Source organism: Taudactylus pleione, unplaced genomic scaffold (genome assembly GCF_031769625.1).
Source record: "Taudactylus pleione unplaced genomic scaffold, aTauple2 ptg000066l, whole genome shotgun sequence".
NCBI classification, from domain to species: Eukaryota; Metazoa; Chordata; class Amphibia; order Anura; family Myobatrachidae; genus Taudactylus; species Taudactylus pleione.
In genome coordinates, this window is record NW_028284468.1 from 27,476,301 (window position 1) to 27,700,273 (window position 223,973).

The window sequence follows — 223,973 nt, forward strand, 5'->3', positions numbered from 1 at the left end:
TTAATGCAGTGCGCACACATGCCGCAGCGCTTTTACAGAGAATATTGGCCATTCACATCAGCCCCTGCTCCAGTGGAGCTAACAATCTATATTCCCTATCACATGCACACACGCATACACACTAGGGTTAATTTTGATGAGATCCAATTAACCTACCAGTAAATTTTTGGAGTGTGGGAGGAAACTGGAGTACCTGGAGGAAACCCACGCAAGCACATGGAGAATATACATGCTGATTGGTTTGATACAAACCAGGCTGAAACATCACAATTAACATGATATCCACAGTCCGCCCCAATCAAATGAAAACTATCAGTAACTGCAAACATCCTAACAACAATATTGAAAGGAAATAAAACAAAAGTAACATCTAGAAGCTGGCTTGTGGGTTTGTGCGCACACACAAGATTGCGATCTTGCACATGTGCACATTTTCAAACCAGACCCACTGGCGAATCCATGTTGGAGCTGCTGCTGATCCTAGCTAACAACTTTGAGCTGGTGATGTACCTAAACTCCGTTCCCCTGCGCGGAACAGTAGAAAAAACAAAACTGCTGTTAACCATCGTTGGCACACTCTCGTGGGAGGACTCCCTGAAATATGTGTCTCCTGAACATTCTGAGAGAGTAGGAAAATATGCTGAGCATTTGACATATCAGAGAGCTTTAAGGGAAATCCTATGGCATCTGTGCGGTAGTTGAAATACTTGCACACTTGTGGGGCCAGAGAGATATGCACAGAATATGCAATGTATAATTTCCATGTGGTGTAACATGATGCATAACAACAACTATCCTTGCCTCGCAGCCAGCCCGTTTTCTTCACTCTGGGAGCATGCCCAGCTCTTCTGGAAATGCTAGGCTGTCCCCAGACTCTCACCGCACAGTGAACAGTTGCCATGCACACGTGCAGCAGTGAGAGTCCTCCCATCCCTCCCTGAAAAGCAGAACTCAGGTCCATAGTTGCCAATTCCAAGGATCTCCCAGCAAAGTGAAAAGATGGCTAAAAATGGGACTGTCTCACTTTAGGAGGGTGCTGTGCACATGCGCAGCAATGAGAGTGCTCTACCCCAACTCCTCCCCACCCCGCTGGCATGGGACACTGAAGCCCGCAGGTGGGAAAGTCTCTGAAAAGCGGGACTAACTTTGAGAGGTGCAGATGTGTCCTGCTACATCTTGCTGCGTACGTGGCAAAACATGCCACGCATTGTGCGAGGCATGCGTCCTTGGGAGGATACGCGCACTGCTTTTGCACCCGCGACTCCATATGATTGCATGGTACGATGGAGTGTGCACCATAGCATACTGGAGTGTACACTGCTGTGGGTAACCACATGGCGTGATGCATGCTCACGTTTGTAGCGCGTTCAGCAAGGATGTAAAAGGACACATCTGTATATGTCCACAAACCCAGCACATTTCTAATACTCTTAGGGGTTTATTCATAAAAAATGTGAAAAGAGAATTGTTACCTTTTACTCTATATCGCATCAGTTCCAAGCCTCAGTTTCAGATGCTGTCTTGCTGTTTCTGCACCCTGGCCAGGTCCAGCTTGGTGCAAGATTTTTTTTCTATCATTTGCTTCACTAAAATCATCACTGCTCGGCTCCCTTTTGTCACAGATGAATGGTTCACGTAAACCTTCCTAGACAAATGCTGTATAGAATAGTGAAAACCCCATAAAAATTCATTAAATGGTTCAAGAGATTAGCCCTAAACCAGGGACATACATACATATATACTTTGTGAAGCGCTGTGGAACCATTGTGGCACCATATAAATAAAGGATAATAATAATAATAATATAGGGTTGGGTAAGTAATGCCAACAGTCGGGAACCCAGCTGTCAGAATCCCGACGCCTGGATCAAGACAGGGTTAACATACTTGTCACCCTCTCTCTACCCTAACCAAACCACTCCCTCCCCGGTGCCTAACCCTAACCCGCCCCACTTAGTGCCTAACCCTAAGCATAGTGCCTAACCCCCCTATACTTACCTTCAGCATGCCGGTGGTCGGCATTCTGGAGCCGAGACCCCAACTGCTGTCAGGATTCTGGCATCGGGATATAGTCCCGCGGCATGCCGCGTGAAGGCATGCTGACTACATCCCATATATATATTGGAGAGGCACCCGGAGTGATTGTTCTTTTTTATTGGAGTGCCGGCTATTCTGGCTATTTATAAATATATATATATATTATAAGGGCCCTTATATTTAGGTTGAATCGAATTAATGGAATTTTTCCATAGAGAATTCCTGAGAGGGGGACATGGTGGTCAAAGGGGAAGCAGGTGGGAAGCCGACGGACGTAATCCCGACCACCGGCATCCCGACTGCCTAATCCCGGCAAGTGTCTAAGAACAGGCATCGAAATCCCGATGCCTGTCATCAGACCTATGCAGGTAGCCCGACACCCGGCTTACCGATCAAAGGTAAGCTGGGCGCCGGGCGCGGGGGGGACGGGGACGGTTAGGGGCTCACGGGGGTGACTTAGGGTTAGGCACCCCCCCGAGAGGTTAGGGTTAGGCTAGGGGAAGGGGGGTTAGGGTTAGGCACCCCTGGGGGGAGGTTAGGGTTAGGCACCCCCCGGGAGACAGGGTTAGGTTGCAGGGAAGGGGGGGTTAGGTTTAGGCACTTAGAAGGGGGTTAGGGTTAGGCACTTGGGCGGAGGTTAGGGTTAGGCACCCCTAAGGGAGGGTTAGGGGGTAAAATTAGATTAGTTTATACTTACCTTTGGATGTTCAGGATCTTCACCCCTGCCGGGCTTCCGCTGTTGAGATTTGAAAGCGGCCGGAAGTAAATCATACTGATTCCGTTCAAAGGGCTACACCTCAAAAGCTATTGAACGTACTGAGCTGAAATTTGGTATGGACGGGTAGAACTGTCGCTTGGTGCTGCATTCCAAACTCCAGTGCAAAAAAATAGAAAGGAGTATTTGGGAAAAATTTTTAAACTGTCAGTTTTTTTACCACTTTAAGTTAGGACAACTTTTCTGCTTTAGTCTATGGGGGATTTTTGGGAAGGCAAAACTCAGGACTTGGGGTTTGTTTTACTAGGTAGTTATTGTTCCATTGTAGGTGCTTTTGGGGTTCATGTAATTGAGAAAGTTACAGTTCTTAAGTATTAACCTACAAATGCCCCATGAAAGGGATAGGGAGCTCCAACTTGCTGCACATTCTCAGTAGGTGGCCTCTGCAGGGGGTGTACAGTGGCTTCACTTGGGTGCACTAAGATGGATGTCCTTTGCGGACGTTAGTGGCGGCAGAACCCGGGAAAAATAGTGGGCATTAGCAGTGGTGGGGACCCAGCCCCCCCACCAACAGCTTTGTGACGGTGGGATCCCGCACCTTCCACCACTGCTGCGGGACATGGTGGGAATGGTGGCAGGCATAGAGACAGGATGCAGCGGGCATGGTGTGGGATGCAGCAGCGGGACATGGCTATTATCTTGCAGAGTTTGGCAGCGGGCGGCGGCATATCTTGACAACCAGGACTGGCTCTAAAAGCCTGGTGCTGGTTGTGCTAAATACAGGGGACCCCTATTATTTTTGTCCCCTGTATTTTCACCACCAAGACCAGCAGTGAAAAGCCTGGGGCTAGTTGTGCTTTTGGAGGGGGAGCACATCATTATTATTTTTTATTTTACACAGATGCATGGATGGATCTCAGTGATAAATCCATGCATCTGTGTCTTATTGAATTTACTTTCTCAGATGCATGCCCAGTGCCAGTGAGCCACTCTGTTGCCTGCTAATGCCCCTGTGCACTGCCCCGCTGCTGCCACTGCCCCACACAGCTACAGCCCACCCCCACAGCCGTCTCTCCCCCTGCACCCCCAAAACACCTCCTGTGTGCCGTTTCCTTTTACACCCAGGCTACTGTACCATTTTGTTGCCCATCTCCCCTGCAGGTGGCCTGGTTTTCTCCTCCAAACCCTGATGGTTAATAAATTATTATAAATTATAAAAAAGCAATAAAATTCCATAAACAAAAAACCTAACGGTTTCACATGTCCCATTAAGGCTTCTTAGACATGATCTGAAATTTCTCAAAACCTCATGAATTTCTGCCACTCAATATAAAAAAATCAATAAAATTAAGGCTGACACCTTAATGGACATATTCCTTGCGCAATACAGATATGGAATGCCATCACACACTGTGGTTAACTGCAGATTCAGGGGATTGTTATCTATAATCGAATAGACTACTTGACAGAAGCATTCAGATAATTAAATAAAAAATTCTATAAAAAATGATCCTATGATCCAACTACAGAGTTTCAGATTGAACTAAGAGAACTTTTAGATCAAGCTTTTAGAGACAATGTGATATCCAAGGAAACATCTGGTAGTTACAATATATTATCATCTACCAAAAATTTATAAAAATCTAATCTCACCCCCAGGCCATCCACTAATCTCAGGAATCAGATGAATGACAACAAATTTATCTCATTATGTAGATACATATCTACAAAGTTATGTAGTATTGTTACAGTCATATATGCAAGATACAAGACATTTCTTACAAAAGATTAAAGACATCAAAATGGAAAAACACTTATAAATTACTCACATGTGATGTAGAGATACTAAATATAAATATTCCAGGGTGTATTGGCAGTTGATTTTTTTTGAGACAAGGTGCATATACAGTATGACTGAATCATGAGAATTTATATTATCTGCAATCAGATTTATATTATATCACAATTATTTTTCTTTTGAGTCACAACACTATATCCAAATACAAGGGGTGGCCATGGGAACTAGGTTTGCCCCGAGTTTTGCCAATCTCTATATGGGACAGTTCGAGGAACTTCGGGGCAAACCTGGTTCTCTATGGAAGATACACAGATGTTTTTTTTTTTATTTGGGATGGGGATTTTCACTCAGTCACTGGTTTTATAGAGCACCTGCACACTAATGATTTTTGTTTAAAATTTACGAGTAATTGTCACGAAACTGTAATTAATTTTTTGGATATTTATTACCAGTTATTTATATAGTGCACACATATTCCGCAGTGCTTTACAGGCCATTCACATCAGTCCTTGCCCCAGTGGAGCTTACAATCTATATTCCCTATCACATGCTCACACACATACACACCATGATAAATTTTTGTTGGGAGCCAATTAACCTACCAATATATTTTTGGAGTGTGGGAGGAAATCGGAGTACCTGGAGGGAACCCACGCAAGCACAGGGAGAATATACAAACTCCACACAGTTAGGACCATGGTGGGAATTGAACCCATGACCTCATTGCTGTGAGGTAGTAACGCTAACTATTACACCATCTGTGCTGCCCATTGATCGATGTAAATAATGAATTCTGTAACTTCCACTTATATAAAAACTGTGGATTGTAACAAATACCTTAACTACAAAAGTTGTCATCATAAAAGCTGGAAAAATAACATACTGAAAAGTCAATTTCTGCGATTACGCAGGAATTGCTCGAATTTAGAAAGTTTTATGGAACAATCTGAAACTATGTACAGGGCCTTTGTGGAACAAGGTTATCTGGCTATAGTATTGGATAGAGCATTATTAGAAGTAAAACAAATGAAAAAACAAACATTGTTGATCCCTAAAAAAGATAATAATATTAACAAAACAACATTATTAAATCAGAAAATAGATTGTTGGCTTTTGTAACTAGGTATAATTCTGCAGCTTCTGATATAAAAAGGATTATTGAGAGAAATTCTTCCCTCTTAAAGATGAATAATTTACTTGCGACAAATTGGGATGGAAAAAAATAAAGTGGTATTCAGAAAGGCCAATATCTTAAAACAAAAGCTAGCCCCTAGTCAACTGAAATATAACAACATAGTTTCCAAAATGGACAGCAGGCTATCATGGCTGGCTCCAAAATTTAAAGATTTTTTTAAATGTGGGAAAACACAATGATGTGATGGAAATGGGCACCATGAGTACCAGTTCTTGGACGGCACCTGGAAATAGTTTATAGCACTTGCGGCAGGCATTGGTTGGCGTACCAGTCCCTAGTGATGGTGCACTGTTGCATGAGTGGTACAGTAGCTACATGATCAATCTTGGCCACAAAAACAGCCACCATCTGCTTGACCACACTGCGCTCACATTGTAACTTTTGTGATGGCGCACCTCCAACTGGGGTCCACTGGGCAAACTGCTGTTTGGTCTTGGGGTCAAAACTGGAGATCCAGTATTCATTGCCATTGATAATCTCCCAGAGTTTGAATAACCACCATCAAAGCTGGCCAGCATGTTGTGGCACAAAGTCACCTGAGCCTCCTTCTGCTCATGAGTCAGCATATGGGGCATCCAGCATGCAAAAGCTTGCTGAGGCCAAGCTTTTCATGGATAATCGAGTGGATGGTTCCTGATGAGATGCCTATCACCTTCTCTAACTGGGCCACAGTCACTCTATTGTCCACCTTGATTATGGCCCGCATTGCAGCAACGTTCTCCTTGATGATGGCGAACATAGGTCCTCATCTTCCAGGAACCATCTCCCATGCTGAAATTCTGCAAACCACGCAAAGTGGTTTAGGAACGTGCTTCCTTCCCAAAAGTAGCTCACAGTCTCTTCTGTCGCAGACCACTTTTGTAGTCACAGAAGATAATGGCTCTCCAGTGGTCTCTGTTGAGCTTGTTGTAAGTTTGTGAAGGAAGTGAACAAGCTGACTTCTTCGGTGTGCAGTGCTGCTTATATATGGTTCTGTGCCGTGAAATTTCACAAGAACTTTAGACTCCCTGAGTGATACAGTATTGCTGAGTGCCCCCCGAATGATACAGTAGTGCTGAATGCTCTCCGATCAACTGATAAAGAAATATAACAACCATTATGTGTGCCAACATATGAAAGGCTTACCAAATGCAAGGGAGACATAATGGGCAGCAACTCCATAGGGTATAGTGGTAAAGCCCTAAAATACCCGTTGCCAGTACCTGTGTGAGGACTCATGGATGTCAAAGGAGAAGTATGGGCTAGGGTCCATAGGGTGAGGACCCATGTAAAAAATTTAAAGAGTATTGTCTTTATTACAATTATTTATTTACAATATACATTGAAATAATAACCTTATGTCTATATTATGTCTACATTACATGTTGTATTCATAAAAGCCTACATTGTCCAGAAACAAAGATAAATGAAAACAGATAACAAAATGTTTCAAATAGCTTTATCTATTTTGGATAAACTACAGTAAAAGTAGTAAAAATTAGTAAAGTAACTTACACTATTTGTAGCCATTATCTGTGCTAACAACACCTGAAAAGCTTACCAAACACAAGGGAGACATAATAAGACCAGCACCTCCCTACAGTATTGTAGGTATAGTAGTAAAACCTATATCATGTAAAATATGGTTTGCAAAACATTACTAAACTTACACCTAAAAATAATGAATATGGAGAATTGACTTATGTGGGATACAGTGTTAGTTGGATAGGCTCCCTCTTTCCTCTGTATTTGCCACAGATCAGTCACTCCGACGGGGATCAGTGTGCACGCTCACCGCCGGAGCGCCCGCCACAGCAGCTCTGCATTCACCTTTCAAAGTAACATCTCAAGCGCTAGCGGAGGACTGGAGGGGAAGCCGGAGATCGGGAGGCTTACACACTAGCATAGCCACACGGACGTGTTGTGGACTAAACCAGGACAAACGTTACACTGGCAAGACGAGGTAGGAGGGGAGCGCACCCATTCCTTATCCATTGCAACTTTGTATCCAATATCTCCAGCTGACGAGCTGTGATCCAATACTATTGTGACTTAAGAACTACCAATTACCATCTTCACATCACATGCCAGGAACATCTGGATTACCTGACTTTTTCAATTCACACGTGTAATCAATGCATGTCTTTACTTTTTTAAACTTTTAATATATTGTCATATGATATGAACATTGATTCATGATTTTATACACATAATGTAATATACATTGATACCTTTTGTCTTGCATCTTTTAGTTACATACATTGCACAAATACTGTTTTTAATATAATCTTAACGACATTGAGATCAAATAAACAATTGCATATACACCACTGCATACTGAGTTATTAACCCCTTGTTGCGCTGGTAACTAGACACAAACTCCCTATACCATTAAGAAATCCTGACATTCTATAGAAGGCAACCTTTATATCCTGCCAGTCTGACTCATGACTGGGAAGGAGATATATACAGTGTATGTGCACAATAGTTTCTGGAAAGCACCTAACACTTGGCCTAAATGCCCTGAAATAAATCACCTGTGTAATCCCTAACACTCTACACCTCACAGACCAAAAGGGAGCCTGTGGCCGTAAAGTGCAGGGCACACAACAATGTAAGAAGCCCAGGCACTGCATAGTTAGTTTCAGGCAAAGGTTACACTGATCAATTTGATGGGCAACATGTGTACATCTGTGTGCAAATAAGTCTGAATGCAGCAGTCATGGTTTTTTCTCATGCCAGTTTTCTTGTGCTTCATCTTCACGTATTTAAAACAAATTCCTGTGTAGTAAAGTTGCAACCCAGCATCTCTAGTACAATCCACGCCTGAATCAGAGGTGCACACTATCTGCCCACAATGCGGATATGCATGCAGTTGGCTGATGTTGGAAGTACCAATGTATTTCAGTGGGCGTCCCAATGTATTTCAGTGGGCATTCCTGGCAGGTATTGTTAGGAAGTTGCGTGCAAGTCACTAACAGTGACCGCTTCTAAAGAAGCAGTAGCGTTGACACAGGGCGCCATGTTCAGATGGAGAGATTGCTTCTGCCATAGGGATGGTGCAAGCATAGTTGATGTACCAAGACAGATTACTGGCTGTGGACCTGAGTTAGGAATGTACACTTATGCATTCTTCGCAGTTGCTCATTTGTACGCAGCAACTGTGCAAAAATATGTCAATGCCAATGCCATCTGGATTTGTATTGAGACCTCCACCGGCAGCTTTGCTAATCCCAGCAGCTGTGTACGAATTTGCAGGCTGAGATATGTCCCTCAATCAGTCACGACTCGCCACACCCCGTTTTACTCGCCACCCCCGTTACCTCCCACAAATGCCCCGTCTGTGAATCACTCTGCGTCCAAGTCCTCATTGCGACCACCGTCGGTTACATATTACATTGTAGTTTACACAGCACCCCCATATTATATTGCATTATACACAGCCTCCTCACTTATACTACCCCTCAGTACACACAGCATCCCATATTACATTGTAGTATACAAAATCCCCATACTACCCTTCAGAACACACAGCACCCTATATTACATTGCAGTATACACATACACCCTCTCCCATACTACCCCTCAGTACACACAGCACCACATATTACATTGCAGTATACACAGCCCCCCTCCCCCATACTACCCATCAGTACACACAGCACCACATATTACATTGCAGTATACACATACACGCTCCTCCATACTACCCATCAGTACACACAGCACCCCATATTACATTGTAGTATACACATACACCCTCTCCCATACTACCCCTCAGTACACACAGCACCCCATATTACACTGCAGTATATACAGCCCCCCTCCCTGAAACTACCCATCATTACACACAGCACCCCATATTACATTGCAGTATACACATACACCCTCCTCCATACTACCCCTCAGTACACACAGCACCCCATATTACATTGCAGTATACACATACACCCTCCTCCATACTACCCCTCAGTACACACAGCACCCCATATTACATTGCAGTATACACAGCCCCCCTCTCCCATACTACCCCTCAGTACACACAGCACCCCTATATTACATTGCAGTATACATAACCACCCTCCCCCATATTACCCATCAGTACACACAGCACCCCATGTTACATTGCAGTATACACAGACTCCCCACAAGTTATCTGCATCTCTTCCTGTACAGAGCAGCAGCAGGAAGCCAGGACAGTGTGGTGAGGGAAGGCAGCACAGCCTCGGGATGGACATCAGCTTCCGATATTTCACTACCATCAAAGTATTCCTTGCGATGGTAGTGTTTTTACCATTTGCTGGCGACTTTCTGTCAGTAACCACCATCGAATTGTGTGTAAACTATGGCAATCCATTAGTTACCATTGATTTGTAAGTGTTGATGGCGGAAGCCCGGCCATCATTTAATGGTGGGCTTCCAGTGACAGTTCAAGTTCAGGCGAATAGCAGGAAGCGGCTGGGCTAATTCATGCAGCCCACTGAAAACAGGATGTAGGTTGGCTGGTCCCTGAGAAGGGGCCAGGCACTGTGTCAGACGGCCCGATATGTGTGCTGCCCTGGCTGCTGGTGCTTTAGTTTGTGGGTGGCACAGCTGACCAGCAGTACTGCAGATTATTCAACCATGCCTGCAATGAGCTTCTGCGAATGCTGCCGCAATCGGAGCTCAGCAGTTGTGAGTCGAACCATGCAGCTGTGAGGGCTGGTTGGGGGGACAGGGGACCTAGCTCAGTGGGAACTGTCCTGATTTCCTGTAGGGGCAGGTAAAGTGTGGATGGGGAGTTCAAATATTTAGGTTAATAAAGATGGGGGAGTAAAGCACAACAAACAATTTCATGATCGACGAACGATTTGACGTCACTTTTCCTGGCCACTCACCTCCACCATTTTCTGCCAGTCGACGGAGAGTCAGAAGATGCAGTGTGAGGTTGTTTGCTGCTAAACTATATATCGTTAACAATTTGCAGTTGTTAACGACCCATCTATATAGTTTGTACAATTGTTCCATGTGTATGCACAGTATCGTTTGTCCAGGAGTATTCAGGAGTTCAAGGGAAATTGTTAACGAGATCAGATCATTACTTACATGGTTTCGCGTGTAGGGGCCTTTAGTGCTATGAGGTAGTAAAGCTAACCATTACACCATCTGTGCTGCCCTACGTCTATAAAGATGTTCATTACAAACAAATTGCACTTCATATAACAATATTAAAATAACATATGTAGCTAATATTACAATAACATGTAGCTTGCATTATTTTTTAAATATTAATAAATATCATTATTTAGTGCAATGACCGCAATCATTCCATTGTTACAGGTGTAACTAACCTATAGTCATACTCTGACTTGTATGCTTACTCCGACTTAGGGTATGCTAAAATGTATAGTTCCACAAATTTGGTCTAAGCCTGCGTATACAGTAACATACATTTCGTTTTCCTCGTGTTTATTTATGCAATTCACGGCAACGACATCATCTTTGCCGACGTAACGGTAACCAGTGCTCACTGTCACCATAATAATCATCTCCAGGTTCCACTGGTTTAAACCCGTTCCTCCTGCGCCGCCTTTTACAGTCAACAGGGAGGAGCCCCGGAGTAATCCCTCCCTTCCTCCCTCTCCTTTCGATGGAACGGACAAGAGGGCGTGACCGATGTCACCCTGCCCCTTCACGGATTGGCCTATTTCCGCGGAGGGGAGTAACCATAGCAGAGAGTCGCGGGTGGTGATTGGACGGTGCGGTTGTCCTCACGTGGTGGCTGACAGCCCTGGCTGCTCCTGATATCTGGGCGCATCGTTTGTGCGATATCGGGACTGGAGAGATCGCTCAGCTCCCGATTGCTGTCTTCTCTCTCTGACGATCCGGTCTCGGGGAGTCCTTCGCCTCACACGCGGCTGGGAGCCTGCAGAGCGCACTCACGAGGTAAGCACCGGTGAGACCGTTAGATGCAGCGCTATGTACAGTATGTATAGTGAGGTTACACACACCTATGCGCCGTACGCACATTGGGTTCTGTCATCCCAATGCATAGTGTTTATCCATTATGAGCGATGGAACATGTACAGGGAGCTGCTGTCAGGCTCCAGCGCACAACACATAGGATTGCACAAGCGATCCTGTACTTGTTTACGTAGCTCCTTGATTCCTCAGCACAGTCCCCGGCATCCAGGAACAGTGTCCTTGACATAATTAGCAGAGGGTGCAGAAGCCCCTGGGTATCTCTGTTATCCTGTGTGTAGGATCCCCATTATCTGATGTGAGATGATGTGTTGCTATATGAAGGATGAAATGTTACATGCAGTGATCACTATAGGTGTTGATCTCCATGCATCATCATTATTGCAGTTTTGACATAAAAAAAGTCAACATAATATTGGCAAATGTTTCTGTTAGAGAAATGTAATCATATCTGTGTAAGGCTATAATTGCCCAATTACTAGCACAGTATGGAGACCCACAAAATATTTGCTGATCTGGTGTTTGTGTGGAACTGAATAATGCTAAGTGTATGACGTCTGAACTATGCTCGATAATACTGTATGGCGGGTGCATGGAACCCAAAAGCATTAACTGGTATGCTGTGTGTGGAACACAAAAATGTGTGTTGGCATGGCAAGTTTGTGGTACCTAAAAATGTTTCATGATATGGCATGTGTCTGGAATCCTCATAGTTTTGATGATATAGGCTGTTTGTATGTATGGAACCTTGAAATACTCTATTATATAGTGTATGTATAGAACCCTGAACATCTCTATTATATAGTGTGTGCATAGAACCATGGAATTGTCTATTAGATAGCTCATGTATAGAACCCTGAAATGCTCTATTATATAGTTTGTGTATGGAACCCTGAAATGCTCTATTATATAGTTTGTGTATGGAACTCTGAAATGGTCTATTATATGACGCATGTATGTATCCCCAAAAAAAGCTTGACAATATGGCGTGTGAATGGAAAGTACAAAAAATGTGATGGCTTATGTGTGGTACCCCAATGAGCTCCATAGGTGAAACATAGACCTCAAAGGATTAGAGAGGTGTCGGATGGAAAGACAACGCCACATGTGCTGAAATACCACAGTTCTCCATTTTACATTTCCATTTTACTGCACACGGGCTGATTCAGCAGTGGACGCTGATGTGGCTACTCACACAGATTCCTGAGTATCGGGAATCTGCATGCACAGGACCTGTTCTGCGCATGTGCAGAACGGGTCTTGCCAAATCGCTTGCAGCCCTCCCCCCTATGCATCTGCCTGATTGACAGGCAGAGGCGTTTGCGGAGTGGTGTAGGGGCGGGGGCGGCCTGTTTTCCCGGAAACTCTCCCGGCCTCTGTTTTCCGGGAGGGACAAGGCCAGGGTCTGCATCCATGGATGTGGCTTCCAGGCCTTGTAAGCCAGCCAGCCTGTGTAAGCTGAGGCTTACTCAGCTGGCCAGTACTGCACAACTTCGTGACCGATGGTTGCGATGGTGATCCTAGACCGCGACCTCAGTCACAGCGCTGGGATTGCAGATGCTGACAGGAGGCGTCTTGTCACTTCAGACGACTCCTGCAGCATTTGGATTTTAGCAGGACGGAATTGCAAAGCAGCTTGTGTGCGGCTGTCCACTGTCAATTGTAGACTATTCTAGGGCAGTAATCTACACATATGAACACAACATACAAAATTAATATTTTTTTCTCATATTTAAAGTGATGTGCAATGTAGAATTTTATTTTCCATGAAACTAGATACAGCTCACACAGGATTGTAAAAAGAATTAACTTTTACTATTAATTAGAGGAAGTGATGTCTTTGGTGTGAAGATTTCATTGGCTGTCCATCTCCCTATACATGTAGATTTTTGTTTACAAATGAACAATGGCGGTATTTGCTTGTCTAGGATTAAACACATCTATGTATGCATTGCTGGCTGATCTGCAAATCCTTGAGGCATGCACATATAGGATACATCACTGAGCTTTAAGCAATGTTCCTGCAGTAGAACACATATATTCTCTTATTATATAACCCATATATGAACTTGAGTATGGAGTACCCAAATAAAAAATCTTATTTAGTGAAGTCATTTTAGAACTTGTCCAGAAGAGTTTGCTCTTGTTTGGTTGAAATGCAAAGTGAGAAAACTACCTGGGAGATCAATATGTAGATGCTGACAATGTTCTCCACATATATACCATATTATAGGCTACATTTAGTTTAGTATCACGATACTAATGCAGCCTGTATTTACCCTTACCTGTCCTGCGAGGATCCATGGTGTCTCGCTACTCAACAGTATCCTCCTGGTGTGTTGCCGGCAGCATTTTGCTATGTTGACCAATTTCATAAACCTAAAGATAAAAATCAGTTTTTCTCCTACATTGTCACCATAATACTAGGTAGTGCTAATATTTCTGCAGGCTGTAGCTACAAAAAATAATCCAGATTGATTGGATTTTAATTAGCCAGGTCTGAATCTGCATGACCAGTGAATTCATTCAGTAAAAGAGGGCAATAAACTAGTGCATTGTTTTGGATCTTCATTATTTGATAATTCAATTTGATTGCTTAATGTTCAAATTTGAGGAATTGTACCCTACACATGAATGAGCGTTATTACTTAGAAAAGGTAATCTATAGGGAGAAATAGATGTAACGCTGGCCATACACTGGACAGTAAGCATTCAGGTGAGCCGATGAAACGAGCCTTCAGAATGACTGTGGTTCAGTGTATGGACATGAGTGATGATCATTCACAGGGCCTGATTTAGTTGTGTACGCAATGCTGATATTTACGCAGATTGCCATTGTTCATGCATGTAAGCTGCACTGCGCAGTGATTGAATTGTGAATACGCTCACACATAGGATTCACTCAAAGTGAGTGACAGGTAGTCAGCATTTGGCGGAGGTAATGGGTGGGGGTCGTTAGAAAAATGCAGGCCCATAGGACCGTTTAAAAACTCACGTGTCGGACCGTTTCAACACTGTTTGCTTGGCGTTCTTGCTCGCAACAGGAGATCCCTCTGTGAGTCTGGAAACCCGCTACATCTGCGACAACTTAAGGTGCCCACACACATACCGATGTCCTCACGATACGATTTTATGGCCAATTTCCTCATGAACTTGCACGGGAGCTCCCTTGCCGTCGTGATCACGATTTGGAGATAAAAATGTCCAATCTGACTAAAGATCTATCTTGCAGCCAATGCATTGTATCCCAGATTGGCTAATCTGCCCTACAGCACGGCAGATCAGAAGATGCGATGTACGACGAGCGGGGACGCGCATCGGCATCGTGCTCGTGAGTATAAACTCACGATTTGTACTTTTTTTTTACCCGATTCGTCGTCACGATTCGTCGAAATCGGCCAAATCGTGTAAAATGTCGCTATGTGTGTGGGCACCTTTAGACTTAATCAGAAGGCTAATGGCAGACTGATCTGCGTTCGATGTTTCCGGTTTTGTACTTGAGCGGCGGATGTGAGATGCTTTCACTAGCGTCTCTAAGCACTGGACTGTGAGTGACTAATTAGCATATTTTCGCAATTGCGTTCTGTGAGAGATCACAGCTGTGATGGCATTTGTGTTCATCTCTGAATCAGGCCCACAGCTTAAAAACGGCTGAAAAACGGTCTGAATCGTTTGGTTATCAGCCCTGTCCGATCCTCCCGTCTGTCATTCAGCTGATTCCACACTGTGAATGTAGTTCACCTCCATACATCTTGCAGTATATGGAGGTGCTCAGATTATCGGGCAGTCGCTCCTCCCCTCGTCCATTCGTCAGACTAATTGTGTAGTCTAAAGCTGGGTATACACTATACAATATATAGTACAACATATAATTCAAAGTGGATTGGAAGGATATATCTTACACCTCGTATAGTGTGTATGCCCGACCCTTTTTTCACAACGGTCGTTCATCCCATCTGCTGTTCTGCATGGCAGATGGGACAATGCAGTACACGACGTGGTGCTATTACAAGCAGGGACATGCAGTCAGGGTGGGCAGGGGAGGCAGAGCCTCCCCTGTTATACTCCCTCCCCTATCATACTCACTGTCATGCTCCAGAGTTTTGATCTGAAAACTGTTTTTATACATGTGTGCCTCACCAGCCATTGACCTCACCGCAGGTCACTGATTACAAGCAACATGTAGTGATACATCACGCCATCGTACGCCCGGTTGTGCTCAGTGGCGGCTCCAGGCACGGGCAAGCCGGTCCGTTGCCCGGAGCACCATTGTATTTGGTGGGCGCATAAAACGCACACACCCTCCCTCCCGGTGCTAGTCTGATTATGTAAGCTCAGGGGGAGGGAGCGGAGGAGGGAGGGGGTAGCAACACAGGACGGCGCTGGGCACAGCAAAGCCTAGTGCCAGCCCTGGTTGTGCTGGGTGTATGGCGCAGACAATGTATTGTTACATCGCATAGGACTGTGGCTGGGTCACTGCCTTACCAGCACTATAAGCAACTTACTTACTGTTTGTTCCAGAATTGTTTTGCAGTATGTCCAAGTAATATTTATTTATTTACTTTCTTTCCAATCCGTCTCCTCCCTTTCTTGCAGACATTTCCACTGACTCAAGTACACAAATGAGAAAATAGATTTATTAGTAAGCTAGTAGTGTGACAATAAAGATATGCTAGAGGCTAGATATAGTAATGACACGCTCTGTTTATGAGAAATCTGTACCTGATGGTTTGCAGGGTATTTGTGAAAAAGTGCTATTGGTGAAAAATATAAAAATAATACAGTAGTATATGTACAGATGTGTCCTCATACACCTGGAGTATATTTACTGAAGTGCGGGTTTTTAGAAGTGGAATTGTTGCCCATGGCAACCAATCGGATTCTACTTATCAGTTATTTATCACCTTCTAGAAGATAATAGCTAGAATCCGATTGGTTACTAAGGGCAACAACTCCACTTCTAAAACACAGCACTTTAGTAAATATACCCCCTAGACTAGAGTCTATACGCTATACCGTGCAAAACGCCCAGCGCGACTGAGCCGCTCTGAGAGCTGTAGAGTACTGTGTTTTTCTTTAAATTTTGCATCTTATTTGCATTGCGTTCGCTGCAAAACACTACTAGTGTACTAGAGCTGGCTGTGACTTTAGCCACACAGGAATTACACAGTTGTAGCACAATAGAACTTGAAGTGAGAAAATCTACAGCCGCTGCTTCATAGCACTTTGTATACAGGTGCAGACTAATTCATCCACAGATGTACAACTACCACACATCAAATTGATCATTGTAATCTAGCAGAGTAGTTTTGTTGCTTCCAGTTGTATTATTTATGTGAATAAGATGCACATTTTGAGCAAGAAAGACTTCCAGGTCGACCATGCCGCCCGGGACCTGGCGTGCCATGTGTTGCTGGAGGTGGGTGCGTCTGTGCACAAGATGGTGGCTGAGTCATTTACATACTTCTGCAAGTCCGCTGCATACTGAATCGCAGCAGTGACAGGCATTGCATTCACCTCTGAGTCAGGCCCCACTCTATCTAACTATGTATGTATATATATATGTATGTATGTACTCTATGCTCAGACCAGGGTATTGCTTCCTGTCTGGTGATTTATGAAGCTGAAAGAAGGCCGTGCCCTGGAGTGTAAGGCAGGATGACTTTCTAAGGGAATCGGTTGGAATCCCGACAGCGGCATCCTGGCAGAGGAGGAAATCCCGATCGTCAAAGGTAAGTATATACTAACCTATTTCTACCCCCTAACCCTCCCCTAGGGGTGCCTAAACCTATCCCCCCCTTCCCTGCCGCCTAACCCTAAGTCCACACCAGGGGTGCCTAACGCTAGCCCTCCCTTCCCCTAGCCTAAACCTAACCTCCCGGGGGGGTGTGTCTGACCTTAGTTCCTCCCCTAAACCTAACCCCCCCCCCCCACTGCTATCCATGCTCGGCGTCCCTTCCATCAGGACGTCGGGCTCCCGGCGTATGTCTAATGACAGGTGTCGGGATATCAACGCCTGTCTTCGGAGAGCTCAGCAACACCAAAAGACCCAGAAGACCAAGGAAAACAACTGTGGTGGATGACAGAAGAATTATTTCCCTGGTGAAGAAAAACCAAGTTGGCCAAATCAAGAACACTCTCCAGGAGCTAGGTGTATATGTGTCAAAGTCAACAATCAAGAGAAGACTTCACAAGAGTGAATATAGAGTGTAAAGATGTAAACCATTGGTGAGCCACAAAACAGGAAGACCAGATTAGAGTTTGCCAAACAACATCTAAAAAAACCATTACAGTTCTGGCACAACATCCTATGGACAGATGAGACAAAGATCAACTTGTACCAGAGTGATGGGAAGAGAAGAGTATGGAGAAGGAAAGGAACTGCTCATGATCCAAAACATACCACATCATCAGTGAAGTATGGTGGTGGTAGTGTCATGGCGTGGGCATGTATGGCTGCCAATGGAACTGGTTCCCTTGTATTTATTGATGATGTGACTGCTGACAAAAGCAGCAGAATGAATTCTGAAGTGTTTCGGGCAATATTATATGCTCATATTCAGTCAAATGCTTCAGAACTCATTGGACGGTGCTTCACAGTGCAGATGGACAATGACCCGAAGCATACTGCAAAAGCAACCAAAGAGTTTTTTAAGGCTAAAAAGTGGAATGTTATGCAATGACCAAGTCAATCCCCTGACCTGAATCCGATTGAGCATGCATTTCACTTGATGAAGACAAAACTGAAGGGAAAATGCCCCAAGAACAAGCAGGAACTGAAGACATTTGCAGTAGAGGCCTGGCAGAGCATCACCAGGGATGAAACCCAGCGTCTGGTGATGTCTATGCATTCCAGACTTCAGGCTGTAATTGCCTGCAAAGGATTTGCAACAAAGTATTAAAAAGTGAAAGTTAAATTTAGGTTTGTTTAGTTTGTCATATTACTTTTGGCCCCTTAAAAAGTGGGAGGCACATATAGAAACCGTTGTAATTCCTACACCGTTCACCTGATTTGGATGTAATTACCCTCAAATTAAATCTGAAAGTCGCTAGTTAAAGCACATATTGTTTGTTTCATTTCAAAGCCATTGTGGTGGTGAATAAAGGCCAAAATATGAAAATTCTGTCAATGTCCCAATATTTATGCACCTGACTGTATAACCTTTGTGTGTCCTAAAGTCCCTGCCAACTTCAATTGTCGAGCTACAGTATAGTGAGTTGTTTCAAGGAGTTGGTTACGGGATGCTGGAGCTCGGGATCCCCGACACTGGCATCCAGATAGGGTTAGGATAACGTCACCTGTGCAGGTAAGTATTCTAACCCTCCCTCCACGTACCCTACCCTCCCCCCTAGTGCCTAACCTTAGCCCTTCCACTAGTACCTAACCCCACTACGTACCGTTGGGATGCTGGCGGTCGATTCAGGTGTCAGGATTCTGACTAGTGTTGGGATATCGGCACCGGCATTTTGAGCGCAGTCATCCCGTACACTAGTATTTCAACTACATCCCATTTCGAGCTGTCCTCCAGGCATCATTCTATTTGAACAGAGTATGACAAAAATCTATTTGCACTACTTGGTACCACCCCATTGATTTTGGCTTTGTATTGTAGTGGAACACAGCAGCTCTAGATGGAGTATTAACTACTCTGGCCCCCAGAGGTTTGTAGGAGTATAAGGACAGCTATATAAACTCTAGTAGAGTGAATGTTCAAGGTACTGTGGTTATATTACAGTAGGTCTATTTCACACAGTTAATACTAAACGTCTAAAAAGCTAACCCCTCCAAAGGAGGTAACCTTTAAAGCACCAATCACAAGCTATAAGAAGCAGCTTGGTGATGACATTTTTTCCATGGATTGTTTCTTCAGACTGCCATTAACTATTGTTAATAATGAGGCAACCACATGCTGCAGTAGAGAGAGCTCTGTTTTCACTGTTACACCCTCTCCCTCCTCCAGTTGCCATCAATTGACATGGTGGGACATGCGCCTAGCAGTCATTCTTGTTTTCCCTCCAAATAGATTTTGAAATAATGATTTGTAAAAGAACAGTTAGGAATAATTACTTATGCATGATTATATTGCTATTTAACGGAATTGTTGCTTTAAGCACACTTGACTACTCTCCTGGAACGACCAGGAGGCTCCCAAAAATCAGGTGGCACTCGCAGCCAACCAGAAGAATGAGCAAGTCTCCCAGAGCTTCCTACCAACGCAGCCGCTGGTGCCCAATTTCCAAGTGACGTGGGCCGTACAAGTGGCTGATGACGCATTTCGCTTTAAATTGCTTTATTGTGGCCCCCACCCCATGCTTCACAATGTTGGTAATTGCGGGATTGTCTACACTCTAGTGGGTGTGGGGCCAAAATGACACAATTACGTCACTACACTTCAGCATCGGCAGCTTCAGCCGCACCATGTCGCCCACACTGCCGACCTGACTGCCCCCTCCCAAAGGTCGGCAAGTATGGCTTTAAGGGGCACCAAAGAGTCTAAACCTTCTAAAAGTGGAAAAGTTGTCCATACAACCAATCAGCTTCTAGCTATCATTTTATCTTGTACATTCTTAAAATGATAGAGAGAAACATTAAAATTATCTTTTTACATTGGCAGACTGCATACATAGGGGTAAATTCAATTAGCCCCAAGCAGGGTTATATGCAATTACACTGGCGTGTAAACTCCATGTGGCAATGGCACATCAACTTGCTCCCATCTCACCCTGGACTCTTAGGGGTATATTTACTAAAGTGAGAGTTTTTAGAAGTGGAGATGTTGCCCATAGCAAACAATCAGATTCTACTTAACATTTATCTAGCACCTTCTAGAAGATAATAGCGAGAATCTGACTGTTTTCTATGGGCAACATCTCCACTTCTAAAAACCCACACTTTAGTAAATATACCCCTTATGGTGCAAACACACGGTCAGATTTTCCTTCAGATTTGTACAATAACGATTTTAAAAATCGTTCATATCTGAAAGAATATCTGACATGTGTCCCTGCAATGATGAACGATGCGCGTTCCTGTTTGTCAGATAACGATATCTGACATCTGATGTGTTTGCAGTCAGATTTGGTCAATTTTCATTCATTTTAATACTGTCAAAATTGTTCGTAGTTCATGATATTGTTGGTAAAATCGTTCAAATCAAATCGTTCGTCGTTTATCGTTCGTCGTTCATCTGACAGATCTGACCGTGTGTATGCACCATTAGAGTTTTGTATGCAGCCCTACAGGGCAGTGAATAAAAATCTGAGTTCAGGCTATCTTTAGTGACACATATGCGTACACTTAATCGCACAGCAAAATGACTCGTGGCTGATTAATTTTACCCCATAAATACTCTATAAGATGTTTCTATAAACCTCTAGGTAATCCCTAGTGGCCATGTGATCCATGATTGCTTATTAACCTTTCACACAAATTCCAACAAATATTTTTTTTTTTTTTGGACAAGGTTATAGTTTTTCTAGCCACAACCAGTGACATTCCCAGGAATAACAAGGATTTATTAATAATTATTTCTTATTAGATAAAACTCCTTGTTTTTCTAAATAATATTGTGATTCGTACTCTAGCAGAAGTATGGATTGACCATCAGCTATACTTTTGTTCTAAGATTGTACACTGTATCAAATGAAACAAAGTAGAGTTCTAAATCTGCTAATTGTGATAATCTGCTTTTATTAAAAAAGTACCAGTTAGTAACAATTTAAGCAAGTGCAAGCATGTGTACGTTCAGTAATTAGTTGAAATCTTAGGGTTGTTTTCTTAACTGAAACTATTCAAAAGTAAGCTGATAGAATAGATGCAATTCACAAAGCGACACCTTCAATTCCTGTTGCTGTCCTTTCAATATTTGACACAAGTAATAATGAAGTGTATCCCATTAACATATTTATTTAAAATGACCACCACTGCACAGCATTGTGGGCCTGATTTCACTACGGATCGCAACTGCCTATGCAATTGCGATTAAGCACACAGTTCAGCTGCGATAGTATGCTAATCCATTGCTATCACTATCCCGTCACAGCACTACACAAGGATGCCCAATTAACTTAGCACACATACGTACTGTTTAGCAACACTGCAAAACCATCGGTACAATGGAGTACCATCGCAGTCTCATGCACACTTGCACAAGCCCTGACCTTACTCAGAAATTGCTAACTTCCACGCACGTTATGAGACCTCAGACTGCATAGGCCGTCACAGTGGCTAATTTATGCTGTAACGGCGTGTGAACACACTGGGATACCTGTGTTTAGCAGCCCACCCCTTCCGTCACTTTGCGTTATCACTGCTATCACAGTCCTGATCGCAGCAGCCAGTTTTTCGCACGCGCACTTCGATGCATGCGCACTACGCAACAATCACCCGATTTTGTGTGTAATCACAGTTGCGTACTGTAGTGAATCAAGCCCTGTGACCCAATATTTAAGATACCATTTTCATATTGGACGTGGCTGCCTTTCTTTCCAGCCTTTTTGTTAAGGCAAATAGCAATCCAATAATAAGTGAAATAATATCAATCTATATATAAAAGGAAAACGTCAATACATTGAAACGTTGGTGATACAGGGCCACTTCCTTCTCTCTTTTGTGTTCCTGATTGCCACTGCAGAATTGGTATGTATATAATCAATAGTATGGCCTTGGTACAGATTATTTTTCCACATACAGTTGTTCCCCTTCTTGTCTTAATAATTTGTTTCAGCGGTACACCAAGGCATCTATCCCAGTAACAAGAAATCAGAGTCAAGCGTCTAAAGCCAAGAAATGACGGCTTGCTGAACTTCACCATCAGTTGCAAATCGACTTCCACCCAGGTGCTACCTCAGTGGTCCAAAGATATGGAAATCACTTGGTGCCCGGACAGGGCTGTAGGGAAGATGGTCTAGTACCTACCAATGGTAGTTCTGTGACAACTCACGCGTGTGGTTGGCTGAGTGTGGCCTGGCGTTATCGTGCAGCGATAAGACACCTGTACGCAGCAGCCCAGGTAGTTTCGACTGATTGCCTTACGCAACTGGCTCAATGTGTTACAATAGCAGACAGCATTCACAGTATCTCCCTTGGTGAGAAAATCAACAAGTCGCCATGACCTTCTGTGCTGATGGAGTTGTTTTGCGTTTCTTTGTCATGGATACTTGCTTTGTCTCCAGTGTCACATGATACACTTACTTTCATTGCCTGTAACAATATGCTGCAGGAACTGCACTCCCTCCACATAGTACCACGTCAAGTGCGCAAGAGACAATCCCATCCTATTGGTTTCGTATAGTATGTACACCCAGTCTGTCCCTCACGACAGTCGTTTATTGCATCGTCTCAGTTCTGCACAGCAGATGGGACAATGCAATGAACTACACAGTGCTGTTACATGCAGCATGTAACAATATAGATATACGTTACTTTTGGGCTCTCGCACCATCGAATAGTGTGTACGCAGCTTTATTCTCTTGGATTCAGAAGTAAATTATTGAAAATGAACATTGCAAAGGCGATAAGTAGTTTTCTATATTGTTAAATCTCTAGTTGCTTGGCAGTGCAATGGGTATCTAAGAGGCTGGATGAAGTAGTTGTGCTGAATTGAACATGTAAACAAAGCCTCATTTTGCTTGGTCAGGTTGACATTAAGCCGATGATAACCAGGTCATCTTTATCGTCAAAGACAAACTGAAATGGTGTTTTTATTTGTGTAGGAGATTTGCCAAGTCTAACTCATTGAGCTATATCTGGTGCCAAGTCAAATACGTAGTCCTATATCTGTTGCAGACCTATATCTGGAACCCGTCCATTAAGCATTGCAATATTTAATGCCCATACTATGCATGGCCATAAGCAGTGATTATAAACGTGGATAGTGTGTCTATGTATGGCACAACATACAATTCTAGGTGAGAATGACCGGGTATGTATTATATATGTTTAATCAAGATACAAATACAATGGGATATAATATAAAAAGGGGTGTATATATATTTATTACCAGTTATTTATATAGCGCACACATATGCTGCAGCGCTTTACAGGGAATATTTGGCCATTCACATCAGTCCCTGCCCCAGTGGAGCTTACAATCTATGTTCCCTACACATGCGCGCACACACTTACACACTAGGGTTAATTTTTCTGTTGGGACCCAATTACCCTACCAGTATATTTTTGGAGTGTGTGAGGAAACCCAAGCACAGGGAGAATATACAAACTCCACACAGTTAGGGAAGTAGTGGGAATCCAACCCATGACCTCAGTGCTGTGAGGCAGTAATGCTAACCATTACACTGTCTGTAAGGTATATGGCATAAAAATACAGTATGTCCGAAGGTCGGTAAAAGATTCCAGTAAGCTGAAGCTAAAGCAGCGTAGCCACTTACAGATAGTGGAACAACAGTAAGATTACAACATTGTAATATGTCGTTTAGTACAGGCACCCTTCCTCATCCCTGAACATGGCCAATCTGTCGTTATCGGCAGGTTGACCGTCCTATTCAGGCAATGATTGATGTCGGAAACGACCAGGGATGCGCGCTCCCGCTGGTCGTTTCTGACATCAAACTGCCCGATTAATGACCGATTTAACGATAATCGCTCATTTATATCTGCAAGTGGATACGCGGCCTTAACAGAGAGAGACATGCAGGGTAAATTAATTGAAAAATTGAACTTCATGCAGAGTAATGGAAAACTTCATGCACAGCAGTGACAATAGAGCAGTGTATGGGAACAAAGCATGAACAATAAGAAAAGAATGTTACAATATGTAAGTAATAGGATCACCGTATATGAGCAATAAAAGTAATTAAAACAAATTATAAATAGTTGATACTAAACAATGCAAAGTGTTGACGCTGTGTGGTCCAGGTATGGGTGGTTAGTTATACCCTGAGTCTGTCCTTTATCAGATCTGTAAAAAGTCCTACGCGCACCTCCTACCTTATGGGTTGCATATCAGCGCAGTCTCTGTATTAAAGATCCCTGTGCAGGAGCGTGGTGTCACTTGTGATGTACTGTGTGGTGTTCCTCCATCCTAGGTCCGCTCTCTGGGCCTGATTCAGACCCATTCGCTAGGCTGCGTTCGCACACAGCCGTCAGCAGCCAAAGTATGCAAATCCCGCGATCGCTAGCAAGACATTAACACGCCAACTATGTCTTTCCGTGCGATCGCGGTATGTATTTAGATGCCCACCAGCCTGACAAACACGCCCACTTTCCCTTAGTAACATACGTCATCTCCAGGAAGTGTGTTTAAACAATCGGTAACATAGGACTCATACCCAGCACTTGTGGCTGACAATACCCTACCGCAAGCACTGCAAGTGCTGCTGTGTGTAATTCAGCCATGTGACTTTTATGCTGACGATGCGCCTTAATTATGCACACCCTTGAAAAGGCGTTCAGACGCACAGACACGCCTGCATTCGCACCACCACACCCCTGTTACCATCGACCACCCCCTGTCACCACCCATAAACGGCACGTCCTGTCACTCATGTTTACGGAGCGTCTGTGTACAGGGTGTGAATGCTTCCCGATCGCATGGACTAGTTTGCGAACGTGCACTGCGTCTTGTACGCATGCGCAGATTGCAAACATCGGCAGGCTATGTGCGAACGCAGCCTAGCGAATGAGTCTGACTCAGGCCCTCTGTTCCTTATAACTGTCTGGGATGAAAGGTGGCAGCTACTGTTCGAATGGGTCCAGGAGCTTCGGCGGTGAACGTGCACTTCTTTCTCACCACCGGGTAGCTACTTCCTGGTTCTGCTTGGCAAAAGGGGGCGTGACCAATGCGTTTCACCTGCTTGTCTACTGCGGGCTTCGTCAGGGCTGGGATGTCCTGTAGCTGTCAGCTAGTCCTCTATTTAAGTGTAGGCTGCACTTCTCCTCCTGTGTCTGTTTGGAATCAGACTCCAATTCCTAATCTGTTGAAGTTGGAGTGTCTTTTTTTTGGGGGGGTGAGGGGGGGAATCTGTCCCCTATGTTATGACTCTCATAGTTAATTCATACATAAATTGTGTTGATTATTATAACTTCCAATTGATTATATGCATATACATCATAGGTGGTAGAAGTGCATATAAATAAGGGATAGGGTAGTAATTCAAAAGCATGGGCAGGTGGTAGTTTCCAGATTGTTGTAATTGATGAATGGATGTAGGGATGTATCAGTCCACCTGTAGCTTATGGTTCCATATGGGGGTATATAGGTAGAAGAGTGTCTGTATAATACGGTTGTTGAGCTAAGAAAATTAGAGATACCATTAGAAATAAATAAATAAGTATAAAAATAAATAATAAAAAAAAAATTAAATAAAAATAAATATAAATTTAATTTTAAGAATACAAAAATTAAAAATCAAAGAATAGAGAAATAAGATTGAAGTGCAAATTGTGAGTCAACAGATTTGTGTCGGTCATAAGTTGATGTTCATGATGACGGTGAAAAATTAGTTGCTTGTAGTCTGTTTTTGGGTTTTCTGTTGATATGTAGGTAGATATGTCTTGTGATCATAGACTGGTTATGTATAGGAAGGTCCTTCAATACGGTGTGGTGTTCTTCTCCTGAGCTTAATTCATTGTATATTTTGCTTGCTGGCTTCATCCCCATATTGAGGGAAAGCGTTGCTGTACCTGCATAACCAGGGATTCTTGAGTAGTCTCCCTCCTCAGTACTGGTCTGGCCTGTCCCTGCATAGCTTCCAAGTTTGGAAGTGGTTGGGTGTAGCCAGGGTAGTATGTATGTAGGTATCACTTTCAGCCATATTTCTCCCTCCTAGGGTGTACATCATTCTTTTAGGAATTCGGAGAACTCAAGTCTTTTTTTGTTATGGTTTTTAGTTTGAAGATCCATCATGTTTCTTCTTGTGACATGGATCTTATATAGTCCCTGCCTCTCCATGCTATTTTCACCTTTTTGATAGCTGTAAAGGTAATCAGGCTGGGGTCACTGTTGTTTTCTTTGTTGAAGTGATTGGAGACACTGAGTGTATCCACTCACTTCTTCATGTTCCTATGCGGAGGCTGAGTTTTCTTGCAGTTCTGCCTACATACTGTAAGCCGCATGGGCAGGTGATCAAATAGAATACTCCTTTGGGGTCGCTGGTCATTGTACGAGTATCTTTGATTTTGTGGGTGGTTCCCATAGAGTTTGTTTTAATTTCTGTAGTGGGAGCAGTATGTTTATGCTTTATTGTTCTACAGGCTAGGCATCTATTGCAAAGATAGAACCCAGGATTTATTTCTCCAAGCCAGGTTCCTCCTTGTTCTTCATTATTTTCTTCTAAGAGTAGATGGTTTTTTAACTAGCTTCTGTTTGATGGTTTGTGCTTTCTTGTATAAAAATTTAGGTTTTCCTGGAATGGCGTCCTTTAGAGACTCGTCTTTCATTAGGAGGTGCCAGTGTTTGCTGATGATTGTTTCTATGTGCTTATGTTGGTCATTGTACTTCGTGATAAAGAGGGGGCACATGTCGTCTTTCTTCTTCTTTCTTCTTTCTTCTTCTTTCTTCTTTCTTCTTCTTTTTCTTTTTCCTTCTTCTTTTTCTTTCTTCTTCTTTTTCTTCTTTTTTCTTCTTTTTTCTTCTTTCTTCTTCTTTTTCTTCTTTTTTCTTCTTTCTTCTTCTTTCTTCTTCTTTTTCTTCTTTTTTCTTCTTTTTTCTTCTTTCTTCTTCTTTCTTCTTTTTTCTTCCTTTTTCTTCTTTTTTCTTCTTTCTTCTTCTTTCTTCTTCTTTCTTCTTCTTCTTTCTTCTTTCTTCTTCTTTCCTATTTGTATTTCTTGTTGTGGTGTTTGCTTTGTCTATGGTATCTTCATTGTAGTTTCGGCTTAGAAATTTCGACTTCAGAAGTGATGCAGTTTCGTCTAATTCTTTTAAACTGGCCCCCTGCTTTAAACGGCTATTGAGCCAGTTTTTGTGGTGGTTATTTGTTGGTGGGATGAAACTCTGGCAGTCAACTGCTTTGGTGTATGTCTTCGTCTGTATGGTTCCATCTTCAATGTAGATTAAGTCTAGGAAGTCGATGGTTTGTGCACTACATGTGGCCGTAAATTCAAGGTGTTTGTCGTTCTGGTTGATATATTTCACAAAATGGTTAAATTCTTCCATGCCCCCTGTCCATATTACAATCACGTCGTCTATATACCGACGCCAGACAGCCAGGTGTTCTCTACGTGTTGTTGGTAAAAATGGTATTGTTCTCCCACTCTGCCATAAACGGGTTCACGTAGCTAGGGGCAAACTTAGGGCCTAATTCAGACACGCTCACAAGCGGGTCGATGGTGGCCTAATGCGCATGCGCACGACGGAGGGAGCTCCGTCGTGCGCATGCGCGAGACCCGCATAGCGACAGCCAAGCTGTCGCTATGGGTCTCGCACCAAAGGGGGCGTGCTGTCGATGGTGAGTGACAGCAGGCCCCGTTTGGTGGGCGTGATGGGGGCGTTGCTGCCCAGACGGAGGCGTTCCCATGGGAACGCCTACCGTCTGGGTCCGGCCCCACTGACATCACTAGTGATATCAGTGGGAGTGCTTTTTTGGCTCTGATAGAACCAAAAGCACTCCTGGGCTTGTGGGAGCGAGACCCTACCACAGGGTCTCGTCGCAAGCCCGATGGTCGCGATGGTCATGACCATCGCGACCATCTTTTTGGCCGCTCGCATAAACTGTGGGTGGTCACCCACAGCTATGCGAGCGGCCAGGAGGCCACTCCATTTTTAGGTAGGAGGGCCCTGATTCAGAGCGAGCGCTCTGGTCAGAGCATCCGGCTCTGAATCAGGCCCTTAGTCCCCATAGCTGCGCCGCGAACCTGTCTATAGTGAGAGCTCCTAAACCAAAAATTGTTATTTGTTAAGATGAACTTGATACTTTTAAATATGTAAGTAGTTAAATCCTCCTTGATGTTGGGGTCCATCTTCATGATTGCTTCCACTCCTTCGCAGCCTTGTTCGTGATCAGTGCACGTATATAAAGATTTGGCTTTGAATGTTGCCAGGAGGCAGCCCTTTTCCCATCTTGTTGTATTCAGTATTTCCAGAACTTGTGTCCCTGAGGTAACTGTCTTCTTGTATGATTAAAGTTTGGAGAATGATATCTACATACTGTGAGAGTTTGGTGGTTAGTGAACCTATTCCGGATATTATAGGGCGGCCTGGTGGATTGTTGCAGGTTTTGTGGATGTTCGGAAGGAAAGAGAATACCGGTAGAATTGGGTATTGTTAATTTATGTAATCGTATTCCGCCTTATTCAGAATCCCCCCTCCCTTTTGTCCGCTAGTTTAATCACGATCGAGCTGTTTTCTTTTAGACTCTGTAGGGCCTTTTTTTATTTTCCAGTGAGATTTAAGGTGCCCATCCACTAGCAGACATGAAAACGACTGCATGATTACGACATTGTAATCGTGCAGTCGTTTGTCAGTCTGTGATGAGCCTGCTCTGAACGAGCAGTCGTTCAGTGCAGGCTCATCAGTCAACTGCAAACATGCACAACCTGACGTTATCGTCAGGTTGTCCAGCATGTTTGCACGATGATGGATGTCTAAACGACCAGCGGGCACGCGCATCGCTGGTCGTTTTAGACATTTTTGCAAACGATTGAACGATCGTTATCGTTCAACCGCTCAACTTAATCGTCTAGTGGATGGGCACCTTAAGGATTCTTGTTCTTTTTCTTATTGTGAATCTTCTTGTTTTATTCCCCAGATTTTCTAGATCAAACTCAACTCCTTTTTCAAAGGCTTCTATGCATTCCCCTTTGGCATGTCAGGGGTAGAATGTGGACTTAGGGGCTGATTGAGACCCGCTCGCAAGCGGGTCGATGTTTTCCCCCTGCACATGCGCTGCCTCTGGCGTGCCCATGCATGAGACCCGGCCAGCGATGGTTGCTCCGGGTCTCGCACCTAAACGGCGCGGCTATCCATTGTGATTGATAGCTCGCCCCGTTTTGGAGGCGGGCGGGGAGGGTGGCTACACAAACGGAGGCGTTCCCGAAGGAACGCCTGCCGTTTGTGGGAGGCACCAGTGATGTCATTGGTGAGCTTCTGGCTCTATTTAGAGCCGGAAGCTCACTGGGGCTTGTGGGAACGAGACCCTATCACAAGGGTCTCGTCGCAAGCCCCAATGGTCGCGACCATCACCAGGCTGCTCGCAAAAGCTGTGGGTGGTCACCCACAGCTATGCGAGCGGCCAGGAGGCTGAAACATAAAAAAAAAAAAAAAAAAATGCCCTGATTCAGAGCGAGCGCTCTGAAAGGGTGTCCGGCTCTGAATCAGGGCCTTAATTCTTAAACTTGTGTAGTTCTTAAACTGGTGTGGGGATGAGAAATTGTGTCTATATCTTCTTCCTGTTTCCTAGTTCCGTTGTTCATGCATTGTTCCTATATGCTGCTCTATTGTGTTATATATTATCCTTTTTATAATATATCCCATTATGTTTATAACTTGATTAAACATATAATACTTACCTGGTCATTCTCACCTGGTATTATATGTTGCGCTATACATAGACACACTATCCACGCTTATTATACAACATATTACAGTGTGAATGGGGAGCACACCCGTGTCTATTGGCCACAGCACAGATTCCTCAACAAACAATAAATCCCCCAAACTGTACATCACGAGGTGCTCCTGAGTAGCACATCACACCATACGCATACCATAAGCAGTGATTGCTCCCATACTGGGGCCAGTATCCTGGGACTTTAAATACCTTCTGTAGTTCAGTGCAGGATACAAAATGGCCCGATCAGCCATACTGCTGTTCCTTTCCTATCCTGCGCTAAACTTCCACAGCCAATTGGAGTCCTTTTGAAGAAGAGTTACCTCAACAGTGAGATCTGTTCGGGTAGAAGAAATGGAGGGGCATTACTGCTTAACTGCCCCGTGTGACAACATATATAATATGTATGTAATGTAATATATATAACATTTCAAATGGATCCACCAATATTGCTAATCCTTCCAAGGATCACTTGCCAATATGTTTACATACATACATACATACATACATACATACATACATACAACACAGCAGGAGAGTGCAGATAGGGCAGTATTAAAACTGCACACATAAATAATAAGAATTAATTTCTTGGTTACCATGTTCCCCGAATATGATCAGATCTACTTTGTGTGCTCTTGTAAAACAAGTAAAATCACCCATGTGGTTATGCGTATGTTAGTAGGTAATCACAAACACATTACTAGGTGGGAATTATAAACTCTTACGGAATATAACTTAGTGTGATCTCTTATTTCATAATAGTTCTCGCAGTTGTGGGCACTAAATACCTGGAGGCTCCTCAAACTGTATTAAAGCAGGTTCTGGATTCTACAGTGATATAAACTTTGCTAAAAGCCATAAAGGCTTCCCTTCAAACACTTATTACCAGTTACTTAAGCCGGGTACACACTGGGACGATGTCATTACGATTTGGTCAAATCGTAACGACATATAGTGCCGTGTGTATACACGATAAGCACGCTTCCGTGTCAGATTTGATGTGCTGCATATCATACCTGTCGATATCGCAAGCAGCCCCACTCATGTCATTGTTCCGTCATTCATAACATCACTATATGTCGGCCTGACGGTACACATTGCCCAGTGTGTACCCAGCCTTAGAATATGGAAAGGATTATTAGAATGGACAAATAATAAAAATACATCTCTTCAATGCATCAGACATCCTATCTTTCCTGCTGGAAGGATTAAAAACAAAAGTTCATGCCTCTGCCTTGTCTGCTGTCTCGGGGGTCCAGTGGCCACACCACCCAATGTTCATGTGCTCTTAGCTTCAATTCAGGTCGTGTTTGAAAAATGATAGGAGCTGATTGTTTTTTTTTTTTTTTTCTTTAGCTCTCCTAGAGGGGTATTCATGAAAGATTTACAGGCTGTGTTTGAAAAGTGACAGGACCCGATTGGTTGGTACTTTCTTTCACAATTTTAGCTCTCTCCAAGCTTCCCCCCTTTATCTCTCTCCACGTTATCTCTGTCCCCACGTTATATCTCTCCAAGCTTTGATAGTGTTCCTGCTAGACTGCGGGCAGGATGCTGGGGGTGCCGGCAGGGAGTCTCAGTGCATCAAAGGCATTCGCGCTGCCGAAAAAGGGGCATGGCCGGCCGGGGAGGAGGTGTGTACTTGTGAGACGCCTCCAATTTATCACACTTGGAGGCGTGTCCAGCACTTACGGAGGTGATGGGCTTCCCACAAGCTCTCCACTCACGGTGAATAGATTCCGTGCGCATGGCCTCTATTCACACGGTGGTGATTGGGCACCGCAACGTCTCCCACCCATGGGACACTGCGGCCTGTGGGTGGGGAAAGCTCAGGGCAGGCTGTTTTAGCAGGGGCGCCGCTAAAAGGGCAAAGCTCATTTTGCCCTTGTTAAAATTGGGCATGGCGCTGCTCCCCACTAAAACAGCCTAACGGGAACATTACTTTAATACATCTGGGCCTAAGACCTTGTTCATTGCACTTACATTTTAGTTTTAATGGCACTGACTAAAGAATCATTGTATGATGCCACTCTGTGGTACCTGACACTCGAATCACTTACTTTTGGATGTAACTTCAGCTAAGGGGGGTCAGTGAACTTCAGACACTTTAATTCTATTTACCGACCGGTACATTTTCACATTGCAAATAAGTAAGAATACCTGGTGCGAAAATCGCACCCGTTTTGGACCTTATCATACTAGTATATCTGTCTAACCAAAAAGATTGACCTACATATCTGGACCAACCTTCCTAGTGCGGATCCTGCTCCAATTACGTCCATACTTGGTACTTACAAGCATGACCACATACTGAGCATCACATACAGGGCCTGACTCGTAAGCGGCCGCTCGTTCGCACTGAGCGATGTTCGCACAACTGCGCATGCGTACGGTTTGTAATACGCATGCGCGAACCAGTCAGTGCGGCTGAAAATCGTTTATTCGCTATATAGCGAATGCCTGCTATTTTGAGTGACAGGAGGAGGCGTATGTGGGTGGTAACAGGGGAAGGTGCTTGAAAACGGGGAGTGGAATTCAGAACGCAGGCGTGCTTAAAGGTCAAAACAGGCGTTTTAAGGGTGTGCATAATTAATACAGCAGCGTCATTGACCACGTCACCTGGTTGTTTTATAGTCAGAACTGCTCGCAATATAGTGGTAGGAAAAACCAACCACAAGAATAGCGAGCAGTTCATACGCTGTTCGATGTACTCGATTAATCTAATAAATAGCGGACATGACGTATGGTGCGAGCGGCAAGGGGGCGTATTTTTAAAAAATTCGACTGCAAGTTTTGCTCGCTCGTTCAGACTTAGAGGCGTGAACAGACCGCAATGAGCGAACGGTTCATTTGAATAGACACTCCTTGTTTTTGAACGAACGACCGCAAATAGCGAGCGGCTCTGAATCAGGCCCACATTTCTCAAATGTTATTGCATAGGTGTTAATGTGAACAAGGAGACCCAGTTTAGGCAGAATATCCTACAGAAACAGGCTAAAGATTAAACACCTTATTGGTTCCAAGGGTATACTTTGGTACTTTATTTATTTTGGGGGGCAGCGGGGGTAGGCTTAATGTTATTTTCTCCCTAGTGGTGCATTGCTGTGGCCTTGAAAATGGAAAATTGTTATCCTCTGTACTGTAGTATTCTTTTCCGGCTGGGCAGCAGGACATGCCTTTTATCTATTTGGAGAAGGAGTGGAAAGTGGAATTACGGTATACCCAAGAGCAACTGCTTTTGTAACATTTTTATATATATATATATATATATATATATATATATATATATCTTCTTCTATCTGATGCACTCATTCATGCGATTTCATTTGGGAGCTTAGTGTCTAAGAATTAGTGTATGAAAGAGGCAGTTATACAGATGAGTGAGTTTATTATTCTCTATGGGATTTGCTTCTATGGCCCGAAGCATTTTAGTCCAAGGGGAAGAGAAAAAATACAAGCCTCTACAGCTCAGTGCATCAGACCTTCACATTACAGGACTTGTGTTTCTGATAAATCTCGTATGGAAGGTTGTGCTATGCTGCCAGCTGCACCTCTCTCATGTCACATAAATATTCTGTCCATATGGAAAAATGTGCTATGCTGCCAGCTGCACCTGACACCACCCAACACTCTCGTGTCACATAAATGGTCGGTCCATATGGAAAGGTGTGCTATGCTGCCAGCTGCACCTGACACTGCCCAACACTCTCACACAAGTGGTCCTAATTCTTTAATGTATGAAAGTTAAAGCACTGGTATTTTGTAACATATACAAGTAGGCATAATATTTACCTTGGCAAATTGCTTCAAAATAAGCAATTGGTTAATCCAGATTTAGCACAGTGCAGTTTCTATTTAAGCTGACAAAAATGATGAGCTGTGCTTGATTGTATGGTTATAGGGGGTCATTCAGACCCACTCGCGAGCGGCAGTACGCTCGCAAGTGGGTCGATGTTCTCCACTGCGCATGCGCGAGACCCGGCGAGCGAAGGACTTTCCATCGCTTCGGGTCTCGAACCAAAGGGGGCTTGCTGTCGATGTTGATTGACAGCACGCCCCCTTTGGTGGGCGTGCCGGGGGCGTGCCTGCCAGATGGAGGCGTTCCCATGGGAACGCCTACCGTCTGAATCCGGCCCCACTGACATCACTAGTGATGTCAGTGGGAGTGATTTTGGCTCTTTTATAGAGCCAAAATCACTCCAGGGCTTGTGGTTGAGAAACCCGACCACAGGGTTTCACTCGCAAGTCCGATGGTCAAGACCATCGTGACCATCTTGTTGGACACTCGTATATGCTGTGGGTGGTGACCCACAGCTATACGAGCGTCCAGGAGGACGCTCCATTTTAATGGAGGAGGGCCCTGATTCAGAGCGAGCGCTCTGGTCAGAGCGTCCGGCTCTGAATCAGGGCCATAATTGCATGGAACATATTAAAATATTTGTTTCATACAAAGGTTTTTATTTATTTATTTTCACACTGAATAGAACCCATAATAAGCAAATTCTTGAGATGAGGTAATCGGGGCTTTTGTGACATCGGAGGCCTATGAAGCGGTGGCACATGACATACTTCCTCTCAGATTAAAATCTGTATGACTATATTTCTCTGTGGCGTTCTAGCATAACAGTCCTCCAGCTTTCATCCTGCAAAATGTTACTAAAGCCTGTGTTCTGTTTATAGAAATAAATATTGGATAGTATTACTTGTTGCGTATGGTTACCTCAGGTAGCCCCCTATAAGGGAGATGACAGGAGGACATGTATGCAGAAGGGCAAGAAGCCTCTGGTAGAGGGTGCAAGCAGGCTGAGCATCCAAAGCACTGACGTCCAGGTCTGGCACATGTAATTACCACATAATAATCATGTTAAGCAGCTGATGGATCTATTGGATGACCATATTCTTAGGTCAGATCAATAATAGCTGCTGGTTGGTAGAACTATTGAGGGCATTGCGGGTATCATTTTAGTCAATCTGTACATTGAATAAAGAATGCAGATTTTATGATTGTGTTGACACCTCTAGTGTCAAGATGACACTAGGGCACCCTGCCCTATTTCTGAATGGCAGAAAGCACCCTGTCCTTCAGTGTGGCGCCTTGCTGAAACAGCCTGCGGGTTCTGGCCTCCACCCGCGGGCCGCAGTGTCCCGCGGTTGGGGAAAATGGCAGAGCAGCACTGACCGCGGCGCTTGGGGACTGCCCGGTATGTCTGTAAGTGCCGGACACGCCCCCAAGAGTGATGAAAAGGGGACGCGTCATAAAGACATGCCCCCTTTTCATTGGCCACGGCCAGAATGTCGGCAAACATGCTCTTGAGGCAGGTATCTTTAAAAGGTTCTTGCAATACAGCATCTTTCCCCCGCTTCTTCCTAAACATTATACTCATGCAGTAAGCTTAGAAGTGAGCTCTTGCTGGCAATTGGTGAAGACAGTGGGCGAATAACCGCTAGAGCAGCCAAGGAAGTGAGTAAAGAGTTCTAAAAATAGGAGAAGAAATTGGATGCAGACACCATGTCGACAATCGCAATCTCAACAGTCATAATGTCGACACCATAGTAACTTTGCCCTGAGCTATTCAATTACAACCACTACCCCGTGTTGTAAGCCTCAGGGCACACTTACTGCTGCTTTTTCCTCACAGCCTCAGGAGATGCAAGAAAAATCTTTGTTAAATGCAAACTCTGTGTAACGCAAAGATCCCGGGCACTAGACCCAGAATCTATGGGTGAATGGGCGTAAGCATAATTTGCCTAATAAATAATTGAATAGCTCCAGACGCTAAACCTTGAGCTTTAGCGGAACTGTAAGCACTGGAGGCAGTGATCAAGGTTGTGAGAGCACAGGTAGACTGGTACTGGAAATAACATACAGTAGGCCATAATCAAACACGCACATGAGCTCAAAGTGTCAGCCCTGTTTAGTGGGGAAGGAAGATGTAGTTCCATAAAGTACCACCATAACACTTGTGAAGCCTTCACTGGCGAAAACTGGCAAATTTTAATGCCATCAGGGTTTTCGCCAGCGATAGCAGTGTTAGAAGGAAAAAAATATTTAAATCAGACGATTGTGCTTACATGCCATGCTCAGGTTTCTCAATGTTGCTTCTAATAGTCGTTCAGCAGAAGAGGAGGAGGATGGTAAGGGATGAAGGGAGAAATGGAAGATGAAAGGGTGTGGCGGGATGAGGTGCAGGGCAAAAGGAACAGCGGGTTTTGAAGGGCACATGGGAAACGTGGGTGGTGAGGGAAATATATTTGAGCCCAGTGATGTCTGGATAGAGGGCTGCAACTAGAGGGTCACATGACATCAAAGACAGGACCTGGGGGGATGCAGGGCAGGGAGGGCTAGACTAAGAGGTAGTGCAGGACAGGAAACACTGTACCTATTTGGGGTACAGGGATGGCTAGACATGGTGGGGGGGCACAGGGATGGGAAGGCTGGAGCTTAATGGGGGGCACAGGGAAGAGAGGCCTAGACTAAGGGTTAGTGCAGGACAGGAAACACTACCTATTTGGGGTACAGGGATGGCTAGACATGGTGGGGGGGCACAGGGATGGGAAGGCTGGAGCTTAATGGGGGGCACAGGGAAGAGAGGCCTAGACTAAGGGTTAGTGCAGGACAGGGAGGGCTGGACCTATTGGGGGCACAGGGTAGGGGAGTGGCACAGGACATTGAAAGGTGGACCTTAATGAGGAGCACAGGGCTTGTCTGGGCACAGGGGAGGGAAGGCTGAACCTGGGGGGCACAGGGGCAGAAAAAGGCTGGACTATGATGGGGGCGACAGGGCTGGCTGATTGGACAGGGGGTGCACATGCCAGGAACAGTGAAACAGTGGCAGTACCGAAGGCATTTCAAACATGGCAACGGCCACGAGCCAATCACAGCTCGCAAAACAGCCAATCAAGAGCGGCTGCTGTGATTAGATCGTGCCCTGCGCCATTCTTGAAATGCCACAGGCACTGTTTCACCGTGCCCGGCGGCAATAGGCTGCACTGCTGACTTCATGTAATATGGCGGAACTGGGCTAATGGGTGGTCCTGAGCACCCCCGGACCACCCCCCAGTCCCCTGTTTCGCCTATGAGTATGATTCGGTTATCAGTGGGTAGTTGAAGCACCAGTCAATGGCAAAGCTTAGAGGACGCATGGATAATGATGAGACTAGGGATATGGGGGAGGCTGAGCATGTTTGTATGTGACGGTGAGTATTGTATTTCATATGGCGTGAGGCGCCAGGAATGTGTAGGGACTGGAAGAGCAGAAAAAAATTAGACTTGCTGTGTTGTTGAAGGTGGATTGAAATGGGAAGACATAGACCTGATAAGAAGAGACTGCAGTAGTCTAGGCAGGGGATAGTGAGAAAGAGGATAATATTTTTTGTAGTGTGTATGAAGAATAATCTAATCTGCTTCAAATGTGGAAGCAACAGGCTTAGGAGAGTTACTGAATGTGAGGTATGAAGGAGAGTGAGGAGTGAGATCCATAGGAAAACATAGTGTTGTCCATTGAGAGGTAGAATTGGAGAGGCTTAGAGACTAGAGAGAATGAAGATTATCTTTATTTTAGACATTTTGATCTTCCGATAATGGGACATAAGGAGATAGCAGAGAGACAGCCAGAAACAAGATTGATTAATCAAGGGTACTGGAGAGGTAGTTTTAGGTGTCATCAGCATCATAGTGGTGCTGGAGACTGAAGCAGCTCACCAAGTGAGATGTCGCAAAGAGGGAAGATCAGGAAACCGAGGACGGAGCTTTGAGGCACCCAACCCCGAAAAAGAAGTGGTGGTGAAGTAGCATCAGAGAAGGAGCCATTGGATATGTTGTAAATTAAGGTCAATGGAGTGAAAGGGGTGCACAAGGAGAGGGTGATAGAAGCAGCACTGACATGCAAGAGAGCAAGGCTAGTTAGTGATGGTGACCTGAGCATGAACCTTAAAGTAATGATAATACCGCTGTGTGTGGTATATGGTATCAGTCCGTGTGTCTTCAAACACAGAGTGACAGGAGGCTGACTTCTCTTCAGAAACAGAAGTCCTGTCATCCTGCACAGATGCAGCGCAAAGAAATTGTTACTGAAAACCGGTTTATGGCAGACAGATCTGTTGTTAAGTGGAACGCAAGAGTAGGGGAGAGGGGGGAAGTAGAGAGATGTGGATTAAGTCAACAGGATTGCAGGAATACAAATGGGGGCAAGATTTTTGAAGGAAGGAGAGGGGTAATGCAGTACCCAGAGTTGGAAAAGACTGTCCTAGCAGCCAAGAAAAGAAGAGAGGTGAGGATGTGAATAATGTTAGATAAGGTGAAGAGACTTTATCTAGGAGTGTGAGATAGATCGGGCAAAACGTCGGGGGGAATTCAATTAACGACGAATTAATTTGCCTGGCAAAATCTGAGAGGCAGCCGCCACGCTTTACGGAAGCTGGTTCTCACACAAAAATGTTAGGTACCCCATAGGGAAACAAGCATTTTTTAGTGAATCGGGCATTCATCCGGCTGGATGAAGGGTGCGAGACTGGCATGTCGTTACCGGCGTTTAAACGTCGTGGCAATGGCAATTTGCACCCTTCACCTGCACTTGAATTCCTCCCATACTGTGCAATGTAGGGAATTATCTGGTGTGGGTGTAGAAGGGTAGACACAGGGCAGAAAGCGAGATGAGGCAAGGTCTATTGACTAGCGATATATAGCGTGTGCATCGTCTGGTGTGTACACCAAGTAGGTCTGTGAACGGCGTCATTCACAGAAATATCTGGTCAGCCCTGCAACACAGCCAATGCTGATATATTTGAAAGATACAGTACCTGACTGTGCGTATGGATGAGCCACCAACCACCCGTACACTGCCTGCAGGGACCGCCGACACTGACATCTCAACTGGGCGGGCAAATTTAAATGCTTGTCCAGTTGCGATGTCAGCCAAGACACATCGAGCGGCCGATTGGTAAGTGTGTATACTGTAGCTTGCCAATTGGCCACGCTGACAGTGGATGTCATCCTACTGTATAACCAGCCTTAGAGAAAAGCGTTTATAGCGAAAGAAACCTGAATGCCATAGGACAAAACGGGAGCCAGTGGTGTGAGGCATGCCAGGCATTCGCTACTAGCCATCAATTCAACTGTTAATATCGCTCTAATACAGCAGACACAACACAAAGAAAATTAGTTAAAACATATGTTCATGAAAGCATAACATGTTACTCAAATTGGAGCTACTAAATACAGTATAGAAGTTTATTAACAGTAACTTGAGATGCGGCTTAGCCCTATAGATCAAGGGGTCATTACCAGAGATATCAGTACTTTCAGTGTGGACAGTTTATTAACAGTAACTTGAGATGCGGCTTAGCCCTATAGATCAAGGGGTCATTACCAGAGATATCAGTACTTTCAGTGTGGACTACCACTGGTGCTAAGATTCACCTGGCTTAGCCGTCTATTTCACAAGCATTGCTGCTGTACATGTACTGGCACAAGACATATTCCGTTATCGCCATCTCCCGTTGCCAGTCTTCTCTGTTTGTCCTTTTCATGACGAATTTCTTCACGGGCATTTCACTTGCAAATGTTTATTACAATCACTTTGATGTCCGATGTTGACCCCAGAAGCGAAGCAGCACATGGTCAAATGCAGGATCTGTAAGTACAGAGGTATGGGTAGATTAACTGTTGGTCGGGAAGGAATGTGCCAGTAGTCAGGAAGAACAGCCACATTGCACGGCTAGTATTTTTGTTTAGATTATTGAGCTTTGTTGGTGTCACTAAGGATCCTCCTGGCCGAGCAGCTTATGTGGGTTACAGAAAAAATTGATTCGCTCCGCTTGAGCCCAGAGTCTTGCATCTGCTGCCTAGCTCCTGCACTGGAGTACAAACATTCCCTATTAACATTTTACAATATTATAAAGATAAAACTAGACCGTGCAGTTTATTCTGTACTTTGCCTTTTTTTATTTTCTCAAAGCTTTGACGGTTATCTGGTAGTGACCATATTGCCTTTAGTACTAGTTATCTTAGCAATTCAAAAAAGTACCAAGGTTTATTAGGGTAACAAAGAGAGCGCCTGCAAATTTAAACAATACTTGCTTTGTATTCAAAATGCATGTACACTCACACACAGAGGGCAACTGTGTCCTTTTTCTTGTTATATTTGGTTGGAGGGAATTTACAGCACATGAGAATTGTACATAGTAAGCAGTCTTGTAAAAGCAGATCAAGGTACAAAATTATATGTAACCAGTTTGCAGACCTTGGTCATCCAATAACTTGGCTTTTCATGCATTAACAAGGTATATTCTAACTTTACCCATGACTTTGCATAAACTGGTAATATCCTATGTTACACTGTAGCCATTCCTATCATGCATAGAAAAGCAAATCTGTTGATGATAATTCTGCTGCTGTACACAAACACTGGCAGATTTGTTGATCTGTTCTTTGGATAGAGTCCAGACTTTTCTGTTGCCTGCAGTATTCCCCCAAATCAACACAATCTCATTCATATTATACATTGTTAGTTTGAGGATATTATTATTCTTCCTATTCCTAAGAGAAGATTTACTGTCTATATTATAATTGTATATAAATAATTCAAATATAGTTGACCATGCACAGTTTGATTTTACTGACAGTAGTATCATATCCACCATGGTTAAGGATGCGCAGTGCACACTGGCCCGTGAGTCAAGGGGACCGTCGCAGCTCTCTGACGTGTAAACTCATTCATTCTGCACCCACCGTGGTAAAGTCCCAATTTGGATACCTGCTAACCTGGTCCTGAACTAGACCGGGGAAAGGATGTTCCCGTTCCAAAAGTCCTGACTTAGTAACTTGAACAACTCCTGCTCTGCTCAAACTATCATGGGGCATGGCCTGGTACTGCCATTTACAGGTGTGTAAGCTTATTAGTTGGAGGCTAAGCAGTGGATGCTGCATTGTATGAGTTAAGGTTAATTATAAAGAGATGGTTTAATGATTATACTGATAGGGTGTGCTATGGTGATGATTATGGTGGGAGTGAGGGCTCCCAAATAGCTTGCATATGGGCCCCCTAATTTCTTAATACACCCCTGGCTAACAGTGTTTTGCTAGTGGACCAAAATTTTCAGATTGTCGTTTGATATGATTAGATCACTATGTTCGAAAATGACTTCCTGTAGCAGAGGCCTTCGAGTAAGCGGAAGTGATCTATCCATTTGGCAGATTTGCAGAACTGCTGTATATCATCCAGGGTGAGATGTATCAAGCTTTCTACTTCAGGGTCCATAGGGTATCCACAGGATACCTTGGGGTATAGGTGTGACGTCAGTCGCAGGGCACCAAAGAGTTAAGCTTTCAGCCTCCCAGGATGCACTAGGTCCCCCTCCTATACCCCGCCCCCAGGCCAAGGCACCTCAGTTTAGTTTGGTGCCCGGCCGGAGTCGGGTGCACCTGTTGGAGTGGGGGCTAGAAGAGCCCCTGAAGCTTATTCTTCATGCAGCTGTGGCTGCACAACTGGATGAACAGCATGGACAGTCAGTCCTGATGTCCATGCTGTCTTCCCTACACCCCGCCGGTACCAGAACGCCGGTACTGATCCGGGGATGCTGGTGGGCGTCTGGGGTCACAGCTAGCGGTGACCCCAGATGCTCCGGACCATGGCCGGATTCAAGGGGGACAGAGGTAAGCAGCGGGGTCCCGCGGTGGGTCCCCGCTGATCACATGGTCCTAAGTCCCCAGGCAGGGGGCTCCCTGGGGACTGGCTGCAGCGTGGAGCCAGGCGACCAACCTGCGCTTCCACTACCCCCTGGGACAGCGGACCGCAGCAGAGCTGTAGCGCTGTGGCGTCCCAGGGGTTAAATGCATGCCAGGGGAGCGCGCCTTCCCTGTCTCACAGCCGGCGCCTCCCCCGCTGCACACAGCCCTCTCTGCACTGTGCTGACTGGTCCTGTGTCAGCGCTCCTCCCCCAGGCCAGCTTCTCTCTGCTCCTCGGCGGCCATCTTCTCTGCAACGCATGGTGAACGCTGCTGGAAGTCTGGAAGGAAGCATCGTGGTCTGGGTCCCCCCGCATACCTCTCCTCCGCTGTGGCTCAGGTCTGTGTATGCAGCGCTGTGTCCTACCAGGCCCTGTGTCTGTGTAGTTGAGTGATCAGCGCTGTTAGTGCAGGAATTGTTATTTCTCTGCATTGTATGTGACTGTGCTAGCGCTGCCTGTAACTATTCTTCACTAAACTGTCAGCTTTATTACTGTCCCTGTTCTTTCTGCTAAAGCCCTTGCGGTGCGGTGCTGCAGGGTGGTCTCTCGCCTATTTAATACTTAATTGGTGAGAGAGGTCACATACGTGGTGCCATCATGTCTGAAAGTGATTTTCCCCTCCGGCTACAGTGTACCACGTGCAAAGTACCGTTAGCGGAGGGGGAGGGTAGCGCGGAGGGCCTTTGCCGGCAGTGTTGTCCATGGCGCGGCCTATTACGGTTACAGCACCGGTACAGGAGCCGCCCTGGGCTTGTTTCGCTCAGGCGTTAACAGCTTTAGTGGGCCAGTTAGCTCCGCAGCCCGCGTTTACTCCGATGGGTTTGTCCCAGCAGTCTGTGGTGTCGTCACCCATGCAGGGGTTCCCACGACAATTGGTGGTACCCCACAGTCTCCCTATTTCCCCGCTCCCGGGTTCTCAGGAGCCAGCGTGGGTTAACTCCCTGACGAGTTCTTTACAGCACTTGTCGGATGTATTGCAAGGGGAGTCTGTGATGCGGCCTCATAAAAGGCCGGTGGCGTCTCTGTCCGCTCCTTATGAGGATGACGAAGGGACGTCTGATGATGGGGAGATTCTGGATCCTTACGATCAGGAACCTTTCCATACTAAGGACGCTGATGCTAAGTCCAAAGTATATATTCCTGGACTTATTCGGGCGGTCCGCACAGCCTTGGTGATTGAGGACGAAGTTCCCCCAGCGGCTAAATCTAAGTATGCCTTTTTCAAAGATGTGAAGGGCGATGCCACAGTCTTTCCTCTTTCGGGTCAGTTGGTGGACCATTTAGAGGAGGCGTGGAAACAACCTGGCAAAAGATACCAGCCGCAGAGACGCCTGGCGGTGGCTTATCCGTTCGCGGATAATTATTTTGCTAAGTGTGAATCCCCTCCACAGGTGGATTCTCACGTGACCCGTCTTGTCCGTAGTGCCACATTGCCGATGCCATCCATGTCCTCCCTTAAGGATGCTACGGACCGCAAGGTAGAAATCTGCCTGAAGTCCGCTTATTCCCTTGCAGGGGGGGCAGCACGGCCGGCTATGGCCATTTGCTGGGTTGCCAGAGCGATGGAGCGCTGGGCGGATTCATTAGAGGCTTCTTTTGAATCCGACTGTCCGGCCGAACAAGCGGAGTTGATTGGCAATCTCCGTGATTCGGCCACCTACATCAACGAGGCGGCTCTAGACATTAGTACTCTGGTGTCTAGAATTTCTTCAGCAGCGGTAGCTGCTCGTCGCACCTTGTGGCTGCGATCCTGGAAGGCGGACGCAGATCCAAGAAAGGTCTGGAAGCGTTGCCGTTTACCGGAGAAGTTCTCTTCGGTCCGGATCTGGATAAGATTGTGGCCACGCTGGCGGCAGCCAAATCTGCTTGTCTCCCGTCGGCCGCTGCTCCTTCTGGTTCTGGACCATCGTCCTTTCGGTCATCTAGGGCCCAGGGCAGGCCCAAACCACAGTCGTTTCCTCGACAGGCTGGCCCTAAGAAATCGGGCAAGCCCCGGAAACAGGCATGGAGTACCAGACGTCCGGCCCCCAAGCCAGATGACAAGCCTGCGGCCTGACGGTCCGGGTCTCCCCTTGGGGGATCCCAGGGTGGGAGGCCGCCTGCTGCAGTTCTCCCGGTGTTGGTCGTTCACTACGATAGACACTTGGGTTCTGGAGGTGGTCTCTCACGGGTACGCCCTCTCCTTCCGGCACAGACCCCCGGCTCGATTCTTCACCACGGGTCTACCATCAGACCGGAACAAGGCTACGGAGCTTTGGAAGGTATTGCACACTATGCTCCAGGCTGGAGTTATAGTGCCTGTTCCATTCTCCCAGAGGGGCCAGGGTTTCTATTCAAATCTATTTTTGGTACAGAAACCCAATGGGTCATATCGTCCGATTCTCAACCTCAAAGCACTCAACAAGTCTTTGCGGGTCCCGAAGTTTCGGATGGAGACCCTACGGTCCATCATTCTGGCGCTGGAACCTGGGGACTACATGGTGTCATTGGACATACAGGACGCTATGGCGGTCATGGCGGCTTCTCTGCGGCTGCAAGGAGTCCGCATGTTGCCGTACTTGGACGACCTGTTATTGGTGGCAGGATCTCCAGAGCTCCTGTTACACCACTTGGACCTGACCATTACACTGCTGCAACGGCACGGCTGGCTAATTAACTGGCAGAAGTCCACTCTAATCCCGTCTCGGAGGATTCTGCATCTTGGAGCCTTATTGGACTCGGGACAGCAAAGGAACTTCGTGACGGAGGACAAGATCTCTGCTTTACAGTCAAGGGTGCGCAGTTGTCTGCACAGCCGCCGGGTGTCCTTACACTCGGCGATGAGGTTACTGGGCTCCATGGTGTCGGTGTTCGACATGGTGGAATACGCCCAGTTTCACTCTAGACCTCTGCAGCACCTGATCCTGTCCAAGTGGAACGGGCTGCCTCAGTCTCTGAAGTTCCAGACGATTGTGCTCACCCCGGAGGTTCGCCTGTCCCTTGCGTGGTGGTTAAAGATGACCCACCTCAACAAGGGACGTCCGTTCTGGGTTCCAAATTGGGTCCTGTTGACAACGGACGCCAGTCTTCGGGGCTGGGGAGCAGTTTCGGGTCCACACTTGTTCCAGGGCAGGTGGACACCGACAGAAGCGGAGCTTCCAATAAATATCTTGGAACTCTGTGCGGTCTTCAATGCTCTCCTGCAGGCACAGCGGTTTCTCCAGGGTCACCCGGTGCAGGTCCAGTCGGACAATGCTACCACCGTGGCCTACATAAACAGGCAAGGAGGAACTCGCAGTCGGGCGGCTCTCGTAGAGGTCTCTCGGATCCTGGTTTGGGCGGAGCGCAATCTTCCGGCCATATCAGCGGTCTTCATCCCGGGAGTGCTAAATTGGGAGGCGGACTTTCTAAGTCGCCAGGACGTTCATCCAGGGGAATGGTCCCTGCACCCGGACGTTTTTCAACTACTGGTGGACAGGTGGGGTCTTCCAGAAATCGACCTCCATGGCGTCCCGGCACAACAACAAGTTGCCGGTGTACGGGTCTCGCACAAGAGACGAAGGGGCGTCTCTGGTGGATGCTCTGTCCGTCCGGTGGACGTTCAGGTTCGCATACCTGTTCCCTCCGGTCTCCCTTCTTCCACGGGTAATCCGGAAATTCAAACAGGAAGGAGGGACGCTCCTGTTGATAGCTCCCGCGTGGCCCAGACGGCACTGGTTCTCAGACCTTCAGGGTCTGTCCGTGGACAGTCCTCTGCGGTTGCCGCTACGACCGGACCTTCTGTCTCAGGGTCCTTGTCTTCACCCGGACCTGACTCGGCTGTCTTTGGCGGCGTGGCTGTTGAGACGGCCATGCTGAGGTCCTGGGGGTTTGCCAGCTCTATGCTGTGTACCATGTTACGAGCTCGGAAACCGTCTTCCGCGAGGATATACCATCGCGTGTGGCATACGTTCTTCCAGTGGTGTCGACCGAGAGGTTATGCACCGCGGGAGTTTCGTCTGTCTCGGATTCTCGCCTTCCTGCAAGCGGGACTAGATCATGGGCTTCGCCTTGCTTCTTTGAAGGTACAGGTTTCGGCCCTATCTGTCTGGTTTCACCGTAGGATTGCTACAATCCCGGATGTGCGCACCTTTATGCAAGGTGTTCTCCGTATTCAGCCGCCCTTTGTTCCACCTGTGGCGCCTTGGGATTTGGCTGTGGTCCTGAGGACTCTCCAAGGACCGCCGTTTGAACCACTGGGCTCAGTGGATATTAAATGGCTAACAGCTAAGACTGTTTTCCTTCTGGCCGTTGCTTCAGCCAGACGTGTTTCTGAGTTAGGGGCTCTTTCTTGTAGACCCCCTTTCTTGGTTTTTTTCATGGGAACAGGGCAGTGCTCCGCACTCGGCCCGAGTTTCTCCCCAAAGTTGTTTCCCAGTTTCAGGTTAACGAGGAAATAGTTGTTCCGGCCTTTAACTCACCGGGTCTTTCCGTGGGTGAGGCCTCTTTGGATGTTGTGCGGGCCTTAAGGACTTATGTGGACCGCACTTCTTTGTTTAGGAAGTCGGACGCTTTGTTGTCCTCTATGGCTTCTGTAAAAAGGGTTGGCCTGCTTCAAAGCAAACTTTGGCAGCCTGGATCCGTATGGCTATTTCTGAAGCTTATCTTCATGAAGGCCTACCGGTCCCTCCTTCTCTGAAGGCTCATTCCACTAGGTCTGTGGGTCCTTCGTGGGCAGCTTGACGTGGTGCCTCGGCAGTTCAGATCTGCAAGGCTGCTACGTGGTCTTCTGTCCATACCTTCGTGAGGTATTACAGGTTTGACACCTTCGCCTCTCAGGATGCTTCCTTCGGGCGGCGGATTCTCCTTTCTGCACAGGAGCGTCCCCACCCGTAAAGGATACTGCTTTGGGACATCCCCAAGGTATCCTGTGGATACCCTATGGACCCTGAAGTAGAAAATATGAGATATGGTAAGAACTTACCCTTGTTATCTCTATTTCTACGAAGTCCATAGGGTTCCACAGGACTCCCGCCCTGTCGCACCTGTGCTGCAGATGGGCTTTGCTCTGGTCACCGGTTTTCCGTCTCCCTCTGGTGAGAATGTGATTCTTGTATGTGTCCAGATCTTTGTTCTCTCTCTTCCTTCTCCTCCTCCGGCCTATGGCTTGGTAACTAACTGAGGTGCCTTGGCCTGGGGGCGGGGTATAGGAGGGGGACCTAGTGCATCCTGGGAGGCTGAAAGCTTAACTCTTTGGTGCCCTGCGACTGACGTCACACCTATACCCCAAGGTATCCTGTGGAACCCTATGGACTTCGTAGAAATAGAGATAACAAGGGTAAGTTCTTACCATATCTCATATTTTCGATACCAAGTGGAGAAGTGGTCCATTGCAACCAATCAGCTTCTAATGCAGGGTACACACTCGGCGATATATCGTGCATACAGCCAACGAACGTCCAGTGCATCAGCTAGTGTGTACACACAATATACATATCTGTGAACAACGTCTTTTACAGATATATCGCATTGGCTCTCCAGGAATCGGACAGCCACACAATTCTACCACAGAGTATCATTATCCCACTCCATAGCAATCCAGTGCTTTCACACAGCCTCATTTATGCCTTCATATAGCCACCCAACGCCACTACATTGCTTTATGCTACCGTACAGCCTCATTATACCATTATATAGCTGTCTATTGTCACTTATGTAATGGTACTACAGTCTCATTGTGCCAATAATAGTCTGTTAATACCACATCAAGCCTCCTAATTCTCCAACATGCCTCATTGTGCTACCACATACACAGTGCTGCCATGCAGCCTCCTTGTCCAACCTCAGAGCTGAATTCTACCACAATGCAGCTGCCCCATGCAACTTAATGCTAGTACATTGCTTTATTATTAATACAGTCACTTTATATTCCCCTAATGCCACCATCCAGCCTCCTAATGCTTTAACACAGCCTCATTTTCCCACCCCATATCCAACTAGTACTTGTCTGTACTGGATTCTGTCAGAGCTTTTTCTCTTAGGGCTCCATCCAATTAGGACCGAGTCCTTCGCAGCACTAGTAAGTGTGGCTGTATGCCGCACTTACAGTACCACCGGACTCGCAAATTTTCCGGGGTGAGATCAGGCCGCGAGGGGGTGAATTGTACGACGTTACAACGGCAACTCGCCCCCTTCGCTCCTAATTGGATCGAGCCATTACAATCTAGTTGCTGATTATTAACAGACCTTATTACTGTGAGTGGCTCTATTGTGAATGGCAGCCAGTCAGAGCTCATTAAAAGCTACAGTAAACTCTGGTTGCAGCTCCTATAGTGAACCACAACCAATAACAGTGCAGAGGCTTCTTTCAGTATCAAATATGTATTGTACGGACATCATATGATAAAAATGACAGAGAAAAAAATGTAAATGAATTTTGGGAATAACATATTCCAATGTATTGTGGATAAACCTAAAATCATCCATAAATACTGCAAGTAGATGATGTAGGTCCCAATCTTCCTTTAAAACTATAGTGACTGGATTGGCTAGAGGTTAGTAGCCTTAGTCAGTGTTTGGTTGCCAGTTTAGGGTCTCCAGTCTGCAAGCTTTTCAATATAAATATATTCCTTCAAGCTTCTCCAAAAAGCTAATCCATTGTGCAGCCTTTCCCAAGACTCACCTGTCACGTGCAGGTCTTGACTAGAGCTTTATTTATCTCCTTTGCCTGCTGCTACAAGCTACTCCACTGACTTCTACTCAGCTGTCTCTTCGGACCTGGAGAGTCTCTTTTCAGGCCTCCTGTCTGATACAGATTGGTCTCTGGGCTCTACCTTAGGCTGTCCATAGGTGTGGTGACACACCATTTTAATCTTGTTTGTAAGGTACCTGGACTGCAGTGCCTAAAGGTGGCTGTTTATTGCCCCCTAGCCTGTAACCACCACAATAAAAAATGTATAATATAGATATTGTTCATAGATGAAAGTTTGGTCCAGATGCAACTTACATTTGCCTATTAAAATTATGTACATTTTGGGCCGTATTCAATTTGGAGCGAAAAGTTTGAGGTCGGACTTTTTGCCATCATCGCCGTTTTGCAAGGGATAAAGTATCGGGCGCGTGCCCCCTTACCCCGTATTCAATTAGGAATCAGCGAAAACGGGACCCGACGGAAAGGTAAGTATCAAAGTCCTGTCACTTTGGGGAAATCAGCCTGTCGCCCCCCAAAAGATGGTCTGACATGGAGGATCACTATGGGTACCCCCGACTTCGCCTGCTAAAGATAATTGGGGTTTTTAAACAGCTGCGGCAGGTGCATAAATGCGTCCTTTGAAGAAGTGGTGAAAAATAGCATTTAGCTTTTATATTTTTGGATAAATAACTAGTCCCATCAAAATTGGGGTACATATAAATATGCTTGCACTCATTTTCAAGTCCCTAAAGTGATTTTTTTTTTTTTTTTTTTTAAATTCTTCAAATATCCACCTGCCGCAACCACCCGTATTCTAGAAAACACCTGCCACATACCAAAAATGAACCTATATAGCTCATTGTAAATAAGTGTTTAAATGTGAAATTTTTAAATAAGTAGCAATTACTGGATGTCTATCTCCAGTGTCTGCTTAATTTTCTGAAATTCAACTGCAAAGTACAGGTAGTATGCACAGTAAGGGGCTCATATAGAGTTGGAGGGAATTTACATCAGAAGCGCAAAATGTGCCCTTTAAAATATCAAATGAAGTAACTACAGACAGTAAGCCTTACATCAGTAGTGGGAAAAATAATGGAAACAATATTAAAAGAAAGAGTGGTGGATTAACTCAAATCCAACAATTTACAGGATCCCAAACAGCATGGATTTACTCAGGGGAGAGAGATCATGTCAAACATATCTTCTTGACTTTTTTGACTGGGTGACAAAAGTAATAGATCAAGGGGGGGCCGTAGATGTAGCTATCTAGACTTTAGTAACGCTTTTGACACTGTCCCGCATCACAGAATGATAAACAAATTGGAAATCTTGGGATTGGATTATATGACTGTTGAATGGATAAAATCTTGGTTGCAGGATAGGAAACAGAGAGTTGTAGTAAATGGAGTGTATTCACGGGATGGAAAGGTTACCAGTGGAGTACCCCAGGGATCGGTACTTGGGCCGTGCTTTTTAATGTCTATGCTGGTGATATTGCAAATAATATTAAAGGGAAAGTATGTCTTTTCTCTTTCATCCACTAGGGGACACTGGAGGTGCTTACGCTGGGGTATAGAGGCGTGGATAGCTGGAGCCGGCACTTTAAATAATTTAGAAGTGTGAAGCTCCTCCCCCTCTATGCCCCACCAGCCCTCAGTTTAGAAAATGTGCCCTTGGAGCTGGTCACAACCTGCTGTGCTCCAGCAAGTCAAAGAGTTTATTTCTTTTATTTAACATATATTTATTTATTTTTGTTTTATTATTTTCTACATCTTTTACATTTTTTTTTTCTGAGTACCCTTCCCCACCTCTCTAAAGGTGGGGTCCGGGTTACTGGCACCCTGTTAACTCCATGGGTTACAGGAAGGAGTGTGCAGTGCTTCACTAAAAGCATCTGACAGCTCCTTACTGCCGTACACAGCACACACACACACACGGAAGAAGAAGACTGAGTGCTGTTCACGAGGAGCCGTCCGGAGGGGAGCGCAGTGAGTATAAATCATCTGCGCATCCCCAGTCTCCTGTCCTGCGGCCAGCGCTGGCTTGTTAGAGCGCGATAGCGCTGTTTACTATATACAACTCTCTCCCCTCTCCCCGCTGATGAGCGTGGCTAGCGGCTCCTACTCAGCGGGGCTTGCACAGAGGGGAGAGGATCCTGCAGGCGGGGCAGCCATTTTCTAGCCCTTAGGGCATAGAGAAAGGGGGCGGAGCCTAACAGCGCAGGCCCACTGTCCTAATAGAGCGGCTCCCTGTCTAGAGAACGCGGCAGGGGCTGTGTGCACAGCGTGGCTGCCATGTTTAACTCATAAAAGAACTGCATCTCTCCACTACAGACTGTATGCAGTGATTACAGAAGGCTGATTCTCCTGGCTACATCCCTGGCAAAGAGGTTGTGAGTAACTGGGGTGTTTGGCAGGGAATCTAATTGTGGGAAAGAGTGGGGAGTGCCTCTTCCTCTGTGTCTTATACCAGCCTTCTGTTCTATTTCTCTTTTCATTGCTGTACTCTGTGTCTGGGTGACTGTTGTGTATCCATGTCAAACAGAACAAAAGCGGCTCAAAAGATGTTTGTCTGTTCTAAGTGTAACAACAAACTATCCAAGCCGCATGCTGCTGGGTCCACTTTATGTGAGGCTTGTATAGCAATAGATCCGCCTATGGCTATTACTGCCGCACCTGCTCCCCCATGGGCCGCTGACATGGTAGGAGTAATGACAGATTTAACGTCTGAGTTAGCTGAGGCACGTAGGTCTCAACCTCCCTGGGTGGAAGGGCTAACCAAGTCTCTAGACACCCTTGTACAGGTGATGGGTACAGTGCACCCTCCACCTCCTACCAAAGACCGACACAAAAGCGTACTCTGGCGACTGTTCTCCAATCAGAGGAGTCGGACGAAGAATTCCTCGCTACGGAGGAAACAGAAGAAGGGGAATTGGAAGAAGCGTTACAGGACGCTTCTCCTCAAGAATTAGAGTCCACCTCTCCAGGGGTGGAATCTCTAATTTTGGCGGTCAGAAAAGTTCTGAATCTACCTGAGGATGTACTACCTGCATCCCAGGAGTGTGAATTATTTCATGAACGACCAAAGAGCTCTACGGTTTTTCCGTTCTCACAGCAGCTTCAACAGCAGTGGCCTGGAAGCAACCGGATAAACGGTTCCAAATTCCGCGCCGGTTTACGTCTAGTTATCCCTTTCCATCAGCCATGATGGAAAAGTGGGAAACACCCCCTCCAGTCGATGCGTCAGTCTCACGTCTCTCTAAGAAAACAGCACTCCCAGTACCGGGAGCCACGGTACTAAAAGATCCTTCGGATCGTAAGTTGGAGACAACGCTAAAATCAATTTATACTGCAGCGGGGGCTCAACTTAGACCCACCCTTGTTACCGCTTGGGTTAACAAGGCAGTGGTCGGCTGGGCTGACCAGTTGATTACCGGTTTGGACTCTGGTACATCAAGAGCAGAGTTACGTCTACTAGCAGAACACATCCGTGAGTCTGCAGCTTTCCTGGGAGAAGCTTCGAAAGATATTAGTCAGATTAGTTCTCGCATATCTGCTTCTGCTATTTCAGCCCGCAGAGCCCTGTGGTTGCGCGCTTGGCAAGCAGATGCAGAATCCAAGCGTGCGGTGGAGGGTTTACCTTTCACAGGCGATATGCTGTTTGGCCCGGAACTGGACAAATGGATATCCCAGGCCACGGGGGGTAAGTCTTCCTTCCTTCCGTCGGTTGCTCCAGCTCCCAGGAGATCTTATAATGGACCTTCTTTTCAGTCCTTTCGTGCGCCACATTCCTTTCGTGGTAGAGCCAGAGGTGCTCCCACGCAACATAGAGGTGGCAGAGGTAGAGGTCGTCCACATCCTGTTGCACGTAGACCAGAGCCTAAACCAGCGGAAAAGCAGGTGGCATGACGGTCTTCCGTCCCACCTGGGACCTCCTGCAGTAGGAGCCCGCCTGAAAGATTTTCAACAGGTTTGGAACCAGACCTCTACAGAACCGTGGATCTGCAGACTAATTTCCCTGGGGTACCGAATAGACTTCGAAGTCCCCCCTCCACCTCGGTTCTTCACCACAAGTCTGCCAACGCCTGCAAGCAAGGCCAAGGTTTTACAGGAGGCTATCCAGTCTCTAGTAGTATCATCTGTACTAGTTCCGGTCCCGGAACATCAGAGAGGTTTGGGGTTTTACTTGAACCTGTTTGTAGTACCAAAACCAGATGGCTCGGTCAGGCCTATCTTAAACCTCAGGTCTTTGAACCTGTATCTGAAGATTTATCGCTTCAAAATGGAGTCTCTGCAGTCAGTCATAGCGAGCTTGGAACCAGGGGAGTTCCTATTATCCATGGATATCAAGGATGCCTATCTCCATGTCCCCATTTGGGAACCTCACCAGGCTTTTCTGCGTTTCGCCATATTGAAGGATCATTATCAGTTTCGGGCATTGCCGTTCGGGTTATCCTCGGCTCCCCGCGTCTTTACCAAACTCATGTCAGTAATGATCGCTCTCCTTCGGTCAGCAGGAGTGAACATAATCCCTTATTTGGACGACCTGTTAATCAAGGCTCCATCGGTATCTCTTCTATCAAATCAGGCCTTACTGACATATCAGACCCTAATCCAACACGGTTGGATAATCAACTTCAAAAAATCACATCTCACTCCGTCCCAGAAACTTCTTTTTCTGGGCATGATCTTGGATACGACCTCACAACGGGTTTTTCTTCCATTAGACAAGGGCCGGGATATCCGGTTGTTAGTTCAGCTGGTCCTCAGAACAAGGAAGGTGTCCCTGCTTCTTTGTCTGCGCCTCTTGGGGAAGATGGTAGCAGCTTTCGAGGCGCTACAGTTCGGTCGATTCCACTCCAGGGAGTTTCAGCTGGAACTGCTATCACAGGGGTCAGGGTCTCATCTGCTTCTTCATCGACAGATCCGTCTGAGCCCCGGTACCAGAGTGGCCCTTCTTTGGTGGACGCAATCCACCAATCTGTTAGCGGGCAGAAGATTCGGAGTGTGGGACTGGATCATTATAACAACAGATGCCAGCCTTCGAGGTTGGGGAGCTGTAGTCCTCGATCATCGCTTTCAGGGTCGATGGTCCCATCGAGAACAGAAGTGGCCGATAAATGTGTTGGAACTCAGAGCGATTTACAATGCTCTGATAGAGGCAACAGACTTGCTAAAGGCTCGTCCGGTAAGAGTTCAGTCCGACAACGCGACGGCCATCGCTTACATCAACCGCCAAGGAGGGACTCGGAGTCGCATGGCTATGCGGGAAGTAACTCAGATCCTTCGGTGGGCCAAAAGACAGTCAGTAATCCTGTCGGCAGTATTCATACCGGGTGTGGACAACTGGGAAGCGGATTACCTGAGTCGACAGGATATGCATCCCGGGGAATGGATGCTTCATCCAGAGGTGTTCAACGCGCTGATACGTCGATGGGGATGTCCTCAGGTGGACCTCATGGCGTCGCGATTGAATCGTCAGCTCCCAGTATACGTTTGAAGAACTCGGGATCCGCAGGCAGCAGAGGTAGACGCCCTGACAAGTCCGTGGATCTACGACTTTGTTTACATTTTCCCTCCGATTCCGCTTCTTCCTCGTCTTCTAAAAAGGATAAACAAGAAACAGCCTCTGTAATTCTTGTAGCTCCGAACTGGCCTCGGAGAAGTTGGTTCTCGGACCTTCGGTCCCTATTGTCAGACGATCCGTGGCCCCTTCCTCTACGCCCGGATCTTCTACAGCAGGGCCCATTCGTACACCCCAATTTAGCGCAACTGCGTTTAACGGGGTGGCTCTTGAAACCGATATCCTAAGACGCAGGGGCATCCCGGACGCCAGGAAACCAGTTTCGGCTGCGCATTATCATCGCATCTGGCGTGCTTATATCTCATGGTGTTCTAGTCGGGGTCTTCCGTCTAGAATTTTTCGGTTGTCCCGGTTTCTACTTTTCCTTCAGACTGGTCTGGATTCTGGTCTTCGGCTAGGAACTCTAAAGGTGCAGGTTTCTGCCCTTTCCATTTTCTTTCAACAAAAATTGGCCCTCATTCCTGAGGTGCAGACGTTTCTTCAATGAGTCTTGCGGGTGCAGCCTCCTTTTGTACCTCCGATAGCTCCCTGGGACCTAGACTTAGTGCTTCGGTTTCTTCAGTCGCCCATGTTTGAACCTTTTGGAGGAGGTTGATCTTAAGTACTTGTCTTGGAAGACTGTCCTCCTCCTGGCTCTCGCTTCGGCTCGTCGAGTTTCGGAATTGGGTGCTCTGTCCTGTCGGCCACCGTACCTTGTGTTTCATGCTGATAGGGCGGAACTCCGGACGGTAGCCTCCTTTCTTCCCAAGGTTGTGTCGGCTTTTCATATCAATCAGCCTATTGTCGTACCGTCGTTGCGGGAGGAATCTGGTGGATCTTCTACCTTGGATGTGGTTAGGGCTCTCCGCATCTATGTTGCCAGGACGGCGTCTCTCCGTAAATCTGAGTCGCTTTTTGTCCTCTATGATGCTGTTCGGAGGGGTTGGCCGGCATCTAAGCAGACTTTGGCACGTTGGATCCGGCTGACTATTCATCAGGCTTATAATAGTGCTGACCGTCGTCCTCCTTCCTCCATTTCGGCTCATTCCACACGTTCTGTGGGTGCGTCATGGGCGGCCGGTAGAGGAGCCTCCACGTCACAGTTGTGCCGTGCGGCTACTTGGTCTTCAGTTCACACGTTTGTCAAGTTTTACAAGTTTGATACGTTTGCTACTTCGGCATCCCGTTTTGGCCGCCTTGTCCTGCAGGCGCCGCAGAGCGCTCCCGCCCATGGGGAAAACTTTGGGACGTCCCCAGCGTAAGCACCTCCAGTATCCCCTAGTGGATGAAAGAGAAAATGGGATTTTGGTACCTACCGGTAAATCCTTTTCTCTTGATTCCACAGGGGACACTGGACGCCCACCTCAGCGCTCTTTGCCTGCCTGTTCGGTTTGTTCCGTATGTTGTATGTTTTGATTATTGTGTGTTCTTCTCTCCCTTTCACTCCGTTTGTTCTCCATCTCCTCTCGGTCTTCATTTTCTAAACTGAGGGCTGGTGGGGCATTCAGGGGGTGGAGCTTCACACTTCTAAATTATTTAAAGTGCCGGCTCCAGCTATCCACGCCTCTATACCCCAGCGTAAGCACCTCCAGTGTCCCCTGTGGAATCAGAGAAAAGGATTTACCGGTAGGTACCAAAATCCCATTTTTGCTGGTGACCCAAAAGTATGCAACAGGGTAGACAAAAGGAGGGGTAAAACAAATAACTGAGGTAGACTACAGGAATGGGCAAAAACATGTCAACTACAGTTTAATGTCAAAAAATGCAAAATCATGCACTTGGGTCTCAATAACCTAAAAGATAAATATAGTATCAAGGACACTATAATGGAAAATACAGAGGAGGAAAGGGATTTAGGAGTCACCATTTCAAATAACTTAAAGGCAGGCAAGCAATGCACCAAAGCAATGAGGAAGGCAAGTCAGATGCTTGGTTGCATAGGGAGAGGAATCAGTAGCAGGAAAAAAGAAGTGATAATGCCACTGTATAGGTCCATGGTACAGCCTCATCTAGAATACTGTGTTCAGTTCTGGAGGCCAGATCTCCAGAAGGATATAGACACATTACAGATGGTACAAAGAAGGGCAACTAAAATGGTGCATGGCCTACAGCACAGAACTTACCCTGAAAGACTAAAAGATCTTAATATGTATAGTTTGGAACAGAGAAGGGAGAGGAGGGACATGGTAGAAACTTTCAAATACATGAAGGATTTTAACAAGGGGCAGGAGGGAAGCATTCTTCAAAGGAAGAGATGTACAAGAACACGAGGACATGCCCTGAAACTGGAGGGAGGTAGGCTCAGAGGAAATTTGAGGATATATTACTTCACAGAAAGGGTAGTGGATAAGTGGAATAGCCTCGAATCAGATGTGGTTGAAGCTAAAACCGTGGAACAATTTAAACACGCTTGTGATAGGCATAACAATATCCTTAAGAGAGACGTAAGGAGCAAATTGGGTTGAAGTTGTCTAAAGGATACATGAAAAGGGGCAGTCTAGATGGGCCAAGTGGTTCTTATCTGCCGACAAATTCTATGTTTCTATGATGATATGCTTATTATTGAATACTGATTGTTACTATCACTGTAATAATATGAATAGATAGCAGCATTACTATTGCATTAGTATAAATGGGAGGGATTAAGATTTATTCAGCCTATCAGAAACAGCCACTAAGTCTCATCATCATCAAACAAACACACACAAATGCAGCTTTGTAGGAATGTTTCTTGGGGTCACTCTTTTGGTCACCCTAACATGCCCCCAACCCCTTTCCCGTCGCACTTAGTACATGGTGTTAAGTGTAAGATATGTCTCAGTTGGCATGTCTGTGTCACGTTTTCGGTTTTTAGATCAGAGTCCAGACCCTTGGACTGGGCTGATGAGCTGCAACAGAATAGTGGTGCCTTCAGAGAAATCAGTGATAGCTGCAAGGCTCCCAGTCTGCCCCTTGGACCAATTGAGTGTATCTCAACCCCTTACCCTGAATATAGGGATAAGGGACTGGAGCCAGTTTTAGGTAACTCTGGGGACAGCACAGCTAACTGATGCTGCAGACCATTAATCAGAGCTGGGTCACTGGAGCCTAAATCTTCAAAGAGAAACCTAGATCCAGCACCCATTCGCCAGCAACCGGAATGAATGCTGTAGCAGAAACTCAGCACAAACCCCAATACTCTAGGAGAGGACCCACAGGGCAACAACCACCATTGATAGAGGTACAGAGAGATGGTGAGTAGCGAGTCCCAGTAGGTCAGGAGCTGCAATGCTGAGTTAAAGCAGTATAATGCAGGTCAGGACTAAACTAAAGTACAGTGAGGTTAAAGTCCACTTGAACCTGCAATGAGCAGGAGAGATATACTTAGTGGACTTGCTAGTAGATGAGGTCACTGTAACAAAAGACTTATCACTGGAAGCACTAGGAGAGTCTTGAGATGCTCAGGAGGTTTCAGAATACAAGCAGGCTGGAATTTAAGAATAACCTGCAGACTCGGACTGTAGATAAACCGGACAAGCCCCGGAGGTTGCAGACGCAGAACGGGAATGGAACTGAAGACTTCAACCAGACTGGGACCGGAGGAAGCAGCAGCCAGCTGTAGTAGAAAAGTAGGCTTGAACTGAACTGGAACCAGAGGTAGCAGCAGAGTAACCAGAGTGGAACCGGATGCTTGAACCAAACTGAAACCGGAGGTAACTGCAGAGTAGCCGAAGTGGAACCGGAGTCTTGAACCGCAGGTAACTGCAGAATAGTCAGTGGAACCGGAAACTTGGACCAGAGGGAGCAGCAGTCAGCTAGAGTTGAACTGTAGGCTTGATCTGAACTGGACCTGGAAGTAGCAGCAGAGTAGCCAGAGTGAAACTGGAGGCTTGAACCAGAGGTAACTGCAGAGTAACTGGAATGGAACTGGCGGTGAGAGTAACTATTTAATAAGTTGAGCAGGACTGGAACCAGTACTTTAACACAGACTGGTACAGATGTGCCCACATACATCTATCCTCCGTGCGCTACAAGTCGCTCCACATATAACACTAGAGATCCGTGTGACACGGTAGCACCGAGCATCTTTTTGTGCATCCTTTTTACCTTCAAATGCGTCTTATTCGCACGGCTAGATAGCATAAGCAGCTTCTGTTGATTAAAATTATATGCAGCATGCCTATATTCTGTGTGTGACTGGGGTGTGTCTGCATGCGGAACAGTACATTACAGTGACAGCCGCAGTAACACTAACGTAGTGTTTCGCATGCAGATACACCCGCACTCGCTTACAGAAAATAGGCATACTGCATATCATTTTAATCAGTAGAAACTGCTTGTGCTATCTAGTCATAAAAGTTGTGCAAATAAGATTCATTTGAAGGTAAAGACACGCACAAAAGATGCTCAGTGCCAGGGCCGCCATCAGGGGGGGACTGCTGGCACTGGAGTCCTGGGCCCGGCAGAGAGGGGAGCCCTGGGTAACAGCAGTGCACATTTATGCCAGTCCGCCAGCTGGTGGCGCGCGGGCAGTCAGAAACAGCGATGAGTGGCTGAGACGGCGGCGGCATTATGAATATGGGGCTGGACGCGAGCCATTTGGAGCTCACAGAACAGCAGCCAATCTGGGGCGGGTACACCTCATGGCTGCTGGTCATCGTGCTGTGATTGGCTCGCGGCCAGCTCCATATTCCAAATGCCGCCGCTGTCTCAGCCACTAATGTACTAATGCTGGAGCAGTGCAGCCCCTGCCGGGCAGGTGTCACAGCAGTGGCTAAAAATGGGGTTTTCAGCAGCTGCTCAGCTCTGGCGTCTCCAAGCACGAACCCGCCCCTTCAGCAGAGGATAGGTGTAATCGGGTCACCACAGTGAGTTCTGCTCAGAGCACCGACCTTGGGACAGGCTGGACTCTGTGACAGGTGAGTGGATAGGGCAGGTGCGCAGTTTGCATATAATCTGTTTGGTGGAAAGGTTACTGTAGTTTTATTTATTGTGTATATATGTATGTGTGTGTGTGTATGTATATATGTGTGTGTATATATAATATATATATATATATTTATACCGCCCCCCTATAACAATTATCTTGATCCACCCCTGATCCAGGTACATGGATTATGGCATGGTTCCTGACCCAGTCCTGTATCCCCCTACTAGTCTAGCCTTCCCTGCCCTGTGCCACCCCCACCATGTCTAGCCATCCCTGTGCCCCTAATAGGTCAAGCCCTGGCTATTTCAATACAATTTATATTTTAATCTGGGTTTTCTCGTATGTATGTCGTCGAAGTGGCTTTTGCTATATATTTATTATAGATTCTGTTTTTCTGTGTGTGTCATATTACAGCAGTTTTCTCCTATATTTGTATAGTTTCCTATATTATATGATAGATTGACATGTTATAATAACACCCACCCCAAATAGCCTAAACTTTGTGAATTTTTAAACTGGTCACCAACTGATGGCCAACCTCCGCAGTAGCTCCACCCACATTATCCACAGCTCCTCCCACATTTACCTAAAGGGGTTGGGGGACTGGCGCGACTAGAAGGGCAAGGAGGCTAGATGTATGTGGGCCCATGTGTAGGTGCAGGCTTGGAAACAGCATACAGTGCAGGACTGCAGAGTAGATGCAATACTCAGTGGCATTAGCTTGTAGGAATAGAGCAGCAGTGGATCGGAGGTAGCACTTACTAGTGAGCGAGATCACTGGAAGGTAAAGAACCACATTGTTTCGACAAGGTGCTTGTGTCAAGTGAGATAGGCTGAAGTGATCACGTGAGCAGAGGGAACAGGTAAAGACTGGATACTGGTGCTCACCTGATCAGAAACAACATGGCTGTGCCCATGAACCTCAGGAAAAGGATTGATAGTGCACTGGACCAGAATTGCCCACCTTGGGAAAGCACTGCTGTACAGTGTAAGAGTGACTAAGTCCTGTTTTTGTGACAGTCTGTGTATGCACAATAATTTTTATTGTGCATGCACAGGTGAAAGAAATGCAAATTGCGGGAAAAAAGCAAAATACGGCTGCAAACAACTATACATGAGCCCCTAAGAGTGTAGTCATGCTCTGCTAACCTGGGCACTCAGCATAGCTCTACCTGACTTCCAGTGATCATATAACGGTCGTGCAAGTAATGAGTAGAGGAAGAAAAGAGGGGGCAGCGTGGTTGGGTAGGTTGGCCTCCCTCTAATTGTGATAAGGAAAGTCTTGCCAATTGGACAATCCTGTCCTTGGTAATTAACTATTGATTATCCAGGAAAACTCTTGAGTGATTTACAGTTTATTGACCTTATTATAGAGGACTGTGATGTAATTAATATTATTCAGATGTGGTACTTATGTAAATTGTTTATGTACATATGTATACTATATATGTCAAATTTATAAGTAATACCAGTGGGGCAGATGTACTAAGCTTTGGAAAGTGATAAACTGCCAAGCAATGAGCTCCTAACTGTCATTTTTCAAACAGTCTGTAAGATGACTGCTATGAGCTGAATGGCTGGTAGTTTATTACTTTCCAATTTATCACTTTTCAGAGCTTAATACAACTCTCCCACTGTCCCTATACTATGTACTAGTCAACAAAGCATTGCTTCCCCGTACATAAAGAAATAAGTTTAATGCTTACTATAGATTTTTATAGCATTATGTTGATTTTGCAGGTTAACCCTATACTTTTTTTCATAAGTGGAACCTCTCTACTATTATTTCTACTTCAGGGTCCATAGGGTATCCACAGGATACCTTGGGGTATAGGTGTGATGTCAGTCATCGGGCACCATAGAGTTAAGCTTTCAGCCTCCCAGGATGCACTAGGGTCCCCCTGCTATACCCCGCCCCTGAGCCAAGGCACCCCAGTTTAGTTTGGTGCCCGGCCGGAGTCGGGTGCACCTGTTGGAGTGGGGGCTAGAAGAGCCCCTGAAGCTTTTTCTTCATGCAGCTGTGGCTGCACATCTGGATGAACAGCATGGACAGTCAGTCCTGACGTCCATGCTGTCTTCCCTACACCCCCGCCGGTACCAGAACGCCGGTACCGATCCGGGGATGCTGGTGAGCATCTGGGGTCACAGCTAGCGGTGACCCCAGATGTTCCGGACCATGGCCGGATTCAAGGGGGACAGCAGGTAAGCAGCGGGGTCCCGCGGTGGGTCCCCGCTGTCACATGGTCCAGAGTCCCCAGGCAGGGGGCTCCCTGGGGACTGGCTGCAGCGTGGAGCCAGGTATTGAACCTGCGCTTCCACTACCCCCTGGGACAGCGGACCGCAGCAGAGCGGTAGCGCTGCGGCGTCCCGGGGGTTAAATGCATGCCAGGGGAGCGCGCCTTCCCTGTCTCACAGCCGGCGCCTCCCCCGCTGCACACAGCCCTCTCTGCACACTGCCGACTGGTCCTGTAGCAGCGCTCCTCCCCCAGGCCAGCCTCCTCTTTGCTCCTCGGCGGCCATCTTTTCAACGCATGGTGAACGCTGCTGGAAGCGCTGGACGGAAGCATCGTGGTCTGGGTCCCCCCGCATACCTCTCCTCCGATTTGGGTCAGGTCTGTGTATGCTGCGCTGTGTCCTACCAGGCCCTGTGTCTGCGTAGTTGAGTGATCAGCGCTGTTAGTGCAGGAATTGATTTTTCTTTGCATTGTATGTGACTGTGCTAGCGCTGCTGCCTGTAACTTTTTTCTTCTGACAGTCAGCTTTATTACTGTCCCTGTCCTTTCTGCTAAGCCCTTGCAGTGCGGTGCTGCAGGGTGGTCTTTCGCCTATTTAATATATAATTGGTGAGAGGGGTCACATACTTGGTGCCAGCATGTCTGAAAGTGATTTTCCTCTCCGACTACAGTGTGCTACGTGTAAAGTACCGTTAGCGGAGGGGGAGGGTAGCGCGGAGGGCCTCTGCCGGCAGTGTTTGTCTATGGTGCGGCCTATTACGGTTACAGCACCGGTACAGGAGCCGCCCTGGGCTTGTTTCGCTCAGGCGCTTACAACCTTGGTGGGCCAGTTAGCTCCGCAGCACGCGTTTCCGCCGATGGGTTTGTCCCAGCAGTCAGTGGTGTCGTCACCCATGCAGAGTTTCCCACGACAATTGGTGGTACCCCACAGTCTCCCTATTTCCCCGCTCCCGGTTTCTCAGGAGCCGGCGTGGGTTAACTCCCTGACGAGTTCTGTACAGCACTTGTCGGATGTGTTGCAAGGGGAGTCTGTGATGCGGCCACATAAACTGCCGGTGGCGTCTCTGTCGGCTCCTTATGAGGATGACGAGGGGACGTCTGATGATGGGGAGATTCTGGATCCTTACGATCAGGAACCTCTCCATACTAAGGACGCTGACGCAAAGTCCAAGGTATATATTCCTGGACTTATTCGGGCAGTCCGCACAGCCTTGGTGATTGAGGACGAAGTTCCCCCAGCGGCTAAATCCAAGTATGCCTTTTTTAAAGATGGGAAGGGCGATGCCACAGTCTTTCCTCTTTCGGGTCAGTTAGTGGACCATTTAGAGGAGACGTGGAAACAGCCTGGCAAAAGATACCAGCCACAGAGGCGCCTGGCAGTGGCTTATCCGTTCGCGGATAATTATTTTGCAAAGTGGGAATCCCCTCCACAGGTGGATTCTCACGTGACCCGTCTTGTCCGTAGTGCCACATTGCCGATGCCATCCATGTCCTCCCTTAAGGATGCTACGGACCGCAAGGTGGAGATCTGCCTGAAGTCCGCTTATTCCCTTGCGGTGGGGGCAGCACGGCCGGCTATGACCATTTGCTGGGTTGCCAGAGCGATGGAGCGCTGGGCGGATTCATTAGAGGCGTCTTTTGATTCCGACTGTCCGGCCGAACAGGCGGAGTTGATTGGTAATCTCCGTGATTCGGCCACTTATATCAACGAGGCGGCCTTAGACATTAGTACTCTGGTGTCTAGAATTTCTTCAGCAACGGGGGCTGCTCGTCGCACCTTGTGGCTGCGATCCTGGAAGGCGGACGCAGATTCCAAAAAGGGTTTGGAGGCGTTGCCATTTACTGGAGAAGTTCTCTTCGGTCCGGATCTGGACAAGATTGTGGCCACGCTGGCGGCAGCCAAATCGGCTTGTCTCCCGTCGGCCGCTGCTCCTTCTGGTTCTGGACCATCGTCCTTTCGGTCTTATAGGGCCCAGGGCAGGCCCAAACCACAGTCTTTTCCTCGACAGGCTGGCGCTAAGAAATCGGCCAAGCCCCGGAAGCAGGCATGGAGTACCAGACGTCCGGCCCCTAAGCCAGATGACAAGCCTGCGGCCTGACGGTCCGGGCCTCCCTTTGGGGGGTCCCAAAGTGGGAGGCCGCCTGCTGCAGTTCGCCCAGTGTTGGTCGGTCACTATGACAGACACTTGGGTTTTCGAGGTGGTCTCCCACGGGTACGCCCTCTCTTTCCGGCACAGACCCCCGGCTCGATGCTTCACCCACGGGTCTACCATCAGACCGGAACAAGGCTACGGAGCTGCGGAAGGTATTGCACACTATGCTCCAGGCTGGAGTTATTGTGCCTGTTCCATTCTCCCAGAGGGGCCAGGGTTTCTATTCAAATCTTTTTTTGGTACAGAAACCCAATGGGTCGTATCATCCGATTCTTAACCTCAAGGCTCTCAACAGGTCTTTGCGGGTTCCGAAGTTTCAGATGGAGACCCTACGGTCCATCATTCTGGCACTGGAACCTGGGGACTACATGGTGTCATTGGACATACAGGACGCTTACCTGCATGTCCCTATTCTTTTGCGCCATCAACAGTTCCTCAGGTTTGCAATACGCAGCGACCACTTCCAGTTTCGGGCGTTACCTTTTGGCCTGGCGACAGCACCACGTGTGTTCACCAAGGTGATGGCGGTCATAGTGGCTTCTCTGCGGCTGCATGGAGTCCGCATGTTGCCGTACTTGGATGACCTTTTATTGGTGGCAGGATCTCCAGAGCTCCTTCTACGCCACTTGGACCTGACCATTGCGCTACTGCAACGGCACGGCTGGCTAATCAACTGGCAGAAGTCCACTCTAATCCCGTCTCGGCGGATTCTGCACCTCGGAGCCTTATTGGACTCGGAACAGCAAAGGATCTTCGTGATGGGAGAAAAGATCTCTGCTTTACAGTCGAGGGTGTGCAGTTGTCTGCACAGCTGCCGGGTGTCTCTACACTCGGCGATGAGGTTACTGGTGTCAGTGTTCGACATGGTGGAATATGCCCAGTTTCATTCCAGACCTCTGCAGCACCTGATCCTGTCCAAGTGGAACGGGCTGCCTCAGTCTCTGAAGTCCCAGACGATTGTGCTCACCCCGGAGGTTCGCCTGTCCCTTGCCTGGTGGTTACAGACGACCCATCTCAGCAAGGGACGTCCGTTCTGGGTTCCAAATTGGGTCCTGTTGACAAAGGACGCCAGTCTTCGGGGCTGGGGAGCAGTTTCGGGTCCACACTTGTTCCAGGGCAGGTGGATGCCGACAGAAGCGGAGCTTCCAATCAATATCTTGGAACTCCGTGCGGTCTTCAATGCTCTCCAGCAGGCACATCGGGTTCTCCAGGGTCGTCCGGTACAGGTCCAGTCGGACAACGCTACCACCGTGGCCTACATAAACAGGCAAGGAGGAACCCGAAGTCGGGCGGCTCTCATGGAGGTCTCTCGGATCCTGGTATGGGCGGAGCGCAATCTTCCGGCCATATCAGCGGTCTTCATCCCGGGAGTGCTAAATTGGGAGGCGGACTTTCTAACTCGCCAGGACGTTCATCCGGGGGAATGGTCCCAGCACCCGGACGTTTTTCAACTGCTGGTGGACAGATGGGGTCTTCCAGAGATCGACCTCATGGCGTCCCGGCACAACAACAAGTTGCCGGTGTACGGGTCTCGCACAAGAGACGAAGGGGCGTCTCTGGTGGATGCTCTGTCCGTCCGGTAGACGTTCCGGTTCGCATACCTGTTCCCTCCGGTCTCCCTTCTTCCACGGGTAATCCGGAAATACAAACAGGAAGGAGGGACGCTCCTGTTGATAGCTCCCGCGTGGCCCAGACGCCACTGGTTCTCAGACCTTCAGGGTCTGTCCGTGGACAGTCCTCTGCGGTTGCCGCTACGACCGGACCTTCTGTCACAGGGTCCTTGTCTTCACCCGGACCTGACTCTGCTGTCTTTGACGGCGTGGCTGTTGAGACAGCCATGCTGAGGTCCAGGGGGTTTTCCAGCTCTGTGGTACGTACCATGTTACGAGCTCGGAAGCCGTCTTCCGCGAGGATATACCATCGCGTGTGGCATACGTTCTTCCAGTGGTGTCGACCGAGAGGTTATGCACTGCGGGAATTTCGTCTGTCTTGGATACTCGCCTTCCTACAAGCGGGACTAGATCATGGGCTTCGCCTTGCTTCTTTGAAGGTACAGGTTTCTGCCCTCTCTGTCTGGTTTCACCGTAGGATTGCTACAATCCCGGATGTGCGCACCTTTATGCAAGGTGTTCTGCGAATTCAGCCGCCCTTTGTTCCACCTGTGGCGCCTTGGGATTTGGCTGTGGTCCTGAGGGCTCTCCAGGGACCGCCGTTTGAACCACTGGGCTCAGTGGATCTTAAATGGCTAACAGCTAAGACTGTTTTCCTTCTGGCTATTGCTTCGGCCAGACGTGTTTCTGATTTAGGGGCTCTTTCTTGTAAACCCCCTTTCTTGGTTTTTCATGGGAACAGGGCAGTGCTCCGCACTCGGCCCGAGTTTCTTCCCAAAGTTGTTTCCCAGTTTCATGTTAACGAGGAAATCGTTGTTCCGGCCTTTAACTCACCGGGTCTTTCCGTGGGTGAGGCCTCTTTGGATGTCGTGCGGGCCTTAAGGACATATGTTGACCGCACTTCTTCGTTTAGGAAGTCGGACGCCTTGTTTGTCCTCTATGGCTTCCGTAAAAAGGGTTGGCCTACTTCAAAGCAAACTTTGGCGTCCTGGATCCGTATGGCTATTTCTGAAGCTTATCGTCATGAAGGCCTGCCGGTTCCTCCTTCTGTGAAGGCTCATTCCACTAGGTCTGTGGGTCCTTCGTGGGCTGCTCGACGTGGTGCCTCTGCAGTCCAGATCTGCAAGGCTGCTACGTGGTCCTCTGTCCATACCTTCGTGAGGTATTACAGGTTTGACACCTTCGCCTCTCAGGATGCTTCCTTTGGGCGGCGGATTCTCCTTTCTGCACAGGAGCGTCCCCACCCTTAAAGGATACTGCTTTGGGACATCCCCAAGGTATCCTGTGGATACCCTATGGACCCTGAAGTAGAAAATATGAGATATGGTAAGAACTTACCCTTGTTATCTCTATTTCTACGAAGTCCATAGGATTCCACAGGACTCCCGCCCTGTCGCACCTGTGCTGCGGATGGGCTTTGCTCTGGTCACCGGTTTTTCCGTCTCCCTCTGGTAAGAATGTGATTCTTGTGTGTGTCCAGATCTTTTTTCTCTCTCTTCCTTCTCCTCCTCCGGCCTATGGTTTGGTAACTAACTGAGGTGCCTTGGCTCGGGGGCGGGGTATAGGAGGGGGACCCTAGTGCATCCTGGGAGGCTGAAAGCTTAACTCTTTGGTGCCCGATGACTGACGTCACACCTATACCCCAAGGTATCCTGTGGAACCCTATGGACTTCGTAGAAATAGAGATAACAAGGGTAAGTTCTTACCATATCTCATATTATATAATGGCATGGTGTTTCTGGTGTTGCAGGTACCTGAAAGTCCCTTTTTACCTCCCAAAATGTTTCACAGTGTAGAAATCATTAACAAGATACAGTATATACTCCACTGTAATATTCTTTATGATGCAATTGTTGTATATTCCCATCAGAACAAAATGTTCTTGTATTATCCACGTCCATCCCATTTTGTTTCTCCTTGAGGGCTTATGACAGTGACAATCACTGCAGTTTGCTGATTACTGAACTGGGAAAGTTCAATTCACCCTGCTAGTAATTACAGATTTCTGTCAAGATTTTCCCAATTGGTTACGATGGCAACTATGTAATAGCTCATCTGAAAAGCTGTCATGGTGATTTACAAGTATTTGAGCCTTTCCAACACATTGCTTTGCTCTTTCCACTTTCCCACCCACCAATCTTCTAGGTTTCTATGACAACTGGTTTAAGTAAAAAAAAAAATATCCATAATGTATTGTATGTTTACAGTGCACATTTTACCTTCATGATATGCGGAGACTGCTGGAGTGAGAAACTCACATTAGCATCCAGCTGAGTTACTGTAGAATGCTGAATGTTCTAGTCCGACCTAGAACTAATTTTAGTAACGTAAAATACAGGTTCTGCATTCTTCTATTGGACTTTGTGCATATGATGGCAATAATGTAGGTTGCAGTGGACAAGCCATTAAAATGAACATTTACAGAATTATCCTCCTTTCTAAACATTGCAACCTGAGATGCCTTTCAGTGAAAAGGCTTCAATAGCAATAATATTTTCTTCAAAACCTATGAACTTTAACATACAACATATACATGTCATAACCGGTAATTTGACAGGTTTGTAAGTATGGACATTTTCAAAATGTAATTCTAGCAGCTGCCAATAACTCGCAAGTTCATCAGGTCTCCATCAGCGCTGTGTAAAAAACAGTAGTAAAGAAACCACATGAAAAGAGGGGTTGGGTATGAAATCCTGACGGCTTAATAGCCGCCGGGTGAAATACCGACAGTGGAAGCCCGACAGAAGCAGAATCCTGACGGTGCAGGTAAGTCAAAAAGGGATCTATTAGCAAAATGCTTGCAGTTGAAACAGGTCTCCATTAGCATTGTGTTACACCTTCATTCCCCTGATGCGTTTCTTACAATGAAACACGTCGGAAAATGTCAATAGCTGGGTCCTAAGAGCAGTTTGTTGTTCCGCGTACTGAGGGATACGGTATCACAAGTTCTAATATATAGAAAACTATTACTTAATTTAATATTTTTACTATTATGGTAATATATGAATATTTTTATGAAAAAATATTATTACAGGTTGAGTCTCCCATATCCAAAATGCTTGGGAGCAGGGGTATTTTGGATAACGGAATATTCCGTATTTTGGAATAATTGCATATCATAATGAAATATCTTGGGAATGGGACCCCGATATACACACAGAATGCATTTATGTATTATATGCACCTTATACACATAGCCTGCAGCTCATTTTATACAATATTTTCAATAATTTTGTGGCTCAAGCAAAGTTTGTGTACATACATGAAATAAATTTATGTTTCATTTACACCCTATACACACAGCCTGAAGGTAATTTTATACCATATTTTTAATAATTTGTGCCTTAGACAAAGTTTGTGTACATTGAACCATCAAAAATCAAAGGTTTTATTATTTCAGTCATGCCAAAATTATTCCGTAATTCGGAATATTCCGTATTTCGGAATATTTGGATATGGGAGACTCAACCTGTACTCTTTTAATTTATGGACTCCTATTGAATTATTTCACCAGTTTTTAAATTTGACTGTTAAGTGTTGTTTTGTTTTTTTTCTTTTAATTTGTTGTTTGCACTTACTGGGGACATGTGGCAGCCTTCTGGTTCTGCTGATGTGTTTTTGCTGTGATTTATTTTTGAATGCCATTCGGTTTTTTCCCTTTGTTCACATATGTGTAGGACTCATTACCAGTATAATGTATGGTACTGGTAAAAATGCAGTGCATAAACAGCTCATAGAAAAGCATGAAAAACATTACTAAAGCATCTGTTTTCATACAGTCAGGTGCATAAATATTGGGACATTGACAGAATTTTCATATTTTGGCCTCTGTTCACCACCACAATGGCTTTGAAATGAAACAAAGAAGAAGTGCTTTAACTGCAGACTTTCAGATTTAATTTGAGGGTAATTACATCTAAATCAGGTGAACGGTGTAGGAATTACAACTGTTTCTATATGTGCCTCCCACTTTTTAAGGGGCCAAAAGTAATGGGACTATCAACTCAAAAGCTATTTCATGGACAGGTGTGGGCTATTCTCTCGTTATTTCATTATCAATTAAGCAGGTAAAAGGTCTGGAGTTGATTCTAGGTGTGACATTTGCATTTGGAATCAGTTGCTGTCGACTCTCAATATGAGATCCAAAGAGCTATCACTATCAGTGAAGCAAGCCATCATTAGGCTGAAAAATCAAAACAAACCCATCAGAGAGATAGCAAAAACATTAGGTGTGGCCAAATTTGGAACATTCTTAAAAAAACCAGAACGCATCGGAGAGCTCAGCAACACCAAAAGACCCGGAACACCACGGAAAACAACTGTGGTGGATGACAGAAGAATTATTTCCCTGGTGAAGAAAAACCCCTTAACAACAGTTGGCCAAATCAAGAACACTCTCCAGGAGGTAGGTGTATATGTGTCAAAGTCAACAATCAAGAGAAGACTTCACAAGAGTGAATATAGAGGGTTAACCACAAGATGTAAACCATTGGTGAGCCACAAAACAGGAAGACCAGATTAGAGTTTGCCAAACAACATCTAAAAAAGCCATTAGAGTTCTGGAACAACATCCTATGGACAGATGAGACAAAGATCAACTTGTACCAGAGTGATGGGAAGAGAAGAGTATGGAGAAGGAAAGGAACTGCTCATGATCCAAAACATAACACCTCATCAGTGAAGCATGGTGGTGGTAGTGTCATGGCGTGGGCATGTATGGCTGCCAATGGAACTGGTTCCCTTGTATTTATTGATGATGTGACTGCTGACAAAAGCAGCAGAATGAATTCTGAAGTGTTTCGGGCAATATTATATGCTCATATTCAGTCAAATGCTTCAGAACTCATTGGACGGCGCTTTACAGTGCAGATGGACGATGACCTGAAGCATACTGCAAAAGCAACCAAAGAGTTTTTTAAGGCTAAAAAGTGGAATGTTTATGCAATGGCCAAGTAAATCCCCTGACCTGAATCCGATTGAGCATGCATTTCACTTGATGAAGACAAAACTGAAGGGAAAATGCCCCAAGAACAAGTAGGAACTGAAGATATTTGCAGTAGAGGCCTGGCAGAGCATCACCAGGGATGAAACCCAGCGTCTGGTGATGTCTATGCGTTCCAGACTTCAGGCTGTAATTGCCTGCAAAGGATTTGCAACAAAGTATTAAAAAGTGAAAATTAGATTTAGGATTGTTTAGTTTGTCCCATTACTTTTGGCCCCTTAAAAAGTGGGAGGCACATATAGAAACCGTTGTAATTCCTACACCGTTCACCTGATTTGGATATAATTACCCTCAAATTAAATCTGAAAGTCTGCAGTTAAAGCACATCTTGTTTGTTTCATTTCAAAGCCATTGTGGTGGTGAATAGAGGCCAAAATATGAAAATTCTGTCAATGTCCCAATATTTATGCACCTGACTGTAAGTAATGTCTTGCACTGTATTGCAGAGGAGCAGGAACTGTCTGATGAAAAATGCAGTGTTGTCCATAAAATGTTTTATGCTTTCTCCAGTGGCAGATTGGGTGACCTAGCGTGGCTCCGACTGGGGGTGATAGGCTAACCAGCCTTACCCCCTAGGTCCTGGGACAATACAGCACAGCGCCCGGAAGCAGGGTTGCCATCAGGACTGACTGCAATGTGTGAGCACAAGGTCCCCTCTCCCTGCTTCCCTCTCTGCCCAGCCAGTCCATCTGCCCTGCACGCTGCAGCAGTGTGTGAGAAGCCCCCTAGATTTACAGTACCCCCCAGCCAAGGGACATGCACTATCCACCCGTCGGCCCCACCCTTGAGACATAAACTGCACCCCCCTGGTTCCAGGAGCTAAACAGCCGAATACACATTGCTCTGGGGAAGGGGGGGATTGGAGCCATGTAACGTAGTATGGGCGTGTAATTGGAGTGACAAGGGCGTGTAATTGGAGTGACATGGGCGTGCAATTGAAGTGATATGGATGTGTTGTTGAAAGTGGTTGCATAGAGACTCTGAATTGCTCTCACTGGAGGCCATACGGATGATCTGCACCTAGCATAGGTTGCACCATTGAAACTTTCACCAGCCCTATGTGGCATCTAAACACGCGCAAAGCATTATTGCAGCATCTGTAGACACTGGGCCTGATTCAGCAAGGAACGCAGTTGCTAATATGCACGCAACCGTCCGATTGTTGTGCACTTTGCATCATCGCAGTGTGCAAACTAGCCATTGTGATCGGGACTGCGCAGAGTAATTGACAGGAAGTGCCGTTTGTGGGTGGTAATGGGGGTCGTCGGCCGAACGCAGGTGTGCCACTGCGTTTGAACACCGTTGCATGGGCGTGCATAAATTATCCACCTCGATGCCCTACTGAGGCCTGATGGCGTGTGTGGAAGTTAACAATTTCCGAGTAAGTTCAGGGCTTGCGCAAGTGTGCGTAAGGCTACGATGGTACTTGATTGTACCGTTGTTTTCGCAGTCTTGCTAAACATTACGGATGTGTGCAAGGTAAATGGGCGTCCTTATGTAGTGCGGCATACTATTGCAGTTGAACTGCGTGCGTAATCGCTATTGCATTCGCAGTTGCGTTCTGTAGTGAATCAGGCCCACTGACAGCTGCCATTTCAGCTCTTGCATATTTAGACACACAGATATACACCAGGGAAGGGCATTGTAGCAGAATTAGCATAATGTCGCAGATGCAACTGCAGCAAAAGACACAGGAAGGCCGCAAATGTGACCAACTCAGAATCTGGCCCTATGAGGAGTGATCCCGCCCCCCTCAACAGACCCCGCCCCCATTAGGGCTGCTTCCATTAATTTTCCCAGGCTGGTTTTCCATCCTAATCTGCCCTTGCTTTTCTCTAATGTAATGACAGTATAGCAGCTCAAACCTTAGCCATCTGTTTAAGCCTGATACATGAATCCAGTCTGTGTCATACTTGCCTACTTTTTTTTTTTCTTTCTTTACGGGAGAAGCCTGAGTAAAAGAAGCAGGCGGGTGGTGATGGGGGTGGGGCCTGATGATTTGTGACATTAACCCCACCCCCTTGTGTGAAATTTCCGCGATTGGCTCAAATTTAAATAGAGTGCATGGCCAAGTGAGGCGATTCATGAAGAATCGCGTCATTAAGCCCCACCCCCCTGCACGGAAACCTGCGATTGGCGCGGAAATTCTCCCCATTCTGGCCACTTCACTAGGAAGTGGGCAGCAATGCTGGAGAAATGCCTACTCTACCGGGTGTGCGTGGGTTTACCCGAAAAATCGTGAGCCTCTCGCGACTTCCGGGAGAGTAGGCATGTATGGTCTGTGTGTGATTCTGTGGCATTGCTGACTTCTGGGTTAGAGGAATCTTTGGGTTTACCCAAATAGCAAGTGGAGCAGGAGGTTGGTATATCTAATCAAGTGCATTGCTTTGTATGACCTTTGCATCTTGTAGTGGTTTGCACACACTATGGCACTGTACATAACTGATAAACACAGATCTGGCTCAAATATTGCTCTGATGTCACATGACTTTTTCATGGTCACCAACATTAAGAATCTGGGTAATTTTTTACTTGTCCATTCCGCAGTATGGATTGTTGGTAAACAGGTTGAGTCTCCCATATCCAAAATGCTTGGGACCAGGGGTATTTTGGATATCGGAATATTCCTTATTTTGGAATATTTGCATAAAATAATGAAATATCTTGGGACCCAAATCTAAACACAGAATGCATTTATGTTTTAAATACACCTTATACACACAGCCTGCAGGTCATTGTATACTACATTTTTAAAAATTTTGTGCATCAAAAAAGTTTGTGTACATACATTAAATTCATTTATGTTTCATATACACCTTATACACACAGCCTGAAGGTTATTTTATAATATATTTTTAATAATTTGTGCTTTAAACAAAGTTTGTGTACATTGAACCATCAGAAAGCAAAGGTTTCACTTTCTCAGTCATGCTAAAAATATTCCGTATTTGGATATGGGAGACTCAACCTGTATTAATCTGGGCTTTAGCAGCTTAGAATAGGGGCATTGTAAATTATAGCATACAGCAGTAGTCTCAACCTGGGGTTCTAGTACCCCTGGGGGAGTTACGGTAATGGCAGGGCGGGAGATCCAGATGATAATTAGACACCGTGGGGAAAGCAGTATACTAGGGATCTCTTGCTCCATCCAGTACAGTAGGACCATAATGACAAATATAAAAGAAAGCATACGTGGACTATAGTTTTTTTTTTTTTTTTATCAATTTAAACATTTTTATCAGTTGTAATATGTGTACAGTTAATTCTAGTGTTCTTTTTTTTTTTCCAAATCTTGCTTTTATGTATATCTGGAACAAGGCGGTGTTGTACTAATAATCTAAATATTGGAGTCGTTAAAGGACTAAATATGGCAGAAAATCAACAAACTGATTCAAGACACCAAAAATAATATAAGAATCATCATTCTTTATATAAATTGTACTAGAAAATAGACCTAGTTACATTTTTGTCTGATCACCCCTTGGTGGTCTGAATTGGGTGTACACAGACCCATACGTGTGTGCAGCTGTTAGTTTTTTGGGTTAATCACAATTGGCTTACAAGTGCCAGTCTGATAATTTTTGTTTTTTGTGTATCTAATAGCAATTATATTCATCAAAATTGTATTGCTTTGCAAATTAGGTAAAAACAATCTGAATGTACCAGGGGTTACCCATGTGCAAGATTATTGAGAACCATTGGCGAGGAGTCTAGCATACTTCATATTAGGGATAAAGTGATTGTAGGATGAGGGGTTTGTTGTATAATTTAACCCAGAGGTTCTCAAACTCTGTCCTCAGGACCCCACACAGTTCATGTTTTCCAGGTCATGCAGCAGGTGCACAGGTGTATTCATTACTCACTGACACATTTTAAAAGTTCCACTGGTAAAGATAATTATTTAACTTGTGATTATGTGAGGAGACCTAGAAAACATGCACTGTTTGGGGTCCTGAGGGCCGAGTTTGAGAACCTGCGATTTAACCAAACTGGAAATATTATTCCAGCGTATTGCAAAATATTTGTAGTGAGTTCTTTGCTCTGTATATTAGTACATTAAGTATAGTAGGACTCTAGGTGAGTTGGGTGCATACCCGTTTGCTTAACATAAAATATGCAAACTTCTACTATATGTGCCCCCAAGACAAGGGGTACTTATGTTTGTATGTAAATTCACGCTGATGGTGGCCGCCAGAGCTAGCTGGCCGCTTCTCATGGCGAATTCACCTCTTCATTGATCGTGATATGCTGTATGTATTTGTGCTACTTTCATTCGTGCACAAGAAGGAACATTATACAGTACCTGCTATATTACAAAGGTTTTTTTTTTATATTATTTAAAACCTAACCAGTAGCGAATGCCCTTTTTGTAACCATACAAATTTTAAACTTTTCTTGTGCTTTTATGACTTATGTGTTGTACATATCCTACTGGTGTAGAGCTGGATACCTCCGACTCCACACAGTTGACTCTGATTTGAGTATTTTTATTTAAATGCACATGCAGCCAACTCCGCTTTAGCCGAAGTGTCGTCGCCTCTTCAGCTAGAAGTTTTGGCTACAGTTTTGTACTTTCTCATATTTATTTTTTTGACTCCCAAATTGAGCTAGTGGGCATCACATACGATGTAAATAAGGCTCCAGTGTGCCTCAGTATATGAAAACTATTGCTCTACCGACCATTATGCATCTGCTACACTTTGTACTTTTCTTGTATTTTTTTGTAATTGAACTTTGTTTTTTAACTGAACCGGAAATGAATTCTTATATTGGCCTTTGTAAACTGTCTTTTGGATCTGTACTTTAATCTCATCTTGAGCAATCATTTTTATATGACAGATTCGTATTTTCTGCAACATTTATAGTTTTATTATATGTCATAAAACAGGGCTGCAGAAATAAAATGAACGAAGAAACCCTTCTGGCCTCGTTCTCTGATTGCCTATATCTATCTCTCTCTATACACTTTTTACATGGCGTGTAACTATCCAGTATATAATGTGCTGTTATCTGCTTGTTGTTCTTACTTGCCTTTTATGGTTTGGCAATGTTAAACTTTGTCAGTGATATATTAAGGAGACATATGGGCACAGGACTGTAACTACACAGCGTTCAGGATGCCTTGGGGGCGGAACGGGGTGCCATCACAATCTCTTTGCTTGGGCACTTGCTGCTATGTATATCAGTAGTGGTGCGCACGACTCCTTCACTGCAGGCCTGTCTGTCTCACAGTTACTGTCAGCTCCAGCTCCCGCACTCACTCACTGTAGGGAGAGACTTCATGACGTCACTCTCCACACTCCCACAGTGACACAAATGAAGATCCAGGTCAGGTGACTGAGGAGGTGCAAGGGGGACACTTGTACCAGGCCTCGCTCCTCAGGAATCTCGCAAGCCCAGTCAATGTGTCCCCTTTGCCTCTGCCACTGTTATATTCAACAGTGGCACACAGGCAGAGAGAGGGAGGCTTGCAGCAATACGGCGCAGTGCGCGTGATATGACGCTGGATCAGAGAGGAGTCAGGCACGAGCCGCCAAGGAAAAAGGGAAGAAGGAACAGAAGGTGGCAGGTAAGTGTTGGTTGAGCTGGAGCGACACGGGTCAGTACGGTGCTGTGGGGAGACTAGGGATATAGTAGCAGGGGGGGGATGGAGCTGAAGACACATGGGCTGGGGTGAGGGTGAGAGACAATTGGATGGGGCTGTGAGACACTGGCTGGAGTGAGGCCGAGAGTAACAGGGTCTGGGGTGAGGCTGAGAGACACGGGGTCTGGGGTGAGGCCGAGAGATACAGGGTCTGGGGTGAGGCTGAGAAACATGGGATGGGTATAAAGCTAGGAGACACGGTAGGGAATGAGGCTGAGAGAAACGGCAGGGTAATGAGGCTGAGAGACACGGTGGAGTGAGCGGATGAGGCTTAGAGACTGGTAGAGAATGAAGCTGATAGACGCAGGTGGGGGGGATAATGATGCTGAGAGACCATGGGAAATGAGTGGATAGCTGGAGATGGAGACTCATGGGGGGATGAGACTAGAGATCGGGATAGTGTTGGAGTGACACAGGCAATAATAGGGTTGGAGAGAGACTAGGAATGAGGCTGGTGCAACACAGGTGAGGATGAGGCTGGATATACATAGTTGGGGATGAGGCTAAGAGACACAGTGGAGTGAGCGGATGAGGCTTAGAGACACTGTGTGGGTGGATGAAGCTGAGAGACACAGGTGGGGAGATAATGATGCAGAGAGACCACAAGAGATGATTAGATGGCTGAAGTTACAGACACACAGAGGGATAAGTCTGGAGACACAAGGATAGTGTTGGAGTGACACAGGCGATGATGAGGCTGGAGAGAGACGAGGGATGAGGTGGTGCAGCACAGGCGAGGATGAGGCTGGATAGACATGGGGAATTAGCCAATGGCCGACCTGCATGTACCTAGTGTGAGGGGATAGAGGGCCCAATAATTCTGTTGCCGGCCATGTGAGGAGCTGTGTATGTTGGGCGAGCAAACAAGGCAGCAGAGTTGTGACTCACTAACCGTTAGAGTTATTGGCCAGGTGAGTGCTGTAGGGGAAGAGAGAGAGGCATGAATAAATTAATAAATGAGAGGCAATGAATAAATATGCCATAAAGAGTCGTAACTAGACATTAGGGTGCACAGTAGTGCGCCTTACACATTATGCCAGACAGTAGTGCCCCTTACACAGTATGCTTTTAGCTGCTGCCCCAAAGCCCCTCTCTCTTTAATGTCTCCTACTTAAATTGGGAAAGACCAACTCAAATTTGCTCTAGGGGGCATATGTATTATAAATTGCGGTTTGACCCTCAATATTGAGACTCCTTATTGCCGTATGTTATGGCAATAAGTAGTGTGGCATCTTCTTCAAGATCCCTTCAAGAGGTACTCAATCCCCCCCTCCCGGAACTAACTTTCGCCTTGCCCAGGTCAACGCTAGTTCTGTCGTCCCCGGGGAGTGGAGCTTGGTGCGCGGACCCCGGAGCTCCTTGGCTGAGAGCTCTGGCTCAGATGAATCAGCCTTTTTCTCGGTGGCATGGGTGTGCCACCTACATCGGACGTGCCAAGGCTGGAGTGTACAGCCATGGCCAAAAGTTGTTTGAGAATGACACAAGTATTGGTTTTCACAAAGTTTGCTGCTTCAGTGTTTTTAAACCTTTTTTGTCAGATGTTACTATGGTATACTGAAGTAAAATTACAAACCTTTCATAAGTGTCAAAGGCTTTTATTGACAATTACATTAAGTTTATGCAAAAGTCAATATTTGTAGTGTTGACTCATCTTTTTCAAGACCTCAGCAATTCGCCCTGGCATGCTGTCAATCAACATCTGGGCCACATACTGACTGATGGCCGCCCATTCTTGCCTAATCAATGCTTGTAGTTTGTCAGCATTTGTGGGTTTTTGTTTGTCCACTCGCCTCTTGAGGATTGAACTCAAGTTCTCAATGGGATTAAGGTCTGGGGAGTTTCCTTGCCATGGACTCTAAATTTCGATGTTTCGTTCCACGAGCCACTATGTTATCACTTTTGCCTTATGGCAAGGGGCTCCATCATGCTGGAAAAGGCATTGTTTGTCACCAAACTGTTCTTGGTTGGGAGACGTTGCTCTTGGAGGATGTTTTGGTACCATTCTTTATTCATGGCTGTGTTCTTAGGCAAAATTGTAAGTGATCCCACTCCCTTGGCTGAGAAGCAATACCACACATGAATGGTCTCAGGATGCTTTACTGTTGGCATGACACAGGACAAAGACTTTTGGAGGATGGCCTGGTGTCAAGAATGGCAGCAAAGAAGCCACTTCTCTCCAGGAAAAACACCAGGGACAGACTAATATTCTGCAAAAGGTACAGGGATTTGATTGCTGAGGACTGGGGTAAAGTTATTTTCTCTGATGAATCCCTTTTTAGATTGTTTGGGGCATCTGGAAAAATGCTTGTCCGGAGAAGGAAAGGTGACCGCTACCATCAGTCCTGTGTCATGCCAACAGTTTTTCTCAGAGGTGCTGCCTCTCTTATACTCATTACCTCCAAGGGTGGTGCCTTAAGAGTATAATTTTTTATGCTCCACTCCAGTTAATAATGTTTTTAGTGTCTTGTATTTGTTTGTGAGTCAAACTCTCTTAGGAGATGCACACTCCTAATCCATGAAGTATTTGTACAAGCCAATATGTTTTACCTCATTGGTCCTATTCCTGTTTATTATTATTATTATTATTATTATTATTATTATTATTTATTACATTTTGCCAGTACTGTCAGTCTTGTAATGCGGTGATAGCTACACTGTAGACCGCTATCCCCAGGGATCAATCATTTTATGTATTATATTTGCTTGTTAACACTCTGTATTTCGGGAATTCTGGATGATCATTATTCTGCTACTTGACCATGAACGTTCTTATTTAACTCACTTGTCACACTACCTACTTTATGATTTTCTGCCATGGGGGCATTTATATTTTGGATAAAGCTTATAAACCTTTGCCCCCTTGACAATCTACCACCTCATCTTACATTGGGCCAATCCAAAATATGACTGGTAAACCTATCCCTCCATATTCTCCCTTGCCTGGTAATTCTGACACTTACCACATCCAGCTCCCAGGCTTCAAGTTCTTCGGCAATATAACCCTTGACAGCTAAAGACATATCAAACTTTTTATAAGGGGCATAGTAGAGTCAGATAACATGGAGGCACGTCTAAACGTAGCATTTGCATTGATTCTAACTCCTTGTTTGATGGCCCTTGAGACTAGAACCAGAGATAATGAGGATAGAATTCAATCTTGCCAAACTTCGATTGAGACCCACTCAGAAACTATTCAAATCTTGTGAGATAAGGTGGATGACATAGAATACCATCACCTCCACAATAATTTACGTATCTTGGGGATTACCCAAACTATTAAGGGGGTCCATGTAATGGAATTATTGAGTGTAAAAATACCTGTATTCAGGGAGAGGTTGGCGTCCTTCGATTGAAAGGGCACATAGGCTTCATAAAATCCCTACTGAACTCTATAATTTAAATATCACTAGAGTAATTAGAGATATTTTGGTAAATGTAATAACCTGCAGACTGCATGCATTGGCGAGTTCCATATGAGACTGCCCAATGTTTTAAAGTAGCAGTCATTTAAAATGCAAAATCAACCTGTTTTTGCCTTTTAAATAACTGTTGTTTTAAAACATTCGGCAATCTCGTGCGGAACTCACTGATTCCTGTAGTCCACAGGTTATCCCATTTACCCCATAGCGTCTGATTCAGAGTTGTACATTTATTTGGATTGTTGCTGCAACTTTGGATGCATCTGCGATGGAAAAAAAATTGCTAATGCCACAGGAGGCTTCTGAAGGCTAAAGACGCCCACTGCCGGCATTGCAGGTCCAAATACTGTGTTCAAAGATGCAGCATTGGATCACCATCGTGCAGCCATTGGCCAAAGCTTACTCATAATGGCCACCAAAACTCCTCTGCTGGGGCCAGGAAATCTGCTTTGGAAGACGCAGACCTGGCCTTCGCATGCCTATAAAATGGGGGCGAAATGCACCCTGTTTTGTAAATGGCCACCATGCCGCCCCCAAATGGCTTCAGCATGTCAGTCATACTGTGGCTTAGGGGTTGCAGCGAATTAACCTACAGTCACTGATTGGGACATGTACAAAAGAAATCCTATGCATGCACTGATCAGCCACCAAGGGAGGTCTGTGCAACCATCGGGTTTGTGTAGATTTGGTCCTTTCATGCCTTGTCAGAGCTATTCTGAACAAATTGATCTAATTGCCACTGTTGATGTATTTGCTTCAATCTCTCTCCATTCCACCGAAAGATACCAAATGTATTTACTCTCTGTATCATAAATTAATTTTGAAGGGTGGATGCACCAGGATTAGCCTCATGAAGTTACATCAACTTTTACTACTCTAGATCAGTTACAGCAGTAACCTAAACATTGCTGATTGTGCCCGCAGAGTCCGTGACAGTTTTACCTATCCCCACTTTGGGGGCCATAGTCTTACTACTATTTCATATTGTGAACTAAAACGTTCAAAAAGTTAGTTTGATATATATGCCAACCTCCATGTAATATTTTATCACAATAGGTGATGGTTAGGTGGGGTTGAAGTTCAGATATTGGTCCACTTGACAAAGATTGACCCACCTGCGACCGAAGGAATGCTAGCAGAAGGACCGGATACCCGTGGGATTAGGTAGAGAGGCAGGTGTTTGATGGAGATTTGAACACAAGCTGAGAACAATAGCAGATGGTATAGCAGAGTTATTGCTGCAGGAACGGATACTGAATGCGGAATGCAGGTGGTTTGGAGATTTACAGGATCCCCGCTGGAACACACCCACTAAGTGTAACAGAACTTGCAGGAAAACAGGCACTTAGTGTAGCAGAGAAGATGTGGCGATAATGGAGCAGCGTGAAGTCACTACTGGAAACAAAACACAAGGTGTAACAGAATGTTTGCAGGAGATCAGGCACTAGCCACAGTGACTGGAACTAGGAGCCAGAAGGTAATCTCTTTTCTTAGAAGTGAGTTTTTCTGTCAATGAGTAGATTACAGGTGCAGGTTTAAATGGGGTGCTCTGAACGGGATGCAGTCAGGAAGCTGACTGTCACAATGCCGACTGCCGGCTTCCCGACTGTCAAATCTCGGCAAGGTACTAATCACAGGCGTCGACATCCCTCCGGGCATACCGATCGAAGGTAAACCGGGCGAGGACAGCCACGGGGGGGGGTTAGGTTAGCGGCTCCCGGGGGGGGCTTAGGGTTAGGCACACCCCCGGGAGTCTTAGGTTTAGACTGTGGGGAAGGGGGGGGTTAGGATTAGACACTTAGGGGGGGTTAGGGTTAGGCACCCCTAAAGGAAGATTAGAATTAGTGGGTAGAATATGGTTAGTTTTACTTTCGGGATCTTCACCCCTGCCGGGCTTCCGCAGTCGGGATTTGAACCGCCGGACGTGCGACCAGCGGTATTACATACTGATCCCCTCTGAACATGCATTGGTGGAGCAAGTCAAGTGAGCATAACTCAGGAACAGATTGGATTAGAGTGTTCACCTGACTGTAATCCACTTTGGACTGCCCCATGCAGCAGGACAGAATGTATAGAATGGAGAGGAAATGCTTCATGAATGTCGTAGACGGCCAGGAGGAGTGCGGGCAGCCATGATGTGACAGCACTAGACAGAATAAGACGGGCTAAGACCCCGATGTGTGAGAAGTGTTATGGTAGAGTGATTGAATGGCTTGAAGACGTCTGCCTCAAAACCTCAACCTACAGTATGGAGTGACACTATCATGAAAGGCCAAGAGATTCTATCAAAGGCTTTCTTGTATCCAGAGCAAGCATCAGACAGGGTAGTTTACAGACCTTAACATGAAAGATTAAATTCATAGTGCGACGAGTGTTGTCTAACACATGACTTGGGGCAGCACAGACGGTGTAATGGTTAGCGTTACTGCCTAATAGCACTGAGGTCATGGGTTTGAATCCCACTACGGCCCTTTGTGGAGTTTGTATATTTTCCCTGTGCTTGCGTGGGTTTCTTCCGGGTACTCCGGTTTCCACCCACACTCCAAAAATATACTGGTAGGTTAATTGGCTCCCCACAAAATTGACCATAGTGTGTATGTTTGTGAGTATGTGGTAGGGAATATAGATTGTAAGCTCCACTGGGGCAGGGTTAGATGTGAATGGTAAGCTATTCTCTGTAAAGCGCTGCAGAATATGTGTGCGTTATATATGTAACTGGTAATAAATAAATTTTGTTTTGGATGGAATAAAGCCCATCTGATGTGGGTGTGTCAGGCTAGGAAGTATTGAGTTCAACCAAGATGCCACTATTTTGGCAAACACCTTTAGATCAGTATTTAAAAGTAATATGGGGCGATAGTTACAGCAAAGCGTAGAGTTTTTTTCCTGGGCTTAGGAATCGCTGTGAGAAGTGCTGGCAGGGTGCAAAATTGTACTATTAAAAACATATATATGGGACTCAACTGTTAAAACTTTTATAGTAGACCATAGGAAAGCCGTCCAGGCAGGGGGCCCTGGAATGTTTGTGCACCTTGATGGCCTCCTAGATCTCCGATATGGGACTGTCAAGTCAAATGTGAGAGGATCAATATGGGGGAGGTTACATGAAGAAATTTACTTTCTAATTGCGGGCAAAGGATCGTAGTGGAAATAGTAGATTATTATAAAGCTCAGCATAGTAGCATACAAAAATCTGATAAATTTGAGTGATTATACTGTAAGGTAGCATGCCCACTAGGCTGTTTTAGCAGGGCGCTGCACCCTGCCCTCCTTCTGGAGGTCAAAAAGCGCCCTGCCCTCCAGAAGGAAGGCAAAAAGCGCCCTGCCCTCACAGCCTGCGGGTTGCAGTCTTGACCCGCGGGTCGCAGTGTCCCGCCGGTGGGGTAATGTGCGGTGACCAAGTCACCGCCGCTGAATAAACGCTGGGCGTCTATTCACCCTGTCAGCAGCGCTGGGGCGCTGCCAGGCGTGTCCGTAAGTGCCGGGCACGCCCCCAAGAGTCACGAAAAGGTGACGTGTCTTATAGACATGCCCCCTTTTCAATGGCCATGCCCCTTTTCGGGTGCGCACCTTCACAAGCTCTGGCGCCCTGCCTGCCCCCGGAGCTAGAGTGAACACTACTGTAAGGTACCATCTGGGTCCCTAATAGTGTAGATTGCAAATTAAGTTCCGATAAAATGGAGTCCGCTTTGTGGCCCTAACTTCCAGTCCCGGGGGTAACGTGTGTGTGTGTGTTTGTGCTCATGCGGTCCCGCAGTGAGCTTAGGGTAACGGTGGTGTGTCTGGGTGTGGACGTGATTAATGCATTTCAGCACTGTGTGCCTTTTGTCAAGGAAGTCCATGTGTAAAGTGTCTAAATAACTTCCTGGTGTGAGGTAATTGGTGCAGCTTGGCGTGTCCATGATCGTGTCTGGAGGGGTGGATGGGGCTGATTGCTATGGTCCTCTGGGTGTATTTCTGCTGTGTGGTGTCTGTATGGGATCCCTTTAGTGATGCAATCACTGGGTGGACACACCCACGGATTGCATGCGTGGGTGTGCTGGTTGTCAGGGGCATGAAGCCTATGTGGGTATTGCTTGTGTGGTTGGGTCTGAGGATGAATAAGCTGGTAGTCTTAAATTGTCTGTGAAGGGGTGATTGTCTTCTGGATTGGAATGTTTGTTATATGGTATTGTGATTGCTAATTGTTTATGTATAGGTGTCTGTTAATCGAGGCTAAACTCTCGTGGTCCTTGTTATTACTCTGTCTGGGATAAAGACTAGGGTCCTGGGAATTGTGTCTCTCTGTTTGAGTAGTCTATGGTAGGTCTAAGGAATGAATGTGGGTCTGTGCCCTATTTTGTTAGTCAGGTGTAATGATGTGATAGAGGCTGATGCTATATTGGGATTGTGGTAGGTAGGAGTCGGAGCAAAGGGGAAGGGGGGGCTGGTGTTTTGTGGGGGGTTTATGCAGGGGGAGGGGGGGCAGGGGTTAAGGGAAGAATTAGCGGGAGTGAGGTGGTGTGTGAGTGAGCAGGTCTGTTATATGGCAGATATTAAGTTGAAGTCAATATTAAAACTCTTTGGTGTTAATGTTTTTAGCGTGTAGATCCACTTTAGTTCTGATATGTTTGTCTTTTTTTATGTAGTCTCTCCCCATCCAATTTCTTGGTATATGTTGTAGAGCTGTGTAGGTGATGTGGATGGGTCTTGTCTGTGTATTTCTCTGTAGTGTTGACAGACTGTTTCTCGTATCCAATTTTTATGTTTTGTATGTGTTCTGCTATCCTGGTCTTCAAAAGGTTTCTGCTACTGTAAATGCAGTGTCTATTTTTTCTCTGTTATCATTTTTTTTCAGAAATTTATTTTTAAGTTCCTTTCCTTGTTGTTTGTATGTGTGCAATTCCTTCTGAGTCTGATAAATTGTCCCAGCAGTATGCTGTCTAACCAGTTTGGATGGTGGCTGCTGTTAGACAGTATGTAACTGTTAACATTTACACTCTTGTGGAATGTTTTTGTTTAAATTTGTTTGTTAACTATGTCTATGTCTAAGTTGAGAAATTAAATCCTTTCTTTGCTGTATGTGGTTGTGAAGTTGAGATTGTGATCGTTATCTTGTAGTTAATCTATGAAGGAAAGAATTGTCTGGTCCTGTCCTTTTCATATGAATATGATATTGTTGATATACCTACGCCGGGGGACTAGGTTCTCTCAGAAACTTTGCCCCTTCCAGATATTGTCCTCCTCCCATTTACTCATGAAGAGGTTAGCATAGCTCGGAGCGAACCTAGTCCCCATAGCGGTGCCGTTCTGTTGTAGGAAGAAATGTAGTATTAAACCAAGTGTAGTTATGTTCAAGGATGAATTTGATTCCGTCTGTGATGAAGTCTATTTGTTTAGGGTGGAGTGTGTCGTCTTGTAAAAAATGTTTGGTGCTTTCAATCCATTGTTTCTGTTTGATGACTGTGTATAGGGATGTGACATTGCTGGTCACCAGCCACATGTCATCATCCCATGTGATGTCCCAGAATGATTGTAAGGTGTTAGTGGTGTCCCTTAAGTAGGATCTTTGTGTCGTAACGTACGGTTGTAAAAATTGGTCGATTGTATCTGGATAGGTTAGAAGTCAAGGAATTGATGCCTGATATTATCGGTCTACCGGGTGGGTGTTGTTTGCCCTTTATGGATTTTTGGAAGGTGATAAATAAACGGAATTACTGGGTTGGTGTGATTGAGGGTGTCTAATTCTTTCCTGTTCAAAATGCCAGTTTCTAGTCCTTGTTTGAGAAAAGTGGATAGTTCTTCTGTAAATCGATCTGTGGGATCTCCTTTGAGTACTGTGTATGTCTTTGTGTCTCCCAGAAGTCTGTTAGATTCAGTGATGTAGTCCGTTTTATTTAGGATTACTATACCCCCCTCCCTTGCCCGCTGGCTTTATGATTATGTTTTTGTTGTCTTTGAGTTCAGTTAGAGCAATTTTTTCTTGTTTGTTAAGGTTGGGGCATTTGTTGTGTCTATTGTTCATACGTTCCAGATCATTGGAGACTAGATGTTCATATGTCTGTATGATGTGTCCCCGGCGAATTTTAGTCCTTTGTTGACTACTGACTTATGTGCATCTGTGAGTTCTGTTGTGCTTAAGTTGAAAATTACATCTATGTGTGGTGTGTTGTCTGTTCTACAGTTTTTGGGGGGGGTTTTTGGCCTCCCCTGCATCCTAGTATGGTTCTGCAAGTTTCCTTTTTTGTTTCTGTGTGTTTGTTTGGCAGGCCAAGAGGCCTGCCTCCAGGTCTAAAAAATCTTTGCCCCATGTGTGGTTGTTGGTGGTATGTCCTGTGTGCGGATGTATTGAAGACTTGTTATCGTTCAGTGATGGGATTCTGGACCTCATTCAGAGGCTATCGTTAGTTGCAAGTGGTCGCTCTGAATAAGGGCGGCCGCTTGCATCCTGAACGACCGCCTCCTTGTCGATCGCTAAGCTGTGGGTGAACACCCACAGCTCTAACGACCGACACGGGTGATGGTCGCGATGGTCAAGACCATCGCGACCATTGGGGCTTACGACCAGACCCTAAGGTTGGGTCTGGGTACTCGTAAGCCCCAGGGAGCTTCAGATCAGAGCAGGAAGCTCCCCACTGATATCAGCAATGATGTCAGTGGGGCCGCCCTCAAACGGCAAGCGTTCCGGCAGGAATGCCTCCGTTTGGGCAGGCACGCCCCCTGCCCGCCTCCCAAACGGGGCGAGCTGTCACTCACCATCGACAGCTCGTCCAGTCTGCTGCGAGACCCTTAGCGACGGAGCGTCCGTCGCTAGCCGGGTCTCGCGCATGCGCACGACAGAGCCGGCTCCGTCTTGCGCATACCCAGTGGGGCCACATCTAGTCGGTTGCGTGCGCTCAGCGCTTGCGACCGACTCTGAATGACCCGCTCTGTCCTTTCAGGGGGAATGAATTTCTGTGCCTTGGTGGGTAGTGTATTGTCCTCTTATGGTGTTGATGCACCGTTTCCAGTGATTGTCTTACCGTATGTTCGTACTCTGGATCTTCAATTTCATAGAGAGATAAAGACGTGTCTCTGGTGTGGATGTGTTGATTGTGGTGTCTGATTCTATTGTGGAGGTGTTGATGATTTCCTCGGTAATCTTTGTGTGTAGATAGGTCATATATTGTTGGTATGTTTAGACTTTTATTGGTGAGTGGAGTCTGTATGTCTTGGTGGTACTTTGTTGTTGTTTATGTGCGTGCTTGTTGCACTAATCTTTCTTTTTGGTTTCCTGTTTATTGGTATTTCGGAAGGTGTCCTGTGTTTGGTTGAAAAGGTCTTGTTCTCTTTCGCGTGTGTGTGTGTGTGTGTGTGTTCTATGTGGTTTGTTGTGTTATACCCCACTTATCTCTGAAGAATTTGGATTTCTTTCTTTCTATGATTGCATCTTCACCTTTTCTGAGTCTCTGTTTAGTGAGTGTCTCTATTTCTTTGAAGGCGTCTTCTGCCAGGTAAGGTTCCAGTAGGGAATGTACGTAGTTTATTTCTTGATCTATATTGTTGAGGTCTTGTTCGTGCTGCTGTATTATCAGTTGCATCAGTTGTGTAGAGCAGTGTTTGAGTATGTTATTCCATATGTTTAGGAATTCAGTGTTGTCTCTGTTGTGTGTTGTGTTGTGTGTTTTTTTTTTTTTATTACGTAAACCTTTGGGTATGGTGTCTTGGTCTATGTACCATTGGAGTGCAAAGGTATCCCACCAAAGTTTGCTTTCTTTTTTGAGTAGTTTTTCTAGCTTTTGACAAAAAATCATGTTACTTGTTAAGTGTGTTTAATGCGTGGTTAAAGTCTGAGAATGTGTTTTTGGCCCTATCTATTCTGTTTGATCTATATTCTAGGATGCCCGTGTATTGGTGGGATGGGAGCGGTGGTGTTTGGTTGGGGATATAGTGGTGATGTGGCCGCAGAGCCGATCCGATATGTCTGTGAATAACGTTGTTCAGACATATCTGGTGTAAACACCTGGCGATACACTATTTCAACAGAATGGGCGATCTATCTATCAGTGTGTACCCAGCTTAACAGTTCAGTGGAAGGGAAATGAACAAGAGTTCCAGTAACGCCTGGGTGAGGTGTACATTATAGTAAAGCTGGGTACACGCTAGACGACGTGTACCCGGCCGATGGCTGATACAACAAATTGTGTGGTCTGTACACACCACACGATGTCTTTCCCCTGCTGCATCAAATGCATGGGGTTGTCGGTCAGATCTTCAGATTGAGCAGCATGTATGGCAGGTCTGAAGATGCGACAAACGACACTGCGGGAGTGCGCATAGTGCGTACACACTGGACGCTTTGAATGATTAGTTCCGATTCGTCACAAATCGGCAAATCATTTAAAAAAAAAACATCTAGTGTGTATCCAGCTTAAGAATGATCGGAGGAGTGTGAAAGGGCACGTGTAAGTAAACAAACATAAAAAGCAATGAAAGATAAGACATCTGATCTCGTATGGTAACTGTAAGCTATGGAGTAAACAGGGCATTCGTAGTGGGGGGAGAATAGAGGGGCATTAAAATATGTTAGGTAGATGAGAGAGGATGGCCCCAGGATGCTTAGGAAAAACATGAAGAGCAAGTTTCCACATGAAAGATATACCATAGAGCAAAAACAGTTGTTAAAAAATGTTTTCATTATTTTGCATTTGCACAATATACAGTAACCTAGTTAACACTTAGAAAACACTGGAGTCCCAAAGAGCACATAATGGGTAGCATGCAAAAAAAAAAAAAAAACATTATCAAAAACAACGTATGATGACCTGAATCAGTATGAATGACCGCCAGACGTCAACATTTGACCCCAAAGTAGAGCAACAGGGGAAAAAAGGGAGAGGGTGACAGACAATAATTCAAGTGATGTATAATATTACATTACAATAGAAGAAAATGGGGAAACTTAACCAGTATCAGCATCCTAATCTCTCCATTTGGCAATTGTGAGAAGGGCCAGGTCTTGAAAGATTCATAGATTTGTGCTGTCATACAAAATGTGCAGTTTGCCCCTGTTCTGTGAGATCACAAGTTCCTTATCCTTGGCTGGTGTGGTTGCATCGTTTGTGCTGTGCGTTACCTGACGTGGTCGCAAATAGCCAGGTATACACTGAGTGGCAGCCGCCATTGGCAGAGGGACCTCCCGGCCCCCCTGCATCTCTGCACACTTCCCCAGTGTCTGCTTTGCTGCCGATTATTGCTGATCGGGCAGCACAGCAGGAGCCTCCGCCTAGCGACTGTAGAAAGGAGTAGTCGCCGGGGAAATGTAAATGAACATCCCTCAGCCCCCCAGTGTATACATCAGAGGTGCAGCTGCTGGTGAAATGCAACAACCGCAATGGTCTGATCATCTACAGTTCAATATTAATGACCGTTAAAAGTCGATTTTAGCGTTGTGTTAACCTAATTCAATCAAAAAAACTGACAATTTCTGAGCAGTCTTTGGAAAAAAATATTAGCCGGTTAAGTGGTTTAGAGTACGGCTACAAAGCTTCTGTAGAGATCGTGTAGAATCGGTATGAAATACCAACGGCTGGTTCTCATACCGACGCCGGAAGCCTGAAGGGAAGATACCCCGACAGCGGCCGGTAAGTACCCTAACCCTCCCTTAGGGGTGCCTATCCCTAACTTCACCCCCAGTGGTGCCTAACCCTAAGTCCCCCCCCGGGGGTGCCTAAACCGAACCCCCTTCCCACACCCTAAACCGAACCCTCCAGGGGGGGGGTGCCTAACCCTGACCCCCCGCCCTTCCCCTAGCCTAACCCTAACCCTCCTCGAGGACTGCCTAACCCTGAGTCCCCCCGGGGGGTGTCTAAACCTAATCTCCCCCCCCCCCCTGCTGCTACAACCTAACTATCCCTGGCTTACCTCGTCCGGGGTGCCGGGCATCAGGATTTTGGCGTGGGGATAAAGATAGGCGTCTGCATTTTGACGCCTATCTTTAGTCCTAGGACGACCTTCCGCCGTCGGGATTCCACTGGCCGGCATTCTGGGTGTCTGTAATTTAACCGCATCCCATTTGAGTCAGGCACTTTCTTCCAATATGGAGGTTATTCCGCTGCCTACGAGTCTTCAAATCCTTGTTTTTGTCCTGAAGGTCGGCCAATTCACTGGTGATATGATTCGGGTCCCTGTGCGTCTAATTTTGGACCTTATGCAACTATCTTGCCAGGTACCTGTATGGGCTGCCGACACTTAGGACAGTCCCGAAGGTAATGCAGGGGGTTCCTAGCCTTCCTTAAATTATTTTAAAGACTAATAGAATGGACTCGGGTCACCACAGTCCCCTCCACCCCTCTCCTGTTCTGGCCATCTATGCGGTTCTTTGCCCCCTCCCCTCTGCTCTGTTCCACCCACCACTACCCCGCTCCCATACTTACCTCAGGGCCTTGTCTCCTCTTCCAGGTTTCTACCATATACCTCGCAATCGTACATGTAGGCTTCCACAGTGCACACATTGATGAGACGGACAGCCTTACACAATTATATACATTTTTCTCACAGTTTTTCGTAATGGATGGTGGACATGGGCGATATAATTGTTTGGCCAGAAATGCTAAGATTAGCTGTAATTCATATAGTTGGGCCTCTGTGCTGAACAAAACAGGTTGCAAAAGCCTGATCTGGTATCATAGTAACAGAACTACTTTGTTACTTTAAAATCCTTCTCATTGCCCAACCTTCATTCTTTCAACTGACACAGTGTCTTCTGCAAGTTTTTTCTTTCTCTTCACATTATTATTATAAATTTGTTATTTTTGGTTTTTCTCTTGGAGTGCTGCCTTTTAGGGCTGACACTATTACAGACTCATTTATAGTAATTACAGATAAGCAATATTGTGCCCTACTTTATCTGTTTCACTGTCAGTGGATCCTATCCTGTTTTTATCTTCTGAAAGGAGACTGTTTCCATATTTCCATTATCCACACTGTAACATTCACTGATGCTTTTATTAGCTATTTGTATACACAATCTCTAAACTGCAGTGGAAGGGAAATCATGATTTTAATCTGATAATTATTTTCCTCCTGTTTTTATAGTACATATTTCATCTTCATCATCACGCTTTGTTATACCATCATATAGTTAGCTATATCCAGCATGAAATTATCTTTACAGAAGCTAGACTGTAATGTGTCGCTGACTGCCTGCTGCACATTTGTGAACCATTTTATTTTGATCTGACTCCTCCACTTGCATACAGAAAAGCTGCTTCTCTCTGATATAAACATAGATGGTTGATGCTCTATAGAGAGTGATGCACCATGGGTTTACTGCACAGTACTGATTAGGATTAATCAGTCTTGTTCATTCACCCATCTCGATACTACTGATTTGATGTCTGTAATGTGCTTAATTTAGATTCAGCTGCACTGTGTATTTCTGCATTGAAAGTGTTTTTTTTTTCTTGTTTTCTGGCATTAGCAGTTTCAATGGAGTTTAGATTCACACTCAAAAGAAGTGTATTACATTCCGCTACATTCTCGGATTGTATTTGCTAGAAAGCATGTTTACAGTGCAAACCATACCAATGCATACAGATATGCAGCACATGTGATATTTGGTTTTATCACAGACTTCTATTAATTATTAGGATTAATGGGAGATGCCATGTTTGCACTTTGATTTCTGAGGACACAAAAGCATAATTTATGTACAATAATAAACAAATGTGTAGCTATAAGAAATTCATTGACTAACAATATTAATAGCATGTATTTTCATCGCTAGAAAAATTGTATGTATGTACAGGTGTATGCAAATGTTTGGGCACACCTGGCTGGATTACATACATCACTTTTCCTCTAAGAGAAAATCAGGTGACACAGCTTCAGGGTACAGAGGAGTTTCACTGACAGACTATTAGTAAATTGTGGCGATAATTGATTTTCTGATTTGTATTACAAATATTTATAATTATTAACGTTAATTAAAAGGAAGTAATTAATGAATTAAGCTAACTAACATACAGAGTCTTAATACAGCAGGTCTTGGTTCCAGAATGGTAATGACATGTAGCAATAGTATTTAGCTACATGCTACAAAACTGGATGGACTTTCAGTAGATATAGAATAAATTGTCACAGAAACATGTTAAATAACAGTAGGATTAAAAATACAATCTGACATTACACACTTGTGATATCTACAAAGAATGATTTGTCAGAAGTTTGGGTACATTAACTATCGCATAAACTAGCCAGATTAAAATCACAATTTTGTGAAGTAAACTGATTGTTAAACATTTGGTGCCAAATGTTTAACAAACATCCTGTGCTAAAAGCTACCAACGCCTTTTATAGCCATGGGGGCTGCCCTAGGCACCACCACTGGCATCATTGCGATGTGTGTGCTTTGCAAATATGGAGATAAAAGAAATGTCACTAGACAGGAAGGTAGCATGGAATATTTAGCATACAATATAGATCTAGAACTGGATCTTCTTATTATACAATGTGCAAGACAATTTTACAACATTTATACATGCAAAAAATAAACCTCCTCTAAAATCCACGCAGAAACCGCCATTTTTCGGATGAAACTCAGTCCTGATTTGTGGACTTCAAAAGGGGCAGAGTCACATTGTTGCACTCTAGATGAAGGACAGTCTGACAGCAATCTGCAGGAAACACTTTGGTATGATCTTTGAAGAAAGATGTATTAAATCATCTGAAACGTTAGATTAACAGTGGTCTGGGATTTATTGCTTTGGAAGCCCACGGAGTGCTGCCTTTTACATGTTATGTCAATCTGATGCCTGATGGTATTTTTGGATGTGCACCCTGGTAGTTGAACTGTTTAATGGAGTGCCGGTATAAAAGTAAGTGTGTGTGTGTGCGTGTGTCCATTTCCTAGTGAGCTTTACTAATCTAGTACAAAATCGTCTGAATTTGATGTTCACTGTTAGAGAGAAGTGAAAATTTGCAGTCTGTGATGTTCAATGTTAACATTGTATGGATACATACAGTTCAATATAGTTATCCATAGAAGCACTTCATAAGAACATAATTTACCGGATTCTAAGTCAGACGCTATGTCCGTGTCATGCGGAGTTGAGCAATTTTTTTGTACCGTGCATGTGTCTAGGTTGCACTGCGCATGCGCCCAGAGAGTCGCAGTACCGATTAAGATGCACTCTATCAGAAATGTCTTTAAAATGTATGGGGCAGTGACTGGGAGGTGAGAGGGAGGTGACTATCCACAGATGATCGTCCTTATGGGCGTTTTATGGGAGTGTCGCTGAAGTGGTTGCGAACGCAGATGCATATTTATTCACTTTGGAGGCTGTACTCTGCATCTAAAGTTGCTCATAGTAGGCATCTCAGTCCTTGCACATTCAGACGCATCGCTGTACACCAGGGAAGGGCTTGTGGCAGTATTTGCATCAATTGCAGACAAAAGACTAGTAATAGACACACACATGTATGCAGCAGGAACAGTTCCAATATATGTGTAACATATGTGCTTTAAACTTTGATAATATTATACTTGCATGTCACACATACCATTTATTTGAGCATGCATGTTGTGTTAGTCAAAGTGTTAATCAAAACACACCCACCTGGTCTGTCTAATACCCCTTTTACACTCTCGCAGCAATATCCTGGGTTATTGCACATGAACGCGCAGCAACACAGATTACTGTGCAGTGTGTAAGGGCCAGGTTGAACTAAGCTGGCATTTCAACCTTGGTCGCAAGAAGGGTTGAACGGATGTTCAAACTGGCTCATGATGCAGTGTGAACTGGTAACCTGGGTCGATGCACCCTCATCGACCCGGCATTAGTGCCGGACCGTCAGTCTGAAAGGGGTCTCAGCCGGATTGCACCCGGGATGGGCGGGTGAACACCATTCAGATGTAAAAGAGGTATTATTCTAACTCTTCAATACAGACACCACAATGATTTCATTTAATACCTAACACTCTTCAGGAATGATTTTTATTACCCTGCCTTATCTTCAAATACAATTTCTATTCATTTTAATCAGAGGTTGTAAAACAAATAACCCACTGTATTGTTTTAAGTCCCAATCTATCTAAGACCAGAAATATAGAATGCTGTTATATTTAATATGACAAAATAGTCACTATGACTGTTTTATTTATAGATATAAAAAATTATATAATGACACATCTACATCTGTTCATTTAATTTTGGTGCTGGTAACAACTGCCAAGACCCTCCCTACAGCGCCTCCCTGCCCCCCACACACTTGAGAAGTCACTCAGAGAAGTGGTGCATAATGACACTGTTATGCCCTGTACTCACAAGCACTTCTTAGTCAGGAATTCCTAGACATTACATATATTTTCTCTCATACATCCTTGTTACCAAATAATCATGCGAGTCAAACAAGCATACAGTTGTCAATATATGCATACCTTACATAGATATGTGATCTTGTCTATTTAGCACAGTACTCCGCCTCTAAAGTTTTTCTGATAGGCAGAAAAGTATGTTTCATGTACTGTATGCTGTGTAGTTTATCTCCCTAATCTATCTGTATTTTTGTCTATTTTCTAGCTTTATAATATAGTGATCACTTCAACTATACTATATATTGTAGAATGGTATTTGTGTTTTTGCTTATTTAACTATTGTTTAGAAATGTGCTAAGAACTCGTGCTGACCTTGAATTGTTATGGATGGACTATCCCTAAACCATGCCCAATCCCACCCCACCCACCACCTCACCCACAGCATTATGGAACAACCAGAACTTTTCACTGCGTCAAACAAAGACTTTAGTTGGTACTTGATCTCTCTCCAAGGCTTAGTACCCCAATCAGCTCCTGTCATTTTTCAAACACAGCCTGTGACATGGCAGTTAGGAGGTAACTGGTTGGTACTTTACCTCTGTCTACTTTATCTCCATCCATGGCTTAGTAAATAGACCCCTTTGAACTGTAAGGTCAGAGGCAGTTCCTTACACGGCCTCAGATAGCGAGTGTTAACATACTGTGTGAGCGCAAATAGCGAAGTTACACATTTGCGTGTGTCTCTGGACAGATTTTGTCTGGTTCTCTCTTTGCGTGAAATGAGCGTTTCTGTGCAGCGCTTCTAGTAGGATTGTAGCTATACTTTTGTGGCATTCTGAGTTGTGTGTACAGACAAGGGAAGCCAGATGCTGACAGAAGTCTTGCACTGAGCATAGGGCAGGTGCAAGTGCTGATACTAATGATGATGGTTGCAGTTATGGACGGAATAACATTGGGTGGTGCGGCTTCCCGCTTGGAGCCGTATAAATCCTCGCATGATTCCTATGGATACTTCAATTAGCATAAGATAATAAAGGCCTCATTTATCAACCAGTTTTATCATTCACAATGTGTGACAAAACTCGTTGCATTTGATAAATGGTGCTCCAGCCAATCAGCTCCCAACTGTCATTATTTAAATAGATGACAGTTGGGAGCTGATTGGCTGGAGCACCAGTTATCATACGCAACGAGTTTTATCACACATTGTGAATGATAAAACTAGTTGATAAATGAGGCCCTTACTCTGGCTTCCGCGGCTTCATTGCCTGTGCTGTTTGCACCATGGCACTCACATTGGAGGTCTTGGAGGTTCCTTTGGTTGACTTGTTCTCATATAAGTTCTCTTTTTTTGACCTACTTGACAACTCTTTATAATATCGGTAATATTCCCATTATGCTTTTGCTGAAACTATTAATTATGAAACCTGTCTTTTTCCTACAGGAGGAGTTGGGTGCTGAACTGGTGGTTGCCTCTTTTCTGTGCAGCAAGTCTGGGAAATGGCCTCCATTCTGCTCACCAGACACATCACACAGGCCCTGCAGCAACAATCCAGGGTATTTGTGCCATGTAAGTTACCATTATTGTTTAGTTATCCTATGAATGTATATGTGCTTTATAATATTAGCAATAAAGCAAAATGACAGCTGAGATGTGTAATGAACAAATAAGGGTAGAATAAGGAGGAAAGACTGGTGTGGTGAATGAAAGTACTTATCAAAAAATTATCACTATATCATAGACAATGAAAAATCATTAAGTAAGTCAGGGGTCGACAAATATTAGTCAGTAAATATACTGACAGGTGACAGTAATAGGTAAAGCCATTTCTGAAATACATGTACCCTCTCCCAGTATTCCACCTGCCACTTATGAAAGCTAAGACTGTGATAAAGACTTAGCTATGTGGTGATTATGTAGCAGTGACAACTTTCAGTGGTGGGTGCATGTCTGTCCTAATGTACACCACATGCGTGTGCCCAGAAGAGGACAGTGACAGGTGCGCGAGCCATGCACATAATGTCCCACATGCATGAACCAACACGATGACCGAATTTAGGTGGTGATTCAGAGATGGACGCTATGCACACAGCAGCTGTGTCTTTGGACGCAGCTTCTGTTTGCCAATATGCTAATGCTGCAGAAGGCGTCTGAGGACAAAAGACACCACCTGTCAACATTTCAGATCCGAGTGCTGTGTCTGATGATTGCAGCCATTGGCATCTGAGTAAGCCGCAGCTTACTCAGAATGACGACCAGATCTGCTCAACCTGGGCCAAGAAATCTACGGCTAAATACGCAGACCGCCAGTGCAGACCCAGCAGGGTGGGATCTTAATAGATCCCTCTGCTGTGGCTGGCAGGTATTTCTTCACAGGCTGCCGTGTAAACAGCAGCCTGTGAAGACTATCGGGGGCTGAACGCCACCTCAGAGTGGCGTTCAGATTCTCAGTCAAGTTCCAAAAAAAAAAGCTTTTTCGGAATTTGATGAATTTCTTAATTTCTAAATCCCCATACTTAAGTATGGGGATTGTGGAAATTATTGAGGCACAATTGTAACCAGGAGATATCTGTGATCTCTCCTACGTTACATGATTGATGAATGGAGCTGACACTTAATTTATACAAAAGCTGGTGAAAAATACAATTTTCACCTGATCTTGTATAAATTAAGTGATGATGAATAGGCCTCTTGGGCTCTTGGCCTCTTTTCTGAAACGTCAGTGGGTATCTTCCAGTTCACAGGTTCTCAAACTCTGTCTTCAGGACCCCAAACAGTGCACGTTTTCCAGATCCCCTCACAGCATCATATTATCTCCACCTGTTGGTCTTTTAAAATGTGTCAGTGAGTAATGACTACACCTGTGCACCTGCTGGGTGACATGCAAAACGTGAACTGTGTGGGGTCCTGATGACCCAAGTTTGCAAATCACTGTTGTAGTTTGATCATTCATCTGTTTTCAGATTAATATCAATATTCAACATATTTGTTTTGTGGTTTTTAGGGGGATCCTTTGATGACAAATTGTCTTTTTTGATAATTTACATTTAGGGGTAAGAGCCAAGAGAACCGAATGGTGTTCATGTAATAGACAGGCTTAGTCCCTCATTGCCATGGCTAACTTAAGTTTGGTCCAAGTATCATAGTAGTTTTCTGCCTTACCGCTACTGACTTGCTGGAAAACATCAGTAATGTAGCTCAAAGATAACAAACCATCAAAGACTGTGGTCACAGCTTGTGAATGTGCAACAAAGGCTTCGTCTTCATTGAGACGTGGGCTGATTGCTTTTTCTCTACAATTAGTCGTCTTTTAGATTTTATTTATTTCAACTTCAGACAATCCTAACATAAATTTAATATTAAGCGTAATGTGTGCTTTGGTGTCCTATATGTAAGCTATTTGCCTTATTTCTCCCTAAATGATTACAAACATTATAAATGAAAAGATCCTCAAGATAATCAAGCTCATTACAATGTTAATCCATGGATTGATATGTCACTTTACCACTATAGTTTTATTTGGAAGGTGGGTGGACACTAAAGCTAGCCATACACCAGACCAACTTTCCGCCAGCAATCCAAGTAGTTGTTTGGTTGCAATGAAGATCCGGTAATGTATGGGAGCAAATGACAATTTGCTCCCAAACACCAGAAAACATGAAAAAGGTCATTCAGGCAAGTTGGCTAAATCTGTTTGATGTAAACAACTTCTCTGAACAACAGCTTTCTTCCATTTCCGATGTCTGGGAGTAAATGGCTAATTGTAATTTGCTCCTATGCATTACCGGATTTTCATTCCAATCAGCCATCTAGTTGGATGGTTGGAGGAGAGTTGGTCTGGTGTATGGCCAGCTTAAGGGAGCACTGGTAACCTTAGAGAGCTGAGCAGTCTCATGTAGAATATGTATTTGTCCCTCTTGAATCTCATCATTTTCATCTCCATGTTGTAAAAGGTAACCGTGCAGTTACCAGTGGACTTTTTATTTTTTTAAAACTGGCCTGGCTCCTGTTTTCACACTGGTTTACAATGAGAAATCATCTTCTATGACCACTGCCCTCTTTATTGATGTTTAAATTTAAAGAAAACCCTAAAACTGGGTACACACTATACGATGTGTGACCCAGCGATGGTGCAATGCGATGTAACGATACATTGCCTGCATCGCACACACTGCGCAATCCGGTGTACGATGACGAAATGTATCGTTACATGCTGCATGTAACTACACCACATTGTGACATTGCATTGTCACATCATCTGTGCAAAACAGCAGATGGCACGATCCGGTGAATGGGGGATTGGGCATACACACTATGGCCCTCATTCAGAGGCGGTCGCAAGAAGCGATCGCTCTCTCTGAATGAGGGCAGCAGCTTCATTTTTGAAGTGCGGCCTCCTGGTTGTTAGTTAAGCTGTGGGTTACCACCCACAGCTTAACGACCGACCAGGTTGATGGTCGCGATGGTGATCACCATCGCGACTATCGGAGCTTACGACGAGACCCTAAGGTTGGGTCGTAAGTCCCAGGGAGCTTCCTGCTCTGATCGAACAGGAAGCTACCCACTGACATCATTGATGATGTCAGTGCTGCCGCTCACAAAACGGTAGCCGTTCGCATGGGAACGCCTCAGTTGGTGCTGCCACCCCCCCCCGGCCCACCTACCAAACGGGGCGTGCTGTCGATCAACATCGACAGCCGCCCCTTTGGTAACGAGCGAGTTTCTCTCTCGCTCCGGGCTTGTGCATGCACAGTGCGGCCGCTGCGCGTGCACAGGACTAACCATCGAGTAGGTTATGAGCGCATCGGCGCTTGCGACCGACTCTGAATGAGGTCCTATATTCCCACAATACGCATCGGGAAGATATATCGTTAGATGTAGGAGAGAGAATAGTTTGCTATATACTGGATGATTGTTGGTTTGATGACTTCTACTTGATTCCTGGTTGCTGTGTTTTGTGGCTGCATTTAGTTCTGGAGAATTATTTTATGTTTATGTTTTTTTGTCCGTGTATACTTTAGTTTAATTGTATACTTGCTGACTTCAGCAAGTCTCTCTCGGTGAGGTCTGCGGAGGGAATAGTTGAGGTGGGTGGGACACCATGATTTGTGATTCACGGTTTTGCATCACTTCTCCTGAGTGGTTGCAACAAACAAGCTGCCGGAGAGTTGCCCACTTTTCCAGGAGTCTTCTGGAAGTTCCAGGAGAGTGGGCAAGTATGTTTAATTGTTTAGGGTCTTATTTGTGATTGTTGTCTGATTTTTTTTTTTTTCCTCAGCATTTTTTGTTTTGTTTTTTCTTTTGTGTATTTTTGTGAGGCTAGTGAGTGGGAAGAGAAGGGCTGAGAAGCATAGTGATGTGAGGAGGAATGAGGTAGCATTGTCACATCATCTAGAAAAGGAGGTAGGGAGTCAGGAGATGGCCCCTTCCAGCAAAACAAACTCTGGCCACAATATCCTTGTGAAATAGGCATCCACAAAGCATGGGGAAGCTTTTGTCAGTGACATCTGGCATAACTGTTCTGTGGGTAATAGCACGCCGATTTGGAAACACAATAGAATTAACCTTACTGACCCACGCACTGACGTACTATATTCCCTTTGTGGGGTGAAGTGCCAAATAGTACATGAAGCACCATGTTACTACCTAATGTCCTTTTCTTGTACCTGCTATTGCGCACTGTGATAATACATACTCCCCCCTTTTTCATGCTTGCTTGTATTTGCACAGGGATAGCCGTTAGATAGAAGTTAGGCCTTTTCCCTGCTTTATAAATAGACCCCTGTGTGCTTATAATTTCCTAGAATTTGGTCTAACCAAGGGAAGCCTAGTTGTTGTGCAAAGGTTTTGTAAAGACTTTTAAAAAGCACCGATTTCAACTCATAATTGTTTATGACTTTATTTTTGTAACAGTTGTTGCTATAAGCTACTGTATGTAAAATTATTAGGTTTTAAAAAATAAAAATTATGTATAGTATGTTAAACCGCGTCCTTAGCCTGAAAAGACAACTTTAGTGGTGTTGGGCATAGATAGCTATCATCGACTTCAAAACATTTTTGTTTTGTTCTGCTTCAGTAGAAGATGTCCTCATTTCATCTTGTAAGAGTGAAAAAGTAACAGCCTTCCATTATAGAAGTACATTAACCCCCTGCTTTGTTAAAGTATGCGTTAAATTACACTTTTTCTGTTCAACAGGCAATAATGTAGGTTAATGTGTTTATACCAAAGCGGAACATCTAATAAAGTTTGTTATTGACTTAGCTTAATGTTTTATCAAACACCTCAAAAATGGTTCAAAAGTTACAGCTAAGTGAGACCCTTGTGTATTTGAGAATGGCAGTCACAGGTCAATGATAGAACTATAGCAACAGAGAAATAGCTTTATGCGAATGTCATAGATTTACAAACTTGTCAAGTTATGCAATAGGAGTGTTACGGATTCGCAGGCTGTTCCGTGTAAACTCCTAGAACCAGGCTAGGGATGTCTTCCGCCACTAACAGCCACTTGTTGTTCCCTTGGAACTGGGAGACGTTCACCGGTACTTAAGTGGCCGTCTGGACTTATTACTCGAAGTAGTAGGGCTTTACACTGGGTACCTTCGGAAACCCAGAGAATAACGGAAGATACTGAAAACTGAGAGCGAAGTCAGTAGTTTGGCTAAGAAGCCGATGATGTGGCTTTGAACGCTGATGATGCGGCTAAAACTGTTAGTACAATTAGAAGAGTTGATGCAGTGGCTCGGAGGCCAATGATGCGGCTTTGGGAGCCGGTGATGAGATGCGTCTTTGAGCAGGTAGTGTGGCTGCAGAGCTGGTGGTGTGATGTAGATTTGAGAACTGGTTGTTTGGCTTGTAAGCCGGTGGTGAGATGCGGCTTTGAGCCGGTAGTGTGGCTGGAGAGCTGGTGCTGAGATGTGGCTTTGAGAGCTGGTAGTATGGCTTGTAAGACAGAGGTGAGATGCGGCTTTGAGAGCCGGTGGTGTGACCGGAGAGCTGGTGGTGAAATGTGGCTTTGAGAGCCAGTAGTATGGCCTGTGAGCCGGTGGTGAGATGCGCCCTTGAGCCGGCGGTGTGTCTGGAGAGCCAGTAGTGAAATGCGCTTTGAGAGCCGGTAGTAAGGCCTGTAAGCCGGTGGTGAGATGTGGCTTTGAGAGCTGGTGGTGTGGTTGGAAAGCTGGTGGTGTGGTGCAGCAATGAAGCTGGTAGCTGCTGGGGAGCTGACAGTGTGGCTGGGAAGCCGATGTAGTGGCAATGAAGCCGGTAACAGCTTGAGAGCGGACGGTGTCACTGGAAACCAAAGCAAGGAGAAATACAGGAGCGTTGACCATGCAGCTGAGCCGAGAGATCCACAAGGAATGCTTAAGTTGACAGGGCGGCAAAAGGCCAGCGTGTACAAAAAGGGGAAGGAACCAATCGCACCCTGCTGTGGACAGCACGGGACATCCTCAATTCCAGATCGCCTAGCAACCGACTGAACTGGAACCAGACTTCCAGAAGGAAGTAAATTGCTACAGGGAAGCAAGTCGTGACCACGACTTGTAACAAGCAAATAAAATATCCATAATTGGTGCAAAATTTATTAAAGGGTATTTCCACATTTTTAGTGCATTCTTTATACTCCTGGCTTTCTATTGGACATTCTAGAATTATCCTATTGTTGTTAGTCATTTATATGACACATCTGTAATTTTATCTTGATACAATGGAGCCAAATTCAAGCTGCACAAAAGGCAATGTAAATAAGTTCTACTAATGATATATATATTCTGTTAGGCCCTCCCCTCCCCGCATCAGATGTAGGAAAACCTGCATTGTCCGGTCGCTTCCCCATTTGAGCAGTCATGTTAGGAATATAACACAGTGCAACAGTCATGAGACATTAATGAAGGGCTCCTATCAGCTGCAGGAACCGGTCTTGCTGGCTGTGATGCCACTTTCTGACTGCTTCACAGCATCTCCCAGTTCTGCTTTAATATGTAGCCAATTGTGGGTGTAGTTACCACAATCCCCACTCTCTTGTTTGAAAACTGCTAGCATCATTCAGTCACTGCTTTTAACTATGAAGGAAACAGAACCATTAAGGTGGTGGCTGTAATGTTTTAGGACTTCAAGTCACAACAGGTCAAGATGTATATGATGTGGAAAACAACTGGAACAAAGGGAAATACGGGATGAAGAAGGGGATAGACAGATGGAAGTGATGGTTGGAAGAGGGATGGTATAGAGAAAGAGGCAGGAGGAATATAAGGGAAAGGGATGGAAAGGTTGGGGAAGAGTGGAAAAAAGGTTAGGAACAATAGCTAGCAATTTGCCGGAAGGGTCGAAAATGCTAGCGTATATGTACACTGAAGTGCCAAAAGTCATAGGATAGCAGTATGTAAAGGTAATAGTAGGTGGCGCCACCGTACTGTGACATCTTGTAAATGCCCAGTCCTGCTTCAGTTAGGCTGCTCATGGCAAGGCGACGTGAAATCATCATAGTTTGAACGGTGCACGATATTGGGAGTCCGACAGATGGGACATTCCATTTCTGAAGTTGTGCAGACATTCAACATTCCTCGATCTACTGTGTCGCATGTGTACTGGGTAGGCTTCAAGGAAGGCACTACCCACCGTGGACTGCACAGTGGCCAACCACAAGTGCGTCTGACCAGAATTGTCCGTGGTAACAGGCAAAGACACTGGCTCAAATCACTTCCACATTCATTGCAGTACAGTAGGTACCAGAGGCATATCCAGCAGGTCAGTGCAATGTTCTTTACTTCCATGGGATATGGGAGCAGATGACCCATCAGAGTGCTCTGTTAGCACTACGACACTGAACACAGCGCCTCTCCTGGGCTCATGACGTAGCTAATTGGACCCTGGAGGACTGTCAACATGTGGCGTGGTCTGAAGAGTCACTGTTCCAGTTGTTTCGGGCTGATGGTAAGGTTCAGGTGTGGCGCAGACAGGATGCGGTCAAAATGCCAAACGCGGGAATTCCAGCGTTCAGAATGCCGATGGGAGAATTCCGACACTTTTCAGAGTACAGAAGCCAGCATCCCGACCGCCGGAATCCAGAAGGGTACTGGGGTTAGGGAGAGGGCTTGGGTTAGGCTGTGGGAAGGGAAGGTTAGGTTTAGGCTCCGGCGAGGGAGGGTTAGGTTTAGGCACTAGGGGGAGGTTAGGTTTAGGCTGCCGGGGGGGGGGGGGCATCTGTGTTCTAACCTGGTCTGGATGCTGGTGTCGGGAGTCTACCCGGGGACTGGCATCCCGTACCCAGCACTGCACAGACACAATGAGGCCATGGAGCCCTGTTGTCAACAAGGCACCGTGCAGGCTAGTGGTGGTTCCATAAGGGTATGGGGTGTGTTCACAGGGCATGGGCTGGGTCTGCTGGTCTGCCTGAACATGTAATTGACCGGTAACCACTACTATGCATTGCTTAATGACCATTTGCAGCCTTTCATGGACTTCATGTACCCCCACATCGATGGAATATTCCAGCAGGATAATGCACTTGATCCCAAGTTGTCCTGAATTGGTTCGAGGAGCATTCTGGAGAGTACCGACTAATAGTGTGGCCACCATGTTCGCCCGCCATGAACCCAATCGAGCACTTATGGGACGTGGTGGAGAGGTCCATTCGCAGTCAAGATCCTGTAACCACAAATATCAGGGAAGCTATCCAGGTGGCATGGGTCAATATCTCTCCAGAGGTCTTCTGTCCACTTGTGGAATCAATGCCACATAGAGTTGCTGCACTTCAATACTAGGTATCTATCCCATGACTTTTGACACTTCAGGGTACTTGCCCAACATCGGCCTCTTTATCTGTCATATCTAGACATCGGTGGGAGTTGGTTACGGGGGGATCTTGTGTCTGTAGCGCTCCCACTGCGCATGTCAGAGACATGACAAACTTTGCTAATTATTACATAGATATTGACCTTTTCTATCATGACAAATATATATTTCTTGAACTGCTTTTAAAGGAATTGTTAATTCAGATGCAAATAGCATTGGAAATCTGGCTCACTGAATCTAATATTTGACTAATAAGTAATTTTGATTCCTTTATGTGGGGAGCAAAAATACATTCCATATTGTAATGGCTACAATTTTACCAGGGAAAAGTTAAAACCTTTTCCAACAAATGAAACAACTGTAATGCGTTTTCTTATGTAATGGAGCATACACACTGTCAGATTTGTCCGATTTGTCAGATGAACGATTTGAACTATTTTACCAACGATTTGAACGATTTTTACTAATGATTTGAACAATTTTTGACAGCATTAAAATGAATGGAATCGTCCAAGTCTGACTGCAAACACATCAGATGTCAGATATCGTTATCTGACCATCGGGAACGCGCATCGTTAAAATCGTTCATCTGACAGATATGTCAGATTTTCCTTCAGATATGAACGACTGAACGATTTTTAAAATCGTTATCGTTCAGATCTGAAGGAAAAATCTGACCGTGTGTATGCACCTTAATTGATGTTCTTTTCTTGATAATGAAACAAATCTCCCCGTGTTTTAATACTTCCTAGAAGCATCTTTTATCTGCAATTGGAGTCCATTTGGGCACATCTGAACACTGCACTGTTGCCCAGTTTCCTTTGCAGTATTGCACAAATGAGTTTGGATAAGAATCCTTGTACAGGAATTTTCAAATCTTTCCACAGATGAGGGGCATTAAGACCTGAGCTTTTGGTCTTGTCTCTCCAGAACATGGGGTCTATTTATTAATATCTGACATTAGGGCTGATTTTAAAAAAAATCTTATTACCGTAACTAATTAAAGCCTAATGATACTGCAATACTTATGTAATTAGGGCCTGATTCAGTACTGATCGCATCTGTGACTTCACACGGAACGCAGCTGCTAAAATATGTTAATGCTTGTCAATTCTCAGCCCACTGCTGCTTTCTCATATGCGTCCAATGTCGCTCTTCTGCGTAAACATCGGTACCATCGACTCACATCGGCCAGTCACTCAGCATTTACAACAGGTCTGACCAGCTGCAGACACTGTAAACCTTCTCACACACAGAGAGCACTCAAGCTGCGTATGCAATCTCAGTGGCTAATTTATGCACGTCCAGGAAACGGCTTTCAAACGGACAGGCACTCCTGCATTCTTCCTACCACCACCCCCCCCTGTCGTCATCCACAAACGCTGACAGCCTGTCACTCACTTTGTGATGGGTTCCTCTGTGCATCCGTAGTCGCAGTGCGTACCTGCATTGTCACATATGCATGCGCGATGGCAAACAATTTCTCGATCTGCGTTTGTAGTTGCCCTTTCAATCAGTACTGAATCAGGGCCTGATTCAGACCCGCTCGCGAGCGCTGAGCGCTCGCAAGCGGGTCGATGTTGCCCAAGTGCGCATGCGCACGATGGAGGCGGCTCCGTCGTGCGCATGCGCGAGACCCGATTAACGACGGCCAAAGGGTCTCGCACCAAAGGGGGCGTGCTGTCAATGGTGATTGACAGCACGCCAGCCTTTGGTGGGCGTGTCGGGGGTGTGGCTGCCCAGACTGAGGCGTTCCCATGGGAATGCCTACCGTCTGGGGCCGGCCCCACTGACATCACTGCAAAAGCACTCCAGGGCTTGCGGCAGCAAGACCCTACCGCAAGGGTCTCGTCGCAAGCCCGATGGTCACGATGGTCTTGACCATCGCGACCATCATTTTGCCCGCTCGCTATAGCTGTGGGTGGTCACCCACAGCTATGCAAACGGCCAGGAGGCTGCTCAAAAAATTAAGAGGGCCGGCCCTGATTCAGAGCGGGCGCTCTGAATCAGGGCCTCAGGCCCTTAGTTTATTTTTTCTAATTAATAAAAAAAAGTGTAACCATTCAATTTCTATTTAACATTATACAATATTTTATGTTAATCATTGGTAAGAATTCTTGAATAAATTTCATAGGGTTCCATGATGTCAAAAATGAAAAGTGAAAATTGCCATTACAATTGTAAACTCTGTCAAATCAAGTACACTGACCCCATGGTCAAATGTATTGTGCAGAATCTGCTGATCATTCAATGTCCTACTATCTAATCAGTAGTAGGAACACTGCAGACTGATGATGTGTACACTATTGATTTGGTAGTTTGCGTTTTTAGGATTTGGAAATGTGTTTTTAAAGAAAAGATAAGACTGGTTAGGAAGCTCTGCTTTCCTAGTTCCAGAGGACAGATAAACAAAGTATTCATTACTTTATATTACAAAAGAAACATGTATTTTGTATAACACAATTCAAATTCTTTTATTATTTGCCCAGTACTAAATTTTATATATATATGTGTGTGTGTGTGTGTGTGTGTGTGTGTGTGTGTGTGTGTGTGTGTGTGTGTGTGTGTATATATATATATATATATATATATATATATATATATATAATGAGGTATGTGACCAGTTTACACATTAAATAGATTATTAGACAACTAGCTTTTCAATAGGAGTGGCTAAAATAATACATCTCTAACTGCACTAGTCTAGTCTGCTTATACGTGAATGTACTGATGCTTATAAGGCAGATATCCTTGAATAAAAATGTAAATTTATAAGCAGATTGTAAAATCTAAAATTACAATCTAACAGCAACTCTACAAGGTTAAATGAATATGCTATAGCACACAAACCACACAATAATCAATCATTTGTGGCTGGGTATAAAAGGTATCTAATCTTAGAAATGGGATGTAGCCTCTTATAATGAAGTGTCAATAAGATGAGGTTTCTTTTTCGTTTCTATTTACAACGAGGAAGTAAGGTGTAATATCCTCTTGAATAAAGGTGGCAATAAAGTGAAATGTTTCTCTTTCCAATATAAAGTATCAAATACTCAAATCTTATGTAAACTATAATTTGTATAATGTACAGCATATGTTTTTAGATCCATAATGTCCAAAATACTGTACTTATCTAAATTGTGGTTTTGCTGCTGCTAATGTATGGTTGTGGCTATAATCCATAAACTCAGAAATGGTTTAAATATCTAGTAGATCATTCATTTCTGTTATTATAAATGTTTGTGCCTAAATAATCATCTATTCTATACAATATGATCACAAGGGAATCTGCATACGTGTTCTACCTTTGTGTTAGTATTGTGTGTCTGGAGCCATTATCCTTTTATATGAAGTGATGCATGCATGAATGGATACTGCCAATGGTCCAGTTTGTGTGGCCCAGTCCTAATTTTCTGCAAGCAAACTGGGGCAGGGGCCATTATAAATAGATTTGTATTGGATGCATTTGGCATAGTTAATGTGTATCTTCAGTTCCAATTCAGATGTTGGGAAGTGAGAGAATCTCAAGAGTTAATATCCACCAGATTATAATAGTCAGAATGAATGTGACCAATCCCACTCATAAATAAGTTCTGCATGCATTATATAGAATGCTCATTTATTATGGAAATGTTCATGTAAATGAAGTGAAAACAAACCCTATTTATTATAGACTAAATATAATAAAGATCAATTATTTAGTTCTGTTTGTGTTTAAAAAAAAAACCTTTCCTCAGAAATCCACTTGAAGTAACAGGGAGTTGGCAGCAATTTAGTATGGACCTTGCAGGACGTGAAAGGCAATGCCAAGAAGTGGTGTTTTGTTCTTTAGATAAACACTTCTTATTAGAATGTTCCTCATGTAGGGAGCTATTTACTGTGGTGCCATGACTACAGAGAATGCACAGGGCTGCTGGTCCATCCTCACTGCCGGCCTTCCTGTAACCTTACATAATCTGGACTAAAAATGTGAATGTTTCATTCGTTCTGGTTTCAGTTATTTGAGTAATTGTGTGAGCTTTATAGTTAAGTCTAGAAAATAGGCTATTAATGGAATCATTAGCTATGCGTCATTGATTTCATATACTGTTTGATCATTTATTATTAATGCAATAATTTAGTTACAATTACTAGTTGTATGTGCAGTTGTTGCAGTTTTACCTCATTGCACAGCTTTTAGTGCATATATACCATACTTGTTAGCTATGGTTTGGGAAAGTTAATAATGTTGGTAATCTTCTTTTGTCAATTATTTAATTTCCTCTACTGTATATTCTTTCAAGCTGTTGTTCTGGATTCTATTTTTTTCAAAGCACTAAATGCTAGTTTTAATACCTTGGCATGTCTGCAAATGAATTCAATTGACTTATAAAGCAGTTACATTAAAATATTCACTTAGCTTTCACAGCCATTATCCGTAACTACATATGGGTTAGGTACGGGTTCCTGGCGGTCAGAATACCGACCGCAGCATCCCAACAGTCAGAATCCCGACACCTGAACATAAGTAGCCTAACCCCTTACCCTCACCCTAACCCACCTTTCACGCAGCCTAACCCTCCCCTTCCGCAGCCTAACCCTAACCCCTCCCCCTAGTCCCTGACCCACCCCCTAACCCTAGTACTTACTGTCGGGATTCTGGAGCACGAATTCCGGTGCTGGTATTCTGAGCGCAGGCATTCAGACTGCAGGGATAGTGGCTGTTTTTTCATTGTACAACTTTGCAGTTCTGCATTTTTCAATGTATCATGCTCCAACTTTTGTTTCAGAGGGATCTTTTTAGATCTGTCCCCTGAATCCCCCCCCCACTCAACGTAATTTTCTCTACAGTATAGACTACAGTCCCCTTATTTGTATTACTCCTTTTATGTTTTGGAAGGCTACATTTTGAATTAAACTTGCCTTTTAAGACTTTCCACTATGCCTGTGCAGGTAGTAGGTCAGGACTAGAGATGAGCGGTTCGGTTCTACCGGACTAGTTATGAGGTGGTGACCCGGCATATGCATATGTCTGGTCAACTTACTAAGAGCAAGCAGGCACTGGCTGAGCAGCGTGCAGTCAGGAGAAGGTGACCCGGCATATGCTTTTGCCCTTGGTTCCTCTGATTGGCTGCTGTCACAGAAGGGGGCGGAGCCATCACAGAGAAGGGCCTGAAGGACAGGGAAGTATAACATAGGAACAAAGAGAATATGCCGTCCCCAGACTGTGAATATGTTACAGCAAGCAAAACGGAAAACTAAGCTTTCTGTTTCTTAGTGCATAACACTCAGTATACTAAAGTATGGTGATGCGATGCTTAAAGAAACCTGAGGTGCAGCAGGAGAAATACTATCTCCACTGTAAGCCTCTCTGTGAATAGACGAAGGCAGTGAAAAGCTTTGTTTTTAGCTAAACAGGACTTTTCATTGCTATATGAATAGGCCCCAGTAAGTCAGAATGTCTCGTGACATTTCCGGCAATCTTAATAAATATGCCCCAGGCAGGTAGCTGTTACCACACTGACAGACTATTAGCTGATATTGCTGATAGTATTTTGACCACAGAAGACATTTCTTAAAATAATCTTAGCAGTAGGTGAATGGGTAGAGACGGGGGCAGAACTATAGACTTGGTGGGGTCTGGATGTGAGTTTTCCAGAAGTAAAAGCTTAGCTACATGGGGGCTTCAGAGGCCATGGAAACGTACTGCCATGCCTTCCACTGCCAACATTTTGCTATAGTCCTGACTATTTTGTATTGTGCCCATGGACTTCTTTAAAGCTTAAAATTAAAGTTGTACTCTGGTGTAAATCTGTATTTTTCAGTAAATGATAATGATGTCCCATAAACTACAGCTTATAAAACTTTATGGAATGATATCTATTGGGAACCTAATCTTTACTGACTAAACAATAAAAAACCCACCAGGCGCTTGAACAAAAGGATGTGTAAAAATCAGAACAAATAAGTTTCAATACTCATTAATTCAGATTCTCCAGACCTAATTCATAGGTGGTTACTAATCCTATCGCAACTGCATCTCTAATCCGCCGCTTGCATACAAAGACGAACCATCGATCATCTGAGCAACCCTATGTCTGCTCAGAATGCCCGTCGGAAGTAATCCACCCGGCCAGTCACTGCATACAAAGATGCAGACGCTGGCTGCAACACACCCACAAAACGCTCATGATGCGCCTGCATTTTACCAGCCACCCCACCGTTACCTCTTATAAACGCACACTGATTGTCAACCATTCTGCGTTGAAATACTGACTACAACCACTGTCAGTAACCTATCGCGACACTTGACTCAGACGCATACGCAGTGCAATAAACATTGGCCAGCTACACAAACATCAGCGTAGTGTCCATCTCTGAATCAGGCCCTCTATTCTTGACTCAAGTAGCTGTGGTTAGGATGGTAGCAAACCAAAAAGATTCAAATATTTGGTACAAACTGCACAACGCTGCTGCCAGAAAATATCAAATCCAATAAAGAAAAAAGGAATATAATGTGATTTGTGCAAAAATATATATTTGTATTTTTTATTGACAGACAATAAAAAAATAACCTATTAAAACATTAGCTGGAATACCCGGCGTTGCCCAGGTTGAAGACTGGACCCTAATGTACACCTGCAGTTTTTAAATGTTTACATTGTTCTTACCTATAACCCCATTCCATTGATCCTGAAAAGGACTCCACTGTTTGCTAACATGTATGCATGCAAACCATGGCATGTGTGTAAGGGGTGTGACTGCTATGGTGCCCGAGCTGCCTCTGTGGCCCGCCACTCCCCCTGTTCGCAGTCACACACACAAGGTTGGCCAGTCCACCCAGGGCTGCTGAGAGGGCCCGGGTGTCTGCTGTGTTAATTTGGTGCTGGCCTGCCAGCTGATTACAGATTGCAGACAAGGAGAGACTGTGCCACCGGCTGCTGGTCTGTGAGCTCTGATTGGCTTGCAACAGGCATCAGATTCAAATTGCACCGGCACTGTCTATCCATGTCTGCCGCAGCCTGATGGTGGCACCAGCTGTAATTAACTGGTAGCACAGCACAAAATCCACACCTGCTGGCTGCTGATGACACACAGGGGGAGGCGAGAGGCTAGTGGAGGGACACTGGGAGGTGAGTTGCTGGGAGCGGGACATACTACTATATGACATCTGTAAAGGACATTACTGTGTGGTATAATGTGTAAGGATTATTACTGTGTAGTGTAAGGGGCTTTACTGTGGCATAACATGTATAAGAGGCACTACTACTGTGTGGCATAAAGTGTATAAGGGGTCTTCTGTGTGGCATAACCTTAATGAGCTTTGTGTGGCATAACATGAATGGGCTCTGTGGGGGCAAATGTAGGTGGGGTTTTTTATATCTGGGGGGGCCTTTTAAGATCTTGCTATGTGGCTCACAAAGTACTAGTTACGCCCTTGCATGCAAACACAGATGGCTGACTAATATATACAGTCAGGTCCATAAATATTGGGACATTGACAGAATTTTCAGATTTTGGCCTCTATTCACCACCACAATGGTTTTGAAATGAAACAAACAAGATGTGCTTTAACTGCAGACTTTCAGATTTAATTTGAGGGTAATTACATCTAAATCGGGTGAACGGTGTAGGAATTACAACAGTTTCAATATGTGCCTCCCACTTTTTAAGGGGCCAAAAGTAATGGGACTATCAACTCAAAAGCTATTTCATGGACAGGTGTGGGCTATTCCCTCGTTATTTCATTATCAATTAAGCAGGTAAAAGGTCTGGAGTTGATTCTAGGTGTGACATTTGCATTTGGAATCAGTTGTTGTCAACTCTCAATATGAGATCCAAAGAGCTGTCACTATCAGTGAAGCAAGCCATCATTAGGCTGAAAAATCAAATCAAACCCATCAGAGAGTTAGCAAAAACATTAGGTGTGGCCAAATCAACTGTTTGGAACATTCTTAAAAAGAAAGAACGCACCAGAGAGCTCAGCAACACCAAAAGGCTCGGAAGACCACGGAAAACAACTGTGGTGGATGACAAAAGAATTATTTCCTTGGTGAAGAAAAACCCCTTCACAACAGTTGACCAAATCAAGAACACTCTCCAGGAGGTAGATGTATATGTGTCAAAGTCAACAATCAAGAGAAGACTTCACAAAAGTGAATATAGAGGATTCACCACAAGATGCAAACCATTGGTGAGCCACAAAAACAGGAAGACCAGATTAGAGTTTGCCAAACAACATCTAAAAAAGCCATTACAGTTCTGGAACAACATCCTATGGACAGATGAGACAAAGATCAACTTGTACCAGAGTGATGGGAAGAGAAGAGTATGGAGAAGGAAAGGAACTGCTCATGATCCAAAACATACCACCTCATCAGTGAAGCATGGTGGTGGTAGTGTCATGGCGTGGGCATGTATAGCTGCCAATGGAACTGGTTCCCTTGTATTTATTGATGATGTGACTGCTGACAAAAGCAGCAGAATGAATTCTGAAGTGTTTTGGGCAATATTATATGCTCATATTCAGTCAAATGCTTCAGAACTCATTGGACGGCGCTTCACAGTGCAGATGGACAATGACCCGAAGCATACTGCAAAAGCAACCAAAGAGATTTTTAAGGCTAAAAGTGGAATGTTATGCAATGGTCAAGTCAATCCCCTTACCTGAATCCGATTGAGCATGCATTTCACTTGATAAAGACAAAACTGAAGGGAAAATGCCCCAAGAACAAGCAGGAACTGAACACATTTGCAGTAGAGGCCTGGCAGAGCATCACCAGGGATGAAACCCAGCGTCTGGTGATGTCTGTGCATTCCAGACTTCAGGCTGTAATTGCCTGCAAAGGATTTGCAACAAAGTATTAAAAAGTGAAAGTTAGATTTAGGATTGTTTAGTTTGTCCCATTACTTTTGGCCCCTTAAAAAGTGGGAGGCACATATAGAAACCGTTGTAATTCCTACACCGTTCACCTGATTTGGATGTAATTACCCTCAAATTAAATCTGAAAGTCTGCAGTTAAATCACATCTTGTTTGTTTCATTTCAAAGCCATTGTGGTGGTGAATAGGCCAAAATATGAAAATTCTGTCAATGTCCCAATATTTATGGACCTGACTGTATGGTCACTCTAAAGAGGACTAAAGCTGGGTACACATCATACGATGTGTGTACCCAGCGATGCGATGGAGAACTGCACGGACGGCAGGCCGACATATTGGGCACTTATTGGTACACATTAGACAGTCCAGTGCCTAGCCGCCCGATATGTCGGTACCAGCCGCATCCTGCTGTATGGGGTCGTCAGTCGCATTGTCAGATTGAGCTGCATGTAGGAACAACCTGACAATGCGACTGACGACCAAACGGGAGCGCGCATGGCCCAACATAGTGGGTACACATCCGATTCTGATAAGTCGGCCCGATCCGTTGGATAGGGTGAAATATCGTCTGTGTACCCACCCTTAACTCTGGATTTAATATGAGCTTGCATGAGTCATATAGTTTGCTCAGACTATTTGATTAAAAGGATACTTTTGTAGCTTTCAAACAGTTGTTTGGCAGACTGCCAATTTCCACTGTCGCCAGCCCCGGAACCTGTGTAATTTAAGAGTGTCGCCACATTTAGGGATTGTGTGACAGTGTAGCCCTGACTAAAGCAATACTAGGCAAAAACCCAATCCTGGTCACACTACACCACCCTGCCAAATTTGGTGGAACTAGGTCGAAAACTCTGGCCGTGCATAAAGGGCAAACAGACACCCAGTCAAGCTTATTATAAAGATTTAGTGAAATCGGTCAACATATGGCTAAAATATCTGCACTCAAAGCATGTGTCAATTCTAATACTCTGCAGATATACATGGGATTTGTGAAAGACTACATCTCCTCTTAGATGAATGAAGAGAAATATGTTGCTAGACGACAATAGCAGATGGTAATTAATCTAAACAGTTCCTGCTGTTCCTTTGATAAAGTCAAATAAGCTTCATATGCTATAAACAAATAATTCCGTCTCATGGCAGTGATAATGCTTAAGCAAGTGAAGTCTCAGAATTTGAAATAGCGGTACTGAGCCCCAAAGTATTTTGTAAATAGCCCATAAGGAAACTGATTCTCACCATGGTCAGAGTGATCCAATGACAAAATTTGGGCTACTGTGTGATGCTATATCTGCATGGGGATAGGTACAGAATGCTGGCGCTCGGGATCCCGGCGGTCAGAATCCCGATACCGGCATCCCGGTAAGGAAGCCTAACCCTCCCTCCCCGCAGAATAGACCTGACCCCCCCCCCTCTAGTGCCTAAACCTAACCCTCCCTCCCCCCCCCAGTGCCTAAACCTAACCCTCCCTCCCCGCAACCTAAACCTATAATACCCCCCCCCCAGGCTACACAAAACCCTCCCCTTAGTGCCTAACCCTAACCCCAGTACTTTACTACGGGATCCTGGCGGTCGGGATGCTGGTGCCAGTACTCTGATAAGTGTCGGCATTCTGAATGCCGGCATCACCGCTGTTTGGACTCTTACCACGTCCTCATCTGCATGTGGTAATTCCTCACGATTTAACAACAGGCTGTACCGTAATGTTACACAATAGGCGGTGCCATAATGTTACACAACAGGCGGTGCCATAATGTTACACAACAGGCGGTGCCATACTGTTACACAACAGGCGGTGCCATACTGTTACACAACAGGCGGTGCCATACTGTTACACAACAGGCGGTGCCATAATGTTACACAACAGGCGGTGCCATAATGTTACACAACAGGCGGTGCCATAATGTTACACAACAGGCGGTGCCATAATGTTACACAACAGGCGGTGCCATAATGTTACACAACAGGCGGTGCCATAATGTTACACAACAGGCGGTGCCATAATGTTACACAACAGGCTGTGCCATAATGTTACACAACAGGCTGTGCCATAATGTTACACAACAGGCGGTGCCATAATGTTACACAACAGGCGGTGCCATAATGTTACACAACAGGCGGTGCCATAATGTTACACAACAGGCGGTGCCATAATGTTACACAACAGGCGGTGCCATAATGTTACACAACAGGCGGTGCCATAATGTTACACAACAGGCGGTGCCATAATGTTACACAACAGGCGGTGCCATAATGTTACACAACAGGCGGTGCCATAATGTTACACAACAGGCGGTGCCATAATGTTACACAACAGGCGGTGCCATAATGTTACACAACAGGCGGTGCCATAATGTTACACAACAGGCGGTGCCATAATGTTACACAACAGGCTGTGCCATAATGTTACACAACAGGCTGTGCCATAACTTTGACAAAAAAAAATACGGAACCAGGCGCTAAAGTGCATAGGTGTCCAACCTTAATTAACCGGAAAAACTTTGCTGCTCACCTCATAAAATGAGGTGCTGACCCCCACACAAAAATATGCAGACAAAAGGCAAATAGAGGGAACGCTGGTATTTAACAATTTAATAAACAATGATGTATTAAAAATAATTCATATTACACAATATTTCAAAGTAACAATAAATAAAAATAATTATGATACAGTACATCAAATTAGACCATATCAGGAATCGGGCAGTACCACTATTATGGTAGTTTCTTAAAACTTCTGTACACACATAAACTACTTTTAAAGTAAATTTGATGTCAATTGTTAACAAAACAGTCTATCTTTTGCAGGACTTATTAATAGTGTTATAAACATAGTTAGTTGGGGGACACTGGGGTTAGTTGTCATGAGAGCACAGCAGGTATAAATGCAATTGTTCGAATCACGCAATAAAAGCAGGTATTCAGCAAGTGTGCCAAACAGGTAATGGTTAATTGTTAGTCATAAAGCAATAAAATCCTGTTGTGAGGGATAGTTCTTGATGTACAATATTAGAATGCTGGCAAGCTGCATGTTAGTGATAAAAGCACAGAGCCCTCATTCAGAGGAGGTCGCAAGAAGCGATCACGCTCTCTGAATGAGGGCGGGCACTTCTTTTTTTTTTTTAGTGCGGCCTCCTGGTCACTAGCTAAGCTGTGGGTGGTAACCAGGGTGATGGTCGCAATGGTCAAGACCATCGCGACCATCGGGGATTGCGACAAGACCCTAAGGTTGGGTCTCGGCAACTGCAAGCCCCAGGGAGCTTCCTGCTCTGATCGAGCAGGAAGCTCCCAACTGACATCACTGGTGATGTCAGTGCGGCCGCCCACAAAACGGCAAGTTTTTTGTCAGGAACGATTCCGTTTGTGTAATGCCTACAAAACGGGCCGAGCTGTCGATCAACATCGACAGCCGTCCCGTTTGTAGTGAGCTCTGGAGCTTGCGCACGCACAGTGGGGCTGGCTACACAAACGCATGAGCAGTGCGGCCGCTGCGCGTGCGCAGGGCCTTAACATCGACCCGGTTGCAAGCGCTCAGCACTTGCGACCGGGTCTGAATGAGGTCCAGAGTCTGTCTAGTCCGATCTCTTGCGGGACAGCTACTTCACAGATAGACTCAGAGGGGTAAATTTGCTTAACTTCGAGTTTGGTTGAGATTGCAATCTCGGGTGAGTTTAGGCATATTTTTCAACTAGCAAATTTACTAAATATAAACTCGGTGGGTTTGGGAGAGATTTCTCTCTTTTCACTGAAAAACTCAGGTGAGATTGCAAACTCAAATAAACTCACCATCGGCCAAACTCTGAAGTACTTTTCATGAAAGAGATACAACTCGGGAACTTACTAAGAAACAAGATTACAATCTCTGCTGTAATTGTAGCAAACTCGCAGCTAATTAGAAGTTTCAAATAGACCACCTCCTGAGCTGCGAGTTTGCCAGAAACATACACAGATTAGTGTGATTTGTGTATATTTCTGCTTGGTAACCTTCTCTAAAGTGTTAATTAAAAAAAAATGACATAGGGTCCCCCCCAAAAAGCATAACCATCCGCGGGCTGCTCAGCCACTCCTGGTTTCTAAAAATACGGGGGAAAAAATGAATAGAGTCCCCCCGTATTTTAGGACCCAGCACCTGGCTGCTGAACCAGTCCTGGTTTTAAAAATAGGGGGGAAAAACAGCGTAGGAATCCCCTATATTTAAACCAGCACCAGGCTCAAATCTGGCTGGGGTGTAATGCCACAGCCAGGGCACCCTATCACCGAGGCTCCCCAGCCAAAGTGTTCACACCCCAAGCCGGTCAGCCCAAGCCGGGGATCTCAGGGGAGATGGGGGCCACCAATAAAGGGGTTTCCCCCTCTCCCGACAACCCAGGCTTAGTCTGAAGCCCAGGGCCCTTCCCCTGCTCCCCTGGAGCAGTGGGTACATGGGTAATAGTATTGTAAATAGTGTAGACTGTAGAGTAGCCACTGATTGACTCTGGCTCCTGACAGGTCCCACGTGGGCTCGTCAGTCAGTCAGGAGCCGGAGCCACAATCAGCGGCCCCTCTACAGTTAGTGGCTGCTGATTTGCTGCTGGCTCCTGACAGTTCACACTGGGCAGTCAGGAGCCGGTTAGCGGTGTATGTGGTCACACATATACACCGCTAATGTAAGTGTATGGTCCGGGTTCCGGTTTGTTTTTTTGCCAAGACCCTGGGATGCTACGGAGATTGGTGCCAGGAAGGAGGTGAGTTTTTTTTTTTTTTCAGGTACTCCCATTGGATTCTACTAGAGAAGGGGCTCGAGTGGCGGGCAACAGGTAAGTTTGAGTGAGTGAGGTAAGTGTATATAATAAAGTTATACTTGACACGGTATGTGTTGTGGTTTTAGCTATTTTTTTTTTTACAGCCGGGGGTACAGGTGCTGGCTGCCTGCTGGCACTTGTAGTTCCACGAGAGCCAAAGGGCAGGCATGCTGGCACCTGTAGTTTCACGGTAAAAAACAATAGTTTTATACTATTACCCCCGTACCCACAGCCCAGGGGTGCAGGGAAGATCCCCGGGCTTCAGACTAAGCCTTGGGTGTCGGGAGAGGTGGGCACTTTATTCCCTGAGATCCTTGGCTTGGGCTGACCGGCTAGTGGTGCGAATGCTTTGGCTGGGGTGACCCGGTGATGGGATCCTCTGGCTGTGGCATTACACCCCACCCAGATTTGAGCCTGGGCTGGTTTTAAATATAGGGGGACAGCTGCACAATTTTTGCCCCTGTATTTTTAAAACCAGGACTGGCTTAGCAGCCAGGTGCTGGTTCCTAAAATACGGGGGGACCCTATTCATATTTTTCCCCCCATATTTTTAGGAACCAGGACTGGCTGAGCAGCCCGCGGCTTGTAATGCTTTTGGGGGAGGGGGGGGGAGTTGTGAGTTTCAGAAGCATCAAATCACCCGAGTTTTGGCGATGCTAGTCTAGTTGAAAAAAAAAACGAAACTCTATCAGACTCGATTCTCAGTAAATTTACCCCAGGGTGTTCAGCACCCCCTGCCATACTATGAATATGAGCCTTGATAAAACGCTGCTAGTTCTGGATAACTTACAAACCTTACTTGTAATGAATAGCATTGAAATAATTCCACACAAATACAGATTCAAAAATAAATAACAGCAATGCTTTTACTTAAAGACAGATTAATCATACATATACAGTCCCTTGCAAAAGTATTCACCCCCTTTGCATTTTTCATGTTTTGTTGCATCACAACCTGGAATTAAAATGGATTGTTTGAAGGTGTGCATCATTTCAATCACAGAACATGCCTACAACTGTGAAGTTGTGTTTTTTTTTATATTGTGAATCAAACAACATTTAGGACAACATAACAAAAAACTTCAGCGTGCATAACTGTTCACCCCCCTGAAGTCAGTACTTTGTTGAGCCACCTTTTGCGGCAATTACAGCTGCAAGTCGCTTTGGATAAGTCTCTATGAGCTTGCCACATCTTGCCCCTGGGATTTTTGCCCATTCCTCAAGGCAAAACTGCTCCAGCTCCTTCATGGTAGATGGTTTCCACTTGTGAACAGCAATCTTCAAGTCTGACCACAGATTCTCAGTTGGATTGAGATCTTGGCTTTGACTAGGCCATTCTACCACATTTAAATGTTTCCCCTTAAACCACTCGAGTGTTGCTTTAGCAGTATGCTTCGGGTCATTGTCCTGCTGGAAGGTGAACCTCCGTCCCAGTGTCAAATCGCAGGCAGACTGAAACAGGTTTTGTTCAAGAATATCCCTGTATTTAGCACCATCCATCTTTCCCTTGACTCAAATCAGTTGGGATGTGTTGGGTTTGCATCAGACATAGCGTTTTCCTTGGTGGCCGAAAAGTAAAATTTTAGTCTCATCTGACCAGAGCACCTTCCTCCATTCATTTGGGGGAGTCACTCACATGCCTTTTGGCAAGCTCAAATCATGTCTTATTTTTTCACAAAGTAATGGCTTTTTTCTGGCCACTCTTCCATAAAGCCCAGCTCTATGGAGTGTACGGCTTATTGTGGTCACATGCACAGATACACCAGTCTCTGCTGTGGAACTCTGCAGCTCCTTCAGGGTTACCTTTGGTCTCTGTGCTGCCTCTCTGATTAATGCCCTCCTTGCCCGGTCTGTGAGTTTTGGTGCGCGGCCCTCTCTTGGCAGGTTTGTTGTGGTACCATGTTCTTTCCATTTGACGATGATGGATTTGATGGTGCTCCGGGGGATCATCAAAGATTTTGAAAAAAAATTTTATAACCCAACCCAGAATTGTACTTCTCAACAACTTTGTCCCTGACTTGTTTGGAGAGCTCCTTGGTCTTCATGGTGTGATGCCTCTTGCTTAGTGGTGTTGCAGCCTCTGGGGCCTTTCAGAAAAGGTGTGTTTATACAGACAGATCATGTGACACTTAGATTTCACACAGGTGGACTTCATTTCACTAATTATGTGACTTCTGAAGGTAATTGGTTGCACCAGAACTTTTGAGGGGCTTCATAGCAAAGGGGGTGATTACATATGCACATGCCAATTTTCAGAATTCTATTTATAAAGATTCTTTTTTATATATATTTTTCTAATTTCACTTCACCAAATTAGACTATATTGTGCAGATCCATCACATAAAATTCAGATTAAAAAAATAAATAAATTACAGGTTGTAATGTAACAAAAAAGGTAAAAAGCCAAGGGGGGTGAATACTTTTGCAGGGCACTGCATATTTTGCCAATGCAGACTTACATCAATGTCTGCATTGGCAAAATATGCAGTGCCCTGCAAAAGTATTCACCCCCCTTGGCTTTTTACCTTTTTTGTTACATTACAACCTGTAATTTATTTATTTTTTTAATCTGAATTTTATGTGATGGATCTGCACAATATAGTCTAATGGAGCGTACACACGGTCAGATTTGTCAGATGAACGACTGAACGATTAAACGATTTGAAAGATTTGAACGATTTTACCAAAGTTTTGAACGATTTGAACGACTGAACGATTTTTGACTGCATTAAAATGAATGGAATCGTCCAAGTCTGACTGCAAACCCATCAGATGTCAGATATCGTTATCTGACAAACGGGAACGCGCATCGTTGATCGTCCATCGTTCAGGCATGTCAGATATGAACGATTTTCCTTCGGATATGAACGACTGAACGATTTTTAAATAGTTATCGTTCATATCTGAAGGAAAAATCTGATCGTGTGTATGCACCATAATTTGGTGAAGTGAAATGAGAAAAATATATATAAAAAAGAATCTTTATAAATAAAATTCTGAAAATTGGCATGTGCATATGTAATCACCTACAGCAGTAGGAAATACTTCTAAAATAAATTTGTGACACCTAGTACTGAATAATAGGATAGCAGTCGGCCAATATTTCATACATACTTAACGGCACTTCCGACCCTCGTTCTACGTCTTCTCCGCTGTTCTCCGACTGCTCCCCCTTCCTCTTTCTCTGCTCATATTTACACCCTTTTTTTGTTTATACATCCAATTAGTTCAGTAATAATCCATTTAATATTTGTACTTACTAAGGGCCTGATTCAGCAGCGCATGCCAGTGCACTGCTGATCGCACATTCCCGATGTTCGGGAATCTGCGCAGGCCCTATTCTGCGAGTGTGCAGAATGGGTCCTGCTAACACGCTCGCATACTGTCAGTGATTGACAGTCTGCTGCTATTTGTGGGAGGGGAGGGGGCAGCAATGCCCTCAGTTTCCCAAAACGGAAGCGTTTCGCCGCCGTTGTGGGGAAGGGAAGAGGCCAGGATCTCTGACGGCTAATGAAGATTTCCTGGCCTATTTCTCTAAACTGAGACACCCGGCTGGAGAACCCCCGTGGGTCACTGCAGCCAGCCGATGTTCTGCAGATTATCTGATGCTGCATTGGACTAGAAAACAGTGACTTACAGTACAAGACGATGCATGACAAGTACATGGTTCATGAACATTGCTGCATTATTGGTACTAATACTCAAATAGGCAGCAGGGTGGCATAAACCAAGGGTTACATGCCATTGTAGGGAGAATGGAGTATATGATAGTATATGTCAGGGAAGGAACATCACATGAGGGAAGAGGGCCCTGCTCATGCATGCACACGACGTCTATTCACCCGGCTATGATCGTTCACTGCAACTTTTCCCACCAGCGGGATACTACAGCCGGCGGGTGGGGAAGGCTCAGGGCAGGCTGTTTTAGCAGACTGCCTCTAAAAGGGCAGGGCGCATTTTGCCCTTTTAAAATCCGGCATGCCACAGCACCCTGCTAAAACAGCCTATCGGGTACACTACTAAAGGAGAGGGGCAGACAGACAGGGGGACACAGACATTAAGACATATAGCTTGGGGGAGTGAGTTCGGATGAGAGCAGAATGAATTTGGTGAGGAAGTTGGTGTAGAGAGCTTGTTTAAAGTTTTGTAGAGAGGTGGAGAGTTGGATAGGAAGGGAGAGAATTCCAGAGGTAGGGAGCAGCACGGGCAAAATCTTGGAAGCGGGAATGGGAAGAAATAATTAGCTGGGTGGAGAGGCGGCATTTATTTGAGGAGTGAAGAGGGCGGGCTGGAGTGAGCAGGGAGATAAGATCAGAGACGTAAATGGGAGAGGATTTGGTGAGGGCTTTGTAAGTTTATGTGAGAAGCTTCAAGTGGGTTCTGAAGGGGACTGCCTAGTGTTTAGGCCAGTGGTTCCCAAACTTTCTTGAATCTCGGCGCCATAGAGCATCAGCATTTTTTTCACTGCACCCCAAGGCCAATAGTTTTCTTTAAGAAATTTTGCAAAAATTATTCAATTAAGTAAATGCTGTTTACTTGTTATACTTAGGCTCAGTTATGTGGTGGTGGTCGGGGTTGTCCACATATTTTATGATTGGCGGCCACCAACACTTGTCTTTCCTATCACATTGACCATAAACATTTTGGTTTGGTTATGGACCACCAACCTGAGGCTCCCGTGCAACTACCCCGAGGCACCCCAGGGTGCCACGGCACCCAATTTGGGAACCACTGGTTTAGGCAGTTCTGTGAAAACAGCAAAAGTCTGAAAGAAAAAAAGAGTACGGAACCAGGCTCTGAAGTGTATAGGTGTCCAAACTCAATGAAACCGAAAAAAACTACCTGCTGCATACCTCATAAAATGAGGTGCTCACCCCCATACATAAATATGAAGACAAAAGGCAACTAGAGGGAGCGCTGGTATATGGCAATGTAATAAACAATGGGCGGAATTCAATTGATTCCTGCCCCCATCGCGCCCGACGGAGCTATTCAATTCTTGCTCCTGACGGGCACAATCAGCTGCCAGCGCTACATTTCAGCTCGCAGCCCCTGGGGGATGAGAGCTGAAATGTGCGAAAAGTGACATGTTTGGGCGCCCAAACATCACTTTTTGCGATCGCGCCCAGCACTTTGGTCGGGTTTAGCTGCTTTACGCGGCTTAACCCGACCACTTTGGGCGCGATCGGGGCGAAAATCTGGAACAATTGCATAGTGGCCTGTGATCTCCTGTCACTTTAGACGGGAGATGCGGGCCGCGAAAACAATTGAATTCCGCCCAATGACGATGTTTTAAAAACAGTTCATATTACACTATTTAAAAATGACAATAACTTTGCACATGTTAAACACTGATAAAGTCAGCTTTTCAGTATCAACAGTGTTTATAGTAGCAGTTCCACATCCAATTTCAAGGCCTTATTCTGTGTTGCACGTAATTCGAATGTACAATTTTATAGCTGTGTGTGTATATGTGTATATATATATATATATATATCTCCATCAACTTAATCATACTTATCACACAATCCCATTGAGATCTAGGGGTATATTTACTAATGTTCGATTGTGTTTTTAGTGTAAGTTGACATTCGATTTTTATTCGATTTTGCATTTATGGATTTACTAAATGCAAAATCGAATGTCAAATCAAACATAAAACTGAATCCCAATTAAATCCCACTTTAAATTGAACATCGGAAAAATATTGGAAATTTTACATAGACCAACACACAAATCCCTTATTTACCAATATTCAAATTGAAATCGAACTTCAGATCGAACTTAAAATCCCCAATGAATAGACCTGCTTCATGCTTTCGATTTTAGCATGAGCAGGTATGCATGACACAGATGCATGCATAGAGCAATGAGATCCATGCATGCATCTGTGTGTAAAATGGTTGTAAAGTGTTAAAAAGCTGTCAGAGCCAGTCCTGGTTGTGAAATTACAGGGCACCCCAGGCCTAGGCTGTCCCTGGCCGGTGGGTGCCTGGTTGATTTGTGTTTGAAATTGTAGTGTAAAAAATAGACAACATAACATTGTCTTTTACAGTTAGAACTAGAAGTCCCAGCAAGCCTCCCTTGCATGCTGGTACGTGGAGAACCACAAGTACCAGCATGCGGGGCATTAAGGTCCCGCTGGTACCTCCTAGTTCACCTGTAAAAGAAATGATATAAAGACAATACTCACACACCATTGACAGTATAAGTTTATTACACACGCACGCACGCACGCACGCACGCACGTAGCATCCACAACTCCTGTAAAAAAAATAAAAAAATCTATACTCTCCTACCTCTTGGTCCGGTCATGGCCGCCATCAGGGGGGACTGCCGGGACTAGAGTCCCGGGCCCTGACAGAAAGGGGGCCCGACCGGCAGTGGAGTGGATACTGGATAAGCGATGGGGGAGTTTTGAAAGTGGCGCTGGCCACGAGCCAATCGTAGCTCGCAAACTGGAAGCCAATCAGGAGAGGCCACAGCGGCGGTTCCTGATTGGCTGCCGGTCCGCGATCTCCGATTAAACTCGCGGCCGGCACCAAATTCAAAATGCCGCTGCCTCTGGGCCCCGCTCCCTGGGTGACACTGTGAGCGGCAGCCAGTCCGTCAACCGCCAGCCAGCGGGGAGAGGCTGGGCCAAGAAGAAAGCAGCTTGGTACCTAAATATCTTCACTTATTAGGCAATACATCCCTTAAAACAGAGGGCCTGATTCAGAGCCGCTCGTAAGCGGCTGCTCGTTCGCTCCGAGCGATGTCCGCACAGCTGCATATGCGTATGGGTCATAATGCGCATGCGCCAACCACAGTCAGTGCGGTCGGAAATCAAGCGCTCGCAAAATAGCGAGTGCCTGCTAATTTGAGTGACAGGATGAGGCGTTTGTGGGTGGTAACAGGGGAAGGTGCTTGAAAACGGCGAGTGGAGATCCGAACGCAGGCGTGCCAAACGGTCAAAACAGGCGTTTTAAGGGTGTGCATAATTAACAAAGCAGCGTCATCGACCACGTCACTTGGAAAATCCTACCACAAGCACTGCGAGCAGTTCAGACGCCTTTCGATGTACTCGATTAATCAAATAAATAGCGGAGATGACGTAGGATGCGAGCGGCCAGGGGGCGTCTTTACAAAATAGCGAGCGCATGTTTCGTTCGCTTGCTCAGACATAGAGGCGTCAACAGACCACAAAGAGCGAGCGATCGAAAGGGCGCCAAGCGCGGATAGCCGCGCGGGGGGGGGGAGGGTTAGGTTTAGGGTTCCCGGCGGGGACTTAGAGTTAGGCACCCCCCCTGGAGGTTAGGTTTAAGCTAGGGGAAGGGGGGGTTAGCGTTAAGCACCTCTGGGGGGGACTTAGGGTTAGGCACCCCCCCCCCCCGGGGGACTTAGGTTTAGGTGGCAGGGAAGGGGGGATTAGGGAGCTGGGGGGGAAGGTTTAGGGATAGGCACCCCTATGGGAGGATTAGGGGGTAGAACTAGGTTAGACAATACTTACCTTGGATGATTGGGATTTCCTTCTCTGCCGAGATGCCACTGTCAGGATTCCAACCGCTGGGCATAGGTCTGGCGGTACATCATACTGATTCCACTCAGACATGTCCTTCTCGTAACACAGTTGTCTTGCAGGTCACTCTGTCCTGTCTCACACTGCTAAAGAACTATTAGCCCATTAAAGTTTTTTTCCTTTAAAGTCTTTTAATACAGCTACTGGGCTTGATCTCACTTTTTAATATGATTTCTAAAGGGCACTTACAAGAGTTGCCTTTTGATGCATTAGTTTATAGGCCTTTTAGAAAATGTAGATCTACGATGTACCCTTCAGAATTGTATTCTCCATAAAATTCCTACCTAGCTCAATAAGATCCCTTTCGGATTGCCTCCTCAATTAACTGAAAACTTATCCTATGTTAAAATCTGAATCTTCGGTTAAGCTTTATTTCTTCCCACATCCGTTAGTGGAAATTAGTTGATTTATATTGCTAGACAAAATAAATGCTGGCCGAGGAGCTGAGTCCAGCCCCCATGACCCCCACAAGTGACCCCTCCCCACCAATGGACTTTTGGGCTTCACTGCAGTAGATCAGCATTTTGCAGACCTACCATATGCCTCTTGAAGTGGCTACTGATGTCAGGCAGGCATGTCTGCATACAGTAGTAGAGCTGATAAGCTGAGAATGCTGGGATAAGCTGTAAGGAGAGTGCAAATCAAGCCGAGGTCACAGCCAGAAATGACTGGTGATGTACAGAATCAGGAGACAAAATCAAGATCAAGAGTAAGCCAAAAATACTGATAAAAACACAGAAAACCACCACTGGGAACTCAAGAGGCATAAAGACGTAACTCTTGCACTGAGCTAGATTTACATAGTAGCCCTGATTAAAAATTTCTGCCCCTGACATCAGCAGTAACATGGCTGCAAGCTTACAATTGAATCCGGAAATGCTGCATGCCTGCTGTTAAAAAGAGCAGGCACAGTGGTGGAGCAAGTACAACATTGAGCAGCGGGTTCAGAAGGGGGAGCTCGATCACTGGTGCAGGTGTGTGGTCCGCATACAAGTTGGTTGATGGACTGAACACATTACAGCATCCTACTATACTTTCCAAAATTCGAAACAATATGATTTTTAAACTACTATAAATGTTCTTCTCAACACACATATACTGTACACGCAAAAACCTACCCATGACCTTCTCCTCCTGCTGACTTAAAAGAAAAATTAAACTAAAAATAAAGTATAAAAAAATAAAATGGAGGTTGATCATCTGCCCACTCCTGATTTTGCCAATGTGTTTGAAATGATAAATATTTGAGGTTATTTTAATGGATGGCTAGGGGGTCCTTTTTTGTCTTCAAGCACAACAAAACCTTAAAACTGTGTTTTGGGTTTCATATGTATCTGTATATAATACAAAGTTCATACATGAAACTTGTTTTAGATTACCTTTTATATGTTTTATATTAACTTGTTCATACAGCCAACTGGATTTCTATTATCTTTTATATGTTTTATATTAACTTGTACAACCAACTGGTTTTATATTATCTTGTATATGTTTTATATTAACTTGTTCATACAGCCAACTGGTTTTCTATTATGTTTTCTATTAACTTGTTCATACAGCCAACTGGTTTTCTATTATCTTTTATATGTTTTATATTAACTTATTCATACAGCACATCCAACTGGTTTTCTATTATCTTTAAAATATTTGGCTGGAATTTGGGATTTGTAAAAGCCAAATAAAATTCTACATATTGTTCAGAGTGGCTAAATAAAAAAGAGCTATCTGCATTTTTATAAATTAAAGCAGTGTACTTTTCATATTACTTTTACAGGACTTTGCTTATTATATTGAATGGGAATTAATTGATTATTTGTAATGCTCAGTTTGCAGATACATCAGCCAAGCTGCAGCCAAAAAGAATGTTGATTTTGAGTATGATAGTCCATTAATGAAGACAGAAGTCCCCGGACCAAGGTCAAGAGTAAGTGAATAACTGTAACGAGTTTGTGACTTTGCACATGTAGACACTGCTGCCCTGTGCCTGCCCCTCCCCTTAACATGTGATGTCATGTTGTCACACCTAGGGGGCCGCCAGCTCTGGTAAGTAGAGCTGAGGATGCTCCGGGCATCTCCGCAGGGTGCCGGGCGGAGCATCCCTTGGACACTCAGAGTGGTTCTGCAGTAGCGATAGTGGTTGTAGGTGACCGGTGCCGCCACACAGAGCGCAGAGGCACTGAGGGTGGCACTGCTGCTGCACCGCGGCACTCTGCAGCCAGAATCAGTGCAGCAGTGGACGCTACAGTCAGGCACCCTGTCCTTTTTGCTGCTCGGAGAGTCTTGAAGACTCTCCGTGCACTGCTACTGGAGTCCCGGGTGCCAGCGGGGCTCCACCTCTATGCGCAACATCATGACGTCACGCTCAGAGGGTTGGGGCCGGAACGCTAGCTACAACCTTGTCAGCTCCTATATCTGTAAATTACTCTACAGCTTCTAGACCTAAACTCTCGTAGTTTTAAGCTTTCAGCTCCAATTCCAGATCCATCCTGATTAATAAATTCAATAGGAAAAGCTTCTCTAGTGCTTGCCACACAAAGGGAAGAATGTATAGCTTTTATAGACTGGGCAATATAAGGTCACATGGAGTTCTAGTCTACAAAGTTAACTGTAACCAATTTAAATGAGCATTAAATAACTGAGTCATGAGTAATGTAAACATTTTCTATTTAACATGAGGCTTGTCCCTTTTCTTACAGTATGTTCTCTGTATATGATTGTGTATCCTAATTCAAACAGGTGTGTGTAATATATATAAATTGATATATATTTTAATTATTTTTTTTTAAATCTTTTTAGGAGTTGATTAAACAGCTGGGTAGCATCCAGGTAAGAAGCCAAGTACATGACTGTAAGCACAAACCTGAGTTATTTAGTGTTATAACAGTACTAGTTATTTAGTATTTTTTACCATTTTATTTCAAGCATTTTAGGTTGGTTACTTAGCACTAAGACTAAGTGGTGGATTTACAAAGGAGCAGGTTGGCTACGCCACCAATCATCAGCGGCGTTGATAAATAGATTTAAAACGTACATGGTAATAAATGCTTGCTTAGCATTTATTTCCATTGGGTTTTAAATCCATATGTCAAAGCTGTTGATGGCTGGTGACATTGAAAACACACTGGTTACTGAATCTACCCCTTGGAGTCATTTTTACTAAAGTGAGAGTTTTTAGAAGTGGAGATGTTGCCCATAGCAACCAATCAGATTCTAGCTATTATCGTCTAGAATGTTCTAAATAAATGCTAAGTAGAATCTGATTGGTTGCTATGGGCAACTTCTCCACTTCTAAAAACTCTCACTTTAATAAATATACCCCTAAGAGTCTTATGGTAAAGCACATTCTAGATGCATTTTTACCAATGTAATAAAAACAGTCAGGTGTTTGAATATGACGCATCAAATTCAGGCAGATCTGAGGTCTCCTCTCTCTCTCTGATTAATACAATACAGTTTAAATGAATGGTCATAAAGTATAATTAGTTTCACTGATTTATATTCAGCAGCAAAATCGCTGAATAATTGGCACATACAAACTCTTACCCTTTTTTTCATTCCTTACTTTATCATTTAAAGCTAATCACTTTCATACATGTACTTGTGTAAAAAAAATAGTTAAGTTTTATTGGGACACTTCAATAGTTTAAATAATTAGAATGATAGTAAAATATAGTACATGTAATAACAATGTTAAAATAGAAGCACTTGTGTTATGAAAAATATTCTTCACCATATAGTTGCTAAAATATCATGATTGTTCCTTTTTTACTGGATGTTCCATTGCCTCTGAGGAAGCTGTCTATTGACAAGGAAACACATTAGATTTATGTTATATTTGGACTCTTGTTCAAACTGCACTCCAATGGGATACATTATCCTGGGACCTTTGAACTGTCTACTACCAGTCCTCTATTAGTCCGCCTTCTTCTTTGTGGGATTGCTCCTCTCAGCTCTATCTGCACTAAGCTGCAGCTAGTTTTACCTATTGCTGTGAAATCCTTCATACAACATTGGATTCTATGGACATTGTTCATCTTGCACTAAGCTGCAGTTAACCACACTCATCGCTGTGGAATAAATCCCAGATTGGACTCTATGGACACCGGTAATTATACCTATTGCCACACTGTGGCCATTTGCCTATTCTATACAAAAGCAGTAAAAAAGGAACAATCATGAGATTTTAGCAACTATATGGTGAAGAACATTCTCCATAACACAAGTGTTCCCATTAGAACATATTGTTATTCCATTTTAATGTACTATATTTTACTATGATGCTAATTATTTAGAGTATTGAAGAATAAATACTAGAATAAATATTTTTTACTTTGAAACAATCACATGGCTCTATTAGTGTTTTCTAATGTGTAATATATATCTGCCTCATATGGTGTTAAGCTAATATATAGATCTATAATATATGATTTAATATATTTACATCCTAAAGTGCTGCTTTTTTCTAGTTGGTATATTTGTATTTAGCCAGATGACTACCTGGTTTGTTAGCGGCAGCCATTAAAAGTGATAATCTCTAATTACATTTAAATAATGAATTATATTACTGGTAATATTATATAAATAGTGTACATTCATACCATACCTTTTGATTTCTAATCACAATCTGGGGTGCCGCTGACAGCGCCTTTCTTTTACTTTTTCAACAATTATGGTAAAGACACAGGTTTACTTGTTACTCAATGTGCAATGTGTGTAGAGTGGGTACAATGTGATAACTTATTACATTTGTTATGTAACCCCCAGAATGCGGATGCTGTGAACTTTTTTTGCAATTATGAAGAAAGCCGCGGAAATTACCTAGTTGATGCGGATGGCAACCGAATGCTGGATCTTTACTCCCAAATATCATCCATTCCCATTGGTAGGTGATATTCAGAGTTTTTTTAGGTGTGTTTTACCATGTTATACCCGCCTTTTTAGAAAATATATAATTTTAGCCATATTGCTTTTTATGTGGCCAGAGCTAAAACCAACCTCTAGCAAATGGGGCTATTAGTACATTCCCAAATGTTGGCAGTCATTAGGTGTAGAGGAGCTGAATTGTATTAGCAAGTCCTGTGTCCTACTGTAGATTTTTATGCTGGTATAATTTATTATTATTACTGTTGCTACCCAATAAATGCAGATGTGGGAGATTTTATCATGGATAAGGGTACAATCTTTATCCTACAAAAGTTTATGCACATCCGCAGTATCCCAGCTCCCTCAGCTAGACAGTCTCATCCTTTTCCTCATTCTCCTCTCACACTCTCAGGCAGTGGATGGTGTCTCCATATCCCACAGAAGCACCATTACTGTCAATGGCACCAACCCACAGCTGCCAATCGTCATCTTGTCTCAGAGGGTTTTGTTGGTTCTGTCTCCTGACCTTTACATTCCTCGCTTACTGTACAGTGGTGAGTGATCTGATGCCTTAGTGCTGAACCCTGGCTGGCGCTACAGTCCCACACTGATTAACCTACACTGTAAAGCTGGGTACACACTAAGTCAACGGGTCACACTTACCAATCGTCTGCCCGATGTGCTGGGCTTGACAGCTCCAATTGGTGGGCACTTAAATCGCCAGCCAAGTTGAGCTGTCAATCACCACAGGGTCCCTGCAGTATGTATACAAGTGATTGGCGGGTCGCCGATACACACCAGCAAATGACCAATATATCTTTCAGATATTTTGGCCATCTGCTGTGCTGCACAGCAGATCGGATATGTCTGTGAACGACGTAGTTCACAGTCTGATCTGCTGTACACACCCGGCGATGCACTATAGATATATCACTTTTCAAGCAGGTGTCGGTGTCCTAACCCTGTCGGGATGCCGACCGCCAGCATCCTGTACCCAACCCAGATAACAGGACACCTACTGGAAATTAGGTAGGTTGAAGCTTTAAGACATAATAGACACTGGTATACATGGACAACCCCAGGCTCTCCATGTTTTGTAACACTACAATTTCCAGCATGTCCTGTTAGCTGACAGAGCATTCTGGGGCTTGTAGTTTCAAAACACATGAAGAGCCACATGATTTCCAGGCTGGCCTGTTATATCCATACTGCATTTGGCAACATCTAGGCTTACCCCTCCTGTCAGGGGCAACCGGGTGGTGGGTATACAGACCTGGATACAGGAATTGTATCATCATGGCATTGTAAAACTGTGGGGCAGGACCCCGTGATGCGATTCAGTGTGAATTGCATCATCAAGCCACCTCGGGTGCCCTTGGGTGGCAGCTAACTGCATTGAGGAGACTCTGATGTTCTGAGAAAGTAGGTAAGCATGTACAATACATGTCAAGGTTGCAAATTATGTATGAAATAATTGTATTGTTTATATTTAACTAAACACATCTATTATGCTCCCTTTCACATCTATTCAGCAGGCTCCTATTATGGTAGAGAGGTTGCTTCTCTAATAGAAAGTACACAGAGTGACCGTGCATTTCAGCAAAGCAAGTCTGCCAAGCTCTGTGTGGAGTGATTGATTTTTACTCAAGGACATTGATGTCACAGCAACTCATATGACTGCACTCTGTCGGGTGTCAAAATGGTCATAATGTCGACATTGACCATGTGCAAATTCATCATGTAGACACTGATCAGATGTTGGCATGTTAGATTGTCGACATTTTGTCCTCGTGGCCCAGCAGTGATTTACCTGCTCCCGACGGCTGCAGCACATTTCGTCCTCATGGCCCAGCAGTGACTTACCTGCTCCCGACGGCTGCAGCGCATTCCGCAGACGTGGCCCAGTGGTGACTTACCTGCTCCAGACGGCTGCAGTGCATTTCGTCCTCATGGCCCAGCGGTGACATACCTGCTCCTGACTGCTGCAGTGGCGTCTTCTGGGTCCTGGCGGTCATGTGACTGTCAGTTCCGGCAGAGTCATGTGATGGAGTGGCGTTCTGGTGATTATACCAGTCCTAACCCTCCGTAGCCCTAATGTAATTTCACACGTCGACATTCTGAGAATGTATACTTGTTGCTTGTCAACATTTTTAACAATGTCAACATCATAACTGTCAACATTGTGGTGTCTACATTGTTATTGTCGACCTAATGGCTACATCCCTTCTCAGCTTTTTGATCTTTATCAGATTCCATTAAGACATTGTCCTAAAGATCTGGGTGGAGATTCAGCTGTCTCTAATACTGGGTACACACTGGCCGACATATCGGCCATTCAGTTGAATGGCATATATATTGTGTGTGCGTTGGCCAGTGTGTACCAGCGATATGTCTGTGAATGACGTTGTTCACCGACATATAGCGTCGGTTGTGCTGCACAGCCGATGCTCAATATATCTGCAGGTATATTGGTGCATCATGTTGTGTGTACGGGTGGTCAGCCGACCGCCGTACACTTGCTGCACAGGCCAGTGGCGATTGACAGCTCAACTGGGTGGGCACATGTACTGTAAATGCCGCCTAGTTGTGTCGTTTGTCATGACAAATCGGGCAGCCTGTATGCAGAACTTATGTTCTGCACAGCCTGCAGATATATCGGTTAGATGTGTACCCACCTTAATAGAGTGGGTAGTTAATGCTTTTTATTACAGCTGCCTTCAAATTGTAACAATGAGTAATCTTATTTACCTTAATGGTTTTGTGGTCCTTTAGCAAGGTTACATAGCATATTGGATATTCTATCTCTTGTACATTTATATGAACATTTTACATTTGTGAATGTCTTTGCCTGTTGGATCAACATATATTTTTAGTTTAGTGGTCCTGTTGTGGCTCACCTGTAAGCTGTAATTACATCCAGTATGTGACAAAGAATCTGACATATGAGTAATTGCTCCTCTTTACTCTTTACTCTGTGACCTCAATCTTAGTATTGTGAGTGCTCTGCGCAGTTTAAGGCCATGTGACTTGTGGATTTGTACAGTTTTTTTCCTTTTTTCATGCAACATAAACATGTAATGACACAAGTCCCCCGTACTGTATGTCACTTTTTACAGATTACAGTACTGCACAATACAAACATTACAGTAGCGGCTAATTTTATGGACTCCCAGAAAACAGTGTTTAAACGGACCCAACACGCCTGCGTTTCTGTATCCACCTCCCCCCGTTACCGTCCCCAAACACTGACTACTTGTCAATCACTTTGCGAGTAAATCCTCTTTCTGACCGAAATTGTAATTCAATTGCTGCACATGGGGAGTGCAGCTAATAGGCATGCACAATGGTGGACAATCGCTCATTCTGCGTAAAACATTGATTTTGCGTCCAGATCGGAATCTGGCCCTATATTCCAATCTTATTTCTCATTATTTACATGAAGGATTGTTCCCCTTTAAAGTTACAGGGCCTGATTCAGAGGTGAACGCAGTGCCAATGTTGGCGCAGTTGTCAGATGCTTTTTGTACTGCGCATGCGTCCAAGTCTCATTGCGCCTGCATCCCGATGGTTATCGCAGATGCAGAATGAATTTGGAAGCAGATAGAGACAATTTTAGCGGGCGTTCCTGGGGTGGCTAGTTAGACGCGAACGTATCGCGGCCAGCGGCTACGTCTTTTTCGCAATTAGCTGATCTACGGACATTCTGAGCAACCATGGTGCGACCGATGTACGTCTGATGGTGCAACTTTTAACGCAAAGCAGTGTATTAGCGATGCAGCTGGTGGGTGTGTCTGCACGAATCCCATCACCTGCGGTATTGGCATACAAACGCAGACGCGCTGCATAAAAAGACAGTCACGGCCGAATTAGCGTCCATCTGTGAATTAGGCCCACCGTGTCTAGATGATATTGGTTCCCATATTGCCCATAAAGTCTATCACACATGAAGTCTCTGTAAGATGAGTCTCCGGCACAACAACTCTGACTTCTGAATGTGGTGCTGGTAATAGTACCTTCTGGTACATGTTTTTGGGAACGGACCCCAAAATTTTCTTTTTTGGAATTTCACTTGAGGGAAACCTATAATAGAATGAATATACATATATGTGCTAAACCTGTGAATACTGACAAAGGTCATTACTGTGAGGTCTTATGCCAGGGCACCCTAGCTTTGCAGCATGGAAAGCACTTGTTAATGACACGGCTAATTATAAATGATACTTATACACAAGCACAAATCCCATGCGATTTGGAACTGTTGCTGTGAGTCTGTGCTTACTGTTTTTCAATTCCTTCCTTGACCCATCTTTCGCTGTTCTACTCAGACTTTCATGATGATGTCTCAATCAATGGCTGTGGCTTTACTGGCTCCTACTCTTCTTGATGAGTGGGGCTGCCTGTGTGCTGCAGTCTGGATGTTCAGCATTTTGTTTGTGTCGCAACGCCTGCCAGGTCCGGGATCAGGGAATGCGCACATACACTAGCAGACCGGCTCATGCGCAGAAGCATCGGCTTGTAGGGACTGCATAGTCTGCGGCCTCTAGAAGCGGGATGACAGATGGAAAGACTGGCCCGGGTTCCCACTGAATGCTCTCTCTGCTAATCAGTACAGGTCGGCAGTCCTAGGGAAGAGTAAACACCTCCCCCTGGGATTGCCTGTCCTGTGTGTGATTAGCAGACAGTGCTCCCATGGTAAGTCACTGCCAGTGCACGGACTGCAAAACGCTACACTGTACATTTTTTGTTCTATATGATTTCCTTACTAGTTCTGCTGTATTGTATTATGTACATCTGCCTTGCTCCATGTTGTCACTTGGTATTCACTTTTCTAGTTTGCTTTGGTTTATGTGTTTGAAAACTAAATAAAAATCACTTGATGAAAAAAATCTATATATCACCAGGGGTGAGATGTACTAAGCATCGCATACGCAATGCGGTTCATCCCCCCTGTCTTCGGGTGCATAATGCGGTTCATTACGCGATCTGTACCAAGAATATCACAAAGGACCGCTCTACCAATAAGAGCTGTCCTTTGCGAAGGCTCTGCACAGAGGGACTTCCGGGTTTAACACCCAGAAGTCCCTCTGGCATCATGCGTATGCGCAGAAGGCCGAGGGGGTGATGGGAAGGATCCAATCAGATCCCTCCCAACAGGGAGCGTCCCAATAAGAAGCCCTTAGGTTTCTATTGGGTAACTCATTTTCGCCTTTAGTATTGTACATCCCGGCCCAGGGAACCTAAGTGATGCCAAGTGATTCTAAGCTGCCCAGCGATACTGGACGAGTGTGGAAAAACATAAATTACCATTTTGTCAGGCCAGTCTTTGGGGATATGAGTGTGATCTCTAGCCCAGGCTTGAGCATTCATTTTGACCAATGATAAAAACAAAAGAAAGCATAATACTATCTGGGTAAGAGACCGCTCCTAATTGGCTGGCTGCCTTTTTAGTAGACGGGCTTACCTTTCTTCAACTCGTTGGGTCTTCAGTGTGATTGGTCTATTCCATCTTTTTTTTTCCTTATAAAGATTACTCTGGATCAAAGTACTGCAGGGAAGTACGTTGAGTAAACCATTTCATTATAGAAAATTATTTTTCTTATGTCCACCAGTTACTGTAAACTTCCAACAGTTATTATAATTTTGTTACAAACACCCGCTATTGTAACTTTATTACAAGTTATTTGTTATTACCCTGCTAAGCACAGCCCAGGGGTACCAGGAAGGGCCCAATTCAGAATTGGGGTGGCTCTCCTAGGTAGATGGGACCACACTTTTTAGTTCGGACCCCCCTTACCCCAAGAGGACCATTCCCAATGTTGAATAGCACAGACCTTTTATAGGTGGGAGAATGGGCTATCTGTCTTGATTGTTTTTTTACCAGTATGACTGGCAAGATAGTTGTGGTTGCTGCTATCTCGCCTGTAATAACCACTTTTATTGTTCTGTGATTGTCTCCAACATTTGTGGTGTCCGTTTGTAAGCTTAACATTTATAACATTTCTCAATTTGTATTCAGAACATGAAATCGGGACGCAATTAGGATGACTTGTATTTACAATTGACGGTTTTATGTTGATTTTCTGGTAATTTTATATTTTGAGTCATCCAACAATTTCCAACTTCCCCAAAAATATTTACTTAACCAGCTGGTTGGCCAGTTCGCACATGCTTGGGGCCCATACATCAGCAATCCGAAAAAAGGATTCACTGATTCTCTATTTCTCCCTTGCGTTAACGATTCTCCAATCAACCAATATGCGCCCATATATTGCTGATATGTACAAGCAATTTTCACCAGAGTACGCCAATCGCCAAAGGTTCATCATTTTACTAGTAACTGTCTGCAAAATGGCTGATTGTTACCATACACTATCGGGCCCAATTCATTGGCGAAATCCAACATGTTGGACAACTTTATTCACAGATTCCGATAATTTTTTGTTCAGAATCTGCGAATGGCCCCTTTACTTGATTAGCGGTATTGTTGTTATAATTTTTTTATCACTAGAGAAATAATATTCTTATCTTTAGGCTTTAAAAATGCTGCATTTGGGGGTTATTACCTATTCTTAAAATGCATTCTGAGTGTCTCTGTCAGTGAAGTGAATCATATACAGATAGGTTTACGAGAAGAAAACTATTTATTTCTTGTGTATAGTAATTACAAATGTGTTTCCATATGTTCATGATGATCTCTGGCAAATGGCTGAAATCTGATCCAGTGCACTAGTTCTCTGTTGTGTTGCTACACTACTGTCCTTATCTGCTCCTTAGCAGAATGATTTATGAGCATTATTGCTTACCACACATTTACATGATCTCCAATTACCTGACCTTTTTCTTTCCTATTGTCCTATTTGTGTACGGTATCTTCTGTGCGACTCCTGTTTTGTTTTTCCCTGTTTCCTCATCAGTAAAGGTTGGGAAAGAAACAAGTGCATCACATGGAACTTTCTCATACTGGGGGAAATGTATCAAGCATTGGAGAGAGAGAAAGTGTAGAAGGTGCACAAAGCAACCAATCAGCTTCTGTCATTTATCTAGCACAGGTTTTGAAATGACAGAACCTGATTGGTTGCTTTGGGTAACTTATCCACTTGATTTCTCTCTGAGGCTTGATACATCTCTCCAATTTGGTTTATCCAGAGGCACAAAACTCCCCGGTTTGCCTGTATTTTTTATGTCTCAGGTGGAAACAAATGCTTCTCTGGACCCAAAATTGCCAATCTGATATGTAGGGGTCAATCCAATTAGGTCATGGTTGCCTACTTTTGAAAAAGCTTTTCAGGTAGATTGTGAAAGCAGCACATATGAGCGCGGAGGTAAAGTGAATGTGTACTGCTACATCTGATAGGCATGTCATAAAATTGAAATGTAATCGAGCCTGAAGGCAGTTAGTAAGATCTATGTGTTGATGAAACACACTGAGGGCTCTATTAAGGTACCAACCAATCAGCTCCTAACTGCCATTTTTCAAACACAGCCTGTGACATAGCAGTTAGGAGCTGATTGGCTGGTACCTTATCACCGTTCACTTTATCTCCTAACACAGCTTAGTAAATAAACTCCTGAAATTTTTCATAAAATGCATGTAGCCATAGGGATCATTGTGCCTTATAACCAATGCAGGGAAATTATACTAATTATCCCATTTGAAAGTACATATCTCTGTTTTTTTTTAAATATAACAGCTTCATAATAGGGGTAAGGTACAATCAGGGAGATTACTAGACACTCCAGGGAGTCAGGGAGATTGTTACTATTTCATGGAGTCTTCCTGACAATCAGGAATAGTTAGGAAGTATGAATTAGTCGGCTAATTCAGCTTTGCACACAAGTGCAATGATGAATGCAGATTCACGATTATCGGGAATCTGTGAATGTGTGATCACACACAGCCTCTTCTACGCCTCTGCCTGATTGACATATTCCCTGCGACCATTATTGCGAGAGTGGCTGTGAACGCGGCTACATTACCGACTATGACTGAGTCAGGTCCTAAGTTAGTTACTTTTACTTATATGTAAGTAGCTTAGCGATTACTTCGGCTTAGGTAAATAACATGACATTCACCTACATAAAATGTCATGGCCCAGATTACCAGTTTATCACGTTTTATTCTGTAGTTTGTCACAATCCTACTCTGTTACTATCCATACATGCCTTACTGGCATCAGCTCTTACATTCTAGGCCAACCACAAGGTGCCGAAGAAAGAGATTTAGGGAGACTGGGCCCAATACTGATCCCTGTGGTGCACTGAAGATCAGATGTCGGCCCCTCATGTCTCTGCCCCCTTCCCTCATGTTATTCTTAGCCCCCTTTCCTGATCCTCTTATTTCCTGGCGCATACATGCATGGCACGCGCAGTGGGAACTCACTATGACTTGTTTGGCTGTAATTTCTGTCCTCCTTGTAAAATATTATATTGTTTTATTTCAGGTTATAACCATCCGGCCCTTATAAAAGTTTTACAACAGCCACAAAATTTGGTAAGTGCAAGAGAATTTCCTCCAAATACATCTACAAATAATTTATATCTACATATTTATTCATACCATTACATTACATTTTGTGAAGGATGTGCGCTGAAGTGTCGGAGATGCAAATTAATATTCTATATAAAACTTATGTATATGTATTTATATTCAAATGTATTACAGATAGGGTACAGATAGGGTACAACTAGGTATTAAAAAAATCTCTAACTTGGCTAATGGGTGAAAACAGTATTTGATGACTTTGCAGTGATTTATATTACAGTCATTTATATATGCACTTCAATAATTAAACTTCTGAAAATATTGTTATTGATTTCTCTATTCAATAGGTATGTTTTACTGCAAGTTTAATGCCCGTAAGTTTCAGTATGTAATAATGTTTTAGTCCTGAGATCTGCTCTGTGATCACTGTACTATAAATACTAGTTATAGGCCATTTATGTAGGTCAGACAGGGAAGAGATAGGAGTATGAACTTACACTTGGTTATAGACTTGTGTGAGGAAGAACATTACATAGAGCTACCTTGACAAAGTAGCCCACAGGCGAAACGTTCGTCAGCGTTTCCTACAAGCGCTGGTCACTGCACTATCATATGCAGATCTATTGATAAACAATTTACATGTGAATTTAACAATAACTGGTTTATACTCCTGAGAGTGTGGGAAGAAGGCACAAATAGCAGCAATGTAAACGACAGCCGCGGGATTATGAGTGCCGTATAACTGCTGTCTATTAAAATGCAGATCAATGCGACATTATAATATACTACAGATATAGGATACTACCATTATAAGTCTGCTCCTGGTGGTATAGTAGAAGGAATGCACCATTAGCGGTGATTAAAGTTAAAGCCACGGGGTTAGAAGTGCTTTACAATCCACTCCCTTCTGAATGCTAAACACATAAATAATAAATCATATTAAAAATGAAGACACTGAACACATGCTTGCAACAATTGTATATTTATACAACATAAATGAAGATACTATAATTATGTTTGCAACATTTGTATCTAAAACCCAAAGGTCTGGCATATAAGATACTGTTATCATAACTCTGTCATAAATGTAACAAAATTAGCCAAGCAGTGATACCTGAGATACTGAAACCATGTTAGTACTGTTAATGAATGAGAAATATCACAACAAACAAAGTATCTACTGTGTCAGTGTTACAAAGTTAACCACCTGATATAAAAACTAGGACTAGTTATCATTGTAGATTCAAGATTGAGTTAAACACTCAATCACTTTAAATTCTACAGGAGGATAACTAGTCTGTATCCTTTGAAATAGATATCGGATGACCAGCAGTGATTGGAATTTTTAATAGCACTTTTCTGAATATTTACTAACACATTCTTACTATCGATATTACTTTTGGATTTTAATCAATATTTCGCCCATATACCGAGCACAACATTTTAACAAGAGTAATTAATAAAGATTTATTGCATTTTAACATAGCCTGCTCTTGGCTGGCCCTCGTCTATCACTGCACACTGTGCACATTAAGATGTCCGGGAACAGAGGAGGGATTAGTATAATAATGGGTCTGGAGAAGGGCGGAGAGTGAGCTGGAAACTGGTGGACGTGGGCAGCCTAGGTTTACTTGGCAGATGCCAGGTCTGTAACTACGAGAAATTTAGATAAATATTTATTAATTTGCATTAAACTTTATACATACACAGTCTCATAAGTCAGTTGTACCCAAACTTTCTTGAATCACGGCACCCTAGAGTATCATATTTTTTTTCATGGCACCCCCAAGCCATAAGCTTCTTCTTAAAAAATTCAGCAAAAATTATTACATTATTTGTGCTTACCTATCATCCTTGGGTTCAGTTGTGTGGTGTCGGTTCTTCTGTATGCCATATTTTATGATGGGCAAAACCAGTGCTGTTGGCTGCCAATCACATGGACCATAAATAATTTGATTTGATCCTGGACCACCAACCCATGGCACCCCTGCAATTTCCCCACGGCACCCAGTTTGGGAACCACCGTCATTCACTATGATGATTAGAAATGCAACTTCACATTTCAAATAAAATTCTGAGGCACTTGACTATGTACATACTGTAATCTGCCGCTGTTTCTACAGTTGTCAACATACATCTATCCTCCGTGCGCTACAATCGCGTTACACATAACGCGTGAGAGCTTTGTGAATCGGTAGCGGTGAACGTTTTACCTTCAATTGCGTCTTATTTGTACATCTATGCGGATAGACCCCCAGTTGAGCAGAGAATATAGGCATGCTGCATATAATTTTATTCCCCAGGAGCTGCTTGTGCGTCCTATTCTCATCGCTGTCCATATGAGATGCATTTGAAGGTAAAAAGTTGCGCGAAAAGACGATTAGCGCTACAGGGTCATGGCATGGCGCGACTAGAAGGGCTGTTTAACGTGCAAGGAGGCTAGATGTATGAGGGCACAGCTGTATGCTGGGTTTAATAAATCACACAATGGCGCTTATTTAATCAACCAGTTCAGTGTGCAAAAATGTGCTGCTAACTATAGCACAGATGTCAATCAGATTGCATTTATCGAGTGCCGTTCAGAAACTGAAAGAAAATATCTGACTTGTTGCTATTGGTTACAGCATGTGTATGTATAGAGCACTGTGTTGGGAAAGTGTAATTGTTTAGGGGAAGGGGTGTGAGGATGATCCACAAAAAATTATTTTCCAGCTGCCCCAATTTAGGTTGTACAGTCCTGTTTGAGAACTTTGGACTTCATTCAGAGGCGGTCGCTAGGGCACGAGCGATCGCAACGAGCGATTTTTGATTTTTTTTTGTCATGTGCGCATGCGTGTAGTCGGCATTGCGCGTGCGCAAGCCAGTTCTTGCGAGCTATATGGAGTCTGTCGTCAGTCACTACTTGGTCGTAGCTCTGATTGACAGATAGTTCCGTTTGTGGGTGGTAACAGGGGAAGGTGCATGTGATCGGGGGCGTGGAGCAGCGAACGCAGGCGTGTCTGTCTTAAAAAGAGAGATTTAAAGGCGTACATAAATTACTGAGCGGGTCATCACACACGTCATACCGCAGCCTTTAAGATGCTACTTCTCGTAGTACTTGAGTGAGCCCAGGGTCTACCTCAAGCACTGCGACTGCCGGCGATGGTTTCTGCCGATGTCTGGAGTCAATTAACAAAGTAACAGGTGTTTGTCATTGCAATGTATATTATCAAAGTGGTTGCGTTAATTGGCTTTTTTTTCTTTTTAAAAGGACATTATATTTGATTGGTCTCGGTATGTGATATTTATATTACATTTGTTTGCAAAACCATTTAAAATACATTTAATAATCATAATTCCCTTTTTTTGGTTCAAATGCTAAATACATGTTTTTGTAGATTTTTTTTTTTTTTATAGATTTTTTTAGGTTTGTGGTACTGCACATCCCAGCATTTGTTTTTTTTAAATTAATAAAGCCCATAGCCAGATTTCTTAATCCAAACCTCAAAAAACACATGCAAAATTTACATTAGAAGAATAGACAAAAAAAACCAAAGTGATTGCACGCTGCTTGCATCCGCATCGAAATAGGCAAAAGAACCATCGAAAGTGCAGATGTGAAAACTGGACTCTGCCAAAAAACCACGATGGTCACATAGCTTGGCGCCAGCGACTGACAAATTTCTGCGACTGTAGTCCTCGCTCACCCCTTTACGAGACTCGGCAGGTGTGTTTTCATTGTGATGGGAGTTTCCTCGCCTACGATGTGTGCTGCGAGTTTGCGCTTGATTTGCATTTTCTCGCTCTGTTATGATACGATCGATCGCTCCCTAGTGACCGCCTCTGAATGAGGGCCTTTGTCCTGTAGTCCCATCCCGGTCAGCTGTGCTGCAGCACTGCATGAGTCGTGCCACGGGGTTTAAGGAGCAGCCTGACCCTTCAAAAGGAGTTGGTCATAACCCCTATCAGGATTTCCAGCGCACCAAAGTTGGGATGTATGTTTTAGGAAATGTGGTGCATTTCTTGCAGAACAGTGTTACAATATCAATGGCATAGCCAGAAGGCTATCTTTGAATGTAGAACAAAATAGGTTGTATACAGGTGATGGAAATCTGATGGGAATGACATATTGACGCTGTCATCTCTATTTACGACACTTCATTTCTTCTCATTTCAGAGCACGTTTATCAACAGACCAGCTCTTGGCATCCTGCCTCCGGAGAATTTCACAGAGAAACTGGAGGAGTCCTTGTTATCTGTAAATACATTAGCTGATCTGTCATCCATAAAACACTCTACAGAATTTCTGTTGTCTGGGTGAAAATGCACATTACTAACAAATTGCCCAATCTAACCTAGCCTAATATATCAAATATTGACAATAAATGAAAAATCTGCTTGACCTTGAGTTGGTTACTCACTAATGTGTTATTTTTTCTTCTTCATAGATTGGGCCAAAAGGTTTGAAGCAAATAATTACAATGTCCTGTGGATCCTGCTCTAATGAAAATGCATTTAAATTAATATTTATGTGGTACAGAGTAAGTGAAAGCTAATTATTTACTTTAGTTTCTCTAACGTAACCTCCCCACAGGGGAATGTACCTGTAGAAGCTCAAGACTGAGCTAAGAACATATTTTCATACTCTGCCAAGAGACGTAATGATACCGGGCCTGATTCAGAATTTTACGTGGTTACATTCGCAACAACAATTGACCATGCGCTTATTTACTATATGATTATTATGAGATGGCAGAAAAAAATCAGAACTCGATCTTAAAAATATACACATTTAATTGTATTATATATTCAACATTATTTCTCCAAATAACTTTTTCCACTTACAAGTAATTACTGTTTGTTACAATTTTTAACTACGTACCTATATCTATTGTCTACTAGGTAGAATAAGAATATAATTAAAATCAGCAATCACTTGTTCCTTTGTACTGTAGGTAATATTGAAGCAATTATATATGCACATATCCTGCCAGCCCATTATACAAAAGAAATACTAATTCACAGAAAAAAAGTCACTGGTTATGTTAATTATCTGGACTGATTTTTCAGCATAAATTCCAATAGATTCCAGTTCTTTAAGTCCAGTGCAAGTAAATGGAGTCCCTCTCCCAAGGTAGACAATGCCACCGCTCAACACTGGGCTGTCACATATGATCGTGGCACTTTTTACGCGTTTCGCCCCTCCAACCTCCGTGGGGGCTTTTAAAAAAAAGTAATTAAATTGTATGTTGCAATTTTTAAGTGGAAAGTTATTGGAGAAATAATTTGGATATAACAATTAAATGTGTATATTTTTAAGATCGAGTTCTGACTGAATTTTTTTCTGCCATCTCCTAATAATCATATAGTAAATAAGCGCAGTCAATTGTTGTTTTATATTGTTTTAGTATTGATGCAGCTTTCACAATTGAGTCCTATTAATATAAGGTCCATAGAAATAAATAGTACCTAATAGCGCTGAAGCTAGTTCTAGTTATTTCAATGTGGTTACATTCGCAGCTGCAATTTTTCACGCAACCTATGTGCAAAAATATGCAAATGCCTGCCAGCAGACTCCCTGCCTGAACTAGTGTGCAACGGGCTGAGCAAATGCTGCTACACCCACTTTCCTTATCTGCATTGTGAGTAGATCCGCCGGGTATTGAGAATACACCATCATAGACGCAACATCGGCGCACATAGACTCCTTGCGTGAGTCCTGGGCCATGCAGATCTATCTCTAAATATATCTGCTGAGACTGTGGTTCTGCTATTGGGAATTCAACTGCGATCGCATACACACCATGGGAACTCCCATAACACGTCAAAGGACTGACCTTTTTGCGCTAATTTTTTACCACCACCCCTACTCCACCCATGGAATGCCCATGGATCGCAGTGACCTTCTCAGGAAGTTGCAATTACGGATACTTTGCGAATACTGTCTCAAACTTCAGCTCGCACATTTGCAGTAAGACTTTCCTTGGTGTTTTGTGTATGTGCAATTGTAATGGAGCATACGGTCAGATTTGTCAGATGAACGATTGAACAATCTGAACGATTTGATGAACGATTTGACCAACGATTTGAACTATGAACGATTTTTGACTGCATAAAAATTTATGGAATCACCCAAATCTGACTGCAAACACATCAGATGTCAGATATTGTTATCTGACCATCGGGAACGCGCATCTTTCATCGTTCAGACATGTCAGATTTTCCTTCAGATATGAACGATTGAACAATTTTTTAAATCGTTATCGTTCAGATCTGAAGAAAAATCTGACCGTGTGTATGCACCATAACACATCGCTCAAATGCGAAAATATCCGCATAATGTACAACTGAGACCCACAGTTTATGTTGAATCACCCCCTAATGGCCACATCCTTACTGCATAATGTCATAAATCAGGGCATAATACAGTACAGTGCAGGTGGGTGATGCGATTAAACTGCCGGAGTGGGGGAGGCAGCCAGAAGAGGATGAAACATTTTGAGGCGACTCTTCCTATTCTGTTAATCCCATCTTTAGGTATTGTTGTAAGGACATTAGCGTTACAAATGCTTTGTTCCTCTAAAAACATTTTCTAATGCCACACTGTTTACATCATTTTTTTATAAATCAATAAAAAAATGTAAAGAAGCAAACTGGAATTATATGGGTGCCACTGTAGCTCAGCAGTACCACGCCGCTTCCACTTCAGCCACTGTTTTTATATATCCCACTTACTGGCTCATGTCAAGATTAACTCATGCGTAAGACTGAAAACAATGGTTCCATTGGAAGAAGTGTCATGGCACTGATGAGCTGCCGTGGAGTCTGTGTACCAAAAGACTTTGGGCCTGATTCAGACCCACTCGCGAGCGGCTGTCCGCTCGCAAGTGGGTCGATGTTATGCACTGAGCATGCGCACGACGGAGGGAGCTCCGTCGTGCGCATGCGCCAGACGCGACGAGCGAAGGAAAGTCCTTCGCTCGTTGTGTCCGATCAAAGGGGGCGTGCTGTCAATGTTGATTTACAGCACGCCCCCTTTGGTGGGCGTGCCGGGGGCGTGCCTCCCTGACGGGGGCGTTCCCACGGGAACGCCTCCCGTCAGAAGCCGGCCCACTGACATCACTAGTGATGTCAGTGGGAGTGATTTTGGCTCTGATAGAGCCAAAATCACTCCGGAGCTTGCGGTTGAAAACCTCAACCGCAGGCTCCGGCTCGCAATTTCGATGGTCTCGATGGTCTCGACCATCGCGGCCATCACAAAGCACGCTCGTATAGCCTGTGGGTGGTGACCCACAGCTATACGAGCGTCCAGGAGGACGCTCCATGAAAATGGAGCCCGGCCCTCATTCAGAGCGTGCGCTCTGCTCAGAGCGTACGGCTCTGAATGAGGACCTTTATTCATTTAAATAAGTTTCCCTTAAATAAATAAATATATATATATATTTATATTTTATGTTTTTAAATATTCTGCAACTGAAAGTCTAGCTTCAACACTAAAAATTAATATATTAAAATATTGAACATTCACTTACCTAGAAAAAAGTACATTTAACATCTTTCTCCCTCTCTCTTCCTCCATTTTTCTGGTTTTTTTTTTTAATCTGTTTTTTGCTTCTGTCCCCTCTTTCCGTTTTGCCTCTTTCCTCCAGGTTTTGTTTTGCCTCTGTCCCCTCTTTCCTCCAGGTTTTGTTTTGCCTCTGTCCCCTCTTTCCTCCAGGTTTTGTTTTGCCTCTGTCCCCTCTTTCCTCCAGGTTTTGTTTTGCCTCTGTCCCCTCTTTCCTCCAGGTTTTGTTTTGCCTCTTTCCGTTTTGCCTCTGTCCCCTCTTTCCGTTTTGCCTCTGTCCCCTCGTTCCGTTTTGCCTCTGTCCCCTCGTTCCGTTTTGCCTCTGTCCCCTCTTTCCGTTTTGCCTCTGTCCCCTCTTTCCGTTTTGCCTCTGTCCCCTCTTTCCGTTTTGCCTTTGTCCCCTCTTTCCGTTTTGCCTCTGTCCCCTCTTTCCGTTTTGCCTCTGTCCCCTCTTTCCTCCAGGTTGCGTTTTGCCTCTGTCCCCTCGTTCCGTTTTGCCTCTGTCCCCTCGTTCCGTTTTGCCTCTGTCCCCTCGTTCCGTTTTGCCTCTGTCTCCCAGGTTTTGTTTTGCCTCTGTCCCCCAGGTTTTGTTTTGCCTCTGTCCCCCAGGTTTTGTTTTGCCTCTGTCCCCCAGGTTTTGTTTTGCCTCTTTCCCCCAGGTTTTGTTTTGCCTCTTTCCCCCAGGTTTTGTTTTGCCTCTTTCCCCCAGGTTTTGTTTTGCCTCTTTCCCCCAGGTTTTGTTTTGCCTCTTTCCTCCAGGTTTTGTTTTGCCTCTTTCCTCCAGGTTTTGTTTTGCCTCTGTCCCCTCTTTTTTTTTTTTCTACTACTGGTAGTCTCCTACTATAGTGGCTCCCATAGAAGTATATGGTTACTGATAGCACAGGTCATGGCATACTGTGCAGCATCACTTGCAATCACAGTGTTGGACCTACAGGACTTTCATAACATCAATGCTGTTTTAATCGATAATGCGGATGCATAGACCATTTAGGTAATATAAAGTGCTACTAGGACTGCCAGAGCCTGGCACAAATTGTTTAGTAGGGATCCGGCCAGGTCCTCTGGCCCATCTCACCACTGACTACAATGCACAGTGGGGAGTTTGACTGGGACGGTACACCTGTCAAACCGTAATGCAGGTGTCCTAAGGCGAGCTCAGGGAGGACAGAAACCTCCCGTGGAGCAGAAGGGTAAACTAGGGACTTACCAGGGATTTCTCTGGTATCCAGGTGAGAGTGCAACCTATCAATCTGTCAAACGAGGTGGGTAACTGTATTGTAATCTCTTATTTCAGCCTGTAGAACGCAGTACTATCTTTAATAAAGAGCATTATATTGGAGTGTACTTGTTAAATAGCTATAACTATATTTTTGTAAATAGCATTGCATGTAACAGGTTAAGATGGCTAATAGTAAATGGAAAAGTATTTATTGATCGAAGTCTGTGACTGTGATATTAATTAGACTTTCATAGAAATGTGACATTGAGTAGTAACAGCGTTCTGAATAGTTTCTGGGGGAATTTCAGACCGGTTTATCTTCCACTACAGAGTCTTGTTTTGCAATGTATTCTCACATTACATACATCTGAATACTTCTCTAGGCTATTTTAAACAAGACATTTGTGAAATATACATATTCTTCTACAAGCAAGCTGAGTTTCCTATTCTGATTGGATCACCACAATGGCTCTCCTCTTGTATGTAAAGCACATGCCACCATTTTGCTGATTTTCAATATAATATTAACTGTATTTCAGAACAAAGAGAGAGGCCACCATGGTGCTACAAAAGAAGAGTTGGAGACCTGCATGGTGAACCAGGTATATTCATTAAAGAAAATACCTGCTGTCACTATGATTAAATGTTAGCTTTATTACAGTTATTACTTATAGTTTAAATTAAGTACAATTGACGCAGTCGTTTTTTTTGTTTTGTTTTTTCGTTTATTGTGGAATACATTTTGTGTGAGCTTATGTAAATGCCTATTACACATTTTTTTGTATCTCTTCTTCAGATTGCAGTCCTAGGGCCAAATGTAATAGCATGTGATTTAGCGGGGCGCCAGTGCTATTCCGGAGAGAGAGCCACTGGATGTAAAGTGGCAATTAGTTTAAAGGCAAAACCAATCTACTTCTGTCCACACATTTTAAATTTGCCCCACCTCCCAGAAGGATTTGCTGTTACCTCTAAATGAGGCCCTTAATACCCTAAAACAGGCCTGGCCAACTTGTGGCTTTCCAGCTGTTGTGAAACTACAAGTCCCAGCATGCATTGTCACTGTTTTGCTATTAATCAAAGCTAAAACTGTGGCAGGGTATGTTGGGACTTGTAGTTTCACAACAGCTGGAGAGTCACAGGGTTGGCCAGGCTTCCCCTTGAGTTGTTTCCACATTTAGAGAGAGTCATGTTATCTGGGCTCACTAAAACAAGTCAAAGTTGATATTTTTTTTTTTCTGTTCAGTACCCAGGTTGTCCAGATTACAGCATTTTGTCATTTATGGGTGGTTTTCATGGACGCACTATGGGTAAGGACAATGTTATTTAGTCACTTTCTCAAACTTCCTCCCCACATTCCATTGAATCAATAATTCCTTAGAGATTCTGACCCATTTTGCAATGAGCTCGTCACACAGTTGCTGCAGATTTATTGTTTGCACATTCATGCTGCCTATCACCCATCCCAACACATTCCAAAGGTGCTTTATTTGATTGATATCTGGTGACTGAGGAGTACACTTAACTCAATGTCATGTTAGTGGAACCAGTTTGATATAGCATGTGCTTTGCGACATGGGGGTCTGTACTAAGCCGTGGAGATAGATAAAGTGCCAATCAATCAGCTCCTAACTGTCACTTTTCAAACAGCCTGTGGCATGGCAGTTAGGAACTTGATTGGTTGGTACTTTATCTATCTCCACTTTATCACTCTCCAGAGCATAGGACCCCATTGTTCATTATCCTGTTGGAAGTAGCTATTAGATGATGGATAGACATGGTCTACTTGGGTAGGCTCTGTCATTTAAATGGTGAACAGTTGGTATAATCGGGCCTAATGTGTGCCATGAATACATTCCCCATACTATTATACAACCTTCACCAGCCAGTATTGTTGACACACAGCAAGATGGAACCATGGAATGATTACCCCTACCACTTGCATGCTGCAGCAGGAATCGCGATTTGTTACAGCAAGCATAGTTTTTGCAATCTTCAACTGTCCGGCTTTGGTGAGCCTGTGCTACTGTAGTATCAGTTACCTGTTCTTAGCTGCCAGGTGTGGAACCTGGTGTGTCTGTCTGCTGCTTTAGCCCATCCACTAAAAGATTCAATGCGCTGTACTTTCAGAAGTGTTCTTCTGCCGGGTTGGGTATGATATCCCGGCTGTTGGGATGCCCGCTGTTCAGAATACCGACAGCGGCAACCCGACAGCCAGAATACCGACACCCATTGGAACGCAAGGTAAGATTTTTTTCCCTACACTAACCCTGCCTCCCCGGTGCCTAAACCTAACCCCTCCCCCCCCTTCCTAGTGCCTAAACCTAAGACCTTCTCCTTGGTGCCTAATCCTAGCCTCCCCCCTAGTGCCTAAACCTATCCTCCCCCTCCCCGCACACTAACCCACCCACTAATGCCTAAACCTATCCCCGCTACCTAACGCTACCCTCCCCGTGCACCCCCGATACTTACCATTCGGGATGCCGACTGTCAGGATACTGGTGCCAGGCACTTACAGATCATATTACTTCCCCAAACTGATGTTTAGGCTTAACAACAGTGGAACCTTTTAAGCATGGCTTAAGTTGCTGCCACATGACTGATTAGAGAATGTGCAGGTGTACAAGTGTACTGCGCACAGTATAAATTTTGCACATGCGATGACTCCATCTCCCTAATAACATTCTATCTGGTAAGCTAAATACATTTTGTATAAAATGCTAAACCATAGTCATTAGTTATCGGCACTCAGTCAGTCTTATAGGTGACATCATGCAACTTCCTCCAAACTGTATTAGATAGTAGCACAAGAGGGTTTTGTTTGTAGAGGAGAGAACAAATAAAATGCATAATGGGTGGAGTTCGGCAAGGCGTATGGCTTTCCTTGGCGAGTATTTAGTAGTTTATACCAACTGAATAGGACTAACAGCTATGTCCTTCCGCACAGCTTTGTGAGTCCTTCTGCACAGCTATGTGAATCTCCACAGCTGCGGGAGTCCTTGTGCACAGTCGCAGGACTTGTGCACAGCCATGCCAGCCCTTCCAAACAGATACAAGAGCCCTTGATGTATGAACCAGGTCAGAGTTAGCAGAGATTGGATATGATCCTGTACTTCTAGTGGGACACATTTTTCACCTTACGGCAAAGAAGCACACTTCTAGAGAAGACTCTAAAGGGGAAGACCCTAAAGAATATGAAAACAGAATTGTTACCTTTCACTATGTATCGCATCAGATCGATGCAATATATAGCTTTGTTGGGTTGGGTACGGGATGCCGGTGTTCAGGATCCCGGTGGTCAGAATCCCGACGCTGGCATACCAGCAGGGTTAGCATCCAAACACTTTGTTGGACGGTATCCTAACCCTAACCTTCTTCTCACCTAGTGCCTAAACCGAATATCCCCTGTCCCGCACTCTAAACCTAACCCTAACTCTCCCCCCAATCCTGCTACTTACCTTTGGGATTCTGGCGGTAGGGATGCTGGTGCTGGGATTCTGACAAGTGTTGGGATTTTGGCGTTGGCATTCTGACTGCTGGAATCCCAGTGGTCAGGATATTGACCACATCCCAGCTTTGTTAAGTAGCAAGTTATGTATACTTACCTTTACGGCGAGACCATCAGGTATCCAGGGCTCTGGCGCTCCTGTCTTCAGCTGCGGTCCAGTGTGAGAAGCATGGAGGTGAAGGCAGGTCCTTCCTGCGCATGTGCCGGCAGCTGAGCTCAGTGGAAGCTACAGTGGCTGCTGGGATATCAAGGGGTGGAGCCAGAACGGTTGACGGACAAAAGACAGGGAAGTAAGCGAGCTTTCCATTCTTTAATGAATCACACTCCCCATACAATGGTATGGTGATTTGATTAAGCCACGGAGCAGGGATGCCGCTGTAGGAGTCAGGAACTTCTCCATGGAAACCCGCTCTGTAACTAGCACTAAGCAGAGAAAAGCCATGTTTACATAGAGCAGAGAAAAGCCCCGTTTTGCTGTATAGACCCATAAATTGGTAGAAAGCTGGACTTTTATGTGACATTCACACTTTTGCACATCGCATCGCTTTAACCATTTCCTCATCAACGCAAACTGCAGTGCACATCTAATTTGCAGATGGCTTATAAAGCTGGAAGTTACACATGTACTTTTAAGTGTCCTGGTTAGATCAGATAAGTTGACTGGTGCACAGGGAATCTTAATTGCTACATACACCGATGTATTTCTTAAATTCTCTACAGGTAGATATTAAGGGGCATATTTACTAAAGTGCAGGTTTTTAGAAGTGGAGATGTTGCCCATTGCAACCAATCAGATTCTACTTATTTATCTAGCGCCTTCTAAAAGATAATAGCTAAAATCTGATTGGTTGCTATGGACAATAACTCCCCCTCTAAAAATCCGCTCTTTAGTAAATATACCCCTAAGTGATCAGTACATTCAAGATCTTTTAGATGAAATGAAATAACTATTGCCGCAGATAAAATGTTAAAACAAAATGCCCAGAAAGGTATTTTCTTTATGCTTTGTAAGGAATTAAAAATCTGATAATGATTAAATTACAAAGTAAAGCACATTCTAGTTGCCTTGCCACCTTCAAATCTTTGTAGGATACAAAATCTAGTAGTAACTAATTACAAATGACATTCATGTGACTGTACATATATACAGGATAGTCCATAAGTGTGGAAACACCTTCAGAAAAAGGATTAATAAAGTTAAAACGAAGAACACCATTGTTTTTCTTATGAAATAATCCATCTGTTTGATATGTCACATGACTACCTTCCCTATTAAAAAGTAGGGTTGCATCCAAGATGGCTGACTTCAAGATGGCCACCATACTGGTGACATGCCCTAAAAAAATTTCCCCCACTCCCATATTATATGTATAGACACTGGATTAATATTTCCTTCCTCATTTCCTTTATATAAGGGTATTTCCTCACTTGTGGACCATCCTGTACATGCATCAATCAGAAGATGAATTATTACGGTTCTTGAGTATGGTACAGTATTTTTTCCTCAATTGCAGAACATTTTAAGCATATTTGTTTTCTCTACTTTTTATTTATATGGAAATAGGTTGCCTAGCAACAACACACTCCAAAGCCATCCACAAATTGGACATTCCCTCTTTTGATTGGCCTATTGCCCCATTTCCAAGACTGAAGTACCCACTGGTGGAGTTTGTTAAGGAAAACAGGGATGAAGAGGCTCACTGCTTGGAAGAGGTAATATAGGAAAGTGTATAATCCATGAGTTATAGAGGTCTGTAATCAGTTATACTAACTTTAATGTGAGGTTTATATGTGTCTGGTCACCAATACCAAATAAAAGTGAACACTTCAGTATCAATGACCTTTTGTGTTTCATGTCATTGATAAATTAGATTATCCCAGCAGTATTGGATAACATATGACCCATTATTGAAGACCAAAGGCTAGACGTACTAAAATGTTTGGTTTTTTTGCAGTGATTTCAAACCACCACATATCGCCAGGTGGTTTACACTCTCACTTACTAAACTTAACCTGCCTGCCATATATACAGTGCCTTGTAAAAGTATTCGCTCCCCTTTGCAATTTTCATGCTTTGTTGCCTCACAACCTGGAATTAAAATGGATTGTTTGAAAGTGTGCATAATGTAATTCACAGAACATGCCTACAACTGAAGTTTTTTTTTTTTTTTTTTTTTTATATTGTGAATCAAACAACATTTAGGACAACATAACAGAAAACTTCAGCGTGCATAACTTTTCACACCCCTAAAGTCAGTACTTTGTCGAGCCACCTTTTGCGGCAATTACAGCTGCAAGTCGCTTTGGATAAGTCTCTATGAGCTTGCCACATCTTGCCCCTAGGATTTTTGCCCATTCCTCAAGGCAAAACTGCTCCAGCTCCTTCATGTTGGATGGTTTCTGCTTGTGAACAGCAATCTTCAAGTCTGACCACAGATTCTCAGTTGGATTGAGATCTTGGCTTTGACTAGACCATTCCAACACATTTAAATGTTTCCCCTTAAACCACTCGAGTGCTGCTATAGCAGTATGCTTTGGGTCATTGTCCTGCTGGAAGGTGAACCTCCGTTCCAGTCTCGAATCACAGGCAGACTGAAACAGGTTTTGCTCAAGAATATCCCTGTATTTAGCACCATCCATCTTTCCCTCGACTCAAATCAGCTTCCCAGTTCCTGCTGCTGAAAAACATCCCCACAGCATGATGCTGCCACCACCATGTTTCACTGTGGGGATGGTGTTTTTGGGGTGATGGGATGTGTTGGGTTTGTGCCAGACATATCGTTTTCCTTGGTGGCAGAAAAGTTCAATTTTAGTCTCATCTGACCAGAGCACCTTCCTCCATTCATTTGGGGAGTCGCCCACATGCCTTTTGACAAACTCAAATCATGTCTTATTTTTATCACTAAGTAATGGCTTTTTTCTGGCCACTCTTCCATAAAGCCCAGCTCTATGGAGTGTACGGCTTATTGTGGTCACATGCACAGATACACCAGTGTCTGCTGTGGAACTCTGCAGCTCCTTCAAGGTTACCTTTGGTCTCTGTGCTGCCTCTCTGATTAATGCTCTCCTTGCCCGGTCTGTGAGTTTTGGTGGGAGGCCCTCTCTTGGCAGGTTTGTTGTGGAACCATGTTCTTTCCATTTGTTGATGGATTTGATGGTGCTCCGGGGGATCATCAAAGATTTGGATATTTTTTTATAACCCAACCCAGAATTGTACTTCTCAACAACTTTGTCCCTGACTTGTTTGGAGAGCTCCTTGGTCTTCATGGTGTGATGCCTCTTGCTTAGTGGTGTTGCAGCCTCTGGGGCCTTTCAGAAAAGGTGTGTTTATACAGACAGATCATGTGACACTTAGATTTCACACAGGTGGACTTCATTTCACTAATTATGTGACTTCTGAAAGTAATTGGTTGCACCAGAACTTTTGAGGGGCTTCATAGCAAAGGGGGTGATTACATATGCACATGCCAATTTTCAGAATTTTATTTATAAAGATTCTTCTTTATATATATTTTTCTCATTTCACTTCACCAAATTAGACTATATTGTGCAGATCCATCACATAAAATTCAGATTAAAAAAAATAAATAAATTACAGGTTTGTAATGTAACAAAAAAGGTAAAAAGCCAAGGGGGGGTGAATAATTTTGCAAGGCACTGTATATATGATCATCTCAAAACCACCGCGCCCCCCCCCCCCAAAAAAAAAAACCCCAAAAAAACAAAAAACCAGCATGCTGTTTTGACCGATAGCAATAAATTATATGCCCTTGAAATACTGTATAAGGAGGCGAAAATTATCTTATGGCAAAATTTGTTTTGTGAATATTTTGGGGGAGGCAAATTAGTGTTTGATTATATTAAATTGGTAATTAAATTCTAACTTTAAAATAAGGGGGGTAATATTTTTGAATTATTATACAGGGAAATACGATCTGATTGTCGGTGGGGACAATAAAAATGTATTTATAGCAGGGATAGCAATTGTTCTATTCTGGCACATTGTGTAACGGTGAGGGGGACAAGTTGTTGCCCACACCAACCAATCAAATTATAGCAATCATTTATCTAGTTTATTCTATAAAATGATGACTAGTATCTGGTTGCTATGGGAAACACCTCTACTGATCTTCTTTAGAAGAGGTATTAATTATCCCCCTTAGTTATGCTTATTATGGATGAAGTCTCCTTCACAATTATTTGGTTTTGAGTTTTGCCAATTGCGGTATATAAACCGGTAACTTGTCATATTGACAGATCACTTTGCATTATCTTTCACAGATTCGTAGGAGTTGTATCCAAATGTACTTTATGTAAATAGAATATGTATGTTCATGTCTAGGTGGAGGACTTAATTGTAAAATACAGGAAAAAGAAAAAGACAGTGGCCGGCATTGTTGTTGAACCAATTCAGTCAGAAGGAGGAGACAATCATGCATCCGACGAATTCTTCAGGAAACTAAGAGACATTGCCAGAAAAGTAAGACTGGTTTCGGCATAAACTTTGTAGAAACCGATGCATGGAGACTGAAGATGCTACGTGTATCTCGTATCATTGTAGGCATAACAGAATATCCAGCAGAGACTATTTTTTATTGCGTAATTAAAAGTAATACAGGGAGTACGGAAAGTCCCTCTGCAGTAACTGTGTGCTGAGTGCGTGACAGTCCAAAATTCAAATAGGGGAGCCACACCAACTGCCAGCGAGTCCTGTCAGGTGAGGTTTGGCAGTGTCTGGGGTGACAGTTGGTGTGTCTCCCTTGTTTGAATTTTGGACTGCGCTGCAGCCCCACCTCTGGAGCCACCACTGTCTGTCACACACTTGCTGTAGCACAAAGTAACAGCGGAGGGACTTTCGCTGTAGAATCTTGCAGTGTCTCTGTTGGTAGGGAGCTGCTGAACTGCAAAAGATGGTGGTGGAGGAGGCGCTGTTCACTGAAAGTGGGCACCTCAGTCACTTTATTCTGATCTTACTGACCATTTTGTCCCTGCTGTCTGCCATAGTATGGGAGTCCCAGCATCCACCATGCTCAGACACCTCCTCCCTGTGCTGCACACTGACCATGTTGTCTGTTTTCAGTTACCGATCTTATGATAAACCCCACTTTGCTCTGTGTGTGATGCGGTAATTAAACACAAACCCCACACCATTTACAATGACCAGTCTGCATTGCTGATGCACAGGATCAATTTTCCTTTGATAAGTGATACAGCAGGCACAGAGGTTGATTGGACCAGTGTTTGTCCCACTGCAACTTCTTGTTTGTGGCTAATAGGAGTAGGGCTGAATGAGAAGCCTTTTGGGTGTGACCAGTGCCATGTGGGCATGTACACTGCCTTCACTATCAGCCCCAATGTCACCCTAAATACATAAAGTAGAAACATTGCATAATTTTGTGAGGAAAATAGAAATACAATTTTAATACTTAGCATTTATGACCAGTTCTAGGGCTTGTTATCATAATGCTGGCCCTGAATAGGTGTGTATCTCTGTAGGGTCATCTCCTACAATGATTATTACATCTGTGATGGATAACATTAGCTGTAAAGGTCTCTTTTGTCACTTTTAACATAATGGTTATACTTGGCTGTTAGTCCTTTAAGCCTCCATTGGCCCTTTTCATCACCACTTCCTGACCACAGGTTTGCCGATTTTTATTTATTTGTTTAATTTTTGTTTTTGTCTATTCATAATATACAAGTGTGTGTGTGTGTGTGTGTGTGTGCCCTTATCCAATCAGGGGGTGAGAAAGATGCACTGATTGTGCTGAGACAAGAAAATGTGTGACCCATCACCTTAAAAATGTTGGCGTCTTATCGGAACGTAAGGTTTTCTGCAGGGGAATTTTAACAGATGAGGCGGCCCATGTGCAGCGGGCCCTGTCCCCATGCAATGGTCCCCCCTCCATACCTGGATAGCCACAGGCAGTTTCGGAGTCCGTGGTGCTCTCTCCAACTCTAGATGACTTCCTGGAAGCACCGCCATCTTTCCGATGATGTATTCAGAAAGATGGCACGTGCGTAAAAGAGTGCACAGAATCTGGCACACCGCCAGAGTCTTTGTTGTCTGCTGTGCTGGCGCCATCTTTCTGAGTACAAAGCCGGAAAGATGGCACTGCCGGGAGGACCTTTACCTTCTCCCTTTAAATATACACCACTGATTGTGTAATATCCAAAACAGAGCGAAATAAAAAAAAACCAAACAGTAGTGTAATCCAACATTTGGCTTTATTAGTATGTGTGTGTTAGAAAATACTTTCAGGCTTGGAGGCAAGTTGCATCATGCACTGGAGAATATTAATAATGCTCCTCAGACTGCCCCACATTAAGTGCAACTTAGAACGACACACATCCCACAGAACCCACCTGTTTTGGAAAAGTGAATTACCAATCCTAATGTTAAATATATAAAATATGCGCCGTAGTGCGTAAATGCGATCTCTGATATGTAAAGAAATATAGCAAATGTATGTTTAAAAGCCAATCCACTAACTAATAGTGTATAAGATTCATAAATGTAATGGAACCAGATGAGAATGGTTGGATATGCTCTCTAGAGCAGTGGTTCGCAAACTTTTTTGAATCGCAGTACCCGACAGTTTCTGCATTGTTTTCACGGCACCCCTAAGCCCAAAATTTGTTATTGAGAAAATAAATTCTTAAGTAAATTGTGCTTACCTGTCATCCTTAGGTTCAGTTATGTAGTGGTGGACAAGTTTGTGCTTCTGTTTGTCCACATAATTACATTACATTGACCATAAATATGCACACAGTTTGGGAACCACTGCTCTAGAGTGATACCTAGCTATTAGTGTCTCTATATTATGAAATGTTTCATGGGAGCTGACAGTGATAATACATTTGTGTATTCAAGTATATAAGTAAATGTTAAGTAATTAGATAAAGGGATTGGGAGAAATAAATCAATGAGTAGTAATAAGAAATAATGACGTGTGAAACCAGCTGTGAAGGTGTACCACACGGTGAGTGATGGAATGGAGTCAGTGATGAATGGATGTGATGTCTCTACATTGGTGATATTAGTAAAATGAAAAGGTAATAATACAAATCCAATTTACCAATATGATAAAGTAATCAATAAAGGAAAATAATTGAAAAAAGAAAAATAATGAACACGTTAAATGTGGCTTACAAATGGTTGCAGAGGGAGTGCTTTGTATTACCTTCTTTCTGCAAACGTGTTTCTCGCAATTCCAATTTATTTTTATTTTTTTTTACTTCAAGTAAGAGGAGAATAGTGTTTTTGTAGAGTACATAGCACTCCCACACTATTACAGCATATAGTTGAGCCCTTCTGTCTGTGTGCATTTTATAGATTAATGATAAATAAAAGAACATAAAAAGGTAATGCATCTAAGTCTCCAGCTTGATGTTCTTGCATTTAACTATATTGGTTTCTAGTTTAGCCACTTACTGTTCTTTTTGTTGTGAATAGTCCTAATTCTCCAGTGTTTGGTCATAATATATACTAGTATTTTGTCCTTTTCTCTTTCCTCACCTTTCCTTCTCTCTTCACCTCTTTCCCCAAATTTCTCTACCCCTCTCTTATCCTGTCCCCCTCCCCTTTTGCTCCTCTGCCTTCCCTTCTGACTGCCCCCTTTCCCTGTGTCTCTCTCTTCCCCTATTCCTCATCTCCCCCTTCCTCTTTTTGCCCCTTCTTTCCCATGTCTCTACCTTAATTTTGTTTTCTCTTCCCCCACTTTTTTCTTTTATTGCCTCTAACCTTGTATATAAGTTTCCTGACTGCACATGTCAGGGACAGACAATTTAGCGGATTATATAATCGCTATATATGCAACACACATATATATTTTAAAAAGCAGTAAAAGAAAAGGCATTTTCTAGGTGTAGTAGTATTAGACAGGGTATGTTCAGTATCCTGACACGGGATGCTGGCGCTTAGAATACCAGCGCCGGAATACTGGCCGCCGGCATCCTGAAGGTAAGTGGCGGAGTTTGGGGTGAGGGTTAGGGTTAGGCATTAGGGGGGAGGTTTAGGTTGCAGGGAGGGGTGTTTAGGTTCAGGCACGAGGGAGAGATTTTGATGCTGGTGTCCAGAGTTCCGGCATCCCGTTCCCATCCTGTATTAAACGTAAGTGAGCACACATGACATTGTTCCAAATGCAGGTGAAATCTAGACTCATCTATGTACTTCTAGTCACCGATGGACTAAACCAGCAATATTCCCATATATAAAGAGATGGGAGCAGCAAACATACTGTAATTCGTTCTATAAAAGGATTTATTATATACAATGTATAAATTTAGCATACATCAAAATTAAATACTAACTGCTTATCTGTGAAACATGGCAGAACCCAGAAATGAAGGTATCCAACCTGCTAGCTTTATGCATTGTTATGTAAGATGTTATTTCCCTGTACTCATGCAAACCCTGCATCTACACTTCTAGCATGGAAGCGCATTTCTGGTGGATGAAGTTCAGACAGGAGGTGGATCTACTGGTAAATTCTGGGCCCATGAACACTGGGGGATCGATGACCCAGCTGATGTTGTTTCCTTCAGTAAGAAAATGATGACAGGAGGCTTTTTCTATAAGGAAGAGCTCCGACCGGATGCAGTAAGTAGCCATAGGGATTAATAGTGGCAATCTTTTTTCTCCATAAACTATAGCAAGTGCAGCAACAAATAAGGAAAGAAAAGGTTTTCTCTTGTGTCTTTATCTTTAATTTGAATTGGTATCTCTGTGGGAGCAAGTGGGAGTTGAAGTTTAACTGCTGCATAATAGTAATTGGCCGTGAAATGCTGATTGCACCACTTCTAGCCTAATTCTAGTAACAGTGGAGGGTTGTAGAATACTATTTGATAATGGCCCTGATTCATAGTTGTATGCTATGCCGATATTTTTGCAGTTGAGCGATTATTGGTAAATTGCGCATGTGTCAAGGCACATTACCGTACTCACTTGCAGCGACTATTTATTCGCAGTGTGATTGACATTCAGGGAGCTTTTGGGGGAGGTAACAGGGAGTTGCGCAATAACATCCTGTGTCTACGATCCCGTATGTAAGAATAGTTGCTCCGGCTCCAAGTTCCCACGGCCACTCTGAGTAGCCATAGGGTTACTCGGGAGGCTGATAATCCAATGATCTGTGACCTATGCTGTGCCTTTGCACGCAGATGCTGGGATTTGCAAAGCCGTAGGTCGGCGTCTCAATACATTTCTCGGAATCTGCGACTTTTGCATATTTTCGCACATCCATTGCGTACACAGTCGCAGCGACATTAGCAAACATCTCTGAATTAGGCCAAATATTAATAAAATAATTTACAATAAAAAATAAGACATTTATCCACTTGACTAGCATGGTCGCATCAGATCCAACCAGTCAGAAACTTCCACTAATCGGATGCTGAAAGACCATCTTCCAGCAGCCGGCTATATCAGAGGGACTGCTGGTCCCCCTACATCTGCGGCTCCCCCTTCACAATGTCCCGATCACTGCTGGTCACAGTGATAGGGACCCAGTGGCACCCCCCTCCCAGCACGGCTGCAAAGAAACAGCAGCCGCGGCTCCTGGTAGCCAAGGCTGCTGCTGTGTCCCGATCACTGTGGCAAGAAGTGATCGGGAAGCCATCATCAACCCCCCTCGCGGTGCGGCTGTAGGGCAGCAGTCACCGACATGAAAAGCATCAGCCGCGGCTCCTGGAAGCCGGTCGCGGCTGCTGCTGTGTCCAGCTGGCGCCACCCCTATCTCCCCCTTCCGGCTGCTGCTGTGTGCTGCAGCCGGCAGGTATCCCCTCCCAGCCGCGGGCCGGGGGCAACTGCACCTCCTCATCCTTCCCTCCAGGACTGGCCAGCAGAAGCTCCGCCTCTGTCTCCCATGTGCTCGATCACTGCTGGCCACAGTGATCGGGCAGTAAAGACAGTGTAATAAACATATTACATTGATGATAGAAATGTCTTTGGCAGTCGCAGTGTCATTTTCCAGGGAATGAAAAGTTTGTTGGATACTGTTTTATATATACCATAGGCTCCTTTTCCCCCAAAATTAATTAAACTAAGTTTATAATTTAACCCATCCATTATCTTTATTTATTAGTAACCCAGCCTCTGAAGGCTTTCAAGTTCTATGTCTGTCTATAGACTGGTGCTCAAAACTGTGTCCCAAATTTATGATAACTAGTTTAAAACTGGGTATACACTGTACAATAATGCAGCAAGCCAGCCGACAGGGACAGGTGATGAGCCTGATTGCCTTCACATTGTGTAGTGTATGGAAGTCATCTCCATTCCCAGCTTGAAGTTGGCTGAATCATACTCGGGTGGATTGGACAAGTTTGATGACCAAATAGAAGGATTCAGACCATTTTTCAGCCATTTCCGTATATGAATGTTCATTGTTCTATACCATTCACTAATTGTTAAAACCAATGAGTAAGTTGGCTGATTTGTATGATTAGCGTGCAGTGTATGACCAGCTTAAGTCTAACCAATGAATTATAAAATGGCAAAAATATATTTACTTTGTGCATTTCTTTGTATAGGTCCCATTACTTTGTCCCCTTTAACAGCAAGAGCCTTATGAGTTAAAAGCTTTCAAATGAAACTTATAATAATATAACACACAGTGCTTATTCCTACCTGCCATGTGGGCGATTCTGTTTTTATATGATAAGCTAGTTCTATCTGAATTCATACATAGTAAAATAATTCACCCTCCATAATGGAAAATGTCAGTGTGATTGAAGAAGATAACGACAATGGCTGTGCATTAGATATACGTATATAATATTATGCACAATCAATCACTTCAGCATGTCCTTGTCACTTTATTCACTATGCTATACATATAAAAGCAGAGGGCTTCAGATACAGCGCAATACATAAAACATGTCTGCTCTTTTTAACCTGCCTACAAATAAAATACTGTAGCATCTAGTTACTATTTGTTACTACCTTATACTAATGCAAATATATGTTTGTGCATCTGCAAGCAGAAACCAGTACCGCCTGTTCATTCTAAGCCAGTCACTATACCATCATCATTACTAAGGGCACTTCCACCTGCTATGCTAGGTGACCGAAATCCATCATAAGCAGACTTCCCTTCCCTGTACACAATTGCTCAGAGCCTAAGATACAGTGTATCTGATACACGCCCACAAGACACGGCGGTACCATGTGTTCACAATGCAGCTGCCCAGTTCCTGCCCCAAATCGCCCAATTTAATGGAAAGACAGATCTGCATCACTCAGAATAGGATAGACATGTGCAAAACTGTGTAAAGTCGCATCTGCACATGTACAGTATGCAAAAACTCACCGTTTGTGCCTATGCAAGAAATCCGCCCAATTCTTAATCAGGCCCGCTTTTATCTCCAATTTCTAAAAGGCAGGCTTACTGTAAATAGTATTTGGATGTTGGTGTCTGTATGTCTCCTACAAAATAATTGGTTTCATATGTGTGCATTTTCCTTAGTATTTTGGGCCTGATTCAGAGCTGAACGCTCTGACTAGAGCGCTCGCTCTGAATCAGGGCCCTCCTACCTTTTTTTGGAGCGTACTCATGGACACTCGCATAACTGTGGGTGACCACCCACAGCATATGCGAGCGTCCATGATGATGGTCGCGATGGTCTTGACCATCGCGACCATCGGGCTTGCGACGGAGACCCTGCGGTAGGGTCTCGCTGCCGCAAGCCCTGGAGTGATTTTGGCTCTTCCCATGGGAACGCCTCCGTCTGGCAGGCACGCCCCTGGCATGCCCACCAAAGGGGGCGTGCTGTCAATCAACATCGACAGCACGCCCCCTTTGGTGCGAGACCCGGAGCGATGGAGAGCCCGTCGCTCGCTGGGTCTCGCGCATGTGCACGACGGAGCTCCCTCCGTCGTGCGCATGCGCAGTGGGGGAACATTGACCTGCTTGTGAGCGTACTGCCGCTCACGAGCGGGTCTGAATGACCCCCTTTGTTCACAATGAAAACAAAGCCTTAATAAATGTGTGCATGAACAAGGTATATGATAGTCTGATTTTCTAAGACAAGTTTGACAAAAATGCTGACGGCATAACTCTACACTACATGCTACAGCGCACTGCTATATACAGTATATTTATGTACCGCATAAAGTATAGCGTGCACTGTTGCAGTGTCATATTACCAAGCTAACCAAAATATTCTGAGCTGTTTAGGACAATTGAATGGTGAGGCCAAATGTACAACACAGTCTGTGTTGATTTTCATTTATTAAGGGTCAGGGAAAGGGTAATTTGTAATACTTGGATCTGATAAACACGACACTGTAGGATTGTGTCATTGCCTGAATAAATGTTACACAATTTAAACATCATTTTTGTTTAGCTTCTACAACAGTAAAACTGTTGTATTAATTCAATATTACTAAAGTGTTGTTTGTTAATTGCACTATTTTTAAATAATATGTTGTATTTACTACAAGCCTTACCGAATTTTCAACACCTGGCTTGGGGAACCATCCAAAACACTCCTGTTGGCTGAAGTTTTAAATGTAATCAAGCGTGAGGATCTTATAAACAACGCTATCCAAACTGGAAAGGTTCTTCTAGATGGACTTCTGGATTTCCAGGTTAGAATTCTATTTACTGTATTTGTATCTTGTTTTCATTGACCTTATTTTCTCAATACATTGGCAATTATTAAAAAAGGAATTTTGGTTCCCTTTATAATAGCGTAGAGTTAGTGGAAAAACAGAATTATCTAGCAATCGATAGGAAGAGGATCTAATCATAGATAAATTCCCCAGCACACATATAGTATATAAGGCTATATAATAGTATATTATGTAATAGGAGGGATTGGGTTATTAATGTTATTTATTGCTGAAAGTCATGAGGCAAACAACCCTTCCAGCTAATCACTGTGCATTTATGTTTATGAGAGTGGAGTTCCTTAGATGTGTAGAATGAGAGAAGTCTTGGAGGTGTTAATAGGATGAGTACTGAAGGTACAGGGTAGTAGCAGCATTTATAAAGCTGGCGAGGTGACTGGAAGAAGAGCATTTAGAGACTAAATTGGACAGGTACATTTTTAAGGAAATGGATTTCCTACTGTTCTGTATGTTGTCAATACAACATAGTATTTCTGTCCTAGGTCATGAGGTCACAGGGGACTACCATGCTACCATTATGCTGGTAATGCATGATTACAGATGTCTGTCACAGACATTGTGTCACACTCCGGCCCTTAAAAACCACTTCTTACCTCTCCAGTGTCTGTCCAGGCTAGTGCTGAGGTCCGCTCACGCTGTGCATCACTCCCGGATAGCACAGAAGTCCGCTCATGCTGCTCATCGTTCCCGACTGGTACTGAGGCCTTTCTCTGCTGCTCCTGCCCCGTCCGCTCAGTGTACTGTCACTGAGAATGGAGATGGCACTCCACAGCTCCTTGCTTACAGCGTGTCTTCCCAGCATGATGGTACACAGCAATATGGATGGGCGGTTTGCGCTCTCAGGATGACCTTCTAACTCAGCGATTCCCAACCTCGGTCCTCAAGGCACACTAACAGTCCTGGTTTTAGTGATATCCATGATTAAGCACAGATGGTTAAATCAAAACAACTGAGGTACTAATTAAGTCACATGTGTTCAAGAATGGCTATACTTAAAACCTGGACTGTTAGTGTGCCTTGAGGACCGTGGTTGGGAAACCCTGTTCTAACTAAACCACTAGCTGCTCGCTCTATAGGGTGTTCCAAACTCATTAAGACATCAAACAATGGGGAAAAAAGATTACGCGCTCTATGGTATAGGGATGTGTTTGTCAACTACTTTGTCTGGTGTATGTTATACAAAAGCCTATGTGTGGGATCTCTATATTCTATTGATGGTACCTCTTAGGGCGTTGTTACCTATAATCTTTTTATAAATTTATATTTAGTTGTTATATTGTTCTATATAAGTGTATGTGTTTTGAAAAGTTCCCTAATGAGTCTTTTATGTCGGGTGGGCAATATCTGTAGGCAGGATATTCCGATGGTTTGATACAGAAACACTAAAGTCTTATGGTCTGGTGGGCAAAAACTTTGGGCAGTATGTTCAGATAATGATCAAACAGATATGTCTTATGAATATTTGTAATCCAGTAATCCTTGCTTTCAAAGAGTCTTTGTGTACTCCTCCTTTCTTGCTTTACATCATCGTGCGTGCCTGAAATCAATGAATGCAATATCAGGGTGGTTGGACACTAAGTGCAGATGATGGGTAAGTTGGAATGTACTCACCAAATACAGCTTCTGCTGGGCCCCCTTGGTTGCTGACTCGTACCTCCGTGTGTGCAAGTATGAGGGTAGATGATGTGGAATATAATAGTGAAGATGCTAGGAATAAAAACTCATTTATTTGTATATTCAAAATGCAGCAATAAAAGTGCTGCTGGTATACTACAATGTCTTAGTAAAAGTCAATAGTGGGTATATTCCTGGTGGTCCACAAGCTGCACGCCAGAGTTCCCTCCTAAACCACAGTATGGACGCAGCCATGTTGGACTCTGTAAGCTGACGCTCTTCCTCCACTCAGAGTGCTGCTCCCAGACAAGCTGATTGCAGCATCCAATCCCTGGGGATCCTCCTATAAATTCCATTTCCTGACTGGTCTCTGTTGCCAGTACAACGTTGCTTCTTGCTTAAGTTACAGCTCTGTGCTGAGCTCCCAGGTATTCTGTATCTGAACGGTCCCAGGACCTGATTCATCATGGATCACAATTGCAACCGCGTACGCAGATCGGTCGGTGGTGCGTACTACGCATGCACCGCAGTGCGCGAGTTAGCATTGCGGTCGCACTGCAATCGCTCACACAAACACAAAGCCATCGCAGAAGGAGGGGGGGTTGTCAGTGTTTAGGGTGACAGGGGAGTAGTCGGAGAAACACATGCGTGCCAATCTGTTTGAACGCTGTTGCATGGGCGTGCATGAATTCGCATACTGCGACGAGGTTAGCAATTTCTGAGTAAGGTCAGACGTGTTGTAATTGTGCGTGAGGGGCCGATGTTACTCGATGTTCCCAATGTATACACAGGATTGCAAGGTATTACGGATATGCGAAAGCTGTAGTGGGCGTTTCTGTGCTGGCTTTGGGCATCTCTATAGTAGCTTTACGATTGCAGTCATTAGCATATTTTCGCAGCTGCAATAGCGATCCGTAGTGAATCAGGCCCCCAGTTCATTTATATCCAGTTCCTAAATCTGGTAAACCAGTCTCCTATATCATCTTGCACACCAGTCTGGTTTTACCACTGAGACTTGTTCTTACAGCCTCCATCGGTTCCAGCCGATGCCTCCATCAGTTCCAGCCGATACCTCCAAACATCAGTCCCATTCGATGCCTACCACATCAGACTCTTATAAATTAGATTCTTCAATTCATCAACATCGGATTCAAATCCATTAAGTTCTTCAATTCATCAACATTGGTCTCAAACCGATCCAGCTCTCAATCCAGCATCATCAGTCCCAATCCGATTCTGCCCGTTCCTTCAGTATTATATATCCAGTTCAATGAAGACATTCTAATCCTGTCCTTGCCTTCAGGCCCATCATCCACTGCCGTATCTCTACCTCCTCACATCAATACATGAGGCAGTCCTTGCTCAAGCCACCAATATTCCTTCACGCCTCTCAAATCTCTTCTTCAGCCTCCCATGCCTGTTCCAACCCTCAGGCGTAACACATTACACATAGGGCTGTCATGTGGTGTTACTGCAGGCTGCCTTTTCTTTACTGGGAATGCATTTTACAATGTTAGATCGCTAGAAGACCCTTAAAGGGGATACCAGAAGCTCTTAAAAAAGGTCTTTTAGGAATCCCAATATTTATTAACCAAAATTATTTTATTATCTTTAAGGAATGACATAGAGGAATTGCAGAGGAATCCCTGAGAGGTGCAGATAAAATAGGCTTGAGGAGGATTGTAGGAAATCATTATTATTGACCGTGCCATACTGCGTCATGACTAGATTTATTCCTGGTAAACTACCATTGGTCTTACTTAGCTGTCACAGATAGTCACGTGGCTCCAGAATTTTGGTCTGGAAATACTTCAGCACATAGACCTCCCTTTCTGAAAAGACACCCATGGGAGATGCAGGGTCAGAACCAGGACTCCACGTTTTGTCTACACCATCAGTCTCAATGTACACATTGCCAGCTATTAATAAATCCAATTTAATTTAGATGATAAGTGCTGGCAATAAGGGAGATGGCTTAGGAGGACTCTCCTCGTTTAGAAAAACACATTTGTCTCAGCAGTAATAGGGTAAAGGGGAAACTATGAATGTTACAAAATAGAATATTAAAAAATTAATTTTACTATAATTTGGAAAATGTAAGAAGGATTCCCTGTTTATAAAATGCCTTTTGTTTTATTTTATTTATCAAGGCTCAGCCAGCAGGCATTTAGAAAGCTTTTTTTAAATGTACAATTGCAGCCCCCCCTGCTAAATGATAGGAGCAATTCCTTTTGTTGTGAGATTTATGGCTGCAGTAAATTCTCAGTTTCCCTGCAGCCTTTCCCAGCTCCTGTTTACATCCATTCAGAGCTCTTCATAGGCCATTGAGCTGTAACAAAAACACAGAGCAGGCAGATAATTGTTTATTGATTTTGTGTAGTTTGGTCTTCCATTATGCTATATAAACTCAGAAGGGTTGCTTCCTTTTATGAGCCCAGTGCAAGCCCAAATACTGCTGTCTCACCCCCTTGAGGGATGGGTTTAAGGACACAAAAATGCTGGAGAGTAAAGTGTATTGGAGAGATTGGCATGTTTCTAGGCTATCTTGTAAATGATTTATTCCTGACTTCAAAATAAACTATCACTTATGCTGGGTACACACTGGCCGATATATTGGCCGATCAATTGATCAGCCAATATATCGTGCCCCCGTCGGCCAGTGTGTACAGACGATATGTCTGAACGAAGTCGTTCACAGACATATCGCATTGGCTGTGCTGCACAGCCGATGAACAGATATGTCTGCAGACCTATCTGTCCATCGGCAAGTGTGTACAAGTGATCAGCCGATCACCTGTACACAGGGGCGCCGAGAGGGGGGGAGCCGCCAGCGAGTACGAATTACCCGGATCCAGCACCGCTCCCCATCCCTCTTAGGTTCACAGCAGCCCAACACATTCTGCTGTGTCCTGGGATGCACTGGGAGGCTGTCCGAGGCTGCTAAAGCAGCAGCCGGAGAGTCTCCTGTGCTAAAGGGGGGAGCGATCACGCTGATTGCGCCCCCCATTGGCTGTGCGCCAGGCTGAGGGGCATACAGCGCCCCCCTCCACAGCGCGCAGCACCGGCGAATGGGGAATGTTCCCTCAAAGGGGGCGCGGACACGAGTGCCGTGATTAGGCCACGCCCCCTACCCGCCCCCAGGCCGGCCCGACCTGCTCCAGCATGCAGATGATGGTCGTTCAGATCACTCGATCTGCAGATATATCGTTATAGTGTGTACCCACCTTAAGAATACAAGCTGACACAGCATGATACTGCATCTTATGCATTAGATTGTAAGATAAGACTAGAAAGGCTCCCTCAAATACTGTACAGTATGCTCATCTTCTTTTTCAGGCTTTTTATACAAGCGTATAAAAAAAAAAAGAGTAAAGATGATAGTGATTCACCAATAATTAAATTCTAAGTATTAGAGAAAGCTGTTACAGGGATATACTAATGCTAGACGTTTTTGAATACCAGGGTTCCCATTTTTTTTTCTTTTCTTTGTTATAAAGTGACAAAACTATGTCTCTGCTTTTAACCAGGGCCGGATTAAGGGCCACATGGGTCAGGGGCTGAAACTGATTAGGGGCATATTGTGAGGAGCGGAGGTGCAACCAGTTCTGTGTGGGTGTGGCCAATGACAAGTGAGCATATGTACCCCCTACACCGAAGGGGTGGAGAGACTTTTTTACTCCGTGATCTACTCTAAAGGCCGAAAATCTTCAGCATCTACCAAGCAGGGTTTGCACACACTGTTGGCATATGCAAGGAAAATAAGGCATAGCGTGCCCCAAAAAATGGGTCATGTTTTCGCAGCAAGGGGTATGGGGACTGTCCCATTAAAATTGGGAAGGTTGAGAGGTATGCAGGGAATGAGTGTCAACTATCCAGCCAGGGAATTGGTACTAGCCACCCTGTCAGGGCAGACAGAGAATAGGTACCAGCCAGGGCAGACAGGGAATGGGTGCACATTGACCACCCAGTAGAAATGTCCTCTAAAACTGCTGAATGAGAAGACAATATTGAATCTGGTGGCTTGTTGTCATAAGGTGTCATGATGATGAGCCTATATTTATGAGTGGGCCTGAGTCTATAATCTACCTTAGTATTAATCTGGCCCTGCTTTTAGTTACCTACTCTTCGGAAATGTCCGAGGCTCCCGAACTTTGTGAAATAATCCAAGGAGTGCAACGGACTCTTTGTTAAGTGTGGCAGGTGTACATTCATGCAGTTACCTGTGAATTGCATCATCATGACCACACCTCTTGTAGCATGATTCAATGCTTGGGGCTGACACCAGTTTTCTTGGCATAAAAAAATATTCAAACTGATTTTGCGCATGCCCAGAAAACAGGCCGCAGGAGTATACACATACCTATTTCAGCAAATCTGACTCTTACCACTGCTTGTGGCTGAAGAGGAGGGACAGGGACGGAAGGGGTATTCTGACATAGGCCAAGACAGTAATGGCGTTAGCAGATGTGGCGGGGGTGGCAGTGTTCTTTCTCATTAGGCTCTTCTTATCAGAATTGTGTGGGCGCACATGCCAATTCGTTTACCTTATTTTTTGGATCATGAGTGATAAAGTGAAAAGTGATAAACAACCAGCCAATCAGCTCCTGTCATGTTACAGGCTGTATTTGAAAAATCACAGGAGCTGATTGGTTGGTCGTTTATAACTTTTCACTTTATCACTTTCCAGAGCTTGATACATCTGGCCCATAATATAATGTGAAATTTATTATCCCCTGTCTTGTTCTAGAATTTTTTCTTTAAACTATTCATTCTGTATAATGCTTAAATAAAGTACATAATTGGTAACATCTATACTTTTTATAATAGGGAGAACTACAAAAAGAAAGAAAATATGATAGAGATTCTCTAATAATTAAATTCTAAGTATTCTAGAAAGCTGTTACAGGGCGAGACTAATGCTATACGTTTTTGAAAACCAAGGTTCCCATTTTATTATACATGTCCCTCAGTCATGTAATAGTGCGGTTTTTTCCCATAGCAGCAATAAGTAAGTTGAAGTTTATATGTTTGTTTATAGGCTCGTTATCCACACCTGGTGAGCAGAGCTAGAGGTAGAGGTACGTTCTGTTCCTTTGACACTCCAAATGACGCAACTCGAGTCAAGTTGATATCACAAGCAAGAAACAAAGGTACACTGACAATGGCAACTTTATAAATGATACATTGTATTCAGAAATAAAAATACTTTGGGTCCAGGGATGCAGGTAACTCCACTTATGAGGAGGAAGAGTGCGGTCTAACAATCCGATATTAATGTATGGGTCAACTCGCCACACCAACCTTGCTTGTTACCTTTTGTACTGATCTCTGGTTTCAACTAATTTCATTTATAATAAAAACTACAAATGCACTTAGACATAGTTAGATGAACATTTAATAGGTTAACTCTTTCAATGCGTTACAGAGTAGGGGGTATATTTACAAAGGTTCGATTTTAGTGTGTTTTCACATTCGATTTTGCATTTGGAGATTTACTAAAGGCAAAATCGTATGTAAAATTGAAAATAAAACCGAATTTCACTCAAATCCCACTCAAAATCGAACATCGGAAAAACATCGGTACTTGTACATGGACCAACACACAAATCCCTTATTTACTGTTATTCAATTTGAAATTGAGCACAAAATTTCAGCACAAAACTTCAAATCCCCAAATTAATAGACCTGCTTTATGCTTTCGATTTTAGCATGAGCAGGTCAGATTGACCCAGATACATGCATACTTTAGTGAGATGCATCCATGTATCTTACTGTAAAAAGCTTAGAAAGAGTTATAGTAAAAAAAAAAATGATGTTGGGTCCCCCCCTAAATACACAACCAGCCCCGGACTTTTCATAACCAGTCCTGGTTATGTAAGTACAGAGAAAAAATTGTGTAGGGTTCCCCTGTACTTAGCATAACCAGTACTGGGCTCTGAGCTGGTCCTGGTTCTGGAATTACAGGGGAAAAAATGCGTAGGGGTTCCCCTGTAATTTCCACAACCAGCACCGGACCCTTTCTAGCTCACTGCCAGGGAAACCCTATAACCGGGTTCCCCAGCCGAAACATTACTCTTGACCGCTAGCTTTTCGCATTAATATTGTACTTTATTAATGGAGACAAGTATGCTCTTTTGAGATTCTGTGATGCTCCACAGAAGTAAGAGGATGTAGGTTGTGCGATTGTGCGAGTTGTGAGGACCGAATACCTGGATAAGCACACACCATTTGGGAAATACTCCAGGATAATATATTGCCTAAGCTCACCTGCAGAGCAGCATTCTCTCACAAATAGTATTTTAATGTGAAAACTGATCACTCTGATCTGCTCTATAATGTATATAATGAGAAGAGAACATTCTGACCACTGTTTATCTTCACAGGTATTGTGTTAGGAGGTTGTGGTGATCGGTCAATCCGCTTCAGACCCACCATGGTTTTCAAAGAGCACCACGCACATCTGTTCTTGAACCTCTTCAGTGACATCCTGGCAGATTTCAAATAGATGTGACTTCCACTGAGCTGCCTTAGTCCAAAGGGAGGAGCAGATCATGAAATAAATCATGTTTATTAAACTCTACTAAAATACGCACAGTTCAGGTCTAACTTCAGTGGAGTGAGATTTTTGCTCTCAAGCCAAAACATTAGACACATAAAAAGAAGTTGTAATGTGCCACAGTATCTATTTTCATAGGAAACCAATACTTTTTTTGTTCTAGTGTACAGCATACAGTGTTAGGGGATGTTATGGAAATATGAAGTTCATTAATATTGTTTAACATTGGAGCATTTATGGAACACTGAGACTGTTGAATTACATTTTCATTCATTTTGTTCAATTATGTTATTGTTTTGAAGGTATAACAAATAGGGCAATAACAAAATTTAACACAAATGTTTATTTACATACTATCAGATCTGTGTATGTGTTGTCTTATAAACGTAGCTGTTAATCAAACCTAGTAGGAGTTCCCTGGCTTCTTTATCATATAGTGTTGCCATGGTGACAGTTTGTTCTGTAAGGTAAGTTTCCTACAGTATTTGGGTTTTGGTTAGCTGTTAGATTTGCTAAAATGATGACTCGGTGGGCTAAATGAAAGACTCCCAACATTGTGTTTCTTTGCACTTAATACACTAATTTAACCTTAATTGTATGTGCATGTTATACTCTACATAAATATTTCTCGTACAGATAACTTTTAAATGTATTATATTATCTAAATGCAAAATGTTAAATCAAAAATATTTGTTTCCACATTGTAGCATATTGAGCCATTTATATAGATTTCATCAATTTATTTCCTTTGAAACCTGCATTTTAGTGTGAATAGGTGCGGAGTTTTAGATGGTATCAAGTAACTTTTGTGTTTGTCTATATGAGGAGTAGTCATGCGCCAAATTATTAATAATAAGTATTTTTTTTTTTAACCTCACAATAAACCATAAGAATGGTTTATTGACCTTTTTAATGTGAAAATAAAAACTACATCTGTGACTTCTACGCTTTCCACTGTGCTTACCCTTACCTTGGATAATGCAGCAACCACTTCTTTAGGGGTTGTAAATACCCATGAGAGCTTAGACTGAATACAGCGAGCACAGCAAGAATACTAATTACAGTAGTAGTAGTGCCTACTTGCACTACTCACTGTTTTCATATGAAGTTCTTTGGAACATTGATCCTTTGTGAATGGAGGTGTTTATAAGATGTGTCCTCGTACACCAAGAGTGAGCCGCCAGGTCCCGCGCAACTCGATTTGCATTGAGCATCTTTTTCACACAAAGAAATGGATTTTAATCTTGCATAGATGTGACAAACAGCTTCACAAGACTGCACTGGTTATTTTGATAAGCAACACTTACATTTTCGAGCGAAAAAGACGTTTGGCACGGGAAGCAATTGGGAAGCCGACTGCCTAAATATCGGCAGCCGGCTTCCCGACTGTCATATCCCGGCAAGGGTGAAATGCTGGGCGTCTAGATGTAGACGCCCGCAATTCCCCGACGCCGGGAGACCGGTACCCAGCATCCCGATCGTAGTGATGCCGGGCGCCGTGAGCGGACAGCCGCGGGGGGGGGAGGGTTAGGTTTAGGGCTCCCAGGGGGGACTTAGGGTTAGGCACTCCCCTGGGAGGGTTAGGCTAGGGGGAGGGAGGGTTAGGCACCCCCAGAGGGGGGACTCAGGGTTAGGCACCCCCCCGGGGGACTTAGGTTTAGGCAGCGGGGAAGGGGGTGGTTAGGGTTAGGCACAGAGGGGGGATTAGGGTTAGGCACTTGGGGGGGAAGTTAGGGTTAGGCACCCCTAAGGAGGGTTAGGGGGTTAGGTTAGTAGATACTTACCTATCCACGATCGGGATTTCCAGCGCTGTCGGGCTTCCGCTGCTTCTAACTCTGCTCTTGTCGGGCTGCCGCTGACGGGAATCGAACCGCCGGCCAAGCGGCTGGCGGTATTTCATACCCATTCCTTTGACGCAAGCCGAGTTGCACAGAACCTGGTGTGTCGGGAAGGGCTGTTTGGTGTGACTGCGGCAAAAGTGTATGATGAGACATCTCTACATGTTGGGACAAAGCTGAAAATAGTGGGTACCATGTATTAATATTAGTTTGGGGGGTGGGGAATGTGTTACCAAAATTTTCTACAAGGCTAATCTCCACACAGTGAAGGTATGGCTTAAACTTAAATTTTTCGGAGAATGCAGTCTCACTCTGTGCCTCATGCCTCGGTGATCTTACCAGTTCCACAGAATGTTTGTAGTCAACAAGATCACTTACCACTTAAATTGTGTGGGCTAGAGCAATTGGGACAGAACACAATAAAAATACCCAAACACCTGTGCAAGTTACATAAGCATATCCAAGAGGTGAAGGAACTTCTGAAAATACCATTAAGGATCCTGAAACAGTTCAGTCTGCAGGTAGTTATTTGGTGTTAGCAGAAGCCCAGATCATGCCCTAAAAATGTAGTGGGTGGGCCATTCACCTAGAGCACCAACACTGCCCTGCAGAGGATTATTTAAAAAAAAAAAACATTTCAACCGGGTAGCATTACCTGAAATCAATCCTTATTATAATAAGAGAATTAATTCCCGATTCATAGGTACTCCGATGTGTTTAAAAGTTATTGCGTAGCATGCAATTATTGTTCCATTCACATTGATAAGTTGGTCACTAGGTGGCACTATTCAATTAGAGTCTGTGGCTGATGTTTCTGTTTTCTTTGGAATCTCTCATATACACAGTGGATATGGGGCCTGATTCAGCAAGGATCGCTGCTGCAATCGCGCACACAGGTCTGCTGTGAAAGTATGCTAATGGTTGCAATCACAAAGCTTTCTCACGGACTACATGCAGACACCCACTTCCCCTATCTCACTTTCGTAATACCTTGCAAACCTCCTCAAGCATCGAAAACATCGATCCCTCACGCAGAATTACAGTAGCCCTGACCTTACCTATAAATTGCTAACCTCGTTGCACGCAGTGAGAACTCAAGCTGCGTTTGGCATCGCAGTGGCTAATTTATGCACTGGCGCGCCTGCATTTTCCGACCATCCCCCCATCACCACCCCTAAACGGTACTTCCTGTCAATCACTGTACGTTGGTTCTGCGTACTCACTGTGATCGCAGTGATGCATTCGCACACACTCACTGCGATGCATACACAGCAATCGACCGTCTGCGTAAGCTTTAGCAGTTGCGATCCTTGCTGAATCAGGCCCATGGTTTGAATAACTTATGGCAGGATAGTTTACTAAATCACAGCCCTGCTATGAGCTTGACCATTTTGTGAACGTAGGTACATTAGACGGTTCCAGACTCATTTACAAATCTGAAATAGAAATATAATTATAACCAACAGATTACACAGCGAGGACACTAGGAGAAAAGGCCCTGCTCATCTAGAGGGAGTGTGTTTGGACATAAAGAGGAATATGGGAAAGAGCTGTGGAATGCAAATACTGGAGAGTTAGGAGGAGGTCAGGTAGGCTCAAATAAAAAGATTAATTGTGAGGGCAGTATATATAATTATAATAAATATATCATACAAACACACACTCTCCTATAATTAAAAGAAGACTGCGTCTAAAAAGATCAGGTTTTTAGCCTACACTGCCATTTTTATGTAAAGGAGTGTTTTGGACTAACATACTGAATGGAATAACATTTATTTAAGTGTTGTGAAATTTCCCCTGTCACCTGCAAACACTTTGGAGTGTGAACCAATATTACTGTTAATGCAGCATATGCATTTGCTAGATTGCTACACCTTTGTAATGTATACAGTTAGCTTAAAGGTTAGTGTTACTGTCTCAGAGCTTGGGCTCGATTCCCACAAGAGCCCTGTGTGGAGTTTGTGTGTTCTCCCAGTGTTTGCGTGGTTTCCTCCAGGTGCTCAGGTTTTCCTTCCACAATCCAAAAACATATGGGTAGGTTAACTGGATTCTGACAAAAGGTTAACCCTAGTGTATATGTATATATGTGTGTGTGTGTGTGTGTGTGTGTGTGTGTGTACATATGGATTTTAAGCTTCACTGTGGCAGGGACTGATATGAATGACTAAAATATTCTCTGTAAAGTGCTGCGGAATATGTGTGCGCTATATTAATAACTGATTCCGGCTGAATTCATAGGCTGCTTTCTCGTGATTATTGCTTTAGCTCCCTTTCTGCAGACACCAAGGGGCATTTTCATGAAGTTTTAGTGAGGACATCAAATAGTGACCAATCTAAGCAAGTTGTTGGTATAAGGATGTTTAGAAACGCCACGTCTATTATAAAACCAATGGGATGATGAGTAAAGTTCCAAAAATGATAATAAATTTAAATATGTTCATCGCCTTCCCCTCCATTTTGCTTTCAAGCCATAACAATGCTCCAGCCACATTTTCATAGGTGCAGAGAAAACACTGTTGGAATCTAGGCCCACTGAAATGCTGCTTATGACATGGCTACATATGATGATAAACTGAATTACTCTTTAATTTCTGCACTAGATTCATTGACAAAAAATGCAATTTCATTTGGAAGCATTTACCCATGATTTTCTGTACTCTCTACATCTATTTCATTATAACGAATGCGGGAAATGTAAGCTACCATTTGATTTTTCAGGAATAATCATTTAACCTTTTTATATATTAACGTGTTAACAACACCAGTAATTTCCTGATGGAATTCAAAACTAAACATTAAACATTGAGTGTATTTTCAATCTATCTGTTGAAAATTAAGCTGTGTATGTAGCATGTCTAATGCCTGTAATTAAAGTGTATGTTCAACATAAGTAATTATGCATTTCCAATGTATTTTTTATATAATTTTTACACCTATGAACCCATATTATTCTGTACACCCAATATATAAGGATACAGGTGACTTAAGACTGACAAATGAGGTGCTTATGAGAAGAAAGCAAGCTGTTGTTTACAGTGTTCTAATAGTGCCAAACTTATTAAGACGAACTGCACTTCTGTGTTCAGGTCTAGAAATCTGTGAATTTAACTGCTTTATGTGTTAATTAGTAATAAATAAAATGTATTTGTAAATTTATGTTGAAGCCTGTCCTATTATTTCACTGCAGTTATGGCATCTTTGTCACCCTTCAACTCAACTCTTGTGCACTGTACAGAGGGCCGGCATTGTCCTGCCAGTATAAGTAAAGATTTCTTAACCACTTAACTGACGAATTTTTTATCCAAAAACCGCTCTGAAATTGTCGTTTTTTTTTATGATTGAATTAGGTCAGGAACAGCCTTTTAAAACTATTTCAACGCAAATTTTTTTTTTAAACACCATATACCATAAAAATGTAGTTCTGGTCATTGACAGCTGTACCATCGATGGCCGATTGGTTCAACCATCGATAGAAACAATCGATTGTTTGACATCGGGCGGGGGCTCCACACGTGTGTGTGTGTATATATGTGTGTGTATATATATATATATATATATATATATATGCGCGCATACACACATATATATATATACACAGTATACGTATATATCCATGTGTATAGATCACACGTGTGTGTGTGTGTGTGTATATATATATATATATATATATATATACATACACACATACACAGCGTGTGTGTGTGTGTGTGTATATATATATATATATATATATATTATACATACATCTAGGGCTTTGCGTTTATATGTGGGGTGGGGCTTGCAAACATGGAGGAGGGAGAGGAGGGGTTGGCTCTTTGGCCAGCGGCTGCTCCCTCTACTATTTGCAGCCGCTGGCAGAACGGTCTGTTTGCCCAGCGGCTGCTCTGTCTAGTTTGCAGCCGCCGGGTTGCTGCTAGTGGGTTTGGAGGGAGAGAGAAGGACAGTGCTGATAGCGCTGTCCTTCTCTGCCCGGCGGCTGCTCTGCTCTGCCATCAGCCGCCGGGCTGCTGCTAGTGGGGTTGGAGGGAGAGAAGGACAGCGCTATCAGCGCTGCCTTCTCTGCCCTGTCGGCGGCTGCTCTCCAGAGGGGGAGGGAGAGAAGGACAGCGCTGCCTTCTCTGCCCTGTCAGCAGCCGCTGGGCTGCTGCTAGCTCCGGAGGAGGGAGAGAAGGACAGCGCTATCAGCGCTGCCTTCTCTGCCCTGTCAGCAGCCGCCGGGCTGCTGTCGGGGGTGGGTGTGCCTTCGTTGGGCTGTCCGATCACTGCTAGCAGTTATCGGCCGGCCCACGGGGAGGGACAGTGTGCAGAGGGACCAGGAGGTCCCTCTGTGATTGGCAGCTGCTAGAAAATTATTTTCCAGCAGCCGCCCACAGAGCTTTCCTGACTGGTCGTATCACATACGACCATGTCAGGGAAAGCCCAGTCTGGTATGGTCGTATCTGATACGACCATGCCAGGCAAGTGGTTAATATATGGTGACACACAGTGTGTGTATGTGTATTGTATTTATGTGTGTGTATGTATATATGTGTGTGTGTATGTGTATATATATATATGTGTATGTGTGTATATATATATATATATATATATATATATATGTGTGTGTATATATATATATATATATATATATATATGTGTGTGTATATATATATATATATATATATATATATATATATCACAAACACACACATACACACTAGCTGATGCACCCGGTTTCACCCAGATAGAACATAAATATTTATTGTTTCCATTTTACCACTTCAATAACACATTAATCCTTCACCTCTATAGTATAGTAAGACATTACCTTCCCTCACCTGTGTACTAACACATTCAACTCCCTCACCTCTGTAGTAACACCTTTCCCTCCTTTGCCCATGTTAACACATTTGACATTCCCCTTCTTCACCTGTGTAGAAATACAATCCCTCACTCACACCTGTAGTAACTTATTCCTCTCCCTCACCTCTGTAGTAACACATTGCCCTTCCCTCACTTCTGTAGTAACAAATTACCCCCACTCACCCCTGTAGTAACACATTCCCCTCCCTTGCCCGTGTTGTAACACATTTCCTTCCCTCACTATTCAAATAGGGGAGCCACACGAATTGCCAGTGATGTTTGGCAGCACTTGAGATGACTGTCGGGTGTATATTTACTATAGTGCAGGTTTTAAAAAGTGGAGATATTGCCCTTAGCAACCAATCAGAGTCTAGCTATTATCTTCTAGAAGGTGCTAGATAAGTGTTAAGTAGAATCTGATTGGTTGCTATGGAAAAAACATCTTGACATCTAAAAACACACACTTTAGTAAATATACTCTTTGGTGTTTGAATATGAACTGTGCTACAGCCATGATGAGACAGTCAGACAGGAAATTGCACAGGGAGGGGGAACATTTTAGCCCTTTTCACACCCTTAGGAGTCTAATTTAAAAAAATACCCTCTTCGTGGGAACCTACGTAATGAAATTAATATTCTCCACGATTGTCATCTTTCTAGGTCCAGGGGGTGGGGCTGGGCATTGATCAGTCAGTCAGGACATTTGATTTTATATATATATAATATTTTTTTTATACACACAATGACATTAAAACATCTGTAACAGCACTGCAACTCGCCCCTCTAGCAGCCTTATCTTTTCCTGGACTTTCTTTCTTTGTAGTCCATGGGACTGCAGTATAGAGTGCATATAGCCACACTTTCTGGCACCACAAGCCCATATACGGCTAATGGGATCTAGCTCATATTGTAGGTTTGTAGTCAAAGATACAAGATCAAATGTGCAATACACAAGTGATAGTTTCACTTAGAAATAACTATGCATAAGTATGTTTGTTACTGTAACAGTGTTTTCATTTCCTGTGGTCTGTAGCCTCTAACAATTCCATAGCTTTAGTATGCTAATGTTGTCAGAACAGTCCCCAGGATTTTTATACAGTTCTCTGTATGTTGCTGCTGCCTCTCAGAATACAAATTATATATGAGCTCATTCCTTTCTGGAATGACCTAAACCAGTCAGTGCTGTTAAATACTGTAGATATCATGTATTGGGGCTGATTCTGAGCCCCATGCTGCTGTGACCGCTTTATTGTCTTTTACTATAGTTGTATCTCCAAGTTTATGCTAGTGCTAGTATATCAGCCCTTTCCCTGGTGTACAAGCGTGCGTCTGACTGTGCCAGGACTGAGACGCCCACTTTGTGAGTCTTAAGATGCTGTAACGCCGCTTACTGCGTCTTTAATTGCACAATTGGAACTTGAAATAGCAAAATGTTAGGTGCAGATTCTCTGTCAGAGTATGGGCTCCAGTGTGAGTGATTAGGTGTCTAAGGGCCAGATTCAGAGGTGGACACTAATGCGATCACAGCTGCAATCTCGCATGGAATGCAGCGTACACAAGCGAAGGGACGTCCACTGCTGCCTTCTCTTATGTGTCCGCTGTCACGTACAGCATAAAAATCTGTAACATTGACGCACATCGACCAAACATGCAGCCCCTGCGGCAGGTCTGACATGTCTCAAACACAGCGTCTCTCCTGACACGTAGAAAGCTCTCATGCTGGGGAGGAGATCGCATTGGATAATTTATGCAAGTCCATGTAACGGCATTTACACGGTAAGACACACCTGTGTTTTTCTATCGCTCCCAAACACTGACTATCTGCCACTCAGTTTGCAAATGGATCCTCTGTGCGGGTATAAAAGCAAAACAATCACTGTGTGTGCGCAGTGCAGCTGACACGTGCAACTTCATTGATCTAGTTAAAAATCGGCATTACGCACGTGTGAATCAGTCCCTAAGTTAGCAACCACTTCAGCGACATGCATGCGACACTCCCATAACACACCTAGAAGACCTCTTCATGCATCTGATAAAGTCAACACTCAGAACATTTCTAATACAATTCTGATGCCATGCATCTGAACAGCAGCTGTGCCTCTGTGCGTTCACCCATTGGGAAGCATGCACTGTGCAACTTCTTAGCAAACTAGACATACACACAGTTGAAAAACATATACCATTTGTATGAATATCAGCACTGCGTGCAATTTAGGATTAAGCTCATATATTCTCAAAAGCCTGTTTTCCCATGTTTTCTTGCTGGATAATGTGTATGCACAAGACATTTTTTTAATGTAAAAATAAAAATCTTGAATTAGCTACTTGCTGCATGGGGCTACGTCTTCTAATTTATTTGTGCAATCATGGTTGTTTTTGTCTGTTGTGCACCACCTATTTTTTCCTAGTGGAATTTTAGTTAATTGTAAAGGAGTAAAACCCAACACGCATTTTCAGTTGTCACAAAAAAGTAAATTATACCCCTTTTCCACTAACCTCGAAATCCCAGGTTATTGCCCATGAGCACGAATGAACCCGGGATTTTTGTCAGTGGAAATGGGTCAACCCGGGTCTAGTTTCCAGGAATCAAAGCCTGGTTGCTGGCATGGTTTTACCCGAGAAGTACACAGGTAGTGCTCAGTGGAAACGGGTATCCCGGGTCAAACAGCCCGGGTCCCGTTTTCCAGCATGGGGAAATCGCCACTTTCTAGATGTCATCTGCAAGCGCCGCCTTAACAGTTCCACTGCACATGGATGCAGTGTGAATGGCACCTACCAGGTAATAACCCGGGTCAGTGCCACAGTGTGAAAGGGGCTGTCCCGGGTCTGACAGTTTGGAACCAAATCCTAGGTCAGACCTGGGACTTAGGTGTAAAAGTGATATTAGGCTCTAGTAGCAAATGCTTCAATGCAACTCTTTAGCCTGGTGATCACCATTGGAAAGGTGAATATAATAGTTGAAGCATTTTCACCATTGGACACCTTACATGGGTTGTGACCATTTTTTCTGCACCATTTGATTGCTTAAACCAGTAGTGATACAGTTGTACGCATGGCAGAGCTGGTTTCTCCCTGTGGTGTATGTATCGCCTCACATCAAAAAGAAGTAAATATTGATGGCAACCATTGCACTCCTACCATCGAATGGTAAAATGATTACTATCAAATTGGGAACATCTGTGGTTGCAATCCATTCGGTTCTGATGGTCATCCCTGGTTCAGAGGTGTAAGCCAAAATTTTTAAAGAAAGAGGATACACAAAATCGTTAAATACACTTACGTTTCATTATAGTCACCATTTATTCTAGAGAGCCAGAGAGAAAGGTGGAAGAACATCCACATTTTGAAAAATGTAAAAGACTGTTCATCAACATAGTTCAATTTGATTTTTACATTTTGTTTTTTTAACTGTAATTACTCTTGGAGGTAGATTTACTGGCAGCTTTGATTGATACCTTATTAAAATTATTATAAATAAATGCTAAAAAAAACCTGTTTAAGCTTTTATTCCTATTGCTGTTTTAAAACTTATCGGTGAAAGCTGCCGATAGTTGGCGGCTGTGATAAACCACACCTTAAGTCGTCTTTAGCTATATTATAACAACTAATGTAGAAATGTACTTCCCAAGCTAATCAATCATGAAGTAGCCAGATCCAAAAAATGCTATATATTATATAGAAACAAGAAAGTCTGAACTCTTCCCCTATGACCAAACCGCGTAACAGTTTCTCTGTCACTGGCAGAGTTGAGGGAGAAACATCTGTAGCATCATGTACCCCTGTTTCTCCTGACAGGAGAGCTCACTCTCCTTCCCATCCCAGACAGCACAATACAGCCTTGGCCTACCTATGTTGCTGCTGTTCCCATCCATGACCAAGTACATATGGCACCTGGCTCTGATCTGTTAGTTATCAGTTTCCCGGGTCTTTATCAGAAATAAGCAAAGAAATCAACATAAAAACCTAGAAATGTATTTCATTCTGATCTCATCAGACTTATTATTCCTTTGTTTTCCTTCAACATCTCAAGGAAACATAAAGGGAACATATCTATATTTCTACTTCAGGGTCCATAGGGGGTCCACAGGGTTGACCTTGGGGTATAGCTGGATCTGGATCCACGGGCACCACGCAGTTAAAGCTTTTGCTGCTCCCAGGATGCACTTGGGTCCATCCTCTATACCCCGCCCCCGAGCCACAGGCACCTCAGTTTTAGTTTGTGCCCGGCCAGAGTCTGGTCACCCTGACGCGGTGGGGCTGCATAAGCAGCCCCTAAACTTATTTTTAATTTTTAAAGATGATTTTATTTATTTTTACTCTTCAGTGCGGCAGCATCAGACTGTCCATCGGGATGTCCACACTGCCGCTCCAACAGCCCCGCAGGGGCTGCGACGCCAGTACTGATCTGGGGATCGCAGCGGGACCCCAGAGTCAGTAATAGCGTGGCTCCGGGACCTCCCACTGACTGCTGCCGGAAGCACGGGGCCAGGTAAGCCGCGTGCAGAGCTGCGCGCGGGGGTAAAAATGCAGTCTTTAACCGCCGGCCTCTGGGGACAGACCAGCAGTGCTAGTAGCGGCGGCGGGCTCCCCTTCACTGGAATACCCCGTCTGACCGCTGGACCACCAGGGTATAATTGCTGGAAGGGAACAGCGTCCCTGGGGTTAATTGCTGGCCAGGGGAGGCAGCCTTCCCTGGTTTAGCGGCTCCTCCCCTCAGCCCAGCGCGCCTTCTCTCATGCGTGTTGGCGTCGCTGGGCTGTTCCTCCTACGGCCACTCCTCAGAGCTCTCCGGCGGCCATCTTCTTGTGGCTAACGTAGATCTCCAAGGCGGTGCATGGACCGGACCCCCTGCGTACCTCTCCCCTGCAAAAGGACAGTGTTCGCAGCGCTATAGCCCTCCCAGACACTGAATCTGGGAGGTTGATTGTAGCGAAAGGTGCAGTGAGTTTAACTTCCTGCATGGTATGTGACTTTTTGCTAGTGCTGCTGTCTGTGCTAATTTCTGCTGACTGTCATCTTATCACTATCCCTTTCCTTCTACAGGCTCGCAGGTGTGTGGGGGAGGGGTGTTTTTTCGGTGTACCTCACTTATATAAATCTATGTATTTGTGAGGTCAGTCACATACAGTGGTGTGCTACTCAGTACCATATTGTGGGCTGTTTGTGTTGCATATTTGGGAGTGCGCAGGTGTTATACGCCTCACCTCTTTTCAGTGATACATAGTTTATGCAAAGTTATTGTGTCATGTCTGATGAGGAGAATGAGTGCTCTGTGGCTCCTGTGTTGTTTTTCTGCTGGTGCTGTTCGGCAGGGGTTGATGGGGTGGATTTGTCTCAGGACGGTCTGTGCGGGCAGTGCCAGCTGGTACCTGGTCCCTCTAAACCCCCGGTGGCTCAGGATCCTCCTTGGGCGATGTTTTCACAAGTGCTGGCATCAATCGCGGACCGTCTTGCGGTCCCTTCTAGGGCGTTGCCCCAGCCTACCATCCCCCATTCCCCGGGTGTTCCGCATTTGTTGCAGTCTCCCCCCGGGTCTCAGACTGTGGGTCCTTATTCGGGGTTGCCTGTGTACATACAGTCTCCCACAGTGACGCAGCAGTCAATGGTACCCTTTCAGGGGTATCCTTAGGCGGTACCCCCTCCCTGGGTGGATGTCCTCTCCAGCTCTGTTCAGAGCCTGGCGGCCTTGTTGGCGGCTTTTCAGTCGGTTACACAGTGATTTGCCCCCAAAGGCGTCCAAGCAACCCGTTCCGGCTTCACTGGCGGCGCAGTTCACAGACACGGACGTGTCTTCGGATGACGGAGAGGTACATGAGGACTCTGACTCGGATGCCGGGGCTCAGGAGGTAGAGACTAAGTCCTCCATTAATGTGCTGGCATTGGTTAGGGCGGTGCTGGCCATCCTTCATATAGAGGATGTGCCGGCTCCCAGGTCGAAGTATCCTAATTTTAAAAAGGCCAAAGTAGCTTCGACTGGTTTTCCCCTGTCCGACCAGTTGACGGATCATGGCGGGGGCCTGGCAGTTGCCCAGCAAGAGCTTCCAACCTCAGAAATGGTTGGCTTCCAACTATCCTTTTCCTGAGGCTCATTGCAGGAAATGGGAAACCCCACCTGCGGTGGATTCCCATGTCACCCACTTAATTAAAAGCGCTACTTTGCCATTGCCGTCTATCTCCTCCCTGAAGGATCCCACAGACAGGAAAGTGGAGACTTGTTTAAAGTCTATCTACTCTCTCTCTGGGGCAGTGGCCCGTTCGTCCATGGCCATCTCTTGGGTGGCTAAGGCCATTGAGAGCTGGGACAACGCTTTGGAAGATACCTTTCCGGACGATGCTTCGGATATCCAGAGAGCGTTGATAGGACAGATGAGAGATGCGGCTTCCTATATTGGGGAAGCATCGTTGGATGCAAGCCTGCTGACCTCTAGGGTGTCGGCTGCAGCTGTGTCGGCACGCCGGTCCCTGTGGCTGCAGTCCTGGAGGGCTGATGCAGATTCTAAAAAGGGCCTGGAGGCCTTGCCTTTTAATGGAGAGTTGCTATTTGATCCAGATTTGGACAAAATAGTGGATACTTTGGCTAAATCAGCGCCGGCTAAGGTGAGGAGCTCAGCCTTTCGGTCCTTTCGGGTTCAGGTAAAGGCCAAGGGTCAGTCCTTCCCAAGGCAGTCGATGACTAAGACAGCCTCGAAACCCAAGAAGCAGGCCTGGAGTGCCAGGCGCCCTTCTTCCAAACAGAAAGATAAACCTTCTGCCTGATGGGACGGGCCTTCCGCTGGGGGACCCCAGAGTGGGAGGCCAACTTCTTCAATTTGCCCAGTGCTGGCACAATACCACCACAGATGCCTGGGTTTGAGAAGTGGTCTCCCAGGGATACGTCCTGTCTTTTCGGCACAGACCGCCCCATCAGTTTTTCTGCACGAGTCCTTCTCAGGACATAACCAAGGCTTTGCAGATTCAGGAGGCTATAGAGTCCTTGCTGAAAGCAGGGGTCATTGTTCCCGTTCCTCAGTCACAACAAGGGACAGGGTACTACTCTACTCTTTTTCTGGTGCAGAAACCCAATGGTTCTCATCGCCCTATCCTCAATTTGAAGTCTCTGAACAAATTCCTCAGAGTTCCCAAATTCAGGATGGAAACGTTACGTTCCATCATTCTGGCGATGGAACCTGGGGATTACATGGTGTCCCTGGATATCCAGGATGCCTACCTCCATGTTCCGATAGCACCTTCGCACCAGCAGTATCTGAGGTTTGCTATCCTTCAGCATCATTATCAGTTCCGGGCGCTACCCTTTGGCCTCTCCACGGCACCGAGGGTATTCACCAAAGTGATGGCAATCACGGCCGCACATCTTCGGAACCAGAATGTATGGCTGCTGCCGTATCTGGACGACCTTTTGCTGGCGGGCTCCCCAGAGGTACTGCTTCAACATCTCCACCTGACTATCACTTGTCTGCAAGCACATGGGTGGTTGATAAATTGCAGAAAGTCCTCCCTGAATCCATCACAGCGGATGGTTCATTTGGGAGCCCTGCTGGATTCTTATCAGCAAAGGATCTTCTGGACTCCAGAGAAGGTCTCCTCCCTACAGTTGATACACAGTTGCCTGAGCAGTTGCCGCCTGTCGGTCAATTCGGCTATGAGAGTTCTGGGGTCCATGGTGTCGGCATTCGACATGGTGGAATTTGCCCAGTTCCATTCACGGCCCCCGCAGGGGCTGATTCTATCAGAATGGAATGGGTTACCTCACCAGATCCGCTCTCAGATGCTGGTGTTGTCCCCGGAGGTTCGCCAGTCTTTGGCTTGGTGGCTTCAGACAGCTCATCTGGTCGAGGGGCGCCCCTTTTGGATCCCGGACTGGAGCCTGCTCACAACAGATGCCGGTCCCCGGTGTTGGGGGGCAGTGACAGGCTCGTTGTCACTTCAGGGTCGTTGGTCTGCGGAAGAAGCACTTGTCCCCATCAACATCCTGGAACTGCGGGTGGTGTACAGGGCCCTGCAGTCATCCAGCACCGCTCTTCAAGGAAGGGAGGTTCAAGTTCAGTCCGACAATGCCACCACTGTGGCATACATCAACCACCAGGGAGGAACTCGCAGTTGGGCTGCGATGTCGGAGGTGTCTCGCATCCTTGCTTGGGCGGAGTGCCACATTCCAGCGATCTCGGCGGTCTTCATGCCCGGAGTCCTCAATTGGGAGACTACTTCCTAATGACATGCATCCCGGGGAATGGTCGCTTCACCCAGAGGTGTTTCAGCTACTCGTGGACAGATGGGGGCTGCCGGAGTTGGACTTGATGGCCTCCCGTCACAATCACAAGTTGCCTGTTTACGGGTCAAGGACAAGAGACGCAGGCGCATGTCTGGTAGACGTGCTGTCGGTGAAATGGACGTTTCACCTGGCATATGTTTCCTCCGATATCCCTGCTACCTTGGGTCCTGTGGAAATTTAAGCAGGACGGCGGCACACTTGTACTGGTGGCTCCGGCGTGGCCCAGACGTCCTTGGTACTGTGATCTGAGGAGCCTCTCCATCGCCGCTCCGTACCTTCTTCCTCAGCATCAGGACCTATTGTCTCAAGGGCCTTGCCTTTACCCAGATCTGGGTCGGCTGTCTTTGACGGCGTGGCTCTTGAGACAGCCATCTTGAGGTCTCGGGGCTTCTCGGGTTCGGTTATTAGTACCATGCTCAGGGCATGCAAGCCTGCTTCTGCACGGATTTACCACAGGGTGTGGAGCACTTACTTTCAGTGGTGTGAGTCCAGAAACTATGATCCTCAGGTGTTCCGAGTTTCTAGGATCTTGGAATTTCTTCAATCGGGTTTGGACCTGGGCTTACGCCTTGCCTTTTTGAAGGTTCATGTGTCCGCGTTGTCCATGTGGTTCCAACGACTGATTGCTACACTGCCAGATGTTCACACCAGGTGTTCTCTGAATCCAGCCTCCCTTCGTGCCTCCTGTGGCTCCTTGGGACTTGGCGGTGGTTCTTCGGGTCCTCCTTTTGAGCCTCTTGAGTCGGTGGAGCTCAAGTGGTTAACGTTTAAGACCGTTTTTCTCCTGGCAATTGTTTCTGCCAGGAGGGTGTCAGAGTTGGGGGCGCTTTCCTGTCGCCCCCCCCCTTTCTGATTTTTCACCAGGACAGAGCGGTGCTCCGCTATCGTCCTGAGTTTTTACCTAGAGTGGTTTCGAAGTTCCACATCAATCAGGAACTACTTGTGCCAGCTTTTCAGTCACCTGATTTTTCAGCTGGTGAGGCTTCCTTGGATGTAGTCCAAGCGCTTAGAATCTATGTGGACCGGACTGCTTCTGTTAGGAAGTCTGATTCATTGTTTGTCCTCTTTGTTGGAAGGCCAACCCCTCCTGTGAAAACCAAACAAACGTTAGCCCATTGGCTTTGTTCCGTTATTTGTGAGGCTTATGCACAGGGTTTACCTGTGCTAGCCTCGGTTAAGGCTCATTCCACTCGTTCTGTGGGTCCCTCTTGGGCTGCTAGATGTGGCGCCTCTGCTGTTCAGCTATGTAAGGTGGCCACCTGGTCTTCCATTCAGACATTCTTGAGGTTCTATGCGTTTTGACACCTTTGCCTCTCAGGATGCATCCTTCGGGAGCCGGGTTCTCCTTTCTGCACAGGAGCATCCCCGCCCTTAGTTGAACTGCTTTGGGACATCCCCAAGGTCAACCCTGTGGACCCCCTATGGACCCTGAAGTAGAAAACAAGAGATATGGTAAGAACTTACCTTTGTTATCTGTTTCTACAAAGTCCATAGGGTCCACAGGGCACCCGCCCTGACGCACCTGACTTCATATGGGCTGTGTGGCTGGTCACCGGTTTTCCATCTTTCATTTCTGTGAGTATGGTTTCTTGTGTGTTCGTCTTCCTTCTCTCTGTTTAGTCTCCTCCTCCGGCCTTGGCTGCTTACCAACTGAGCTGCCTGTGGCTCGGGGGCGGGGTATAGAGGAGGATGGACCCAAGTGCATCCTGGAAGCAGCAAAAGCTTTAACTGTGGTGCCCGTGGATCCAGATCCAGCTATACCCCAAGGTCAACCCTGTGGACCCTATGGACTTCGTAGAAACAGAGATAACAAAGGTAAGTTCTTACCATATCTCTTGTTATTATATTGAGTTCATACAAATTCCATAAATTGTATATTAATTGTATATTAAGCCATTTGAGGATTCTCCTTTACAGAAGTGAAAACCTATATCCTAGAGTTTTCCTTACCATAAAACAACATTCTGGTAATAAAAGAAAAAGAAGAGAAAGCAAGTACTCTCTTTGTTAGGGGCACAAGTTCTACTAATTTTTTTTTTTTTTTTTGCCTGAATCTGTAGAAAAAGAAGAGAAAGCAAGTACTCTTTGTTAAGGGCACAAGTTCTACCAAATAAGAAAAATATAACTTTTAATAAAAAGTACTAACATATACATACAAATACAGAATTAGGCCTAAATTGGCCAGGATAACAAACAATGTCAGTGATGTGTGTGTGTGTGTGTGTGTGTGTATATGTGTATATATATATATATATATACATATACATATACATACACATACACACACACACACACACTGCTCAATAAATATGCAGGAATCAATAGGGTCACTGAACATTCACCTGATATTATTACCGATCAAAATACCACAGTGAAAATGTACCAGTAATTTTCTTATAATTATAAGGATATTATCCTCAATGTAATAGTCTGAACATATGCCAGCTGCCTCCAAATGCCCTCTAGGTCCTCTATCTATAGATGCAATAAATTGCACATAACCCTAATACAAACGGATGGTGTATAATATAATTTACATTTATATGAAAATCATAAGTACTGTGAAATCATAGTACAATATCAGCAGAAAATGGTCAAGCATATAAATCGCAACATATATTGTCAGCATGAATTGAGACCGTAGAGATGATGAAATTGCAATGTGTCAATGATCATTTCAGAGTGCTTGCGAGTTACCTGACTCAGGTCTTGAACTGTATTCAGCAGAGACCGGCTTTACTGGAACCATGGATGATGTAAATAGCTCTATTTGCATAAGAATTCTTTGGCAGTGAGAACTGCCTTTGATGATAAATGACAAGAACAGGAAACTCGTAACGTTGGAGTGGAACCAGTAGAAAACTTGGAGGAACCTGATTGGGACCGGCAGGAAGGCTTGCTGAGCTGGACAAGGTACCAGTAGGTAGGCTTGCAGAATTGGACTGAGAACCAGTAGATAACTTGAAGGAATGCGCCAGGTATAGCTATAGCAGGATTTCTGAGTATGGCAGGTATTGCTATTAGAAGGATTTCTGGGTATGCCAGGTATTGCTGTTAGCAAGATGACTGGTCTGAGAACCAGCAGGTTTTCCAGATGCACCAGGGGTTACTGCCAGCAGGAGCCTGGGATACACTAGTACACAGAGGGACAGAAATAGCACAATCTGTACTGAGATGTTCAGGCCCTGAATGCTCAGAGGAGCATGTTTATACCCTGGGTCTTGCAGGAATTGGTGGATACAGTCAGGTGGTCTGGCAGTAGCACTGTGAGTGGTGGAGGGCACAACATGCAGAGGGAGCAAACATCTGCAGTACCAATCAAGACTAGCAGTGTTCACAGACAGGAAAGCATCCAGGTGAATAATCAATGTGGAAAGGAGAGCTCAGTTCAAATGCATACACAGAAGTGTTGCAGCCAGCATGATCAGGACAAATCACCCAGGCGAATACACATACAGATCCATGGGAAAGTTTACAGGGGTAAGTCTCAAGGCAAAAGGAGAAAAACTATCCAGGGTTGTGACATTGTCATTATATTAGCAAAAGTTGAAGATAAATGTCGGAACAGATGTCACCAATTCAGAGGACCATTTCCACAAACTGTTATTATGAACAGTGTAGTGTACACATAGAGCAATATAATGTTGTCAACATAAATTGAAAAAACATGCAAAAGAAAACAGTGTGCTAATACTTATATCAGTAATAATTTGAAAATATATAGGCACCAATGTCACCAATCCGCATGTATATATAAAATAATACAACATGATATGGACAGGGTTAATGTGATCTAAAGTTCAGGTACAGTCTAAATGTAAAGAGAAATATAGTCAGATACCACTCACTGACAGCAAGGGGAAAGGTGGCTGCTATGTCCCATGTACTATAAGTATTGAATGGGACATGAGCGTACCCTCCACATATACTATGAGGTTATGAGATAGATAGCGTCAACGATTCTCCCCTGTTGCTCACCATAATTCTGACAGATATTAGCAGATTACTTGGTGAGTCAGTATGAGAAAATGAGACTGCCAAAGAAAAAAGGGGAGTAGCAGTATAGAGAGGTAGAAAAAAGGGTTTCTGTGGATGCTGTTGTCAAGTATGTGGGGCAATCCCCAGTGAATACCTGGTGCGCTGTCTGTGGCACCCAAATCCCCCTTGAAGTGGATAGACAAATAATACAGTGGGAAGCAGCCTACTTGCATGTACACTCTCACCCCGCTGATGTAGTCTCACAGTGCAGCGGGAACATTGAATGAGGTGGTGCGGGCGGCGTGTCCTGATGGAGTCTCCTCATGCACACCGGAGGCTCCTCTCAACAAGACGCGCTTTTCACCTAATAGGCTTTTTCAATTGTGCTCCGATACATCACTGAGCTGGTCGGATAAGTATATTACATCGGCCAATGGTATGTAAGGGTGTGTGGGGCTAGGGCCTATCAGAGATCTAGGTAGGCGGAACCAAATAACCTGAGGTAAGAAGTTAGATTGCTACTTAAGAGAAAGAAAGCTGTGTCTTTCTCATATAGATATTTAGGAAGCTGAATTCACATCAGAGAAACCGCTGATTAGACATTTTAAAATGGAAAAAAACAAATCATTAATGTCACATATAGCATAAGTGAATAGAATACAAATAGAGTGATTACAATAGTGTCCAGAGTGCCAGAATATATACATATAAAAATAATAATAAACTATATACATGCATGAAAGGATAAAAATATATATGGTCCAATTAGTGTAACTAATACAATAAAATAAAAAAATATGTATATAAAGACAAGGTCTGAATATGTAAACAAGTTATGGTGTTGATGTGTGTATACAAGTGTATAAAATAAACAGAAAAGTGGGATAAAAATTATGTGAAAAGACTGCAAGACATAAAAATAACGAGTGGTGATTATGTAATGTAATAATGGAAGATGTGAGGTGTGTATTGATATGTAAGCTGAGATCAATGGAGTGTAAAATAATATAATGTAATATGTGATGGCAGTGGAGTACCAGTGTAGTATAAATGAGTATCTAACTGAGAAACAAAAAATCATATTAAAATGAGGGGTGTGTGTATGTGCAAAAAATAACTAATGATTAGAATAGTGTAAGTTATAACATATTATTAACAATACTGTATATAATAAAATTATGTGATTTTATATTGTAAAATGGATCAAGGTTGCTAAATAAAGCATGTGCAAATTGATTGAGAGTCATATAAGTATAAGTGTAAAATAGTATTAAAGTGTAATATGTAAATAATACATATCAAAAAACATGCTTCTAAAATCAGATAGTAAATATAATATATTCATATAAAAATGAAAATCTCAGAATAACCAAAAATGGAAAGACTAGGTTATCCAACAAAAAAAGGGGCTGCCTACACACTATATTAATCTGAAATAGCATATTTCATACAGAAACAGAAGTGCAACAAATTGTTTTAATATTGTATAAATTATGTGATCAGAGAAAGGCCGTATAATTAATATTTTCATTGAGACCAAAAGGGTTCACAGTTTTAAGTCTGAAAGTCCACTGACTTTCCTTTTAAAGAAGTGTTTTTATCAAGTCTCCTCTGATGCCTAGCTTCACATGTTCCAGACCAAAAGCTTTGAGATGTTGAGGTGAGCCTTCATGTTTTTCCAAAAAATGTCTTGCTACTGATGTCAGTTTTTTAAACTTACCAACATCAGTAGAGGCATTTCTTATATTACCCACATGTTCTAACAGTCTGAGTTTGAAGGCTCGTGTGGTCATGCCCACATATCTTAATTCCAGACAATATACCATCCCAATGGCATCACAGTTGAAGAATTGTCTGATCTCTATGGTGCTGTTGAAACTATCCACTATAGAGTCCCTTCTGGTCACATATTTGCAGCTCCCACACGGGAAAGTACCTCTGATCTTTTTTTAGGATTGAGATTAAAATGACTCCTGGTTAAGTAGTCTCAGATTGTTGGATCTTCGCCAGCTGAAAGCTGCTTTCTGATCTACTGAGTTCTTCAGGTCTGAATCCAATAGTAGCATGTGCCAGTGTTTATTAACTATTTCTTGCAGTTGGCACCACTCCTGGCAGACGTTCCCAATAAAATAAATTTTGTTCTTGCTGGAATTACTCCTTTTATCTGAGAAAAAGAGAGTATGCCTCCTTATATTTGATACTTGATATTGAGCATACTTTATGGATCTTTTACTATAGCCTCTATTCCCGAGTCTGTGTGAAAGCTCCACACTTTTCTCTTTGTAGGTTTCATCATTAGAACAATTCATACATAGCCTAAGAAATTCCCCCTTGGGAATATTTTTGACAGTGTGAGATACTATGATGGAGGACACTGTTGGTGGCTGTTTCTGTTCTGTATAATTCAAAAACAATTATAGCCCCCTCACCAATAGAAATGTTTAAGTCCAGGAAATTGACCAATGTTTTGTTGATATTTTGTGTCAATTTTAAATTAAGGTAATTGTGGTTAAGCAAATTGATGAATTGTTGCAATTCTAATTCCGTCCCATGCCAGACCATGAAGATATCATCAATATAACATTGCCATATGACGGGTGAATTCCTCATTGGCTTAATTAAAAACATGTTTTTTACCACCAGCCTAAAAATAGGTTGGCGTACATGCTGCGCCCATCACAATACCCCTGAACTGCAAGAAAAAATTGTTGTTGAAAGTAAAATTATTTCTACTCGAAATAAATTTCAAGAGCTCAAGTAGAAATGCATGGAATAAATCTGTGCCTTCCATATCAAGAAAATATTTCACAGCTGCTATACCCAGGTGATGTTCTATGCTGGTGTATGGTGATTCCACATCTAATGTGACCAAATAATGGTCATCATCCAGCTGTACATCATTACGTTTTCTTAAGATATCAGATGTATCCTGAAGATAGGAGGGAAGACTGGTCACATGATGCCTGAGATGTCTATCAAGAAAAATGCTTGTTCCAGGAGGCTTGATATCCTTGAGACTATAGGGCTTCCTGATGGTTTAACTTGATCCTTATGTACCTTCGGTAACAAATAAAATGTAGGTGTCCTCGGATGTTCCACCTGAAGAAAAGAGTATTCACTTTTGGAAATAGATCCTATCTCGTACGCTTCCTTTGTCATCCTATTATACATGTACAAGAAATGGTTGGTGGGGTTAAACAAAAGAGGTTTTGTAGCATTTAGTATTAAGTTGTCTGAATGCCTCTTGTATGTACATAGCTACCGGCCATATGACGATGTTGCCTCCTTTGTCCGACGGTTTTATTATCATCTCATTCCATTCTTGGAGTTGCTTAAGGGCTCATCTTTCCTCAGGGCTCAAGTTGTTACTGCGAGATTTGTACATATCATTAATGAGTTGTAATTGATCCATCTCCTTGGATACAAGGGTCATGAAAACTTTGACTTCTGGACATAGGGTTTCTTGTGGGGTAAATGTGGATTTTTTTCTTACATAGTTGTCTTCTGGTCATCAGGTTTGTACATGTGATGTTATCACTCTCTTCTAAAAGGTCTTCTAATATGACTAATGCCTCAGATTCCTCCTCTGTAAGCGATGTCGTTCTCTCATCACCTATCCCTGTAGTTGTATCTACACTGGTGTGGTTCTCTTTATCTTCCCGATTGGCAAAGAATTTCTTGAGGAGTAGTTTCCTACCAAAGAGTCTGAGGTCTCATTCCCAATCAAATCTTTTAAATGATGCAGTGGGAGAAAAGGACAAGCCTTTACCTAAAAGATTAATTTCAATATCTGTAAGTTCTCTGTCTGATAGGTAGACAATTTTAAGATTGGTGGGGGGAAAGGGGATACCCTAAGCACTGGTACCAGTTAATATAGGAATCACGTATGATGGTAGAAATACTCCACAGATGACTAATCAGTGTTGAAGGTGATATGCCCAAAGAATAAACAAAGATGTGGAGGTGCATCCAAAAGAGTAAATATGTAGAAAAAGAGGAGAAAGCAAGTACTCTCTTTGTTAGGGGCACAAATTCTACCAAATTTGTAAACATTCTGGTAATATCTGAAGGAAATAGGGAAACAATAAGAGAGAAGGGGTGGTGGATTGGAAAGGGTACTAGCCACCATATAGGGAAGGCACCAATGACTAACAAATTATCACTGGTACAGTAGGTGTCTTCCTGTCCATGTAAATCCTTTATTTAATCCAGGAATTCCTAACCATGGACCTCAAGGCACAATAACGGATTTTAAGGATAGCCGTACTTGAACGCAGGTGTTTAATTAGTATCTCCGTTATTTTGATTTAACCATCTGTGCTTAAGCATGGATATCATTAAAAGTGGGAAACACTAATCAGTGAGGGGATCATGGGTTAGTTTCTGTAATATCTTAATTTTACATGTTCCTAGTACATAAGCCCTTGAAAAAATGTCACACATTCCATAAACACACTATATAATTTTCATTTTAAACATGTACTTTTCTTTTATGTATGCCTGTATATAACCTTCGCAACCTAATATACTGTATGAGAGTGAGTATCTTTCCTCTTCTATTAAAGCACATGTAACACATTCAGGGATCTATTTAATAAATGTAAAAACAGTTTTTCTACAGCATTTTAGCTGGAGAAAGCTATACATTTCTCTATATTTAGAAAATTGAAATGTGCACAGAAATCGAAGATGTCTTTGCTTTTTCGTTTCTCCGTTCATGTCCATTCCATCCATGATTGGATATTATGGGGGCTGTGCAGGAATTGTATTTATATAGGTGCAGTGACGTGCGGTGAGGTCCATGGCTGGGGAGGCACTGGCTAGTATCAGAAACAGACTTTCTGCATATACAGCCCATCCCCTCTTAAAGCAACACAGTAATGGGAAGCAATCACTCCCTTATAGAAGGACAGTTCTGAGATGACATTACCAAAGAGGTAACACAAGGTTCACAGTGCAAGGGGCAAAGATGTTTACCCCCACCAGCAGCGCTATCTCCCAGCTCTAACAGATGATGCTGAGCCTGCATATTAAGATAGGTAGGAGCGCTATTGGCAGCCACAGGAAGTTTTTTTCGTTTTGGTTCTGGACAGGATCAATTGCACCTTTTGTAATTTAATTTTATTAATTTTTTTTCTGTTTATCTGAGCAAGCAGCAAGGTGTCCTAATGGGCGCCTGTGCCGCTGCTCCTACAATCTCCGCCGGCGTCACAACATTAGTAAGCGTTCTGGTGATTTCGGTGGGCGCCAGCGGGGCTTGGCTAGCCACTCCACTGGGGACCCAGGGCAGCAGCAGCCTTGTAAACACAGAACAGGTAAGGCAATTCCCCGATTTGCAGGGAATCGCATGTTGTGCAGTCCTTCCAGTGTTGGAGACCAGTCAGAAGATGCTGTAGTGGGGCGACTAGTCGTCTGCTCCCCCATTAGACCAGTTAAAAGCTGGCTTCGGGGACCATGTAGAGGCCAGCAGCACATGGTGGTTGATGCAGCAACAGGGAGGTAGGCTCTCCCCCGGCAACCCCTCCGCCAGCCCAGAGCACGTTTTCATGCTTCTAGGCTGCTCCTTCTACTCACCTTCATATTTGAGAGCCATTAACAGGGCTTTTCAGAAGCTACAGGTCTCAGGAGATTCGGGTCCAGTCTCCCAGTATACCTCTTCCTGGGGCCAGGTTATACGGTGCACAAATCCTACCAGCACTTGGAGGCTTGAGTAGTTGATTTAGTGCCCATTATAAGTATATTTATATGCATTGTATGTGACTTGTGCTAGCTCTGTTATTGTGATATACTGTCTTAAACTTGCAATATTGCAATATTAGCTAGACACTTATTGTGTGCTACTTATTAGCTATTTCTATGTCTGCAAAGGCAAGGATAAACCGGAAGCTGAGGCCCCTGTGCTGGTTACATACAAATCCTGTTTTGCGGGTTTGCCCTCTCAGACCATCCTGTATTAAATCATATGTGCTACTTGTTATAAATATGCTCATCAGTCCACCTTACCAGCCCCTGTACAGAAGCCACCTTGGGTGTTCTCCTTATCCCTGGTCATGACGAAGCTAGTGGATTGTTTATCAACTCCCATGCTGCCTACAACCATGGAGTACAAACAGCTATTAAAGCCTATGTCGGTACCCCTATGCATCCTCCTTGAATGGATGCTTATGCCCACTCAGTTCAAAATATGGCTCAAATGTCTGCCACCTCTCAGCAAAAGTTACAGGTGGGCAGACCATTAGCCACCAAAGCACATAGGTGGACTATATCATCCTCCCAGTCTACCCAGCTTTTGGATTCTGACACATCAATCAGAGGAGACAGATGATGCACAAGGTGTTTTCTCTCCGGGTCGCACTTGGGTGAGGAGCACTTTCAATCAATAGTAGATGTTCCTTCTTTAGTGAGGGCGGTTAAATCAATCCTGAATATAGAGAATGATGAACAGGCCCCTAAACCTAAAACCCTGTTTTTTAAATGTCAGAAGCTGGTTAAGGCTGAATTCACTCAATCAGAACAGCTCACTGAGCTCATGGGAGAAGCCTGGGGTACTCCTGGCAAGTGGTTCCAGGTCCCATGAAGACTAGCCTCTTTTTACCTTCTCCCTTCTAAGGAGAGTACTAAGTGGGACATCCCTCCCACTGTTGATTCACAAGTGGTATGCTTAGTCAGAAGCTCTATACTGCCTTTACCATCTAAATCCTCCCTTAAGGATGCCACTCTCTTTCTGATGCTACCACTAGGCCAGCTATGGCCTGGGTGGCTAAGGCTATTGAAGGATGGGCAGAGGCACTAGAAGAGAGCCTGCCATCAGACGCTACAAGGGAACAACTGGCCTACATCTCCCACATTCATGACGCGGCCTCTTATTTGGAAGAAGCTGCATTGAATACTGGTATGCTTGCCTCTAAGGCATCTGGGACATTGGTAGTCACCCGCTGGGTCCTTTGGCTACAGTCCTGGAAAGCGGACACGGGATCCATGAAGGCACTCGAATCCTTACCCTTCTCTGGAGACGGGCTGTTCGGCGCAAAGTTGGACCAGATTGTGGCTACTGTGGCAGCCTCAAAATCTACCTGCCATCAGCAGCTGCCCCTAAGCCTAGGCTGTCTTCTACTCAGTCCTTTCACCCCCAGGGTAAGGCAAGGACAGTCCTTTCATAGGCAGTATAGTTCGCACAAGACCACCAAGCTGCGTGTCAAGCAGTCTTGGTCGGCCAGACGTTCGGCGTCCAAGTCAGACAACAAACCCTCCTCCTGATAGGACATGCCTCCTCCTGGGGGATCCCAGCGTGGGGAACCGACTTTTTCTATTTGCCGACTCTTGGCATCGAACAACAGATGCCTGGATCCGAGAAGTGGTCTCTCAGGGGTACGCTCTCACCTTCCTGAGGCATCCTCCCCAGCAATTTGTTTTGTACATGTCCCCCATCAGACCCTATCAAGGCCCTGGTTCTCTCCAGGAGGCCATTCACTGCCTGCTGTGTTTAGGTGTGATAATACCGGTGCCAGGAACTGGTTTTTATTCCACTCTCTTTTTGATTCAGAAGCCAAATGGGTCTCATCAGCCTATTCTGAATCTCAAACCCCTCAACAAATTTATCCGAGTGCCCAAGTTCCGCATGGAAACTCTGCGATCAATTGTCCTGGCATTGGAGCCTGGAGATTTCATGGTTTCTCTGGACATTCAGGATGCATACCTGCATGTGCCTATTACTTCAACCCACCAGCGGTTCATACAGTTTGCTGTTCTGCAGCAACATTACCAGTTTCAGGCGCTGCCCTTTGGTCTGTCAACGGCCCCTTGGGTCTTTGCCAAAATAATGGCAGTGATGGCGGCCCACCTCAGATGCCAGGGAGTCAGAATCCTGCCACCTAGATGACCTCTCAATCTTGGCACACTCACCAATTGTGTTATGCCATCTCCAGCCTACCATAGACTGTCTGCAAACACGCGGCTGGATCATCAATTGGAAAAAGTCCTCCCTATCTCCGACACAGTGGATGATGCATCTGGGGGCACTCCTAGCTTCTCGAATACAGAGGATCTTTCTGCCAGCAGAGAAAATTTTGACACCACACTTGCATTTGCCCAGTTTGCTCCACAATCAGGGGGTATCCGTTCACTCAGCGATGCAGGTCCTGGGGTCCATGGTATCCACCATCGATATGGTGGAATATGCTCAGTTCCACTCTAGGGCCCTTCAACAACTGAATGGGCAGTATAATCTGATCTGGTCCCAGATGATCCTCCTCTCTCCGGAGGTTCATCTTTTGGGAAAGTTGCCTACCCATAAACATTCTGGAGCTTTGAGCAGTGTATGCAGCACTCATTCAGTCACAAGATCTTCTCTGGGGCAGGCCGCTCTAGATCCAGTCCGACAATGCAACCGTAGCGTACCTCAACCATCAGGGAGGCATGCGAAGTTGGGCAGCCATGATGGAAGTGGCAAACATTCTGGTCTTGGCTGAAGGTCATCTCCCGGCAATTTTGGTAGTGTTCATTCCTGGAGTCCTAAACATGGAAGCAGACTTCCTAAGCCATCAGGACATACACGCTGGGTAGTGGGCTGTCCACCCAATGTCTTTCAACTCCTGGTGGACAAATGGAGCCTGCAAGACATAGACCTCATGGCCTCACCTCACAATCACAAGGTCCCCAGGTTCGGGTCCATGACCACAGACCCCTCATCCACCTTCGTGGATGCTCTGGCAGTGAGGTGGGACTTCAATCTCGCATAGCTCTTTCCTCAGATCTCCCTCCTCCTCTCAAGGGTTCTTCGAAAGTTCAAGTAAGAAGGCGGCACAGTGACACTAATAGCCCTAGCCTGGCCCAGGCGACATTAGTTCACTGACCTATGGAGTCTCTCCATAGACACTGCTTTGCTACTTCCTCTAAGGCAGGATGTTAGTGCAGGGCCCTTGCCTGCACCCAAACCTACCTCATCTGTATTTGACAGCGTGGCTCTTGAGTCATCCCTCTTAAGCGCCAAAGGTTTCTCTCACTGTGGTCCAGGCAATGCTCAGGGCACATAAGCCTGCCTCAGCCCGCATCTATTAAAGAGTTTGGCACTCTTACTTCCAATGGTGCTCCCCAGAGGATATGACCCTACAGTTTTTAGGGTCTCCCGGTGCATGCCTTTCTCCAGGCTGGGTTAGACCTCGGCCTCCGCCCGACCTCCCTTAGAGTTCAGGTTTCTGCTCTTTCAATATGGTTCCAGCAAAGGATTGCTCCCCTACCTGTTAGAAAATTTTTGCAGGGTGTTCTCCGCCTTCAACCTCCTTTTGTCCCTCCGGTGGCTCCGTGGGATTTGTCCTAGATTCTCTGGACTCTACAGGCTTCTCCATTTGAACCTCTGGACTCAGTAGAACTCAAGTGGCTGATAGCTCTTTCTCCTTGCTATCGCCTCTGCCCACAAGGTATGATTTAGCAGCAAAAAAAAACAAAAATGAAGGTAGCGCTAATATTTACAGATCCTATAGGTATCGCTTTTAGAGGAAAAAAGGGGGCTCACCCTCCCTGATAGATATAGTGGATAAAAGAAAAACCTCTAGCGCATCCTATAGATACTAAATGAATGAAATAAGCAGTGATAATTATAATGCAGGTTTATTGATCATGCTAACTATTTAAAAAACACTGACTTACAACACGTAACAAATAACATAGAACTGTAGGACATACTAACATATAGAGTAGAGAAATAAAATAAAATAGAAAAGGGGGATGCAGACACGCTAAATAGTGAATTACTCTGGTCCCTATTCAGGATCAATATCCAGGAAGTTTCCTTTGGTAGTGAAATGTCTTAAATTCAACACATGTAGTCCAAAAATTAAATCCAAGCAGGGGGCGATCAGTTGAAAAGTTTGCCGGCAAACTAAAGGGTACCTGATAAACTGCAGTATAACGTCCAGGTCCCCCTCCACTGTCATCAACGCGTTTCACCTGTCATTAGGCTTCCTCAGGATGGTGTGTGGGTCTCACTTCTGCCGCCTTATATACCTGCTTGATTGTCGCTCTCCGCTCAGCCGTACTACGTGTACTTCCGGTCGGCGGGCCGTCACATCCGGTTACGTCATATCCGGTTATCTCTTTGTTTTTCGTCTGGCCATTCGTTCTGCACCTCTGATCCATGTGGTCCAGGCTTCACCGTCACTTCCTGTTCAGTCAGGATGCGCCGATCACCTGGTTCTCCCGCGTGGTCATCTGTGTACGTTCCCTCCGATATCGTCACTTCCCGTTTGGGAGTTGTCAGGAACCAAGATGGCCACGTGCAGTTGTATGTTGTCCGTCTTTTAAGGGAGTCCCTTTGATAGTATTCATCACATTTGTTCCTACTCTCAATAGGATACAATGGACGTCCATATTTGATCAAAATGAAAACCATGATAATTCAAAGTTATTTTCCAAATTCATGTTAGTCAAGAGTATAGGTGGATTGATAAAAATACTGAAAATAAAATTAAAATAAATAAAAAATATATATATAAAAGAAAATAAAAAACAAAAAGAAAATAAAAATTAAAAATAAAATAAAGGAAAATAACAAGGAAGATACATATAACATCGGACATCACAAACACATAAATAACTACAGATGGGCTCCTAGTTTAGTATAAAGGAGATACCTCTGATAGTTTAGAGGTCAATGATCTGAGTTCATCCTCAAGTTTTCAGGAAAGGTGCCAAGTCAAAATCAATATTAAGGCCCCTAGGCTGTAATGTACCTAATTCAAAAATCAACTTTGTTTCCTCTTTTAGCAGAATATCATTAAGATTCCCTCCTCTCCATGGAATTTTTATTTGCTTTAGACCCACAAAAGACAGTTTGGAGGGATCGCTATCGTGCTTTTCCTGGAAATGCTTGGAGACACTGTGGTTCTCCTTATTGTTTTTAATGTTGTTCAGATGTTCATTTATTCGTATGGACAATTTACGTATTGTCTTCCCTACATATTGGTACCCACAAGGGCAAGATAGTAGGTAGATTATTCCCTTTGAGTCACATGATATTTTGTGCTTTATTTTGAAAACTTTCTTTGTAGTATGTGATATGATGTTACATGTAGGTTTAGTGGTGACGCTATTGGTTTTTTTACATGCGCTACATCTTCCACATTTGTAGAATCCTGAGATGTTTTCTTGTAGCCATGTATTTCTCTCCTCTTTTTCTATATGAAGATGACTTCTAACTAAATTATTCTTTATAGTCGGGGCTCTTCTATATACGATCCTTGGTGTTATTGGTAGAAATGGACTAAGTTCTTCATCTGCTCTTAATATGTGCCAATGTTTTCGGAGAGATTTCTCCAGATGTTTACTTTGTCCAGTGAATTCAGTAATGAAAGCTATATTCTCTTCTCCAGTTGCCAGTTTTTTCTCTTTATATTGCAATAAGGTCCTTCTATCTAGTTGGCGGACTTCCTTTTGATCTTTTTCCAAGTTATCTTTATTATAGTCCTTATCTTCAAAATGCTGAATTAGCAGTTTTGATTGTTTTTCCCAATCTTCCATTTTAGAGCAGTTCCTTCTCAGTCGTTTAAGTTGTCCTTTTGGGATATTAGTTATCCATTTCTGATGGTGATTGCTGTTTGCATTAAGGTAACTGTTGCATTCCACTGGTTTTGAGAAGGTTTTGGTTTCAATACTGTTGTTTTCAATAAAGATGGTAAGATCCAAAAAATTGATCTCCGTTTTACTGATCTCACTGGTGAACACTAAATTATCATGGTTCTGATTTATGGTGGAGATAAAGTTTTCTAATAACAGTCTCTCTCCATCCCATATAATGATTATATCATCAATGTACCGTGCCCACATGATGAGATTCTCAGGGTAGATATTGTTCGTCCAGATTGTTTCTTTTTCCCATTGCGCCAGAAAGAGATTCGCATATGATGGCGCAAATACGGTCCCCATCGCTGTTCCCCTTTTTTGGATATAAAATTTATCATCAAACCAAAAGAAATTGTGTGTCAGGATAAACCTGATCCCTTCCAGAATGTATTCGATCTGTTGTGTGTTCAGGTCAGAATCATCTTCCAGAATTTTCTTTACATTTCTGCATCCATATTCGTGTTCTATGCATGTATATAGGGACTTAACATCACATGTAGCCAACATATACGATTCTTTCCATTTGATGGTTTGTATAGTTTCCAATACTTGTGTGGTATCTTTTAGATATCCACGTTGTAGTTTTACTAAGGGCTGCAGGAATTGATCTATATATTTTGATAAATTCGATGTCAGTGAGTTAATGCCTGCTACTATTGGTCTTCCTGGAGGTTTTATTGGGTCTTTGTGTAGTTTAGGTAAGTGGTAAAATACTGGTATTTTGGGACAACTTGGATATATATATTCAAATTCTTTTTTTGTTAGAATGCCATTGTCCTTTCCTTTTTTCAGGATCTCACATAGGTCCCTTGAGAAGATGTTCGTAGGATCATTTTCTAGAAGTCCATAGGTGCCTTCTTCCTCCAGTAGTTTTTTTGCCTCTTCCAAATACATTCCTTTATCCATGATCACAATTCCTCCTCCTTTATCCGCAGGTTTTAATACTATTTGATCGTTCTTTTTTAGCCCTTGTAATGCTTTTCTCTCGGCAGGTGATAGGTTATCTTTTTGTCCCTTTCGGTAGTTTTCAGGCATATTACGAATATCTTCCTCCATTAGCTTTTGAAATGTATTGACTAAATTCCCTTTTGTGTGCTGGGGGAGAAAGGTAGATTTTTTTTTTTCAAGTCTGTATGTTTAAAAGTATCCGCCTCTGTCTGATCTTCTACTCGATTTTCTCTTTTATTAAAGAACTTTTTGAGAGCGATTTTTCTTGTGAATTTCTGGAGGTCAATAAATGTGTTAAATCTGTTGATGCGATTAGTAGGTGCAAATTTTAATCCCTTTTTAAGTACATTGATCTCTGGGATAGATAGATGATGTTTGCTTAGGTTGAATATCCCCGGCGTATCATCTTCTTTTTTATAGCTTTTTTCCCTTCTTTTTTTCCTAATGTCTTTGAGTCTGACCTGATGTCCTCCTCGCTTGCCACGCTTTGTGACGTGGAGTCTCTCTTTCTCCGATCTCTTTTTCTGTTGGGCTGATCCATTTGTGTCATCGTCTGTGACAGCCGTGTTCTGTTTAGTGAGGTATTCTCGTGTGCCAGTTCTAAAAAAGCCTCCAGGAATTCTTCTGTTTCTTCGTACTCCCTTGCTTTATTTTCCTTGTCTCCACAATGTACTTCATTCAAGCGATTCATTAGTGTTCTTACAGATGTATTAATAATCTCTTGTTGGTCCTCTCTTCCACTATTGAAGCTATTGATGAGTGTCCTTCTATCTGGATAGACTTCTCCTTTATTATCTTTCTTATCCGACCATCTTTGTTTAAACATTTTATGGTGATTCTCACCATAATTCACAGGTTCACCTCTTCTAAATCGGAATTCGTCTGAAGGTCCATATTTGTAGTTTCTTGTTCGGATATCTCTATTTTTTATATCTTGTATATCTCTATTCTGTATTCCTCCATATTTACCTCTTTTGGAGTGGAGTCTGTTTCTAGATGTAGGTCCCATATTTGTTTCCTTATGTCTATCTCCATTCCATCTTCCGCTAGGTCTTCTCTCGTCTCTTTCTAGTTCAAGTTTATTTTTCTTTCTTTCATTCCAATTCCGATAATCACTTCTATAGTCTTCTTCATCTCTCAAGAATTTTATTTTTTTCTGATCAATTATATCCTCCTCCATTCTTCTAAGTTTGTTCTTTGTCAGTTCTTCAAGGTTCCTGAAATCCGGTAGTTTTTCTATTGGTTTCAATTTTCTTCTGATGTTAAGAATCTCTTGTTCTAGATTTCTTATAGAGAGTTCCCTTTCCTCAATTATCAGTCTCATTAATTTGAAGGAACAGGAATCTAAGGTCTCTTTTATCCATGATTTAGCAGCGCTCTCCTGTCGCTCCCCATTTTTTATCTTTCATCTGGAAAGAGCTGTCCTCCATACCAGGGCTGGGTACCTTCCTAAAGTGGTATGCAGGTTTCATTTGAATGAATAGATTGTGGTTCCGGCCTTCCAGTCCTCGGATCTTTCTGCAAGTGAAGCTTCCTTGGATGTGGTTCGTGCTCTTTGGATCTATATGGATCATACTAATCCCTAGGAAATCAGATTCTCTTTGTGTTGTACAGCTTTCACAAGCGATGCTGGCCAGCTAACAGACTCTGGCTCATTTTCTCCACATAACAATGTCTGAGGCCTACACGCAAGCTGATCTTTCTCTTCCAAACAGGGTTATAGGTAATTCTACTCGATGTGTGGGACCATCATGGGTGGTTCATTGTGGCACTTCTGCTGAACAATTGTGCAAGGCGGCCACGTGGTCTTCCATTCACACCTTTCTCGGATTCTATGCCTTTGATACCTTTGCCTCTCCGGATGCTTCCTTTGGGCGCCGGATTCTTTCTGCTCAGGAGCATCCCCACCCTTAGAGAAACTGCTTTGGGACATCCCCATTGTATCTCTGTGGATCCCCTGTGGTTATGGTAGACTTACCTTTGTTAACTTTCTTCGAAGTCCATAGGATCCACAGGGCGCCCACCCTGATGCACCTGGCCTCATTGGGTATCTTTTCCTCTTGATCACTGTTTCCTTCATCTTCTGGGAGTGTTTCTTGGTTTATACAGTTCTTCCTTCTCTCTACTGCCTTGGGCTTGTTTACAATACTGTCTGCCTATGTCTGGGGACAGGGGTATATGTGGAGAACCGGGGTATCCTGAGAGCTAAAGCTAAACTGTTTGGTGCCTTGATCACTCCACTCCAACCACACACCCCATGGTATCCCTATGGACTTCAAAGAAATAGTTAACAAAGGTAAGTCTACCATAACTTTATAAAAATATCTTCTTTTGTATTATTCTAATCATTTTTATAGCCAAAACTTTGGAGTATGACAAATGAGGCTCTGCTTCCCCTGGCTGCACACCACAGGAATATAAAAACATAGGGGCCATGAAAGTTTTATTTTCATTGCTCAATTCAACCCTGAGGATCCAGGGATTGATATATTTTCAGGATTGAAAAAAAATGAGGCAGGATTGGCTTCTCTACTGAGCTCCTTCCTCCATTAGCTCTCAGTTCCTATGGCCAGCTTTCTTCTCCCCCTGATGGCTCTATTCTGCCACCACTGGCTGCCAGCTCCCTTCGACTGGCTCTCGTCTCCCACTGGCTCTTTCCTCCATCCACTGGCTCCCAGCTCCTGCGGTCTGTGAAAAGAAGCGAGACATATCACCAAAAAAAAACAACTTTTTTACTATTTGATCTAAGGCTAATATTTTGCAATGCAACATTGTCACACTGCGGGTACTCAGACCCTTTTACCTTACACTACACTGCCGGGGTACTAGCTGGCATGTGTGTGCTGGCCAGTCATCTTGGAATTTACCTGTTGCAGTTCAGCACGTGTGAGAACTGCCATTTTGCCTAAAGTCAGCTGACACTATTGCAGCCATTCACAGGAGGATTACTTCTCACATGATTCCAGGATCCAATCGTGATCCAGGGTGTCCTATATAAACCTTTACCAGGTACCTGTGCTTTGCCAGTTCACCTAATCTTCTGGGAGTTCCTGTGTCATAAGCTTGTTACTTCCAGTACCTTAACAGTCCTGGCTCCTGTGTCTGTGATATCTTGCTGTTTCCACACTGTAGAGCAGTGGTTCTCAAACTCTGTCCTCAGGACCCCACACAATTCACATTTTCCAGGTCTCCTGGCAGGTGCACAGGTGTATTCATTACTCACTGACACATTTTAAAAGATCCACAAGTGAAGCTAATTATTTCACTTGCGATTCTGTGAGGAGACCTGGAAAACATGAACTGTTTGGAGTCCTGAGGATGGAGTTTGATAAACTCCTCGACTGACTAGGTCACAGGTTATCTGTGTCATAATATATGCATCAAACCAGTTACCTTGCGGAAATCCACACAAAATCATTTTCTACCATCAGATAAAGGAGTCTATTACTAAACCGTGGATGGAGGTAAAGTGGACGGAGATAAAGTACCAGCGAACTAGCTCCTGTCATTTTTCAAACACAGAATGTGACTTAGCAGTTAGGAGCTGATTGGCTGGTATTTTATCTACATTCACTTTCTCTACATCCAAGGCTTAGTAAATCAGGGCTTGACAAAGGTTTCTAAAATCTAGGAGCCAGGATGAAAGTATAGGAGTCAGACCACCGTCCCCAACAAAAAAATTGCAGGAATGAGGAGCACACACACTACACTAGCCCACAAAATGGTCACTGTTGAATGGATACAGTAAAATGGAGGCCCCCTCACTGCTCTGCACAGCTCCCCTGCTCCACCGCCCACCCTCCAGTAATAACGGACCACATTTCACATAAAATAATGGTGCCAGAAAGTACAACAAAACCCCCCTCCCCTCATGGTCACACCACTATCCCTCTGAAGCTGCTCCGCAATCCCTGGCCACGCATAGACCCTACTACTGGAGAACTCTTATTAGCCGGAGATAGGAGACAGTAGACAGCTGGGACGTACAGGAGGATCAGCGTAAACTGGGACAGCAGGGATCAGAGCAGGCCAGAATGGAGAGGAGTTGTCAGCACAGGTCGGGACTCACACAGGCACATTGGTCACTGCCGGCAACACTCAGCACATGCACTCCTGTGCATGATGTGAACACCGCAATACTATAGGCACAAATCTCCCCCAGAGCTGATGAGGATCTGCTTCCTCCCTCACTGCAAAATCTAGTAGCCAGGCAGCAAAATCTGGTAGCCATGGCGACCTGGTTCCCAGGATTTGTTGAGCCCCGTAGTAAATAGACCCGTTTAGGGTCATGTGCAATACTGCTGCCAGTAGACTCGAAAGCTGGCTACACATTTGGCCGATTTTGGCATGACAAATCGTGCATATTGGCTAGTGTGTACGCACTATTGCGCGATCTCGCGGGTCATATGCTACGTGCATGCTGCACGGCCAACCAAAATATATTGCATGCGATTAGGTGCCAATAGTGTAGTGTGTACGGCCAGCCAGACGACCAGACGATATGTCTGTCCGATTTGGCCAATTTTTAAGTCATATGTTGCCAGTGATCATTGTAGTGTGTACGGGAGCAGCAATAAATCGTATACAATCAAATGATACAATATATCGTTCGGTCGTATGCCATATTGGACAGTTTGTACGTTCAATATCGTATGTTCTGGCCTCAAGGGAAATTGGATGTAAAATTGGTCCAATTACAAGTTGTGGTGTGTACCCAGCCTTACATTTAGGAGTAATATAACTGAAGTCTCCTTTTCTCACCTGTTGTTTTCCCATCCCAGGAGGAGTCACAATATCATACTGGTCCACATGACTCCTCCACGGGGTATCCTAGACATCCGAATTTTTAACCACTAAAGTGCTTTTCTGTTCCAGAGTTAGTTAACAGGTCCTCACACTGTCCATGCTTTCTGATGCACCTGAGGACCAAAGCTATCATTCACCCTAATAAAGGTACAAATGAAATACCCTGCTCTCTCCAAGGTGTAAATGATAAATCTATTTCTCCTTCCGACTGTCAGGCTGAAATGTCTCGTAATTACATCTTTTACATTATAGATCACTTCAAATGGGTCCTCCCATTTTGCCAACAGTTTTCTCCCCTTTGAGAGCAACATCAGAAATATTAGGAGTTTGTTGCAAAGCCACCCATTTGTTGTGTCAACTACTAGGGATGTGCTGCTGTAAAAAAGTGGTCATCTGGAGTTCCGGTCCTTGATCTTTAGTTGTGCTGTTGTACCATGGCACATCTGGTGGTGGAGTTACCTTGGAGATGGGGAGGTTGGGAGAAGTAGTATTTGCAATGTTCCTACTGTACCTAAGTCTTGTTAAAGATGAACACAGTATTCCCTACAAGATTAGCCAATACATTCATATCTTGACCTGAGACACAGTATTCCCTACAAGGATAACTGATTCATCCATCCATTGTGGATAGTCATATTTTACAAGACATAACATTGCAACCTCTCCCCATCTTCAAAGTGACCCCACTGTTGTGTGAACCTTGGTACAACAGCACAAACAAGACATAGGCACAGGTATTGAGATTATTCAGCCATTCATGTGCCCACTGAGTGTTTAACAGACTCTCTTTGGCTGACCTGCCAACAAAATCAAGGATATTGTATATACAGAATTTATAACATACTTCAGGACTTTCTTCCCGCTACCAACTGATTCTCCCTAGACTTCAGAAGGAAGTTGAGAATGCGGAGGATTTCACCCATAATGAATCTCAAATGGCAAAAAGCCATTAGAAGCTTTTGACACAACACGAACAGCAAAAAAAACAGCAATGGGGAGTTCATCCCATTATTTATTAGCTTTAATAAAATGTCTTAACATTGATCTTAGAGTGCAATTGAACCATTCCACTAGAAGTATGTGTTCTGTAATACATGTTACTATTGTCTGGTGACTACTTGTGAGCACCTGGAAATAGCTACCAGGGAGCCAAATCATTTGAAAGAGGGGACTCTCCTCTTCCAAATGTGAACCCTGCCATGACTAAAGGTGCTTTAGGTAATAAAGGATTTTATGATTTTAAAAAGGAGAACTGCTCCCCCCTCTTTCCATCGTGGGTGACTGAATTATTAGGAAAAAGTTTGGGGAAGGTCATCTCTGTACTGCATTATTTTTCAGTAGTGCAAGGGAATTTACCTGGTGATCACTCTTATAATCAGCAATTACTTATATGGGGCAGATCGTTTTACTTTCACAATACAGCACCCTATCTTTCTACCTAGTAAGGTGGGGAGATGGTGGGACCTAAATGCCCTCCAACCTTTTTCTCAACTCCATTATTTTTACTTTTACTAGAGTGATGTTGTGTATGAGCACGACATCACTACTTCCGTTCCTCCTTGTGCTAATGTCCACACTACCCACCAATAGTTAGGACTGATGGATAGAAATTAATATTTTATAATTTTTTCCCATGCCTTTCATCACTGTGGAGGATATGTGGGGCTTATCTTCTGCAATCTTAAGATGACAAGCAATCTTAAGATGACAAGCTCCACTCATCCTCTGCAGCAAAGAGGTTAATGGGGGTTCAAAATATTACATTTCCTTAATAATCATACTAAAGACTATTTAGTTGGGACATGTTTGGTGGCCAGCGAGAAGTGAGGCCTGTGTGTGTGTGGTACAGAAAAATACACTTGGGTATCCTAAAAGAATGTTTGCATTTTTCAGCCAAGTAACACTGCTTCAGCTAGCTAACTAAATTGAAGAAAAGATAGTGGATGTATATATTAGGTGCCACATTAAGTAAAACTTCACTTTAATTGAATGTTTAAAATTGTTGTCCCATTTCCACTGGGTAGGGTAAAGTCAACAGTGAATTAATGAGTTATGGTAAAACTTACCTTAGTTAACTGTTCGAAGTCCAGTCCACAGGGATACCTTGGGGTGTAGGTGGTAGTTAGGACCAGACACCATACAGTTAAAGCTTTCAGCTCCCAGGATGCTCCGGTCCTCTCCCCTACACCCCACCCCCGAGCCTGAGGCAAATGAGTTTATTAGCAATCCCGAGGCTGGAGGATAGGAGAGAAGAAAGACTTGCACACAGAAAAGTCACACTCTCATAGATAGGAGACGGGAAACCGGTGACCAGAAGTACAACCCATAGCAGCCAGGTGTGTCAGGGCCGGCGCCCTGTGGACCCTATGGACTTCAAAGAAAGAGTTAACAAAAGGTAAGTTTTACCATTACTCATTTTCTTCTTCAGAGTCCATAGGGATCCACAGGGATACCTTGGGGATGTCTCAAAGCAGAATTCAAGGGCGGGGATGCTCCTGAGCTGAAAGGAGAATCCTGCGCCCAAAGGAAGCATCCTGAGAGGCAAAGGTATCAAAGGCAGAGAAAGGTGTGGACAGAAGACCCCGTGGCTGCCTTACAAAATGTTCAGCTGAGGTGCCACATCGTGCTACCCACAAAGGACCAACAAAGCAAGTGGAATGAGCAGTGACAGAGGCTGGCACAGGAAGGTCTGCCTGGGTGTAGGCCTGTGAGAGTCATGCAAATCCACCTGGCCAGTCTGCTTGTTGGCAGGCCAGCTCTTCTTGTGAAAACCATAAAGGACAAAGAGAGAGTCCGATTTCCTGACAGAAGCAGTACGGGCTACGTGGATCTTCAGAGTACGGACCACATCCAAGGATGCCTCACCTGCCGAAAGGTCAGGAAACTGGAAGGCCGGAACCACAATTTCCTCATTAAGATGGAAACTGAATACAATCTTGGGAAGAAATCCAGGGTGAGTCCGCACAACAGCCCTGTCCTGATGGAAAATCAGAAATGGAGAGAGACAGGAAAGCACCCCTAGATCTGACAGACACCCTTCTGGCTGATGCTATAGTCAGAAGAAACAGAGCCTTAGCCAGGAGCCACTTGAAGTTCACAGAATCCAAAGGCTCAAACGGAGGACCCTGAAGGGCCTGGAGAACCACTGACAAATCTCATGGAGCCACTGGAGGAACAAAGGGAGGTTGTATGGGGAGGCCACCTTGAAAGAAGGTGCGAACATCCGTCACGGCAGCAATTATTTGCTGAAACCATATGGACAAGGCAGAGACCTGCACTTTCAATGAACTAAGATTGAATCCTTGGTCCAGTCTGGCTTGAAGGAAGGCCAGGACTCTAGAGACCCTAAATGCCTGAGGGTTATAACTCTTAGTGGCGCACCACTGAAAATAATTATGCCACACTCTGTGATAAATACGCGCAGAGGCCGGCTTACAGGCCCTGAGCATAGTCTGAACCACAGAGCGAGAGAAACCTTTGGACCTTAGGAGGGATGTCTCAAGAGCCATGCAGTCAAAGACAGACAACCCAGGTCTGGGTGGAGGGAGGGACCCGGAGATAACAGGTCCGGCCGTTGAGGAAGCAGATACAGCGTGTCTATGGAGAGGCTCAGAAGATCTGAGTACCAATGCCATCTGGGCCAAGCTGGTGCCACCAGTAGGAGCATGCCTCCATCTTGCTTGAACTTCCGAAGAACTCGAGGAAGCAGGGAGACCGGAGTACAGAGATATGCCAGATGGAAGGTCCACTGTACTGACAATGCATCTACGAAGACTGCTTCGCCATCCCTTGTTCTGGACCCGTACACCAGTAGCTTGCGATTGTGTCGGAAGGTTATGAGGTCCACCTTTGGTAGGCCCCATTTGTCCACTAGGAGTTGAAAGACTTCTGGGTGGAGAGACCATTCCCCTGCATGTACTTCGTGACAGTTGAGGAAGTCTGCTTCCCAATTTAGTACTCCTGGAATGAACACCGCGGAGATGGCCGGCATGTGTCCCTCGGCCCATACGAGAATGCGTGTCACTTCTGGCATACCCATCCAACTTTGAGTGCCTCCCTGTTGGTTTATGGAAGCCACCGCCATGGCGTTGTTGGACTGTACATGTACAGGTTTGCCCTGGAGAATATCCTTAGCCTGAATGACGGCTCTGTTGATGGCTCTGAGTTCCAATACATTGATCGGCAGAGATGACTCCACTAATGTCCAAATAACTTGAAAGGAGTGTTTACCGGTCACTGCTCCTCATCTTCGGAGACTGGCGTCTGTTGTGAGGAGAATCCAATCCAGAATCCAAAAGAGGCGCCCTTTGGTCAGGTGGTAACCACCAAGAAAGACTAGCATCCAAGGTTGCTTCTCCAATATATGCGGCTGCATCAATAATGTGAGCAATGCATGCCATCTGATTTTGGGACGTATCCAGAGAGAGTCCACAAGGTGTCTAGCCAGCTCTCAATTGCCACCCAGGAGCAATTGCACCTGAAAGAGAATATACAGATTTCATAGCTGTATCCATCTTCCTATCTGTAGGCTCCTTCAGTGAGGAAGCCATATGAATAGGCAACGTAGAGGATTTAACTAATCTGGTAATATGGAGGGGTTTTCCACTTAGAACAATGAGCGATAGGAAAAGGGTAATACTTATGCAACCGCTTTTGTGGCTGAAACTTCTTACACGGTGTTTGCCAAGCTGCAGCCATGTGTTCATCTAACTGATCCGTCATTTAAACACTGGGTGTTTGGATTTACGGGCAGGTTCATCATCTTCATTTTGAATAGACCTGACCGTCCGCACCAAGGCTGGTATGTGTTTAGCCCCCTGTAGCATAGTTTGAAAGGCCGTAGCTGCCAGACTCAGCACAGAGAAGGAGGAATAGGAGGTACCTGCAATGTCTGTACCTGCTGTGGCAATCCCATAGGGGGAATTACAGCAGGGACAGCCAGGCGGTCTGCAATATAGGCCAGCGCCTGTGAAAAGGAAGCCCAGGGAGGCTCCTGTGCAGGGGTTAATGGAGCTGATTGACATGGTGTCGAATAACAGTTAACACAAAGGCCATCCTGAACCAAATCCTCCTGTGTTAAATCAGCAGCACAAGATTTGCATGTGAGTGCAACAGGTGCAGCTTATTGTTTTGTACTGTTGCCCTTGTTAAACATAACTGTAGAGTACAGAAACATACAACATGGTACTGAGCAATTTACAGTTCAAGTATGCAACAGTATACACCAAGTTATATGTAACACACACTATGGCACTGGGCAATAGGCAACTGAATGCATGCACAGTGAACCAAATATATGAGAATGTGAGCAGTAAAGAGATCCTGCCAGCGTTTATAAAAAAAAAAACTGCAGCATATGAAAGCCCAGGTTAATGGCACAGCTAAGTGCACCTAAGTAGTATGCGACTGTCTTCACCGCTGAGTACGTCAGAGTGAAGTACATAAATCCCCAATACACCGATATGTCAGGGTTTCAGAAAATGGGATTTTGGTACCTACCGGTAAATCCTTTTCTCTGATTCCACAGGGGACACTGGAGGTGCTTACGCTGGGGTATAGAGGCGTGGATAACTGGAGCTGGCACTTTAAATAATGTAGAAGTGTGAAGCTCCTCCCCCTCTATGCTCCACCAGCATTAGAAAATGAAGACCGAGAGGAGATGGAGTACAAGCGGAGTAAAAAGGAGAGAACACAGAATAACCAAATCATACAACATACAGAATAAAACGAACAGGCAGGCTAAGAGCGCAGAGGTGGGCGTCCAGTGTCCTCTGTGGAATCAGAGAAATGGATTTACCGGTAGATACCAAAATCCCATTTTCTCTTTCATCAACTAGGGGACACTGGAGGTGCTAACGCTGGGGACATCCCAAAGTTTTCCCCACGGGTGGGAGCGCTCTGCGGAACCTGCAGAACAAGGCGGCCAAAACGGGATGCCGAAGAGGCAAACGTATCAAAGTTGTAAAACTTTAAAAACATGTGAACTGAAGACCAAGTGGCCGCATGGCACAATTGTGACGTGGAGGCTCCCCTACACCCATGACCCACCCACAGAACGTGTGGAATGAGGCGAAATGGACGAAGGAGGCAGACGGTCGGCACTAACATAAGCCTGATCCAATGTGCTAAAGTCTGCGTAGACGCTGGCCAACCCCTCCGAACAGCATCATAGAGGACAAAAAGTGACTCAGACTTATGGAGGGACGCCGTCCTGGCAACATAGATGCGGAGAGCTCTAACCAGATCCAAGGTAGAAGAACCACCAGAGTCCTCCACCAAAGACTGTACGACAATAGGCCGATTAATATGGAAAGCCGACACAACCTTGGGAAGGAAGGCGGCTACCGTCCGGATTTCCGCCCTATCAGCAAGAAACACAAGGTAAGCTGGCTTATAGGACAGAGCACCCAATTCCGAAACTCTGAGCCGAAGCTAGAGCCAGGAAGAGGACCGTCTTCCATGACAAGTACTTAATATCAACCTCTTCCAAAGCTTCAAACATGGACAACTGAAGAAAACAGAAGCACTAAGTTCAAGTCCCAGGGAGCTATTGGAGGTACAAAAGGATGCTGCACACGCAAGACCCCCTGAAGAAACGTCTGCACCTCAGAAATGAGGGTCAATTTCTGTTGAAAGAAAATGGAAAGGGCAGAAACCTGCACCTTTTAAAAGTTCCAAGACGAAGGCCAGAATCCAGACCCGTCTGAAGAAAAAGTAGAAACCTGGGACAACCGAAAAGTCCTAGACGGAAGACCCCGACTGGAACACGATGAGATATAAGAACGCCAGATGCGATGATAATGCGCAGCCGAAACTGGCTTCCTGGCGCGTAGCATGGTGAGAATAACTGAGTCTGGGATGCCTCTGCGTCTTAGAATATCGGTTTCAGAGCCACCCCGTTAAACGCAGTTGCGCCAAATTGGGGTGTACGAAAAGAACCCTGCTGTAGAAGATCCGGGTGCAGAGGAAGGGGCCACGGATCATCGGACAATAGGGGCCGAAGGACCGAGAACCAACTTCTCCGAGGTCAGTTCGGAGACACGAGAATGACAGAGCCTGACTTGTGTTTTATCTTATTTAGAAGACGAGGAAGTGGAATCGGAGGAAAAAGGTAAAAGAAGTTATAGATCCGTGTCTACTGCCTCTGCCTGCAGATCACGAGTTCTTGACACGTATACTGGGAGCTTGACTATTCAATCGTAACGCCATGAGGTCCACCTGAGGACACCCCCATGGACGTATCAGCGCGTTGAACACGTCTGGATGAAGCTTCCATTCCCTGGGATGGATATCCTGGCGATTTTAGTTAATCTGCTCCCCAGTTGTCCACACCCAGGATGAATACCGCCGACAGGATTACTAACTGGTTCTCGGCCCACCGGAGGATCTGAGTTACTTCTCACATGGCCATGCGACTCAGAGTCCCTCCTTGGTGGTTGATGTAAGCGATGGCCTTCGCGTTGTCGGACTGAACTCTTACCGGACGAGTCCTTACAAACTCTGTTGCTTCTATCAGAGCATTGTAAATTGCTCTGAGTTCCAATACATTTATGGGCCACTTCTGTTCTAGAGGGGACCATCGACACTGAAAGTGATAATCGAGGACTACTTCTCCCCATCCTCAAAGGCTGGCATCCGTTGTTATGATGATCCAGTCCCACACTCCTAATCTTCGGCCCGCTAAAAGATTGTCGGATTGTGTCCACCAGAGAAGTGCAACTCGGGTAACCGGGCTCAGACGGATCTGTCAATGTAGAAGCAGATGAGACCCTGACCCCTGTGCTATTAGGTCCAGCTGAAACACCCTGGAGTGGAACCGCGTGAACTGTAGTGCCTCGAAAGCAGCTACCATCTTCCCCAAGAGACGCAGACAAAGAAGTAGGGACACCTTCTTTGGTCTGAGGACCAGTTGAACTAACAACCGGATATCCCAGGCTTTGTCTATTGGAAAAAAAACCCTCTGTGATGCTGTATCCAAGATCATGCCCAGAAACAGGAATTTCTGGGACGGATTGAGATTTGATTTCTTGAAGTTGATTATTCAACAATGTTGGATTAGAGTGTGATATGTCAGTAAGGCATGGTTTGATAGAAGAGATACCGATGGAGCTTTGAGTAACAGGTCGTCCAAATAAGGGATTATGTTCACACCGGATGACCGAAGGAGAGCCATCATGACTGACATGAGTTTGGTGAAGATGCGGGGAGCCGAGGATAACCCAAACGGCAATGCCCGAAACTGATGATCTTTCAATATGGCAAAATGCAGAAAGGCCTGGTGTGGTTCCCAAATGGGAACATGGAGATAGGCATCCTTGCTATCCAAGGATAATAGGAACTCCCGTGGTTCCAAGCTCGCAATGACTGACTGAAGAGACTCCATTTTGAAATGATACATCTTTAGATACAGGTTCAAGGACTTGAGGTTTAAGATGGGCCTGAAAGAGCCATCCAGTTTGGGTACTACAAACAGGTTTGAGTAAAACCCCCATACCTCGATGTTCTGGAACTAGCACAGATGATACGATTAGAGACTGGATAGCCTCCTGTAGAACCCTGGCCTTGTCTGCAGGTATTGGCAGACTTGTAGTGAAGAACCGAGGTGGAGGGGGTACTTCAAAGTCCATTCGGTACCCCAGGGAAATTAGTCTGCAGATCCATGGTTCTGGAGAGGTCTGGTTCCAAACCTGTTGACATTTGCAGTCGGGCTCCAACTGCAAGTGGTTCCAGGTGGGACAGAAGACCATCATGCCACCTGTTTCTCAGCTGATTTAGGCTCCTGTCTACATGCAACCATGTGTGGGCGACCCCTACCTCTGCCGCCTCTTCGTTGCATGGGAGCACCTCTGGCTCTACCACAAAAGGAATGTGGCACACGAAAAGAATGAAACAAAGGTCCAGTGTATGATCTCCTGGGAGCCACTGCAGTAGACGGGAGGAAGGAAGACTCATCCCCCGTGGCCTGGGATATCCATTGGTCTAATTTCGGGCCAAACAGCATGTTGCCAGTGAATGGTAAACCCTCCACCGCATGCTTGGATTCTGCGTCTGCTTGCCAAGTGTGCAGAGGGCTCTGCAGCCCGAAATAGCAGGAGCAGATATGCAAGCACTAATCTGACTGATATCTTTTGAAGCTTCTCCCAGGTAAACTGCAGACTCAAGGATGTGTTCTGCTAGTAGATGAAACTCTGCTCTGGAAGTACCTGAGTCCAAACATGGAATCAACTGGTCAGCCCAGCAAACCACAGCCTTGTTAACCAAAGCGGTAACAAGGATGGGCCTAAGTTGAGAACCCGCTGCAGTATAAATAGATCTTAGCGTTGTCTCCAATTTACAATCCGAATGATCTTTTAGTACTGTAGCTCCTGGTACTGGGTGTGCTGTTTTCTTAGAGAGACGGGAGATGGATGCATCTACTGTAGGGGGTGTTTCCCACTTCTCCATCATGGATGATGGAAAAGGGTAGCTAGACTGAAACCAGCGCAGAATTTGGAACTGTTTATCAGGTTGTTTCCAGGTCACTGAGAGCTGCTGTTGAAGTTGCTGTGAGCATGGAAAAACCGCCAAGCTCTTTGGTTGTTCATGAAATAATTCACACCTGGGATGAAGGAATTATGGCCCTCATTCAGAGCCGTACGCTCTGAGCAGAGCGCACGCTCTGAATGAGGGCCGGCCTCCATGAAAATGGAGCGTCCTTCTGGACGCTCGTATAGCTGTGGGTCACCACCCACAGGCTATACGAGCGTGCATTTTGATGGCCGCGATGGTCGAGACCATCGCGACCATCGAAATTGCGAGCCGGAGCCTGCGGTTGAGGTTTTCAACCGCAAGCTCCGGAGTGATTTTGGCTCTATCAGAGCCAAAATCACTCCCACTGACCTCACTAGTGATGTCAGTGGGCCGGCTTTTGATGGGAGGCGTTCCCGTGGGAACGCCCCCGTCAGGGAGGCACGCCCCCGGCACGCCTACCAAAGGGGGCGTGCTGTCAATCAACATTGACAGCACGCCCCCTTTGATCGGACACAACGAGCGAAGGACTTTCCTTCGCTCGTCGCGTCTGGCGCATGCGCACGACGGAGCTCCCTCCGTCGTGCGCATGCTCAGTTCAGAACATCGACCCACTTGCGAGCGGACAGCCGCTCGCGAGTGGGTCTGAATCAGGCCCTATATCCTCTGGTAAATTCAGGGTTTTTCTGACTGCTAAAATTAGAGATTCCACCCCGGGAGAGGTGGACTCTAACTCCTGAGGGGTACCATCCTGTAATGCTTCCTCCAATTCCCCTTCTTTAATAGCCTCCGTAGCGAGGAATTATTCGTCTAACTCTTCTGACTGGAGAACAGTCGTTAGAGGGCGCTTTTGTGTCGGTCTTTGGTAGGAGGTGGAGGGTGCGGACACAGCTGTACCCATAACCTGTACTAGGGTGTCTAGAGACTTGGTTAACCCAGCCACCCAGGGAGGCTTAGACTTACGTGCCTCAGCTAACTCTGACGTTAAGTCTGACATAACTCCTACCATGTCAGAGACCCTTGGAGGAGCAGGTGAGTCACTAATAGCCATATGTGGATCCATTGTTATACAAGCATCACATAACGTGGACCCAGTGGCATGTAGCTTGGTCTGTTTGTTGTTACACTTGGAACAGCAAAACAGCTTTTGAGAAGCCTTGATTCTGTTGGACATGGATATACACAGTGACCCAGAATAAACAGAAGTGAATTAGAAATAAAACAGAAGGCTGGTTTGAGACACAGAGGAAGAGGAACCCCCCCCACTCTTTTCCCACAGATTAGATTCCCTGCACTTACACCCCAGTGTTACTCACAGCCTCTTGGCAGGGATGTAGTCAGGAGAATCAGCCTTCTGCATGTGCTGCACACTACCTATAATGGAGAGATGCAGGCAAACAACAGGTTAAACAAACGGCAGCCACGCTGTTCTCACAGCTGCTGCCGCATAAATGAGACAGGGAGCCCGCACTGTTAGGCTCCGCCCCCCTTCCTCAAGCCCAAAGGGCTCTAAATATGGCTGCCACACTGCAGTGATTTCCTCCCCCTGCAAGCCCCGCTGAGTAGGAGCCGCTAGCTGCGCTCAGCAGCAGGGAGATGCTAATTAATGAGCAGCGCTATAGCGCTCTCTGAAGCCAATGCTGGCAGTGGGGCAGGAGACGGGGGATGTGCAGGTGATGTACTCACTGCAATCCCTGGATGGCTTCCCTCTGAGCAGCACTTCTTTCCTTCCTGAAGGCAGCTTGTAGAAGTGCTGTGTGGCGTTAAGAAGCTGTCAGTTGCTTTTTTGATAAGCACTGCACACTCCTTCCTGTTAATCCAGGAGGTAAAACAGGGCGCCAGGTACCCGGACCCCACCTTTTGAGAGGTGGAGAAAACATACCTTAAAGAAAGTGTAAAAGATGCTTTTAAATGAAGAAAATAAATAAAATAAACTAAGTGTGTTGCTGGAGCACAGCAGATTGTGACCAGCTCCGGAGGCACATTTTCTAAACTGGGGGCTGGTGGGGCATAGAGGGGGAGGAGCGTCACACTTTTAAATTATTTAAAGTGCTAGCTCCAATTATCCACGCCTTTATACCTCAGCGCAAGCACCTCCAGAGTGTCCCATAGTGGATGAAAGAGAAAATGAAAGAGGGACTAGGCCCAGCATTTCCCCAAGAAGAGCTGTTGCTGTCACTATATAGAAAATGGCCGACGGAGCTCTCAGAGGGGGCGTGGCCCACTGACCAATGCAGTTCAGGACAACCAGACCTCGTAGGAATGGCGCCCTGAGCTGAGGAGCCGTTTTAAAGGGGAAGGCTGACCTCCCCATGCTGATTTTTGACCACCGGGACCCGGTTTTCCCGCACCTCTGTACCCTGGTGGTCTAGTGGATCACACGGACGGGCCCGGTCTGTCCCCAGAGACCGGAGGTAAGATTGCCACTCCGCAGGTCACCGCGAGTGATGACCCGCCTCACCTATCCCGACGTCCGGGCTGCAGTCTGGGACGTCCCGTGGGGTCAGCTAGCCGGGTCCCCGGGATCACGCCGAAATCACCATGACTTGGACTCAGGCGGCAATGGTGTCGCTGCACCCGGAGTGATGGAGCGGCATAAGGCAGGCCCCTCTATAAAAAGGTGAATCGATTCCAGCCAGACACCACACAAAACTGATTTGGCTTGGGGGCGAGGTATAAGGGAGAAACCGGAGCATCCTGGGAGCTGAAAGCTTTAACTGTTATGGTGTCCGGTCCTAACTACCACCTACACCCCAAGGTTTCCTGTGGATCCCTATGGAACCTGAAAAAGAAATTAAGGTTAAAATCGAAGAAAAAAGAAAGATATATACATATAAATTGTGCTCAAAGAATAAAGAAAAGAATAAAGATAGTGTGTAAAACAAGTGCCTGTCTACTGTGTCTTATTCATAGGTTGGTTTATCAATATGTAGATGTTTGCTAGATATAATTTTCCTTCTTTATTACAAAAAGGGAGGTACTAGGATTCCTCCCAGGGGTTATTTAATAAACTAGCAGTATGATTAAAGTGACATTAACAATTTCCACTATTTGTATTTTTAGCTGTATTCTCAAAATGTTCATGTGCATGCAACACATACTGTATTTTGCAGTTAATAAATTCACTTTTATATGTGCTTCTTAGTCCTGCAACGTGCAGGTCTACTGTAGTACATTACAGGCTGCTAATAGTCACCATATTGTTGCGTGAGGACCTCTGTAGCAAATCACATACTGTATACTCATAACAAACCAATCAAAAGGGCAGATGATAATAAAGATGGCTAAACCAGGGATGATGATAGTGTCAGTTTTTCCAGCTCAGTAAAACATGTTCCAGTGTTAGAGGTTCAGAGACTTATTTAAGAAGGATACTTAAGGTGCGTACACACTAGAATTTTTTAAACAATATTGCCGATAACGATACATCGTCTAGTGTCTACGCACTATATCGTTAACGATGCGCGCTCCTGCATGTCGTTAACGATATCCCCAGGAGCTTGTACTTGCAGTACAATCTGGGGATATTGTTAGCGATGCCATGCTGCTGAATGAAGCATGGCGTCCCCGTCCCCCCACCCCCCCTGTCGTTCGTCATTTCTGGCATTGGCTAGTGTGTATGCACTTGCCTATGCCGACACCCATGCCTGGTCCCGCCGCTGGCGACATAGTTTAGTGTGTACCCAGCTTTAGAGCTATAGGCGCCATCTCTGTGGGTATCACATATTCTAATTACCACCAATCTTGTCTATGTATGCCATTTTTCAGTCATACTGGAGGGAGGGGGCAATGTGAGCAACGCAAATAGTTTCATTACTTGTTCCCATGCGCTGAGCGGCTAATTGGGAACACAGAATAATATCAGAACAGAGATTGTAACATAGGAATACAGCAATGTCTAACCCAAAAATGATTAGACAAAGATAATGCACAAGAATCTGCACACACACAGAATGTCTATGAACATAGGCCTATTAATAAAACATTTAATTACGTACATTACAGTCATACACTGTTAGATAAAACTCTGACACAACAGACACAAATTCTGCAGATTTGCTCTTCTCCACCAACAGGGAGGTGGGAGTGTTACAGACACAATCTGCTCACGATGCTGTTAGTGATGACAATAGGGAGTCAGGCTTATAACACGGCTGCCTCACAGCTGGTGTGGTGTGTGCATGGTCTATAGACACCATACTGCTCAAACTATTTACTGACACAATCATTCTAGACAGAGCAAGAACAGATCTAACATAAAACAAAGTTACCCTATTGCTGTCAGGCAAGACACTATACCCCAGCAATCACACAGACATATATACATAAACCTACTGCCAGGAGAAATCTAAATACAAAAACTACAGTTAAAGAGCTGTAGGTTACAGACAAGACATAAACACATTAATTGAAAATAAAATTAGTACATATTTCACTTAATCTTCACCTGCATAAAACAGAAGTTTTAAACATTTTAAACACTGCTCAAAATCAATATAAGTGCTTATTTTTATCTTTTTGATTTTTTTTTTTTAAGTATTTTTTATTTTTAAAGCCTTTTCTGATAACCTCTTCAGGTTTTGGCAAAGACACATTACATAAGTTCCACACATCAGCAAAGTCTGCTTCACATTAACACCAATCACATTTTAAAGACACAAAAACTTGCATTTATAGCTTTCCAAATACATTCACAGCAAGAGAGCATCTCTGTATTTAACCGTATTTCCAAATACATCATGTAATGCTGGTGTTGGCTTTGGAGAAATTCCATCAACGATTGTTTACCAGCAATAGAAGCTGAAATGGCACTAGAGAGTGTCCTCCTGCAGGTAAGCGAGAAACCAAGTGATCTCAATAATTAAAGGCGCACTGAGACTGCATCCAGTTATTGTATGCAGAGCCGGATTTAGACCTCACGGGGCCCTAGGCAAGACATTGTTTAGGGGCCCCCTCCCTCAAACGGTATACAATCGGGAAGCCGGCTGCCTTAATCCCGGCAGCCGGCTTCCCGACTGTCATATCCCGGCGAGGGTGAAATGCCGGGCGTCTATATCTAGACGCATGTCATTTCCCCGACGCCGGGAAACAGGCGCCCGGCATCCCGATCGAAGGGATGCCGGGTGCCGCGAGCAGACAGCCGCGGTGGTGGGGGGGGGAGGGTCAGGTTTAGGGCACCCGGGGGGGGGACTTGGGGCTAGGAACCCCCCCGGGAGGGTTAGAAATAGTCATATATATATGACATTGTAAAAACTGCATAAATCCAGTAGGTGTCACCAGGTCAAGTCTTGACCTAGAGACACCTACTGGATATATGCAGTTTTTACAATGTCATTAGATGAGAAAAAGAGATATACATTTTCATATCATATATACTATATATAGTGTATATGATATCTCATACAAATGGCAGTGGCACTCCCAATGAAACAATATAAGAGCCGGGTCACGACGGTCCGTAAGGACTGAAACGTTGATATTCAATAAACATGCCTGTGGTCCATTGACCCGGCTCTTATATTGTTTCATTGGGAGTGCCACCGCCGTTTGTATGCTATTTTCTCATTTTTGCGGGACGCACCCACCCTATACTTCCTGCAGGAAGAGTGCCAAGCCCGTGGCTATAATATATATATACATATATACACACACACATATATTGTGTGTATATATATATATATATATTGTGGGTATATATGTGTGTTGTTATTGCAGGCAGCTCATCCAGGGCCCTACTTGCCTGGCCTTGCTGAGTGCTGCTGGTGGGCCTGGAAGGCTGGCAAAGTGGCTGCTGGGGAGGGCTGCGGTGGTGCCCAGCTAGATGGGTGATGATGGATATCAGCTGCGAGGGACAGGGCGTCGGGCGAGCCCCGGACCCGGTGTCATCTCTCTCTGCAAGTGTTCACTCCCGTCTTATTCCCTCAGGTAGCAGCATGCAGCCCGGGCTGCATACTGTCTCTCTCTCCTTGACAGAGAGACAGCCGCGCGGGACTCTCTGAGAGAGGAGGCGGGATCGCGTAACATCATGACGTCACGCGGTACTCGCGCAGTGCTCCTCTGGGAGCGCTGGGATCGGGTCATTTCTAAGGGCTGTCTGAGAAGCGCTGTCTGTTGTTCCCCCTGGTACTGACGCTGCACTCACTCTCTCATTCCGTTTGAATTGACAGGGGAAAGTAGGAGTGGGTCCACGTCAATCTATCCCAAGTCTTACTTCTTTCATCTTCTTACATTATTTAAAGGATTACCCTCAGTTGGCATTTTTATTCTATGCCATTCATGCTAATAATTGATGTATATATTCAGTATACAGGTACCTTTTCTGCTCATGAAAATATTATAGGTGACAGATATGTTGTTTGTTCTACGAATTTATTAATGTACAATTCTCTACTTGACATATTATCATCATGCTATTTTGTTGCATCTGTCTCTCTTTTCACTAATGTGTTATAGGTGTTACCCTATTTGTTATTAATTTTACAGATGGTATCCAAGTTTCTGTCTTTAATTCATTACTTACCCATGGAAAGTGCTGCAATATGATTATTTGTGCCTAATATTGTTAATTGTTGCCACCTTACAGTTGATTCCACGTACTGTGTATAGGTCCTCTCTAATTCGATTATTGGTATCATTTATAAACAATTAGCTAGTTTTTTGTTTCATCTGAACGTGGTGTGACTTCCATTTTTTACAGAATGTTAGAGATCTTATGAATTGTTATAATTTTCGACTAAAACATACCTATTCAGTGTATTGAACACTCATATCACCTTTTATTATTTAATGGACTTATTTTTGAGTATTTTCAATTTTTCATGTCCTTGAGAAGGCAAAATATATAAAGATAAATATATTGATATTCCTCATAATTTTCAATTGACATCTCAATTTTGGGACATTTCGTTTTTAAGAAGTTGTAGAATAAACGTTAAGTTTTATTTTATATTAACCATTTAATTCATATTCATTTCTTAACTATATCCAAGAGTGCGCCCACATAGGCATATTTGTCCTTCCCTTTTTTTTTGCTCTTGGCATGGAAAGTTTCCTTTTGACTTAATTAGTACCTCAGTCAATTTGATTTAACATACTGTGCTCAACCATAGATATCTCTAAAACCTGAACTGTTTGGATGCCTTGAGGGCTGCATTTGGGAATCTCTGTACTACTTGTTTAAGCAAAGCAAGACTTAAATTACAAATTAGCTTAAAACAGATAAACATATAGATCTGTGTGTTGATCTGGGTTGGGTATGTTATGTCGACACAGCAATGCCGTCACAAGGATCCCAACACGTGAATTGCTACTAGAATTTTAACCGTGCAGTCCTTATAACTTAAAACATGCCAGTCAGCAGCATCGTTATGTCAACATACTCACTGTGGAC

The 223,973-nt window shown here is 44.4% G+C and overlaps 2 protein-coding genes across 3 annotated transcripts; both read left to right on the forward strand.

Moving 5' to 3' along the window:
- Window positions 1-11,455: 11,455 nt before the first annotated feature.
- On the forward strand, window positions 11,456-171,718 carry ABAT (4-aminobutyrate aminotransferase). 2 transcript variants are annotated; one of them, XM_088466747.1, is made up of 16 exons: window positions 11,456-11,648; window positions 94,820-94,945; window positions 126,193-126,290; window positions 127,163-127,192; window positions 129,131-129,248; window positions 137,671-137,720; window positions 141,868-141,948; window positions 142,139-142,231; window positions 147,013-147,075; window positions 147,717-147,780; window positions 151,543-151,691; window positions 154,321-154,458; window positions 158,413-158,580; window positions 162,421-162,567; window positions 169,262-169,373; window positions 170,607-171,718. In XM_088466747.1, the coding sequence occupies exons 2-16, from the start codon at window positions 94,876-94,878 to the stop codon at window positions 170,726-170,728; spliced, it is 1,503 nt and encodes a 500-aa protein (XP_088322873.1). In that variant the 5' UTR covers window positions 11,456-11,648; window positions 94,820-94,875; the 3' UTR covers window positions 170,729-171,718. The 2 variants fall into 2 exon arrangements, with proteins under 2 accessions (XP_088322873.1, XP_088322874.1); XM_088466748.1 differs by lacking the exon at window positions 147,013-147,075.
- LOC148534544 (uncharacterized) lies at window positions 52,849-70,567 on the forward strand. Its single transcript, XM_088466832.1, has 4 exons — window positions 52,849-53,499; window positions 54,069-54,179; window positions 65,176-65,532; window positions 70,484-70,567. Exons 1-4 carry the CDS (start codon window positions 52,849-52,851, stop codon window positions 70,565-70,567), a joined length of 1,203 nt encoding a protein of 400 aa, XP_088322958.1.
- Window positions 171,719-223,973: the final 52,255 nt, after the last annotated feature.

Excerpts from the sequence above, each read along its gene's own strand:
- ABAT (XM_088466747.1), top strand. The coding sequence starts at position 94,876 with ATGGCCTCCATTCTGCTCACCAGACACATCACACAGGCCCTGCAGCAA. Across the intron at positions 147,076-147,716 it reads AGACCTGCATGGTGAACCAG|TACCCAGGTTGTCCAGATTA; the intron begins GTATATTCATTA and ends TTTTCTGTTCAG. Across the intron at positions 169,374-170,606 it reads ATCACAAGCAAGAAACAAAG|GTATTGTGTTAGGAGGTTGT; the intron begins GTACACTGACAA and ends TTATCTTCACAG.
- LOC148534544 (XM_088466832.1), top strand. The coding sequence starts at position 52,849 with ATGGAGTCTCTGCAGTCAGTCATAGCGAGCTTGGAACCAGGGGAGTTC. Across the intron at positions 53,500-54,068 it reads TTCATCGACAGATCCGTCTG|AACTCGGGATCCGCAGGCAG; the intron begins AGCCCCGGTACC and ends ATACGTTTGAAG. Across the intron at positions 65,533-70,483 it reads GGATTGCTACAATCCCGGAT|AGGAGCAGGAACTGTCTGAT; the intron begins GTGCGCACCTTT and ends ACTGTATTGCAG.